Raw genomic sequence first — 288,358 nt, forward strand, 5'->3', positions numbered from 1 at the left:
GGGCCCTTGGTATCTGCTGAAATTTGATCCCAAGACCACCACCCCTCCAAGGATCTGAAAGCCATGGATGCTCGAGTCTCATTAAATACAGTGTCAGAGTAAAATGGTGCCCCTTATATAAAATGGCAAAGATCAAGCTTTGCATTTTGAAACTGAGATATTTTTAAAATATTCTTAAGCCGTGGATGCTAGAATCTGTGGATAAAGAATCTATGGCTATGGAGGGTTCACTGTAGTAACATGGAGGTCTGCTTATATTTCAGACAAAGGGAAGAAGCAATTTCAAGTGAAATGCTCTTGCAAACGGCAACATGGTCCCTGGGGATTCTGCTCCAGGCTGTGACCACTAGGCTTTCGCAACTGGGCAGCAGCTTTCTGCTTCCTTGCGAGAAAGTGGGGCAACTTTGCCCTCTACATTTTCTCTCTCTTTCTCTGGGAAAGGGACCAGGAGACCAGAGTGCGTCTACACTGCAGAATTAATGCAGTTTGCCACTGCTTTGAGTGCCATAATAATAATAATAATAATAATAATAATAATATGTTTTATTTATAGACCGCTATTCCGCAATGATCATAGCGGTGTACAGTAAAAATCGTAATGCGATACAAAATACAAGGTGACAAAGGAGGGAGAAGTCTCGTCCTTCAGGCAGTCCCTGATGTTGCTGGGTCTGCCTGATGACTCCCTCTGAGGCTGAGATGACAGTTGAGGAGGGAGGGGCCTCTTCCTTCAGGCAGTCCCTGATGTTGCTGGGTCTGCCTGATGGCTCCCTCTGAGGCCGAGATGACAGTTCGGGAGGGAGGGGCCTCTTCCTTCAGGCAGTCCCTGATGTTGCTGGGTCTGCCTGATGGCTCCCTCTGAGGCCAAGATGACAGTTGGGGAGGGAGGGGCCTCTTCCTTCAGGCAGTCCCTGATGTTGCTGGGTCTGCCTGATGGCTCCCTCTGAGGCCGAGATGATAGTTGAGGAGGGAGGGGCCTCTTCCTTCAGGCAGTCCAAGATGTTGCTGGGTCTGCCTGATGGCTCCCTCTGAGGCCGAGATGACAGTTGGGGAGGGAGGGGCCTCTTCCTTCAGGCAGTCCCTGATGTTGCTGGGTCTGCCTGATGGCTCCCTCTGAGGCCAAGATGACAGTTGGGGAGGGAGGGGCCTCTTCCTTCAGGCAGTCCCTGATGTTGCTGGGTCTGCCTGATGGCTCCCTCTGAGGCCAAGATGACAGTTGAGGAGGGAGGGGCCTCTTCCTTCAGGCAGTCCCTGATGTTGCTGGGTCTGCCTGATGGCTCCCTCTGAGGCCGAGATGACAGTTGAGGAGGGAGGGGCCTCTTTCTTCAGGCAGTCCCTGATGTTGCTGGGTCTGCCTGATGGCTCCCTCTGAGGCCGAGATGACAGTTGGGGAGGGAGGGGCTTCTTCCTTCAGGCAGTCCCTGATGTTGCTGGGTCTGCCTGATCGCTCCCTCTGAGGCCGAGATGACAGTTGAGGAGGGAGGGGCCTCTTCCTTCAGGCAGTCCCTGATGTTGCTGGGTCTGCCTGATGGCTCCCTCTGAGGCCGAGATGACAGTTGGGGAGGGAGGGGCCTCTTCCTTCAGGCAGTCCCTGATGTTGCTGGGTCTGCCTGATGGCTCAAGACTATGGAGTTCTGGGATTTGTAGCTTTGTGAGATGTTTAGCCTTTTCTGCCAGAGAGCTACGAGGCCACAACAAACTACAAATACCCTGGATTCCATAGGATGGAGCCATGACAGTTAAAGTGACACCAAATTGCATTAATTCTGCAGTGTAGCAGCCGCCCAAAAATGAGGGTCCAGGCATGCCTCTGTTGAAGCAATAAGACTGAAAATACATAAAAGCAAAAAGTAATATAATGCTTTTCTATTTCAGTTAAAAGGTACCAAACAATGTTAATAACAAAGTATTCCTAACAAGTTCAGAAAAAAAGATACAAAATGAACCTGAGCAACAATGGCAAGCAAAAGAATCCAAAAAAGGGGGAGCATGGTGTATTGGTTTGAACGTTGGACTAGGACACATGGAGACCAGGATTTGAATCCTGGCTCAGCCATCGAATCCACTGGGTGACCTTGGGCAAGTCACACTCTCTCAGCCTCAGAGGATGGCCATGGGAAACCTCCCTCTGGAGGAACTAGAAACCCCTATGATAGACTCACTTTAGGGTCGCTGTAAGTGGCAAATGGCATGAAAGCACACAAAACAAAAACAACAACAAAAGACAAAATATAATGCAAAAGAAAATAGACAAGGGAGAGTGTGAGTCATAAAAGAAAGCTAGTCTTATAAAGGCTCAGCAGGTGAGGTAGATAATGCATACAGCTGGAGGCCTTCTCTATCTTGGCCACTCAACATTAAACCCTATAATAATGACCAAAGATTGAACTATTGCCCATATTCCAGCACCCTCATGGTTTGTGAATCCTTGGCAGCACCAGAGTGATGGGCATCCTTTGTTAGCCTTGCAAGATCCTTTCTGCAGAGCAACTGCTGCCTGTGTTGATCTCTGTGTGCCCCTCTGGATGTTCACGGGCAAAGGCAACTGAACCGTGAGTGATCCTCCGACATGTTGCCGCAATTATGCTTTGAATGCATTTGGGGACCTTGTTCTAGTGCCTTCCTTTGCAGAGATTTTACAGCAATAATTGTGCGGGAAATGTGTGACTTGAAATGCTGTGTTTTTGGTAAAATGTTCTTTGGCAATAGTGAGAGGAGGGCACTGATGTCTTTGGTCTCTTGTTCCACATGCCTCTTGGGATCACATGCATACAAGAAAGCAAACTTTCAAGAGAAATAACCAGCAATTCTCCTTTGCATTTGATCACTTATTCACTTTGCAGTTGATCACTGTGTGACCTCCGTTACTGCATTGCGTTTGTGTTGTTGTGTGTCGGGAGGAAGGGGTCTCTGCTTTCCTGGTTTTGGAACAGTTGACCCTCAAAACAAAGCCTTCTCTCCTTGATCAGCCAGATAGGGTCTTTGAGCTTACTGGGAGGGAATGGGGAGCACTGGGGTCTGGAGGCTGCTTTTCACAGTTCAAGAGGAGACAGTGTCTCAGATACAAGAGGTTCATGTTTCAAGGGACCCAAGAACAGGTGAGCCATCTATTCTCTCATTCCACACCAGGAATAAAAAAGGGAATGTGTGTATTTCTGTTTGGGGGGCGTCTCTCCTTTTCTGACATTCTAGCAGTTCCTATGAAGAATCCACACGACTGTTTTCAGAAATTGCAGATGGATGATCAGGTGAGCCCTAATTTCTGTTTTTCAATAGCAACAAATATCAACAACAGTGTGTTAGGGAGAGATCCCTAACAAGACCAAGCTCAATAATGTATCTTAAAAGCAGTAAGGATGCTAGGAAGGAGGTTTCTGCAATGTCTCACAACTGTTTTCATTTTGCAAAAAATGAATATCCCGAAAGAGTTAAGGTTTTATGGAGCAAATGTTCTCATTTTGTCAGGTTTTCTTTTCCTGAGAGAATGCACAAAAACCACGGAGATTTTTTTTCCAATGTGTAAATGTGGTGTGTGTGTATTTCTGTGAAGCCAGTATATCCACCAGTTTGGGTTCAGTTCAATGGCTGGTCTCTACCAGAATGAATCAATGGGATTTGGATCAGTGGTTTGGTTTATTAAGTGTCTGTTGATTTCTGCTGTGGTTAATACTATCTATTACAAGTAGGATTAGCAAGGGGCTTAAGATTTTATTTATATTTATACAACTGAGATCCAGATACGTGGGGATGATTGGTGTAAACTGTAGGGGTGATGAAGAATTTTGTTGATTGATGTTCAATCTTATTTTTAATTTTTATTTTATTTCTTATTGCAATTACTATACATTCTACTGTTTGAAGGTCTCAATATTAATATTATTGTTTTTATCTGTTCATTTTATATATTTTATTTATATTTTTATAATGTGTTTATAAGTGTTTATAAGTTGCTGTATTTTTATTAACATTAATATTTTTATTTTTATCCATTCATTTTATATCTTTTATTTAGATTTTTATAATGTGTTTATAAGTGTTTATAAGCTGTTGTATTTTTAGGGTATTGTATACATATGTATTTATATTGTATTGCACATATGTTGTATTTTACATAAATATTACATATTTTACTTTATTTCTATGTCCCTTGTAATACCTATAGAATTTCTATAGATTCTCATAAAATGTTCTGTTCTGTTTTGAGGTATTTTGAGGCAGCCCAAGGGCTAATCAATTAACAAATATTGTATTCTTATTTATATTTCTGCTGCTGCTAGAAAGAGGGGAAAGCCCTTTATCGAGTAGAGCTTGGTGGCTTACCCTTAAGTTCTGGAGGAAGGTTATAATATTTGAGGAGGGCTTAGATCTCCTTAAACATCTGGCACAAGAGAATTATATTAGTTCCTGGTCTGAGTGTGTTGCAAAGAAAGCTGTATTTCCTGGTCTTTCCTCATCTCTTCTTTCACATATGGGCTCAAATGTTGCTCCTAGGTCTGTCATACTAAAGCTAATGGAGATAGCTTTCTATGCATTGCATTTATAACAACTGGCTGTCTACATAGAATCATAGAGTTGGAAGAGACCGCAAGGGCCATCCAGTCCAACCCCCTGCCATGCAGGAAATCTAAATCAAAGCATCCCCGACAGATGGCCATCCAGCTTCTGTTTAAAAACCGCTAAGGAAGGAGACTCCACTACACTCCAAGGGAGTTTGTTTCACTGTCAAATAGCCCTTACTGTTAGGAAGTTCCTCCTAAAGTTGAGGTGGAATCTCTTTTCTTGTAGCTTGCATCTTTGGTGTGCTTTGTTTCATTGTAAAAGAGGCTCTTTCACCAGTACTCTTGCAAGACCACACTTGCTTTCTTATGTCTCTTGTTCCCCCAGTATTTTATTTCATTTCATTTCATTTACATACCGCCTTTCTCCCCAGAAGGACCCATGCAGCTCACAGATAAAACCTTTAAAAATGTTATAAAAATTTACAATTAAAATGTCTATATATAAAATTACAAAAAATATACACAATATAAAATATAAAATCACTTAAAATATACACAGGTTAAAAACAGACTAAAAACCCACCTGCTCCTTAAAACTACCCTACTATGCCTTATGTACAGAAAGCCTGCCAGCATAAAACTGTTTTTCCTTGGCGGTGAAAGGTCAGCAGCAAGGGGGCCAGCCTAGCCTCCCATGGAAGGGCATTATTCCAGAGGATGGGAGCAGCCACCGAGAAGGCTCTCTCTTGTGTCCTCCCCAGGCAAGCCTCTGATATTGATGGGACTGAGAGGAAGCCTTCTCCTGCAGATCATAGGGCTCTTGTGGGTTCATATGTGGAGATACAGTCTCTCAAATAGTCTGGACGCAAGCCATGAAGGGCTTTATAGGTCATGACCAGCACTTTGACTTGTGCCTGGAAACGAACAGGTAGCCAGTGGAGCTGTTTGAACAAGGGAGTTAAATATGCTCCCAATAACTGGCCCTGGACAGCTTTCTGGATGAGGCATTTTCAACCCGCTGAAGTTTCCGGACAGTTTCTAAAGCCAGCCCCATGTAGAGTGCATTGCAGTAATCCAGACATGATGCAATCAAGGCATGTATCATTGTAGCCAGATCTGACATCTCAAGGAACGGGTGCAGCTGGCACACAAGTTTAATGATGATGATGATGATGATGATGATGATAATAAATTTATTTATATACCATCTTTCCAAAAAGATCAAAATGGTTTACAAAATTACATAAAAACACATAAAATACATAATTTAAATAAGCAAATAAATAAAATACCTAAACAGTACATAACATATACAAACTAAAATTCCATCCCTCATCGATTAACTAAAATACAATCATTTCAGCTGTGCAAATGCACTCCTGGCTGCTGCTGAGACCTGGGCATCCAGGGTCAGAGTGGAGTCCAGGCAAATCTGACATCTCAAGGAATGGGTGCAGCTGATACATAAGTTTAAGATGTATAATTGCACTCCAGGCCACTGGTGAGACCTGAGCATCCAAGCTCAGAGTGGAGTCCAGGCAGATCTGGATCTCAAGGAATGGGCGCAGCCGGCGCATAAGTTTAAGATGTGCAATTGCAATCCTGACCATTGCTGAGACATGAGCATCCAGGCTTAGAGTGGAGTCCAGGCAGGTTTAACCTGTGAAAATGCACTCCTGGCCACTGCTGAGGTCTGGGCATCCAGGCTCAGAGTGGAGTCCAGGCAGATCTGACATCTCAAGGAATGAGCGCAGTGTTAGCTCGATTGTGTGAACCACGTTGCACCAAGCTGAAGCTGTGCACCTGGATAGCCACCAAAGAAGCGACATGAAGCTCTGGGCAGACTGGAGAACGCTTTCTCCCAGAAGTGGCAATAAAGACAACACACTGATATCGCTCATGGAGACTCTTTACTTCAGGTTGCACTGCATACAATCTCGTTCTTTCCGACAAAGCTACTTGCACTACACACAACACCATCAACCCACACTGTACAATGAGACTCCTCCCCTTATATACATGTGCCAAACTCAGGCACTTTGTCCAGCCTCTTCCTGCTGTGTTACACAGTACAAGTCCCCCGTGCAGTGTGACTTTGCACTTATCAGCCTCTATTGTTGTCACCTCCTGTGACTCAGCTCTTCCCAAATGCTGACTCATCATGGCTCCTGAATGACCAAAGGTAACTTCTTCACCTTTGTCCCATATCTGGACATTTTCCTTAGGATCCATTCCTAACAATCCCCTCCAAAATGTTCAGATGTGTGCACATGTTTTTGTCAAGCTTGCTTATGTCATGAAGTGTGATCTCACTGACTATATAGGCTCATCTCAGTTGGACTGACATCCCCTCATGCCTTTTCACCGGCAGTGCCTTCGTGAAATGTCTGCCACATTGTCTTCCGACCCAATGTACCGCAGACTCAGAACCCCATTCTGAACCATCTGCACATTCTGGTACCTGATGCCTAGATAGTACATAGTACGACGCTTCAGGCTCTCCGCTTCAGCCATCACAATACAAGATTGCGAATCCTCGTGGACTACCATTGGTGTGGTGCACCTTGCCCAAGTCTTCTAACAGCTGTCATATCCACTGAACCTTGCCTGTCATCTCCAACAAAGCTGTGAACTCTGCTTCAGTGGTACTGAGTGCTACACAGTTCTGCTTTCTGCTTCTCCAGACAATGGAACTGTCAGCATACCTGATCAGCAATCCTGACACTGACCTCCTATGTGTCACCTCCGAAGCAAACGAACTGTCCACAAAGCAGTCTAACTGTGCCATGTTCACATCAATCACAAGCTTCCTGTTTTTGCTACGCTTCAGGTACCTGAATACTCTTTTCAAGGCAGTCCAATCCTCTACACTTGTTCACCTTCCTGCTCAACACATCAACTGACAATGAGATGTCTGGTGTGGTATTGTTCGCATTGAACAACAAACTACCAATGACTGACCTGTACAGTTTCGTGTTCTCAAAACACCTCGATGACTCTCCATTGGGCTCTTCACCTCCTTTGTATTCTCCAGTCCACACTTCTCCATCAGCTTTTCTATCTTCTTCCTCTGGCATAGCAGGAACCTGCCTTACTGCATCCTCTCTACCTCTATGCCTAGGTAGTTTCTCAGATCACCCAGATCTTTCAGAATGAACTTCTTCGACAGCTCTTCCTGCACTTTCCTTACTATCTGCTCTGAACTGGCTGTCACGCACAGACCATCTACGTATATCACCAACGTGATATCCTACTTGGTGTACATGCACACATTCGCAATGCTGCGTTTGTACCCAAGCCTCACCAGTTCTTCATGGATGCACCTGTTCCAACATCTGGTACTCTGCTTTAAGCCGTATAGTGCCTTCCTGAGCCTATAAACTTTCCTGCCTAGGGTGTCATCATACCCCAGTGCCTGCTCCATGAAGAGTGTCTCCTCCAGCCAAGCATTCAGGTAAGACTTTTCCACTTGGGATCACCCTTCTTCCTGAAGATTGCAGATATGAGCACGTTAACATACTGCCTGGGATTAATCCACCCCAAAGTGAGGGTTCTGTGATTCCTTGGCAGCGCCAGAGTGATGGGCATCCTTTGTTGGCCTTGCAGGATCCTTTCTGTGGAGCAACTGCTGCCTCTTTGGGACAGATACTCCCTGTATCGATCTCTGTGTGCCCCTCTGGATGTTCATGGGCAAAAGCAACTGGACAGTGAGTGACCCTTTGACACGCTGCCCCAATTGTGCTTTGACTGCATTTGGGGACCTTATTCTAGTGCCTTCTTTCCAGAGATTTCATAGCAACAATTGTGCGGGAAATGTGTGAAATGTTGTGCTTTAGGGAAAATGCTCTTTAGCAATGGTGGGAGGGGGGGCACTGATGCCTTTAATTTCTTGTTCCATATGCCTCTTGAGATAACATATGTACAAGAAAGTAAATTTTAAAGGAAAATAACCAGCATTTGATCACTTAGTGCCCTTCTTTAGTGCATTACTTTTGCATTGTAATTGTTGTTGTGGTGGTGGTGAGTTTCTTCCTTTCCTGTTTTTTCCATAGTTGTAACTAAGAACACGCAACCCTCAAAAGAAAGCCATCTCTCAACAGTCAGCAAATGAAAGTCATTCCGGTAAGACCAGTTGCATCGAGAACCTCTTTCCACCCACTTTTTGCGGGTTACGGGTAGAGACTGGGGAGCACTGAGATCTTGAGTTTGCTTTTCACAGATCAAGAGGAGGAAGCAGTGTCTCAGATGCAAGAAGTTCACATGTAACGGACCAAGGAGCAGTTGAAGTGTCTATTCTCTCTTTCCACATCATGAATGAAAAGAGAATGCATCTCTGGGTATGTTTGCATGGGGGGGGGGGGGTCTCTCCTTTTTGGGGGTTCTAGTAGTCCCTATGAATAATCCACACAACCGTTTGTCCGAAATCATCTCAAACCTGTGCCCATTGTGGTTGGATAATCAGGTAAGTTATCTTTTCTGTATTTCAAGAGCAAGTCTCAACAAATACCAACAACAGTGTGTTAGGAAGAGATCACTTACAAAACCAATCTCAAGGATGCATCTTAAAGGCAGTAGTGATGCTAATAAGGAGGTTTCTGGAATGTCTTAATGACTGTGAAATCATTAATGACTGTTTTTAGGTTGCAAAAAGTGAATACCTGAAACAGTTGAAGCTTTATGGCACAAATGTTCTTGTTCTAACTCTGTCAGGTTTTCTTGAGTGTTCTCTCAGGTTTTGCTTTTCCCCTTGTTGCATTGCCAAAAAAAAAAGCAAAAGGCACTGGTGGTTGGCACTCTTGCTTTCCAGGATGGGGTTCAAGTCCCCACGGTGCCCCTGCTTTCCTCCCCAATGCAGCTCTAGGAGGGTTTATATCTCATCTCCTCTTTCTACCTTATCCTATTTTACATACAGTGGTCCCTCCACATTCCCTGGGGTTAGGGACACAGGATGCCTGAGAAAGTGGGAAAACTGCTGTGATGAACTGACTTACAAACCAGCCAATCAGAAGCCAGAGATCCATTAACCAATCAGGTGCTGGCTGAGGAGTTTAAAGATTCCACTTGGCAGCTGGGTTGAGTCAGTTAGGGTTTGGAATCCTGAGGGATGAAGCTGGAGTTCAGTGGGGAAGATAGTTAGGATTAGAGACTGAGGGAACAGTACTTTGATAATAGACCAAGGAAGGGTCTGTTAAGTCCAGAGAGGGACAATATTAGTTCTGTAGAATCTAGAGAGGAGAGACTCAGTGTAGCCAGACTCAGAAAGAGGGGTTTGGGTTACATAATTTCTTGAGTGATAGTATAGCCTGTGCGGCTGAGTTATTATTAGAAAGTTAAAACCAGACTTGTATATATGTAACAAAAGAAGACATAGTAACAACTTTATGTCAAAATTACCTTTGCCTATTCTGTGTTAAAATAAACTTTTATTCTTATTTAACTATCCACTTGGTCTGTGATTTAACATCCATCCACCCTACTGACCTTTAAAAACCCACAGGGGTGTTGGGTTACAAAGAAGGAAAGAATTGTGAGGTGGTGGGGAAACGTTACATAAATGCAAATAAAAACACACACTTTTTTTTTACCTGAAAGAACACCTCTGTAGAAAGGTGTTCTTATGGGGGGTTGTAGTTCATCTCCTCTGTCTATCTTTGCCTATTTCATATATTTCCATTCTAATGAATAGACAGGCTTTGTACACCAGGAATCTAATGATGGCATAGTGTGTATGTGTGCGTTGTGTGTGTTTATGATAATTTCAGGGAACAAGACTAGCCTAGCTGTGGAAGAAAGTGATCAGAAAGCAGCAGAAGGAGACTTTGTGCTACAATCTGGAAACAGATCTGAAGGAACTGAAAGAGGATGATTGTACACCCACTTCTATTGTCACAACTAATGTCACAAGCAGGACACTCACAAATAAACCAAAATGTGCCAGCTTTCTATTGAAGTTTCCTTTTTATAAGTTAGGGTGGAGCATTTTGACGGAGAAGCTTCAAGATGTAATATTACATAGTGCAATATAAATTGCTTGAAATCACCAGTCTGGAGGACCCAGGGATGGATTAACCAAGAAGCAAAATAAGGCTGTGCTTACAGCATAGAGCTTTGAGTAGAGGTGGGAAAGAAATAAAAATTATTTTTATTTATTATCAAGGGAAGAGGGCAGCACAGAAATTTTCCATTGCTAAATTTGTAGTGCAATGGCTCTTGTTCATCATCATCTTCATCCTGGGGAGACCAGTGAGGTGCCAAAGGGTTCTGTCCTGAGCTCAGTTTGCTATTCAACATCTTTAACAACAACTTGGATGAAAGAACAGGGGACATGCTTATCAAATTTGCAGATGACACCAAATTAGGGAGAGTTGCTAATACAACAGAGGAAAGGATCAAAATTCAAAATGACCTTAATAGATTATGAAGCTGGGATGAAACTAACAAAATGAACTACAACAGGGAGAGATGTAAGGTACTGCACTTAGGCAGAAAAAAAATGAAATGCACAGCCATAGGATGGGGGACACCTGGCTTAAGGAGGCTATGTGTGAAAGGGATCTAGGAGTCCTAGTAGACCACAAGTTAAACATGACCCAACAGTGTAATGCGGCAGCTAAAAAGGCCAATGCTATTTTAGTCTGCATCAATAGAAGTATAGTATCTAGATCAAGGGAAGTAACAGTGCCACTCTATTTTGCCTTGGTTAGGCCTTACCTGGAATAATCCTGTGTCCAGTTCTGGGCACCACAATTCAAAAAGGATGTTGACAAATTGGAGCATGTCCAAAGGAGGGCCACTAAATGGTAAAGGGTCTGGAAACCATGCCTTATGAGGAAAGACTTATGGAGCTGGGGATGTTTAGCCTTGAGAAGAGAAGGTTAAGAGGTGATATGATAGCCCTGTTTAACTGTTTGAAGGAATGTAATATTGAGGATGGAGCAAGCTTGTTTTCTGCTGCTCCAGAGAATAGGACCCAGAGCAAAGGATGCAAACTACAGGGAAAGAGATTCAGCTTAAACCTTAGGAAGGACTTTCTGTTAATAAGAGCTGTTGAACAATGGAAGATGTTGCTGCCTTGGAGTGTGGTGGCTTTTCCTTCTTTGGAGGTTTTTTAAAAGAGGCTGGATGTCCCTGGGGGGTCTCTTCCAAGGGCTGGTATGCATTGCCCCCCAACGCCCATGATCTGCCCAGCCTCTTCTTTTCCTCTGTGGACATCACAGGCCTTTAATCTAAACCCAAGACCGATCATTCTGGACACATATCCAGTAGATCTGGCATGACCCTGTCCCAAAGGGGCCTTAACCTGGTCTAAAAATATTAGGAAATGACATGTATGTGTCCACAAGATAGAGCTGTAGCGGAACCTATTACAGTTCCAGTGGCAGTTGACAGTTGACACTTGCATTATGGAATGTTGATGCTGTCAGTCCTTCTGAGAGAGTGTGTCAGTTATGACAGTTGGTGTTAGAGTAACTGCCTCTCTGTTTTGTTATGGTTGGCAAAGTAATTTATTTATTGAAGTAACTTATTTATTATAGCCCTCGTGTAAAGTGAAGGCTTGAAGTGCTCTTGTCGTTATTTCTCAAGCCGGGAGCTTAAGACCTCAGAGGGAGCGATCAGGCAGACCCAGCAACATCAGGGACTGCCTGAAGGAAGAGGCCCCTCCCTCTCAACTGTCATCTTGGCCTCAGAGGAAGCGATCAGGCAGACCCAGCAACATCAGGGACTGCCTGAAGGAAGAGGCTCCTCCCTCTTTCAACTGTCATCTTGGCCTCAGAGGGAGCGATCAGGCAGACCCAGCAACATCAGGGACTGCCTGAAGGAAGAGGCCCCTCCCTCCTTAACTGTCATCTTGGCCTCAGAGGGAGTGATCAGGCAGACCCAGCAACCCAGGACTGCGCAGGGGCTGGTAGGAAGGCCTTGGCGGGCCGGATCCGGCCCGCGGGCCGCAGGTTGCCGACCCCTCCCCTAAGGTGAGACTAGTAGCAACCCACCGGAGAGCATTTTCATCAGCTGCACCAATATACTGGAATAAACTTCCAGAAGAGCTTCGTACGACCCCCACAATGGACGCCTTCAAAAAGGCTTTAAAGACCCACCTCTTCCGATTAGCATTCCCTTTGGACTCCTTATAGAGACTGTCTCCCCTGACATCAATGGTTAATTACAATTGATAGATTCCATGTTTGTTTTATTGATGTTCAGTTTTTACTGGTTTTTATTGATAGATATATTGAGATGTTGTTTTTATGATGTGAAAGTTTTAAATGATTCTGTGAACCACTTTGATCGTCTCGGAAGAGCGGTATATAAATAAAGCATATTATTATTATTATTATTATTATTTATCATACCACTTCTGTTCTCGCAGCAATTGCATTAATGCAGGGAACTGCACTCCTTAGCACATGTCCCTCCATTAGCATAAGTGAACTGTTGCTGTTCCTTGAGATCTCTTCTTCCCTCATCCTTAACCTCATCCCCTGCCCTATGCCCTACCCAGTGTGCCTTATGTTTGTGTGTTTATGCATTTTTTTTTAACAAAGAACAATTCCAGAGTTATCAGAATGCAGTTTAACCAAAAAGAAGAAAAGAAAAGAAAAAGAAAAAGAAAGTAATAACAAAAACAGGCTTTTCTGGAATAGCGAAAAAGAAGGTGGGATGCAGGAGAGGAGAAGACACTGACATCACATGACCATGCAATCTCAAAACTGACACAGGAGCTACTTGGGGCCGAAACAGACAGCCATAAAGGGGTAGCTCTATGCCACCCCTCTTAGTGCTGGATTGGAGCCATGGCAACCGCATGGTGCAGCCCCAATCCAGCTTTTTTCTGGCCCAAAAAGAAGTGGCAAAATGCTGCTCCTTTTGGGGGTTGAAAAAAAGGCACCCTTGCCACCATGGCAGTGGCTTTTAGGCATTTCTGTGCCACAGCAATGACATGATGCCACCCACTGTGTGGTCAGTGGGGTAGTGTGATGCTGGCTAGGCATACACCATGCCCTCATGCCACCCCAAGGCTGGCGTTTTTTGCCAGTCTGTTTTGGTCCTTTGAGGACTAATGCTATACCAGTGTTATTGGGAGTTTATTGACAGATTCCCCCCCCCCCCCCATCAATAGCAAGGTGCAGGCTAACCATGCTTCAAAGACAAAGCAGGGACAAGAGGGAGATGGTATGGTATGATAGGTATAGCCAAAGGTGCTATTATTGAATTTTTATGGTGGTGTAAAAGCTATGTGTGATAAAGTCCCAAATGTAGAGCACCAGGTTGTGATGGGCCCAGCTTTTCCTAATAACGAAAAGAGTACAATAAAGCCACAATGTGAATAACATTACAGATTAGTTTGTTTTATGAAGACAGCTGACACAGTGCCATATTCCAGGGGTGTGGCCATGAAAGTCTGTTGCAGTAGAAACAACAAAGAGTCTTGTGGCACCTTGACAAATGACAGATTTATTACAGCAAAAGGAACAAAACTAAACAGCATGCAATAAAATCCACAAGAAAAAGGGGAGACAAATAAATGATGTGCATGAGACTACAGAAATTTATGAACAAGAAGTCAATACCATTTCTGTTCAAATGAAAGTATTTGAACAGAAATTGAAAGTTTTAAAATATATTTTGTGCAGATGATTTAAAAAGAGAGAGCATTCAAGGACGCATGGATGTATTTGGAATTGTCTGAAAACTCTGAAACACTATACTGTAAGAGTGCGAGATAGTCAGTTTCTTCATCAAAAACTAAAAGGACCAACATCCCCCCCCCCCCATAAATGGCAGATTCATATCAAGACTGGGAAAATAAAATACTGCAGAGGTTATGGGAAAGAGCCGATAATGTGACAATGTTTTTTGTGCTAACTGCTTGATCAAAGCTCCCTTCGGTGTTCCTAATGACCTTAACTCTACATCTGGGGAATCACTGCCTCTTCTGGTGTGAAGGACTATAATCTCTTATTGATTTATTAAGGATTGTGAGCACTTCAGAGAAAGGTTTGAATTTTTAATTTCCTTTTGTGCTCATTCGTGGAAAACAGAGTTTAGCAGAGTTTAGACCCTACACATTTCAGACAAATCATGAACTTTCTTCAGCTATTAAATTTTTGTGTGTGTGTGCTTGTCTTAGCTCTATTTTTCCTATCTTTCCTTTCTGAGGCTCTGGTTACTTGTCTAGACCAAAACAAGATACCGGCCTTCCTGCTGGGTATCCTTTGGAATGAAGACATGGGATTCCATATGGCCGCAAACCATTGGGAGATGGGGTGGACTATCTGTCCCTGAGCAGGGCATCTGGTAGTCCATACATCTAAGGCCCCATTATCAAGTCCCCAATTGGGTCTGACAGACACCCATGCTAACTGGTTGTGGGTCCCATGCTAACACCATTCAAAGCTGTGGCAAAACTAAATGTAGTATAAAGATTCAATATGCTACAGAGAAAGCTACAGAACCATGAATAGGAATAGAGAAGGATGGAGGATGGGGATGACATTTTGTGCTGATTTTTTAAAAGAAGCACAGGAGACTGGCCAGCACCACTTTGGAGTCTAGATTCAAGCCTCTGCTTTAGCTTCTCCAGTCCCACTCACAAGCTAATAGGACAGATCTGACTGGCAGATTTTCTCACTTTTTAACAGAGCCAGGAAATTGCATAGCCTTTGCCTCATTCTGCCTCACAGAGACCTCCAAATGGTGCGCTTGGTAAGTCAAAGAATGTTCTTCTTCTAGAGCAAAGACACCGAGAGAGGAAAGGAGGGAGATACACATTACATATTTAATGTACAGTGAGCCCTTGGTTCCAGGATCTTCCATTGATACCAAAATCATTGGATGCTGAAGTCCCATTAAATGCAATGGTATAGAAATGGTGCCCCTTATATTAAATGGCAAATTCAAGGTTTGCTTTTTGGAATTTATATAGGCAGCCCTCCTTATATATGGATTTTTTTATCCACAGATTCAAGCATCCATGGCTTGGAAATACTTTAAAAATATACAAATTCCAAAAAGCAAAACAGTGGGCCCTTGTTAGCTGCTGGGGTTTTGTTCCAGGACCCCCCAGTGGATACCAAAATATGTGGATGCTCAAGTCCCATTTAATACCATGGCACAGAAAAATGGTTTCCCTTATACAAAATAGAAAAATCAGGGATTTTTTTGAAACCATGGATGGTTGAACCCAGGGATAAGAAAACTGTGGATACAGTGGGCTGACTGGAGCATATACTGTAGTTTAACTCCTCAGTCTTGTTTTAACGAGAAGGTTGTTGAGTGTATCAGGAGAAACTCAAAAGATCTTAGTAATTTCAGCAAGTTCTAAGTGTAAATATAATAGGGACAATCCAAACCAGCCAAAGCATTTCTAAACTCCAGTGATTTTCACAGAGGCAGTAAAGATTTCAAGGAGGAGATCTGCTGTCCTAAGCACACTTACAAGGAAGTAAATGTTGGTGCACGTGTGATCCAAAGTCCACAAGCAGAAGTTTTGTGCCAGGAACAAATGCCACAGAAAGCTCTGCGGTACAGTTCATGCAAATTGGAGAAATCCTTCTCCCACACAGAAGCTGCAGAACATGACAACTGCTGAGAGGCTTTTAATCTTCATTGCAATATATACAGGTACTTACACCGACTGAATAATGTTCCACCAGCATCCACCATAAACCACACACATGGAGCATTGGGACTCCTCCCTTATATACACAATCTCTAAGATCTTAGGTCAACCTGTAACTGGTGTGTTACACAGTTTCCTGTCTCACATGTGCCATGACTGTGCAGTATTGAACCTTTATGACCTCATGTCCTGGCTTTGTGTCATCTTCCTGTGACTCAGCATCCTTCAATATGCATACTCATACCCATGGTCTATATTGCAGCATCTAGGACATTTTCCTTCTGGATGCAATCCATCCTGACCAAAAAAACACATCAACACACAAAGAACACACCTAACTCTCTGAATGAAACCAAGAGGCTCCGATATATTTAACTTAGGCTGTATTATAGCTTAACATTTTCCCTATATAGGAGCAGTCATGCATAGTAACTAGCACCCCTGTAGCATAATAATAAAAAAACAAATCAGTTACTTAAATAACTGTATCTCTTTTTAGGCACTCCTGAGAACCTTTCTGAGCTGGAAATACTGTAAAGTGTTAATGAACCATGATTATTCACCATACAATAACGGAGGCTGCAAATCCTATACTCATTTACCTGAAAGTAAGCCCCATTGATATCTGTTGGACTGATATTTGAAATTGCAGCTTACACAAGCTCTATTTCCTTTGACACACTTCCATCTTTGTATTTCATTCAGTGCTGCAGGAGGCAAATGCACACAAATAAGACAATGCAAAAAAAAAATTACCCTTGATATGATGCCTATCTTCACTAATTTATATTATATATTCGTATCCTGTAGAGGTGGGGAAACATATAGCTTACAGGCCCCACAATCCATTTCTACAGTGCCCAAGCCCTGTCACCATTGCTGGAAAAAAATGTCCTTTTTCTTGAAAAGGCAAGGGGGTGGGGGTGAGCTCTAGGAAGCATGATTCTCCTGCTAAATGAAGGACTTCATGGGTTAAATCTGTGTTTCTCAATCTTTGGTCCTCTAATGCTTTGGGGCTTCTGTCCTCAGAATTCCCAGCCAGGTTGACCAGTGGTCAAGCATACTGGGAGCTGAAATCCAAACTATCTGGAAGACCAAAGACTGAGAACTGCTTTTCTAACTGAAAGTGATTGTTTTATGTTTTAAGTTTGTAAAAACCAAAGACCGACTTCCCGATATTTCTGGTTTCTAAGATAAAATAGAGAAGGGAAAGTTCATTTTAGTGTGGTTGTAGCTTGTAGCAGGTTTGTCAGGTGGAAAGAACATCAGACATGCTGATGTTTAGCACGTAAAGCTATACATCACTCTGCAATGATGTTATGTAGTTACTGACACAGAAAAACAAAATCAAATCTATATAAAGCCATACAATAATAAAACCAGCAACATTTTTTTCTGTAAAGATCTGAAGATTAAGTAAAATCAGATGTGAGCAAAATCTTTAAAATCCATGTAAAAATCCACACACAACAAGGGGTTAAGAGGTTTTTCCAGAAGAGAAACATCTGAACCAATCACACCATCACCACAAAGGGCCCATCTCTTCTATTTGCCAGTTTGATAGAGCTTAATTGATGGACATCAGAGGGTGATTTTAATAACTTGGCAGACTGCACAGTGTTTTACTAATGCATAAATGTATTCCTGCACATTAGTGAAAGACCACACAAAGAAATCATGATACAACCATGCATATCATCAATTTATGACTACGTTTTTGTACCATTTTCTTGATGTAGACATGTACATTGGTGATATTAGGGGAAGGAAAAGTACAAAAGAACAGGAAGCTATACTGCACTTTGTACAAAAATATGAAAATCGAAGACAACACAGTACATCTCCAAACAAACTTTTAAACAGTTTGAAGGAGGGGTTAGATACATTAATAGAGGTTAGGGCTACTCACTAGGACAGTTGTGTATCACTTCTTGTAGCAGTGGCAGTATAGTTCTCAATAGTAGTCACTAAGGGTGCATCTACCCAGGCCAAATAAAACAGTCTCAGGCCCCATTCCCATTGGGCAAAAAAGCGGCTTATATTGCTGCGATTCTGACTCTGATTTTTTTTCCGAGTCGTATTTGAATCTGGTCCCTCATTCCCATTATGAAAGGGTGCAAATGGGCTCGGGGTTTTTTTTACCCATGTTCTCGTTCCCATTGACATTTTCTCGGTTGTAATTTGAAGCGGACTTTTTTGCTCCCCGTTCCCATTGCCCTTACGGAACCTCTTTTTTTTAAAAAAAAACAACCAGCAGCTGTCAATCAAGCACCTAGGCATTTGATATCACAGCCAATCAATCGCTTAGGCACTTTCCCCCCCTGGGAATGGGAGAAGGAGCCTCCATCCCTCAAAGTCCCTTTGCCTCCTAGGCTCTCCTGTGTCTTCCCAGAGTCCCTCTGGGAAAGGGTAAAGGAGCCTCCATCCCCCCCAAGTCCCTTTGCCCCCCCCCCATTGCTCCCTGGGCTGTCTGGGTGATGATCGAGCAGGCATGTAAAAAAGGGGGGGAAATAGTTAAAAATGGTGTTCAATGTCTCCTCACACATCGATCTATGCATGTGGAGCAGGGAGGAGGTTGCAGGGGGGTGTAATGAGTTTACTGTGTTTGGAGGTCAATGTAGCAATTTGCTATGTTTGGACACCCGACAGAGCGCCTAAGCAATCGAAAGCTTATTTTAAAAAAAAAATAAATTTGTCTACACATGCGATCGCCTTACCCTGCTTCCCACTCCACTGGGGGAAAGGCTACGCGAATGGGGGGAAATGGCACCAGTAATGCAGGAAAGAGAACAAGCGAGTGACACCCCACAGGCCAGCCCCTTGAGCACTGCTCCTCCCATCCTCAAGTTCCCGAATCAGACTCAGGAGGTGCAGGAAAAACCTACAAAAAAGTACAGTCAAATAAACCCAGATTATCCACCACTGATTCAGGTTTTCCCAGGAAAAATTGATTACGTGGGGATCAGATCTGAATTCCAATGAGAACGAAATTGGCGCAATGAGGATTGAATGCGCGCTCAAATGGGAACGATGCCCCCATAATCCGTGTCTTGATCTGCTTTATAAGCCAGTGGGAATGGGGCCTCAGTTTTCACAGTGAAATACCTAAGGGAGTTAATCCGGGGGTGGGGGGATTTTCCTGGCTTTGAGTGGAAAATCCAGATATTTGTGTGTGGGGTGTGTGTGTGTGTGTGCTCCATAGTGATGTCAGTGTGTGACCAGGGAGAGGACTTCAGAAATATTACATTTGCACACATGGGTAAGGGGTTTGAAAAACAAACAAACCCTGGAGCTGGGATTTATTAGACTGGGGTGTGTTCCAAAGAGAAAACTGTGTGCAGAGTGATGACCCCAAGGTAAAATGGATTTTCCTGTTGGTGTAGATGCATCCTTGGCAACACAAATCTGAGGGCACTGCTTCACTCATGTCTGGCTAGTGGGCTTCCAGAAAGCACTTGTTAGCAGATAGGGTGTGGGTCTGATCCAGCATGGCTTTCCTTGTGTTTTTTAACATTCAAATTCAGGGAAAGATATTGGTAGAGGTTCAACAGAAGATAGCTATGCAAAGAAAGTTACTATTTAGTGAATATTTGAGTCATACATTTTGGAGATAAGATTTGTATATTAGTTGATATTGTTGATGCATGCTTCTTCTTTTTTTTTTCCTTTTAGGTTAGAGGCATTTGATCTGAAATAACTCCCAGTAACTCATTTCCCCTTCCAAAGAGAGAGAGAAAGAGAGAGAAGAAAAGAAAAGAAAAAGAAAGGAAAAAGAAAGGAAAAAGAAAAAGGGCAGTTTTCAAAAGCTAGCATTTTTTGCTGCTGCATCCCTTTGGCAATTTTCATGTGGAGGGTATTTACAGACAAATGACTCTTTATGTTGAAAATTATGTGACAAGCAGACTGTGAACAGCCTTTACCACCTCTGAAATGAATGTTCAAATTGACTATGATGACAGCAGTTTCATACATTCTGGCTATCAGGTGACCACTGCAATCATCATATAAAATGTTCTCTCCCTAAGTCAAAAAATCATTTGAGTTCAAATAATGGTTGCTATAAATAAAGTCTAAATAAAGCTTCCACCTTTCAGACTTGCTTCAGTATTGCTGCTTGTTAACATAAGCAAAACAGCATATGTTCTGTAAACGATGTGGAAATAAAGGAACAATAAACGAAAATGTCATAGTCCATTTGTTGAAAAATAAAACTTCCCATTTCTACTCAGTTTCATTTTGAGCAGAGAGAAAATACACACAGGTTTAAAATACACTGCAGAAATAATCCAGTTTGAGACTACTTTTAACTTCCCTTGCTCAGTAATAAGGAATCCTGGGAACTGCAGTTTATTGTGGCATCAGAGCTCTCTGACACAGAAGGCTAAATGTCTCACAAAACTGCAGTTCCCAAAATTCTCTAGCATTGAGCCAAGGCATTTAAAGTGGTCTCAGACTGGACTATATCTGCGCTGTGTTTTGGAACACAGTTTCCCCATTCACCCCCAAATATGACATAATAGTCTGAGAGCTCAGTGCTGAAATTCAAGAGGGCAGCGGCGGCGGTGGTGGAATAGTCAGCATATGTAGGAGCCCAGCCTCCAAATGTCAATTACATCTGTATGGTCAGAACATTTGAAACATCCACAGTTTATCACTGCACATTTTTCTCATTCTCTTTTAACTCCCCATTATTAAATATATTTTATGACTCTGGAAACAGTTCAGAATCAAATCTTGGGTGAGCCTAAAAATATGTCTGCAAGATGAAGATGGATGATGACCTCAGGTGCCGCTCTATTAGTTTGTTTGCATGCTGGATGTTTTTGTGATTATAGTTACTCTAAGATTTAACAGTAGGAGGCTAATGGAAATGTTGTTTGTTGCTGTGGCAGACTAAATCAGTGGGGGAAGCAAAAGAAATGTGTTTACACTTGAAGATGTCACATAAAGCAGCTGGAGGCCCCCAGCGCCCCACTCCCAATCTTGCTTGTTCCTTAAAGAATTCATCTGTGTTGTTACACACTCCTTCACACTTAGAAATCTATTAATTTACAATTAGTTATATTGATTTTCTGGCAGATTTGTGATTTCTATAATAATTTATAGACTACTGAAGAAATTAACTATGTTCGTTAGAAAGATAACCATTGCCGAGAAATAGAACTCTCCCCGCGTTATTGAACACATCATTGACTGTCTCTCTGCTTCAGATTCTCCATTAATTATGGCAGAACTGATGGGTAGATTTTCTCTCCCTATGAAAGGTTCTGCCACAGCCCCCACCCCCCACCCCCCACCCCACATGATTCTCTCCAGTGCCAACTCTGTGACAGGGATACATATACTTCAGTACGCAATATGCTAGATTTGGAAACAGAGGTTGACAAGAACCCCTCCCCATTGCTTTTTCTTTTTGTCATCAATGTGCCAGTAATTCCCAAACTTTGATCCACTGGATGTTTAGGACTTCAGCTCCCAGAATTCCTGCCTGTTGGCCAAGCTGACTGGAGCTCTTAGGAGTTGACATCCAAAACACTTGGAGGGCCAAAGTTTGGGAACCACTGTACTTTTACAGAATTTAAAAAATTGAGCATTATATTTTCTGGTATTATTTTGAATTATATACTCTGGAGCTCTTCTGTATGTCGTCTGGAAATCTGAGATATAAATTATACTGCTCCATATCTCACTTAAGGTGTAACCATATTATGTATTAAAGCAGTCTGACACCACTTTAATTGCCATTGACTCTATCTGTTGGTGAGACTGACTACCTCATGAAACTACAAATCCCAGGATTTGGTAGGATAAAGTCATGGCATTTAAAGTGGTATCAAATTGCTTTAAATCTGCAGTGTGGCTACACCCTTAGATGGGGTATCTTTGCTTAAGCAGGTTGTGTTTGGGAATAGGAAAATGCACTGTATGTTCTCCTGGTTTGCTGCTGTTGTCATGTGCCTTCAAGATGTTTACAGATTATTGGGGGGGATCATAGGGTTTTCTTGGGAAGGTTTGCTTAGATGAGTTTGCCATTGCCTTCATCTGAGGCTGAGAGTGTGTGTCTTGTCCAAGGTCACCCAGTGGATTTCCATAGCCAAGCAGGGATTTGACCCCTGGTCTCCAGAGTCATGGGCCAATGCTCAGACCACTACACCACATGGGCTCTCATGTTTTACTGTTAGAATCTTGGCCAGTCTTCCCTTGGACCTCAGATATGGATTAATAGCAACTTTACATTTGTATAATTTTCAAAGAAAGGGCCATGTTGATCTCTTGAAACATTAAATGGAAAGGTGTGTGGGAGGGGGAAAATGTTGCAACACCTTTAAGACTAAATGGGTTTTATTTTAGCATGAATTTTCATGGAAATAAAGCCATTTTTTCAGATGCAGTACAGAGTGCTATCCAGGCCTCAGGATATAAAGCATATTTATACAGTTGTTAGAGTGGGATAGAATGGTAACAGGATCCTGAAAGATACAAATCATGACGCTTGCCTTAACTTTTCAAAGAACTGCATAAGGTGATATAGCCAGGTTTTTCAGATCTTCACAGTGGTCATAGTGTTGGTATGTGAAAGCAGTAAATCTGCTTACTAAAAGTCATTTACCTTGGGTTCAAAACCTTCCCTGAGAAGATTCTTTTTGATACCTGTGCAGTAGCAAGGACTCTTATATTATGACATGTAGTGTGATAGGAAGCTGTTGTCTCTATTCATACTTCTGCTAATGAATTAGGATTTATTAATATAGTTCAATTCAACTGTTTCTCTTTCTAACTTCCTTTGTAACTTCCCTGTTCAAGGAATGTGACCTTTAAACCCTGCACTGTATGTCCAGGGAGGTCAAAATGTTTAGCGACTGGTTTTTGGATATTGCCATTCCGAATGTCTAATTTGTGTACATTTATCCTCTTGTGTCCTGTTTGTCCAATGTAGAGTGTAGAGTAGCAATGCTGCCATAGGAAGGCATATATCATTGCAGTATTGCTCCCATAGTAGATGTGGGGATAGAGTTGGCATCTGGGTTTTGGGGTGATTTTATCTTGATGTGTGTATTAATTTGGAAAGCAACTGCCACAGAGACGGAGAGGAGAGTGAGCTCTGGAACATCTAAGAGGGGGGGAAACACATGAGAAAAGCCATGCTGGATCAGCTCAGTGCCCTACCTGGTCAGGCATTCTCTTCACAAAGTGACCAAGCAGTTATCTATGGGAAATCAAGATGCAGAATATGAGAGCCACAGTACCTTACTGCTGAGAAGCTGAAACATGGGAGCTGTGCTCCAGTCATGCTGAACACAGCACCCTAAGCCACACTCATGGCAGTTTCAGTTGAGTTTGTGATAGCATGGCCTCCTGCTGCTGTTGCTTCTTCTTCTTCTTCTTCTTCTTCTTCTTAACAACCTGGGTACATTCCAAACGTTGACCAGACCTGAAATAGCTTTCTATTTATAGGTGCATGCATATAACAGTGCTAGATAAGGTCAGGAGTGCAGCATTCTTCCAACTTCCAAGTTGAAGACTTATCTATTTGCCCAGACTTCCTGTCTCCCACACTAGTAATTTACCTCTAGTTCAGTGATTTTACTATGTATGTATTAACGTTTTATTCTGCCATCACTGTAATAATGTTTTATCAGTTTTTGCTACTGTACTGAAAACTACTCTGGTAATTTTGAAAAGTTGTACAGACATGTCTAAATATAGACAAAATGTGAGTCTGTGAAATTCTGATGATTATGGTTATTATTAGCCAGTTTATTTAGAGCTGTTGTAATTTACATTTTAAATAGTCCTTATGTCAATACCCACCAAGCTGTGGTTTTATATTCTACAGATGAGGAACTAATAGCTGGGAGATAATGACAACCATGGCAGGCCTGGACATTGTGGCTAAACTGAGACTCTTCGCTTCATAATTTCCAGACATTCCATCTAAAAGAGCAGATTACTCAAGAAAGATATACTTTTATCTGCACTGCTGGTTTGGCACAACTATCATGTGGCTCTAGCTTGCATACACTGAACCGTTTTCTTTACATGTACAGATGGTCTCTACATTACTGAATTTTCAATATTCTTTGGCTACCAGTGACAGCAGTGGCATGAAGGTGAACTTGATGGACGGATTAGGAGATAAGTTTTGGTTCAACTCATCTCCTTGGTGCTTTCATCAGCTTACAGAAAGATTCTAATGAGTTCCATAGAGGTGCTGCTAGCACACACAGCATGCCTTTTCGTTTCTGTTGCTAGGTTTTTCATATCGTAACCAATTTTATCATTTATGTCATTACATGAGAGAGCATAATCCAGTGATTGCAGATATTTCTGGCAGAGTACTTTCATATGTCTTGTAGAAACACTGTATAATATTCCAGTTAAGGAGAGTTTTGCTTAAGTAGTTCTTGTTTGTTAACATGTGTTGCACCTCTTTCATTATCAACTGAACACAAACTATGCCTTTACATTCATTCTGAGGAATAGCTGGATTAAAAATTAAAGATCTTAAGCCTGCCACTGAAAACAGTTTGCAAGGCTGATCAGTGACTACTATGTTAACAAAGTTTTATGTTATTATTACGGAGAGATCTGATACAGAAATTTAACTTCTAGGCGTTTCCCTTCTAACAGTACAGTCCTGCTTGGGTTGCTTGCTGGCATATACTGTATATGTTACACTTTCTCTAAAAACTGACAACAGTGTGTTTAGCCATTCCATGAAATGGTGTGTGTTGCATTAGGTTTGAAAGAAGGGAATACTAGTTTTGACAGGCAGTGCTGACCTTGCAAAATGGAGGGCAGTAAACCAAACAGAACAAAGAGAGGTCATGTGGAGGGTCTATGGATCAGAGACCAGATAGCTGAACAAAGGAAGATGCTCCATATTCATTACTGCACACTAGGAAAGCTGATGATGACACATTTAGCAAGGCAGCAGACAATAGTGCTTGCTCTTGTTGCAAGAAGTCAGGTTTAGTGTGGAATGTTTTTATTCTGCTAGATGTTTTGTTAGCATTGTTCATGGCAAGTCAACTAATGACTTTATGCACATTTTTCCAATTATTAAAACAGTTAAAAGATGTTACCTTAAACACCCATTCATATGGCCATTCATAAAAAGCCCAGTAATTTAGCACTGACAGCCAAAGTATCCTTATATGCACTGCTCAGTACTACAAATATTTACCAAAAAGGGCCACTATTGTGTTCAACCTTGAAAAAAAATGTGAAGTGGAAAGTATTTGACTGTCTCCTTTCTCAGCTGCAAAGCACTCTGCTTACTTCTTCATCATTTATAGCCTCAGCCTTGGTGATCAATAACAAATGAGCTCCACATTCATAGCAAGGGTTTATACTGTTCAGAAGTCACAGCAGCTGAAATTACTGCTGTGCTGTAGCCATTTGCAATTTTATCAACATAGTATGTGGAGCACATCAGCAATCACAGAAATAACAATGCTTAGCATTTATATAGCTTTGCCCCCCCCCCCACCCCCTGGGAATCTATTAATAACTCCCTCGGTTTTGTTTTTTAACAAAACCTTGAAGAAGTTTTATTATAATATTATAGGTCCGAAACATACTGCAGAAATAATCCAGTTCAAGACTGCTTTAGTTCCCCTGGCTCAGTGCTCTGTGCTAGTGAATCCTGGGAAATGTAGTTTGTTGCTGCCCCAGAGCTCTCTAACAGAGAAGATTCACAAAACGACAGTTCCCAGATTTCCCTAGCATTGAGCCAGGGCAGTGCTAAACTGGATTATTTCTGCAGTGTATTTTGGACCTTAGTCCACAATGGAGTTTATTTGTTGTTGCTTATTTACTAAGGGTGGTTATTCAATAAGCTGTTTACCTTTTTAAATAAATTAAGCACTTGCATGTTTTTAAAGGATATCATATTCATTATCTTGTGATCCATATAACAATCCAGAGCATCTTTCTTCCTTTTTTTGTTGTAAACTCATATTGCAGATGGGAATGATCGGGGCGGGGGGAGAGAGAGAAAGGTAAAAAAAAGGTGGTTTACAGAAATCTAGCAACCAATGGATTTATGGCAGATGTAAAGTTTGAACAAGGAATTTTTGTTCCAGAAGCAGCCAGCTGTTCTACCACTATAGCTCTGATACCAGATGGTCTACACATTTTTTTGTGACCAAATATTACCAGTTCATTACTTGTATCTCTTGATGCTCAAACTGCACTAAACATTAAATTATTCCAATTAAATAAAAGATTTGTAGAAACATGACTTTGAAAGGAAAAAAATCCTTGACAGAGAAGCCAGACAAAGGACAGTATGAAAAGGTCATACATCCAAAGACTGTGATCTTATGTATACAATGCATACTCAGTATCTACTGGGGTTTGGTTCCAGGAGCCCCGGCATACCAAAACCCATGGATACTCAGGTTACATTATATACAATGGTGCAGTTAAATGGTATCCCTTATATAAAATGAAGAACAATTTAAGAGTCTTATTTTTGGATTTTTTTTAAAAAAAATTGGGGGCCATGGTTGGTTGAATCCACATGACGCACGCCCCGGCTCTAGCCCCAGGCTGACGTGACACCGCGCACTGCACCACACAGCAAGCAGCATCATGGCACTCCCCTGGCACTGTGTCTAGATCAGTGATTCCCCCCAGGTTGGGAACCACTGGTCTAGATGATGCAGCACCAAAAGAGTGCCGTAAAGCTGCAGCGCCGGTACCTACAGTGCCCTTTCCAGGGTGCAAAAAGGAGAGGCTTTTTGCAGCTTCTTTTTGTGCCGTGGAAAGGCCAGATCAGGGCCGCAGCATGCGGATGCTACAGCCCCAATCTGGCAAAGATGGAGGCGGCTGCAGGCCGCCCCTTCAGGGATGGTCTGCACAGCCCCTTAGTATGAGGGCTAAATGTCAAGCTATGTACCTAGGGTTGCCATACCTGAGGACCTCCAAACCAGGAAAATGTAGGACAAGGTTTAAAAATGTAGGATCTTTTTTTTATTATTATTTCCTGGCCAGGAAATTAAAAAAAAAAAGGTCATACATTTTTAAACCTTGTCCTCCTTCCCGGCTTGGGAAGAAGCCTCGGCCTTGGGAAGGGGCGCGGGGGTTTCCCGTCATCGCAGCCATCGCCGGGGTGGCAAGCGGCCTCCTCCTCCTCCTAGGCCCCGGCGAGACCTTGGAGGAATCCGCAATCGCGGAGCTGCCTCCAAGGCCTCGCCGGGGCCTGGGAGGGAGCATCTCCGTGGCTGGAGCTCCGACCGCGGAGAGCGCTCCCAGGCCCTGGCAAGGCCTTGGAGGACTCAGCGATCGCTGCCTCCAAGGCTTTGCTGGGGCCTGGGAGGGAGTGTCTCCGCGGCCGGAGCTTCGGCCGCGGAGAGCGCTCCTAGGCCTCAGTGAGACCTTGGAGGCCCCCACGGCGCGTGCGGGTGCGGAGGTGGCTGTGGGTGGTGCTGTCCCGGTTTTGGCGCCAAACCGGACTGGGACCAGGTCGGCACCGCCCAAAGAGGGATTGTCCCGCCTACAGGTGGGATATGGCATCCCTATGTGTACCAGACAGTAAACAGGCAGATTATAGACATGGCATAAAACCAAATGGTTTCCAAGTAATCCTGCTCATACTTTCTTCTTTCTAAAGAATATTAAAGAGAAACATTCTCAAGGATCTGTCACTGCTTGTGTATCATTCTTCTTGTTTACTGGATAAAAGCCCACAACTATCATATGGATATATCATCGGATATATACCACAGACATAATATCTGTGGAATGAGTGGTTTCATCTTTATTTAAACATTTAAAATAGTTCCCATATTTTTTTAAAATCTTAGCAAATTATTTTCAAATTTCTTTAGAATCTTCCTTTGCATGCATTTGGCATGAACACTGCGTGTCGAAAGGAATGAGCTGATTTTGAAAGGGAGAAAAATACCACAAAATCACAGCCTTTCTATGAAACCCAAAATTTGCACCTGCTACCACATACATGCAAGTTAGATTTCAAGTTAAAAACAATCATGCTGCACAAAAGTATGAAGTATGCTATTAAATTCTCAAGCCTTAGATAGCTATGGCTAAGGCCTCTATACTGCTGTTTTGAAGTAAATAGGGAGTTCATTTTTGTGGAAAGTGAATATGCAGTAAACCTTCATATCAAAACATATAATTAGATTTCGTATGTTTGTAATACATTTTTGGACATAATTATATAATTGCTTCTGAAAACACTGAAGGAACAAAAAAAGCTCCCTGAAGAGAGTTAATTCATAGGATTGTCTAGCACAATATGATCTACACCAATACTAGAAAGGAAAACTGCAGGAGGGTTAGGGGGCAATTTTAATCCACAGCATGTTGTACTTCCAAACATCAGTCCCAGAAGTGACCAGAAATCTCCTTTGTTTTTCACTTTTAGGTAGTTTGGTCTTTTTTGGCCAGAATTCTGGAGCTGGGGAGGACTGGCCATGAAGGCATGTTAAGAGAGAAAATGTTACTGTAGACTATGCGATGGTGCACTTTAGAAGTGAATTTTCACCCCCACCCTCCATTGAGTCTGGGGCTGCACTTTCCTCCTCCATCATCCTTCTGAGGATTCAGCCAGAATCCTGCCCAGATCTATCTGAAGATGACTGAACTAGAGGCCTGCTATATGCAAAGCATGTACTCTATCACTGACCTACAGCTCCTTCCCTCACAAATCAATAAATGAAGTATAGTCAACCCATGGTATCCACAGATCTTTTATCCATGGATTCAAGCATCCACAGCTTTAAAAAAATAAAAATATATATAAATCCCAAAAGCAAGCCTTGTTTTTACCATTTCAAGGGACACCATTGCACTATGCCTTTGTATTTAATGGGACTTGAGCATTCATAGATTCTGGTATTCATGAGGGGGGCCTGGAACCAAACCCCAGCAATTACCAAGGACCCACTGCAAAAAGGTACACATGTTCTTTACAATCCCAACTTATTTTACAAGGTGATAATGTATAATCTATACTGATCAGACTTTCTTGTACTATACATATACTCCAGCAAACATTTTCCACAGTGCCTATGTGGCAAATTGCCTATATTTTGTCACAATGCCTTAACAACAATAAATCATCTTTTGGCCTGTGAGGGAGAGAATAGGCTGGCCCAGCTCCATCAGGGCTAGCCTGAAGAAAGAGGCTCCTCCCTCCATAACTGTCATCCTTTGGCCTGTGAGGGAGAGAATAGGCTGGCCCAGCTCCACAAAGGTTAGCCTGAAGAAAGAGACTCCTCCCTACATAACTGTCATCCTTTGGCCTGTGAGGGAGAGGCTGGCCCAGCTCCACAAGGGTTAGCCTGAAGAAAGAGACTCCTCCCTACATAACTGTCATCCTTTGGCCTGTGAGGGAGAGAATAGGCTGGCCCAGCTCCACAAGGGTTAGCCTGAAGAAAGAGACTCCTCCCTACATAACTGTCATCCTTCTGCCTATGAGGGAGTTGACCAGGCAGGCCCAGCTCCATCAGGGCTAGCCTGAAGAAGAAGAGCCCTCCCTCCAGTCCATCTGCCTTGATCCAGGCCTCAGAGGGAGAGAAGAATGCTGGACCTGATCTGCTCTCCCCTCACCATTCCTTTCTCCTTTTGTGTCGTGTGTTTTAGATTGTAAGCCTGAGGGCAGGGAACCGTCTATTATCCCCTCTGTTGTAAGCCGCTCGGATTCCCAGTGATTGGGCGGCATATAAGTAAATCCTATTATTATTATTATTATTATTATTATTATTAACAAATCAAATGATTTACCTATGTCATGTCTTCCACCTGGAAAAACCCAGGGATTTTCTGTAAAATTTTCTTCAGCTTTGCTACTTGAGATCCTCTAATGCCTGGACTGGAAGCCCATACACAAAAAGCCATAGGGGTGTATACCAGCCAGAAGTTCATACCCTGATGGGGTAATTCAGAGTATAACCTGCTTCATCTTGGATCAATGAGGTAACCCAATTTAAGTCAAGTTTTGCTCTGGAAAACTTTGTGCCACTCACTATCACTGAAAATCAATGCAGAAAAAGGCAGTTGATTTTGTGGTACATTATTTTTAAAAGTTTGGGTTTTTCTTTTTAAAAAAAGGAACTGCTAATACCTTTTTAATATTCTTGGTATGATTTAATGAAATCTGTAAGGATAGTTTCCTTCCCTAAGGAGAGGAAGAACAGCCTTTACAGAGTTCTTCTTGTTGCTGTTTCTGAGGGTGGACAATGGTTAAGAAGTTGAAAAAAACTGAAACATTTCAAAAGGATGAGTACAACATTTTTTTTGGTGGGACAAGTATGTTCAAATATGATCTGCTTCCCATTACCCTTCTCGAGGGGTTTGGGAGAGGGACATTTACATGAAAACAACATTTTAGCAAGGAAGGAAAAACTTGGCACCCAAATCACAGAAAGTGCAATAGGATGGAGATAGATGTTGGATTTCAAGCCGAAGAAATGGGGCATCAACATTTTTCCAAGAAAGCACTCAATGACCACCAGACTCCTCCAAGACACATTCAGCATTCATCCTCTTGGTAGAGAAAAGGGCAGAGAACAACGGATCAGACCTGTGATATATTACTGAGCTGATGTTGGAGAGAAAATGTTGTAAAACCATTCACTTACAACAAGAGCTATCAGTCATAAAACTGCACCCTCTTCTCTCCCTCTCCCCTGTTCCTGACTCATAGATTGTCTTTATCTGGAAGCTCAAGGAGAAATATATCAACTCTTGCAGTCACATTGTCTTGTTCCTTTGAGTCAATAGAACAGCTTCAGAAGTGTTCCAATACAGTTCTGAAGTGAAGTTTTCTAAGCTTTTGTTGGAAAAAAACTAAAACAAACAGCGTATACACAAACACACAGGATGTACATTTTAAATGTAAGTGAATTTCTCTAAGCTTTTGCTTGGATCATGTGAAAGCCCTTGATTTTTGGTGAGCAGACAAATATCCAATCAAAAATAGTAAATACTTTGCATTCTGCATTGCTACTCAGTGAAGGATTTCTCATTAATGCAATTAATTAAAAAATGTAAAGCTGTTGAGTCAAAATTTTGAGATAGTAGATATGGTACACTTGGCATAGATGAAAAAGACTACAATTCACAAACTAGACATACAATGTCAAATTTACCAATATAGTCAATGAAATCCATATCTGAGTTTTTATTCAGCCAGCCAGCTATATTCCATGAAAGGAGTGACAGACCTGAACTATCCCCTTCTAGTCACTGAACCAGATTTTATGAAATTGCAGAGAAGAGTGCTTCCTCAGTTTGAATGCAACTGTTCATACTAGAGCTGGCGGGGCCTTTAACTGATGAAGAAGTAGATGATCAGTTTCCATCTGGGATTGAATTATCCTCCGGAATTTGGATGTTGTATCCTCCAGTTGGGCAGTTACCATTATTTGAGTGGCAACTGAAAGATCCTGAAACCCCTGCAAAGCCTGCTCTTCTTTAAACAGATTTTAACTGTTTTTATATGATGTTTTAACCTAATGTACTTCTGATTGTATTTTATATTGTAAACCCTGTGCTGTATAGAGGCTTTGAATTTGTAAACCGCTTTGATCCCAAGAAAAGCGGTATAGAAATAAAGATTTATTATTATTATTATTATTATTATTATTATTATTATATTCTACAACCTTAAACTCAGGATCAGCATCAGTGACTTGCAAAGCGTCCATTGTTGGTGTTTCATCTTGCCGGGGTGTCAGTAATACGCGGATACACTCAAATGTGACCAGGGGCAGATATTTGCAGACCCCATTTTTGAATCGTGTATGTCACTGTATTCAAGCTCCAGATGTTCTCCATCATATTGTATTGCTTTGTCCATTGTATATAATTCTGAGGGAAAATTGTTAAGAAGGTTATTGGAAATGAATATCTGTTTGGATGAGTTATCAATGGAATACTTATTGGAGGATCGGAATCCACATATTACCAGGTTAATGGCCAATTTTCTGGTGGAGGCCACAAGATTATGACTTAAATTTTAATAATGATCCTGAAGTTTTATTGTAAATGTAGTTTTTCTATGCCTAGTAAAGGTTGACTGACTGACTGACTGACTGAATTCACAAACTACTTACTCCTGGATAACTTGGCCATGGAAATCTAATGGATGACCCTGGGTGAGTCACACACTCTCTGCCCCAGAAAACCCCATAATCAGTTCATTTAGGGTTGCCACAAGCAAGGAAACCTGTTGAGGTTTCTAGGATTGCTGAAAAACATATAGTTTGTGAACTGATGGCATTAATGGCTAACATTATTTCGCGGCTTAAATGTCATCTGTATATTATATATTTCTTCATAACATTATTTCTCAGATAATACAGAATTATATAAAAAGTCATGTTTTGTGCTGAAGTATCCTATATACGAAATACATAGAATTTCTTCTTTGCCCTGTCTTCTGAGAATTTTATTGTTGTCTTGCTGAATAGATATTGCTTACTTTCTCTTCCTAGAGCAATGGGAAGTTCAGACCAATTTGTCTAAAACCAGGCTAATTCTTTTGGCAGGGAGCACACTGCAGCCTTAAGGCTATTTTAAGAAAAATCTGCTTTTTTCCAAATGTATAACCAAAAAAGGCATAGGAAGAAGACATGAAGTAATTGTTAATACCATAAGCAAATCTAACATCTAAATGAGTTCTCAAACATGGAGAAAAATATGAAACAATTCTCTAGTCACATATCTTCCTATCAATATGTTTTCCATTCATAATTTGTTCCTGTAAATTAGAGGTGAGGAACCTGTGACCTCGGGATGTTGCTCAAATACAGCTTACATTGTCCATGAACAGAAAGATTTTATTGTCCTTTTTGAGGAGCAACCGTCAATTCAAGTGGTCAACCATCCGCAAGACCTCTTATTGCCTAATAAAATTCTGAGCTCCCACTTTCTGTTCATGGACAATGTAAGCTGTATTTGAGCAACATCACAAGACCACAGGTTCCCCACCTCTTGTATAAATATCCATCGTTTCTCCATTTCAGTCCTGGTAGCTCCAGAAGCCCACATAACAGATCAGGAAGACTTCTTTTGTTGATATATAATATATAGGCATGCAAATAACAAATGGAAATAAAATAAAATAGATCTTTTTATCACCAATATTGGTAATGCAAAAAGGCAAAAAAGAGGTTAAAATAGGGAGGATGATAAATAAGATTTTGAAAACAGACATAATACTTAGACCTGAACTGTTTCTTTTAAACATGCTTGAGTATAGAAAGAAATCAGAATGAGAGAAAAGCACTCTGATTTGTTATATTATTACAGCAGCAAGATTATTATATGCAAAATACTAGAAGCAGGATGAAAATTCTGACTGTTGTAAAGTGGGTAGAAAAACTAATGGATCTTGCTATGTCAGATAAATAGACTACTTTGATAAAAGAAATTTGAATCAAGTGAATATGACAGCATGGAAACCCTTTATAGATTATATTTTTAAAAGACTGGAAGATCTGGAATTATTGGATTTGATGTTTCTATATGAATTCTTTTTTATGGAACAAAAAAGTCTGCTAATATAAGTAGAAGTTAATTAGAGAGGAGTAAGTATATGTAAGCCATAAATCTGTGCTATTAAGAGTAATTGACTGGGAGCCAGAAGAACTATGGTCAGAAGCCAGGGAGACAATAAAGGAAGAAGGCAGGAAGACAGTTATGGTGGCCAAAAGGAAAGAGAACACACAATTGATAACAGATTAAATAAGTTCGAGCAATAAAGGAAAGGAGAGAAGCAAAAGGAAAGGGAAATAGAACAAAATCAGAACCATTAATACAACTGTTCAGTGTGTAAGAATAAAGAGGACTACTATAAGAATCAACGCAAAGAAATATAAGACAATAACAAAAAAGGAAGAAGAAGAGATCTCTTTTACAAGAAAAGGGAAATCAAATAGAAGTTCAAACCAAAGGCAGGGTTGCTATATTATAAGGAACATACTACAAGACCAAGAAGAAATAAGACGACGCTGGCTACAGTGTACAGACAAGCTACATAAAAGAGATGAAAAATGAATGACAAAGGAATGATTCTATGAATCACACACACACACACACTGTTGGTCAACATTTACTATTTGTATACTTGTAATTTTGTTTTATGCTTAATAAACCTTTTCTTAAAAAAGGGGGCAAATTGTCATTTTTGAAAAGCCTCTGGATACAACTCTTCCAACTCTTTGCTTCTATGAATCTCAAATTCTAAACAGAAAGGTGGAAGCTGATGATACTCCATTTGGACTGCTACAATTCACACATACACTATTAACTAAAATATGAAAACAAATATGGAAAACAAAACAGTGACAGATTGGAAATGATCAATATACATCCCCATCCACAAAAAAAGGAAACACAAAAGATTGCAGCAACTACACTCGTCCCTCCACATTTGCGGATTTGATTAGTCACGGATTTTATTAATATGTTCTCTCTATGAATATTTATGTCCTCCAGTGCAACTCTATGGTCAATTTTAACCAAATGTTGCACTGAAGGACCCAGAGATTCCCAGAGAGAACACTCCACTAGGCATTTGTAGCTCCTCTAATGCAATTCTATGATCAATGTCCTGCAGATGTTGACCCAATAACCCCATTTCCGTCCAATTCCTTCCTTTTCCATCCAATGGTAAAACCTTTTCCTCCCCTAAATTCTACCCTTGACTCATCCACAGGTCATATCAAAACCTATGGCTTTGGCCCTAAAACCTTCCCTTGACTTATACATGAGGTCAATTTTGTCAGGATTTGAAGGGTTAAAACACAGCACACAGGGAAATGCTTGATGTGTGTGTGTGTGTGTGTGTTTGGCCATGAGCATTCAGCAGAGTGGCAAGGCTGATCAGCACAGCTGAAGCTCATTGGGCCAAGGACACTTCAGTGTCCAAGTGCACGTAGCCATGGATGATGAAATATGTGTCTGGATTGCAGAGGAGACACATGGCATGGCTACACACCTGAACTCACTGGGTTTGGGAGACCACATGGTCTGGAGTCTATATAAACCCAGGGGTTGCAAGGGTATGTTGTGGAGTTTGAGAGATCTAGTTTTGTATTATAGCACTGTGAATAAAGAACACTTTGGGGACTTTTGTTTCTCTGGTGGTTCATCAGAAGAAGCTACAGCATCGGTTTGCTGTGTGTCCCTGGAGGTTCCTGCATTGCTGCAGTTCCTGGAAGACATCCAGTTGCTGTCATCCCAGTTGGACTCTGGGAGCCACGCTTCGGCTTCTGGAAAATTGCCAGCTCTGCTCCAAGGGTCTGATTTAACCCCAGGACTCGTTTGAGTTGCTGACAAGGGTTGTTGGACCCCAGCAGTTGCGCTGAGAAATTTATATATGAGTATATATGGTATACATTCCATAGAACAAACCTCAATTTTACAATTTTAGAGAAGAGGCACTATTTTACTGTGCCACTGTATTTAAGGGAACTTGAGTATCCATGGATTTTGGTATTCATGGGATGGGGGGTCCCAGAATGAAACCTCAACAGATACCAAGGACCCTGTATATACAGAATCCATAATTGTTTTACATCATAATATATATTACAATGCCACTTGTAATTGTGAGTAAAGTTTTGGTCTAGAATTGTGTTTTATTGCATTACTTTTAAAGCGCCTTATCCCCAACGAGATAAAGGTCATTTAATTTTAAAACTGGATGTTACAGCACTTGCCAGTGGTCAAGCGAATGCAATCCGTATGCAGCCTGGATCCCAGCCGCACCTATCCAGAGGCTTTTCAAAAATGAAATTTTGCTGTTTTTTAAAAAGTTTATCAATAATACAAAATTACAAGTATACATATAGTAAGTGTTGACCAACAAGATATAATAATAATAACAACAACAACAATAATAATAACAACAATTTATTTGTATTTCCCGCCTCTCCGTGCGGATTGAGGTGGGATTACAGCAAAGAATAAAAACTATAATACAATATACAATACAATATATATATCACACTCCCGCTTCTTTCTGTTATAACAAAAATCACTGTCAATACATGATCTTGCTTTCCTTCCTTTAACCAACAGTTACTCCAATTAAAACTTTCTTCTCTTTTATAATCTTTTAGTTTGTAACGCTAATTTTCTCATGAGATCTTTTTCTCAACCTCTTGGTCTTAAAAATATAAATTTGCTCCTTTGTACAAATATAACATAGGCGCTGTAGAGATGGGCCCTGCGGGGCGCCGTCGTTACATGCAAAGGGCGGCACTTCTGGATGCGACTCGCCCCTGTACATACTGTGCCGCCATTTTGACATGACAGAGGCCTAGCGCCCGCACGTCCCAGTGCCTTTGTGATGCTGTAAGTGCACCATTGGTGCACTTGCAGCATCACAACCGTGCTGCAGAAAGAACCCGCTTTTTGCTGGTTCGTTTTGCTGCACTAGGGAGCCGCACGGTTTGTCCGCTGCGGCTCCCTTGCGCAGCAAACCAGGGTGGCGGGAGACCACCCTTTTTGGGCAGTCTGTATCCCGCCTCTGTCAGGTAAATATTTATTTTCTATTTTTCTTTCTTTTACCATTTTTGAAAAGTCACTGTATAAACGCGGCTGGGATCTGGGCTGCATATGGGTTGCATTCACCTGGCCACTGGTTTTAAAACTAAATGCATCTTTATCTCATTGGGGATAAGGCTCTTTCAAAGCAATGCGACAATATCCTCTGTATGGAGTTTTACTCATATCGTTGCATGGTTTTTGACCTTTCTGTAACAATATTTGTTGGTGGTTATGGCACTGACCAGATGAAGTTGGGGGATGGGGCCCATATTCCCCATTCTGAAGATCTCCCAAGGTAATTTGTGCTGAAGGCTCTTAAATACAGATCCAGTTTGGGGTTGTTAAATCTGCTTTTACATCTGGGGTAAGGGGCCACATGGTGATTTCTGCCCATGTGGAATCCCCATACTGCCATGCCACCATGCTCCCTAGCATGCAGGCCATGTGTGTGTGTGTGGGGGGGGGGGATATCACAACACAACATCTGAATCCATGACCAAATGTTGGGCTAACTCTTCAAGTGTAACCAATAATGTTGTGGCCACTTTCCACTCCAACAACACTGCTGTGAGTTTCGTCTTTGTCCCTTTGGTTCCATTCTGCCCCTGCTGCTAGAATTGTAGGGAGTGCAATAATCACAGCCTTTGTTCTCTTTTCACTCATTCTTTCAGCAGAGAATTGCCACATCCTCACGGATGTGGCTTCCAAGTTTCCGGGTATGGGTAGAACAAATTTGTCTGAGGAATGCACTATGTATAGAGATGATGGGTGGGAGACAAATATTGAGCTGAACAGAGAAGTGATATCCAAGCAAGTGCCAGAAAAGCCAAACAGAAAAAGATTTAAACCTCAGCTCAGACTCACTTTGAAAGCTGCTGCTTGATAGCTCAGATAATCAGTGAGAGGGCTTTGCACAAGCCCTGAGACAGACATGCATCAACAGAAGAGAGAGGATTTAGGGTGGCAGGAGCAATTATTTGTAGTTTCTAAAGAACTGAAAGGGCAAAGTATGATCAACATAACCTAGGAAAGAAATAAGGTTGAACACTCAAATCCTTCCACCACCCACTCACCCCAGGTATTTAATTTAGCCAGATTCTCAAAAGAGCACTTTTTACAAATCTGGCAGGATAGAGGTTTCCTTACAAATATATAGTTACATTTTTAATCTGACCTTCCACTGACTTTCAGAAACTTTTTTTTTCTTTATTTTTTCCCCTTTGGACATTAAACCGAACTATACTGGCTTTCTGTTATGCATTCAATCCTTTTTTCTGTACATGATGTTTGCAATTATACTTCCAGTCTGCTGTCTTTTAAAATCTGTCTCTAAACTTAGCCTATCTTTGTGCTTCTTTAAGATCCGTTAAAATGAGTAAGAACTACATTTTGTTAAATCCTTTGAAGATTAATGTCATTTTAAATTTACAGAGAATGATGTACTAAGGACAGAAAAACCTTATCATATCACTTCCATGTTTCATTTCCTGAGCAGTCTATTAAAAACATATGACTGCTTCACAACTGATTATAATTTTTCTGACGTTGATCCAGCAATAACTAGCATTTGGGACTGGGGCAAGTCTCTACCACTCCACCAAACCCAGTTCATGGGATTGTGTGTATATATATATATATGTGTGTGTGTGTGTGTGTATATATATATATATATATATATATATATATATATATATATATATATAGTCTTGCCTCTCCATCATCTTCAGAATGTCTCTGGCAAGAAGTTAGAGCCTTATGTGAACTACCATCACTTTGATCCTTTAATTTGGAACACCTCTCTTGCCTGGATTAAATTTCAGTTTGTTCATCCTCATGCACTGAAAGCATGCACTGATTTAGTATAGAAACAGAATCATCAACATACTGGTGACAACAAACCCCCAAAATTCCAGCTATTCCAGAATTTTCATATAAACAGCATGAGGGACAAACAGAGTGCAAAGGCCAGGATGTCAAAAAGGAATCCTCCAGCAACATGTAAATTAGTGCCTCCAAGTCCCAACATGGAGAGGTAAACCAGAAAGATTTCATGGTTGATGCTACTGAAAGCTACTGAGGGGTCCAGCAGAACCAACAGAAACATACACACCTTGTCCAGTTCTCTCTGTAGGTCACTCACAAAGCCAATTAAAACTATCTCCATCCCATAACCAGGCCTGAATCCAGATTGAAATCTAGATAATTTGTCTCATGCTCTATAACCTTGTCTAAGGAAGGGGTACAATACAACCCCCATATCTGTAGGACTAGTAGCTGTGATTCCTCTTACTCATGTGACTAGGTATCTCCAGGCATCTGGAGCACCTCCAGGGCAACTCTATGGTCAGCTTCCACCAGAAATATAGGGTTTGCTATTATCTTCTATTTTTGCTACATGTAATAAGTCTGGGAATGCAGCCACCGTTGATGTGGGAGTCATGCATTATTGGACACTGGCTGGTAATTCTCCAGTATGATGTGTTCCAGGGAGGATTTTTGTTTTTTCAGCAATGGTCCAACTACCAACTCTTTTAGACAGAGAGGAAACCAGTCTTACTGTGGTGAGGCATTCATTACTGTCCTTATCCATTCAGTCCACCCCTTCTGGCTGCTTTTATGAACGATGGCATGGGTCCAGTATACATTGTGGGCTCTCATCTCTTCAGGGACTACCACCAGTACCTCAACTTTGTCATTCTGAACCACCACTATTCACTCTTTCCTTCTCTCCATAATCAAGGTAATGACTTCTTATGTGGATAGGCAAGAGAACAAGCAGGTTTGCAAGCACTGGGAGAAGTGGCATAGGATGCTAAAGGAAAAATGTCAAGTCTAGATGCTGCTCAAATTGTACAGGCTGTACCTGTGCCGTTTTTTATAACCAGGACCCTTTCCCCTGGCATATACACACTTATATGCACCAGTGTTGCCTTTGTTACAGGTGTAAAGCAGATCAAGATGTTTCACTACAGCTGAAGGCCATTTGCTAAAGTACTCATCCACCAAGTAGCTGCTTCTACTGCCTTACTCACAGTAGTCCTGATCACACTGATTTGGATAGGAAGCAGCGCTTAGTATTCTTCCATTGAAATCAAAGAGTATCTGACTATCTATCCATCTACCTTTGTAGTGTGTGGTTTTAGATATTAATATTTATTTTATTCAGTAAAGTGACATTTTAGTAAGATTTTTGTTACCTGAAAGAAGATATTATTAATCAACTCTTAGTTGAATAATGTCTGGTGGTTGTAGGATAATGGCAGATTTGGCGTTTGTATTTTAAAAGGAATTTAGATTCTCAATATGGAGAAATTTCAGTCTTCCTATCTTCCTTCTTATCACATTATCTCATTCTACATCTACCCAGCCACAAAAAAGCATGAGGGGAAAAATCTTCCCTGTTCATAAGAATAAGATATTGTGATGAGGATAGCAATAAACGGTGTATGCTTTTGCAAGAATACTGCTTGGAGATCTCTTATAGCCCATTACAGGTGTTGCACATTGCTGGCAATGAAAGCTCTCCTGTCTGTTCTTTAACTATAAGTATTTAAAGTGCAGCTGGTCTATCTGCTTCTTAATTTCATTCTTTTTTTATGACACACAAGTGAGAGAACTCTCTATTTCAAGTCATTCACATTAGTTCAGGATTGTTGAGTATCCGATACTCTTGCAAAACAATTGTTCTTTTTAATTTTAACAAAAATACAGATGATTTTTTACTTTTGACCCAAGCTGGAAAACACTGCATAGAGAGAACATGACACAGCATGGCACACAGACAGGCCTAAATATCCAGAAGGCACCAGATCCTATCTGATCTTGGAAGCTAGACAGGGTCAGCCTTGGTTGACAAGGCTCAAGAATCTACATACATTTCACACAGTATGTATTTCTACCAATAAAGACATTATTGTAAAGATGAAGTAGCCTTGCAATCCCTTACAAAACTTTGAACAGCCAACTGTAACCTTTCACAATCCCCAAAAATGGAATGAAAACAATCAAGTATCATCTCCTCCCCAAGTTCCAAGCATATACCCAAAGGAGGTACATAGACAGAACATGATTACATCCTCCCCCCCCCCCCCTTATCTCAGCACATGATATTCAGAGGCACAGTATATTGCATTGTAGATGTACTGTATAGATATTATGACTAATAGCCACTAAACATTCTTACCCTCCATGAATTTACCTGACCCCCGTTCAAAGCTAAGTTGGCAGCCATCAACGCATTATGAAACCCATAGTTTAATTATTCACTACAGAAAGAAGCACTTCCTTTCGTCTGTCCTAAATTATCCATCATTGCATAATTGTCACTTGCTATTTGATGTTCTTTTGTTGTCTGTTTTATTGAATCATTTCCTGTATTGCTATGTATTTTATATGTATTATCCTACTAGAAAGGCTCCTTCCCCACCACCACTCCCTTTGTGTCGTGTCTTTTTAGATTGTAAGCCTGAGGGTAGGGAACACAATTATAAAAGATTGTATGTACAGCGCTGTGTAAATTTACAGCGCTTTATAAATAAAGGTTAATAAGAATAATAATAATAATAATAATAAATAATAATAATTCATATGAACTAATGTGAATGTAGATTCTGATGATCTGAGAGAAGTATTTTTCAGTTGTCAAAGAGAATAGTACTCCTATACTTTATTGAGTTTATTACTTTCATGACCCAGGATGGCATTTGGGTTCAAAGGGTTCAACCATATCAGTTCAATAAACAAACCTGCCTCTGTATCCCTTCAGGTCATCTGTCGACCTATGGTGACCCCATGAATTTCATAGGGTTTAGACAAGGACTATTCAGAGGTGAGTTTGCTTCCCCTGAATTACAGCCTGCAGCATCTTGGTAGTCTCCCATCCAAGTAATAACCAAGGCTGACCCTGTCTAGCTTCCAAGATCAGATAGGATCTGGTGCCTTCTGGATATTTAGGCCTGTCTGTGTGCCATGCTGTGTCATGTTCTCTCTATGCAGTGTTTTCCAGCTTGGGTCAAAAGTAAAAAAATAAATTTCAACAGGGATAAATGTAAGTTACTACATTTAGGAAGGAAAAAATAAAATGCACAAATATAGGATGGGTGACATCTAGGTTGGAAGCAGTACATGAGTAGGATCTAGGAGTCTGGTAGACTGAAAACTAAACATAAATTAACAGTCAATGCAATTCTGGGCTGGATCAACAACAGCATAGTGTCTAGAGCCAGGGAAATTGGTCCCTTCCAATTCTATGATTCTATTATTCTAGGACTCAAACAGTGTCTTGGATACATACTCAGGAGCTGACAAACCCTTAGTGTCAGCAAAGGAGATACCTAGTCCAAACTTTGTCCTGAGTCTAAGGGGGAATAGACCAGCCCAAAAGGAGAGGCTTAGAGCTACCCATTTTAGGCTGGATCAGGACAGGACAAACAGATGCCCGGATGCAATACAGCCAGATTCTGCCCAAAAAAGAGAAGATTAGATCCGCTCCTTTTTGGGGTAAAAAAAACCCACTCCTCCCCCATAGGCCCAGGTTTTCCTCTGCAAAAGCCAGCTCTGGGGCAAGTAGCATCTAAGCACCATGCCCCCAAGCAAGAGAGAAGCCGGCTGGCATGTAATCACTGGTCTTCTATCCCGGTTGGAGGCATGAACGCCACGTCTCCAAGCCAGCCCCAAGCAGGCTCAAATGGGCTGTCTGTTCAGCCCCTAAGACCTCCATCACCAAGACCACACTGGCAGCGCCAGGTAACTCCAGCTTTGGGACATCCCATCTTCCTCAAGGAGCTCATGATCGTAGTAGCTGGTGTGTCAATGCCAGCAGGAAACCCAACAGAAGCTCCTGGGGAGTAGAAGAAATGTCATGTTTCAGGCCAAGGACCTGTTCTGTTAAGGCTTCCCACTCTGTGGGAGTGGGTAGAGCAATCTTGGGCAAAGATATATAACTAATTTCACCTGAGTTCCAGATCTTGTACAGGTGGAGCTCTCCTTACTACCCTAGGTGCTTTCACCACCAGCTTAAGGGTGATATTTCCTCACTAGGCAAATGCCAGGCATTTGAGCTCAAAGGGTTAAGTCACATCAGGTCAATAAACAAACTCTCCTCTATAGGTTGTGCTGCTACGCTGTTTTCTATCCATGCAGTGTTTTCAATCATTATGGTGATAAGAGTCCTTTGTTGATGAGAGAAATCAGTGTGTCTTGTAATATCTACTCATTCTTCACTGTTTTCTTATAAAACTAGTACTAATTCAATGCTTAGGGCTGTTACAAACTATTAAGAATGTCTCTTTTGTTTTGACATAACTTCTGATCCAAATGCATGCCTTTTTGTCAAGGCTAAGATAGAACAAATTTGGCTATATAAAAATATTTTTTGCATTTTTGAGAAAGATGCAATAGATTATTCTCATGTAAACAGAAAAGGCTTTTGCTACAGTTTTATACTGGCAACATTACATAATGGTTCATGTGACTGAATGCAGATTTCTCACAGTATACTATTCTGTTGGCTCCTGTTAGCAAACCTGGTTCAGATTGTTTCTGGGTTAGCAAGAGTGCAACATGGCCAGGAATAAGCTGTCTTCTGATTGTCTGAGAAATAAGCTGGTGAAGTGATGTTACAGGAATCAACCAATTAGTATAGCCTGAAATCTGCATCCTACCTTCAAGCTCACACAGAAGTGACAAAGAGCCAACCAGAAACTATTTCCTATTTATAGGCTGATGTAGCTGGTTGTCTTTAGACTCTGAACCCTTTTTGAGAAAAGCCATTTGAATGAACCTGTCTACGTCCAGTCCATGACATTTTTGCATTTTTAAAGCATAATTCTTTTTTTATTTCTACAATAACCTGCATTTAAAAATATATGCTTCTAATGTATGCATTTAAATATACACTTGAATAACTTCAAATTCAAATATTAACTATTTCCTCTCATAGGTATTTCAGTGTGCAGTCTTTTTAACAAAATGATCATTAAAATGATTTTACACTTTTCAAAATTTAATGGAATTTTGATACGATAATTTCTTTAATTGTTTTCATCCTTTCCATTCTTAGATTTTTATAGCTTTTTCTTGTTTCAGTATTTTTAAGCTGCTTTGAGTCCTGTGCTGTAACAAAGACATATTAAATAAATAAATGAAATAATTAAAATCCATTTTTCTACATTTAGAGCGCCAAAGGCTGCATCTCATTATTCAGATAATTAAATAATAATAATAATAATAATAATAATTTTTATTTATATCCCGCCTTTCCAATTGCATGATCAAGGCGGCTTACAAGACAAGAAACAATAAAATACAAGTAAAACATCACAATATAAAAAGTTTAAAAACATCATTACTAGGGGTAGGAATGGGAATCTATACAAATCACAATTCACTAGGGGCAAGAAAAAGACAATTTATTGCACTAATCCGGGGTCGAAAAACAGAGGGCAAGGAGCAGAGAAAAAACACTATTACCTAAAGTGAAAAAGCCAACTGGAATAGATGCGTTTTTAATTGTTTCTTAAAAGAAACTAAAGATGCAGAGGAACGGAGCTCTACAGGGAGCTTATTCCACAATGAGGGGGCGGCGATAGTGAAAGCCCTCTGTGAGGTCCTCACCAAATGGGATTTAGGGACCTCTAACAAATTGGTCCCAGATGTTCTGAGTGTGCGGGGCGGATTGTGTGGGGAGAGGCGGTCCTCCAAGTACCCTGGGCCCAAGCCATTTAGGGCTTTATAGGTCAAAACCAACACCTTGTATTGAGCTCGGAAGCGAATGGGTAGCCAGTGGAGATCTTTTAAAATAGGTGTTATGTGGTCTGTCCTGGAACTACCAGCGACCAGTCTGGCTGCCATATTCTGCACCAATTGAAGCTTCCGGGTTTGGTACAAGGGTTGCCCTATGTAGAGCGCATTGCAGAAATCCAATCGAGAGGTTACCAAAGCATGTACAACAGTTTCAAGGTCCCGACGGCCCAGGTAGGGGCGCAGCTGGCGTATCAGCCGAAGCTGATAACAAGCACTCCTGATCGTCGCGTCCACCTGAGATGTCAGATGAAGCGACGAATCAAGGAGTACTCCCAAGCTGCGCACCGAGTCCCTCAAGGGGAGCGTGACCCCATTCAGGACAGGCTGACAAATCTCACCACCCGGAACCGAGGGACCTATCACCAGTACTTCCGTTTTCCCTGGATTCACACTGAGTTTGTTCTCCCTCATCCAGCCCATTACCGACGCCAAGCAGGCATCTAGAGGAGAGATGCCATCCTTAGTTACTGCATCAGTCGGAGACACAGAGAAAATTATTTGGGTGTCATCAGCATACTGATAACACCGCGCCCCGTGTCTCCGGATGATCTCTCCCAGCGGTTTCATGTAGATGTTAAAAAGCATAGGGGATAAAATCGCTCCCTGAGGGACACCGGATGTAAGTGCCCTCTTATCGGAGCGACAATCCCCCAGCTCCACCATCTGGAATCTACCCGAGAGGTAGGACCGGAACCACTGCAAAGCAGTGCCCCCGATACCCAACTCCCCCAGGCGTTCCAGAAGGATACCATGGTCGATGGTATCGAAAGCCGCCGAGATGTCCAAGAGCACTAACAGGGACACGCTTCCCCTGTCCATGCTCAGACGGAGGTCATCAACTAAGGCGACCATGGCAGTCTCAACTCCATAGCCCGCCCGGAAGCCAGTTTTGAAATGGGTCCAGAAAATCGGTGTCATCCAAGATCGATTGAAGCTGGAAGGCGACTGCTCTCTCGATCACCTTGCTCTCTCGATCATATATTTGATAGGTTAATTCTAACCCACACATTTGTCCAAGAGATGTAGATCACTCAGTCATCCTCATTCAGGATATTCTTGACAGTCCCTTCATGGCTGTGGGAGCATGTACTTAGATTTAGAAGTTTTGCAGTATGTTTTAAACCTATATGTAGGACTTTTTAAAGCAACTATAAGTGATTACTAATTTTCAGTCAGCTCTTGTGAAGTTCCTGTTGACACACCCTCGGATTCAGCAATATATTAGGCAGAATGTCAGGAGAGTAGACTGGACTGCAAGAAGAAGGATTCTGGTAAGGCAGTAGAAGGTTACTCGACAAAGTTCTGTAGCAACATAACCTCAATGAAATCCCACATGAGCCAAAATTTAAGAGCAACCTTAATTAGCATCAACTATCAGTTTGTTGTTTCTTACCGTTATGTTGGCTCTGCCTTATGGTGCTCCTATGAATGAGAGACCTCCATGAGGCCTGGTCATCAACAGCCCTGCTTAGGTCTTGCAAGCACAGGAAGAGTTCAAGCTGGATGTGTTGCTAAAACTCATTCTTTTGTCTTTTTAGCAGCTTGTGGTATCTGTAGAACTCTCCTCCTGTATCACATTTCAAATCATTTGATATTTCTGGCATCTTTCTTCACTGATCAGCATTCACAACTATACTTTTGGAAATTGGAAATACTATTTCAACTTTTAGAAAATGTGGAAAATTATCATAAGCTTTGTATTGTTAAACTCAAAGCCATTGCAACTACTGTCATTTCAACAATACAAGGTGTATTGTTAAGGCTGTGCTATGAAGCATAGTACAGTAACTGCCCTCTACACAGAAATCTGAATTATTCATGACAGGCTATTTACTATTATGGTGGTAGTGAAATTAAGGGCACATGACCCATACTTCAAAAAGAAGGTGGGGGTGTTCCCTTTTTATTTAGAATTGCTTGTTGAAGTAAATGTTCAGAATCATTACAACTTTAAGATAAGCAGAACTTAAACTGTCAAAAAAAGGGTATGCTAATAATATTGAGAACAATGTATTATAAATGAAAAAGGAGAGTGGCTTTTAAAATAAATTGTTTGCAAATAGAATGCCCTTTACAATTTGCCACAGGGTATTGAATTAATAAGAATTAAACATCTGAAGATGCAATAAAACCTCCCCCTAATTGCTGTGTGCATAAAGGGTCTCTAAATAGTAGTTTAGGTCTTCACTTGTCTTCAGGAATCTAACATTATTAAGCCTTTTTATACAATCAAGGAGAACAACTCAAAACATAAAATATCACTTATCCAGATTTTTCCCATTTGTATCCTCCTGTATACTAAAAATTGCTTGCTTATACACACAAATCAGTTTACATTTCATAGTAAGATGTATACTTTGCTTTTATTGAGCGAACAGGAGAAACTGAAAGCATGGTTAAGAATGAGGATGGTTTCACTTAAGCTTACTTGTTCCACAGGAGTAGCTGTGTTAGGGCTAGTTTAGACCTTTGCAAATTGCTCTGTGTGGAATGGCTTGATTATCTCTGCAGAGTGCAACCACATGAAGGAAGTAACCTCTGACTGGATTCTCAGAAACAGCCTTTGGCAGTGATTCACTTATGTGCAGTGGTTGAAAAATATTCCACCAGGCATATGGGAAAAAACAGCTAGAGAGACACACTGTAAAGAGATATATTGGGTCATACATTATTTTTGTTCACATGGCAATAAACTCATGGACAGTCAGGTACATCAAGCAATTTGGAAAGGTCTCAGTTATCTTTCAGTACAAAGGAGAAGCAGAAAAATTTGATTACAGTTCACAAAGACATGACAATCCAGAAACTAGCTTTCTTCCTCTAATGTACTGTAGCATTGCTTAGGACTTTATTTCAGCATATATGTGGAATGGTAAAAGGAAAGTGCACATGTTTATCTAGTTTGAGAGATACAGTGGCAATAGCAGACTTAAAATAAGAAGCGCAAGTAGGAATGTAAAATACAGCTTCATTGCTGAAAGGTGTGTACAAATAGAATTAACAAACAAGAACTTTCAAAATGTTTCATATTAGCTGGGGGGATTCTTCAAGTTGTATTTTCCCCTCTAACAACAACAACAACAACAACAACAACAACAACAACAACACACACACACCACACAACCTTTCCTGTTTCATTCCAATGAGAAAGTAGTCTGTTTATTAAGGGAATATGTTTCACAAACAGTAGGTCCTTAGTATCACCATAATAAGGCATTAAGTTAAAATCATATTAATATTACTTGACAGTTACAGTGGGCCCTTGGTATCTGCTGGGGTTTGCTTCCAGGTTTCTCCCTGGACACCAAAATCCATGGATAATCAAATCCCATTAAATACAATAACATAGTCAAATGGTGCAAAAGTTTGCTTTTTGGAATGTATATATTTTTAAAGTATTTATAAGTTGTACAGTGGGCCCTTGCTTTACTCAGGGGATCCATCCCGCCGCCCCCCCCCAGCGTAAAGCAAAATGTGCATATGCTTGAGCCCCATTAGATCCAATGGGGCTCACACTCGCCCCGTGGCTGCATGCAGAATTCGTGAGCCCCATTGGATCTAATGGGGCTCGTGCTTGCCATGCGGCCATGCACACACCCGTGCATTCTCTCATTTTTCAGGTGGCTTCAGTGTAAGCTGAAAGCCGCTTATAATGAGTCCACATATGGCGTGGTTTCACTGTAAATAGTTGAATCCATGGATAAAGCATCCATGGATACGGAGGACTGACTTTACCTATTACTACAGTTTGTTACTCTTTAAAGTATTGTTGCCCTTTCTCCACATATTTTTTTCCATTTTCATCACACATCTATTCCCTCTTTAATCTGTGCTTTGGTTCTATTTTTCCAAAACAAACAAACAAACAATGGATACAGTTGTACATGTTTTCTTGAATCATTTTAGAACTCTTATCCAAATGTCAGAGTTTTACTGGAAAAAAGAGAAGGGGTGGGAACCTGCAGCTGTCCAGATGTTGTGGGACTTAGATGGTGACCTCCGCCCCCATGACCAATGGACATCTAGAGTGCCACAACTCCCCTGCCCCAGACCAGCATACATGTGCAAAGGAACATATTTCCTTTCACCTGTACTTTATAATGTGACACATTATGATGTAAGAAATTTGAAGTCTGCGTAGTGGAAACTACACTGTAGTGTATAAAGATATCTCATGCTAACTCTATCCCATTAGAGATGCTAACCACATCCTCTGAGCCTGTTTTCTGTCATGAGCTTCAAGAGCAAATGATCTAATGACCCCATTTTGCAGCTTCAAATAGATATTAAATAGCATGGGGAGTATTCTCAAGCACCCTACAATTTCATAGCAAGGGTGGTTGTGTGTTTCACGTAGTTTCCAACTTATTGTGACCTTAAGGTGAACCTGTAACAGGGTTTTCTTGGCAAGATTTGTTCAGAGGGGGTTTACCTTTGCCGCCTTCTGAGGCTGAGAGAGTGTGACTTGCCCAAGGTGATTTTCCATGGTTGAGCAGATATTTGAATCCTGTCTTCAGAATCATAGTACAACGGTCAAAGCACTACACTACTTTGGCTGTCCAATAGCAATGGTACTGAACAGAACTCACCCAATGCCATTCTCTGAAAAAAGGTATCACTGTAACACACTACCTCATACTCTTATACCTCAGTGCTGGTCCAGTAGAATACCATGATCAGTAATATCAAAAGGCATTGAAAGATCTAGGCGGATCAACCCAAAGAGTGCTCAACAATGGCTCCTTTTCATCCTGGAGAGAAGTGACCAGTGGGGTCCCACAGGGGTCTGTCCTGGGTCCAGTGCTATTCAACATCTTTATCAATGACTTGGATGACAGAATTGGGGGCATACTTATCAAATTTGCAGATGACACCAAACTAGGAGGAGTAGCTAATACCCCAGAGGACAGGACCAAAATTCAAAATGACCTTAATAGATTAGAAAGCTGGGCCAAAACTAAGAAAATGAATTTCAATAGGGAGAAATGTAAGGTACTGCACTTAGGGCTGAAAAATGAAATGCACAGATATAGGATGGGTGACACTTGGCTGAACGAGACTACAAGTGAAAGGGATCTAGGAGTTCAAGTAGACCACAAACTGAACATGAGTCAACAATGCGATGCGGTAGCTAACAAGGCCAATGTGATTTTAGGCTGCATCAACAGAAGTATAGAGTCTCGATCAAGGGAAGTAATAGTGCCACTCTATTCTGCTCTGGTCAGGCCCCACCTAAAATATTGTGTCCAGTTCTGGGCACCACAATTTAAAAAGGATGTTGAGAAACTGGAGAGTGTCCAAAGGAGAGCAACTAAAATGGTGAAGGGTTTGGAAAGCATTCCCTATGAGGAATGACTTAGGGAGCTGGGGATGTTTAGTCTGGAGAAAAGAAGGTTAGGGGTGATATGATAGCCCTGTTTAAATACTTGAAAGGATGTCACATTGAGGAGGAAGCTAACTTGTTTTCTGCTACTCACATACCTCTGGGTCAAGGGAGGCCCTTTTCAACAAAGGATGTACTGCAGCCTCTTTCAAAGCACCAGGTACTTCTTCCTGGCAAAGTGACAGTTTACTATCTCCTGAACCCACCTGAGTAATCCTACTCCACTAGATCTTAACAGCTAAGCTAGGTAAGGATCAAATTTACACATGGCAGGATGGACTGATTCAAGCATATTGTCCACACAGTCAAGCCACAATAATCCCCAAAATTCTAACTGAGCAATGCACTGGACATATTTTTATTTTTATTTCTTTAAAAATCCTTGTTATTGTTTTTAATCTCTTTAGCAAGCAATTTCAATTTCAGATGGATTACACAGATCCATTTCAGTCTGTTTCCGGGCCTGACTACTGGACAGAGGCACATTTAGTTGCTTTGATGGATGACCTACACCAGGAACAGGACAAAAGAAGCGTAATCCTGTTGGTTCTGCTGGACCTCTTTATGGCTTTCAATACCACTGACCATGTTATCCTTCTGGGCTGCCTGGCTAGGATGTCATTTGAAAGCACTGTTTTAAAGTAAGTCTATTCCTTCCTGCAGGGGCGAATCCAGACAGTAGTGCTATATCACTCCTGTTAGACTCCTTGAACTGTGAGATCCTTCTGGGTTCTGTTTTGTTTCCCATCCAATTTAACATATAAATCACATTGCTGGGAGAGGTTTTCTGGAATTTAGGAGTCTGTTGTCACCAGCATGCAGAATGCACTCATCTCTACTATTCCTTTCCACCTCAGTCCAAGGAAGCTGTTTTGTTTTAAACCCTTACCTATCATCAGTAATGGACTGAAACTTAATCCAAGACAAGATAGAGGTCATCTGAAATGCAAATCAGGGAACAGGATTCAGCCAGGGATGGATGGGGTTGCATTTTCCCTGAAAATGCAGCCTTGCTGCTTTGGTGTACTCCTGGATTCAACACTGATACAGATTAAGTGCTTTGACATAGCCGCAGAGCTTTCCATTGGGTGTCACTGTGATGTGCTCTATGTGGAGCAGCACTCAAAAGTGTTTGGAAACTTTTCTGGTCCAAAGACAAGCAGCAATAGAGGTGGAAGTGGGAGCATGCAGCTCTCTTGTTGAAACATCTCTACTGGCTGATTGGTTTTTTTTTTCTGGTGTGACAAAAGCTATAAAATCCTATATAGCTCAGGTCCAGGTTATCTGAAAGACCATCACTCCCTATATGAGTCTGCTCATTTTGATATCTTCTGGGGAAGTATTTCTTTCTGTTCCACCACCCACACAGACTGGTGAAAAGATGGGATACTAAATAATGGCGGTATCCAGACTGGCGCTTTGTGCTGGCCTGGATACGTGCTAGGGTTTACAGATGCTCTTCAACCTTCGCACGTAACCGTGGCGTTGTAATGGCGGCACCCTGTCCAAACAGAGAGGCGTGGGCGTGACGCATGCTTGCCACTGCAGGGAGCTTGTGGCGCCCTTTCAGTGGTACCAGAAGGAGCTCCAAAACGCCACTTGTATTGCTGGCCCAGCCTTTACATGGCTGCGCCAGCGATACAAAAGAGAAAAGGGCCGAGTGGCCCCTTTCTCTGTCTCCCTGCCGCTGTCGGGGTGTCCTTGGGGCATGAAACCCCAAGGACACCCTTTCCAGGCTGCAGGGAAGTGGCTTTTTGCTGCTTCCCTGAGGCCTGGAAAAGTGGCGGATCAGGGCCTCTGGGGTTGCTGCTGTGGCCACTGAGGCCCCGATCTGTCGGGAAAAGAGGCGGGTGCAGGCCGCCCCAAAAATGACAATAGCAACAGCAGCAGCAGCAGCAGCAGCAGCCGCCTTTTAACCTCACCATTCCACACAGCTTCCTATAACTACAAAAACAAAACAAAACAAAAAACCTTCCTTACCAGCTTCCCATTCTTCCCTAAACAATATTGATTTGCTTTAATATAATGTTTAGTGGACAAAAGCTGTGAAAACTGCTTCTTATGAAAGATGCTAGGGTTAAGAGGCTGACTTGAAGATCAAACCTTTCCCTCACTCCCCCCTGTCATTGGTGTACTGATAACATGACAGTTGTTGTGGGGAGGCTATGGAGGCTCTTGGGAGCTATAGCTCTTGCACAGGCTATTGTTGGCAATTTCTGAAGCTCAGAAAATAATCCAAGCTGTTTCTGAGATAAAGTAGCTTGGCCTATTTCTAAGCCAGTCCAGAATGGACCGGTGAGCAGCTCACTCATTGTTAAATTCTGAGCTGTGCAAGTTGACAGTCATATCAGGATGAATTTTTTTGGCTCAGCTCCTTCCTCCTTGCAATTTAAGGAGGAGGAGAAAAATCATTCCCCAAAGACTGAAGAGGAGAATGGATGAATTTATGTGAATTGAGGGGAGGCTTACTTTAGTTAACTGAGTTGCTCAGCAAAGCTGCTGAGTTGTTCTCATTTTTGTGCATTAAAAAAAAAACTTCTTTGTAACACTGAGGCTAAGTAAGTAATTCCTTGTCTGTACTTTTTGCAGGAAGAGAATACACCAAGGCATGATACTGCAAAATGATGCATCACTGTTCATGCAAGCATTATTGGGTAAAAAGAATGGTTCTCTCCATGGACAGCTATGAAGTTTTCAGACGTAAGGGGCAGGCAAAGCTCCACTATGCTTAGCCCAGACACAGAAAAAGGTCCCTCCTTCCATTCCAACTACCATCGCTTTGGCCTCAGAGAGACAAACTGGCAACATCTGCTGGACTTGTTCCCCTTCCCCACTGTCTTTCCCTTCTCCTTTTATGTCATGTCTTTTTAGATTGTAAACCTGAGGGCAGGGAATAAATTAACAATGTGTAAACTGCTCTGAGCATATTTTTAAAGAGCGGGGCATAAATACAATAAATAAATATTCTGTCCCCTGGCACATGGATTAAACTTTAATGCTGCTATAAAACTGCAAACAGACCCCCCTTTTTAGCACTTTCTGAGATGTACAAAATTAAGGTAAGTACAATGTACACAAATGTCATGGAAATTCACTGGTCTATACCACAAAGAATCAAAATTTCCCTCACCCTTTTGGGGCACTTCTACACTGGCCCTTAACCCAGAGTATTAAATTCCAGAGTTGCCCTGGGTTGACACAATGTGGCCAATTGTATCCAGACAGGCTACCAAGTGAGGCTGTATCATCCTGGCAGCATTTCCCACCTGCTGCCATCAAAGCCTCACTGGCCAAGCAGCTCCTTACAAGATCTTGGCCATCACTTTTGCTGAGTAAGGTTAGAACAGGGCACCTGGCCACTGTGATCAACAGGGAGGGTGGTCGCTTTGCCCCCTCTTGGTTGATCCCATGGGCGCCCTGTTCTGACCTCAGCAGAAGCAACAGCAATGGCCAGGCTCTTGTAATAATAATAATAATAATTATTATTATTATTATTATTATTATTATTATTATTATTTGTATACCGCCCTCTGGCAAACCAATCGGGGCGGTTAACAACAGTAAAATATAAAATATGACAATTAAACCCCCCCCCCCTTAAGACAGTATTAAATAGTATAACATATTAAAAACACAATATCAAGCATAAAAACAGCAATTAAAACTAAAAACCCTGATATCCCTCTGTTAATCCTCAACCATCACTAAGATGGGGCCACGGGAGGAAGGAGGGAATCAGGGAACCTGTGAAGGGATGGTTAATCTGGAAAGGCCTGCCGGAAGAGATCCGTCTTGACCGCTTTTTTAAAGCTGTCTAATGATGTTATCTGACAGATCTCATCTGGCAGGTCGTTCCAGAGTTTGGGGGCGACAGCAGAGAATGCCCTCTGGGAGGTCGCTGCAAGCCTAAATTTTAGAGGCTGCAGTAAGTTCCTCCCAGAGGACCGGAGAGCGCGGGGAGGATTGTACGGGAGGAGGCGGTCCATAAGATAGCTTGGACCCAAGCCATTTAGGGCTTTAAAGGTGATAACCAACACCTTGTACTGGGCCCGGAAGCTGATAGGCAGCCAGTGGAGGGACCTCAAAACCAGAGTAATGTGGTCCCTCCTAGATGTACCTGACACAAGCCTGGCTGCCATGTTTTGAACCAGCTGTAATTTCCGAGTCAAGCACAGGGGTAGCCCCATGTAGAGTGCATTACAGAAGTCAAGGCATGAGGTTACCAGCGCATGCACAACAGTCTGGAGATCCCTTACTTCCAGAAAAGGGCGCAGCTGGCGTATCAGCCGAAGCTGATAACAGGCACTCCTGACCATCGCATTTACCTGATTTGTCATCAGGAGCGACAAGTCAAGGAGCACCCCCAGACTGCGAACACAGTCGCTGGAGGAGAGTGTGACCCCATCCAGGACTGGAGGTTGCAACCCAATTCTTGGTTTCGGGGCTGCTACCATGAGCACCTCCGTCTTGTCTGGATTCAGTTTCAATCTGTTTTTCCTCATCCAGCCCATTACCGCCTGAAGACATTCATTGAGAGAAGAGATGCCATTGGAATTCGAGGCCGACGAACGAGATACGGAGAAATAGATTTGGGTGTCATCAGCGTACTGATAACACCCAGCACCATAACTCCGTATTATCTCACCCAGCGGCTTCATATAGATGTTAAATAACATCGGGGACAAAATAGCCCCCTGAGGAACCCCACAAGTGAGGTACTTCTTACTGGAGCTACAGTCCCCGAGTAGCACCCTCTGAGACCTGCCCGAGAGGAAGGACCGGAACCACTGCAAAGCAGTGCCCCCGATACCTAACCCCTTCAGGCGGTCCAAGAAGTTGCCGTGATCTATAGTATCAAAAGCCGCTGAGAGGTCTAAGAGCACCAACAGGGTCACACTCCCCCTGTCAATGCTCAGACGCAGATCGTCGGTCAAGGCAACCATGGCAATCTCAACCCCAAAGCCTGTCCTAAAGCCAGTTTGAAATGGGTCTAGATAATCGGCTTCATCCAAGACAGCTTGGAGCTGAAGGGCAACCGCCCTCTCGATCACCTTGCTCAAAAATGGCCTATAATTCTTCATATCCAGGGGGTCCAGGGAAGGTTTTTTCAGGAGCGGCCTAACCGCCGCTTCCTTTAAACAAGATGGAACATGTCCTTCCCTGAAGGATGCACCGATGATATCCGTGAGGAATCTCATCAATGCATCCCCCCCCGGACGGCCAGCCATGATGGGCAAGGGTCAAGAGGGCAAGTTGTCTTCCTCATCTTACCAAGCAGCTTGTCCACGTCATCAGTACTCACAGATTGGAGCTGATCCAGTATGACTACATTGACGGAGTCACTGGACGCCTCGCCTGTCGACTCTGTTTCAATGGTGGCATCTAAGTCGGCTCTTATCTGAGAGATTTTGTCTGCAAAGAAGTTCTTAAACGCGTCACAGCAGGCCGTCGTCGGGTTAAGTAAGGGATTTGGTGCAGGGGTCACCTGCGTCATTTCCCTCACCACCTTAAGCAGCTCTGCTGGACGGGACTCTGCAGACGCAATACGTGCAGAGGAGAAGGCTCTCTTCGCTGCACGTATTGCCTCCCGATAGGAACGAAGAAAGTTCCTATGGCGAGTTCTGTCGGATAAGAGTCGAGTCTTCCGCCACCTGCGCTCTAGCCGTCGTCCAAACTGCTTCATCCTCCTCAGCTCTGGTGTGAACCAGGGCCTCCGATTTGGGGCGGGATGGCAAGGGCGCTTGGGAGCGATCGTGTCGATAGCCCTGGTAAGATCGGTGTTCCAGGTATTGACCAGAGCATCGACCGGATCACCGGCATTCCCAACCATTAAACCCTCTAAGGCTGTCTGGAATCCAATGGGCTCCATCAGCCTTCAAGGGCGGACCATTCTAATGGGTCCGCCACCCCCGGTGGGGCAGATATTGGCTCTAAGTTTCGTCTTGACCAGGAAATGATCCGTCCATGACAATGCAGAGGTACTTACCACCTCCGCCCACGGATATTCCTGTTCCGTACTGAAGACCGCATCGAGTGTATGACCCGCGCAATGTGTAGGCCCGTTGACCAATTGGGATAGGCCCATGTTTGTCATGGTCTCCATGAACTCCCGAGCCGCACCTGTTAAACTGGTCTCGAGCGGAATGTTAAAGTCCCCCAAAACTAAGAGTCTGGGGGTGTCCAACAGCAGCTCAGAGACCAGCTGTGTCAGCTCGGTCAGGGAGTCTGCCAGACAATGGGGTGGCCGGTAGACTAGCAAAATCCCCAAACTATCCCTGGTCTTCAGGCTAAGGTACATACACTCGAAATGGACTGTGTTCCGGACAGGTATCCTGGCCAAGGTCAGATGGTTCTTATAGACTAGAGCCACTCCGCCCCCCCGCCCACTTCCCCTCACCTGCTCACTGACAGAGTACCCAGCTGGGAGGGCCTGCGCCCATATGGCAGTGCTATCCTCTCCCAGCCAGGTCTCTGTGAAGCAAGCCAGGTCGGCATCTTCATCCAGGAGGAGGTCCTGGATGATATGGGTCTTGTTTTTTACCGACCTGGCATTGCAAAGGAGCAGAGTGAGGTTCTGTGGAATGGTTGGTCTGCTCTCCAAGCCATCCTGAGAAACAGAGGGAACTGAAGACGGGATAGCTTTCAGACAGCAATCCCGTCTTCTTTTGTAACATCTGTTCCCTCTATCCCAACCATACCTCCCATTCCCTAGCACAACTCCAATGGCCGCCCCTGCCACATTCCCGGCCTCAGGTGAGATGGTGAGAGGTCAAACCCCACTGAATTGGGAGGGTGGTGGTGTTCCCTGGGCCCTCAAGGGAACCCACTGCGTCCACAACTTTCCCTCCGCCACAACCGCCGAGCTCTGCTTGAGGAGTCCCAAAGGTGTGGGGAAGCTAGCTGCTGCTGATGCTGCTGCTGCTGCTGGCTCTGGCTTCTGGCTTCTGGCTTCTGGCTTCAGGGCTGGAGTGGTGTAGGCAGTTGCTGGCGGGTGGGGGATGGGGGCAAGGCAGTGACAACACTGGCTCCAAAGAGGATCCATCCCCTTCCTTGTCCTGCTCAGCACAGGGTAAGGGAGATGGTACCACATTTTCTGTCTGGACAAGTGGATTGAGCCAAATTGGACCCACTTCAGAGGTCTAGAAATTCTGGAGTAAACAGTGAATTCTCATGTGCTCGATTAATGGCTTAGAACATCAGTTTCACTGCAGATGTGGCTGTACATCACATAAACAGCTCACATTGGGACTGGGGTGGGTCCAGTGTATATCCTTAAGCCCTTGGACTCCACAAAATTGGAGAGGAGCTTTTCAGCCCAGTCAACTGTACAATGAGTGTGTGCATCCAAACATCAGGCAGAGAGGAGAGCTGGTTGGGGATACATGAGACTTACTCAGATTTTAAATTCTCTTTGTGCCCTATTGTGATGCTTCTGCCTTTGCCCATATTTACTGGTGGGAGCAGGAAATGAGCTCCACGACATCTTTTGGGGGGGGGGGAAGCCTTTTATTGCCCATCCAATTGGATTCTGCTGCAGGGATCTGATCCCTTCAAGAACAGCAGCATTAGATGTGATGTAATCTTGAACTAGGATTTAATTAATAATTGTGGAATATAAGGAAAGGGTTTTGTTTTTGTTTTGTTTTAAAAACAAAACAAAAAAAACAACCCTTTACTGCAATCCTCAAATTTTCTGCTGGCTGCTTCACTAAAGTGGAGCTTCAGTTATCTGAGATGTCCATTCTCTAATGCTAAAGTTTGAGAAACCAATTTTCTGATGCTAGAGTAATGTTCTCATTTACTATGTAAGCTAATTTATTTTATGACAAGATCATTTTAGGTACTATATTAATATATGCCAGTATTTCAGCCTTTATGAAAGGCTTTGCTTGCATTTTCCAAGTGGAAGTTTCTTGTCTCCATGAAGTAGTTTCTCATAGCCCAGCTCAGCCATAAAACCTACTGAGTGAACTTGGGCAAGTTACATGCTCTCATCCTCAGGGGAAGGCCATGGCAAATCTCCTCTGAACAAACCTTGTCAAGAAACGCCATGATAGGTTTGCCTTAGGGTCGCCATAAGTCAGAATTGTGTTAAAGGGACACAACAACAACAACAACAACAACAACAACAACAACAGCTGCTTGATTTCCTGCTTCCATGAAGTATGTCTCTCATCACTCCTCTATCAGAAGATTAATATTTATTTGGATTAATGTTTACACAGTTATGAAGGCAGCGGTGAGGCCGGGCTGCAGGGAAGGCTTTGGCTTCTTTGCAGCTGCTGCCGCTGCCTCCACAGAAGGGCCAGGTAGTCACCCGGCCCTTCTACAGAGGCAGCGGCGAAGAAGTGGAGCCGCCACCCCGCCTTGGCATCACCGCTGCCTCCGCGGGAAGGCTGGGCGGCGCTGGAGGCCAAAGGGCCTCTAGGCAGCCACCCGGCCCTTTTGCAGAGAGGGCAGCCACGAGGAGGCCGAAGCCTGGTCTCCAGGCCAGCCTCCTCGCAGATGCAGCCTCCGCAGAAGGGCCGGGTGGCTGCCTAGAGGCCCTTTGGCCCTTTGGCCTTCCCGCGGAGGCCGAGGGCCATGCCTCCTCGCCGCTACCGCTGCCGCCGGTAACGGCGACTCGGAGGCCAAGGTGGCGGCGGCGGTGGCGGCGGCGATGAAAAAGGTGGGGAAAGGGAGGGAGGGAGGGAAGGAGGGAGGGAGGGAGGCAGGGAGGGAGGGAGGGACGGAAAGGGGAGGGTAAGCTAGGGACTTTTGTCCCCAATGGCGGCGCGCGCCGCCATTGGGGACAACTTCCGGGTTTGCCTTCCGCGGATGCTCAAATCCACGGAAGGCAAATCCACGTATAAGAAGGGCCGACTGTATTTCCATTTCTTTATTAATGTCAGTTTAGTACCTTGACATCAGGGCCTCAGATGAAATAAGAGAAAGAAGGACCATCAGGACAAGAAGGCTGCCTTGAAAAATAAAATTTGGAAAAGTTTTCTTTATGAAAGTATTAACTCCTATCCACATTTCAGGAATGTGTGTTTTTCTGTGTGCATACCACAGATATTAGGATAGTTAGTCAGTTTTGTACAAGTGTCATAATTTCTTGCTTATCTGCCATACAGTTGCACCTATAAGTAATCTTTTGTTTGCTGAATCTGTATGACTATGTAAAATATATAGGACTTGCCATCATTATGATGAAACAGCTTGATTCTATATAGATCTCACACTATTGAACATAAGAGAGCTGAAGGGTGTTGTTACTAATTATGTGTTCCTATGAACTCAAATGTCTTTAATTTTTAATTATTTTGTAAAGAAAAAAGACTAGTTAATGCATAATACTATATTTTCCTTAATGGACAGCCTTGTGACATCATCTTGTGACTGCCTCCTTGTAATAGTTAACCAAAGGACTGTCTTCAGCCTGAAGTTTTGGCTCTGAAGTTTTAAGAGCAGTGGTGTTACCTAGCATAAGGTGGCACCTAGTGTGGTCCACACACCCCGCACCCCTCCAGTGACACCACTGAAATCAATTAATAAGATTTCTAGTTTCTAAGTATCAATTATCATATATTTTTAAAAGAGAACACATATCATTACATGTTTCTACATGTTTTACGTGTGTCTAAATGCCTAATGTGACGTGTGTTTCAGATGAGTAGAAAATTCATGTTATCATATCTTGAAGAGTCCATTCACTGTCTGAAGTATCTCTTCTGTTTGATTGTTTTCCCTCTTATTTTGAATCATCTTGACCATCCTGGCATCCTAAAAGCGGTATATATATGTATATGCAAACATATAAAAGTAGTATTCTTAACAATTGTCTTCTCTTTCATAGTCAAGTCATAATTTTAGTTCATGATTTCAAAAGTCATACTTACTGCCTGATTCTATATATGTTGTTGTTGTTGTTGTTGTGTGCCTTCAAATCGTTTCTGACTTATGGCAACTGTAGACTAACCTATCATGGGATTTTGTTGGCAAGATTTGTTCAGAGAGTTTGCCTTTGTCTTCTTTTATGGTTAAGAGAGTGTGACTTGCCTAGGGTCATCCAGTGGGTTTCCATGGCTGTGTGGAGATTTGAATCCTGTTCTCCATAGTCTAATTCCAACACTCAAACCACAACACCACATTGAGGCTCGGGTAATTCAAATTAAATTCAGTAGAATTTACCTCCAGGTAAGGTAGTAGGGCCTCAGTAATAACTATACATATTGGCTTTTGTGATGCTGCAGTAGCCTCATATTCAACTTGATTTCATAATGTGTCTAAGGTCAAAGCAATCACAGCCTCTTCTCTTGTCTTTCAAACATCCGATGTAGAGGTCATCACACAACTCTTGCTCCCTACCCTAAATTTCTTATTTGCTATCAGTGATTGGCAGGTGAGCTTAGGGAGAATTTCCTCTTATTATTTCCATTGGCACAATTCTATAGTGCCAGAATAATGACAGATATAAGTAAGGAGCAATGGCAGCTACACACAGTATTGTGTCTTGGCCTTTCTTTTTCCTCATTCATTGCTGGAAATATCTCATTGCTTTTAGCGAACATGTTCCAGCAATAGATTCTATTTTCATTCTCATCCTCATTTTTCATTCAGTGGAGTCACTATGTGGGTAGCCCTGACAAGAATACATTTATGAGAGACAAAGAAACAGGAAAGCCTGAATATATTTTAGTTAAAGGTCCTCTGGGGCAGTAGCAAGAGCAGCAAACAACAAAATAGTCTCTTAAGTCACCCCCCCCCCCCCCAGAACTTCTGCAAGGACATTCTCCAGAAGGAAAAGAAAGCTAGAGCATCACATTTTTAAGCCATGGAATGCCTTAAATAAATAAGCATTCGGGTAAAATGATTGGAAACCAAAGAATCCCCCAACCTCTCCACAATATTATCTTCTTTTTCATTCAGGACAAATATATATTATACTGTTTTGGCTGTTTATAGGTTTGGATTAGTTTTCCTAATTTGGATTCCAGTGTGATTGCCATTTGAACATGGGCTGTAAGAAAAAAATATCCGCAAACTGCAAATGCAAAGCTGTTTTTATTCTCCCCGCCCTCTAAGATCTATGCTCTATTTCCTTGAAAATATAAGAATATCTGATAACCTCAATCATCATAAAGTCCATTAAACCAGCAGCAGCAACTAATTCAAAATATGACAAGACATAAACACCACCATATGGAAACATTGTTGTCTGTGCACAAAATGCTGCTGCCTGCACCAAAAACAGAACAAAACAAAAACAAAGTGAAGGCTGCACTGAACAATTCCCAAACTGTGAAGATTCTTGTCAGTTCAGGATTATTCTTCTGAAAGTTTTCAACATTAATGAAACATGTTTTTGTCCAAAGACCTCTCAGATATGACAGTCTGAAGGTGGTGGTGGGGGGGGAATTTACCACTCATGTTTTCTATCCTGGCTGTCACAAAATTGCAAAAATTGGGGTTAAGAATCTGCTGCTCTGGTTATTATTATTTTTGTATGCCTCCTTTCTCCCTACATGGAAGCCAAGTGGCTTATTAAAAGAGGCTAAAACAAGATAAGTTAAAAACCTGATATTAAAAGTTAAAACATAATTGAACAAGCTATCGTATTAAAGCACCATTACATTTTTAAAAGAGCAAAATAATTTAAAACCATAATCATTTAAAAACTACTACCTGGTACCGTTCTGTTCCTCCTTCATTCCACCTTTGGCAGCTCTGAGCAAGTATACTTTTATCATATGGGGAAATTAGAAAAAATAAAAATAAAATACAGGTACAAAAGTGCTGAAGCTACTTCTGATTACAATAAGGTTCAGGATGACCTTAGTCTATTGATCAACCCAGAGTTTAGAGTCTGGATATGTTACTTGCTTGAATTACAGTGCAATTCCCATAAACCAACAGCCACTGAACCAGTATGGACCATGATTCTTCATTTTATCTAGGGCTTAGAAAAGTTAACCCAGAATGTAGAAATGTCGTCTGTGGAGGATATTTGTAAGAGCTATCCATCTGGCAATAAAACTGTCTTTTTCTGAATCCAACCACAGAGCTGAATATTCATGCCTTTCTTTGGACCGCTTGACATATTTCATCAAGAACTCAGTATTTCTATCACTACTGTAGAATGTGACAATTCAGTTGCTCCAAAGGACGAATCAACAGACATAAAGGACAGGAATAACACAGTGCTTGTACTGCCTTCTTAATGCTATGTCACCATATATGATCTATAGAGCGCTTAACTTCCTAGACCTGACACTCCTACCAGGTACCAGGTTTGTACAACATGAATGATATTGCTTATGCTACCCTATTTCTATGGAAAACCATTCTTGTAGATTCTACCTAAAATCCATATGTTACTCAGAACTGAATTAAAAGAGGGGACCTTGTTTTCCTGATCTGTTACCCTACCATACACCTGCCTGCTTTACTGACCCTTTCCATCCACTATGCTATTTGGTTTATATGGTGCAACTACACTCAGCCCTCCACATTTGTGACTTTGACTTTTGTGGATTTTATTATTTGCGGATTTAATTAATATGTTCTGTCTAGGTATCTCTAGATCCTCCAGTGCCTCTGCCTGAAGTTGGCCATATAGCTGCACTGGAGGATCTAGAAATTCCTAAACAAAACATTTCTCTAAGCATTTATAGGTCCTCCAACATGATTCTATGGTCAACTTCTGACAGATGCTGACCACAGAGTTGTGATGGAAAACCCAGAAATTCCTAGACAGAATTTTTTAAATTTGCAATTTCTAAACTTTCATGGAGATCCTGCATCCCTAATACCAATGAATGTGAAGGGCCCACTGCATGTTGTATTTACCTAGAGTCGCAGTTTTTAAAAATGTAAGGAGAGCAAATGCTCTGTCTACTCTGTTCCAGAGCTATGAGCCTTTAAACAGCTGTTCCAGCCAGGAAAATATGCTGCTCTGATTTTATTTTTTGTTCCTTTATTTTAAAAGCATTGATTTCTTTCACAAGCACCTTCTCCAAACTGAGACCAATTTTCTTTTAATTATCAGAAGAAACAGGATATTTAAACACTGAACTTTGCTTTGAAGGCATGCAAACTGTTAAACTGGGACTCACTGCTGAGGGGACACAGAATTTTTCTGAATTTTGTATGCTTGATAAGAAAACTGTCAAAATGGACAAGAATTTACATCTTGCTCTGCCCACTATGTTGTGGCACCACCCATAACATCAGTACCACCCACTGATGAGATGTATCTGCCAAAATCCCAGGGCTGGGGAGTAGTGATGATTTTGGGGTTACTCCTTGTCCTACTCCAGAGTAAGATATTTTTTCTTAATCTTACCCTTACTCCTAACCATGTAAAAACCTCTTACTCCTTTACTCCTTACTCCTACTCCCCAGCCCTCGGGAAAAGCCCCGGTTGCTTTGCAAGGCTGGGGTGTGTGTGTGTGTGTGTGTGTGTGTGTGTGTGTAAGAGTCTCTCTTTGTCTCCCAGTCCTTTCCCCAGTGCAATATAATAACATTGTTTTTTGGTGTTTCCATGTACAATAGAATAACAGGAATAAGGAGTAAGTAATATATTTTGTTACTACTTATTCCTGTTCTTACTCCTGTAAAAACCTCCTTTAACTCCTTACTCCTACTCCCCTTCAAAATCCTTCCCAAACTGGAATTCATTAGGGATGTGATAATCTCTCAGTGTCTATTATGTTGTGTTCCTTTGAATGTCAGGTTGCAAGGAGTTGTTTTCTTGCTTAACTGAAATTGACACAATTTTTAAAATATGTAATTTTTAATTTGCACAAATAAAATAAAAGGCACTTTCAGCCTAGCTACTGAAACTGAAGAACTAGCTCAAGTGTATGTGTATTTAAACTTGAGATTTATCATTTGTTGTCTTAAAGATGCAGGGCACTCTAGATGCAGACACTGTAATTTAATGCATTGATAACCAAAAGTGTGAGATGCCCCACAGTTCAGTGCATAACACAGACTTGGCCTCTCAAAGCCAACATATGGATTAAATGATTCTGCACATGCTGCTCATGCTGACAGCACCACTCCTGAAGCCCTCAGAGCATCTGCCTTCACTATCCTTACTGCTGGGCTTGCTCTGCTACTACTTGCAGGTGTCTGTACAGGACGATTACTGAGTTTTCACATTCGCAGATGGGGAAAATCAATTTCAGTGCCCCAAATGGAAGAAGCACTGATGTGGAATGCCACTAAACACTACTTGTTCTGTGGGTTGAAGCCATAAGGGAGATTAAAAACATGCACATTTGGAATAGAATCTTGTCAATGAATCATTGCTTTGAGGAATTGCTCAAGGGCAAATAGAAACATGCTGGTGGGGAAAGAAGTGTAATTTTTCTTTCTTTCTTTTAAAAAAAACTTAATAAATTTATTAAAGGGGGGGGGGGAACTAGCCACATAATATACACACATAGAATAACACTGAAAATTAGATCTATAACTATTATTTTCCAGATGTTTTTTGCAAGCTGTCTTTTTTTTCCTCTCCAGGAAAAAAATGCATTATACTGTGGTCAGTAAAATTTCCTTTGAGATACCCCTATGGCATATAAAGATATTTCCCCACACAATATTAATAGGGAGGTAAGGATGCCAAATGTAATGATGTTTCACTGCTATTAAAATAGCTCATCTGTTGTTTTGGATGACTGCATTTAAATATCCTTTTTAAAAAAATCTGAAGGGGGAATTGGTCGTTTTTTATATTTGGGAATTTGAACCAAATATTCCTTTTTGGTGTATCTCTCCTCTTCTAGGTCTCTGTGCACAGAAGATGAAAGCTCCTTCAATATGCAGCTAGTGGTCTATGTACCATGAATAGTAATTTAATGCTAATAACAAAGACGAAACTCTAGCACATTTTGGTGTGTGTGAAGGCACAGCATAACATGTAACTGAATAGAGATCAGAATACACAGATTATTTGCTTTTATGTTTTACAGTTATACCTTATACCTTGCAATTAACAACATGATTATTTTATAATCATTAATCTTGGGAGTCACAGAGCTGGTGTGTGTGTGTGTGTGTGCATGTGTGTGTGTGTATTGGAGTCATAAATCTATTATAAAGAGCCAACACTGCAAACTGAGAAGCAAAACTGTAAAAAAATGTTTTTGGCCCAAAGCATATTTAGAACTATAAAAAGAGTACATGGCTCAAGCCACTCCATTTTTTAAACTTATAATATATGATTAGTGGAGGAAAAGGAGAAGGGTTTCTACCCACTGCAACATCTTTGTCTTACTTATTCAAACCAAACCCAAAGCCATGATTTCCTAGCAAAGACATGACAGCATTAGTTGTAAAGGCACCTTAGAAGCACAACTATTTCTTAAATTGTAGTACAGTTTAGGGGCAGCACGTACAGTAATGGTAGAAGCTGCCTTTCCCAGTGGAAGCAGCTTGAAGATAACCTGCTACTTACTTCAGCTTTCACCACAGCCTAAAAACCTTCTCCAGAGGTCTGGAAAATAAGGAAGAGCAGGTTTTTGGTGAATAGGATGGGTGCAGGGGCCAACATAGTGTAGTGGGTTGAGTACTGACTGGACTATGACTCTGGAAACCAGGCTTTGAATCCCTGCTCGGCTATGGAAACCCACATGGTTACCTTGGGCAAAACACATGCTCACAGCCTCAGTGGATGGCAATTTCACCCCACCCACCCTTGAAGAAAAATGGCAAGAAAAACCTGTGATAGGTTCACCTTAGAGTTGCCATAAGTCAGAAAAGACTTGAAAGCACACAAGAACATTATTATCATCAACAACAATAACAGCAACTATAGGGGAGTGGGGAACTGAGGAATATCCCACTGTTATCCTGGTAATTGCATTCCTTTTAAAGAGAAATTATTTTCAAGCATATATATATCCTATGAATCCCAGAATTTTCCTTTCAAATCTTTAACTTCAAAATATGAACACTCGTGGACAACCTACTGACTTTATTGCGCCAGAATTTCTTCTGAGTGCATAGAGGCTGTACTCCAAGTCTAGCTCCAACTAAGATCTAAAAGTATCTCCAATACTTCCTCCTAGTCACCACAGTAGCTTCTATAAGCTGACAAACTCCCCCCCCACACACACACACACACAAACTACAGAAGCAACACTGGGGCACCCAATGTTTGTGGGAGTGATCCATAAAAAAATAATTGCTTTCTTACCAGCTGCCATTTCAATAGTTTCCTTGACTTCTTCGGCTTTAAAAATCCAATATTAAGTGAGCCTGGAAAAATGCTCCATACAAATATATAAATCACAGCCATAATATCATAATACAAATGATATGTTTCATTGTCAGGACACACTTCCAACAAATTGTTCTTCTGTCCATAACAATCCATAATAAATGAAATCAAATCAAAAATACAAGTATGCATGTTGGTAGGATAGATGTTTGGCTACAGGCAGATGAAGAATACTTACAGATTTTCTTATCTTTGATGAGAAACCTTTGTGGACAATATAAGACAACTTGCTGAGAAAATGATTAATTGTCGTGAGATTTTTTTGCATTTGGTTTTTCAAATAAAAATTGATTTCATTTTCAATAAAATCCAATATTTTTGCAAACAACAGTGGGTTTTTGCATAAAAGATGTTGTTTTCTGTACAAAAAAGCAGCAAGTTTTCCAAATTCAAATTTGGAAAACTTCATAAAATGGAGCAAAACGTCACAAAATTCAGCAAAATCACTCTGTAATCTTGCTTAGCATTGTGAAAACTGTTGAAATGTTTCATTTTTCTAGGCAAGCAGGTAATGAGTAAAAAAATTACATCTCTAGATGGATTGTACAATTGGTAAAACTAGCACTATGTAAATGTTCACAGCAAGTTAGGGAATATTTGTAAGTAAATACCTAAAGGTTTAATGTACGATTGGGCCATATATTAATCACAGATGAAAATGTTAACTTCTCATGTTTTCTTTATTCATTGTAACACAAAGATAAAACAATTAAAAATGGCCATAATTATCTATGAAATTCTTAATTAGAGATGGATGATTTAATATCCAGACTATTATAAGCATAGATGTATTCTATGGTCCTCTAAAATTAGTAGGATATAATGACATTATCATACTACAGTACTCTTTTGAGGATGTCATTGCCATATCATAAGCTACTGTCAACAGAGAAATTAATACTAAAAATATGCTATCAAGGTCAAATGAACCACAAGAAGGCCATACTGATAAAATAGCTTGTGGGAAGGATGACACATAAGACCATTTTTCAATATAATTATACATAAATAATTAACAGAAATCTTTATGAAAACTGGATAAGCTATGTACCTTATCATAGCTATGTACCTTATGATAGCTATGATGGTATGTCTGCAATAGTAATTTTGCTGTGTCACAAGGAAACAGTATAACTTTGTAAATAATATTTTCTAAAAAGTATTTTATATAGGCGGGTTACAGACCGCTGGATTGTGGCGGTCTGCTGCCGCTGCCGGTTACTGCATCCGGGAACCGCAGCAGCCAAACGACGCGGTTCCCGGACGCAGCAAAGAAAGAGCGTGAAAATCGCGCTCCTTCCTGGGTCCTGGATGTGACGCTGCGAGGTGCTAGTCGCGCACTCGTGGCGTCATATCTGGGGCGTGACATGCGGATGCAGAGCATCCGCTACGTAAAGATGGCGGCCCCCATGTAGACGGGTGGCACCATCTCTTACGCGCTCCGCGCGTACTAGGGTTGGGGGCCGTGAGGAAGAGACGGCTCTTCCTAACCCTAGTACGTGCAGAGCACATACTATGCGTGCGTTTGTAACGTGCCATAGTTAGTTAATTTATATCCCAGCATGAGACCCAAGGAGGCTGACAATAAATGAAAACAATGTACAACTAAAATCTTAACTTACAAAAGTTAAATATAATAGAAGAAAAAAATATATTAATTGCTTAAAACATTCAAAACACATTGAAAACGTATTTTAAAAAAACAAAAAGTACACCTCTACCAATGTGTTAAAGGCGAAAGGTCTACATATAAAGGTCTCTGGCTACTGGTGGAAGGCAAGCAGAGAAAGGGGGCAACTAAACCTTGTGTAGAAGGGAGTTCCACAGGACAAAATCAAGTTTGCACAGGTTTGTCCTAAACGTGTTGGATACAACTGACCTCTGATATTGCTGTGCGGGTGTTATAGAAAGTAACCTATTACTTTATTAAAATAGACCAAAAACTATTGGTTTTTACCCTCTGAACAAAATTTCTATTTCAGATTCTGGGCTAAAAATCTGTAGATGTGACAGAAACCTAATAGGTTAAACCAGCATTTGTTGAGATTGCTCTGACCCCTTAACACAATGTGTATGTCGATGGAGATGGAGAAACTGACACATCTGATTAGAGGGAATCTATAATTGGTTTCTTGAAAGAATGGATATTGTTTATAGAATACGTAAAATAGAGAGGGGAGATGCAGTGGTAATAGGTTTCAGCAGTTGATATTAAAATAGATGAAGGTAGGAATTGAGTATTACTGTAGTTGTAAACTAAGATGACAGTCTATGGATTAGATAAATTAAGGTAGATTATATCTAATTGCTTAGCCTTATATGATACGAGAGTATGTGGAAGGTTCAGTTAACAACTGTGTCAGAAGAAAATTGGAAGTCTTTTATTGTGTTTACTATTAGTACATTTATTGTGTGTATTTTAGTATATATTTATAAATGTGTGTAGGTATAAGTAATAATTGGGTGTTTCTTTGTTTTGTTTTTTGTCCTTTTCATGTTGTTTTGTAAATATCTTTGGTTTTAACAACAAAGTTTCGATAAATTAAAAAATAAACATTGTGTATACTGTTCTCTAATTGTCCTGCTCATCCCTGTGGTTGAATAAACCAAATGGCAGATGTCCATTCCAATAGTAGTAGGTTAATTAATCACTCTTTTGTCTTTTAGTTGGAACTTTAAATGAGTCCTCCAATGACCTAAACTCTATCCTCAAAATATATCCAGCATCTTGAGTTGACTCTAGTTGTAATAATAAAAATCACAATATTTCATTAAATTAAGAAGTGATGCTCCTGAAACCCCACATAGTTATTTACACCTTGCCACAGATTCTAAGGTATACAACATGGAATTGCTGACCAGAGTCCTGATTTCTTTCAGTGTTTTTAAAATGTGTCAGTAGAGTTATATTTCCATAGCAAGTGTGATGTACAATCCCAGTCCTAGGAGACCTGGGAAAAACATAAGCAGCCCTTGGTTTATTTAAGGCAAGGTTTTCAAAATGAGACAGATGCAAAGGGACTTCAGAAATAAGAAATGTGTAGCTGTTTTTTCATTCTTAATATTCTGAATCTTAACTAGCTTTAAAAGCAACTCCATAACTGAAATTATGGAAGTAATTTAAAACTCGCAGGTGCTATGAAAGCATTTCTCCCTCCCTAAATGAAAATTAGAGCATAATACCATATTCAAACATGTTTTCTGCTAGCAATTTGATTTTGAAATAAGGCCTGTCATAAATGCAGTGTACATTTAATGCATATTTCAGAATGCTTCATTAAGTACATTTTTTTGTTTTTTCTTTGCTATCTGACAGGAGTACTCCTGTCCATCAATCATCCCATTCTTAGCTGGTGAATGATCCATGGGAACTAACCTGAGGTCAGAAGACTTTTCAGTTATCTAATTACTTCAGAGAAGCTGTTACGTGAAGAGAGACTTTGACAAAAATTCTACTAAAAGGAAATGAGAAGGGCAAAATAGTTTTGATGCAAGAGATATTTAGCCCAAGAGACAGCTAAAGCTATTTATAATCACATAAAGCATAAATTTATAATTACAAAGGGCTGTAAATTCTATTGGTTTTAACAGTAAACTGTTAGTCCCTTGCTACAGTACAGTATATGTAATATACTGTAATATATGTGAAGGGTACATATATTAAAATGTTTTCACTGCTATGTTTACAATAAGAATTTACTCCTTAGGACAATCATAAGTCAGAAACGACTTGAAGGCACACAACAACAACAAATGGAACTACAAAAATTGCATCACACAGCCTATTTTAAAATCACACATTTTAAAATAGTGAACAATTAACCACCCTGATGGTCCAAGCAAGCAAGTTGAATTGGTTGCATCAAACTGAAAATTGGATCAAAATGGATGCTTTATAGAGATCACATAACGACTAGAAAGTCCTTCCTAGTTATCTGAGGCCACAAACACAGGGGCCAAAAGGAGCAGCTTCCAGCTACTTCAGGGGTGTGGTGTGCACATGACGCACACTACCCCCACTGGAGCAGCCAGAAGCCACTTTGAAGCCGCAGGCAAAAGGAGCAGCAAAATTTGCTCCTAGCAGACAACTTGTTTGGGACCATGGTAGCAGCCTGCTTTAAGAGTGGGCCATGCAGTCGGTGCGGTCCCTGGGCCAATTGTGGCCCGATCATGGCTGGAGCGGCCTCTGGCCACTCCTTCATAGCCATCTGTTTTACCCCAGAATTACTCTTCCTAGTTATTAGGCAAGCCAACAGAATTTTGATACAAGACTAGTAGCTGGCCATTAGTCCACTTTTGTTACTATATTTGTATATGTTACCCAACGACATGAACTTGTACACATAAAATTGTCCCTATGTGTATATGCAAGTTGCCTGTTGAGTTATGGTGGTACCATTCATTTCATAGGGTTGACTTAGGCAAGGAACATTCAGAGTTGGTTTTTCCAGTTCCTTCTTTTGTCCCTATAGGTCCATGAAATACTATACCACCATACCAACCTAAAAACACCCAATATTGTTTCAGATTTCAAAAGCTAATTAGTGTCAGAAAAGGACATTACTTTATGGGAGACCTCCAGGGATTACCAGGGAGCTCCAGATACTGCTAGGAAAGAATTCTTTCTGAAAGCTCAGAGTTGAGAATACCAATAGTCTAAGTCTAATTATGTAATGATCTATTTGCAGATCTACCAGCAGAAGCATTTTTCTTACAATAGGCTTATGCCTACTCTGAATCTCTGTCAGAGTGCGAGACCAGAATCCTGGACAATCAACCAGTCGGCTTGATTGATAAATCAACAGCACTTTATTGATAGTTCCAGAATCAGCAATTCTACATCACTCAGCTTCATAGCTGAGACTGACCCCTCCCAGCCAAACCAATGCATAAATTCCCCCTCAGCCAAACTACTCCATCCCTAGCAAAAGCCCATGCAACAGGACCCCTCCTTCTCTTCCCATCCTCCATTCCTTTTCCCTGAGCTGCTCTTCTCACAGAAACGAAACTGCATTCCCAGCCTCTGCAAGCCAGACCCTCAAGGACACAAGATAGCCCACACCTGGTCCAGCCTAGCACTACATATCACTATCTCTAAAGCCTATCTAAAGCGCAACCCATCCCCCCAGCATCCACAGTTACAATACATCTGATAGAATACATCAGGATTCTAACAATCTCCTACAATTGGCACCTCTTTGAATTAGTTAGTTATAGTTTTCCCTTTTGATTTTTCTCTGCATTCAGCCTAACTGTATAGTACAGTGATAGAATACATGTAATACAAATGGTAATACATACAAATCTATTTATTATTGCTATAGCAATAATTGATACAAACAAAATGTACTGTATCACCATTAATTGGTACATGTAGAAAACTAAAAATTATGCTTGGTGGTGTTTGCTTAAGACTACACCCATGACATGTTTCTGCAGCTGAAATATTCTGTGTGTCAGAACAAAAAGCTAAATAGAATAGTTTAATGTACTTCTCTATCAAACTACCAATTGTTGTGTTAAATCTTTCAAATATTTATCCTAGATTTGTTCAGATGCAGGAATTTAAAGTATTTCAAGAACTATTTCATTGCATTTATTTATTATTTTAAAACCTTTTAATGGTGGTTTTAAAGACTAACTGGTGTCTTGGTGGGGGGGGGATTAGGCTCCTAAATTGATTCCTAGGGCAATCCTTGATTGCTCTTGCCATGAGAATTTAAAACCTGGAGAAGACTCCATTCAGAAGCCTGTGGTATTCCTATCCCACTCCCCATACAAAAGAAAATAAGAGGGAGAACAAGTCCAGACCAGCACTCCACACAGAAAGCAACTAAACAGCTTTATACTAATAATTTGTCATGGAAGAAATACTTAGTGAATTTTCTTCTTTTGCCTCCTCAAAACAAATATAAGGCTCTGGAAGGAGAAGCAGAAATCCAATTAACATCTGACTGCAAGCCTTCTGTAATGGACCAACAGTCTCAATGATGCATCAAGCTAAGTGAAAAACAGCCAAAATGCACCCAACACAAGAGATTACAAATAACACTCTGGGGAAGCTGGATAACCTATTCAGATCTTTGGTCACCAGAGGATGGGGATTCTTCAATTCTAGTAATAAAAAGTCAAAACTTCTTATTCTTTGTTCTACCATGGTAGTGTGCCAGAGGATGAATCTGTTGACCTATATGACATGTTGGTACCAGAAGTGTCCATTTTAATTATCATAATGGAACCAATTTAATTCCACCATGGAACAGAAATTCATAATGTACAACAGGGAGAAGGGATACATCTATGTGGGTGAGTGTTCATCTGTGCAGTCCCCTGCCAGGAAAATGTGGCACCTTGTTTCTGATCTCATGACTCACATTAGTGGTGGGTGATTCAAGGCAACACAGCAGGACACATGTGTAGACAGCCGCCCAGTGTTGCTGTAGAATACAGAGGTAACGGTGAGGGATCAGGCCCAGGTCCAGGTCCAGAATGCTCCAGGAACAGTCAGGAGTATTATGGCTGGTGTAGACCAGCCCTCATTCAAAGAATAGCTACAAAGTGTAGACTATTACTAGAAAAAAGATCTACTGAATAATGTAGCAGCGGGAATCATGCAGCCTTCCAGATAATGTTGGACTGCAACTCCCAACAGCTCTAGCCAGTATTAGTATTGGTGAGGAATATTGAGAGCTGCAATTCAGTAACATCTGGAGGACCATATAATGTGCCTAACTAAGACAAAGTTGTAAGTAACAAATAGAAAAGCATACACAACTATTCATTGTATTAGTACATTTTGCTGTAAATTGCCATGCCAAATTCTGACCTGGGGGGAAAAAGCCAATTCTTTTAAATATTCAGCCACAAAAACTCACTGGCAACAGCACTCACTATTCTCATTTTCTTGTGCCCATTAAAAGGATGGAAAGTTTAAACTTCCATTTTGCTTTGTGAAGAAAATATAGTTCCTTGCTTTGTTTGACTGTACAAAACTAAGGTACAAACATTTCCACATAAAACTAGGGATAACAAGCGGGTCATGGTAGTGATGGCAAGTGGTACCTAAACCCAGGAAAGTGGTTACTAGAAGAAATCTACAATACTTTGTGTCCCTGCTGATCCTGCCACACTATAAATCCCTGCACATTTGCAATAAGGGTACAACCTTTGTGCATTTTAAATTGAGGTACAGCTCTTTTACTTTACCCTTGATTCTTGATCAACTGGTTAATCTTGCCCTTACCAGAAACTTCTTGTCATAAGACCTTTTTGCCCTTCAAAATACTCTTTTGGTTTTTCATAGTATCCTAGTCATATAGCTGCCAAATCTAGAATTTAACAGAGGCAACATACTACTAGAATTTGAAAAAAATACTTTTTTGGGACAACAGGTCTCAAAATCTTTTGCGATCTGTAGTCCCACACAGCAGTTTTTCTAAATCCTGCATATAGTTGAATATGATTCAAGCTCTCTTCATTTCTCTTGCAGCAATAGTATGCATGTTACACTGTCACAAGATAGACCAAAAGAGTTAAATAAGAGCCTAATTTTTCCACACTTCTACAAAATATGTCATCTCATTCACTTTTATATACTTAAAAATATCAAATAGTAGTAGTATATTACTACAAGCCAAAGAAAACATGTCAGCAATTTGATGTGCTCTTGTTGGAAAAGTATATCAAATGTCTAGTAAGCTGGCAAAGTGTTAGACTGAACTTCATATTTTAGGGAGAAAAATGCTACCCACAGTGGACATTTGTCTATTAAAGGGCCACAGACAAAACAAATCAATTGCTTTGAGAACAGCTAGGAGCAACTTATATTGCTTAGTAATCGTTTTTACAGGTGGCTTCTGGACTCATACAAGGTCAGTTTATTCCAGCAATATAATATCTTATTTCACTTTAAATTTAAACTCTGCCTTGTACTGTGCACTTATATTTTATATGATCAGTGATTTGGAAAATATGATAAAAGAAAAACCTTATTAAACCATGTTGGAATCTAGATTTTTTTTTTCCAATTCAGTGACCACTGGAGAATAACAAAGATATATAACCAGAAAAACAGAGCAACATTTTGAAGACAGCTTCTAATTTATCATACTCAAAAATAAAATAGGAGAACTGTAAGTGTTTTCCCAATGGAAAGAATTACCCTGCAAAATGTCATTCACACAGGAGAGGTTAGCTAGTGTAATTATCATCAGGAGAGAAATCCAGCCCATTAGGGGGTCATTCAATGGAGTTCAAGTCTATTCACCTCAGACACTTTAGAGCTGACTTAGTACTGAAGATTTCAATTGTTCTACAAATTCACTGCCTTAACTTTATATGCCATAGAGTAGTATTTCATAGTTATAATCAGCCATTTCTATTTTGGCTGGATTTTAGGTGGCTTCAACCACTGGGCTTTTTTTTTTTTGTTTTGTTTTGTTTTTTTTTTGTTTTTTTGTAAGCTAAGCTTTAAATATATGTAGATGAGGAGACAAAACTCCTGAAACATGCTGTCCTGGTGGGTAAAAATGCATGAGATAAATGGGACACTGGTATAAAGACCTGGTCCTTGACCTAGGATCCATTTCCAAACTAAACCACTAACCTCTGCTATACAAGCACTAGCAATGAAGCTATTCATTATTTTGGACAGCATGTGTCAGGAGTCAGGAACCTATGGCCCTCCAGATATTGCTGGCCTCAAATTCTGTCAGCCAGAGCCAGCAAGTGAGTCTACACTGGCTAATATATTCTGGACAGCTCCCAGGATATTCTGGCCCCAAAGCTGCCACAATTTCCTCCTGTTATATGTGCACTCTGGAGTGACATCAAATGGCTGTGCACACAGTGTCCCACTATGCTGCCGCCACTGACACAAATCATTTCCTCTGGGGCCAAAAATGGGACACCTATCATTGATCACATGGCTGGGCACCTCATTGTGACCTCAGAAGAGCAACTCACACCAGCAGTGCCAGTGGTGGGTGGCACAACAGGACACTATATAAACAGCCACCCAGTGTCACTTTCGGTGTTCTGGATTTTCTGAGAAAATCCAGAGCAAATTATTATTCTTTTAAATTCCCATGAAAGGAGGAGTGGCTCAGATTTGCTGCAGGGCTGCTTATGTATAGACAGTCCACAGTTGAATAGGGCCTTGGGGCATGCATCATCTGGGCAGGGCAATGTGAGGGCATGGGTCCATGTAGACATCCAGCATGGCCAATAATTGAACAGCTTCCCCAGGTCACATATAGCATAAAGTTTTGTGTGGCCAGCAGGATTTTTCTCTTTGAGTACCGGCAGCACATTTCGGATTTTATAAACCCACATTTGATTTTGAGACTATTTTTCCAAAGTAACAAATAGTGCTTTTTACCTATGTAGAATTCAGTCACAATGTTTATGAACTAGTTGATCATAAAACTATTTGATTTTATAAACCTGTGAACTATTTGATTTGAGACTGTTTTTCCATAGTAACAAATAGTAGTATTTACCTATGTAGAATCCAGTCACAAAGTTTACCTGGAAAACGTGGTTGGAATTAAGTGTCCTTCCTGTTCTTGATGACTCGCATCAGTGGCCATGAAGCCCATTTCTTTCATTCTGATTTATATTTGATCCATGTCACCTTCTCTCCCTTTATAATGCATGTTCTAGAGATGTGAATTCTCAACTATCTTATCTTCACATGTAAGGATGAATAATTACAGTTAAAATATCTACTGTACATAATTACAGTAGATTCCCCCCACTGTGGGAGAAAATTAATGTTCCTCTGCAGTATTCTACCAACATTCAAATGACCCAGAAAGTTGCAGAGGAATTATTCGGGGGGGGGGGGGGGGGACATGGATTTTGCAGGAAACCATGTTTTCTGTGGCAAAAAAATAAAAACATTTTCTGTGCAGAAAATGCAAAGAGGTTGTCCAATCCCCCCCCCAAAAAAAAAAACCCATGCATTTTTCACTTTAAAAAAATCATCCACAACATTTAAGGACATTGGCTACCAGAAAAAAAACCTGGACAAAATTATCCCTGTTTTATTAATCTTCCTGGTAGAAAACTTGTTTTTTGACCTGAGAATGAATAATTATCACTGTTTTCCCCCATCCCCATTTTACTTGTTTTGCTGTGTTAATTGCTATGCATTTGCTTTGTTAATTTTTTGCTGCTGTTGATCTGCTATATATTTTTGTTTTTGTTATTTACTGCTATTGTTAATTGTTATCCTATTTTATTGCTATTGTTTAATATACTGCTATGTTGCATCTGTTTTTTATTTCATGTTTATTGTTATCGCTTTGTATTATCCCCTCTGTTGTAAGCCGCCCAGATTCCCAGTGATTGGGCGGCATATAAATAATAATAATAATAATAATTATTATTATTATTATTATTATCCCTAGCATTTTATGTTATTTCACTCAAATTACAGCAACCTCTCCAACAGTATACCCACAAGCTGTCTTGCATATAACCATATTTGTTTGATGTATTAAAGCAGTGATTCTCAACCTTTGGTTCTCCAACTGTTTTGGAAGTCTGGTCCCAGAATCCACAGCTATCATGACCAATGGTCAGGAGCACAAAATATCTGAAAGGTCAAAAATTCAGAATCACTGCCTTAGAGCATACTTTTCCATGTTTAGTCCTTTCATCAGTTGAATCAACTCTAGAGGTCTTCAAATAGAGGCTAGACTCCTATCTGATGGGGATGCTTTAGCCAGAGATCCTGCAAGGAGCAGGGGGTTGGAGTCAATGGCCCACGAGGCTCCTTCCAACTCTTTTGGACTACAACTCACATCATGTTTATGTTGGCTGGGGACCCAGGTTGAGGAACAATGTAGAGAGAATGGAATAGATTTTTGGATGCTGGCTTTCATAGTTCTAGACTGAGAAATAAGTCTGTTGCTACTCTCCTGGGACAGCCCCCCCCCCCATGCCAACTGCTCTTCCAATGGCAATATTGCCCTTGAGAAATTCTCTCATTAGCCACCCACAGTGAGATATACAGTAAATATTTTGTTTTCTTCCGGTACCTACTACCCCCTACTTATTTATCTACCCTTTAACTTCCTCTTTCCATTTTATATGTACTTCTTGCAGTACCAGTCTTTTGTTTGGGTCTTAATACATATATGAATGGAATATATATATTAAGCATAATATAGTCATTTGGATATAAAACTAGTATTATCCTGCATGAAACTAGCTATTACGAACAATGATGGCTGGCTTAATGGGCAACCAAGATCAAAAGGACAGCAACAGAGGGTAAATTGGGGGGGGGGGGGGAGATACTTTAATCACAGTACACTTGCAAAGAGATGGGGAACAACAGTTTATGGGCTGCGTGGCCAAACATGCATAGTTATTACTAGTGATGCATGAGCATTCCCATTAACTTGCTTGGTTTCCCCAAACCTTTTGGAGAATTTTCAAGAGACTTCTTGCTCTCAACACTGCCCCTCATACCAAGAAATATCAGAATTCCATGATTGCTGGGGGGTAAGAAGAGAAAGGTTTGGTGCATCTGAGGGAAGTCCCTGTCAGTCTCTTTCTGATCAAACTCCCCCTTGAGATGGAAGGTTGGTATCTACAGAACAGAAAGTTGCTAATTTTGTAAGTGTTATAGGCTTCATTATTTATGCTGGCAAACATCTCAGAATGTGCTGGAGTATTGCTTTCTTCTAAAAGAACTGAAGTTTTCACTCCTTTCCAGCTCAATTCAGTGAATGCAAAAAATAAATAAATAAACGGTACTCATAAACAATATCCTTATGCCTAGGATTTCACTACCATTGTCAGCCAGTCAGCTCCCACATATTTGCAAAGCTTTCTTTATGGTTTCACTAAAAAGCAGATTTTATGAGCTGTGACACAAATTCAGCAATGCTGTGGGCGCTACTTTAATGAACTGTGTTCGCACATGTGTGCATATGTGTGGTGAACCTTTTTGTTCACCTGTACAAGCAGAACTCATAACTTCAGCAGCATAATGTTTAGTTCAAAACCGGCCACTGTTAGTGATTGCTGGGGGAAAAGAACCATTGTTTTTGGTTGCTTTTGTTGCATTGCACCACTTTGTCGATATTTTATATTAAGATAAAAATTACCCACACCACACATAACCTACTCCTTTTTTTCTTGTCTCCATTTTCTAATGCAATCACTGTTATACAATGCAGAGCTGGGCATCAACTAGGATAGTTTAAAAGGAAATAAAAATGGGGAGGGGTGTGAGGGCCATCACTGGTGTGTGAGTCTATGTATCAATTGTCAAAAGACATGAGTGAGAGGGTGCAGGTGTGTTAATCTTCTGCTAGTAGGTTTCCCACAGAGAGCTGGTTGGCCACTGTAGGAACAAAAAGTTGGAATAGATAGACCTTTGGTCTGATCCAGCATGTTCTTATGAGAAAGGTTATTACAGTGCTTGGATAAGTATATGATGAATATGAAGCTGAATCATATCCCTTGAAGAAAACGGCAAGATAAAGAAAAAGAGCAGAGAAGGTGTAAGAGAGGAAGTGAAGTTAATCAATTAAAATCCACCATTGCAATTTTAAAAACAATTAAAATCACCACAATTAAAACAATATAAAATTATTTTAAAACCTTCAAAAGTTTTAAAATAAATAAAACACATACCCCAATTAAAAAAGAAATCCAAATCCTCCCTGGCACAGTTATATATTAAAAGCTTGCTTAAACAAAAAGTGTTTTGCTTGCAGGTAAAAAGAAAAGCAGGGACGGGGCCCGGCTAGCCTCCTGGGAGCAGCCACTGAGAAGACTCTCTCTCATGTCCGCAGCCTGTGGTGGTGATGGGACCAAGAAAAACACCTATCCTCATGTACTGCCTTTCTGCTACTTAAACTCCCTCTCGCCCAGCACCACATGCTATCCATTCCTTATCCCTTACCTTCTTAACAGCTCAGGTCTACGTTATTCTCCCTTACAAACCAGTCTGTACTCTGAGATCTCTTGAGGAGGCCCTTCTCTCTGTCCCAGCTCCCTCATAGGTAGATCTAGTGGGACCATAGGAGAGGAGTATGTGAGTGGCTGCTGCCAGGCTTTGAAACTTTTCAGTGGTGTTAGACTGGCACTCTCCCTACTCTCTTTTTGCAGAATCAAAGTCTTTCCTATTCAAGCAGGCACTTGATCAGTGATTATATAAGCCCCATCTTACACCATGCACTCCATATCGTTAATTGTTGAGCTGGTGTGAGTGTGTTTTAATGATACATGCTTTAACCTGGGTTTATATTTATTTGTTATTTTTCTTGTGTTTTAATTTTTGTATTTTGAGGCTTTTTAACTATGTTTTTTTTTAATTCTTGTAAGACACTCTGAGTCCCACTCTGGGGGAAAAGTGGGGTAGACACAAACAAACAAAGCATGGACAGTGGGTAGGGAGGATCCCCTGAAATAACTATGGAGTGCATCCTATCAAACATTATTTTGGGTGATAATGGAGAAGACAAGAGCAATGGAGAAGATGGAGATGAAGGGGGAAAACTCATTTTATTTTTATCACCTTGTTGCCACAGGGAAACTGTTTTGCTAAGTTTCAACGTAAGGAGCCAGGACAGTAAATACATGTCTTATGGAATGTTTGTATAATCAACTTCAGCTTTAATAGGGTCTTACTATAAACAAAATTAAGAACTATTTGCAATCACAGTTTTAAAAATACTTTTTGGATTTTTGATGCTGTATCCTTTTTAAAGTAGACAGTGCCCTTTCCCTGACCAGGTTACGCTGCTGTGTGCACTCTTTTATCAATAACATCAGTCCAATAAAAGGATTCTGGGTGGCAGGTTGTAAAACCCCCCAGTACGTTTTCTTTGTGAAAACAGCTATGAAGAATGGCTTGTTGCTGATATAAGCCACTGTACCATAAGGAATTCCAATGCAGTCTATGTAGAACTGACAATATATATAGGTTAAAATAGGCCACCTATCAACTGCTACTGAACAAAATCAATAGCTCAATCCTCCACTTCTTTGGTAGTTTAGATTCTTTTTATTTTGTTGATAGCCCACATTCCACAGTTTTACACTGACTGAATCTCTTCTCATTTTTTATCCTCATAGTCAACCAATTTTTCTTGCTTGTTTTTTCCCCCTTCTCTCCTCCCCTCCCTCCAAAATCCTAAATACAGGTTTAGTCTCCTTTATCGAAAATATTTGGACCAGATGTGTTTTGGATTCTGGAATACCAGTATATGCATACCCAGACATAATGAAATATCTTGAAGATGGGACCCTCATCTAAACACAGAGTTGATTTATGTTTCATTTGCACCTTATGCACAAATCTTAAAGGTATGTTTGTACAATATTTTAAATAGTTTTGTGAATAAAACAAAGTTTGTGTACAGGGAACCATCAGAAAACAAAAATGTCAGTGTCTCAGCCACCAATGGAAAACTGTTACAGGTTCTGGAATATTTTGGATTTTGGAATTCTGGATAAAAGGAGACTCAACCTGTACTTTTGAGTACACCATTTGGAGCATTGTGTTGTAAAATTCTGATGAAGCTTTCTATTTAATGGCTAATGCATTTTTAAAAAAGTATTTTATTTATAACATATAACACACATAAAGTAAAACACATATAATAGCATTATATATATATACTAATTGTTTTCTAGTCCATGATTGTAACCTTACAAAATAACAATATTATTCATTCTTAATTTAAAAAATCATTTTTAAAAGAAACAACAATGTTTTTCTCAAAGTGAATGGAAGGATTTAATTTACCTTTACATTCAAGTAAACCGTCAGTGGCATTTTAATTTCAGTAGCATATTACCATTTCTTGAATGGTTCAAACTTTCTAGCTCCTATGTGGTAAATATTTTAAGATTGTGGTACGTGGGAAAGCATTCATACACAGCAGCTTGCAACATGAATCAGAGGACATATTTTGTTCCATTGCATTAAAAAAGACTTCAAACACCACGTAGATTTGCCACAGCAGGGAAAAAATCACCATGTAATATACACCTGTTGGAAGCATCTTGAATTGATCTTATGTTATGGTCACAGTCTGTGTGCTACCTATAAGACTTTGATATAACATGCTGTACAGATTTTTAAAATTTTATTTCAAATGTTTATATGCTCCCTAATTAGCAAATGCCCTCAAAGGGTTGTATGTGTATATAAACAATAGTAATAAATCAATCAAAACTGAATCAAAATGTTAAAATATGGGAATGTTGAAAGCCACAAAGAGAAATGGCAAAAGGAAAGATAAAAATCAAGGATAATGTCCTGAATCTTTGCCACAAACTGAAAAATATATATTAAATACAGTAATAAAAAGGGGAAAGAATCTAACGTCCTATCACTATAATCCTGAAAACAAATCAGTAGTGTTCTGCAAAAAGGAAAGCTGCACTCTTTTCTTTAGGCTTGGCCTCTCTAGGTAAATGATTAAAAGCACTGGATTCTTCTTAAAAGACTTTAAGGATAATCAAATGTAAAAAGTTTGAAATGCTTTATGGAAGGGGATGGGCCACTTTTTGCCACATCCTCCAACAGTTTTACATAGGCTGGAACCCTACAGAACTGATAACATTCATTTTTCTGAGGCAGGTAATATGCTATTCCTGTGAGTTTGACAACAGGGAGAGAGGGACCTTTTGGCCAGTGTTGTGGGAGATAGGAGCTAAGCAGATGCCTGACCCTTATGCATGCATGGTAAGTAGTGAGGGAAGATAAGGTGGAATTTGGTGAACACATATGGCATCCGTTAGGTGAGAGGGAGGACTCCAACACTGCCTCTTTGGGTTGTGCTACTAGAGGGGTGGAGAAGGAGGCTTTCCTTGGGGCTGGCCTGAGGGGGCTGTGCTCTCAGTTTAAGTCATGTGATGTAGGGGAGTTGCATGGGTTGGCCTACCAGTTGTGGGCTGGCCAAGGAGCAACCCAGCCTTTGGGTACTCCTTGGGGCTCATTGTGTTTCACCCAGAGGAAGCTGGGGATGAGGTCTTGGTGGGAGCTCTGGCCTCAGCTGCTCCCATGCTAAGTCACTCCCCCCCCCCCCCCCCCCCCCCGCTTGCATCTTCCAGGGTTTAAAAGTTAAATAGTTAAAATGAAATGACCCCTTTCAATGCATCTCTGTTGTGTAGTCTCATTATTTCTACAGCTGATCAGCAAATTAAATAAATATATAACATTAATCTTTGGAGAGGATAACTAAGAGGAAAATTGCTTGGTAATTATTAATTATTATTAATTATTATTTCATTCACTTAATTTCATTACCAAGCAGTTTTCTTTTATTATTATTATTAGCAGTACTAAGATATTATTATTATTATTATTATTATTATTATTATTATTTGTTACCCATCTCTTCCCATGGACCGAGGTGGGGGCAACAACAATCAACAAACATCAGTTAAAACACTTGTTAAAACACACATCAATTTAAAAGGGCAAATAAAATGTATACATATAAAAACTATCCACATCTAAAATTCAACATTTAAAATTCAAATTTAAAATCATCAGGATAAGCCTGCCAGAAGAGACTGGTCTTTAATGCTATTTTAAATTCAGCTTATAAAATCTCTTCCGGCAGGTCATTCCACATTCCAGGGCCAGCTGAAGAAGAGGTCCTCTGGCTGACAGTTGCCAACCTAGGCCTCACTGACTGGAATAATTGTTCACCAGAGGACCTGCGCATATGGGACAGATTATATGGAAAATGGAAAATATTTGTAAGTGAGTTGATTTATTTCTTGTATTATCACTCGGGGTGGGTGTTCACTGGCCAGAATATTCTGGGTTGCTTCTGGTGTATTCTGGACCTGACCTGTCCTAAAGACATCATTATCTGGATATTCTGGAGCAATGCTAAGCAGCTGTCTACATGTGCATCCTGCTGTGCCAGCTGGCACCACTGCTGCTGCCTCTTAGGTTGAAAATTAGATGCCCAGTGTTGGTCACATGATTAGGTGCCTCATTGTGATCTCAAAAGGAGTGACTCATGTGAGTGGCAGCAGCACTAGGTGGCACAGCAAGACATGCAGGCAAATGGCCACCTGTCATCGGTCAAAAGTGTTCCATATTTTCCTGGAAAATCTGAACTGAAAGGTGGGTTTTTAAAATTCAATTTAAGGCAGGAATGGCCCAGATTTGGTGCTGAATTGTCCTTCCCCTATAAAGACAGTTTGAGGGTTTGATCCTGTACCATTTGGACAAGTTGTGACAAGGGTGGGGGAAAACCAGTTTAAACAGCCTGTGCAGACATGCCCTGAATTTGTCTTCAGTACAAAATATGCTGTATATTTGCAACAACAAATATACTGGTAAAGTGGAAGGTTTGTTGTGGAGCTCAGACTTCCTCTTGTGTTCTCTTTGATTCCTTGGGCATTTACAGTGGCCACTAGATGTGGGTATCTGTGACCTGCAGGGCCCTTTTACAAAATACAGTTCCAGTTTGGCCACATCCACACTGCAGAAATAATCCAGGTTGACACCACTTTAATTGCCATGGCTCAGGGCTATGGAAATTTGGGAATTGTAGTTTGTTGTGGCACAAGAGCTCTCTGACAGAGAAGACTAAGTTCCTTGCAAAATTACAATTCCCAGAATTCCATAGCATTGAGCCATGGCAGTCAAAGAGATCTCAACCGGAATTATTTTTGCTGTGGGAATGCAGACTTTAACTGACATACTTATGGAATCTTGTAGTTTACAGTTTGGTCAGAAGCACTAGAGCTCTCTGGCAGAGAATTCTAAACACTTCTCCCTAAACTGAAAATCCCAGGATTCTAGAGATGTTGCTATAGTAGTTAAAAGAGGAATCATCACACTATAATTGTTTGGTGTGAAAAGAGCAGTAGTTCAAAACAAGTATTATTTTTTTTCAAGCTCTGGCCATTTAATTCTATTTAGTCATTTTCTCTGTTGGACACCACTGTGTCTTTTTAGGAAGAAATTGGACTGTTTGGCAAAATGTTTGCAATGTAATACTGATAACACTTCCTAGTGAAATATGATGTTGCTGGTGGCTCCTTTCTTGCCAATGTGCATTGCATTGGAAATACCTTTGACAGATGTACTTTTAAGTTGTATTCCTGTGGTCTGGAATTTAATTGATAGCCCATGTGGTTGGATCCTTGCTGTGCACATAAAGACTTGCTAATTCAAGTTTGGAAAGACTTAATTCCTTATTCAATTGTCAGAGGATCTCAATACTTCATCTTTATATGAATTTGTATCATACACATGCCAATTTCCATCAGATTTCTTTTCATGTATCATCTTATATAAATGTATACACTTTGCCCTGTGTATGCCATTCACTACTCTGTCCCCCTTTACTATATTTACAATCGGAAAATCAATTTTAAAACCCTTCTGTCTCCAACAGTGGCTAGCTAAATAGCTCTCGTTTTGGCATGTGGCTAATAATCTTCTCCCCTTTTTGGTCCTTTCTATCTTCTCTTTGTTGTTGTTGTTAACCACCCTCGAGTCAATCTCGACTCATGACGACCCTGTGGATGAGACATCTCCAAGACCCCCTATCCTCCATTACTCTTCCTAGTTTCTGCAGATTCATACCCATGACCTCCTTAATTGAGTCCATCCATCTAACATCTTCCTAATTTCTTCCACTTTTCCCAACATTATTGTCTTTTCTAATGAGTCGTATCTTCTCATGATGTGAGCAATGTATGACAGCCTCAGTTTAGTCATCTTTGCCTCCAAGAAAATTTCAGGCTTGATCTGCTCTAGGACCCACCTATCTGTTCTTTTTGCTGTCCATGGTATCCTCAGCACTCTTCTCCAGCACCACCCTTGCTTTGTAACTACATTAATTGTGTTTGCTCTTTAAGTCTGCCCTTTGCTTCCTCTCATGGCTTTGTTTTTCAGTACTTATTTATGCTCATCTTATTGACCTCATGAAGAAGGCACATGAAGTAGACCTTTGAATGAGTGTCATCTGGTTCCAAACATTCTAACCAACAGTTTTCCTAATTGCATTAAGTGTTACTAGACTTTTTTAACCTTATGGCTTTTGCAACAGATGAGAGAAAAGCAACATACTGTATATTATAAAAGCAATACATGTTTTGCAAACATCTTCATTGAATACATTCTGTTCTTATAACTGTTTCCCTCAGTCTCGAGGGTCTGTACTCTATTTTTAGCCATTCTAAATTTTCCAATCTAATGCATTTGAAGAGTCCACAGCAGATGTCCAGAACCTTGAAGATAATTAATTAAGTCCCACTGTTTCCTTGCTACACAAAAAACAATTTGTCATTGCATGTAAAATTGTATAATTGAGTATTATAAATGTTTTCAGGCCAAGTCATGCTATGAATTATTTAGTTCATCTGTACTAATTAAAAACCTATTGGAGGATTAATGTCTCGTAACCTGACAAACTACTTTACTAAGTAACAAATTATCCACTTAATGACCTCAGACAAAATTTACAGAAACCAAGAAGTAATTTATATGAGCATACAAAACTGGTTTCAATGGGAAATTGTTCTAAATATTTATATCTGCATACAATTTAAGTCTTTATTTCAAACATAAATAATCCAGGAACAGACATTTATCAGCCCTTTGTATACAAGTTTGCACACTGATCTAGCTGCTTTTGTGTTTTAAGTTGTAGGCACTGAGTTGTAGGGAGGATAAAAAAAATACATAACATAAATTTAGCTCTTCCAGTAGCTCTTAATAGTTCTTTCCACTCAAAGGATGCACAGGTTTCACTAAGACACATGCTTCATACCTTCTAACACTTCCAAGATGAAAATGGAACACATGCGGCCAAGCAACATCAGAGTGTTGTCAAGATAGCAAAATGTATTAATGACGAAGAACAAGCTAGGACAGCCTATGTCAGTTTGCTTTTCACTGATCGTACTGAGGAAGCCAAGATTTTGCCCCCTCTTCTTTTTTCTTTTTTTTTTTCTTTTTTGTACTTGCTGAGTTAGCTAAATGCAAACTACTTTTGCAGTTATGAAGTCTGTTTGCAGCAACTGAAGTAAGCTGATGATACAGGTGGAAAGCAGGTGGTGGAAGAGAGAGAAACTGGGACATTTGAAATGCAGCTGAAAAAGTGGGACAAGAGAGGATTAATTGTGACTGCCCAAGGAAAATCTGGACAAGTGGATGGTATGCATCTGGCACTGCTATTCTCTTTAGTTGGTTCCAATGGTGGATAAACATTACTATTTGCCACTGGTTATATTTAAGAAAACCATACCTGGAAATTCCACTACTGCATGTATACGAAGATGGATGCTTTGCTCCCCCTTATCATCTATATCATCAAAAAATCTGCTCAGAACAACAGGGGAGATGGCACTGAAAGATTCAGAGTGCAGAGAGAAGGACTCTAAAAGTCTCGTCCCATCCCTTCCCTTCCCTTTCTGTGAATGGTAACCAACCTTTGCTGTGTTCTTTCTCTGGAATTAGCTGGAATCCAAGCTTCAGAATTCATTATTATGTAATTTGTATGATGCATTTACAACTTTATAACATTCTATTTGTTTTGAGGAGTACTAACATGTGATTCACCACTTACAACAAAGAAAGAACGAACAAATGAATGAATTAGATGATTAGTATCATGAATGTATCAATGTCTCAGGTTATAATTTCCATGGAATTCATCAAATAAAAGCAAATAATATTTTACAGAAAGTAATTCCTTATATTTGACATGTTTAATATAGTTCTCTGACTCAACAAGGTGACACTAGTAGATATTACCAGCATTGAGCTTACATACCTCTATTTCTGATGCCACTGGAAATCCCTCTTCTCTCAATCTGGTTGAGAAGAAAATCTGTTCTTTTTCACACATGGTCTTCCCTACATTGGAGACTGGTTTATGTATTTAAAGGGACAACTCCTTTCTGTCTATACATATTCTTCCTCATTTGAAAACTATAATGCTACAGTGAAGGCAAGTATCAATAGCACATTAAAATCTTTATACATAGATTGAGCCTGACTGAGATATCAAACTTTTGACAGTAATAAATGGCCCTAGAAACTCAATCACTACACCCACATAAGCAATCATAGGATAATTTATAATTAACTAAATTACTAATGGACTCAATTTTGTTTTTAAAAGTTATTTTAGTAAGTTTTCAAATTCAAGGTCAGAGCCCTCAAGTGAACTAAAGTTTACCAAGACTTTTATTCTGATCAATATGACTGCTACATGTTCAAATAAGAAGCAGAAGGAAGTCCTCAAGGACTCTACTTACAAAGTGTTCCCACAGTCTTAAAGATACCTTTTGATGCATCTGCAGGGCTAAATATTCTGATATTCTGACTTTGAAAAGATGCTGGTATGCCCCCTGCATCTTGCCCTCTGGTTTTAACATCCACTAATATTGGGCAGTAACTTTTTTCAGTGTTCCTTTCTCATGTTGCTCTTCATCCACAACAGAATTAGGTTTGACATTTTACAAAATGTAGCCGCCACAAAAAGACAAACCATTGAATATAACAATTCAAAGAGTCCAACAAATACAGAAGCACAGAAAGAGGGAGATACAAAGTCCTGAGCTACCAATTGCAGAGAAATAAAACAGAAGTTAGGAGGTAACAAGGTAAGACAAAATCAGTCAGAGGGATTTTTCCATCAATGCTAATAAACCTAATGACCAATGTAACTGGATAACTACCCATCAAATTGTGTTGAGCTTTTACAATTACTAGCCAGGCATTCCATAGGGTTCGTGTGGTATGCTGATTTGAGCAATGAGCTATGGAGACCCACTGGGTCACCTTGGGCAAGCCACACTCTCTCAGCCTCAAAGGGAGGGAAAGGCAATCCCCCTGAACAAACATTACAAAGAAAACCCCATGATAGGTTTGTCCTAGGGTCACCATACGTCTGAAAGGACTTGAAGACACACAAGAGCAATCTATAGGGAAATAAATTATTTAATAACTCTACCAAGAGAATGAAATCTTTCATGACCAAAAACTTTACCTGAAAAACTAAAAACACTTTCAAACATTAATCATGTGAAATTTAATACCGGGAGGGTAGTCATGTATAGAATAAACTCACACATGTACTTGAAAATCATTGTATGGGGTTTGAGTCAAAACACCCTTCCCTCAGCAATGTTTAAATTAGAGGGGGGTCAGAGCACTTGCTTCAGCTATTGATTTTAGAAATGAAAGCAGCTATAATGGAGAAGGGAAGAGGCCAAGCATTGTAACTTGCAAATTTCATAAAAGGCCTCCTTCTCTATCCCTTTGTCACAAAATTAGAGCAGGGCAACTTGCTGCTTGCTTTATCTCCTAAGACTCAGTCAATGGACTTGGTTTCTCTATCTTTTTACCATCTCGGTTGCTCTCCTCTGGATACAATCCAGCTTTTCAATGTCCTTCTTGAACTGTATGCTCTACTTCAGTTATATATCCAGACAACAACTGTATTTAGAAAGCAGGCTGCTTCCAGACAGAAGTCTCCTAGTCATTGCTCTTCCACTGAAAGGTCTAAGCAGAAATGTAACTGAACTCCATGCTTCAGAAGGTTGGGGTGTTTTGTTTTTGTTTGGTATGTGCATATCATTATATGTTCTAAACACATGGTGACCATTTTGATGCATGTGGGCTACATTTGTCATCTTCCCTTTTGCTCCATCCCTCATGGGCACTTCATCCCATTTTTTAGACTCTAGTGAGACATTTAAATCAGTATTTCTCAGGCTATCTGATGGGGAGGAGTGAATCCTTCCCCTGCACCAGAAGAACCTACCTGTGCTGATATCCCTCTCTTTCTCCCAAAGTGAAATTGTATTCAGCAAAGAAACAAGTACAGAAACATTGTAAGACACACATGAGGGTTACACATATAGAGTGATATGTGAAATCCTGATTAAATGTAAGTGAACAAGCCATGGTTATTCCATATTAAATGTGTTTTTTTCTAGAAGCAACTGTGGATAAATATCTTAACTCATTGCTTTTAAGGTAAGAGAATGCCATTAAGACAACATAATAGATCTCAATAGCACAAAATGAAATATAGTGCTCCCACCAAGCAAACAAAATTGAAAATATCAGAATATTTGTTGTATTCATCATTATATCAGGTGTGCCTTCCGAGCTGGTGCTTTCAAGGTGGTATGAATTTCAACTCCCATCAGCCCCAGTCTACATTCTAGTGACCAGAATGCTGGATCTTGTAGTCTAAAAATGTGGAAGATGTATTGTTGGGGAAGGCTGTTATAAATGATGCTGAGAGGGTGCATTTTGGTGGAACATTACTGACATTATGTTGCTAGAAAAGAAAGATGAGTTTAACATTATAGTCATTCAGTGTGTAACCCAACTTCCACCTTGGATACTTGCAAAATCTTATAGCCCCAGAGGCAATGCACGAACTTTCTGTATGGCCAGACTCAAAACCTTCTCAGAGAATATTCAATGCCATATCTGATATTAAAAGGTTTATGTCTCACCTTACTCTTAGATTTTAACACCAAAAGGAAAATCCTAACTTATGTCTCCTAAAACATAGTTTGGAGAGGAAGAGTGAGAGAGATTTGGGGGGGGGGATCAGAGTATGTTCCATTTTAATTAACTTGGTAAGATAATGCTGTCATTTAGCTGCTCATTCATTTCCATTATTAATAAAATAACAGCAATTAATTTTCTCAAGGTGAAGTTGACACTTTGGAATAGATGGAGAAGGTTTCACAAATCCTAGCTGGTTCACGTTCAGACTGAGTTATGGACATCACTGATATATCATTGTATGTATACCATTTAAGCTATTTAATTGTTTTATAATATGAATATATTTATAGTACAATTTGAGCATCCCTTATTTGAAAACCTATAATCCAAAATGCTCCAAAATTCAAAACTTTTTTCATGGGTGGTTGAGATAGTGACATCTTTGCTTTGTTTGTTCAGTGTAAACAAACTTTGCTTCATGCACAAAAACTATCAAAAATATTGTATAGCTTTATCTTCAAGCTATGTGTATAAGGTGTATATGAAACACTCAAGTCCTCTGTGATGAGTCTACTGCAGCCAAGAAAGACCAGGTTAGCTGCAATTACCCAGAGGACCTTCTCAGCTGCCACTTCTAAGCTATGGAATGACCTGCCAGAGGAGATCCGTCATATTACCACTCTTGACGCCTTTAAGAAGGCCATCAAGATGGATCTCTCCCGGCAGGCCTTCCCTGACTGATCCTCCTGCTCATTGATGTAGACCGTCCTGTGATTGCCCCAAATGTCCCCCCATGCCTGCCTATTTTTAAATTTTAATGCTGTTTATTTTAATCTTATTTATTCCAAAGGTTTAATTAATTTAAATTATAATTTGATGACTGTATTTTAGTTAAGGGATAAGGGAGAGAATTTTAGTCTGTATGTGTTATGTATTTTTATGTAATTTTGTAAACCACCTTGATCTTTTGGAAAGGAGGTATATAAATAAAATAAATAAATTATTATTATTATTATTATTATTATTATTATTATTAATGAATTTCATGACTAAACTTGGGTCTCATCTCCAAGATATCTCGTTATGTATATGCTAGTATTCCAAAATCTGGGGAGGGGGGGGGGGGGGAGACCTGGTCCAAGCATTTCGGATAAGGGAGATTTATCCTGTATATTAATTTATCTGATCCAGATAGACTTGAATTTAAAATTCAATATTTATGTAATTAACAGGATTCACACATGTTATACAAAGAGTAAAAAAGGCATTTAAACAAAAGCTGCCTTGAATCCTGTGCTCAGAGAAAGGTGGACTATAAATTAAATAAACAAATAAATGAAACATATATTTTACCTGTCTGAAACAATATCTTGGGCTTCAGCAATGGAAAGGCATTACTGGAGCAGCTGGCCTGTTAGTGTCTGAGTTCTTGCTTCCAGACCTGTCCGCACTATGTCTGACTATTCAGCACAGGGTACACTATGCAGTTCCTCATGGTGATACCATATGTATCTTCTATTGTCATTCATTTTAAATGCAGTGCATATACTTTGTTGTAAGTTGCTTAGAGACTGCTTAGTTCAGTATGAAGCGGTATAAAAATGTAAATGCTATTTCTATTGCAAGCTCCTATGGAATCTTGGGATTTGTAAATAATAAATAAATAATAATAATAAATAAATAAACATTTTATTTGTATACCGCCCTTCCATAAGATCAGGGCGGTTTACAGCAGTTAAAAATACACAAAATTCAAGTTAAAACCATATCAAAAATTACATAAATCACACCACAGACTAAAACAAAAAACAAAAACAAAAACAAAAGCCCCTGGGTTAGCCAAACCATTGCCTGTGTGGCCTGTGCGGCGGGGGGGCCTATAGGGACTTAATCGGGGAATGCTATTTGAAACAGGTAGGTCTTCAAATCCCGTTTGAATTGGGCCAGGGAGGTAACTGAGCGGAGCTCTATGGGCAGCGTATTCCAAAGGGCCGGGGGGGCGATGGAAAAGGACCTCCTAGAGGTGGAGGATAGTCTCGCCCCGGGAACCCTAAGGAGTTGCTGCCCAGATGTTCTGAGGGTGCGAGGCGGAATGTACGGGGAGAGGCGGTCCTTCAGGTATCCTGGGCCCAAGCCATTTAGGACTTTATAGGTCATCACCAGCACCTTATATTGTGCTCGGAAGCGAATGGGCAGCCAATGGAGGTTTTTTAAAACCGGTGTTATATGGCTGGCCCTGGACGTGCCAGTGACCAGCCTAGCTGCCATGTTCTGCACCATTTGAAGCTTCCAGGTTTGGTATAAGGGCTGTCCCATGTAGAGTCCATTGCAGAAATCCAGTCTCGAGGTTACCAGGGCATGTACCACAGTTTCAAGGTCCCTCTGGGCCAGGTATGGGCGCAGCTGGTGAATAAGCCGAAGCTGATAGCAGGTGCTCTTGACCGTCGCATTCACCTGAGCAGTCAGGTGAAGCGACGAGTCAAGAAGCACCCCCAGACTGCGCACGGAGTCCTTCACAGAGAGCGTGACCCCGTTCAGGACAGGTGGAACCACCGTCATTCCTGGACCAGGGGAACCTATCACGAGTACCTCCGTTTTCTCTGGATTGAGCTTGAGTCGGTTTTCCCTCATCCAGCCCATTACTGACTCCAGACAGGCCACGAGAGGAGAGACGCCATCCTCAGTCACTGCATCAGTCGGAGACATAGAGAAAATGATCTGGGTGTCATCAGCGTACTGATAACCCCGCGCCCCATGTCTCCGGATGATCTCTCCCAGCGGTTTCATGTAGATATTAAATAGCATGGGAGACAGAATGGCTCCTTGAGGGACCCCAGTTTTAAGGGCCCTCTCATCGGAGCACACGTCTCCCAGCTGCACCATCTGGGACCTCCCGGAGAGGTAGGACCGGAACCACTGGAGCTGGAGTTTTACAAGATCTTTAACTTTCTCTGCCAAAGAGTGCTGGTGCCTCACAAACCTACAAATTCCAGGATTCTGTAGAATGAAAGCATGGCAGTTAAAGTGGTGTCAAACTGCATTATTTCTAAAGTGTAGATGCACCCTTAGTCCCAGAGCGTGGCACACACAGACCTTGGGTACTATATGCAGCCCTTTGAGTACACGTTTGAACATGGGAGGTACTTTGTGTTAAAGCAGACAAATAGCCACTCACAATTCAAATAGACAGATAGATGTCAATTTGCTCTATACATGTACAAAGATACAGAAACAAAGCACTCTCAACTTTAGAACTAAAGTAGTGGTACAAAAAGAAACCAGTCAAGGGCAGCTCTGTTGCTACCTACATAACAGGAAAGAATTGTGGGTATACAAGACTTCCTTCTATGGCTAATCTCTGAAACGAAGCCCACATATGTATGTGTGTCCATGCACAAGAGCATGTACTCTCTCAGTCACTCTTACTTTCTGTCAGTATTATTAACCCAAACAAAAACAAATAATAACGTATGTGTCACTTATGACAAGTCCCACTATTATGGTATGATTTTCTTTCCTATGATTCAAGGGGGAAATGCAATTACATTAAATCTTAAAGAGAACCACTGTACTGCACTGAGAAGTTCAGGCATAGATAGACACAACTGCACAGACTATGATGCCCTTGCCTGTAAACCTTCTGATTGAATCCTACCTTTCCTTAAATAATGCTAAGTCATGTATGGTATCATAGAAATGTCAGCTGATAATCAAATCAAATCGCTCTAGGAGCTTAAATGGCACGTGCCTCAGGCTGCAGCTGACAATAGACTTCTTCCAGAGAAGCAACTCATCTAGACACAAGAGTCAGGATTATTGGAGCTAGCTGTCATACAGCTCTCTGAACTTTCTATATTTCTGTTAGCTGAGCGTATTGGCCCAAGCTGACCTTCTGTACTCTGCTAGAGGCAATCACATCAAAGTCCTTTTCTGATGATTGAAAGTGATTGGCACACAGCTAATGAGGCTCTACACCAAAGCTTCAGGATTCATCACAGCCTTGTCCAAAGGAACTGCAGATTCCCATATACCCTGCCCACAATTCATTAAATCTTCCCTCTTCAAATTTCCATCCCCAGCCTTATTAGTAATTCCAGTATTTCAAGGCAAACTGATGGCTTGCTTCAATAAATCCATTGTCTTTTAATTGCTTAACCTTAACACAAAAAGGCCACCTTATTACTTTAGGTACCCTAACTTTTTAATATATATCTATACACCTATACACCTAAGAAATCACCTCAATTGAAAAACTTGGCACATACAGCTGGACAAGATTCACTGGCAACAGAACAAGAATCAGCTTCCTCCAATGATTTCATAAAATAGTTAAAAATGTAGTTCCTAGAGAGACAGTGTAATGTGGTAGTTGGAAATGTGATCTGGGATATTTGATATCAAAATGTCTCCTCAGCAATGAACTCTACAGCTGGCTTTAGGCAAGTCGATATCCTTTCTGCCTCAGCCCCTCATCGGCAATATGGAAGTAGCACAATACTGTTCTGCCTCAAGAGGGCTGTTATGAGAATTACTGAGATAATGTCAGTGAAGGGCATTGAAAACTTGAAATGCACTTTATTATTATTATTATTCCACTTGAAGTTATTCCCCTGACTCTCTGTGTAGAAAGATTTCTTATTACTAATCCAGCTACAGCAAAGACTATTGCCACAGTCAGTTGACATACGTGCTACATAGTAGTACACACCGTGCACAACTCAGAATTCTTTGCTCAGGCTGCTTGCAATACAGAATTCCCTGACAGTATTGCCAGCATGATTTTCTGAAATCCCAGATGTAATTACCAAATAACATCCAGTGGGCCAACAGTTGCTAGGACTTAAATGAACCATTAATGTGCACAAGGTTCTCAAGGATATTGTACTATTGATCAAGATTAGCATTTTCTTGTTTAAGAGCAATTAATGACTATTTGGGTTAATGAATATTTATAAAGCTAGATCCCAATCTCTCTTTAAGCTGCAGTTTCCCCACATTTCATTGCAGAACAACACATCATTTCTCTCTGCTGCCTAAGCTATGCACATAGGACAAAAAATAAAAATAAAAGTTTCAGGAAAACAGACCATGCTAAATCTCCTGCTTATTCGTCTTTGCAAGGCTGAGTAGAATCATCATGTAAAGATGGGAGGAGCCATGTCTCTTGCTATTTAACAGCTTTCGCTATGAGGAATGAACGTACAAAACTGCTTTGCACTGAAGCAGACTATTCATTTATCCACCCTAGTACACTCAATCTGGACTGGAAGCAATGGTTATCCAAGGTTTCAGGCAAGATTGTTTCCTAATCCAGGGAGCCCTTTGATGGGGAGTGAAGGCCTGAGGAGAAGGAGGCTGGGACGTGTGCCCGGCCTCCTCCTCCTGGCTTTCCTTTGATGGGGAGCGAAGGCCCGAGGAGAAGGGGGCTGGGATGCGTGCTTGGCCTCCTCCTCCTGGCTTTCCCTTCGCTCCCCGCCAAAAGGCTCCACGGAGAAGGAGGCTGGGACCATCCTTTTGCCGGCCTCTGACGGCCCCAGGAGGGACCCTCAGGGGCCAGCAAACGCCAGGGAAGGAGCCAGAGACTCCCTCCCTCTGAAAAGGGGGTGGAAGCCATGCCCCTGGAGGGCGGAAGCCCCACCCCGGCACCCAGCCCCCATCCTGGGGGTGGATGCCCTACCCCCGGCACGCAAACTGAAAAAGGTTCGCCATCACTGTACTAGACCACAAGTTGAACATGAGTCAACAGTGTGATGTGGCCGCTAAAAAGGCCAATACGATTCTAGGCTGCATCAATAAAAGGATAGTGTCTAGATCAAGAGAAGTAATAGTCCCACTCCCAGAAGTCCCCCAGCACTGGGTCACACACGATGCAAGAATGCCACTGAGTTTGGGCACTCGGTCTCTAAAAGATTTGCCATCATTGCTCTAGGTGGCTGTAAAGTTTGCATCTCCACTATCACATAGGGAGAGGAAACACATCAGCCAATTATTGTTAAAAAGCACATGACAGCCAGTAATTGGTTACGCTTTCTTAAAAATTGGACTTTGAACCTTCTTGGATTTTTGCAAAAAATAGAAAAAGAAAAATGGGAATCTTTACCTCAGCTTTTCACCATATGGCTCTCTCTCTCATAATCCCAGACCATCCACCTGCTGATAGGGTTTGATGGGAGTTGCAGTGGCATTACTGGGTGGATGTGAAGGGTGACACCCTGTTGGGGGCCCAACCCCCATTGCAGCGGAAGGCTGAGTACGCCCCTCATGGCTTCATCACTGGCCTGGTTCTCTCCCTACAGAGGGAGCTGGGCCGGTGACAAAGCCACGAGGGACAAGGAGCAGGGGGTTGTGCAGGTGGCAGCTGCTGCCACCTCTTGACTACCCCCCTACACACATCAGGCGTCAACAAACCTGGGGGAGTTGTAGTCCAACATTTGTTCGGGATCTGGTTGGAAAAAGCTGATTTAACTGTAATTAGTCCAAGTCAGGAATGCTACATGTTAACATGGCCCAAATGATTGCTTCCTGTTTGCTGGAATTGCTTTGTTCTTTCTCTAATTTGCCTCTCAACATACTAAGCACCAAGGATCCTTGCAAAGTAAACACTTTACCAAGCATCACTTATCACATTAAATTTTGCAAAGGTAAACAAATAGTCTCTAGGTATAGTTATCCATTTATATGGCAAAGAACTGCATGTTTTGACAGTTCCATGCAGAGGGATTCATGAGTATTTATTGAAATAGATCAATAAATGCTGAAAATATTGGTTATACATCAACTGTTAATTTTCTTGCAGTATATCCCAAACTGCCCTGTCTCATTTTAGTGCTATTTGTTGATGGCCTCATTTATGTTAACTATCTCAATTAGTCTAACACATTAATACAGTCAAATAGAACCTCCAAGAAAATTAGGAAAATGTTGTTATACTCTCAATTAAACACACCTTAATTAAAGGGCAGAAGTGGGAAGCCAGATGCCGTGGCTATTTATGTGTTAAAATAACTAATATAATGACAGCTACTTAATAATGTGAGATGCATGTAACAGAAAAAAGAACTTTTTTCCTTTCCTGCAGGTATACTTTCATTAAAATTGCCTCTGCAGATTTGTGATACCTAGCTTCTTCATTTAAAGTTACATTAAAACTAAAAAAAATAATTATTATCTAGATAATAGGTTTTCTTTACAATGATTTGTAGAGAATATCTGCTAAAATATTTTGTGACACCTAATATTAATGCTAACATTAAAACCAAAAGCAATTGCAGTGACAATAATAATGATGTTAGACATAGTTTTATAACTTTTGCAAATAAGCAAACAGTTGGCCTTTTCTGAAGATGTCAGCCACAGATGCTGGCGAAACGTCAGGAAGAAACTCTTCTAGAACATGGCCACATAGCCCGAAAAACCCACAAAAATCTATAGTTGGCCAATAGTTAAGTAATGTGACCTGCTATATTCAGCAGTTTGGATTAAAATAGATCACATTCACTGCATGTGATGTTTCACTTTTGATCTCACTTAAAGGAGTTTGAATTCCTGGCTATATGAAATGCCATGAGTCACAAATAATGACATTAATAATCATTTCCAGTTCAGTAAGAACATTGGGAAGTACTAGTATGGGAGTGCTGCTACTGAAATTTGCAACTTACTCTAGTGACTCAAACCTAGGTTGCAATCCGAAGTTAGTATCGAGCATTCGGGTACAGATTCAAAAAGATTTAGGTACAAAATCTTTTCCCCACAAATTGGGAATCTTTTCCAAGTTTTGGTAAATAGATTAACAGGGTTATTGAAGGTGCTAAACTATATTTTCCTCAAATAGGATCAGCACATCAGTTAGCTTCTTTAAAGTTATCCAAAACTATCCAAGCTATCCAAAGCTATCCATGTAGTTTCACCATTCCACTGACACTGGAGCCACTTATGGGCACTGGATCAGGTCACCCTTTCTAATCCCAGGAGCTTCTACTGGAACTATCCTTCTCTGTGCAAAAAACAATTGTAGGTCCTCAGTCCAGATCAGAATTACAGCAGTAGTATATGGGTTAATGTCCTTAATACCCCCATCATATTCTATTCTGCTTTAATCAAACCTTACCTGAAATACTGTGTACAGTTCTAGGCACCACAGTTTAAGAGGGTTATTGACAACATGGAACATGGCCAGAAGAGAGCAATTGAAATGGTAAAAGGTCTGGAAATCATGCCCTGGGAAGAGCAGTTTGGAGATCTTGGTATGTTTAGCCTGGAGATGAGAAGGTTATGAAGTGACATGATAGCCATATTTAAGTATTTGAAAAGATGACACATTGAAGATGGAGCAAAATTGATTTCTGCTGTTCCAGGGAGCAATGGATGCAAACTACAGGAAAAGAAATAATTAGAAAGAACATCCTGTCAGTAAGAGTTGTTCGACAGTGGAATATACTGGAAAGTGGTGGAATCTCCTTCTTTGGAAAACAGAAGTGGGATGGTCATCTGTTAGGAATGCTTTGATTGTGTATCCTTGCATGACAAGGGGTTGGAATGGATGGTCATTGTGGTCCATTCCAACTCTGTGATCTTATGATCCCCCACTGCCAGAGTCTTCATCTGGAATGAGCATTCCACAACAGTTATCTGTGAAAGAAAAATGCCACACTAAAGGGCAAACCACAGGATTAGCAGCAAGAGTTAATTGGAACTACTAGCAGGCAAAGAACTATGTATATATTGTAGGAAAAACATTTTCCGCCAATGCAGTAAATCACCTGGCTTTCTATTTAAAACTAGGCAAATTTGTAAATGACCAATGACCAATTTTGAAACACCATTAACAAAAGGGTGCACTTATATTTCAGTTTTCCATCACCAGGAAGAAATTATAAGCAGAAGACTCTTCTGTTATATTCTGTTTTGTTTCTTTTTCCTTTTTGAATAATACACAGAGAAACGTGCACAACTCAAAATGTGTCTCTGAAAAACAGCCAGTGCTCTCCTTTAAATTAAGTCCAGAAGGAGCTCATTATCATGGTGACTTATGTTTTGCAGATAACATTTCAACTCATATCAGCTTTAATTCCACAGTTACATCAGATTCACTGGATTGCTATGGGTACTCTTCAGTTTGTGCAGCCTGTGAAGTCCAATGACCTTCATGGAGGCTTGAGGCATACTTCCTGCTTTCTGGATCCTTGAATTTTGTGGATAATAAGAGCAGCCAGATTTAAATCATTAACCTGACACTTTGAAGGCTGGCCTTATCATTAGGCTTGCTGAAGTGGCCACCTCAGACAGTAGCTTTTGAATGTCATGGAAGGGCAGCAAATTCAGTTATTATAAATCTTGCTAGAGATGGAGAAAACTACTTGTGGGATTTTTGGTTTTGCGTTTCATACAGCTATGTATGTAGACAGGACATATGACTGTTATTTTCTACTCTATATTCATCAAAATGTTTTGGACTATTCCCACTGAGAGCAAACATAGTGATTGAGAGTTGGAGTACAACTCTGGAGACTTGAATACTCTGAATTCCCACTTGACCATGAAAACTCACTGGATGGCCTTGGGCAAATCACTCTCTCTCAGCCTTGTTATGTGTTTTCAAGTAATTTCCAACTTATAGTGACCCTAATGTGAACCTATCACAGAATTTTCTTGGCAAAATTTGTTTAGGAGAAGTTCAGTGGAGGTTGAGAATGAGAAAGTGTGACATGCCCAAGGTCACCCAGTAAGTTTTTGTGGTGGAGGAGGCATTCAAATTCTGGTCTCCAGGCTCATAGCCCAGCATTCAAACCACTACATCACACTGGCTCTCTCTCAGTTTCAAAAAGAATCATCGAATCATAGTTATAGAGTTGGAAGAGACCACAAGGGTCATCCAGTCCAACCCCCTGCCATGCAGGAACTCTCAATTAAAACATTGAGACCAACAGATGGTCATCCAGCCTCTGTTTAAAGACCTCCAAGGCAGGAGACTCCACCACTCTCCAAGGGAGTGTGTTCCACTGTTGAACAGCACTTACTGTCAGGAGGTTTCTTCTAATGTTCAGGTGGAATCTCTTTTCCTATATCTTGCATCTACAGGAGTCAAAGGTACCCCCCCCCCCCCGAGCAAATTGTGCCAAGAAAACTGTGTGATAGGTTCACATTAGAGTCACTATAAGTCAGAAATGTCTTGAAAGCACACAGCAACAACAATCCCTATTAGTATCCTCTTGTAGGAAGGCAGAATTTCTGCCCCCTAAAGAAATCAGTGGCTTAACATCCTTTGAGAAAAACCAAGCTTAAAATCCTGCATATCTGAATTTGGGTCATCCAGTGTCACACTAGCTATCTGTGGGTGAGGTTCTGGAATGCACTGCGATGTTTCAACTCCAGGAAGTTTTGGATAATACTGAATATTCAAGTGGACCCTCCAAAGTTCATCCAATCCAATGAGAAAATCCACAGTGAAAGCATCCATGACACATAGCCATTCAAGCTCTGCTTAAATGCCTCCAACAAAAGAGGTGCCACAATCTTCCATGGTCTTTGTAGTCTGCTCTAACCACAAAATTCTCTGACCATGAGGAGGTTTTTCTCTTGAGGATCTCTGTTCTTGCAATGTAAATACATTAGTTTGAGTCATACCCCCACCCCTGGAGCAACAAATGGTAAGTTTGCTCCACCTTCCATGTAACAGCTCTTTAAATATTTGAAAATGGCTACAGAAGCAGCTTGGTATCTTCTCTTCTCCAGGTCAAATATCCTAAGCTCTCTCAATAGTTCTTCAGAGTGATTTCTTGCCATCTTCACTGTCCTCCTCTGGGCACATTCAGTATAACATGATGGCCAAGATACACTACGGCATTGTTGGTACTTCTGCTGATGCTACCTCATCACTAAGCAACATACCCTTTAAGCGAGACAGCACTCTACTGAAGTATTTCCAAGGTGCTGCAGGTTGGGGTACTGGAAAATGATGACTGCAGCACTTTCCTGGTCTCAGGTATATTGAGACAGGCAACTTGAGAGACCCATCAGGTCCTGTCCCAACCACTTTTCTCAACATGCTCTGTGATTAGAACGCTATTTTTCTAGTGGCTTGATCTACCGTGACTAAAAAACCGTTTGGCTGGGATACTAGCTAACTTAATAGGTAATTTTGGGTAAGGTCGTGCTCATTTGTAACCAACTATATATATGAACCTCAAAAGTTATAAGATCATAATTCTGGCTCATGCTCTCCTAAATATTTAATAGGACAAAGATGTCGTCCGGTAAATTCTTTGATACCTCTCAGAAGCTTTGATACTATCAGATATGTGATCCTTCTGGATTAGCTTCAGCTTGTAAGCATAGAGTATTTTGGAAAGCAGAACAATGTTTCTAGTACTTTCTGAGAAATGGATCCAGTGGTAGTATTGAAGGCCTTCTCTTCTATACCATGGCTATTGGTCTTTGTGGTACCTAAATTTCTGTTTCTCATGCATTTTAGCCTCTATGTGAAACTCCTGGAAGAATACATTCAAGGTGAGGTGTTACCAGCATGCAGCTGAGTGGTGACACCATTAATAGTCTTCAGTACTGAAATATGTTTATAACGTTGTTTTGTGGGGGTGGGACATTCAGGAGACATTGGTCCATTTTATCTTTATGGTTTTTTTTAAAAAAAAAACAACTCTAGAGCACATGTTACAAATGTTCTAGTAATGAGTAACACACTGCTTTTCAAAATAACAATACACTACTTTTCAAAATCACAACTGGTAATGCCTAGGGAAATATTTTTTTTAAATAAATTCAAGATCTGACATATATGATATATCTTCCCTTCACATGTTCTTCCTTCATATGTCCTATATCCTTGCCCTAAGAAAGGCTGGCAATCACTTTGACTATATGTGCACACCCTTCTAATGGCATACCTTCAATACATATCACATTTCTGAAAACATCCCCTGTGAAAAAGCTTTGTTGTTGTTGTTGTTTTAAAAAAACAGAGAAAAACAAAAAAGGAATGGGCTGCTGCTCTTGTGATTCTGCCCAGCCTCAGAATGTTTGGAACCCTCTTGCAGCATCATAAATAATGCTGAAAACTGTGAATTGAAAAATCTGATATATAATTTGTCTCTGAGATGCACAGCGAACTGACTCAGCTGCTGCCACCATAAAATGATGAAATGTTCCTAAAGCGAATGACCCTGTTGTTGGCATCATGTTTCATACCATCTTCTAGAAAATCTCATTTAATATAAGTCCTTTGAGGGTGCTTTATTTTAAATCTCAGAAATCTTGCTGCTGGTGGTGGGGAATACATACATATTGGATTTGCTAAAGAACCTGCTATAGAAACCTAAGACCATCCTCTAATGAGGAAGTCAACTCCAATTTCTGTTCAGACACTGTGTGTTGGCTAAATTCCCAGCTTGTTAACCACCCTATTCATTCAAATCCATTACTCTCAAAGGATGAAACCAGTACTGACACTAATCACTTTGAATCCAGAGTATTTTTTTAAAAAAGGATGTTACTGTTGAATGAATCTTTAATGAATGTATTCAAATTTATTTATTTATTTAAGCTTTTTTTTTTTTTTTTAGCAAACAGCATTTTCCATGGGAATATTCTGATGACTAGGCAATGAAAATATTATCAAGTATGAAGAAAATGTCAATTCAGTGCTGGATAAAAAAACAACAACATTTCAACACACATGTTGTTCTTCTCCCTCAAAGTTTCTGCCTTCAAATGAAGGCGGGATACAGACCGCCGCTTTGCGGCGGTCTCCCGCCGGTGCCATTTGCTCCGCGAGGGAGCCGCAGCAGCCAAACCGCGCGGCTCCCGCGCGGAGCAAAAAAGAAGCTCCATTTCGGAGCTTCTTCTTGCGGCGCCTTTATGACGTCGCGAGGCGCCTGGCGCGGACTCGCGACGTCATAGGCGCCGCGACACGTCTGGACGCTATGCGTCCAGTACGTAAAGATGGCGGCGCCCATGTGGAAGGGGCGCCGCCATCTTGTACGTATTCTATACGTACTAGGGTTAGGGGGGTGCGGAAGCACCGCCCCTTCCTAACCCTAGTACGTATAGAAGACGTACTATATGGCGGTATGTATCCCGCCATAGTTTCCTTAAGCTTTCTGATATCTATTGGCAGGAGTGTAGCTATGGGGCCAAAGAATGATGGCATTGCCCCAAATGAGAATTTCCTTCCCCCATAAAATTCTAATTCAGTCCTCAAATTTCTAATGATGCAGAGAGTGAGACACTGGAAATTATTCACACCTAGAACTTTGCCATATTGGTATTCCCTTAGTATCTTTGCCTGTCCTTTTTATTTGGATGCCTAAACTGCATTTCTAAATACTCAGCTGAAGTTTTAAATTACTTCAGTGCTAGAAATTGAGGGACTGAATGAAATTTTTACTGAGACACAGAAATCATGTTAAGGAAATGCCCGCATTTCATCCCCCATGGTAGGTACAGCCTTGTTTATTGATCATGTTCACCTCTCATGACTGTTGAGATTTACTTGGTTTGTGTGTGTGTATTTCTTTTTTTACTAAGTTGCTTGCTTTGCCCATAACTGATCTGCTCTCATGTTTTATCTCTGAAGAAGGCTCATTTTCACACACAATATGGGATTTGTTCAGGAACAGTTAGTGATGGTAGCAGGGAATGCCAGTCTGGCAAATGAACTCAAATGCAGGTTTCTAAATTAAAATACTACATTTGTCTGGATGGAAATAATGACAGATGTAGATCTGTGCTCTATTTAACTAGGAGAAATACTGAAGGATGATGCTCATGCTGTCATAATTCAGGCATTTCTTCTGTTTATTGAACATGCAAAGGCTAAATTTGCTTCAGTATTGATCTTCATATACATGCTAGCATGCATGCAGAAGCATACAGACAGAGTTTTGACTATATCTTAGGAGAAATCACATTAAAGAAATGCCTGTTCAATAGTAATAGATTCAAAAGCATGAAGACAGAATATGCATGCAACTATATATGTTCTTTATAACTATAACTAAAGGGTATAATGAAATTAGGTCAATCATGCTCTAGCGTTTCTGAAATCAATAGGTCTTAAAATACAGTGCACCCTTGCTTTATGTGGGGATCTGTTCTGGACACCCCCGCATAAAGCGAATAGCATGTATGCTCGAGCCCCATTGTCACTAATGGGACTCATGCACGTGGCAAGCTGCGCTGTGTGCGCCACGATGACACGCACCATTTTATTTCTGTCACACGGCTTTTAGTGTAAGCTGAAAGCTGCATAAAAGGTGCCCGCGTATGATGTGGGCGCACTGTATAACAAAATCCAAAAGTCAGAAAATGGTGATACCTTTAATCAACCAACTAAAAAGTACAAAATAAATTGTGCAAGTTTTCAAAGCTTTACTAGCATCTTCATAAGCCAAAGATGTGAATCTTACAGAAGAAAAGTGATGATGTCAGAGTCACAAGAGGCATATATTTTGTCTCAGATGTTACTTGTCAGCTGAAAGGGTCTAAAGGGACCACTTCCCTTCTTGCCCAAGTGAGGACCAGGGAGAATGGGCAGTAAAGGACAGGCAATAAAATTTCAAATGCATTAGCAGCAGCAAAGTAATTTCACTGACATCCAGGCTAACTGTCCTGGCTGCCTCTTTCTTGTTACAAGGACGTAGCCAGGATTTTGAGAAGGGGGGGGGGGGGGTCAAGACTAAGTGCCACCATTTTGAGAGGCTAAGAGCCCCCCCCCCCCCAAGACACAAAAAGAGGGTCGAGCGTTTACCCGCAACACCTTGATGGCACCACTTTAACTTCCGTTATGGCTTCGTGCAATGGAATCTTGGGAACTGTAGTTGAGTCATCTGTCAGGTGCCACAACAAACTACAAATGCCAGCATTTCACAACATGGAGCCAAAGGCAGTTAAAGTGGTATCAAACTGGATTATTTTTTCAGTGCAGATGCAAACTGAGTCCTTCCTCTGAAGGTGTTTACATCAGATAAATTCAGCTCGATAAAGCAAAGTGCAGCTGCTCGAGCAATGAGCGGCAGCCACTCTGTTCATGCTCAGAGACACTCTGCTCATGCTTTGAGACACTGTATTCCAACATCTGAGCTGAGCTACGAACCCAGGCTGCATCCACACATTTCATTCCCACTTCCAAGAGGGATTTTTAATTTTGAGATACACACACACACCTTTTAATTCCAAGACCTATCTATCTATCTATCTATCTATCTATCATAATTTTTAATTCCAAGCCATTATAAGTTCCTTTCTTTTTATAATAAACAAATCCCTTTAAGAGAATCCTATTTTGGGAGAAAGGCAGAGTATAAAATCAATCAATAAAAAATTATAATGCAATAGTCCATCAGTGCATGGCTTACATTATAAGACTTTATACCTTTATACATTTAAAAACTATTAAAATCACAGTAGGCTCAGAGTGCTACAGAATCATGGAATCATAGAGTTAGAAGAGACCCCTAGAAGGGCCATCCAGTCCAACCCCATTCTGCCATGCAGGAACTCCCAGTCAAAGCATCCTCAACAAATTATGTAATGGAGGTGCCCATCTGCATTGTAGAAAGATATACTATAGATTAATGCTATGGAAAATCACCACCTTGAGTCTGTATATTGGGAGTAAGGCGGGATATAAGAAAATAACAACAACAACAATATCTGGGTATTGTAGTTTTGTGAGACATTTAGCCTTCTTTGTCAGAGAGCTCTGGTGGCACAACATACTACAAATCGCAGGATTTTCCATAGCATTAAAGCAGTGTCGAACTGGATTATTTCTGCAGTGTGCAGCCTTATTAAACTGCAGTTCCCATCAGTCTGCGGTGCTGCTGGATGATGGGGCCTGCAGTCTAGCATTGCCTGGAGCAGGACCATAGGACTCCACAGCCACGATTCATCATCTTAGATTGATTCCATATATTAATTAATTAATCATAAAAACATAGAGTTAGAAGAGACCCCACGAAGGGCCCTGATCCAGTCCAACCCCATTCTGCCATGCAGGAACTCTCCATCAAAGCATCCCCATTGACATGCTGAAAAAGGGCCAGCTAACTGTATTTTATTCTATTTGTCTTTTAAAAAAGAGAAAAAACAAGGCTGGAAGGAAGCCTCTTGCCTTTTTGCATCACAGACCCACCTCTTTTTTGTTGTTGCAAAAATCCAGAAATGACTGTTTTTGAAAACATGAGTCTATTCTCAGGAGAAATGTCCAGAGTAGAGTCTGAGTCTCCTTTCTCTGGACTTCCAAAAGCCCCAAACTGACCCTGAGAGCATCTGGTCTGACCCCCAACTCAAGGAAACTTGGAAATCCTGAAGGTTTAGATCAATTACTGAATTATTGAATTATACAAGGCATAGTGGTTTCAGGGTTTTGCTGAAGCTCAGTATGCAGAAGCACAACATTATTTTAAAAATATTGTGTGTTAAATTACCTTCAGTCTATGTCTATGAGATGCATATGAGACATACATGGATCCCATCTCCCAGTATAATATCCCATTAGACATACTGTATAAAAATATACCAAAATCTGAAAAACTCCAAAATCCAAAATACATCTAATCCTCAGCATTTTGGGTAAGGGATATTATTATTACTATATTGTACATGGATATAACAGCTAAAAGTTAGAAGTCACCTTTTCCTTCTTTTCTTCAGTTCTCCCTGAGGGAGGAAGGGGGGGGGGGGAGGAGGAGGAGGAGGAGTGGAAGCCGGACTCTGAAGGAAACGAAAGCGAAAGGAGTCACAGGGACTCCCTCCCTCCCTCCCTCCCTCCCTCCTTCTCTCTCTCTCTCTGAGCTTCCAACACTGGCGTTCAAGCTCCTTCCTCCTCCCTCCCCCCTCCATTAAAGCCACGGAGCAGAGGGAAAAGAGGAACTTTTGTTTTGTCTTTCCTCTGTTCCCTCGCCGTGGTTTTAATGGAGGGGAGGGGGGAGGAAGGAGCTTGAACGCCCCCAGGGCCTGATAGGGGGGGTTCCGACCCCCCAACCCCCCCCCCTGGCTACGTCCTTGCTTGTTACCCACATCTAATCTGATGCATTGGTTACACTGGTACAGGGGTAGGCAACCTTTTTGAGTCGGGGGCCAGGTTGCTGTCCCTCAGACAACTGGGGGGCCGAAGCCGGGGGGTGAAGCTTCCACCCTCCAGGGGTGGAGCCGCATGCCAGGGGTGGAGCTTCCACCCTCCGGGGGCGGAGCCACATGCCAGGGTGGAGCTTCTGCCCTCCAGGGGCGGAGCCACACACCGGGGGTGGAGCTTCCACCGAAGCATCATCATCATCATCATCATCATCATCATCATCACCACTATCATTGTTACAGCAGACCTTTGTTACAGCACTTTGGAAAGTCACACTGTCTCAGCTTCATAAATAATAAAAATAATGAAATGAAATAAAAAGCAATAATAAAAATAATGAAATAAAAAAACAAAAATAAGTGTTATATATTTTTAAAAATTAATGAAAAAAACCCAAGGCAGACCTGAAATGACTCACCTTTCCACCTCCTCCCCCTCTTTCTCATCCTCCTCCTCCTCCTCTTTGTCATTGAGAGGGGATTTTGCACAAAGAACACCCAGGGCAAGTAATAAAAATAATAATGCTAATGAAGTTACAAGCAAGGAAATTACTAAAATGCAATTGAAAATAAACTGCAGCAAGTGTGCACACTGGGTCAATCCAGAAAAGCCACAAGTTGGTGAGAGGGCATTTTGCAGAAAGAACACCCAGAGCAAGTAGTAGTAGTAATAATAATAATACTAATAATAAAGTTACAAGCAAGGAAATTACTAAGATGCACTTGAAAATAAACTGCAGCAAGCGTGCACACTGTGGCGGGTTACACACCGCCATTTAGTATGTAATGAATACGTACTAGGGTTAGGAAGGGGCGGTGCTTCCGCACCCCCCTAACCCTAGTATGTATTCTGTACGTACAACATGGTGGCGGCCGTTCCACACGGCCGCCGCCATATGAGTCCACCCCTGGCGCCTCGCGACGTCATAGACGCGCCACTTAAAGAAGCTCCATTTTGGAGCTTCTTTTTTGGTCCGTGCGGGAGCCGCGCGGTGTGGCTGCTGCGGCTCCCGCACGGAGCAAATGGCGGCGGCAGTCTGTAACCCGCCTGTGTCAACCCAGAAAAGCCACAAGTTGGTGAGAGGGCATTTTGCAGAAAGAACACCCAGGGCAAGTAGTAGTAGTACTACTTGAAAATAAACTGCAGCAAGCATGCACACTGTGTCAACTTTTTTCTTCTTCAACTGTTTTTACTTCAGCTCACCCCTCCCCCAATGAACCCTACTAACCTCTCGCTGTGGCTGTGGCTGTGGCTGCAGCTGCCGCTCTGGCTCCCTTTCTCCCTGGCTCTGCACTCCTTCTGCCTCTCCTCCTTTCCCTGCTCTTAGGGAGGAGGAGGAGGAGGAGGGCGGAGGGCGAGGTGGAGCCTGCTGCAGGTCCACTGCAGCCCCTAGAGTCCTGTTGGAGTGCTCCAGGGGCTGCACCGGGCCTCCTACATGGGCGCCACCATTTTGTTTTTCAAAATGGCGGCCGAAGTCTCGCGTGACCTTTGCCATCCTGAAAAACAAAATGGCGCCCTGAGCAGCAGAAAAACGGGGGCGATCAGGGGCAGGACTGCGCAGGGGCTGGTAGGAAGGCCTTGGCGGGCCGGATCCGGCCTGCGGGCCGTAGGTTGCCAACCCCTGCACTGGTATATGAACTGTGATTAGTTAGCTTGAATCCAGCACCTACTAGTTTACAGAAAAATCACAGGAATGTAAACAACACCAACAACTTCAAAGTTGTGCTGGTTGACAGGAGGGAAGATTTATTGGTAAAAAGTATTAAGCACTTCATCGGATTTTTCCCCCATCAAGGGAGAAGTCTGGATTTCAAGAAAGTTGACACCATAGTCAAACAAAGCAAAATTGAAAGGTTACAAAAACCACCCCACTGCTATGCTGGCAATCCTTTCCCCTTATGCATGATTTAAGGCAATAGGAATGAGAGTGATAGTAGAAAGGACATGAATAGTATTGAAATGTTATCTCAACAAACAATTAAAACTGGACAAGAGGCACTTGTGCAACTGAGGCTAGGTAATTAGGTCTTGGTAGGATCAGTTCTCAGTTAAAAGAATGGATGAAGAACAGGATGGAAGAAGTACAGGATTTTGCCCAGAAACATTACAGCACCCAGACAGTGGCAAGCTATTACTTCAGGTAGCAATTACAGTTGTCCCTCCATATTCGCTAGGGTTAGGGGAACAAGACCCCCGTGAATATGGAAAAAACGCAAATAACAAAAACACTGTTTTTACCTGAGAGGACACCTCTCTAGGAATCTCTAGGTCCTCCAGTGCAACTCTGTGGTCAATGTCCAACATACACTGACCACAGAATGGCACTGGAGTAGCTACAAATGGTCTTCGAGTGCAACTTTTAGTTAAAGTTGACCACAGAGTTGCACTGGAGGACCTAGACAGTCCTAGAGAGAACATATTAATGAAATCTGTGAATAATCAAATCCGCAAATATCAAAGCCGCAAATATGGAGGGATGACTGTACTTATTTGTAATTTATTAGGTCTAAGCTCTGGAACAAAGTCATATGTAGGTTCAAACAACTATAGAGAGGACCCCATGTGGTCCATGCCTTAGGCTATGAAGGAGTTCTTAACTAGTCTTCTTAACAGTTCTAATCTCTTCTTAAAAACCTCCAATGAAGAATGCACCATCACCTGCCAAGGTAGTTTATGTGTGTGCAGATCTCTTGGGGGTCCTCTTCCTGCTTCTGCCTGAGCTTCATCGGAGACCACCTAAACAAACTAAGGGCCGGTACAGACGGACCCTGAAGGATGCCCTCGTCATGTGCGAGGGGCGCCCCACCCACACTCCCCTTGCCCCTCGCACGTGACGAGGGCGTCCTCACTGCGCAGTGCTGAATAGACACTGTGCGTAGTGATGACGTCATTGTTGTGCGGCCTCCAGATGGAGCCACACAGCAGCGATGTGCTCATGCTGCCACCAGCTGTTTGCAGCGATGCAAAAAAAGAGCTGCTTTTTAGCGGTCCTTTTTTGCGTACCTGCACCACGCAATTTGGTTGCTGCGGCGCGGCTACGTAGCAAAGAGAGGCAGCTCCTGGCCACCTCTTCCTAGTGCTCTGTATCGGACCTACATTGCCAACACCTACTGATCTGACCGCCCAACCCTTTTTTTGTCCTTAGCAACTCAATAGGAAGTTACTTTCGGGGACTTTCCATCTCTGAATCTACAGAGACCTTTCTCTCCCCGCCCCCCGGCACCCCCCGTGTTTTCTTGGTTTAACTTCAGTTACCTCATACTAAGCAAGTTTCCTTTTCTGTTGCTGTTGCTGTTTTTGAAAGGCTCATTTATTCCCCAAGGAAGAGCGGCGAGGAAATTTTGTTGACACGTCTCCATGATCAAGAGTTCCAGGGAACCTATAATCATTATTCTATGTTCCTAATAGCCATGGGAAAGAGGGGAGAGTGTTGATCCCTTACACTCACAGGAACCTGACAAAGATCTATGGACTGTATGCAAGGGCCAAAAGGACCATGTCACCCCAGCCCTCATATCATCCTATATGGACTATGCAGACCCATAACCCCATAGCAGGATCAGCCAGTCCAAATGCTGATTCAGCAGTCCTGACCCAGTCTTGGCCCAAAGGAGTCTTAGTGCAGGGCAAAAACACTAGCATTCTTGAAAATTCCAGAGTGACAGCCAGCACACCACGCAGCCCTGCACATCCTTTACCTGAAGCTGCCATCACATCTTCCCTGAGCTCAGGCCCTAAATCTTCAAAGAAGGGCTAAGTGGCAGGACTACTTTACCACTGCACTGAAAAGGGGAGGCAAGTCTGGGTAGATTCCAGCTGCATCCCGGATCCCTTTTCACCACAGCTCCATATTCATAACCCCTTCATCAGCCCACCTGAATAGCCAGTAGCTGCACTGAGCAAAGGTGGTCTCTTCAACTATTAATCAGAGTGCAAAGAGGAGGATGTTTCCAGGCCCCTCCCCTTCTCATAACCACACTTACTAATAAGAAAGGGCTGGAAATTTTGTCCTGATTGCCGGTGAACAGACCTCATTCACCTAATACAGCTGCTGCCTATTAAGGTGGATTGGTGGTATTTGCCTAAGAGACAATACTTGATTCTGCTACACTGCAGAATTAATGAAGTTTGACAACACTTTAACTGTCATTGCTCCATCCTACAAAATCCTGGGATTTGTAGTTTCTTGTGGATTTGTAGTTTCTCAGCTACCGAGATTGGTTGTTTTGAATTTGCAGTACAATAGTACACCTAATATCGAGAAATAAGCACTGGGGAAGCTAAGATTGTTGTCCAAGAAGAAAGGGTGGTAGCCTGAAAAAGTTTGGGGACCACTGATGTAGAATATTGGTGAATATTTCTAAATGGCCATTTATTTGTTTAACTGGGAAACACTAGGGACTCTGAATTTCAGGTTTCCCCTGCAGCCACACAGAACTTCCCTGAGAAAATATTTAGTATGTAAGTAAATTATTTCATCTGCACTAATGAAGATTTAGGAGTCAGATGCCATACTCACCCAGAATATTTAGAAGACTTTACTCAGCATATTCTTTCACTGAAAACCTCTCTTAAAAGTAACAAGCTATTATGCAATCTTAGCCTTGTCAAAAATGTATGTGCTCATTTTACTATAACAGCCAGCCTGTTGTTAAGTAATACAGCAGAGAACATAACCAGTTTATAAAATGTTAAAGTGTACAAGCAAGAAAATGTCTGTTATTTATCTTCCATACAGTATTCAGACATTCATGAAATTGAAAGTTAATGTACCAGAGACTTTCATTATCTGACCCATTCCATTCTAACCATTAGAATCCCATAGCATTGGAGACAGAAGACCAATATGTCACCAACACAAGACATAAAGGTCACCAAAAGTAAGCGTCAATAAAGCATTACCTCTGTATTAAACTCTGTAATGCTCAGCAGGAAAAAAAAACACTTGCTGAAAACAGGAATACTGTATTAGGTAATGCTTCTAACTTGAGTGTAATATGTGTTTACCTATGCAACAGGATAATGATTACGTGTCTATAAAAATAACCGATTCTTTTCCCCAGTTGCTCTATTAAAGATATTTTGTTTTCTGAAAGAAAATATATATTTCTTTGCATTGTTATGGTTACTTCAGAAAATATAAATACACTGTTTTGGCTCAACTAAAGGCAGCATTTCCTCCAAGACAACTGGAAGTTTGAATATTTGATATCATATTACAATGTACAAAATTATGATCCATTTCCACTGTGTCTAGTAGTACAGTCTTGTATACACACACCCATAAAGTAGTACATCATCAGTGCTTTTAATATGAAAGTGATGATTTTAAAATAATTACATACCATAATCATGATGTTGAAGGGCACCAGAAATAATGCTTTTGTTCTAGCCCTTGACTATTTTTTTTTCCTGTAGATTCATTAAAGAATAATTAAGAAGAAAATTTCTTCCAGCTGTTTGGGAGAACAATTTGCATTATTTTACACAATGATGGTTGAATTCCTCCTCCCCCCCTTCACCATGTTTATTTTTGTCTTAAAAGACAGAAATAGGTTTGATTTGTGGATAAAAGTAGGAGGTGCATGGGTGAGCAAAATTGGGGGAATAGCTGGTTGATCTGGATGTGGACAAGTATTGGATCACCTTTGTAGTACAAGAATCACATTTGGCAGTTGGTGGCTGACTAAGGGCTACGAGCACATGCACACACACATATACTTTTGGAGGCTTCAATCTTACCTGCATTTCAGTGGCTTTGGGTATGATGGCTAGAAGGGAGCCAACTGAAAATCTCCTCCTACCCTCAGTCTGAAAAACACTGGGGGAGAGATGTTTAACCTTGCCCTACTCACTCAATGGGTCAGCTGCAGGTAAAGAGCAAGGAAACAGAATGCATTGAGATATCTCTATCCACATGACTCAGTTTGGGAAAATTCCTAAAAAGCCAGACTGGAAAGGTAATCAACTTTTCTGGGAAATGTGGGATGTGAAAAAACAGAGCCACCCTTGCATGCTCCATTTCCATGCAGAATTTGGTTCCTGATGGAGTTCAGTTCTGCTAGCAAATAGGATATGTAGTCATGAATCTTCCCATGTTCTCCAAGTGATAGTGGAGAAGAGACATGGGAGCTGCGCTTGGCATGTAACCTTTACGATATAATTACCCAGCTCTGATTTCATAGGTAGTTGTGAGGTGAGAAGGCAACCTTTTTAGAGATACTATTAACAGTAAGGCTATCTCTAGTAATCTGAATGCGTTTTATTATGATAATGTCAAGGGCATACCAGCTGGAAATATTTAAAGCATATCAGAAAGTATGTGAAGTGAATATTGGGAATGCTTACTGTTTTTCATTTGCTATCATTTAAACAATGAACCATGGTACAGTTTTAATTTAGTTGACTTTGTTCTTACACCCTGTATTAACAAACAGAAAAGATTTTGCCCTTTCATATTAGGCGTCTCCACAGGTGTAAAGAAATCCATACACTTACATGGGACACTTTTTACACGGGAATTTAAGCTACTCAACAGCTGTAGTCCTTTTCTATTAACATTCCATCATTATGTGTCTTATTTCTGGGAAAGCCACCAGACATGAAAGACACCCCTTCCCACCAGTGGCCATTGGTAAAGGTTGGCTGCTGGTGCTTCCCCGTAACCTTTCCAGGCCTGGCAGAGCTGCTGGCCAGGCCTCTATAGACCAGCATTATATGCCAACATGGGGGCGTGGTATACACACACTGACCACTCCATGCTGCCCCCACACCAGCCTCATGCTACATGCCCAACCACATGACAGGGGTGTCATAGAGCTCCATTGGCACAACGTTTAAACACGCTGCACCAAAGGAGCACCAAAAAGCCACCACCAAGGCTAGGGTGCCTTTTCCATGGCACAAAAAAGAGCTGCTTTTTGCACTGTGGAAAGGCCAGATTGGGGCTGAGGCCTGTAGTTGCCGCTACCCCAATCTGGCAAGGAAAGGGGCAGCTGCAGGCGGCTCAAAGGGGCAGTCTGTTGAACCCTCTTACTTTCCTGCCTGGCCAGCAGAGCCACCAGGGCCAGAAAGCACCCCTTCCCACCAGCGCACCAAGTGAACGCCCCTCTGAGCTGTCACCTACTGCAGTCTCTACCCCTTGCATCCCTACTGACACCCCTGCTCCCATCATCTGGGGATTAGGAGTTGTAATCCAAGAACAGGATTCTGTTGGTGCATTATTCCAGTGTGAGAAGTAGTGGCAAGATGAAAAAGGCCACAGATGCAGCAGGGAACCGCTGGTGGGAGAGCATGAGAGAGGACTTTTTGGAATTCCTCATGTACAGGAGGGAGAAATGGAGGATATGTCGTGGAAAACGAGGGCATTTGGGATTTCAGCCCTCACTCAAATCAGACAGGTTTATGGACCAGCCACATTCTCTTTCTCTCTAGTGTGTGAGTGTGTGTTTGTGTGTCGTTTTATGGGAGTTTGCAAAGGGAAACCTCAGCTTTCCTTCCAAGAGTAATTTCCTCCCCATTTCCCTTCCCTCTCTGGAACATGTGTGCGTGACTGCACTTGTGGAAATGACAGTTTAGAGCATGCACAAAAAAGTTTTTTCCAAACTAACAACGGGATTTGTCCTAATCTGTCTGAAACCCAAATTCACTTTCGATCCATTTTCTTTCCTAAGTAATGTGCTTTTAACTCTTCGTTGTGTTCTGTGTGTGATAAGCATTAGCGAATTTGCTTGCTTTTCCAGGATGCCAACACTTTAACCATTTTCGGGATGGAAGCACATAGGTCACCGTGTGAAAAAGTCCCACGGCAGCAGGGGCTTGGGGGGAAGGGAGTCCTCTCTTTCTCTAGACCCTGCTGCCCTGTAAAAGCCTTGGGAGAAGCCTCCCTCAAGCCCTGCCAAGACGGCAGAGGCTCGGGGGAAGGGGGTCCTCTCTTCCTCTAGACCCTTCTGTCCTGGACAGCCTTGGGAGAATCCTTCCCCAAGCCCTTCCAAGGTGGCAGGGGCTCAGAGGAAGGGAGTCATCTCTTCCTCTGGATCTTGCTGCCCTGGAATGCCTTGGGAGAAGCCTCCCTCAAGCCCTTCCAAGGTGGCAGGGGATCAGGGGAAGGTAGTCCTCTCTTCCTCAAGACCCTGCTGTCCTGGAAAGCCTTGGGAGAAAGAAAAGGAAAGAAAAGGGTTGCCTCTCTTTCGTCTTGCTGACACCCTGTAGCTGGCCCAGCTGGCTAGTTACAGAGCAGCAGGGACATGGAGAGAAGGGACAGTGCGTGTGCACGTGGTGGCCTTGTCCTCACGAATGATCAAAACCATGAGTTCCAAAGCTGTGAATATGGTGGGAGCTAGTTTGTTAGTTCCTTCCTGTGAAATATAGGTTCCAACAACTAGGACCCATTTATTTGTCTCTTCTGTAGTCCATAAAGTTCACAGAGCTCTCCTTCAGCATTACATTTCAAACAAGCTGATATTCTTCCTGTAAGCTTCCTTCCTTCTTTACAATTGAGGATCTTATCTATTTCCTTCATAGTTCTCCCCATCCCTGGTCTTAGTCTTCTGATTTCTTGATCACATTCTTTGTTTTGATGGATGACTTGAAACAATGTATGGAAAATCTTTAACTATTTGGTATCTTCAATACCCTTTAACACACTTTAAAGTTATGTAAACCTTTGCTGGTCACTTTTTTTGTTTTCTTAATATTCATCTATCACATTGATTGATACATGTTAATACTTCATCCCTTGGACTCCTAAAGCCATATGTCCATGATGATGAACCTGTGCCACAGGTGGCACACGATGCCATTTTGCTGGGCATGGACCAGGGAGGAGGAGGAATGGGTACACATGTGCCTGTTCCTCCTCTTCCCTTCCGTTTCATGGCCCCCAGCTGTCTCTCTGAGACAGCAAGCCAGGAAATGGTGCTGGGGAGGAGTCACAGGCATGAGATTCTGGCTCCTTCTCCTGGCCTTCTCCCAGCCTTCAGCTGCCTCTCTGAATCAGTTGGAAGCTGTGAAAAGGCCGGGGTGAAGGAGGAGTGACCGGCACACAGCAGTTGCTCCTCCCCAGAGACTTTTCCTGGCCTCCCGCTGTCTCTGGCAGGACAGCTGGGAGTAGGGAAAGGTCTGGGGAAAGGAGGATCAGGTGCATGCCCACTCCTCCTCCTCCCCACAAGCCCTGCCTAACCCCCAGCTGCCTCCTCAGAGACAGGAAAGGTCTGGGAGGAGGAGGATCAGGCATGTGCCCATTCCTCCTCCACTGCACAGGCCCTGCCTGACCCCCAGCTGCCTCTGGGGAGAGAGCTGGGGGGCAGGAAAGGTCTTAGGAGAGGAGGATTGGGTGCATGCCCACTCCTCCTCCTTCCCACAGACCCTGTCTGATCCCCAGCTGTCTTTCAGGGGAGGAAGAAGAGGAGGAGCAGTAGCAGCAATGGGTGCATGCCTATCAACCCCTCTCCTGGACCTTTCCTGGCTTCTAGCTGTCTGTCAAAGACTGCTGGACCCCGGGGAAAGGGCAGGGGGAGAAGTCCCACCCTGGAAGCCCTGCCTCCGGAAGATGGAAGTCCCACCCCCAGAGGACGGAAGTCCAGCCTCTAGAGCAAAGAAGCCCCGCCCCAGCATGCGGACCCAAAAAGGTTCACAATCACTGCCTTATTTTTCCTCCTTTGTTAGAAGGGCTATTATTACAGTGGAGTCGCGCCTTATGTGGGGATCTGTTCTGGACCCACCCATGTAAGGTGAATTCCGCCTATACTCGAGCCCCATTAAAATGAATGGGGCTCGTGTTCACAGCGGCGTGGCATGTATGTGCTGCAGGCACGTGCCTCATTGAATTAATAGCAGCATGGCTTTCGCATAAACCGGAACCACATATGGGGCACCCGCGTATGGAGCGGGCTTGCTGTACTTTTATTGCTATTACAGTGTGCCAATGCCATACGCGGGCGCGGCATACGCGGCCTTGAGCATACGCACTCAAGCCGCAGCATGCGCGTGGGGCGGAAGGGGCGGCGCGTCCCATTCAATTGAATGGGCGCGCGCACCCATTGTGCCCCACGCGTGCCCGCGCCGCCGCGCACAAGCCCCATTGTTTCCAATGGGGCTCGAGCATAGGTGGAATTCGCCTTACGTGGAGGGATCCGGAACGGATCCCCCGCGTAAGGCGAGGACGGACTGTATTACTTTTAAAAAAATAAAATCCCTAAATTAGTTAAGTACATAATGGCTATACAAGAGGAATAATTGACTTATTGAAGTCAATATTTTAATACCCTTCCATTGTAATCCAAATGAACAAAAGTTGCACCAATTACCTCTGAAGGTCAAACTGGTAGGAGGGGAAGCAGACACAATGTAAAAGCCAGTAAAGAGTGATCTAATCCTGGCAGTATTTAAAGGTTTAGTACAACCCCAAAGAACAGGCTGTTTTACACAGAGGATACAAGTACACCACCAAAGGGTTAAAGCCATTTTAAAAATTCAATTACAATTAAGAGCAATACAGTATTGCAGTCTGGGCAAGAAACTGAAAAAAATGCAACACTAACTCACTATTTATGTAACTTGTTTCATTTTATTGCTGTTTCCAGTGACTGCTGTTCCAGAGTTAAGTAGATCTTCCTGCCAGCTTTTATTTTAGTAAACCTGGCACAGCAAAAAAGTAATAAACCTGGATCATTCATAAATTGTTTTAATTTACTTTGCTCCTCAGATAAAAGGAATGATATTTCCTGCCTCTGGAACTTATTTTTAAGAGGCTGTAGAAGTGGCCAGAATATTCATCTTATATTATATAAACAGTAATGGTTAATTTATTTATTTAAAATACAAAAAAAAAAAAAAAAAGGATGAAAGGAGGAGAGGTGCCTTGACTCCAGGCTTCTTGACACTAAACCACAACTGCTGTAGAAGTAATGCCCTTTCGTGCAGATTGGGTACAGGATGCTAGCCAAATTGTGGGAAATATATTTGGCCTAATGTCAAAACCATTCCAGCACCTTGACATAACGTCAAAATTAGACTGATGATTCTGGCACTGGAAAGGTATCTTCTGTTCTTCTAACAGAGAAGTGGTGAGGCTTTGGAATGGATACATAAAAGGTATGTCTGAGGTTAGCTTGGGGCTCAGACAAGAGAACTTGTCACAGGCAAGCAGGGATCAAAATGGAGGTAGCCAGGAACAAGTGCTAGAAACAAGCTGCTGGGACTATACCTGCAAAAACTCTCTTCCACTACCTCTGTAAGTTAATTAAAGAACAAAGGTTATTCAAAAATCCCAGGGGCACATTCAAGACCTTTGAGCATTCACAAAATAGCTCAGGAGATGCCAACATGTATATGTTTATCAGGTCTTAGCTTGAGCTAAGAGCTACTGCCCTTGGGCTTATGGCATTTGTCATGAGCCAATCATCTCCCGATATGGTAGTTTTTACAACAGCAGAAGTATCAGATTATAAAGACCTTGGGAACTCAAGGGCAAGATGTTGTTCCAACACATCCCAATATGGTCAGACAGAATCTCTGTGATTGTTCAGGACTGAGAGAGGAGCTGCAAACAGCGCCAACATTTTTCAGCAGATACACTTGAGATAATTCATGAAAAATGAGAAAGCATTCTGGCAAGCCTAGTTAAGATCTTGAGGGGATTGTCTACCAGTTTAGGTGCACAGAACTAGTTGTACGGTTCCTTGCAAGCCAGTGAGACCATGGTGCATATCCATGATATAAATAATATGAAGTATCTATGCCAGTTCCTTACAACCTGCATTAAAAAGGCAGGTAACCAACCAGGCATTTAAATCACATGTCATAATTCACCAGGTACATGTCCACCTTAAACTGCATTGAAATTACTAGTGTGAGTGTCAGAACATGCAGCTGCATTCACTGGAATGGGCCATATGTTGAAGATCACATTTCGATTGTGCCCACAGTGAGGGAAAAATAATTTAAAGAAGTATCTCCAGAGTGGTAATGAAGTATGGATTTTTCCAGCTCCTAATACAATCTAGTTAGATACTGGCTAAAACACAATACGGTTTAGCGACCTTTGTGAAAGAGGGACCAAAGGATTCAGCCAGTTGCAAATGTGTATATATAAAGTGACAGAAGAAAAATTAAGCAGTACCCAGCAAAAGTACCAAAGAACAGAGTGCAAATTATACAAGAACTAAAAATACACACAAAAAGTTGTGGCATCTAACAATGTACCAATATGTGAAGGTTGCAAAGTTTCAGCATTTGGCATCATGGGGAAAAAAAATTTCAGTTACACTAAGAGCATTTGAATGAGGAGCTTTTCCATGGCAATGCCTGTGCTAACTTGCTCTGTGGATGAATAACCTCTGGGGATATCAGTCCAGCTTCAATGCAGTGTCAGTAAAAATTCGCCTTTCTGTGTAAATGAAGAAATGTCTGTAGCTGAGCTCCCAGATGACTGGACTGTAAAGGCCAGAAAGCACTTTGATGCTGGCTAAGAATAGAACCAATGAAAATGTAAAATGCAATTGGCAAAGTGAACCTAAAATCTGTGCCGAAAACACATTTCTATTCTACCAACACTAAGACTGCAAAGTTTAACATGGACAGTGATGTTATTTTTCACTTATGCCTGACATCTTTCCTTATCTGATCACATTTCCCTCAACCTCAATAGTGTAATTTCTTCACCTGTCTAGATTTTAGATCCATGTCAGGAAAAGAAAGAAAGAAAAAGAAATATGATTTATGCAGGAGGAACAAAAACAATTTAATCTCTAAACAGATTTTACAAAGCAGTGGCAATAGGCATTGGCACCGAATTTAAATTTTAAATCTGAATGTCACATCCTCATAATTGTCACAGCATTTGCTGCAAGTTCAACACATTTTGTGCATTAAGTGCCAAAACCCCACTGAATGTTCACATGTTCATAATATTATAATATTCATAGGAAACATAAGAAAATTCTATTCTTGGCAAGTTTCTGGAACGTCTTGTTAAAAACATTGAAGCCATGCTAACATCAAGATTAAAGGTTTATTTATCTCACAGTAGGTCATGAAAGGACACTTTGACAGTAGGGCATGAGGGGACATTTTGATGGAAAGCATTTGACAATCACAACTGTACAATTTTATATAGATGAGCTTATAGACTGATACATCTGTACTTCGGATTTGCACCAGTACAGCTATAAATGGTATTATTACAGGTTATAATAATGATGATGGTAATAATAATATTTATTTCTTACCTGCTTCTCCCTAAGGATTGAGGCAGGGAACAACAGATTAAAATGCAACACATGATACCGAAACAGAACAATTTTCAATATGGGCCTAAATTCAATTATTAGTCCAAACACACAAATATACTGAGTTACCAAGTTACTACTGATTTAATGGGCCCTCCTTAGCTGGGACTAACAATTGGATTTAGGCCACTGTACTTAATAAATATTGACAATATTTTTCAACTTTCAACAAACCTGTAATAGATAAAATGCTTGTGAATTTTTTCCATTAAGGTTGCACAGCCTTTGTGGTGACTGTGTGCTGCTTTCAAATAATATAAAATTAGAAAAATTAACAGAATAGTTTGAAAACAGTCTAAGATACCCCAGTAAATGTAGACAAGTATTGGAATTAATCATTAAAGTTGCATTCCTGTAACTGATTACATGGGAGTAAGTCCCAAGGAACTCAGATTGCTGAATACACATGTAGAACTAAGATTTAAATTGGGAACAGAGGTATGAAATTAAAGCCTTTTGAAGGCAACTAAATGTCAGAAATGATTTTACCAACAATCTTTGTCTCTTAATATTCATCAATATATCTTGATAAATATAAATATTGTCAGTAATGTGAATACAAAGACAACTTTATCTTGGTGAATTCCTTCAGTACAATGTCTGAGATCATCTACTGTACATAGCTAGATGATAAAAGTCTCACATCCTTTTTTGAAGAACAAGAAAAGAGGAGGGGACTCAGTGATTGTAGCTGTAGGATTCTTCATTGGTTGAATAATACCACTGAGGTTAAAAAAAGGAGGTCAGGAATATGAGCTGGAGTTCAATCTACTGCATCAAACCTGTATCTTTCACACACCATATATGATTTATCCAGAAGATGTTCTAAGATAGTGAAAAGTGTTAAAATAGGCAATGAATACAGGTAGTTTTCCCCATTTTAAAATGCATATATATTGAAAAGAGATCAAAACATGTCCCTAAATGTTTTAAGACTGAATTTTAACATTATAACAAAATTTAGCCACTTTTTCTTCCTAACCAGCTGTGTGTCTCCTTTTCCCAGGTGTAGTCTGGGATCTGTAGTTAGGATCACAGAGAAGTACAAGCAGGTTTTTATACTAGGGACATGTCTTGCCTTAGAAAATACAGTCTGGCTGCAATGTTGGACTGTAAAGGCCAATCCTATCATGAAGGCTCTTAATGAAGCCTTCTATAAGTGTGGCTTAAATACAAACAGATATTACAGTCTAAAATCCTCTTCTGGATATCACTTGTGGAAGCTTTTTCCGTAGGAGATGTAGGAGGTCCAGCTATGTGGCTAATATATAATGCTTTACTGAGTAAAGAAAATCGACATTTTAGGTTAAAAGAGAGAAAGCAAATTGGAGAAAGAAAGTTTTGCTATAAATTGGTTTCCCTATCTACAAATAGCAGAAAGATTTAAGTTATATAGAAATAACTGGATTTTCAGCCAATAAAGAATGAATTTGTGAAAGTTACTTAGCGAAAGAAGAGATACATATGATTGCAAGAATTTATAAACTGTTGTTGAAATATAATACAGAAAATGAGCAAATCAAGGAAAGCATGATGAGCTGGTCTAGGAATGTGGGGCATAACATAGATTTCTGGGATATGTGGACTAAGGACATCTAAACTTTGATATGTTATAAGTGAAAATAAAACGGTCATAAAATGATGTACAAATGGTACTTGTCACCAGACAGAATAGCAAAAATGTACAAAGATGTCAGTAATGAATGTTGGAAATGTGATGAAGAGGTGGGGGCTTTCTTTCACATGTGGCGGAATTGTCCTAAAGCAAATAAATTTTGGCTATCAAGAATGTAAAAAAAATTGAAAATAAAATAACTTTATACCTGAAGCATTCTTGCTAGACTTTTTTGGATTTGATAGACAGAAAGAGATGGGTAGCAGCAACAAGATATGCTAGATATTGAAAGATACTGAAAACTCCATCTGAGGATGAATGTATATGTAAATTAGTAGAAATTGCAGAGCTGGACAAATTAACTGAACTAATGAAAACCAAACCCATGGAACAGTTCTTGCAAGAGTGGGACTCACATCTTATTTGCAGCTAAAGGGTGGTAGTGATGGCTTTGAAGATTGATTGAATTTATTTAAGTTAAGAAAGAGATGAAGTTACGAGGAAAGGGGGGTTATTTTCTGTTTAAAGTATAAGGAGTTAAAATTAAGATTGAATTGAATATAGGAAGTTTATATATATAAAGAATAGGGGAAAGGATTGTGGGATATGCTGCTTGTCTTGGCAAATGGGAAGTTAGATTTTTTTTTCAAGGAGTGATGTATATGTCTATATAGTTGTGGTGGGTTGTAATGTTTTGTTTTGATACTATATAGTTTATATGTCTACAATGTATGTGTTTATAGATCATTAAATTAAAAAAAATGAAGAGGGGAAATGAGCCAATTTTGATGAGAGAACATGGCAACAGTTTGATTTCAAGTCCATGATTTCAAACCGTATAATGTAAAATCCTTATGATTCACATAATGCAGTTTTTGACACTGGGAGGACCTATCTGCCATGTTAGTTTTCTGCAAATCTGCCTAAATGCATTCAGAATGCATTTGCTTCCTCTAAATCTACTGGTGTGTCCAACTTTCTCCTTCCCTTCCTTCAGCTAGTGAAAAATGATCTGATTAAAGCTCTTTTTATAAGCAGCAGAGTTTTCCTTTGTACTTTTTCAAAGCTGAAAATGATTGGCAAGACATTAATAATAAACCATAATGCAGCTAGTCTTCATACTGCTAGAAACAACAGTGGCTGGTAGAGAGCCAGCCATCAGTGGCTAGGAAGTAATAATGTGCCCACATACCTGGCAGCAGAAATGGAACACTCACTGATAGATGGGAATAAATATAAAGGCTGATAGTACTGTAATAAAACAATGATGATAGCCTACAATTATTTATTACAGGTCACGAATACTGCTGCTTGTGCAGGCAAAGCTATAAATGGAAGTTGACATCAATGGATGATTTGGAGGGGGAAAGCACAGCCTATTTCAATTGGGGAGTTGCCATTTCATTTGTTTTTGAGTAAAAGCTATTATCTAGGTTGAACTGAACATGATCTTCAGTGGCTCAAATGATAAAGTGAAAGTTAATGTTTAACCCGCTTTGCCTTTTCCAGCAGCTTTTATGAAGTAATGAATGCCTAAATACATCACTGGGCGCCAAGTATACCCATACATAAGTAATTCTTCCTAGAACTTAAGTTACTATAAATATTGTTATTTATTCCAGAAAACATGAAAAATATCTCCCATAAGATATTTATGATTTAAAATAGAGGTATTTCAAAGCAGGTATTTTGAAGTGTAAAGTACTTGACTATTCTGGTTTAATTCATTCTCACCACAATCTCTGATTATAACAGATGACCACATCTCAGGATGAAAAGAGGTGATCCTGTACTGACAGAAGACACCCGTCAGCAAGACACTGAGGGAACTGCTGTAGTTATCTGCAACACTTGTGGGATGTTTGTCCTCTTGCCGGCAGATGTGGGGAACTTCACCTGCACCAAGTGCAAGTTGGTAGCCCTCTTAGAAGAGAAATTACAACAGCTGGAGGCTCAGGTATCTACACTTCAGCATCTTAGGGAACAAGAGGATTTCCTGGATGGAATGGAACAAATGGTCTTGGATGGGGAACCACACAGAGGAAGTTGCTGGGGAGGAAGAGGTCACTTCACATACACAGGAGGCAGACAAATGGAGGAATGTCACACAGAGAAGTAGGGAAACAAGGGATTGTTCTGGGAGCTTGCAGCTAGAGAATCGATTCAAAGCTCTTTCCCTTATCAAGGAAGATGAGGAAGAGCAGCATGGACAGATTTCACAGATAGAGCAGGGGAGCCTGGGAATGCCACCACAGGAAACAGTTGCTGCTAAGCCTCGAAGGAGACGTGTGGTCGTAATGGGGGACTCCTTGCTGAGGGGTACAGAAGCAGTGATTTGTGGGCCTGACAAGATGTCTCGAGAGGTGTGTTGTCTCTCTGAGGCAAAAATCTGTGATGTGACAGAGAGGCTGACAAGACTGGTCAAGCCTACTGAGCAATACCCCTTCCTTTTGGCCTAGTGGGAACCAATGACACTGCAAGACACAGCCTTCAGAATATCATAAGGGATTAAGAGGCTCTGGGTAGGAAGCTGAAAGAAATGGATGCACAGATTGCCATATCATCTCTTCTCCCAGTCGAAGGGCATAGTCCAGGAAGGGAGAGGAAAATAGCAGAGGTGAATAACTAGCTTCGCAGATGGTGCCACCAAGAACGATTTGGATTCCTTGATCATGGTCTGCAGTTCCATGAAGGGGGACTTCTGGCAAGGGACGGGTTGCATCTCATGCCAGTTGGCAAAAATGTTTTTGCCAACAGTCTCAAAAATTTGATCAGGAGGGCTTTAAACTGAGTTATGTGGGGGAAGGAGACAGTATTCTGGAAGGCAAAAGGGCTGGAGAAAATAGTCAAACTGTCACAGAGAGAACAAACGGTCATAAAATCCTTACACTGGCTGCCTATACGTTTCCGGTCCCAACACAAAGTGTTGGTTATACCTTTAAAGCCCTAAATGGCTTGGGCCCGGGTTACTTGAGGGAACGCCTCTCCCTACATAATCCTCCCCGCACGCTTAGAACTACAGAAAAATGTTTACTCGACCACCCTAAGGTGAGATTGGTAACAACACAGCAACGGGCATTTTCAGCTGTAGCGCCCTCTTTATGGAATGCCCTCCCTGAAGATATCCGCCACAGTGGAACGGTGGAAGCCTTCAAGAAGGCTTTAAAGACTTATCTCTTTCAACAAGCCTACCCTCCCAATTCCATCTAAGATTCTACCTCCTCTATTGTTTTTGCAGTTTGGTTTTAATAGATTGCTATGTTTTTAACAGTTTTTTATCTGATGTTTTTACTGTCGTTTGAATTTAATTCTATTTTAATATGTATTTTATGATGTAGACTCTTTTTACTGTTTTTACTGTTTGATTAACGACATGTACACCGCTTTGATCATTGGAAAAGCGGTTTATAAATAAACATTTATTATTATTATTAAAATGAAATCCAACACGGACAAATGTAAGGTACTGAACTTGGGTGGAAAAATGAAATGCACAGATATAGGATGGGGGACACCTGGCTGAATGAAACTACGTGTGAAAGGGATCTAGGAGTTCAAGTAGACCACAAGTTGAACATGAATCAACAGTGCGATGCGGCAGCTAAAAAAGCCAATACAATTTTAAGTTGCATCAATAAAAGTATAATGTCCAGGGAAGTCATGGTGCCACTCTATTCTGCTTTGGTCAGGCCTCATCTGGAATACTGTGTTAAGTTCTGGGCACCACAATTCAAAAAGGACATTGAGAAACTGGAGCATGTCCAAAGGAGGGCGACTAAAATGGTGAAGGGCCTGGAAACCATGCCCCATGAGGAACGACTTAGGGAACTAGGGATGTTTAGCCTGGAGAAGAGAAGGTTAAGAGGTGATATGATAGCCCTGTTTAAGTATTTGAAGGGATGTCATATTGAGGAGGAAGCAAGCTTGTTTTCTGCTGCTCCAGAGTACAGGCCCCGGAACAATGAATGCAAGCTACAGGAAAAGAGATTCCACCTCAACATTAGGAAGAACTTCCCGACAGTAAGGGCTGTTCGACAGTGGAATACACTCCCTCAGAGTGTAGTGGAGTCTCCTTCCCTGGAGGTCTTTAAACAGAGGCTTGATAGCCATCTGTCAGTGATACTTTGATTGAGAGTTCCTGCATGGCAGGGGATTGGACTGGATGGCCCTTGAGTCTATGAAATATGGAGGTGTGCTTCTTCGTTTTTTGGCAACGTCTCACCAGATTTTCCCTAGGGTGTCCTCCAAGTCTTTATTTTTTATTTATTTATTTAATTTTTATTAGAGAATTTAAAATTTACAAATACTTACAATTGCTGAATTAAATAGATATGTAAAACCTTGAATATACAAAATTAGGTGACTTTAGAGTCGTTGTTCACAGTAGTTCCCAATAAATTCGTCTTTTACTTTATACCACTTGTGTCTTACTTCAACAAAGTTTGTAATTTTCCCAGAGTTCATTTGTAAATTATTTTAAAGTATTTACATGCCTCATATGTTTCATCAAGTCATTTTCTACTTAGGACTTTTTGTCTGTATAATTACTTAATAATTTACATATATCCACAAAGTAATATGTATCATAAAATATTCATTCTTTCTCTATAACAAATTTAAAAGTAATCTACTACCACATAAGGTTACTTTAACTAAGGATAAGCTTTCTCGTGTGTTTTTGTCTAATCTTTGCTACTTCATTTTTCCTTTTACATCGAGTGATACATTTAGTCTCTAAAATAATTTCTAGATAATTGTTATGAGAATGAAACAAACAACAAATATTAATACCAATTTGTAAAGTACAATAAATATTGTCTTTACTTTTAAACTACAGTCTTTAGAGGAAATTATGGAAGCTGGGAAGAGGTGTCATAAGGATTGAGAACTTCATTTAAAAAAAAAATCTGCACCTTATGTTCTTTTGATGGATGCTTACTGATGGCAGAGTGACATTCGGAGTTAGCTACATACCAGTATGAGATTGAACAGAGAGGAGGAATAAGAAAAAAGAAAAAGAATCATAGCAAATTTCAAATGACTACTCCCATACAAGGTTAAATGATAGAATTTACTATAAATATGATTTTCTTCTTTACCTTTTTAAAGTTTTAATTCCTCACACTTTCTTGTTGTTAGCTGGTCTCGAGTCGACCTTGACTCATGGCGATCCTTGGATGAGATATCTCCAAGACTCTTCCACTAGACTGAGCATAGATAGCCAACATGAGATGTCTCTAACCACATCCTCTGGAATCCAGGAAATATTATCACATGATTCAAGACACTGCTTAGCTGCCTTTCAGCACCTCATCCTAATTTTTTTTATTTAGTAATGCAAGTGTGCAGACAGTGATGCCCTCTATGACACATTTACTGGAATAACGTATGTATCCAACTATGGAACCTCAGTCATATTGCATCTCTGTTTGAAGGAAATAACAATGGATATGAAATCTCAATGCCAATTCACTATATCACTGGCTAACTTGACCACTCACAAGGCATTTTGGGCCAGCACGAAAACATTAGCCTCTGTCTAATAATCAATCCTTCCACTCCATCCCTCATCTGTTTTTTCACTTTCTAGGGTTTATAAAACCGTAGAATCCCATCTAAGTGGAAACCAGATGACAAAATACAATATAAAATTTAAAGTCATTTTTAAAAAAATGTAACCTTTGCATTGTGTCAGTAAAAGAAGGAAGAATAAGGAAGAATAAGAGCAAAATGTTCATTCTTAGTCGTAAATGGTCTATTATTAGACCAAGGTGATCACATCTGAACCTGCAGACCCTATGTAGTAAAAACTATTCCTATTTCCATCTCTACCTGTTACTGATAAATAATCAAAAGCAAACCTTCAGTACTCTATCCAGAGACTTCATGGCTCATTCTTTTCAAATTACCAGGCCCAGTCAAAAAACCATACTATAGACACACTGCTTAAGGCAAGCCTCTCCCCATTTATTTTTATAAAAAAAATAAAAAATAAAAAAGGAACCTTGGGGTAACCATTTAGATTGCTATGGCAACACTCTTGTTCAAAGGCTAAAGAGCCACACCAGTATTTGTCAATATGTCTTTAGAAGCAGTAAGGCAGAGTAAAATGGTAGTGAATACCCACATATAGTTAATGTTTCAGAAACCATTTGTATTTGATTTTTATTATACCACTGATTTGGGAATAAACACAGTGAGGGTGTTTTGTCAGAGGACTGCCAGTTGCAATAAGCATTGGGACACTCCAGCTTTATCATAGAGAGAAGAGAGATTAACACTCTTGCAGTCTGTCTTTCCTGGCTTCACAATGGAACTGACAGATAAAATCCATCTATCAGTCTTAGGCAGGGTACAAACTGCCAAAAAGAGGCGTGTCCCCGGAGCCTCTCTTTGCTCCGCAGGAGCGCTGCAGCAACCAAATTGCATGGCACCCCTGCGGAGCAAAAAAGGACCACCGGGAAACGGCTCCTTTTTTGCGGCACACTTCCGCGCCCTAAAGCGCCAGCGATGCCGTGGTGACGTCGTAACTGCACCACCCTATTTGGAGGCAGCGCAGCTGCAACATCACCAGCACACACCGCATCTGGTGGGCACGCTGCAATTGCGGTGCCCTCGTCACGTGCGAGAGCTGCCAGGCGTGTGGGCGCTCCGCCCACCAGGCAGCCCTCGCATGCGACGGAGGGCACCTCAAAGGTCTGTTCCGGGCCTCATTTATCCTTGTCTTCAGCTGTTTGCTGCTAACACCTCCAGCTCAGCTCAGTCCTATAGCCAGATATATAGGGCCATGCAAACCACACATCAGTGGTGTTACCAGGGAGTGGAGGGGAGTCCACACTGCACCAGATGACAACCTAAGAGGGGGTGACACCACTTCTCCCCAAACATTTGCCTTTGGGAAGAACTGGGCTGTGGTGTTCACCCTTGTCCCTTAAAAATGCTGAGGAGATGGTGTGAGTGGACAAGGCTCAGTGGGAAGAGAAAGGAGAGGCTCCAGGTTTTAAAATAATAATAATTTTTTTTAAAATAATTCTTTTAATTTTTTTAAAAAAACATCACATCTTATCAAATTTTCTCCACATGAAACAATGTACAAGTAAATACATTTAGGCTGTGTATTGTATCATTACACTGTGTAGTGATATTATAATTTAAAGGTATAATTTGAATTTTGATAATTGTTTATGTCACAAGTATTGCCATTACATTCAGTGATATACATGAATTACAATTTATGAGTAACATGGTACAAAAAACATTACTAAGGATTCTGTGTGGTATGGTATGGGAGGAGGTCAATGGGTCATGAGTTACTGCACCAGGTGACACCAACCCTAATAATAATAATAATAATAATAATAATAGGATTTATTTATATGTTGCCCAATTACTGGGAATCCAGGCGGTTTACAACAGAGGGGATAATAGACGGTTCCCTGCCCTCAGGCTTACAATCTAAAAAGACACGACACAAAAGGAGAAGGGAATGGTGAGGGGGGGAGGGTGATGCCACTGCCATACAACTGGCTTTTTTCTTATCAAATTAGAGGTGTGTATATGCATCATGCTGATCCTTACATGGCGTGTAGCAGGCAAAGACAGAGTTTGTAAAACTTACTTCTTTTGGATTGCCATAGCCCTGCTGGGTGGGTGATTTGGGGAGTTTTAAGTTGGTAATCACTCATAGCTTCCTAGGTTTAGCTGCTCAAAACCAGCTGCTTATAATGGGAAGAGACTTGATTTTATTTATTGTTCTGGCCTTCTAATTTATCTTCTTTGGAGTGTAACATGAACTCTCAATCTACAGCTTTTACTTTAAATTGAGGATGGGGGGGCGAGGGGGAATCCATCCCAGAAATTAGATTCCAGTTTGAGAAGGTCTTCCACACCTTCTGCAGGGCATTTTCGGTTATTTTTTTTACCCCAGGGAAGCCCAATAGGCCACAAAAATATGCTTATGGGGCTGTATGTGGGCTGAGGACTACCCTTTGTCCACCACTGGCCTTAGATCAGCAACAATGGGCAGGGTGTGGATGCAAATAGCTTGGCCTGGGCCGAAGTAAAATAGGTAGATGGAATTATTTATGTGGACCTTCCCCATGAAATTATATGCATGTCTTCACAAAGGTAACCTCCTGTGCAACAGCTTTCCTGGCTGTAAATCAGAGGTCACATCATGCAACAACTTTCCTGGTTGCAAACCACTATTCAGCTTCACACAATAGCTTTCTGAGCTGCAAACTAGAGTTCAGTTTCCCAGCGTTCAGTTCCTGAGCTCTAAATTGTTGCTTCTTGCCAAAGAAGCTGTGGGCCAGATTAAGTACGAGTGGAATAGCACAAGTAAATTCTGTGCATGAGATGTTTCTATGGAAGTCAGTTTTTGGCAATCTCATCACTGAGCCATACGAACTGCCATTGGGCCTGTGAATCATCTCCGCTGATTAATCATTTTGGAACTCCACTATTTCTTATTTCACATCTTTCCCAACATCCTCTAATTCACACAGAAAAGGCTATTTCAGCCAGCCAGGAAACTTCATACTTTGCAAATCAGCAAATTTGTCTTTTAAATTAATGTGAAGATTCTTGAGATGTTTCAACAATGATAATTAAAGCTTCCATAGACACAGAGCAATTTCTAAGCCATATGAAATGTTGCAGTGACCAAGGATGGCATCTCTCCTCTAAATGTCAGTCTTGAGTAGGTAATGGACTGGATGAGGGAAAACAAACTCAAGCTGAATCCAGAGAAAACGGAGGTGCTTGTGATAGTACTCCTGGTCCACAGACGGAGATTTACCAACTAGTCCTGGACGGGGTCACACTTCCCCTAAAGGTCAATGTTCGCAGTTTGGGAGTACTCCTGGACTTGTCTCTACAGCTGTCATCTCAGGTGGAGGCGATGGCCAGGAGTGCTTGGTACCAACTTCTGTTTATACGCCAACAGCGCTCCTACCTGGCCCAGAAGGACCTTGAAGCAGTAGTGCACGCACTGGTAATTTCTCGTCTTGATTTCTGTAATGCACTCTACATGGCGCTACCTTTGTACCAAGTTTGGAAGCTTCAATTAATCCAAAACGCAGCAGCCAGATTGTTCACAGGAACATCAAGATTTGACCATATTACTCCAATATTAAGATCTCTTCATTGACTGTCAATCAGCTTCCGGTCGCATTACAAAGTGTTGATTATTACCTTTAAAGCCCTACATGGCTTGGGCCCGAGTTACTTATGGGAATGCCTCTCCCTACACATTCCGACTTGCACTCTTAGAGCATCAGGGAAGAAACTATATTGGAACATATGAAAACTAGACTAACTACAACTTCCCATAAATGGTTTACAGCCATGGCCCCTAAATTATGGAACAACTTACTAGAAGAGATCCATTTCATTACCACCTCAGAAGCCTTTAAAAAGGCACTTAAGGCAGGTCTCTTCCGGCAAGCTTATCCACTTGACCTCTTATAGTTGATTTTATGGAACATTCCCACTCTGACTTGATACCATAGAAAATTGATGAACCAGAAGGAAGTCAAAAAAAGGAAGGAGAACCCACCCACTCCATATTTGGATTCTTTGTTACTATAAAGACCCCATACTGTTTAGACTTTTCTTGCAACCTTCTAGTTCTATCTTACTCTGGCTGTTACGAATTTCTTCCCATACTGCTTCTGTGGTAATTGATCAGCTGTCACAATGATTGCAGGAGCAGAAATGAATTTTACATTTTACAGAAACTAAGGCCTGTTACAGACAGCCAAAATAAAGCTGCTTCGAGTCACAGTGGAGGTATGGTGTTTCAATGATGCATGAGTCCTAAGAGTCCAGAAGTCACACCAAAGCCATGCTCCAGCCCTAAGGACTGGAGCGTGGCTTTGGTGTGGCTTCTGGACTCTTAGGATGCATGCATCATTGAAACACCATACCTCCACTGTGACTTGAAGCAGCTTTATTTTGGCTGTCTGTAACAGGCCTAAAGGCTTATGCATAACATATTAATGTACAATGCAGTCTTCTTCTGTGTATATTATGCACAACAAGGTCACTCAAAGGACTATCTTAGAGCATGGTGGATTCTTCTTTATTGGAAAGTACAGAGGTTGATTGACCAGCTCTCAAATATACTTTACTTTTGAGTTATGCCCTGGCAGAAGTTGAACTAAATGGCCCTTGGAATCCCTTCCAACTCTATGATTCTATTACTTAAATCTGAGCTATCAATGGGGCAAAGCAGACAGGCCAAATGGAGCAATCTGCGGCTGCTTCAGCCACGATCACTCCAGGACTGTAGTGACTGGACGCCACAGTCCCAAAGCCAGCCAGTGCCGCAGTCCCAAATGGGCATCCGGAAGGAGCAGCATTCTGCACTCCTTTTAAGGCTTTGAGGTCTGTTAGCTGGTCCCAGAGTGGCTTTTGGCCATTTTGGGGGTGTGCATCATTTGAGTGCCATGCCCCCAAAGTTTCCAGAAGGTGCTTTATTTGGCTTGTCTGCTTCAGGCCAATATCACAAAATCTTTGTGCACTGAGAGAAACTATCCTTTGAGCATATGCAGAGTACAAAAAATATAGAAAAATTACTGTGTGAATGCTGTGTAGTCCAAGGTGACACTGTATAATATATATTGCTGTAGTTGTAGGGTTGCCATTTCACGGTGGTGGGCGGGACTTTCCCGCCCCCTGGGGGGCGTGCCCGGTCCCGCCCCGCCCCCGGGTGGCTGCCCAACTCTGAGCTCCCAGGGCTGCTGCCTGCCTTCTATAGAGTGCTGCCTATGAAGCATGCCTGGAGCAGCAGCAGGAGGACTGAAACCAGCAGGGGCGGGGTCTGCTGCACTGCCCTGCCTCTATTGGCCAGCCCTCTGCTTCCTTATTTGGGCAACATCCAAGCAGGGAGGAATTTGCATTCAGGCAAGCTGCTTCCCCCTTTCTCTTTCCCCTCCTTCTCTTCTTCTTGTTACTCCGTTGTTTTTTCTTCTCCTCCTCTTCCCCTCCTCCTCTTCCTCCTCTCCTTTTTCTTCCTTTCTTCCCCCTCATCTTCTTTTTCTCTTTCTTCCTCTCTCTAAGCCCCCCTCCTCTTCTTCTCAGGGGTTCAGGGCTTCTCAAGGCTTTGCCCCCATTAGAACAGAAAAAAGACTTTGGATCTGTCCCATAAATCCCTCCTAAGTTGAGACATACCTGGGAAAAAGAGGGGGCGAGGGGTTTGGGGGGTTGGAGGGGGCAAGGAAAAGGAGGAAGGGGGGATTGCTAAGAAGGCTTGGAAGTGGGAAATGTAGTTTGCAATGGCACAAGGGACTGCCTGTGGTCTTTAAATGCTATGCCTGCTTGGGAGTGGGAAATGTTCTTGTAGAATTGGTGGGGGGGGGGGTGTTTGGCCAGAAAGAGAAGTACATTTCAGCCTTCTGTCTAGGAATAATGCCAAAATGTCCTCCATTTTGAGCATGCCTAAGAAACATGCATTTATATTAACATTTTTTAAAAAATTATCAATTTTTTCATGTGTCCTCCATTTTTATAAAACGTATCCTACATTTGAAAATGTGGCCCTACATTTGTCCTACATTTGTCCCAGTTTGGAGGTCCTGCCTTATGGCAACCCTATGTAGTTGGCCATTTTGCCTTCAGATTTTTCTCTGTCACACTAGGTAAAACAGCTACTCCAACTCCCCAGTTTTACTCACTTACCTCAGGAAATAAGCTTTTAGCTCAGTGAAACAAAGAGATAGTAACCAGAAATTCAGGTGTTACTTAGATCAAGATGTTTTACTCAGCACTCACATGTGTGATCCAGATTTTAGGCTACTTAAAACATCATCATCATCATCACCACCACCAACATCTAGGCCTTACAGGTGGCAGTGCTATAGCAGTGAGTATGGCAATCTAATTAAACAAAAAGAAAAAGATACTTTTTTTTACTCACTTTTGACATTCCCATGCTAATCATGCTCAGAATGAAGAATGTAGTAAGTCAGCATAGGTTTTAAAGAGAGAAGATCCAGGCTAATGGCATCATTATCACTTTAATTTTCTAAATGTAAAGTATGTAGACTCCTTGGGTAAAACATATAGCATACTTCTTTAGTAGTTGCCTTCTCAGTGAAGACCCATAAAATAGTAAGTGCATATATTATATTGTCCCCATTCCTGTCAACTATCTGCTTAAAAGAGTGAGTTCGTTTTTCTCAAATTGCCATGCCTATCTTGTTATTCTCTTCTGTTTTTCCTTCCTTCTAGCTTTCTATAATGTTTTAAGAATTATAATCGCTTTCATGTTTCATCCCACAATTTCTAAAAGTGCATAAAGCCATCCCATTCAAAAAGTGTATAAGTTTTTCCCTCTGCATTGGTTAGCAAGGAATCATATATCATAATACAGTGGTGTATACTATATTACTGCTACTCTGACCATGATTTAACATTTATTGAGTGCCAACGGTATATAATGCTCAGGGATGGTAGACATTAGAGAAGATATATATTACGCACATATCCTAAGATGACAGGCAGATTAGTCAGTCATTGACAAGGATATCTTCTGAGAATAATTTTTATGTATTGACTGATGTAGATTTATAGTCCTTTTTATTCCTTAGGCTCAGGGCAAGTGCTTGTAATTTTACCTTCAATGACAGACCTCAGTCTCTTAGGAGTTCACAATTTAACGGCAAGAATGATCCCCGCATAAGTAGTAAAATCATGCTTAGTTAATAGTATCTTGTCATTCTGACCCAAGTATTTTCTTAAAAAAGAAAAGCATATAGATATATTGATTTTGACCCATCATAATGTGTAGAGAGCTCTAAAGGCTGTCTGAGAAGTACTCTTTTTTCAAAAGCTCTTTGGTGAGGGAAAGGAGTATAGAGAATGCTCCCCCTGAAAAGCCGATTGGCAGAATTATCAATTAAATTAAATTAAAAGTGTTATTTAGAGCAGACCCATTGAGTGAATGGGACCTTGGTAAGTCAAACATTGGTGTAAGTTCCAATGATTAAGTGGGTCTATTCTAGTTATAATTAACAAGTGGCTTTAGGCTATGAAAAGTTGCCTTTTACTGAGTTATCCTAGTATGGTAAATTCTGAGTGGCTGCAGAGGTTAGCAAGGGTTTCAAACAGGATTTTTTGCAAACTCTATTTGAAGATTCCTGGTGTTTCCTGGTTGTTTCCCATCTAAGGGCTAACCAAGCTTGTCTTCTTATCTGCCAGAGGAGACCGGATGTTTTCAAGGTGCATTTTCATCTTGGGTGTGCTTTGCACAAAAACTTCTTCTACCCTTGTTTTCCACCCTTAAGAATTTTCTCCCAGGGTGAATACAATTGAATGTTTTTGGCTGATACAACTATGCTAGTGTAAGTAGTGACATCAAAAGTGAAAAGAGTGTGGGCACAGCAGCCATAACTAGGCACTAGGAAAATGGGCTTCTTGAAGCTGGCAGATCTTTTGTCAGCCTTTGCTCAACATCACCTAACAACTCTGGAAAAGGTGCAGACACTATCACAATACACGCACAGGAGTATGGCCAATAGTTTCTAGGGGGATACGGGTGAAAATACTGCATTGACAGTGTAGAATGAACGTGCACAGATGCTTCAAGGTTTTTTCTTATTTGTACTGGTGTCTGCAGAATTATTTCATACAAAACAATAATTTATCTTCCTTTTGCATGTTCATGGGCCAGTCTGCTCTGCATGGAATAACACACCAACAGACAGTAAGTGCAAGAGACAGACCACCATCTTTATTGATTACAGCTATAGATAGGGTTGGCATTTGCATGGGTTCAGATCCATGCACTGACTAACTCAACCACTGAACAATGAGCCCATCCCTGAGCAATGAGCTAGAACCCTTGGGATGCCTGGAGAGGATCCATATGGGCAGGTGCCCCAGCATGATTCCCCTGCCACTAAGAGGTGCATGAAAAGCATCTGCCCCTGAAAGACACTGTCGAACAGAAGAGAAAATGGTGGTGCAAAAATTACAGATCTGAAATTACACTATCAAGCAAGTGTTTTCAAGTGGCTGGTTGACTGGATAAAATTGGACAATGAAAAAACTCTATAGTTTCACTCTTCATTTTAGATGGCATGTTTATCTTTGGTAGGGAAAAGCCAAGGCTCATAAGGACTTAAAAAATCACCAAATTAAAGAAATATCCACAATCCACAATCATATATGTAAAGTGTTAAATATTAATTAAATATGACAAACAAGATCTCAAAAATTGCTGAACACAAATACTAGAAACTGCTTTTATACATGATCAGGGCTGCCAGAATTTTACTGGCCCCAAATATCAAAGTTACCAACCTTCGAAGACTGTTTTTTAAAGTTAATGGATATGGCTGAGTTAGACAAGTTAACTGTGTATGTAAATCATAATCAAATGAAAGTACTGAGAAGGATTGGTCTTTGGTGTTGAGATACTGTGATGAAGTTTTGAAAACCTAATGGTTTAGAAAACATATATAATATTGTTCTTTCTTAAAGCTTTACTGGTACTAGGTAGTATAATACACTGTAATAACAGGATGGAATCTATGATTATCCAGAACTTGAGGAAAAAAGAATATCAAATCCCAGAAATTGAGGGTGACTAGTAGGAAGTAATGTTTTAGTATTATGTTTGTGAACTATAGTTGGTTGGGTTTTTTTAAAGGGATGTTTAGTTTTAAGTTTGTTGTTGCTGTTTTGCTGTATGATTGATTATAATGATATTATTCGCTTTGTCACTATTTGGAAAACTTGTTTTTATAAAAATAAAATTAAAAAAGAAAAAAAGACATCTGTCCCAAAGCTGGGCAAGATCCAATCCACCCCACAAACCCCAAGTCCCTAAGGGGACCTCAAAGATAACTACAGTGCGTCTGAACCAATTGCAGGTTTGCCATCCATGGTTTGAGCTTCAGTGGATAGCAAGCCCTGGCTTTCTCAATAGGCATGCATGCATATGGTGGCATAAGTGGTGGCATAAGGTCTCACATTTTCTGCTATCTGAGGAGAGGTGGTGGTCTTGAATGATCTCCTGTGGATAACAAGGGTGTACTGTAATGTATCAAAGACGGGATGCAGACCAGCAAAAAGGGGCGCCTCTCTTTGCTGCACAGGAGTGCTGCCGTTTACAAATGGTGCTGCGCAGCTGCTCAGCAAAAAAGGAGCTGCCAAAAGTGGCTCCTTTTTGTGGCACCGCAAAACGCCAGAGACAGCTTCATTCCATCGCAGCTGTGAAGCACCGTTTGTAGGCAGCGCAGCTGTGACGTAATCATTGTGTGTGCCGTTTGTATCGCGCTGCGCAACTGCGGTGTGCTGACGACGTGCTAGGGTTGTGGGTTGTGTGCACGCGCCGTCCCGAGGCAACCCTAGCACATCGTGGACGCGCTGCAAAGGGCCGATGTATACAGGGCCAAAGACACTCATAAGAGATATCCAGGATCCATGTCAACCACCACAAAAGTGGGCTGGGGAGGGGCCATCCTACCCCTGGAGCCCATCTTCTACTAACCTACCACAGCCAGCAAACAAATGAGCCTGATGCTTTCACAACCAACCTGGCCACAACACCCACCAATGAGGGGTGGGGGCTCTCCAAAGCGCAAAAGACCAAGTTCTGAATGTGTGACGGATAAGGAAGTTTAAATCTACCCACCCAACCAGAATGAAACCTACATCTGGCCCACTCCAGCTGGGGCTGTCAGTCAGTGAATTTAAATCTGGTTTAAACTCGTTAGCAGATAGTTCCTGCTTCTCCCCTGGGAAGATGGAACTGGCAATTCTCCACAACTGCAAGGATTTCTGGAGCTCTACTCTTCCCTGAATAGCATGTTTGCCACAAAGTAAGTCAGGCAGAGCACTTTTGGGAGTCATTCCCATTTACATTTAAACTGGTTTGCGATTCGCCTTCACTACGCTTTTGTCAAATCAATTCCAAAGGGTTTGTCGTTCCCACTATGAAAGTGGATCTTTTCATTATCCCCTTCTAATTGCTTCTTTTTTTTGGCATGATTGTCATCCCCACTAGTTTGCACCACTTCAAAAGGCATGTCAATCATCTGTGCGTCATCAGTGATGTGAGCAGCAACTACTTGCCTCACTATGAGCTGCCGTTGGATCGCCCAGGTAACTGCAAATAGTTGCAAAACGAATGAATGGAATCTCCATTTTATTTTTAAAAAATCATGCACCCATAGATCACACCACAGGCACAAAGGCAGCGCTGGTGGTGGATGTATCAGAAACTGAGGAGGAATGATAAACACCCCTCTGTCATTAGTCCCTCCCCTCCAGAATGATGCACTTGTTGAACACACTTCAGAATAGATTCTTTTCAAAAGAACCGCCAAAGAACTAGTGTCAGGAAGGAGCGGGTTTTTTGCGTTTGCCTCGCTTCATCGAAATTCAGTTTAAATCACTGTGGGAACGTGGCCTGGGAGAGTATTTATATTTCCCTATCTAGATGGAAAGCTTTCTTTGCTCTAGCCGTTTTAGCTTGACCTGTTAACTGCCAAAAGCAATCTGTTTGGGGGTAAGTTTGTCTTTTTTCTTTTAAAGAAAAAAATGCAATGTAAATCTGCATATATCAGTTTTAATATGGAAATGGATTGTTTTGAGAAGAATAAAAGACTGTAAATATTTTGAGAAGTAGGCCCCCTGTGCCTCTTAAGGATTCAAAACGGCTCCATGTGCCGGGTAATTATGTAATATATAGTAAACCAGCTGGTCTGAATTGTTCTCAGGGGGGCTGGATGATATCAAAATGTTCTGTTCTCCCAGTGAGAGCAATAATCAAGGAGGCAATACCATAAAGTTAGACCAAATGACATTGAGTGGTTGACTTTTAATGCACGTTAAGGCAGATGTTGAGTTATACACTTCAATTCTGGAAATGTATTCTTTTTAAAAAGAAAGCAAGCATTATTCCAATGACAAAGTGACGGTATTCTGTAGTGTTTCTCACAGAAATCAATTCCATGTTTTCTTAACACATATGTCAATGTTTATTTTTCTGCTAGTGCAAAAAGAGACGAGAAGAGAACTGTGTATGTATGTGTGAATCTATCATCCTGACCAGCTGTTAGTTTTTATGGAGAGTCACAGGTAGGAAGGAGCTGAATAGTCAAAATCCCAGTCAGTGTGCTAACTAGTCTTATTTCTACAGATGCTGCTTATTCATATGGCTCTCTTGTCTCCACAATTGGGACCAGTAAAAGAGAGTGCATTCCCAGGGGACCAGACTGTCTTGGCTCTGTCGCAGACACTCATGTAGGATTTAAATGCCTGTCAAGTTGTGTGCTGTTGACAGGGTGGGAAGGGAAGGTGACTAGTGAAGAAGTCTCAGCCTGGATTCTCTTCCAGGTGAGCATCACAGAGGCAACCTGCAGCTTGAATGGGTGGAGGCTGGATGTACTGCCACAGATGCTGTAACTGCCTGTGTTGTCCTATTCCATGTTTTCTACCATATGATCTCCATCTCCTTTTCCCTTCCATGCACCAGGCTGCAAAGGATATCACATTACCCTTGCTATGACAGATAACTCTGTGTTGGCTTTTGTAACAGGGGCTTACAAAAAAAAAAAAAAGCATCAGCATTAAAATCATCTTTGACGTTCAACATTTACAAAACACAGTTCAAACTATGGCACAGCAAGTAAGCAGCACAAAGCAAAGCACCCAAATAGCTGGTAGAATAAATCAATTTTTAAAAAACCCAGAAGCATTCTAGTAAGTCAACACAGAGAATCCATTTCACAATTAGTTTGTTAAATTGTAAATAGGCAATCAACAAAGATTCTCTGTATAGCTTGCAGACTAGAGAAACAGAATGAAACATTAAAAATATACAAGATACCAAGATTATAAAAAAATTAACATTAAAAATACAGAATAGAACTTCCCTTCTAATAGTGATGGTGTAAAATGCTCAAAGATAAAAATGATAAGGCGGGTTTAATGTTGAACATTAAGAAAACAAAAATAATGACAACAGAGGATTTATATATAATCAATATATATGACAAGGAAACTGAAATAGTTAAAGACATCCCATACCTTGGATCAATAATTGATCAGAACTCAGCTTGCAGTTAAGAAATCAGGTCTGGGAAGGGCATTGATGAAAGAACAAGACAAAATTCTATTCTATATTTGCAAAAAGATAAAACTGAATTCTAAAGTTAACATTGTCCAAGCCACTGTATTTCCCATCACTATATACAGATGTGAGAGCTGGACAGTGAAGAAAACTGACAGAAAAAAATCAACTCATTTGAGATGTGGTGCTGGAAAAAGAGTGCTGAGGATAGTGTGGATGGCCAAAAAACAAATAAATGGCTCCCAGAATAGATCAAACCTGAGCTCTCCCCTGGAAGCCAAGATAACTAAGTTGAGGGTGTTGTACTTTGGCCACATTATGAAAAGGCAAAACTCACTAGGAAAGACAATAATGCTAGGGAAGTGAGGGGTAGCAGAAAGAGAAGAAGACTGCATATCAGATGGATAGACTCAATCAAGGAGGCTACAGCCCTGAACCTTCATGTCAGGAGTTGTATAAATAACTTGCTTGCCATAAAATGTTGGGAATGAGGTGAAATTGGTTATAACGTAGAAATTGTATTATTGAGGTGGTGGTCCCAGGCACAGGTGCTGAGATAATGCTGGAAGGGAGGCAAACACGCCAAGCCTGTTCAGGGTCATCCCTGTGAAAGAATTGGGTTGTAACAACAAGGAAGGAGGCAATATGAGAAAGAGAGGAGAAGTGTGTTTATTAAAATAATGATAGGTAGAGGAGTGTGCAGAACTGAAACCTCAAAACCCCAGTGACTTGGTATAAACTACCACAGAACTAAATTCCTTAAACTAAGGAACCTGAACCAAGGACCTTTCTCAATACCTTAATATTGGTTTATGGATTAAAGAGTAGTAGAAGAGTGATTCCTGAATAACCCTGACAAATTGCTATAATAATTGTTACCTTTTTCTTATTAAACAAAGGGGTCAATCAGATGGGGCTAAAGGAGCTCTAGTGGCACAGTGGTTAAATGCCTGTACTGCAGCAAGTCACTCACAAATCACAAGGTTGCGAGTTCAATACCAGCCAGGGCTCAGACTTCTCAGGCTTGCATCCTTCCAAGGTTGGTAAAATGAGTACCCAGCTTGATGGGGGCAATTAGCTTACAGTTGTAAACTCCTTAGAGACTGCTTATAGTAGTATGAAGCAGTATATAAATGAAGCTGCTATTTGCTAGCAGCCAGAGGCCACTCCCGCCCAGACTGACACTGGACTGTGGTGACTGCACAGGCCAGGTTTTGATCCAGGCTGCTGCTCTGGTGTCGAATGAGATGTCGGCAAAGAGCATAATTTATCTGCTACCTTTCTGGCTGGCTTTTCCCAGCCGAGTGTGGTCTCCGTGCGGCTTCTGGCCTCTCTGGGGACATGTATCATCTGCACTCCCTGCCCCCAGAGTGGCCAGAAGCCACTCGTTCTTGCCTGTCTGTTTTGGGCCACAGACTGTGTTTTTATCATCACACAAACCCCAGTCATAGCTTTAGATTCAAAATGTACAATTCCACTGATCACATTTGTTCTAGTGAATCAAATTTTTGGAAAGATTTATTTCCAGTGTCTCCCTCTCCCTTTCTTCTTTGGCTAACAGCATCAACATGTGCTTTCCATTGATTGCCCACTATCCAAAGGCCTGACCACACAGGAAATTCATCACAGAAGGCTAAATGAGGGAGATACTCAATTTATGCTGTAAATTGTTCAGCCACAACATGATGTGTGGAGAATCCACCAATGGAGCAGCTCTAAACAGCCCCCATATTAGACCAATAGCCAAACTTCAGTTGACACAAACACATTCTCCACAATTTTTGATGCACGATAGTGATATACAGGAATAAACCTGCATAAATAGTGACAAATGGCAAACCTTCGCCAAAAGACTGTGCTCTCAGCTGTGTCAATTCATGTCTTTACATTTGGCATACTCTTCCCATTTATTCTATTCATAGTGCACTTAAAAATACAAGGAAAATGCTTTCTTAGACATTATTTTGTTTAAAGTATTATTATTATTATTATTATTATTATTATTCCACTCTTTCCCCAGAACTGGGACTCAGAGCAGCTGTTGACAAAAAATCTCACATGTAGTTTTACTAGCTACATAAGAATAATATAATAGAACTGGAAGAGATCCCAAGGGACATGTTAGAAAATGTCATCACCATATGACAGTATGGTTTTGTTTTCCTCAAGTTATTTGCCAAATGCCGTCAGGCTACATTATGACACTGGCATCTGACCAGGCTGTACTAGGTTATTTAAAGCAGCATAGCCCTAATTCAGGCCTCTGCCATTGCTGTTCCCTACTTTCCCATCTCTGTGTAACATAAGAATTTCCTGTCTCTTTTGGGGTCTGAGCAGAATTTTTCCCATGCCATCTATGGGGTTAAACAGACAGGCAAAAAGAGGTGCTTTCAGGTTGACTTGAAGGTGTGACGTTTAGATGACACATACCTTGAAGCCAAGAGGAAAGTGCCTTCTAGGCGCCATATGCAAAGAAAAGCTGTTTCAAAAAGAAGCAGCTCTTTTCTGCTTCTTCCTGGCTTGAAGCCATATCATGTGGTCATGACATGAGCACTCCAGCTGCCTTGGGAGCCGGCTGTGCGGTTGGTGGGGTTTCAATGTGGCTTCAGAAAAGGCAGCTTCAAGCCACTTTTTCCTGCCCATCTGTTTCGCCCCAATGAGTGTTGACCAGGATTTTTTGTCTATTCAGTGCTATATAATGTTTATGCCTTTTGGCTACAGTTTATTTTTGGCTAGTTGGTTGAATGTTGTTTATATGCTACCACTGGTGAATGTAGACAATAAGTTTCAAGTGCTTCACTTTGAAGGTTTCTGGCGGCACCACAAGGTGAAAGAATTCATTCATTTTCCTATCATTGCTAACTAGTGCACAAAAGAATTTCAGAGGTAAATCAACCTGTGCTTTTTTAATTATAGCAATAATACAGATAAAAAACTAGATGCTATAATGTAAGAAAATGGATGTTCACTAATTTTTAATTGTTGGAATATCTGTCAATGAAAATTTTAAAACCAGCTCAGAAGAAATCTGAGGAATTGCAGCTTGGCAGTAAGAAGCTTGTCACCCAAAATGTCCTTGAGCTATCAAGTTATAAGATTCATGCCAACATATTCTTAGGAGGCTGGCCTAGAGATCTAGAACTAAAATCCATCTGAAAAAGGATAAATAACATCTCTTTTTAAATGTGATTTGTTTTAATATTTTAATAACTTAATTCTATTTTAATGTACCATTTTTGTATGCTTTTAATTGTACTGTTTTCTAATATTGTAAGCCAACCTGAGTCCCAGTTTTGGAGAAAGGGCAGGATATAAATAAACAAACAAACAAATAAATAAATAATCTCTTAGAATTTTATCTCTTAAGAAATGCCTTGGCTGATGGATGGAAGAGGAATTTTACATAAAAGAGTCAACAAATATGGTCAATAAATACTGCACTGACAATGCATGGAACATTGCATTATTTAAAAGACTCTCCTTTTCAAGTTAATTGATTAAGAGGAAAGTATGGAGGTGATATAGGGAATTCTAATTCTAATTTAGAAACATTTGCTGTAAATTCCACAGTAATCCATTTCGTTATACTATTCTTATTGGCATATTGTGTTATCAAACTTTAATTAGAAAGTGCAAAACCACATAATAATTTGCAGTCAAAATAGGTACATTTTCAATTGTTTTGTGTATCTAAAACTGTTTTCTGCAAAGTGCTCAATAAACTTCGCCTTCATTGATTCAAAAGATAAGATTTTATCACTTGAGATCGTTGGCATGATAGAATTTAAGTGAGCACAATAACCTTGCCATAATAAGCACACATCAGTTCTTCTAGGAAGACCCTGTACTACTTTGAGCATTTTGTGAAATATTAATTTAATGAATTTTATGTTTTTAACTTTACAAATTAAGTGTTTTTAAATAGCTTTTATATTTATACCATTAAAAAAGGTATGGTGCAGTTTTAATCTGTATTGTTTTTAAATATGTTGCTAACCACATTGAGTCTCATTATTGAGAGAAAATCTGGATACAATATAAATAAATAAATAAATAAGATGTCAGTGCAAGTTCTTCTTGCACAACAGTTGCTATTAGGATTAGGTTGTCTGCACTGATAAGTGATATGAAACTGATGAATGCTAGGAATGTGCCACATTAAATTATTAATTCCCCAAAGAAAGAATAAATAATTTACCATATACAGTCTTCCCTCCAAGTCCGTGGACTTGAAATTGGCAGACTTGACAATCTGTGGAGGGGTGACCTACCATTGAGGTGAATGGGATATGCGCCTGCAGTGCGCGTCCTATGCTCACGCACAGGAGCACGCCCCATTCATTTCAATGAGGCTTGATTATCTGTGAGTCTCCTAACTCATGGGGCAGGAGGTCCGGAATGGATCCCCTGAGAGTTAGGAGGGGTGACTGTATATTCAACTATAAGTTGACTTCATGTATAAGTTGAAGGCAGGTTTTGGGGCCAAAATTATGGGTTTTAGTATGAGTCATGTATAAGTCGAAGGTAAAACTTAGGGGCTTGTAAGGAAGGATCTAAAGAATGAAGCAAAGGAAAACAGTACCAAAGAACATACAAAATTCCAGCAGGGATAACTCATATTGAAGGATGGATGGATTAGGGAGTAGAGAGGGGTTAGTGCTTCCAGGATTTTTTTTCTTTTTAAAAAAGAATTAAAGTACAGTATTTACACTGACTCGTGGATACGTCGACTCAGGTTTTTTGGGTCAATTTTCTGACTAAAATTTCTAGACTTATACATGAGTATATTCAGTAATTACATTTCTGCCTGCTAAGAAGTTTTTGAAGCAGTCTCGAAGGGGAGAGGGTAGCCTGGTTCATAGGACATTGGGACCAAGGGTAGCAAGAATCAGAGGCTACATCATTTCAGGTGCTATTGCCGGCCTGCTGCATGACATTGGGACAGGGAGAAACCAAGTGAGGAACAGAAGATTATCATCTTCCAGATACTCTCTTATCCCTCCATTGATCCACCCCCATGTGGCATAGGGAGAAGGCCATAGACTCACCATATGTGTTCTGTTAGCTGGTTCACAGTGATGCACACATTGTCATGCATCAGCTACTGGATCACAACCCACAATGACAATCCTCTTTGCAGGGTGCTCCCCTGTTCTCCTAGCTGAGGGACAGGGTAGAGACAGGAAACAGGTGAGTCTTGAGTTAGAGATAAGAGTATTCATTGGGTCTGTTCAAGAACTGGGGGAAATAAGAAAGGGTATTGAGAAGGATTCTCCTTCTTGGATTTTTCAGACACTCAAAAACCCATTTCTTCCCTGTTTTTCCTCACAAACATTTGAATATTCTTTTCCTCTCCAGTGTGTGCATGCATGGATTGCCCCAAACTTTCAAATCCTATCCACAACTGAAAATTCAAAGGCAGGTAATGACAAATTCTGACATCATTGCTAGTTTCATCACAATGTCTGCGAGGATTCTGGGAGCTGTAGTCCAAATAAGTAAATTTCCCAAGCTCTAATAAATGTATTACATTATTTTCACAGATGACCACCAATATACCATAAATTACACATATACACATTCTCATTTTAGTCACTTCTCTCATAATATTGTCTCAAATAATGACAGAGTAACAATAGCTAAAGGAAAACACCAACATATCACTGCCTCCATCTCTGTGTGAAGGAATGAGCTCTCTGCTTCACTGGCCAGAGAAATACTTTTCTTTTTGAAAACACGGCCTACACCTAACAATAGCAAAGAGTAGCTTTTGTATGTATCTGTCTCACAACAGCAGTTCATCTTAATGCAATCTGGTTACAAAAGCAACTGCAGAAAATTGTTCACAGTTTGCTGGCACCATGGGAGACCATCATTACTGACAAGATTGAGGCCACCATCAGCAGCAATTCAGGATTGTGTCTAACTGTGAGATACAAGAGTTGTACAAACTGCTTCTTTTTTATATATAGTTTATATATATATATATATATATATATATATATATATGTTAGTTGTGCTCCCCTCCCCCCCCTTTTTTGGTATTGCTTTATGTTTTTATTCATGACTGTTTTCTCATATCTCTTTAAATTCTTGCACCTGCCCATCTGTCATTGGCCGATATCAAGTATAACTGAAATAAAGGCTTCAGTAGTATTGAATTCAGTGTCTGTTAGTATAATATAAAATTTGCACCGTAATTCTTTGAAATCTATACTTTTTAAATATATATACAGTGGGCCCTTCCCTTACGCGGGGGATCCCTTCTGGATCCCCCTGCATAAGGGGAATTCCGTGCATGTTCGTGCCCCATTGAAAACAATGGGGCGCATGCTCATAGTGCGCGCACCATATTTTTATTGTCCATGGTTTCAGCGTAAGCTTGAAGCCGTGTATAGTGCATCCACATATAGCATGGGCACACTGTATGGGGCCAAGGAATATTGTTTGGTTTGTCAGTAAGGAATATGGAGATCCTTTTGTGTGCACTGCACTTCATCAGGGCAAACTGTTCTGCATGATGTTGGTTCATTTTCTTTTTCAGTACAAGTGTTTGCCAGACATAAATAAAGCAATCCCATCTACCTATACTATACTTTTGTTTTAAAAGGACAGTTTATAGCTGAAACTCAGATCTCAAACAGCAGTTATCTTTTATTTTACAGGAAAATAAATCTCCATGGTTACAATTGCCTATTTTTCATTACTACACTATAAAACCTCACTTGGGGGAAAAACACTTTACCTTAACGATGTCAGTCAGTTTGAGACAGAGGACAGACTTGTGTTTCACCTTGTCTCCAGTCCTTATGGCACCTGTGTTACTGAGACAACATTTCTGTTAGCCCAGTAAAAACTTGTAAGATTGGCTTCCTCACACACACATACCCTGGTCTCATCTCATATATGCAAGCCTATTTAACTTTAAAGTTACACCATGGCTCCTATGGTGTCTTTTCTATCATGCCCTAACAACATGCACACAAAGACACACACACACACACCTTTTCTCTTATTTTGTTTACTACAATACAAAGTATTCCTCTATAAACTTTAGTAGCTTGTAACTTCTGGGTTGGTCTTGATGTTTTGCCCTTATTTATATTTTTAAAAATCTCATATATCAACATTTCTGTAGACAATTTATAAATGGCCCATCTGCCCTTTAAAGCCTTACTTTTCTGGTTCTTTTCATTGCAAAATCATTAATTGCCTCCCCAAAGTCAATTTCTCTTGGAATGTAACTCTCAACAGACACAACATAGTTAAGTAGCCTGGACATTCTTGTTGAAGAGTGGAGAACCTGCTGTTTTGATAAGTGCCATCTTTCTCCTGCTACAATTATTGGAAGAGTTCAAAATATCCATAGGTCTATGAACACACACACACACACGAAATAAAAGAAAAGGCTGCAGGGTTTGCTTGTTTGGGCAAATCTCACTCAAATAAGAGGATCATTCATATTCTCCTCCCCTCCAGGGGGAAAAAAAGGCTCAGTAAGATATGTAGGAGACTTGTAAACCAAGTCCCAGCTGCCACAGAAGTCCAGCAAGCCTATAGATTCAGTGAGTCAATTCCCTTGTGTGGAGGCTTTCTCCTCCACACATGGGAAGCACAGGTCTATCTAGGTCTCATCTTACAAATACTAGCTTAACAGCACAAGCAGCGCCCATGCTCTGTTACTGAGAAAGATTAAGGTCTTGTCCTGCTCCAACACCACTTCTGATTGGCTCCTGTGAGCCACACAGGATCTGAATGATAACAAATATGCGATTCTAGAGATAGCCTCAACAATGAACTATAATGTGCTAAATACTCACTTCTCACAGAAATGGGGAATGAGGTTACAACCTAGCCCACCTCCCTGATATTGAGGCCCTAATATTCTTGAATCCTAGGTATTAAAACCTTGAGTTTTATAGATACTGAAATAGGCAACAAAGGGTACATGGTATTTATGTGTCATTTCTACTCTGACACACAATGCATAACTATTTGTCTGAGCACTTCAAGCCTACGAAGGGTCTTGCACATTTGCATTGCTTTGGGCTTGAATTTGGGGGGAGATGGAAATAAACACTGTATTGCTATTTCACACATAGTCACCTACCTCTAGAAAATGGACACTACATCCTCCTGTGTGTGATGCAGAATTCACAGCAAGATAAAGCATGTACAAAGGGCCTGACTGCTACTTAGCCAAAGCTTCAGAATGAGCCACAGCTGGAGTAGTGAGAGAGATCCAGTAGGCAGCTTTACTATACACTAGTGAAGAAAGGTTGGGTAGCAAGGAAGATAGAAGGGGATGAGGCCTTGAAAACCAAAAGAAGTGGAGATGATGGGAAAAGTTGATAAGGAAAATGACATAGGGAAAGGACCTGAAAGCAGATGTATTATGGCAAGGTGAGAAAATAGGATGAGAGGGTTTCTTCTGGCTCATCAGGTAGCAAGGTTAGAAAGGGTACTCTAGTTTAATATTGTTTATAATTTAGATTTTACCATATGTACTGTATAATCTGTTTTTACAATTTATTATTTTAATTGCACGACTTGTTTAATTTTGTATAGTTTTCTATTTTATGACTTTTAGATTGTACAGCATTGGCAGATTATATGTTGTTTTGATGATGTCTGTAAAGTGCCATGCAAATTTAAGGCGTTATATAAATAAACATCATCATCATAATCATTATTATTATTAATAAAGGTTCTGTGAGTACTTTCACACCATGACAGTTTGTATAAGTAACATATACACCCCTAAGCTGCTGGGGAAACCACAGCAACTCCTTACTATAAAACTGACCCTTCCCATCTGGTTCCTTTGAAATCCTTGAGATTACAGCTCCTCTTATCTTGGCCATACTGACTGCCTGATTAGCTGTAAACTGGAGGGACGCAGGTTGGAAAAATCCTCTTTAAAGAACCACTGTTCCTTCCTTCATGTGAATGGAACAAATGTGCAAACTAAACTCTTGACACAATCTGCAAACAAATAAGAGTGCCAAACTTTATTTTAGTTGAATAACTAGCACAGCTAAGTATTTCTTCTAAAATAAAAACCTGTTTGGGAGAGGGACTATGGTTGTGCCTCTGATCTAGATCATTACAAAAAAGGGATTTATTTAGGTGTTTTGGCAATGTACTTCATATATGAGGGGCTGGGCTGGAATCTCAAGAGAGGATCTACATATACTTGAGTTTAAAAACAACAACAACAACAACAACAACACAGTGGGCCCTTGCTTTACGCAGGGGATCTGTTCCGGACCCTCCTGCATAAAGGAAAAAACACGTATGTTTGAGCCCCATTATATCCAATGGGTCTTGTGCTTTCTGCACAGCCATGCGCGCACCCTGCAGCCATGCATGCCATTCACGAGCCCCATTGGATATAATGGGGCTCGTGCTCACCGCAAGGCTGTGTGCACGCGCCAGGCATTCACCTGTTTTCTGGGTGGCTTCAACGTATGCTGAAAGCTGCCTATAAGGAGCCCACGTATGGCACGGGCTCACTGTATATAGTTATATCCTTAAAATTATATGTAGTTTGGGCTCATGCAACAGTATGTTTTTATGTCTAGGTATGGACACAGATGAGTTCATACGTGTACCAGTGGAGGCCTCTTTCTTTTAGTGGAGGTCTTGGGTCTGAGTGAAGGTGGCATGTGATTTCACAGACTTTTTTCTTATGTGTCCTAGCAATTACATGATGTTGGGCAACATAGATTCCACCTCAACATTATGAAGAACTTCCTGACAGTTGGAACTGTTCAACAGTGGAATATATTCCTTGGAGTATGGTGGAGTCTCCTGTTAGGAATAGGCCCTAGGGGAAATGTCCAGATGTGGGACAAAGGTAAAGAGGCTACCTTTGGTCATTCAGGTGCCATGATGAGTCAGCATTTGGGCAAAGCTGAGTTACAGGAGGTGACATCATCAGAGGCTGAAAAGTGCAAAGTCACACTGCACGGGGGACTTGTACCTATGTAACACAGCAGGAAGAGGCTGGACAAAGTGCCTGAGCTTGGCACATGTATATAAGGAGTGGAATCTCATTGTACAGTGTGGGTTGATGGTGTTTGTGTGTTATGCGAGTAGCTTTGTCAGAGAGAGCAAAACTGTATACATTGGATCCAGAAATAAAGTGCTTCCTTGAAATCAGCGTGTTGTCTTCTTTGGCATTTCTGGGAGAGGGAGAAGGAGTTATCCAGAGCTTGCACAGAGCTTCGTGTTGCTTCTTTGGTGGCCATCCAGGTGCACAGCTTCAACGTGATGCAATGCAATTTGAACAATTGTGCTAATATCTCCTTCTTTGGAGGTTTTAAAACAGAGGTTGGATGGCCATCTGTCAGAAGTGCTTTGATTTTGTATTCTTGCATGATAGGGGGTTGGACTGGATGGCCCTTGGGGTCTCTTCCAACTCTATGATAGGTTCTTGGTCATTAAATGTGACACTAAGCAAGAAAGCATGCATATGCACATATATGGAAAATGCATGAGTGTATTGTAGTGCTGCACGCTTTGTCGTGTGCCTTCAAGTCATTTCCAACTTAGGCCGCCCCTAAGGCAAACTTGTAATGCAGTTTTCTTGGAAGATTTGTTCAGAGGCAGGGGCTAAGAAAGTGTGACTTCCCCAAGGTCACCCAGTGGGTTTTCAACAGCCAAGAAAACTGGTTTGGGGCAGAAGAGGTCAGGGACATCTAGCATGGCTACCCAGCAGGAGTAATTACCCATGCCTGTATAGGTGATGCTGGTCAAGTTGAGCTGGTCTCCCTTTGTAATCAGCTTTCCCTCCAAAGGCTGGGAACCCATTTCACTACAGGTAAGAAGCACACTGTTCCCTCTGGACATGTGTATGAGCTTTGTGTGATTTCCTTTCCACTAGTGTTTGCACTGCTCAGGGTGATCTGTCCTTCTCCATGCTTGGAGGCCAAAGGAAGAAACTCATCACAGAACAAAGGAATATCTGTCAGAATACATATGGCAAAGGAATCCTATTTGCAAAATATAATCTCTTCTGATCTGTGTATAAAGTGTATTCAAGTAAACATGGAATTTATGGCAGCAGCCTGCTAAGCTGTCATGTCAGCTGTGTAATTAATGAGATTTCCACTGATGTTACAAAATGTTACGGGCATTTACTACCACATTCCATAAAGCATGTGAAAATATAGTATAGATTTTAGTCTGAAGCCAATAGTTCACAAAACCTTGAAAATAAGCTAAAGGTGAGTCAAAAGAAGTAAACCCATTCTGGAACAGCAGCTGGAAAGGCAAAAATGAAAGCATAAATTTGTGAGCATTTGGAGAAGGAAAAGAGAAACAACATTGCACATCAGACATCTATTTGGCATAATCAAACAATAACCATGAAGCAAATGCCACAAGCTCAGTCTATTGCTGCCACTCTATATTTTATGGACAACAATGGACATTTGGTGAAGAAGAACACTAGTTCAGGTGCTCTTCCTACTTCGTTTTCTCTTGGTAGAAGAACCAAAAGAGAAAGGACTGGGACAGGGCCGGCTTTACCACTGCACAGAGGGAAGCAGCTGCCACAAGTGGGATTTTATGAGAGAACAGCATAATGGTGATCATTTAATTTATTGTTCTCTTATTGTGAAGATAGATGGTTTTTTGTTTTTGTTTTGTTTTGTATTTTTCTTTAGGTACCAAAATAACATAACTAGCTGGGATACAATTCATTGTGATTTGGGGAGGGACATTTGGTGGTCTGCATTGGGCAATCCAGTCTAGAGTCGTAGCTAGATTTAGATATCATTTAACCTTTAAACTTTTATGAATAAGGAGAAAAGGTTTGGGGACTTTGTAGATTTGAACAGAAGACTGGTGAAGGAGGAAAAGTTTAACTCTTCTAATCCAAATCACACTTTCCAAACTGCTTTTCTTCTTCAGGTTCACTTGTGTGTTTTCCTCACAAAGATTTCCGGCAACCCCAGCTGCTGGGGAAGGGGGCTCATTTGAGGTCAGAAGAATGTTCTGTAGGGAAATAGCTGAATACTCATTTACACTTAGCTTTGTTGTTGGTAACTAAATCAAGATGATGTATGGCAACTCTATGAATGCGACAAAAAAGGGAATGAAAGAAATGTGAAAGCCTGATAGTGAAGAAAGCTGATGTAGAGAATCAACACATTTGAAATGTAGTTCTGCAAGTAGCTACAGATACCATGGACTGTGAAAATGATCAATAAATGGATCCTAGTGCAAATTAAGTCTGAACTTTCCCTAGAAACCAAAATGACCGAATGGAGGCAATCATACTTTGGCCATATCATAAGACTCATTAGAAAATATGATAATGCTTGGTAAAGTGTGAAGCAGTAGGAAAAGAGGAAGACTGCATTACATGTGGATAGACTCAGTCAAGCAAGCCACAGCCCTAAGTCTGCAGGACGTGACAGTGTGTCCTGGCAGTCTCTCATCAACAGGGATGTCATAAGTTGAAGCTGACTTGACAGCAATTAAGGAATAAATGAGTGACCTCCAAGGTGCCCTGTAATTAACAGTCCTGCTATGCTCTTGCAAATCCGGGTCCATGGATTTCTTGATTGAGCCTGTCTATCTGTTCAAAACTGCAATCTAACAAATGAATTATATATGTTCTTACATGTTTCTTCTTTCCTTGTGACTTTCTAGCAAAGGCGGTGGCAGACAAATAAACAGGGCATGTATAGTTATCTTAAATAACTTTTCATAAGTTTTCAAATACTATCTGATGGGAGAAGGAAAATCAGTACAAAACAAGTCTACACGGACCAATGTAAAGGGCTATTGATAATTTTAGCCATCTCTTGGTTATTTTTTTTTTACCATCAGATAACATAACAACTGCTTGGACTATTTCTATACCACTTTTAACAAGATAAAAATGGCAAAGTTACTACAATTTTTCAAAGACATGACAGCAATCTTTGAAACACCATCTTTCCAAATCCTCTCTTTGTCCACAGAGGCATGGACAGACAGAAGGCTACAGAGCAGTTGTCTTTGGTGAACTGCATGTGGTGTCTGTAAATCCAGGCAGAAAAATGCATTTGTTTTACTTGGGTAGTAAAGAAAGAAACACTGCCCTTTGAGTTCAGTTCAGTTCACCGAAAAAACTGTCATATTTACAAACTGATCTGGCAGCTTGTAGCAAAACTGCACACAAGTTGTGATCACTTCCTTGATATTATACAGACAATTTAACATGCAAATTTCTTTTCTTGTGAAACGCGTTCTGTTCTTTCTCACCCACAAACCAAAGTACAACTATCCAGTTATATATCTTGGCACTGAGAACTAAATATACATCATACACTGTATTAGATGAATGCCTTCCAGAGAAGATTAATGGAATATTGCACTACAACAAGTCTTTGTGGTGAAAATCCCAGGACAGTGCAAATAACAACATCTTCCCATCTCTGATCAAGAAAACAGAGAAAATGCCAGCCACAGATGCCGGTGAAACATCAGGAATAAACTCTTCTAGAACATGGCCACCAAGCTCCAAAAAACCACAAAAAACTAGAGAAAAATAAGTTTCTTTATGAGTCTCATTCAGGTATATGCTTTTCCATATAATGTTTTCTCCAGTGAAACTACATGTTCCTAAGTAGGATGAACCTACTCATTTTGTTTCAAGAGTAAATTTCCTGGGGCAACAAATGAATGAGTAGTGGAAAAGCTACTTCTTCTACTAAGAGGAAGTATTAACTAAAGGAAAAGATATTGCTTTCATGGTGCTATAAATTTCTACCAACATATATGCCAGGGCGACAAGCAGTTCATTCATTGCTGAGGTGTTCCATAGGTCACTAGTTTGTTCTTGTCAACTGCCTGTAGGAATCTGAGTCTTATCTTTTCTGTCAGAAAATGGAGTTTGTGTGCTTAGTAAGCTGAATAAATATGACTAGCCACCACTGTTTATAGCACATACCTGAGGGGCTTGGTCAGAAACCATTCAGTTTCTCTATAGTTGCTCAGTAGCTGGAGATTTATAAGCATATATCCAGTACAATAAAATAATTTTATAACATGGCTACATAATTATAATTGTGCTACTTTAGCTATTATTTATTTGTTTCACCACTCTGTAGCAAAATAGTTTTCCAAAGTAGCTTTTAATAAATACATACATATATGAAAAAAGAGACAATATACATAGGAGCAGGACTCATTGATATGTAATATATTCCATCACAGATATGCGCCATATGATTGTGTCAGCAATAGATTGGTGGGTCCCCCCCCCCCAAATCGAGCATATGTTAGAAATTTGGAAACATTAGGAAAACTGTACATATTGCTCAGAAGGAGGCGACACTTCAGACAACACAACAGCCACCTTGTATATTGTTCATGTGTGAATCAGTCATCAGAGTTCAAACTACCTAAAGAAAGCAATGTTTTTCACTATTTCTTTTCCTCAAAGAAATATTTATAATTCACACTGTCAGAAGCAGTAGTCTATAAGTAATGACTTTCTGGCTTATCGTATTTCTGATTTATTTATTTGTTTGTCTGTTTGAAGGTGTAGATGCACAACTATGATTGCACAGCTAATGCTCTAATGCTATTAAAGCCATAACACATGCATACATTTCTCAGTAAAGACCAGGATAGTTCATAAGGCCAGGGCACATGTTAACTTTCAAATAGCCACTTCAATTATTTTTCCCCAACACAATATATAAGTTCAGTGAGAGATGGGAAGTCTTCCCTATATACAGTTTGCCCTCCAAATCCATGATTCCTGCATCCATGAATTCCAACATCCATGGCTTGAAAATATATATTTTAAAAAATCCCAAAAGTAAACCTTGATTTTGCCATTTTATATATTATATAAGGGACACTGTGAAAACACACCCAACTAAAGGTGGTGGCAAATTTGGGTGTGCAACACTGGTACCCCAGTGAAATCAAACTCTTCTACCCAAAAATGCTCTGATGCTGAATGTAAACTTCAAAAAAGGGGGAAGTTTAATTTAAAGAACAAAAATAAAGAGTTTTCTCCTCCCCAGCTCTAAATAACTTGAAATAAAAGATACTTTACAGACTTTCAGCAATCTTCAGGGTGTCATCTGTCTGGGTCTGATCTTGGTTTGATCTCCTCTCTCAATGGAGCTGGTGCAGGGTCTTTCAGCTCCTGAATTCTTTGTCTTGAAGTAGGTAACTAATTTCTGGTAACTGATTCAGCTAACGTGTAAGAAACACCCTTTCCAGCTGTCTGGGCCTGTTTGCCACACAAAGACTGCTCCAAACTAAAAAGCCTCTAGCTAAAGCAGAGCATGCTGGGAAAGGGCAAACGAAACCTGGAAAAAGCAGGGGATCCTACAGCTCCTTCCACAACTAATACAATGAACTTTCCTACACTAAAATATTCTATGGCCTGAACCAACATGAAAGAAAATGCAGGGGGAGATTCAAATAGTCCTGGCAGGACATCACAGACACCATTTTACTACACCATTGTACAGTAGACTCTTGTTATATGCTGAGGTTTGGCTCCAAGATCCCCCATGGATAACAAAATCCATGGATGCTCAAGTCCCATTAAATATAATGGCATAGGAAAATGGTGTCCCTTACAAAAAATGGAAAATCAAGGTTTGATATTTGAAATTTATACTTTTTTTAAACATTTTCAAACCGTGGATGCTTGAATCCATGTATAAAAAAATCTGTGTATAAGGGCCGACTTATATATAATGACTCTTAAATATCTGTGTGTTTTGGTATATATAAAATATTTAAATTTTAAAATATACCTGATTTCAAATACAAATATACTTAAAAGTAACATGTCCTAATCATTCAGCTTCATATATAATCCAGGGCAGACTTTTTTAAAAAAGGTTAGAGACATGATACATTCAGAGTTTTGCATACAATTCTATATGTGTCTGCTCAGAAGATACATTTCCTCTGGATTTCAATGAGAAAAACTCAAAGGTATATGCATAGATATCTGCAGCCAGATCTGTGGGCTGGTTCACGCACAGCAGCTCTTATCTCATATTCTTGGGGATCTTGGCTCAGATTGTAGATAAACCAGACTTGCATGGATGTTTGTGTGAACACATGCCTTCACCCATAGTGATGAAATCTATATGAACACTGAGTCTGATGATGTCCCAAAATGATGGTCAGAATGATGATGGCTCAAAACCATGTTGATGCTATGTACTTGTCACCCACTAAGAGATTGCATGAATGAACAGTACCACCCCACAAACACATCCTTAATGTGAGTCAGCGACTAATGCCATTCACTCATCATATGGGACACACTTTCGTGTATTAAGAGGTCACAGTGGGCCCGCAATATCTGCTGTCATTTGGTTCGAGGACCCCCTATAGATACTAAATACAATGGATGTTCAAGTCCCATTACATGCAGTAGTGTAGTAAAATGGCACCACATATATAAAATGCAAAATCAAGATTTCCTTTCCTGGAATTTTTTATGTTAACATTTTTGAACCATAGTTGGCTGAATCCATGGATGCAGAATCCACTGATATGGAGGACAACCTGTATATGAGCTTTCAAGCATTCCAAAATTCCATATGATCTTCAGAAAACTAGATTCTTATTAATGCCCTGGTGTAGGAACAACACATATTTTTAAAAGTTGAGGTTGCTGAAACATGATTTAAATATATTGATTCCTAATGACTTCAGTAGGATTACATCGGATGGCTGTGAGCAGATTTTGCTTTATTTATTCATTAAAAACAGAACAATAAAACAATAAAATGTGTGATAAACACTTTACTTGCAGGTTCAGACTCTCATCAGGAAATGAGCAATTGCTGAATTGGGAACACATGGTAAAAAGTTTCCTGCTACATCAGACCTGATACTGGATTAGCTCCAGTCCACCTTTGTGTCTCCCTAGTGAGTTATGTGACATGGATTTTTTAAAATATACAAAAAACAAAGCCTTTGCTGCCTGCCATTAATCTTTTCACAAAAGCAAATCAGCAGTCTCTTTAATCACTAGGATTGATACTATGATTACTAGTAAAGCATCAGATGCCATCTGCCAATTTCACAACTATCAGATCCATGACAACATGAAAGCGCAAGATAAACGGCACCATAAAGCATGCCATGGTTGGAATTAAAAATTAGAGCCATCAGAGCAGAGATGGATTACTGCTTTATTGTCCTATAATCCATACTGTATTTAAATCTGGACATGCCATTCCCACTATGGCATCTTTCATTTCATACTGCACTTTTAAGCAGACACACAGGAACACATTTCTGCTTGCTGGATGAATATGACATAAGAATGCAGCTACATAGACAATTAAAAGATTAGAAACAATATTATTTCCTCTTCTCTTTCCTCCTCTTTCTTATTTTCAGCCATAGTGTAAGATATAATTAGTAAGCCAAGGAAAGGTATTTGCTGTAAAAACTGGGTGGGAATAATACAGCCTTCTAGACCTTGTTGGACTGCAGCTCCCAGCAGACTTAGCCTGGCTAGCCAATGGTGTAAAAGGTAAACGTTACCATTTTACAACAAGGACGGGGGAAATGTGGCCCAGGTCACCTCTTCCTGCTCGGCATGGCTTTACGGATAGCCCCACCCCCCACAACGGGTGACACTCCAGTGTGGGACACCACTGCTTTACATTTATCCTCGTTGTTGTTGCACTGTAACTCTCAGCATTCCTCATCAATGATTATGAAAGGTCGGAACTGCAAAGCATGTTTCATAACTCTAATGCATTTCAGAAAATAATCAACTGCATATTTAAACTAAACCTGAAGAAAATCCTGCCTCATTAATCCACTTAAAGTTAAAAAGTCTTAATTAAATCCTCAGGAAGCTTTTTTTTAACTGACTTACTGCATAGAGAGAGAGACAGACAGATGTTGTTGTTGTTGTTGTTGTTGTTGTTGTTGTTGTGTGCCTTCAAGTTGTTTCTGACTTATGGTGACCCTAAGGCAGATCAATAATAGGGTTTCCTTGGCAAGATTGTTCAGACGAGGTTTGTCATTGCTTCCCCTAAGGCTGAGAACATGTGGCTTGTCCAAAGTCACCCAGTGGGTTTCATAGGCAAGCCGGGAATCGAACCTTGGTCTCCAGAGTCATAGTCCAATGCTCTATGCCACACTGGCTCTCTAGACAGACAGATAGACAGACAAAAAGATAGCAGTACAAGTAAAAAGGATTTAGAGGCAATGTGGAATCGAAGGCTTTCACGGTCAGCATCCATAGTGTTTTGTTGGGTTTTTTGAGCTCTGAGACGTTGTTCTAGAAGAGTTTTTCCTGATGTTTCGCAAGCAGCTGTGGCTGGCATCATCAGAGAATGCTGGCATGGAAGAGAGTGGGGTATGTATACTGTCAAAGATATATACTATCAAGGAACACAAGAGACATTGCAGACTGGGTCAGCCAGAAAAATCAGCAGTAGCAGAACACAGTACAGTGGACCCTTGCTATATGCTGGGGTTTGGTTCCAAGATCCCCTGTGGATAACAAAATCCGTGAATGTTGAAGTCTCATTAAATATAATGACATAGCAAAATGGTGTCCCTTATAAAAAATGGAAAATCAAGGTTTGATATTTGAAATTTATATATTTCAACGCCACCGTTCGCCCTCTTTCCACCTGGGGCAGCGGCTCGGAGGACTTTCTCTTGCCGCCGGAGCGGCGTTTCCAAGGGGCGGGGCCGGTGAGAGCGGCCTCATAAAGCCGGCTCCCGGCCTCCCTAAGGAGGACGCCACCGCTCGCCCTCCTTCCACCTGGGGCAGCGGCTCGGAGGACTTTCTCTTGCCGCCGGAGCGGCGTTTCCAAGGGGCGGGGCCGGTGAGAGCGGCCCCATAAAGCCGGCTCCCAGCCTCCCTAAGGAGGACGCCACCGCTCGCCCTCCTTCCACCTGGGGCAGCGGCTCGGAGGACTTTCTCTTGCCGCCGGAGCGGCGTTTCCAAGGGGCGGGGCCGGTGAGAGCGGCCCCATAAAGCCGGCTCCCGGCCTCCCTAAGGAGGACGCCACCGCTCGCCCTCTTTCCACCTGGGGCAGCGGCTCGGAGGACTTTCTCTTGCCGCCGGAGCGGCGTTTCCAAGGGGCGGGGCCGGTGAGAGCGGCCTCATAAAGCCGGCTCCCGGCCTCCCTAAGGAGGACGCCACCGCTCGCCCTCCTTCCACCTGGGGCAGCGGCTCGGAGGACTTTCTCTTGCCGCCGGAGCGGCGTTTCCAAGGGGCGGGGCCGGTGAGAGCGGCCCCATAAAGCTGGCTCCCGGCCTCCCTAAGGAGGACGCCACCGCTCGTCCTCCTTCCACCTGGGGCAGCGGCTCGGAGGACTTTCTCTTGCCGCCGGAGCGGCGTTTCCAAGGGGCGGAGCCGGTGAGAGCGGCCCCATAAAGCCGGCTCCCGGCCTCCCTAAGGAGGACGCCACCGCTCGTCCTCCTTCCACCTGGGGCAGCGGCTCGGAGGCCTTTCTCTTGCCGCCGGAGCGGCGTTTCCAAGGGGCGGGGCCGGTGAGAGCGGCCCCATAAAGCCGGCTCCCAGCCTCCCTAAGGAGGACGCCACCGCTCGTCCTCCTCCATCCTGGGCAGCGGCTCGGAGGACTTTCTCTCGCCGCCGGAGCGGCGTTTCCGAGGGGCGGGGCCGGCGGAGGCCGCCCATGGATGGACTGTTTTTGCGCAATTTTATAGCGGCGCAAGGGGTGAGAGGGTTGTGCCCAAGTCAGCCCAGAACGGAGGATGACTGCTGGGTCACACCTCTGTTCTTTTTGTGGCTTGCAAGGAGGAGGGGAAGGGCATGATTGCGGGGAATGCCTTGGCTGGGGTGGAAGAGGGTAACATCGGTGTGAGCGGGGCTCCTATTGAGGTGGTGTGGGGCAGGGGGATGTATGGCGGTAGGAAGGCGGACTTGCGTTACAGAGGAAGGCGAGATCGATGCTTAATATCTATCTCTTCTTCCGGTCCCCTTCCTAATCAAAAGGACCTGAGGGTCATTCCAACCGTGCCACAAACCCTGTCGCTGCTCCTGTGCAATGCCAGGTCGATCAACAACAAGTCCCACATCCTCCATGATCTATTGGAGGACAGTAATTGCGACCTGGCTTGCATTACTGAAACCTGGCTTGGGCCTGAGGGAGACGCTGTGTGGGCACAGGCCCTCCCTGCCGGGTTTTCGGTCAAGGACCAGCCCAGGTTAGGTGGGCGGGGGGGGGGGTGTTGCCTTGGTTCACAAGAACACCTTGTCTCTTACCAGGAACCACATCCGTCAAACTTCTTTCATCGAGTGTATTTACCTGACCCTAAAGGCTAGGGACAGTCTGGGGATTCTGTTGGTGTATCGGCCACCCCGTGCGCTAACGGACTCCCTTAACGAGCTGACACAGCTGGTTGCGGAGCTGATGTTGGAAACGCCCAGGCTGTTAGTCCTGGGCGACTTCAACATCCCCTTCGCGGCCAACTATATTCCATCCGGTGCGGCTCGGGAATTCATGGATACCATGGCGGCCATGGGCCTGTCCCAGCTGATTACGGGTCCAACGCATTTTGCGGGTAATACACTGGATTTGGCTTTTTGTACGGATGCGGAAAATCCGTGGGCGGAAATAACTAATATTTCCCCCCTGTCATGGACGGATCATTTCCTCGTGGAGGCGAAAATCAAGGCTTCTACCCAGATCCCCCCCAGGGGTGGTGGACCTATTAGGATGGTCCACCCTCGAAGGCTGATGGAACCCAAAAGGTTCCAAGAAGCCTTAGAGGGGAACATGGTTGGAAATGACGGCGATTCTGTTGATGCCCTGACTGGTATTTGGAATACCGGTCTCTCTAGGGCTATACACAGTATCGCTCCCAAGCGCCCTCTCAGACCTGCTTCCAAATGTAAGCCTTGGTACACGGAAGATCTCCGGGCGAGGAAGCGGGTTCTGCGACGGCTAGAGCACCGCTGGCGGAAACACCTACGCTTAGCCGACAAGGCTCTCCTAGACCGCCTTTTGGAGGACTATGGAGAGGCGATACGAGCAGCTAAGAATTCGTTCTATGGTGCTCGTATCGCGTCCGCGGAGTCGCGTCCAGCAGAGTTGTTCAGGGTGGTCAGGGAGCTAACTCAGCTCCCTCCCGCCCCGAACCAGATCCTTGAACCTTCTAAGGCCTGCTGCGACCAATTTAACAACTTCTTCGCGGATAAAACCTCTCAGATAAGCGAAGATCTTAACGCCGGCATTAGTGCAGAACCGAGGGTAGAGGCATCCAGAGCCTCCGTGGACTCTATTAAACTGGATCAGTTTGAGTTGGTAAGTACCGATGATGTGGACAAGATCCTTGGAAGTGTTCGGAAGACAACCTGCTCTCTCGATCCCTGTCCCTCATGGCTAGCGGCTCAGGGGGGACCGGCTGTAACCTTGTTGTTACACCGGATTATAAATACATCACTGAGGGATGGACAATTTCCAACCAGCTTGAAATTGGCCACCATAAAACCGCTGTTAAAAAAGCCCTCCCTCGACCCCCTGGTACATAGTAATTATCGGCCAGTCTCGCTGCTGCCATTTCTGGGGAAGGTGATCGAGAGGGCGGTTGCAATCCAGCTTCGATCGATCTTGGATGAAACGGATTATCTGGACCCATTTCAAACTGACTTTCGGGCGGGTTACGGGGTTGAGACGGCCATGGTCGCCTTGGTCGATGATCTCCGTCTGGGCATCGACAGGGGAAGCGTGTCCCTGTTGGTGCTCTTGGACATCTCAGCGGCTTTCGATACCATAGACCATGGTATCCTTCTGGAGCGCCTGGCAGAGGTGGGAATCGGGGGCACTGCGCTCCAGTGGTTCCGGTCCTACCTCTCTGGGAGGTTCCAGATGGTGCAGCTGGGAGACGTGTGCTCCGATAAGAGGGCCCTCACAACTGGGGTCCCTCAAGGAGCCATTCTGTCTCCCATGCTATTTAACATTTACATGAAACCGCTGGGAGAGATCATCCGGAGACATGGGGCGCGGGGTTATCAGTACGCTGATGACACCCAAATAGTTTTCTCTATGTCTCCGACTGATGCAGTGACCGAGGATGGCGTCTCTCCTCTCGTGGCCTGTCTAGAGTCAGTAATGGGCTGGATGAGGGAAAACCGACTCAAGCTGAATCCAGAGAAAACGGAGGTACTCGTGATAGGTTCCCCTGGCCCAGGAATGGCGGTAGTTCCACCTGTCCTGAACGGGATCACGCTTCCCGTGAAGGACTCCGTGCGCAGTCTGGGGGTGCTTCTTGACTCGTCGCTTCACCTTACATCTCAGGTGAATGCGACGGTCAAGAGCACCTGTTATCAGCTCCGGCTTATTCGCCAGCTGCGCCCATACCTGGCCCAGGGAGACCTTGAAACGGTGGTACACGCTCTGGTAACCTCTCGATTGGACTTCTGCAATGCGCTCTACATGGGGCAACCCTTGTACCACACCCGGAAGCTACAGATGGTACAGAATATGGCAGCCAGACTGGTCACTGGTACCTCCAGGGCCAGTCATATTACACCAGCACTTAAAGAGCTGCACTGGCTGCCCATTCGCTTCCGGGCACAATACAAGGTGTTGGTAATAACCTATAAAGCCCTATATGGCTTGGGCCCAGGATACCTGGAGAACCGCCTCTCTCCATATATTCCGCCCCGCACCCTCAGAACATCTGGGCAGCAACTACTGAGGGTTCCAGGGGCTAGACTAGCCTCCACAACGAGGAGGTCATACTCCATCGCCGCCCCGGCCCTCTGGAATACGCTGCCCATAGAGCTCCGCTCGGCCACCTCCCTGGCCCAGTTTAGGAGGGAGCTAAAAACCTTCCTATTCAAATTAGCATTCCCTGAATCAAGTTCCAGCTAGCCCTCCCCCCTCCGACAGCAAGGGTTGCTGGCTGATGGGGTTTAATACTGTTTGTAGTAGTGTTGCTTAGTGTATTGTATTTTAATATGTATTGTATTATATTGTATTATTAACTTGTTGTTCACCGCCCTGATCATTGGAAGGGCGGTATACAAATAAAATTTTTATTTATTATTATTATATATATTTTGAACATTTTCAAACCATGGATGCTTGAATCTTTGTATTAAAAATTCATGTATAAGAAGGGCCGACTGTATAAACCATCCTGGTTTATAATTTTTACTTTATACAGTGTGTCCCTGTCATACATCGGTGCCTTTTATGCGGCTTCCAGCTTACGCAGGAAGCCCCGCACCGCCACATGCACAAGCCCCATTATCCTCAATGGGACTCAAGCATAGGCGGAACATGCCTTACATGGATGGGTCCAGAACAGACCCCCGCATAACGCAAGGGACCACAGTATAATTACAGGTCATAAAATGCTGTTTGAAAACACCAAAACATCCATGCCAAAACTGTCAGGTCAGAATGCACAGGGAAGCAATTGAAATCCATAAACACTTGGACAACTTCAACAGGAAAGAAAGAGCCCTTAAAGTAAACAAAGCTTGGCCACCAGTCCTGAAAAACACTAAAATCAAGACCCAGCAAATGGAAATGATAACCACCAAGGGTGAGGGGGGTTTCCCAGCAGACAATGGATCATTAATTAAATAGACACCCTGAGACCTTGCCATTCAACAACAGAACAATATACAGAATATCATGAAAATCACTTTCCCTCAACCAACAGTATACATACCCCATTCGCTTCCATGCCAGCATTCTCTGATGATGCCAGCCACAGCTGCTGGCAAAACATCACAAACTCTTCCATTTTGACCTATGGGTGCTATTTTAATCAGTAAGCTCCTGGCTGAGAAATTTCTGAAGTTTAATTGTAAACAGCTACCACCCATAGGCCAAAGCATATTGGGCTTTTCTACTAATGTTTTGAGCATCTTGAGACATGTCTCTTGTTTCCCTTACGGACAAAGCTTGTTTACTACTTTTACATTGTTATAGTTAGTAGTAGTATATTTATATATACCCCTGGGATTTTTAAAGTTAAAAGCACATTTAAAAAAATAGCATCATTCAAAAGCAAATTTAAGCCTTTAAATTGATTTTATGCACTCAGAAATACATCCTACTGAATACAATCATACAGGGCTTACTTGCAAGTAAGACTGCACAGGATATCAATCTGTTATTTTTATTATTCCTCGTATACAGCAGTAAATCTTAAAATTAACAAAGAGCACTCTCCTACAGACATAAGGATACCTTATCGGAACTGAGTTTTTATGTCTTATCTCCAGCTAATTTTAAAACAGAGCTCTTGCACAATACCCATAAGAAACATTTCTTCCATTACACACACACATGTCTAAAGCAACCTGTTAGAAAGAAAAACTATGGATTTTATATAAAACTCTATAAACACACATACAGACACTGTACACATGCTGACAGACTGAACAAGTCAATTTCTACAGGAAAATGTGACAGTTATGGTTTTCCCTCAGGCAAGTACCCCAAAGGAGACATGGTTCTGAAGTTGTTTCAGTCTGCAAGAGTACACAACTGTAAAATGAATGCTCAAGCCATACCACCAAGCATCTCAAAAGTGGAAGATAACAGTCCATTCTCCACATCACAAGCAATCAGTAAAATAATTGGAAGACAGACCTTACATGATTGAATTGCTTTCTGCACAGTATACTGAAGCAGAAAAACGTAAAGATGTCTGTGCCCTTAATATAACACAATTCAACACTCTCTGATGGGCAGAAATAGAACATATTGCCTAGTAGTTGGGCTACAGTTAAAAATGACCCATTAGCCAAGGGGCAAGCATGAAACATGGCATTTCAATTATTTACTTGATCTGCTTTCAACTCACAATGTCTTGGAATTCTTAGAATTCTCTATAAATTATTGATGATTTATCAATATAATAATAATTCAGAGTTATGTTCAAATACATTTATCAAAACAGATACTACCATCTGGTCCAAATATTATAAAAACACTATTTCAAAACTCCCATGCTTCTATTTCATTCACAAGTCAAGGGACGTTATCTAGCAGTTTTGATAAACATCATACTGAACAAACCCAAATGTAGCGTCAAACTAAAACCTTTAAAAATAGTTGAACTTTGACCAGAGCCTGGAAAGTTACTTTTTGGATTACGACTCCCAGGATACCCCAGTCAGCAGAGTTATTGCCCATGCTGGTTGGGAAAGCCTGTAATTCACAAAAGTGGCTCTTCTAGTTTCTATGTCAGAGAAACTTTTTGATATGAATGGCATTTGCATCTTGAATTAGATCTGCTGTTTGCTGGTGGAAGGTCCCTGCCAGTAGAAGATGCCTTGATTCACTTTTCAAGGATTCATCTCTCCTCTTCTAGATGATAGCCTGCCCCTTACAACAGGGCATTTGTTGTCAGAGGTTGCTATGTGGGAAATGGGGCACAAAAACTACCTACACTTAAATCTGTCTCCAGTCCTTTTAATATGTTATTGTCCACTTAAGCTGATGATGTTTTGTTTTTAAGTGAAAGTGATGCAGCAATAGGGAAAGACAGAACTCACCACTTGAAAGTCAGTGCAACTTTTAATGAGGCAAAGGCCTTCAACAGAAACACACACAACACTTTTTTTCTCATATTCTGCCTTATTGGATGTTTATTCCTGAGTTCCTACATGCAAAACTATTTTGTGAGAATGAATGTCGCATGTCTGCTTCCCAACTTAACTGTACACTCAGAACTGTGGAAATCACTTGATATTGGCTAAGGTTTCTGAAGGAACCAGACATTAATAATTCTAATCATCTGAAGGCTTTGTATCCAGAAAAAACAAGAATAAAATCTGGCTCAAAAATTGTAGAAAACAAAAATAACTCTACATGAAAACAGCTAGATATTGCTATGCTGGATACTTCATAAGGATAGAATAATGACCTAAGTAAAAAATGTAGCCAGCTGTGTTTTACTAAGCACTGTTGTAAATAAAAATGAGAATGGCAGTAAAGAGAGAAAATCTATAGTAAGCTCCCCTGCCTGTCTTAACTCTAAGAAAGTAGTGTCCAGGGGGCCCCTGTTTAGAGGGCCATTAAGCTGTTATTGTGTTTCAGTGAGCCTCAGTATAATCTAAGGCTTTACTTTCTCTCCCCCTCCCCTCCCCACTTCTTTTCCTCTGGCCTCTTCCACCCAGCAACGGAAACAATATTTTAGATATATTTTTCTACACATCACTCATAAACTCTGGAAACCTGTATGACTAGCACCTTGCCCTCAACTCAATGATTAGGGAATATCACTCAGAAAAAGGCCCTATGGTGCTTCTGTCAGTAGCAATTCTAAATCAGAAAAACTACTCTCTCTCCCCCCCCTTCAAATACTTTGTGCATTCTGCCACACTGCCATGTTTTATAATTCAAAGTACAGCATCCAGAGTCTCATTCCAATAACAAATAAGTCATACTGCTCCCCCCACTGTAAAGGCAACTCTTACTTGGGGAACGTATAACTCTCCAGAAGTTGTTGGAGTGCAATTCCCAACAACCTCTGCCAGTAAAGTGAACGGGGATAAATGCTGGTATCTGCAGTTCACCAACATCTGGAGAACCACATTTTGCCCATCTACTTTATAACATATTCAGTGTATGTATTGCAAACATGGGTGTTTCTATGCAACTTCATCCTATACTTAATCAGTTTACAACTCAGAATTTAAAATAATAACATTCACTGTACAGTGAGTCCTCCACATTCACTGGGGTTAGGAGCTCCGTGAAAGTGGAAAAACCGCAAATGAAAAAGCCACACTTTTTAAACCTGAAAGAACACCTCTCTAGGAATCTCTAGCACAATTCCATGATGAACATCCACAGAAAACTAACCACAGAATTGTGTTGGAGGACCTAAAATACCTAGAGAAGTGTTCTCTCTAAGTACCTCTAAGTCCTCCAGTGCAACCTCTGGTAAAAGTTAGCCACAGAGTCATGCAGGAAGACCCAAAGATTCCTAGAGATAACATATTAATCAAATCCACTAATAAAGCAAATCTGCAAAAGTCAACACTGCAAATTGGAGAGCCATATGTATATAAAAACAATTCTTTAAAAATTGGATAAAATGTGCAAAATGGCAGCAACTGACCACAACTCCCAGACAAATAAGAATGGCCTGCATTTACTTCTGACTTTTCATCTTTCTCCAGGGACATTTCCTGAGGCCACCACTGAGTAAGCTGTAGGTGTTGCTGAGATCAGTCGAGTGAGAGATGTGGAACAGGACACCAAGGCTGTAATCTTCACAGTTGCCAGCATGAACAAATTGTCCACACAATCTTTCTGCTGAGATAGACTCTTCAAATACTAGTCACTTAACAAGAAGTATGGTAAAATGCTAACAGCTCATAAAAAAGGAAGGGGGGGTGAGTGGAACTGCTTGACACCTATTTTGTTTCAGATTTCCCCCAAACAGGGAATTGTGTCCTTCCATGCACCCGCAGATATTCTGGCAAGGGATCTAGACTACAAATCAAGAATGCCAGGGAGTCAGGAATCAGGTCTAAAACATACTGCAGAAATAATCCAACTTGAGACTACTTTAACTGACCTGGCTAAATGCTAGGGAACTCTGGGAACTGTAGTTTTGGGAGACATTTAGCCTTCTCTGCTAGAGAACTCTAGTGCCACAATAAACTACAGTTCCCAGGATTCCCTAGCAATGAGCAAGGGCAATTAAAGTGGCCTCAAACTGGATTATTTCTGCAGTGTGTTTTGGATTTAAGGGGCAAAACAGACCACAACCGCACATCGTGCCCCGATGCAGCATTTTTCCAGGCCAAAAAGAAGCAGCAAAATGCCGGCTAAAGGGTGCCTTTGTTATTATTATTATTATTTATATAGCACTGTATATTTGCACAGCGCTGTACATAAAAACAATAAATATAAAAGAGTAAACCTGCCTATGGCGTACAATCTAAGAAATAATAGGATAATACATATAAAATACATAGCAATACAGGAAATGGTTCAATAAAACAGGCAACAAAAGAACATCAAATAGCAAATGACAATCATGCAATGCCTGGGAATGCTTCTCTGAACAGGATGGTCTTCAGCTCTGTTTGACACTCTGTTTGACACTGTTTGACACTACATGGTGGCACTTTTCCACTCTTCTTTTGGTGTGTGGTGTGTGAACGCCATGCCAAAGGAGCACTGTAATGCTGCCACCCATCATGCTGTCAGGCTGGCACTTACTCCAGGTCTGTACAGCCCCATAGTTAACCTATATAAAGTCTGATCTGCAGGGCCAGATTAACTGTCAGAGTACCCCAGAGAACTGAAGAAACTTTCTGATACATTCTCTAAATCACTTGCCATCACTTTTTAGAATTCTTGGAGAATGGATATGAGCAAACTCTGTCCCGCTCTTCAAAACACAGCAAAAAGGAAGATCCATGGAACTACAGGCCAGTCATCCTGACCTCAATACAAGGGGAAATATCATAGTCTGTACAGGTTTTTGTCTGAAGGAATCTTCATGACAATGCAGGGATAGTAGGGGTGAGCATAGACTTGTAAGAACAAATCCAGCCAAACTAATCACGTTTTAAAAAATTGGGTCACTAGTTAAGTAGATGGTAGGAATGATGTGGTTGCCATTTTATCTGGATTTCAGCAAAGCATTTGATAAAGTCTGCGATCATATTTTGATTAGCAAACTGACTAAATTTGGGAATATATGAAAATAGATTCAGATGAATCCATAAGTGGTTGGAAAACCATGTTCAAAGAGTTATCATCAATGGCTGTGTTTTAAAAACTGGAATGAGGTCTTGGAATGCAACAGGATTTTGTCCTGGGATCATTATTCTTCAACATTTTATCAGTGACTTACATTATAAAGTTTGTGGATGATAACTAAACCGGGAAGGGTAGGTAACACACTGGAGAACAGAACACTATTCAAAAGGATCTTGATAAACTAGAAAATTGGGCAGAAATTAATAAAAATTAATAAAATGAAATTCAGTAGAGACATTTAGGCCACAAAACCCAAATGCACAGGGGAATGTGGATGGGAAAATCTGTTTATCTGTTGATAGTTTTTTCTGTATCACCTCCCAGTCCACAAGGGTTCCTGAAATGATGAATACATAAAAACCAATTAAAATAACACAAAGATAAGAACATTTTAAAAACACACCAAAATACTTTTTAAAACACCTAAAATCAGTCTAAAAACAATCCTAGAATCCATATTTGAATCAGTTAAAAAATGCAATTTCAAACATTGAATGCCACGTGGAATAGCACTGCTTTGGCTGGCTGCCACATGTTACATATGAAAAGGAACTTGCCATTATTGTTGATAATAAATTGGATACGAAACAACAATGTACAGATGCAACAAAGAAGCAACTGCTATTTTAGCCTACATTAATAGAACCAAAATTCTAAGCCAGCATTTGAGCATTGGACTATGATTCTGGAGACCAGGATTTGAATTCCTGCTCACCCTTGGAAACCCACTGGGTGATCTTGAATAAGTCTCAGTCTCTCTCAGTCTCTTTCAGTCTTTCAGCAAACACACAAATACTCTGAAAAAATCTTGCCAAGAAAATCCCCTGACAGGTTCATCTTAGGATCATCCTAAGTCAGAAATGACTTGAAGTCAGACAATTTCAAGTCAAGGGAAATACAGTAAAAGTCCCACTATATTCTGTGCTGGTCAAGCCTCATCTGGAGTTATGTGTTCAGTTCTGTATGCCTCTTATCATAAACAGCATATCTAAAACACCTTCTTCTACCCCCATCTGTTAAATGTTGAAGGACTATTTAAATAGTCCCGTGAAAAGAAAGCAGATAGTGAGATCAATTGAGCCTCCTTTAGGAGGGAGTTCCACAGCCTAGGAGAAGCTACAAAGAAGACTCTCTCCCATGCCTTCCTTTACAAACAAGCCTATGAAGATGTTGTGGTCAAGCCCTCCAGGGAAGAACTTAAGACATGGGCAGACAGAATATTACCTGTAACTGATGAAAAAAGTGCTGATATTAACTAAGATATCATTTATACACAACAAACCTTGTAACAGAATCAGGGTCTTCTCTTTGTAAGACCGAATTGTAGCTCCTTTAGTCAGGTGACAATATTCATATTGTCACAGAACACACACACATGCACCACATCTGTATCAGGGACTGGTTCCTTAAATATTATCATTACTCACATGTGAAGAACACTCACTGAATCCATGGTGACATAGTAAGTCAACATTTATATAAGTTTCACTGATTCAATATGTCTACTCTAGCTGTGACTGAAAATATACTTGAAACTTATGCATTAACTTTTGGTTCTATCCCTCCCATCCAAATCCAAGAGATCTTCTCTAAACTGAGAAAGATCCTCCCAGAATTAAGGCATTGTTGCAGGATAAAAATCAAACATTACCACAAGGAATGAATGCATTAAAAAATCTAGTAGACACTTAAACGAAAAGGAATTATATTTACAAATAGGGAGATGAGTGGCAATAAAAACAGAAATATAGTTGAAACAAATTGCCATTTTATGATGAAGAATACTGTATATCATCTATTTCCTTTCTTTATGAAAATCCATTTTACCATCATGGATATCAATAAATAAAACTAGATGGCACTTTCATACTTTACCATAATATGGTGCATCCTGCCTCTGCCATATAGTTATGAAGAATCTCAACTTGCTTTACAGCCGAGTGCCAGTGTGATTTATGACTGCTCGATATCTTTTAAATTAAGATTTCTATGATTTTCCTTCTTTTCTATTAAGGCAACCACAACAATACTTTCTCTTTTCAAAACAAATGCATTCCATCCTAGAGCATCCTTCAGCCACTCAACTGGGACGTGACAGTGATTAATTTCTGTTGATGAATTCCTTATTTCCAGTAACTCATTTAAGATAGTCATTGCTTTTTTAATAACTAAAGGATATAAATTCTGCAGGGTGTTCTTCCTTAGGTAATTGATATAACATCTTCATATTAATGACTATAAATTATGACTCTTATATAAACCTGTCACATATCAAGATTCGTGCAGAACACAGTGTCATAGCAAAGTGGTGTGTACATTAGTGCTTGACATTTATATTATCAGAAAAATGCAACAACATGAAATCATACCAAAAAATTTTTGAGGATCATGGTCCAGACATGGTCTGCAATGTTTAACTGTTGTCATGCTTAACTGCTGAATTTGGCATATGTATGTTAATGCAGGATGATGGGTTATGTTATCACATTAATGATGCTGGGAAAAGAAATGATTGCATATCAGTAGTGGCCTGGGGTAGTGAGCAGATGTGTGGGGAGCATTCTTGTAGGAAAGCTGGAGATTGGTAGGGGGATAAAAAGACCTGGGAAGTCTGTATGCTTTAATTTGTTGACAAATGGGATGAAGGCTTTTGTAAAGGGTGAATTTGAACTTTAAGTGTACTGTGTAACTGGAGGAAAAAAAATGAGTTCTGACAACAACTATGTACTGTGATCTACTCTGCTTATTGGATAAAGCTTTTCTGCATCTATTGAAGGCTTATGTTCCTGAAGTTAGCCTGTACATTAAAAAAATACAGATACAAAAAAAATGGTTTCATTTTATTTAGGTAATTCCCTCAGAGACAATTCTAAGGAGCAGTATAAGAGCATTTTCACTGAAAATTTCTCCTAGTTTAAGGCATCTTGAAATAGTTCTAAAGGGAGGGAAGGTACACTTTGTGTTTTGAAGTTACTCCTTAAAAGAGGCATTCCCTCTTTTTTCACCCATAGAATAAAAACCTACTTTTAAAACAGCGCTTATGAAAAATAAATAAATAAATAAATAAAAATAAATTGCATCATTGAAACAGGAGTGTTTTAAACCAATTCATCTAAATAACTGGTTTAGCACTGCTACTCTTGAAGTTTAAATAACTTTGCTTTCACAGTGTGTTTGCCATGTGAATATAAAACCAACATTAGTTATCTTCAGCTTGAAACAAACAGGCAAAAAGTGCAGCCCAAACCTGCAAAAGGAGTAGAAAAAAACTGCTCCTTGCTGAAGGTCTATTCCACAGCATGGCAATGGCCAGCCTTGGGACTGCAGCATCTGGTCGCTGTGCTCCTGAACTGATTCCCCAATCAGTACAGGACCACAGTGACCAGGGCTGGAGTAGCCTCCAGCCTCTCCAAGCCACCAGTCTGTCTGACTCCTTCATTCACTTTACAAATGCCCAGTTGTTTCTGCCACATTAACCATATTCAGACATGTTAAGATGAGCCTCCGTATGTGATTTCAAGTTTACCTCTACTAAGTGTTAACTGTTCATAATTGCCACAGGCAGAGGCATCACTAGGAGGTGTGGGGTTGTGGACTGCACCAAATGACACGGGGGGGGGGGTGCACTGGTAAAAAGGGATGCTGAAGTTCCAGTCTGATGGCTTTGCTGGTGAGGTGGGAAAGGGAACCTTGTCCCTCTCCCACCCAGCCAGTGGTGCCACCAGACCTGAAAAAGCTGCAGGACAGCAGGAGCAGGTATCAAATTACCAAGTCTAGTGGCTTTGCTGGCCAGGCAGGAAAAGAAGTTTCTTCTCTCTCTTGCCCAGCCAGCAGCATGGCAGCTCAGCTAGGTTGCACAAAGGCAGATGGGTGGCAAGAGAAGTCTCTCTGCCTGCTTGTCTGCACATTACCCAGTTGAGCTGCCAGGGTGCTGTCTGGCGGCAGCGGTGGCAGCACGGTGGCTCAGCCAGGTAGTGTGGACGCAGGCAAGTGACAAAAGGAGTCTCCCTGCTCGCCTGGCTCCATGCTGCCCAGTAAAGCCACCAGACTATTCTTTTGTGGTGGTGACAGAATGGTGGCTTCGTCAGGCAGTGCAGAGAATGGTGGGTAGTGAGAGAAGTCTCCCTACCTACCTGCATGCACACTGGTCCAACCACCAGGTTACTGCCACTGCTGAAGAGCTGGAGGAGAAAGGGAAAGTGTCCTCCAAAGGATCTTCTCTTTCACAGGGGGACCCTCACCTCTCCATGCTTCCCAACTTCCATCCCCCACCGCAGCTGGGCCGTGCTTGGCCGCCCACCTCAGGAAGCAGTATCCAGGCTTCGGTAGGTATTTGAGGCAAAGTTTGCCAAACACCATCTGTAACTACCTGAAGGGAAATAGTTGAACACATTCCATTTATTAGTATAGGAAGAAATATATATAATGGAGTCTTCCATTTGCCACCCCGTTAAGACCTTTTTCCAGATTTGACTACTCCCATGGTGAGGTTTACCACAGGCACCACTGTCTGCCAGAATCAGTTTTGCCTCATCCCCAAAGGTATGTTTAGTGATAAGAATGTAGCTCTGAGCTTTCTGTAATCCTAAATAATACCAAATATTTGTGAATTATAATATTAGTATAATATGCAACAGTTTCAGGATAATTTGAATACTCTTGTCTCCTCATAAGAGACCATCTTAGGCTACCATTGATCCCACATTATAAGTTACACTTTCCCTGTTCTGCCAGTGTTTCCTGGAAAATAGGTTTAGAGAAATATAAGTTAAAGTGAGAGAGAAAATAGAAATACACAGACAAATGATTTTGTGTAGCTAGTTTCCAAATCATTAAGGTTCAAATCAGAACCACAGGAATATCGGTTATTTCATCACACTCTGCTTCAAAATATAGTTTATACAATTGAAAAAAATAAAATCCTTGATCTCCCTTATAGGAAGGCTAAAACAGGGATGGAGATAAGTCTGGGAAGCTTAACAGAGGCTACTGGTATAGTCTACTAGGCTGATTTTTTAAAAAACAATTAAATTATATTAATTTACAAAGGGCACAACTTCTCAAGGGAAGACCTTCAATTTAAAGTGACAGAGAAAAATTATTTCTACCACTTAATGATATAACCAAAAACAGCTTTTCCTCTGTGTTAATATTACTCTTCCTGTATGTTTCATCACACTTAAACAAGTGAATATTTGCAGAACTGGATAATTAATTTTAGGGCACTTCAACATGAACGGAATATAAAAATCTGTCTGGTACAGTGCAGGCAATTAGGGATGCAAAAACCAAGCAGATGGCCACCCCAACCCACCCCCCCCAAAAAACAACTTACTTCCTTTTTGCATTTTATTTCTCCTGCTAATTTTACTCATGCTTTAATAATAATAACAATAAAAACTTTATTTATATACCGCTCTTCCAACATGATCAAAGCGGTTTACAACATATCAAATGGCATTACACATCACAAATACAATTCGTATAAAACATTTTAAAAACATCATAAGAAACAATCTTAACTATCTTAATCACAGGTCAAACATCTTGAGGTAACTTCTGTTAAGGGATGATTTGTCTAAAAAGAGTCAGGAGGGTATGCAAGATGGAAGAGATAGGTTTTCAGCGATTTCCTAAAAACATTTAAAGTAGGACTAAGTCGGATCTCTTCCGGAAGTTTATTCCAACACGTTGGAGCTACCGCTGTAAATGTTCTTTGGTGAGTTGTTTCCAATCTCACCTTGAGGTACTCAAGTATCTACTTCCCTGATGTTCTGAGAGTGCGGGGCAGACTGTGTAGGGAGAAGCGTTCCCTCAAGTAACTCGGGCCCAAGCCATATAGGGCTTTATAGGTAATAACCAACACTTTGTATTGAGCCCGGAAGCTAATCGGCAGCCAGTGAAGAGATTTTAATACAGTTGTTATGTGGTCCGACCGTGAAATTCCAGCGACCAATCTGGCTGCAGCATTTTGAACTAGTTGAAGTTTCCGAACCTGGTACAAAGGTAGCCCCATGTAGAGCGCATTGCAGAAATCTAAGCGAGAGGTTACCAGTGCGTGTACTACTGTTTCAAGGTCCTTTCGGTCCAGACAGGGGTGCAGTTGGCATATCAGCTGAAGCTGATACCAGGCACTCCTGGCCATTGCATCTACTTTAGACTTTAGATCAGATTCTGCCTACCTTACATAAACACTGAATAGGTTAGCCAAGATGTTATTTATTTCACAAATACAAATAATATTTCTTACTACTCTGTACAAAATCTTCTCACAATGTACTGTAAACCAAATTACTGTCTGTTGCATCCCACACATGATGCTTACATGAAAAGAAAGAAATCTTAATGAGATGGTTTTATAAATGGGAGCGCCTGCATTTATCAGAGACTTCTTCCAAGATAACAAAGGGTTAAAATATAGGAAAAGAAATTGTTACAGTTTAAGGAGGTAGCATCACAGAGGTGACGAGACAGCATCTATCCAATGAGATAGGCAGCTGGGAAGAAGCAAGAATCTTTGAGATGGTTCTGAGGAGATGTTTCAAAAAGTCTGAATCACCATAAGATTATCTCTGGCTGTCCCTAAGCAGACCATGAAGGGCTTCTGGTCAAATCAAGACAGTGGAGTCCTGGCTCCCATCAGCATTAAGGACTACAAACCCCATCTGATCTGTGGGTAAGATTATGAGAGTGTACCATCAAGTTGTGTTAGGATATTTCTTGATTTGGCTGAAATGGTTTTACTCTGTAACTTATGCTTTCTCTCTGTCCCTGGAGAATGAGGTGGTTCTTCATACAGGACAGTGGTCCCCAAACTGTGCCCTTTAGCCACTGATATAGGACATATCCTTTTGCTATAGAATTTCCTTACTTAGCAGAAAGCATTGTCCTTTAAAAAGTACTCTGCCTCTCTTCCACTTCTTTTTCCCATGCCTTCGCTTAGCCCAGTTTTCCCCTACAGTCAGCAAGGGAAGGGCCAGTGGAATTCCCAGCAACCTCCCAGTGAGTTGCTAAAGTGGGAAGAATCAATCCTTGGATGGTAGCAGTGAGTTCTTTAGATCAAAGGTGGTGCCAAGAAGTCCCATCCAGCTCAGGCAGGAGAAGGGAAGGGAACCCAGTGAACCCTCACAGATGGTCATGGTAGAAACTGAATTTGCAGTCTCTCATCCTTCACTCTTTTCTGAATATTGTCAATATTGAATGGCTGTCCAACACAGAATGCTGAAGGGCATTTATGCAAGTGGTGGCATATGTACTGTACTTTAGGAACTGAGCAGATGAATTCCTGTGCCTTCTAATACTGCAGCTTGCCTTTAAAAAAAAAAAAAAGGGGGGGGGAGATAAAGTTGACATCTGAGTCTGGTGTTCCTAGTGCTTTTGTCTCTATTATGTTTGTTGCTGGTGAATAGCTGTTTTAGGTTTGTAAACAATTAGAAAATAATTTTAAATGCAACACTGAAGCAAAATTATCTTCATTTTAGGACTAGGCCACAGAAAGCCCTGTGGATCAAGCTAGAAATTAATTCTGAATCAAGATCAGAGGAAGTCAGAAAGCAGGGCCAAAGATTAAGAGCAGAAACCTGCCAGAGATCAGTTAGACCTTGTTGTTCAAACAATGTGACAAGAAATCATTCCTGTCCTAGAGGATCAGTGGCCATAAAGTCCATAAAATTGTTTTGAGGTAGAAGATTTTAAAGTTTCATATTTAGTATACATATAGATGTAGTTTGTAGAAATAAAGGTACATGACATGCATTGAAAGGAATTTGAGAGGCCCAGGAATGCAGGCAAAAGAGTCAAACTTAAGGCCTGAGAGATCAAAAGTGACATAAGGCTATAACCGGAGATCTGGAGTTTGGGAAGTTTGTTGTTGTTGGAATCAACATAGGGCTATAAACAGAGGGCCATAAATCCTGGAGAAGAGCCCTCTCTGCAAGGACTAGAAGGGGGGCAAAGACAGATGAGGCTAAAGATAAGGCTAATGGGCTAGTGGGACGTGACCAAAATGTTCCTTTAATGTATTCATGTATCTGCACTCTGATTGTACAAAAATCCTATATGTTAACTTTTGCCATGACCAATGGGATATGCCAACTGGAGTCCTTTGTTTCAATGCTATATAACGAAGCCAATTTTCCTTGTTCTGGGCCCTGGGAACTTTTGTTGGAATGCTAATTCCTCCCAGGGTGACAGCTGTCTTAAATAAATCTGTGTTTGGCAAATTCATCTTTGGTCCCCTCCTATCTGATTCTGTCAGACCGAGGCTTGTTGTGAGGAAGGTGTGAGAACCTGCAGCGTGTTAGCAGTTTCTTCTACAACAGTTTAGACAGCACATGATGAAGTAGTCAGCAGTTCCTAACAAATGGTTCTTATGGATTTCTGTCAACACATCCATTAAGTGATGATAGGAGCCCTGGTGACGCAGTGGTTAAATGCCTGCACTGCAGCCACTCACTCAAAACCACAAGGTTGCGAGTTCAAGACCAGCAAAAGGGCTCAAGCTTGACTCAGGCTTGCATCCTTCCGAGGTCGCTAAAATGAGTACCCAGACTGTTGGGGGCAAATTAGCTTACAGTTGTAAACCGCTTAGACACTGCTTAGGCGGTATGAAGCGGTATATAAATGAAGCTTGTTTGTTTTCAAAATCCATAAAGGGATTCTTGAATTCAAGGTATGATAACATCCAAAATCCACAAACAATGATACCTTTATTGGACCAACCAAAACACACAAAGATTACAAAGCTGCTGATATCTGAATTCAAAGATTACACTTTCTTTATTGAAATAATGGTCCAGTTCACAGAATGTTTAATCTGAGCTAGACGATGATTTCTTTCTGGGTTGATGAGACAGTTGAAAAAAGACAAATGATTACAATAAATTTCATATGTGATAATTTTCTTACACCTCTAGAAGGAAAGTTTATTAATGATACAGTGTCTAAAAACAGAAATAACCCACTGGTGCCTTGGTCTGAAAAGGAAGCTCATTAGTTTATAGCATGGCTTTAAGACAGCTTCAGGTGAGACACTTTAACATCAGCCAGCCCTTAGGCCTTTCTGTCTCCTCCATCTGGTCTTGAACCTAAGGGGTTTCTTCAATGACAGGGAGCAGAGCACTCTGTCACAAATAATCTCTTATATCCCTATTATATGTGCTGTTATAAATGGCTTAGTGCCTGCCTTTTCAATGGTAGGATTGAGAGGGCAGTCTCTTGTGTAATATAATGAGCAGCTGATTTCTCCACCCTTGCAAATTTCCCCCACAGTTCCAAATCTAGACCACAAAAACATTTGGAGGATATGTAAACACAGCATAAAGGAATTATGATAACACAAAAGTAAACATTAAGGGTGATTTGGGGATTAATTAAAAAAAATAGATGTGTTATTCCCAATATGTTTGTGTTTGATCGTGTGTATTTATATGCACATGCTTATATTTATGGCCTGGAACATACAAACATTGTGTACTGTGTTATCATACACATTCATGTTTGGTCAAACCTGTTATTCAACAACATCTTTTCCCAGGGATATTTTCTTGGAGGTATTTACATCTCATTTCTGTGCTTCCCAATGTCAATTTCCAACTTTGAAAGTGAAGATAACAAAGCAATCTGATAATGCAAATATTAATATAAAAATTATAGGCACATCCTATCTTTTCAATTAAAAATGTATAGTCAATGGCTTGGTGTCATGTCTATAAAAAACTGCAGGACATAAATTTCTCTTTTCTATACCTAGAGGCTATGGGTCTGACACAGTTCTACACTTGCTTCATCAACAGTTCTATCCCCAAACATCTGTTAAACATTGCATGCTACAGCTTCCTTTGTCTTATCTAGTTAGTTTTAAAGCATTTAGATTCTCCTGTTTTTACCTTCACTGAGCAGCTTTTTCTTTATTAATTTAGAAGTCTGTCCCCAAAACAGTAAAATCAAGCTATTAAACAATATTAAGCAGTATGACACAAGTGCGGATTTGGGGGGAGGGTGCAGAAATAACTTATTTTGCTCTGGAGGAATGCCTTATTCATGGTAGTTGATTAAAATGGAAGAAGGAAGCAACATAACAGCTGGGCTATACTACTAAAATAAACAATGTACTTTCCCTCTAGCTAAAGATTTGTTGTTCAGGATGTAATATCCAAATATTCATGATATAAAGTACATACTATTTTTTCATATATTTTTCTAGGTAACCTACAATTAGAAGAGAAAATGTCATAACCTTTTTTAAAAAGTGTTGGAACAGTGCCCTCTTACAGATTCTGTATGTGTCTGTATGCAATAAAACAAAACAAAATGCATCATACAGGTATACATAGTATCAGATATAGAACACACACAGACACAAAGAGAGAGAGACCCACACACAGAGTACTAGAAGAACTATTCTGTTTCTATTTCCATTCTTTTTTATCTGAGGTAAAAAAAATAATGGTGGGGGATCATGTTCTGCAAGGATCACATTAAAAACCATCAACCCAATCCTTCAAACTGTGAATTTCATTTTCATAGATCTCTGACAACCTTAGTCAGTAAGCAAACACGACAAGCCCAACTTGACAGTTTGAGTTTTCTCAGCAGTATGCAAATCAACATACAAATGCAGAGGTTACCCTATTAATCAGTATAGCAGCCTCAATGCAGTTTCTCAGGCCCTTTATGATCTGGTATGTGGAATGACCACTGGCTTCAGGCATTCACATCACCACTTTTGAGAATTATCACAACTTTAAGTGTAAATGTCAGCAATGGCTGAGCTGCTCAGTCTTAAACCTGATTGGGGTGGAGAGATGGGATATAGGTGCCTAGTGAATTATATTAGTTGATCTTAATCCTTGCTTTGAAGCTAAGCTGTTTTACACTGTGCCTTCTTTAAAGATTATAGCCTAATAAAAGAAATCCACCCAATACAGAGGACATACTCTACTGTATCTGTAGAATTGTGCAATATTTAATGTAAAAACACATGGTACATGGATGCAAGGCATAAGGCAGTGATGGTGAACCTTTTAGAGACCGAGTGCCCAAACTCATTGGCATTCCCACACCAGGTGCTGAGGGCGGGACTTCTGCCTTCCAGGGTGGGACTTCCGCCTTCTGGGGGGCAGGACTTCCAGGGGGGGAAACCCAAGGCACACTCTCTCAGTCTCAGTCTAGCAATAGTAAAAAAAACTCTGATGAAACTTGCCAAGAAAACTCCATGATCATTACATCTTAGGGTCGTCGTAAGTCAGAAATGACTTGATGGCACCACACACACACAAGTCATGCTCTCTCAGCCTTAGAGGATTGCAATGGAAATCCCACTCTGACAAAGCTTGCCCCATGAGGATTTCATTTTAGGGTCACCTAGAACTGGTGCTTGGAAAGGAGCTCTGGGCCCATAAGTTGGAAACGACTTGAAGGTACACAAGAACAACAACAAGCATAATAAAACACAGAAGGCACAGCACAAGATCAAAATAAAGAGAGCCAGTGGTTTGAGCGTGTGACTCTGGAGACCAGGGCTCAAGTCCCACCTCAGCCATGAGACTCACTGGGAGACTTTAGGCAAGTCACACTGTCTCTGCCGCAAAGGAAATCAATGGCAAACTTCCTCTGAAGAAACTCACTTGGCAATGAAACCCACTGGGAGACTTTGGGCAAGTCACAGTCTCACAGCCTGAGGGGAAGGCTACAGCAAACTTTCTCTGAAGAAACCCACTGGGTGATCATGGACAAGTCACACTTTCTCCGCCTCAGAGGAAGGCAATGGGAAACCACTTGTGAAAAAACTTTGGGAAAGGCATGAAAACACAAAAAACAGGGGCAGGCTACACTCTCTCAGCTTCAGAGGAGGACCATGGCAAAAATAAAAAAACCTTCTGAAGAAACTTGCCAAGAAAACCCTGTGATAGGGTTGTCACAAATAACTTTAAGGCACACAACACACACACACACACAGAGAGAGAGACAAACACCCCAAAAGCACAATCTCTCAGCCTCATGGTGGGGGTGGAGCTTCCTGCTGGAAGGGGGGCTTCCAACACTCCTTGTTGAGGCTGGGTTTTCTGGGGGCGAACCTATTGCAGGAAGGAGCCACATGCCAGCTGTGACTCCCCGCCCATCCACTGCCTGCCTACCCAGAAGGCTTTGCGTGCCACAAATGGCATGTGTGCCATGCATTTGCCAACAGAGGCAAAGGGAAAGAAATACGTTGGAGATTGCTGCATAAGCCCTCCTCATGCCACAGCAGACGGTATACCTTATTTAATAATTTTATCTATGGAAAGCTGTTTGTCTCCAGTAGGATGGGGCAAGTGAAGAGAACTAAATTGTTTCACAATACTATGGACTCTTTGTATTGGTGGGCTGGTGATCTGTAGACTTGACCAGCCATGGATTGCCACATCTCATATTATTCAATGGCGGTGCATGCATGTCGACATGCTGATGCATCTGTGCACACAGTGATGTCTCTGAATAATATGCAGCACAACTTACCACATTTTTTGTCATCAGCAAAGAGGCGTCAGACCAAACCCCCGTAGATGGGAAGGGTCCACTGCAATATAAGTGGGAGGGGTGGGTTATTTTAAACTAGGAGGGGAACTCATTTGTGTGCTGTTTATGGAAGCTGTGAACATCCATGCTAAACCATTATGACCACATAACAAAATTAATGTATTTGTAGGCTATAGCTAACATTGTGCAAGCTGACTTCTGCTCACACAATGGATCTTTCTTGTCCTCTCCTTCTCTCTGAAGCTCCTCATGATTCAAAATCTGTTCCTTAGATCTCCCCCAATCTCCAGAGAAATTTAGGGAACATTTAGGACTGCAGAGCAGTGGGGAATCTGTTGCTGGATGCCATTCAGTCAATGGATGGACACAAGTGAATGTTATATGCCATCAAGAAAACAGTGAAAACTAATGATTTTAAAGGGCCAATGACCGGTAAGTCCACATTGGTTTGATAGTAAATAACCATTTGATTATAGAACTGTCCTGGTGGTCTGACTGACACCCTATCCTCTAACTGAAAGTAAGCACCACTTTCTAAAACATTGCTCCATCTTCAACAGAATTGCCCTTGGGCTAAAGTGGATAACATCATATTACTTTAGGGTTATCACAAGACTAAAGAAGAGAACAGTGAAAAAGGATGAGGAGAAATAAAAACAGAGAAAGAGATATTGGAGAGAGAGTTGGAGAAAGGGAGCCAGTAAGCAAACGAGGGAGAAAAGAATGAAGACAAGCATTGTATTAAGTTATAAATTTTAAGCAGTGGCTAAAGGAGAGTCCCATGTCAAAAAGGCTGAACTCTACTTCCCTACATGATCCTGACAACAAGTGCCTCTTCCCTTTAGAAGACAGTGAGAATAGTGGCTGTGTTGCTCTCCAAATATATATAAGTAGATCAAAAAAGAAAGGAAAAAAGAACAATGTTCACACTTTCTTGGCAATTTCCCAATTCAATGTTGTTTAGTAAGAGAAAGTTAGACCTTAAGAAAATACTGTAAACTTGGACCCACCTATCATTAACATTCTTGGAGGCACCTTCTAAGCAGCCTTCCCCAACCTTGAATCAAGCTTTCTATGGGGGGTGATGGGAGTTCTAATCCAATAAATTTGGAGGGCACTTGGCTCAAGAGGGCTACACAAGGTAATGTATATACATTATGGCTTCTCATCTAAGTGGCCAGTGCTTTTCTTTCATCTTTGAATATTTGGGTATGGATCAAAACATAAAATGGATGTTACAAGTAATTACTTTCCCTTGGCTACTGTAAAACTGTTTTTGATCTAGTATCTTTATTTTCTGTGTAATTATTGTATTTGGCAGTGAAAGGAGCTGTTGCCTCTGCCCATTCACTACCTAAATAAGATATGCACACATTGGGAAGGGATGGCAAATCTGTTCACAGGACATATCAATACATTTCCTTACAGAGAGAATCCAATAGCATGAGGGTTGAAATTATTAAATTCACAGCCTCAATAAACAGCACACAAATTACCTCTTTTGAAGAGAGCTGCATAATAATACGTGAAGCGTAAAAAGAGGAAATGGGGTTTAATTAAGTGTTGCCCAGCTAAATCATATTGAGACAAAATTACACAAAGTGGGGAAAATATAGCAACACTTAGTTCTGCATAAGATGGGGACATCCATGTTGAAAAGCCACCTGAAAATATGCTGAAGCTCCTGTGCATCACACATCAGCGGCTTTCTGATGAGTAAAAAATGAGCCTTTTATCTCCCAGTTTGCCTTCTTTTAACAGGCCTTTCTTTTTTCTCATCAGGCAGCCTCTAACAGAAAGGGAATGTGTGCATGTAGGCAGTTTCAAAAAGGAAAAAAGGGACAAAACCTATAATGGCAAAGAAGAACAATGAACAGGCCTGAGCCTAATTTATACTCAGTATGCGAAAACTACAAAGCAGGTACAAAAGAAGTTTTTTATTAAGATATGAACAGAAGCCAGAGAACAAAGATGACAAGAAAACCAGATGGATCAATAGGGAGGGGTCAGGTTGAGAGCAAGGGTGAGCAAAAGGAAATGGCATTACTGAAACTGCTGAAGAGATGGGTTTTATTAACAAGAATAGCTATGGTATTAATACTGGAAGAATGGTTTTTCAACATTAGTACTTCAGGCGGCCTGGCAACAGAACTGGCCACTGATTTACCTACATCATTTCATCGAGGGCTGATTGTGAAAGCATTTGTAATAGTAATTTTCACAAACAGATGAGGAGTATTCTGATCCAGTATTTTCTCGTGTATTATATTATCTGGGGGGGCTTAAAATGAGATTTTAATGGGTTAAGCAGTACATCAATCAATAATCTTTGACTCGAGCCATTAAACTTTTCATTAATGTTTCTTTGCCCTACATAATTAAGTTTTCAAGAATAGACAATAGATTAACACCATGTACTAATTTTTTTCAGCTCTTTTGTTTTATTAATGTTACTCATCCTGGAAACATCGTGGACAATAAGAGAGCATGTAATTCTCTAGCGCTTTCATTAACATTAGATTCTAATGTTAATGAATGCCTTGAGCTCAACATCCTCCTCAGGATGATGGAAACAGGATCAATCGCTGAGAAGCAAGGACATTCGACTAGGGCATATCTATTTTACTGCCATATGCTGAAACAAAAGAGTATTTCTTTCTAGTGCTCATATAGTCACACCAAGCAAATAAGCAAACCCTCAACCTGCAGGTGCCAAGGGACTGTGGGAGACTTGCCCACAAGAAGATATCCCCTTATGGGAACTAGATTGGTTGGAGATGAAAACAACAGAAATAGAGAAAAAATAGAATATATCTATATATTTTTAAGGATTTTACTATGAAAGAAATGAAAGAAATAGAAACCCCCCCCCCCCCTTTTTAAAGAGTATATTAGAGATTTGGAAAAAAAAATATAAAGAAAAATTAATGCCTGCTATCCCATTATTAACACCAGTTATAATGTTAAAAAAAATTCCAATAAATTTCAAGGAAGAACTAGGGAAAGAGCTAAGGAATCAAGAAACATATAAGAATGGAAGAAGGATAAAGGAGAAATTGCAAAGATCAAAATTAACCTGGTTTAATTGTATTCAACTGGAACAATGGACAAAAAATTGGAATAGAAAAATTATAGAGTTTAGAGAATACACGAAATTTGAACAATTGATTAAGCAAAGAGATAGTATGGAGGTAAATGAAACTTTGAAATGTGTCACAAGTGAGATATATATATATATATATATATATATATATATATATATAATGAGAAAGAAGAATATCTTAGGACAATATGGGAGGAGGATTTAGCACAAACAATAAATGTTCATGAATGGGGAAAAATTTGGAATCAATGTCATTTAAAAAATTTATCCATACGTATAAAGTAGAATTATAAAATAATTTGGAGATGGTATTTAACACCAGTAAGGTTAAACCATATAAATAAAAATTATTCAAGACTATGTTGGAGAGGGTGGAAAGAATTTAGTACTTATATTCACATGTGGTGGGGCTGTAGATCCGTAATGAAATTTTGGCAAATACAGTGGACCCTTGTTATACGCTGGTTCCAAGATCCCCTGTGGATAACAAAATCCGTGATGCTCAAGTCCCATTAAATATAATGACATAGCAAAATGGTGTCCCTTATAAAAAATGGAGAATCATAGAATCACAGAGTTGGAAGAGAATGCAAAGGTGATCCAGTTCAAAGGAACTCTCAGTCAAAGCATCCCCGTCAGATGGCCAGCCATCCTCTGTTTAAAGACCTCCAAGGAGGGAGATTCCACTACACTCCGAGGGAGTGTGTTCCACTATCAAATAGCCCTTACTGTCAGGATGTTCCTCCTGATGTTGAGGTGGAATCTCTTTTCCTGTAGCTTGCATCCATTGCTCTGGGTCCCAGTCTCTGCAGCAGCAGAAAACAAGCTTACTCCCTCCTCAATATGACATCCCTACAGGTATTTAAATAGAGCTATCATATCACCTCTCAACCTTCCCTTCTCCAAGCTAAACATCCCCAGCTCTCTAAATCATTCCTTATAGGGCAAGGTTTCCAGGCCCTTCACCACTTTAGTCGCCCTCCTTTGGACACACTCCAGTTTCTCAATGTCCTTTTTGAATTGTGGCGCCCAGAACTGGACACAGTATTCCAGATGAGGCCTGACCAGAGCAGAATAAAGTGTCACTATTATTTCCCTTGATCTAGACACTATACTTCTATTGATGCAGCCTAAAATCACATTGGCCTTGTTAGCTGCCGCATCGCACTGTTGACTCATGTTCAATTTTTGGTCTACTTGAACTCCTAGATCCCTTTCACATGTAGGCTTGTTCAGCCAGGTGTCACCCATCCTATATCTGTGCATTTCATTTTTCCGCCCTAAGCGCAATACCTTAAATTTCTCTATGTTGAAATTCATTTTGTTAGCTTTGGCCCAGTTTTCTAGTCTGTTCAGGTCATTTTGAATCTTGATCCTGTCCTCAGGGGTATTAGCTACTCCTCCTAGTTTGGTGTCATCTGCAAATTTGATAAGTATGCCTCCAATTCTGTCATCCAAGTCATTGATAAAGATGTTGATTATTATTATTATTATTATTATTATTATTAAGCTTTGTTTATATAGCGCTGTAAATTTACACAGTGCTGTACATACAATTTTTTTTAAATAAGATGGTTCCCTGCCTTCAGGCTTACAATCAAATAGCAATTAATGATCAGTTAACTTGTGGAATTAAAATAAAAAAGGAATAATGAAGAGAAATTACTTTAAAGCAATATGGAAAATATTTGTACAAAAGGCTTAAGTAAAAGAAGGAGGTGTTTTACCCCCACAGAAAGAGTTACAATTTTGGAGGGTAGAGTAATAAGAAGATACTAGGCTCTGGTGATGGGGAGCACTTGGGGAAGGGGGGAAATGAAAAAAGAGAAAAGAAGGGGGGAATGAATTAGTAATATTGGCGGGATACAGACCGCCAATTTGGGGTGGGCTGCAGCCACCCCTTTGCGCCATGTACTGGGGCCAGGGCAGCCACAGCAGCAGCCCAAATGCCCCAATACGGCACTTTTCAGGACCAGGGAGGAGCGGCAAAATGCCCTTCCTCCCTGGTCCCTAAAAGGGGTGTCCTTGGGGCTTCATGCCCCAGAACACCCCGGGAGCCACAGCCAGGGGAGAAAGGGGCCACTTGGCCCCTTTCCCCCTGGTGTCATTCCTGCGGCAATCTAGTTGCTGTGGAAACGAGGCGCCCTCTGGGAAGGAGCTCCGTTTCAGAGCTCTTTCCTGCACTGCGGTTAGGCCGCCATAAGCGGCCTGATGTGGTGCCAGGACGTAATGGCACGCAACACTGCCATTACATCAAAATGGCGGCGCCCATGTAGACAGGGCGCCGCCATTTTGACATACTGAGTACGTCGTAGGGTTAGGGAGCATCTGAAAAGGACGCTCCCGAGCAACCCTAGCACGTACTCAGTACGTGCTTCAAGGCTTGTCTGTACAGGGCCCTTCTTAATAGTATTATACCTTTGTGCAACTATGAAAAGTGTATGATGGCAAGAAGAGGCAAGAAGAATGAAGATATTAATAACAACTTTATGTGTTTTTCAAAAAAAATTACTGGACTAATTAAAATTAAATGGTTTGATATGAATAGATTTAGATAAGGTAGTAAAGAATGGATAACTAATGTGATATATCATATATATGCAGAATATCATGTAAAAGTTTTCTTATATTATTGTATGTAGGTAATAACACTAATAAAGATGTGTTTTTTAAAAGAAGATATCCCCTTGCATTGCATGTTTGCCACCATGATTTTCTGGGCGTGTGGAGGAAGCTGTGCCTTGGGGATCAGGAGGAAGTCAGGAGATGAAAGAAAAACAAGAGCACAAGATCTGATGGAATCCCTTAGTTCTGGTACCTGTAGTGGGGATTAACATCTTTCTTAGGCTGACCAAAAAGGTACAAAAAAGTGTGTAAGCTTTCTAGATCTTGAGATATCATCATTATGAAAGATGCAAGGGAGGTGAAGGCGGTGGGGGGGGGACTTCATCTTAAAGCCTTGCAGTCTGTTTGGCAATGTAATGAAGATGCTACAAGGATATTTCATGAAGATGGGAAGCAGGGATCCTGGAAACTGGCTGGCAAGCAAGTTAGAGTGTGGGGAGAACTACACTACAGAAATGGTGCTTTGTAGCAATATGAAAAGCTGTCCCTTTCAATGTATTGAATTTCTCAAAAATACAGCATTCCATCTGATTTTGTTCCCTTCCTGTGTGGAATTTTTTATGTACAGTATGTATGTATGACTAATGTATGACTTTTTTTTTTTTTTGGGTCTGTGCGCTGTTTGTGTGCTGTACTTTTCAGACATACACTTTTAGTTTGCATATTAATCAGATATATGCACGGGTTTGTGTGTATCTTACTTCACCAAAATGCACTGCAAGCCTTGCAAATGTCTAGATTTAGAAGATATGGTGTTCTTCATCCCATTGGTAATCAGGAGATGTGTGAAATAGAAATGTGAACCCATTTATTTTGTATCCACACTGCTGTGTTGATTTTGCTATGAGCCCCCAAGGCTGGGTTATGTACAGACAGTAGGAATTACAACAGTCTGTGCAGCTTCCATATTGGCAAAAGTGATTTGGATTTTCCCTTTTATGATCAGAGTAGTGGACTTTGAAACACAGGGCATGCAGGATGCATAAAGACAGACTGCTTGGCCACCAGATCTTCTGGAAGCACCAGAAGCATCTAACAGCACAAGGAACAGGAGTCCAAAACACACTGCAGAAATAATTCAGTTTGAGACCTCTTTAAGTGCAACTGGCTCAATGCTAACGGAATTCTGGGAATTGTAGTTTTGTGAGACATTTAGCTTTCTCTGTCAGAGAGCTCTGGTACCACAACAAAGTACAATTCCTAGGATTCCCTAGCACTGAGCCAGGGCAGTTAAAGTAGTCTCAAACTGGATTATTGTTGGGGCGTAGAGAGACAAGCTGTGTCCCCTATGACCACACACAGAGTTGATGTACGGAGGCAGGATGCCCAGAAGAAGGCTTGTGAAGAGCAAAGGTTCTGCAAAGCCTCTGAGCTGCACAGCAAATTTCCTCCCACACACAAGCTGCCACTTTGAGCTTCCAGCCTGAGGAAATAAATCTCCAGACAGCAAGACTTCACTCAACAGGAGGGGTTTTTAAACTTTGTTGCAAACCATTTACAAAGATCACACAGAGTATCAGAAAGCCATCTTGAATACTCACAGCTATATAAAACAACAAAGTGCTTCGCCAACTACCGACCACATCAACCCAACAACGGAGAGACTCACCTTCTCCTTTATATAGGTGGTCTTCTTGGAAGCCATGTGACAGTCATGCCACCAATGAAACCTTGCTGGTTTCATACCCAGTACCTGTTGCATCAGAATACTACCCAAGATGCACTGCTGACTGACTTCACCTTCTGTGCATGTTGCATCAGACTTCCCATGATGCACAGCTCACCAAATGCTGACTCATGCACCTGCCACTTGAACTGCAGTAACCTCTGCTCCAGTTCCTCCTAATGGCTACATCCATGTCATTTTCAGAACAGTGTGGCACATGGTCCTGACAGTTATTTCTATGGTGTGTTTGGACCAGACTTGTGCCTGTGCAGTGTCCATAGTGAGGAGAGGTTGAAGTTTGTTGAGGCTTGGAAAGGCCCTTTCTTGGTGAAAGAGAACAGCAGTGGCAAAGTATGGGATTGCCACAGTGGAAGACTGGTCAAAAGGAGGAGTTGATCTCTGTAATGGGATTATTTTTGGCATGTTCTAAGTAGAAGTAGTATAGAATTTTGTGTGCATTACCTTCATTTTCTGATGTCTGCTTTCCCCTGAGATGGGTCATTACTTCCTTTTTCCTGTATTTTTTATCTCTTTTCTTTATTTCCCCTTTACTCCTCCCATTTGTTACCTTTCTGATGCCCATTTCCTCCTTCTGCTCCATCCCTTTAACTCTTCTCACATGTTTTTGCCCTTCTCATTGTGTTTTTCCCCCCTTCCCCACTTTTCTCTATCCATCCCTCTTAGTTGTGCTTTTCTCACCTCACGGTGTTCCTTGCTCATCCCCAGCAGTTATAAAGAGTTTTTGGAAATGAGGAGATATGTGTACATGTGCGTATGTGATGGCAATTGACGGGATATGTAGAATTAGGTCCCACTAACTTCAATTGCATTTAATCCCCTATAGAAGTTCCACCATTTGCTTCCCCTTTTGGGGGGGAGGAGGTCACATTCCCTACTCAGTCACCTTGTTGTCAGCCATATCACACAAGCAGCTCTTTGTAGTGGCATCTCAAATTTCCTAAATTTTCCATGTCCCTCAAAAGTAACACAATAACGCAGGGGTAGGCAACCTGCGACCCGCGGGCCGGATGCAGCCCGGTGAGGCCTTGGGACCGGCCCCAGCCCGCTCCTGCCGCCAATTGCCACTGGGGCCTTTGGGGGTCAATTGTCTGTAGAAACCTCAGAAACATGCATTTATATTAACATTTTTTTAAAAATCAGCAAATTTTTTCACATGTCCTCCATTTTTTTTAAAAGTGTCTTCCATTTGAAAATTTTGTCCTACATTTGTCCTGGTTTATTTATATATTTATTTTTTTTAAACAAAATTATTTAATTATTTATTTTTTGGCTTCGGCCCCCCAGTTGTCTGAGGGACAGCAACCCGGCCCCCGGCTCAAAAAGGTTGCCTACCCCTGCATTAATGCAATAGTAACATTCTGGCCTGAGTCCTACTGATAGTCTCAACTACAGCATACCCATTCAGTAAATTTTGATTATTGCGTCAACACATATGCAAATTCCAACACATATGCAAAGTCCGCGTAAAGCGCACCCGCGTATGACGTGGGCGCGCTGTAATACTGACGACTGACATGTGTTGGGATTGGTTCAGATTGGCCAAAAACCTTGGAATCTGCAAAGACTTACTGCTGTAGTTATCAAGGGTGTGTTTGGTGGAGTACAGTGCACCCTTACTTTACATGGGGATCCATTCCGGACTCCCCTGCATAAAACAAATACCGCCTAAGCTTGAGCCCCATTTAAATGAATGGGGCTTGTGCACGTGGCAGTGCAGTGGCACACATGGACCATTATTTGGAGATTGAAGCTACCATTCAGGACGCAGTGGTAAATATACAGCAATGCAACTGCAATAACATCAAAAATCCACCAAGCAGTGATACCTTTATTGGACCAACCAAAATGCACAATATACATGTTGTAAGCTTTCAAAACTCCACTGGCTTCTTCATACACAAGGTGTTAAAAACAATTCTCAAAAGGCTTTTGGAGTTGCACTCCCCAACCCTTATGCCACTTAGCATCAAAACTTCAAACCAGTTCTGAAAATGCCATGGGCCTTTTATTAATGGGAGGAAGGAATGGAAACAATCCACCAGAGAGAATCTAAGACTGCATCCGCATGCTGAAATAGTCCACCTTGACACCACTTTAACTGCCATGGCTCGATGCTATGAATGGCAGATGAAAGGCCCTCCCTCCATCTTAACTGCTGTCACCTGGTCCTTGAGGGGAGTGAAGGAGAGGCAGACACAGCTCTACTATGCCTATGCCAAGATGAAAATTAAAAGCTCTCCTTACATCTTAACTGCTACCACCTAGGGCTTGGAGGAAAAGAAGGAAAGACAGGCACAGTTCTACCATGCATAGACCCACAGGAAGATTAAAGGCCCTCCCTTCATTCCAACTGCCACTGTCCTGGGTCAGAGGGAAAAAAGAACCAGTAGTATCTGCTGGACTAGATCCCCCTCCCATTGCCATACCCTTCTCTTTTTGTGTCATGTATTTTTAGATTGTAAACCTATGGGCAGGGAACTGTCAAATTAACAATCTGTAAAACACTCTGAGAACCTTTGTGACTAAAGAATAGAGTATAAATACTCTAAATCAATCAATCTGGGATTTGTAATTTTGTCAGACCTTTAGCCTTCTTTGGTGCCACAACAAACTACAATTTTCAGAATTCAATAGCACTGAGCCATGGCAGTTACAGTGGTGTCAAACTGGATTATTTCTGCACTGTGGATGGAGCCTAGTCCTTGGAAATTCCTCTAGTAGCCTTGAATTCCTGAATAATCACTCCTTTTGTCTTGATTCTGATTATTCATATAAATAAAGGGATTACATAATTACTTCATGTTATAATGGCAGTCTTTCCAGGCTAAGTAAAACAAGGCAGAATGTGCTGTAGTGTACAGTCTATGGTAATTATACAGATAAACAATCATCTGTTAATTAACAAAGCAATAATTGAATATTGATCACAGTTTGTCAACTCAAAAATAATTGAATTTCTTTCTTTTAAAAAAAACTCACCCAGGAACCATTAATGAGTTTAAGGTAAATGATGGGCTTCCCTTCATTAATGTTTAGCCACTTCCTAAAAGGTATGAGTACTTTTTTTCATATAAATAGGCAATTTTGGACAATATTCAGTTCTTGTGAGAAATGTGAGATTATTTTGGGCATAAAACCATATCAGTATCATTGCATACATTTTACAAGATCATCACCATCATTTAAATAAATTGAGAGAAGAATTGTCGTGGAGACTCAAGAATAATGGAAATTGTTTAGTTAGATCACTTTTTGTTTTTCCAACAATAGCAGCTATGTGGGAATTCTGGAACTAATATATCACAGTGCTGTCCATCTTCCATTATTAACCCTCTGCATCTGGCAGTGAGAGGTACCGTGAAGATTGCCTTTTAGATCCCATATCTACCCCCTACCAATAAACCCATATTCTATTGTAATTATCCAATTATTTTTCAAAGCTCCAGTAGCAATCACAACACTGTGCTGCAGTGACTTCCAAAGGCTAATTATATGTCGAGTGGACCAATAATTCATCTTGCCTGTCTTAAAACTGATGAATGGTTGTTTCAGTGCAAGTTTTCTATATCTGATCATTCTATGAATAATTTTTCATTGGCATTTTAATAATACATATAAAGGTTTTGTATTTTATTTTTCTGCTTTTCTTGCCATGTTCAGATGTTTAAATACTAAATATTTTAAGTAAAGGTAGTTCCAGATGAGACTTATAATTTCCTTGACTCACTTGCTGAATGTTGCAGGGTTCCAGATATAATCTTTCTCCATTTATAAACTGTTTTCCAAGTTGTTTTTCTACATCTACTTGCTTTCTTACCATAGAAAACTTCCTGTAAAGTAAAAGATGAAACAGCTTCACAGTGTCTTCTAAGTACTGGTTTGAGGAGTCCTTTGCCTGGGAACATCTAAATCTCCACTGAGTTCAGCTGGAATTACTTCAGATTCAGTATGTTCAGCTGCAGCCTTAGGCTACCATTTTGTTGATGTTTCCAACTGTTTTTTCTCAGTCTTTTCTTTTTATCTACATGAAAATTCTTCTTAAAATAGGATAGCCAAAGGCTTCTGATACCCTTTCTTCTAAACTAGAAGGAAGTATAGATGATCATTTGCTGAACTTTTCTTCTTGTCAGCATCTTGCTGGACAGAGATGATGTTTTGGTCTAGAAATGATAAAAATTTGTTCTACAGCAGCTCAGAGTAAAATGTAACATCTCACACAATATTAGTTTACTCATATTATGATAAGGGAATTAAGAATATAGTAATTGTTTACAGTTCTCAATTCCACCAGGAGAATCTTGTGACTAAATGGATTATTCACTGATATTTCACCACCAGGATTCAAGCTCTTCATAAAATGTCTGTAAATCATTCTGATCACTCAAGAGGAAAGGTGGAGTTAGGCTGGTGATTTCACTTATTTAGTGTTATAGTTTTAAATAAAAAATCTCCAAAAACTCTCACCTTGACAAAAGTGTAAACAGAAAAATCATATTTGGCAGCAGAGTGTAATTGCATTCATTGGCCTATATGCACACCTCCTACTCTCCAAGGACAACCTTTTGTCAGAACTGTATTTATAACACCAAAGGGCATTTCACACATAAACTAGTAACAAATTTGATTTGCTACAGACTTTGATTTGCTACTACTCAACTAGAAGCTTCAACTAATCACTGCTCAGTAATTATAGATATTTGGCATAAATACTAGTAAATTCTCACTTTAAAGGTTTAGTTTAGGATGGTCTTTCCTCCGTTCAATTAAGAAAATACTTGATTAAAAAGAGTCATGTCCCCTCCTTTTAGATTTATTTTAAAATACCAATTTTTCTAAGTCAAATTCGGGAAGTTCTATCCTTTTACAAAATAGTTCCCCACCAGCTCCTAGTGGCCTGTTCAAAGAGCACCCTTACCTTTTCATGAATACCTCAGCCCTACCTCACTGCCCTCATTTTTTTTCACTCAGTACTTTTAAAACTGAATACTTAATTGGCAATGCCAGTGCACAGAAGTTTTCCCCACTAAGGGGTTGTCCACACTGGGGGGGGGGGGGGGGGGAGTAGCTTCAAACTCACTTGAAGCCTAACGGTTCAGCTGATATACAATCCCAAAACGGATGGAAACTGACACAACACCACAGTCTGAGACCAAAAAAAAAAAAAAAAATCTAGAGCAAAAAGAAGCTCTGATACTCCACTTTAATGCAGAAAATATGCATTGTTGCACTGGCATATAATCAGCATGGCACAAGTGTGGGAAAGTGGGCAAGCCCAGGTATCATATGGAATCCGTCTGGAGCATGCACCCTGGGACCAGTCAGACATAGCCACCAGTGTCATTGCATGCCAGTTTTTTTTCATTTGAGCATGCAGACATACGAGCGACCAGCTGCACCATTGAGCTGTTAGACACCTCATGATGCAAAAGTACAATAAGTTGCTAATAATACAATGGATGCCATTAAAACATACACAAACCACACAGACCAATGCGGGGGGGGGGGGATGGAGTGAAGGGAGGAAAGTGGGCATGTATGGGGGGACTCCATGATTGTGCTTTGCCAATATGTCATTGGGCACACTGATGCACTTGTATGTGGTGAATCAACTACTTTCTTGTGGTGAATTTTCTCCCACTCCATCCCCACAATGTGTAGTGTGCAAAATACACTACCCAGTGATAAAATGTTACTACATTTTTTCTTCTCTGATCACTTTGGGATAATGACGCTGAATCATATATTCTATGTTCATATATGTATTAATACAAGGAAAACCTTCCAGAAGGAATAAGCTAGAGATGAATAATACACACATCATCTCTGTGGAATGACTACACTAGAAATGACCATGCATCTTCATATGAGTTTGTTGTTATTAACTGCCCCTAATTCGATCTTGACCCATGGTGACTCTATGGATGAGACATCTCCAAGACCCTCTGACCTCCACTGCTCTGCTTAATTAATGCAAACCCATACCTGTGACCTCCTTAATAGAGTCTATCCATCTAACATGTGGCCTTCCTCTCCTAATTCCCTTCACCTTTCCTAGCATTAATGTTTTTTGCAATGAGTCCACCCTTCTCATGATCTGCCTGAAGTATGACAGCTTAAGTTTTGTCATCTTGGCTTCCAGGGAGATTTCTGGCTTGATCTGCTCTAGAACCATTTGTTTGTCAGTTTGGCTGTCCATGGGATTTTCAGTACACTTCTCCATCTCAAATGAATTGATTTTTTTTCTATCTTCCTCAACAGTCTTCTCCAGCACCACATCTCAAACTAATTTATTTTCTTTTTATCCATTTTCTTAACTGTCCAACTCTCACATCCATACATGATAATAAGGAATATAGTGGCTTGTGTGAGTCTAACTTTTGTACTCAGTTGTCTATCTTTCCATTTTAGAATCTTTTCTAGTTCTTTCATAGCTGCTCTTCCCATTCTTAATCTTCTTCTGATTTCCTGGCTGCAGTCCCTGTTCCTATCCATGTTTGATCCCAACTGTGATAATTATTTTACTATATCTATTTCCTCATTGTTTAAGTTAAATTTGTGTAGCTTCTCTGTGATCATTATTTTTGTTTTCTTCATGTTCAATAGTAGGCCTGCCTTTGCACTTTCTTCCTTGATCTTCCTTAGTAGGTGTTCCAGGTCTGTGAGGTTTTCTGGGAATGGTTGGACCTATCGAAAAAGAATCCGTGGATACAGAGGGCCAACTGTATTTTCCTTTACTCTCTTTTTCTCTCTTTAAATCTGAAAATATAACAAAGCCTTTGTTGCATTTCTGAAGATTGCAGATTTGTGTTACATGACTCCAGATCAGGTAGATGCCTATCCATCCAAGTGGGAAAATCAGACATTCCTTAATTATAAAGCATGGCCATTCTGAAATATTATCGGTATAGCAAACCCAGTACAGATGAACTGAAACAATTTGCCCAGTCAAGACTAATATGTGCTTTGTGACACAGAGAAGAGTTTTGGCTTCCCTTAGCAACTGCTTCCACAGCTCTGAAAACCATAACTGCTGCCATCAAAATTTAGCATAATACAGTCATGTTAATTAACTCACTCAGTGTGGAGTTTCGGTTACTCCAGGAATTATTCAGTTTTGTTGTTCTATACATTTCTTTGTAAGTTTGCTTATTCTTTGCAGACTACTGCACTTTCTTCTTAAGAGTTTCTACCACATGAGGTTGCTTCAAAGGGAAGGTACTAATTAAAACCTGCATTCGCTCCAATACAGCTTTAAAGTGCACTTCAATCAAAATAACTGATGTTCAAGATGCAAGGAAGGGGAAGAAATTACTTCTTGGGGATGGAGTAATCTAGTAATGTTACTACTTATTTTTAAAGTTATCTTTAAGGACACTTTTAGGTATATGGAGATTTAAAAAAAAAAAAAAAGCTGTATGCCATTCTGTTACCAGTTCTAAAGATTTATTCCAGAAAAGAATGGGTGACATAATGAATTCCTCATTATTGTTTGCATAATCAATGAAAATGAATTTTGGGGGGGGGGGGGATGGTTGCAACAGTTAACACAACAAATTACTTTCTAAAGTATAATTTATTCTTGGCATTGAGCAGTTTTTTGTTATTGGAAAAACACTGGGAGAACAGCAGGCTATACTTTAAAAAAAAGAATACTGACGACTGACATGTGTTGGGATTGGTTCAGATTGGCCAAAAACCTTGGAATCTGCAAAGACTTACTGCTGTAGTTATCAAGGGTGTGTTTGGTGGAGTACAGTGCACCCTTACTTTACATGGGGATCCATTCCGGACTCCCCTGCGTAAAACAAATGCCGCCTATGCTTGAGCCCCATTTAAATGAATGGGGCTTGTGCACGTGGCAGTGCAGTGGCACACATGGGCCATGCGCATGCACCCCATTAGGCCCTATGGAATGCGCCACCCCTTCTCCCTGCTCGGCTTTCAGTGAATGACGCAGGCGCACTGTATATCCATAGGATATTTTTCCTGGCCCAATAGCTTGCTTGTGAACTTCTGGAATTGGAAGCAACTCTTAAGATGCACTACAGTGTGTATGTGTATGTTTTGTCCCTGAGCTGTGAAATTCAGTGAAGAGAGAAGGAGAAACTTCATAGAAATCAACCTCTGTTAATAGAAAACATTTGACTCATCAAACACCTGGTATCCAGAGTCAGCAACCTATAGATCTCCTAGCAACTTGTGGGAATCCTTGTTGATTGCAACTGTTCAGTCTCTTTGACTAATCAAACCAAACCAAAGGGTTCTGACAAAGAAGTAATTAAGAAAATAAGAAAATAACAGCACCCTGGAGCAAAAAAATGTAGTATCTAAAAGGGTATAAAGACCCCAATGGAAGGTATAAAAATGCTAAGGGTAAATATATATTGATAATAAAATTTTCAAACCTCAAAACCAGATAAACTAACCCTGGAGAAAAGCCAGTCAAACAACAGTAAGGGTAGAGAACCCCCCCCCCCCTTTTTTTTTTTTTTTGTTGGCAAATATGGAAAAGAAGCAGTTATATTAATAAAAACACAAGGCCAGACGCTTTTCGACTGACGTCTTCTGCAGTGGCCTGCCATTGTTTAAAATATAAAATGTATAATAACTCCTTAGCACACAATGTGACTTCGCTGAATTCAAAAGCTGCAATTTTTATACCTTCCAGTGGGGTATTTATACCATTTTAGATACTACATTTTTTGCTCCAGGGTGCTGTTATTTTCTTATTTTCTTAATTACTTCTTTGTCAGAACCCTTTGGTTTGGTTTGTTTAGCTATTATCTTGGGTTTTTTCAGTTATAGGGACTTCGGTTGGTTTGGTTGGTTCAGTCTCTTTGACTAACAGTGCTCTCAATGTTCTTCCTGAGCTCTTGACTGGCTACAACTAACAGCTCCTTCTCTTACCTCTTTTTAGCTTTGGCTATCTGGAGTCCTGGCTTTGTGTAATGAGTTCTGAACTACCTGAGATCTTGCCCCTGCACCCCTCTCTTAGGTCCGTTACAAACGGGCGTAAAGTACGTCCTGGGGACGTACTAGGCTTAGGGAAAGTGCGTGCCTTACGCACACACCTAACCCTAATACATCCCCAGGATGTACAAAATGGCGGCACCTGTTCCACACAGGGGCCGCCATTACGACGTCACAAATGTGCCGCCTCCAAACGGGACGGCGTGGATATGACGTCTTTGTGCCACGCGAGGGCGCATAGAATGCCCTTTCCACGGTGCACGAAGGAGCTCCAAAACAGACTTCCTTCTGCGATTTGCGTTGCTGGTGCAGCCTTTAGACGGCTGCGCTAGCGACGCAAGGGAGAAAGGGGCCGAGTAGCTCCTTTCTCCTCCTCCCCGCTGCCACCGGGTGTCCTTGGGGCTTGAAGCCCCAAGGACACCCCTTTCCAGGCCGCAGGGAAGCGGCTATTTGCCGCTTCCCCGCAGCCTGGAAAGTGGCAGATCGGGGCCCCAGAGGCTGCCGCTGTGGAAGCCGAGGCCCCGATCCGGCGGGGAAAGGAGCGCCTACAGGCCACCCCAAAGCGGCGGTCTGTAACACGCCTTAGTCTTTCTGGATTACCTGTATATAGTCTAAACTTCATTGACTAACCTGTAACTGTTTTCCTTAAAATAATCTGTCTCTGGACACTTGTTGTCCATAGGCATAAGAGAATAACAAAAAATAAAAATAAAAAATTAGACTATAAGGTAGGACTCATGAATACTAGGAGAGGAGTTCATTTATCAATCAATCACTTTTATTTCCTGCCTTTTTTCCAAAACTAAGACTCGATGAGTTGGTGGAGTTTGTGGAGTTTGTTGTTCCACAACTCTGAAAACCATAACTTCTGCCATCAAAATTTAGCATAATACAGTCATGCTAATTAACTCACTCAGTGTGGAGTTTCGGTTACTCCAGAAATTATTCGGTTTTGTTGTACTATACATTTCTTTGTATGTTTGCTCATTCTTTGCAGAATACTGCAGACAAATGGTGGGGATGGAAGGAAACCATGTCCAAAACACAGCCTAAAGACACTGCAAGTGCTATGGAGGTTTTCCGCTGACCTTGGTTCCTTCATTACATTCTCATTTTAATTTTTCCTCTTTTTTACAGTTCTAATGTTAAAGTAATATCACACTTTAGCAATATGACCATTACATTTTTTTAAAGAATGTGAGGGACACAAAACATGCATATTGAGGAAAGAGCTAGGATTCATGGAGAGGATGGTAAGGAATGGACAGATACCATACCTACACTACACCATAACCACACTTCAAATTTGAGAAAAGAGTGATTGAAACAAAACATGAAGATCAGAGATTGCACTAAGCTCCACTGCAACCAGCAACAAACCAGGACCACACTCCAAGTATATATAGGGCAAGAATGGATGTGGAGTGGAAACAGCCATTACAAGCTGTGCAATCTTGAAACAAAACATTACAAACTGTGCAATCTTGAAACAATCATAACAATTGGGAGGAGCAATCAGGAGGAGCCCTCAGTGGTACAGAAACTATGCAAACCCTGCAAAGTCTGTGCACTACTAGCAACCATCTACTTTTCCTTATATCTCATTTATAACTGGTTTGAAAGACAAGAAAAAATGAGTTATGATCCATTTTAACCTGTTTCAAAATATTTTTCTTCTAATTTCTATGAGTCCCTGCAAACTGTACTATAGACCTTTTCTAGTCCATATAATTTAATGAGTCACAATTTTAAAATTAATGTCTTCCTTTTACTAAGAAGTCTTTATTCAAAGAGGAACTCTCTGGTCTCCGAGCCTTCCATGAATATGGAAATGAATTTATAGTATAAAATTAGATGCACTCTATTTCCATTGGAGACCTTTAAGAGGAACATTACCATCTTTCCCTATATTGTAGATGTATTTGTATCTCTAAGCATCTGCTGAAAAGATGCATTAGTTTAGATCCCGAAAGCATTTATTTTTTATTTCTTAGAGAAACATACAGAACTGCCATTCACCCAGGCAGGCTTTCTGTTCAGATTCTTCACAGTTATTTCATTCCAAGCAACCTTCCTCCTACAAATTGCTATGCTCCATTTAATGAGATTAGAGAATATTAGCAAACCTGTTGTGCTAAACCATTGTGTGGGAATCTGTGGGAGAAAAAACCTGAAGCCAACTGAAACATCCTGAATACATAGAAGATTTTCAAATATGGTTCACTGCAAAAGGCTTGATTAGGTGGATATGATTGCAATCACTAATTCTTTTCAATAGGGTCATAGAATTGGTTCAGATGCTCAGGAAATTTCAATTACAAAGCAAAACAGGCTACATCTGCTACCAGCTTTTCCCCACCCACCCCCTTAAAACCTAATATTGCTTTCAGCAATATTACATTCCACTGGAGTTCAAATAATTGCTTTCTATCTTACTGCCATAATTTTACATTCATCTCTCTTCAGGATTTAACAGCATTTTTTCATTATGTTTTTAACACAACATGCTCTCAAAATGTTCCTGTAGCTAGAAAATTTAAATTAGCTTGTACAGATCTTTAAACCCACTATCATTCCAACAGATTTTATATTTATAGCATGGTTTCTTCAGTACTTCTTGTTGTTAAAAGAACCAATAGGTGTATTGCAAATGTTCTAGACAAGTGCTCTTCTACTGGTATAACACTGTACCATCTCAAAGAAATTGTCTCAATATACTGAAGTAAACTGGAATTAACATCCTCCTTGAAATACTTGTATGATTTACCCTGACCTCAGTAGAAACAGCATTCAAATAAACCTTTGAAAAACCTTTGTAATCAAGGTGCATATTCAAGGATTTAATAATTTGCAGAGAAAATGTATATTTTAGAAAATAAATGTTTTTAATTTTAAAAAAACCAATGATTATGTAAAGCAAGTTTAGCCATGTCAGATGGCATGTCATTACATGCTAAAATGATGTCTAATAAATGTTCAAGAGAGGCTGTGGGTTATTCTATTTATTAATTAAATGTGTATATATATATATGTGTGTGTGTGTGTGTGTGTGTGTGTGTGTGTACACACAGTAATCGTAGCCACTGAATACTGAAGTAGTTTGCAAGAAATTATGTAAGACAGAAGGAAACATTTCTTTCTGATTAATTCTGAGTAGTAAAAAATGTGACGTGTTAGTAAAAATCTAATGACTGAATATGAAAACACTGTGTAAACAATTGTAATGCAGCTTATGGCCCCTATAATGTAAATAATAATGGTGTCTACATAAAGATTACATTACTTAGAAACAAGCTTTTTATTTTTCCTAAACATCCATTGATATAACTATTTCGAAACCCCTTTAGGGTCTCCATTCTCTTTTTACATTTAACTCCATATTTTCATAAATTTTTCTTACCCCCAACCCTAGCTTGAATCCACTGAGGGCCCAAGCAGATGGGCTAGGAAAGCAAAGGACCAGCCCATGCTTTCCTGGGCAGGTGTTCACAAACCTGTCCCTGCACTGACCTGAGACCAGGACAGACACACACCTCTTATTTTGCTGGTTGTTGCCCTGATATTCCCCTCACCGACTGCTGCATCTGACATGGAAATAGGTGCCTGGCTGTACCTATGTGTCCAGGTACCGTGTTTCCATATCAGACACAGTGACAGGGGACTTCTTCAGTTGGGGTGACAGTTGACAAGGTAAGAAGCAAGGGGGGGGCATGTGCACAGCCCAGCTTTGCCACGAAGTTTCCTAGAAACTATGGCAAACCAGGGATAAATTACGCCAGGGTAAAGGCTATTTACCCTGGGATCAGTCTGTATCCTTTGGATCTGTTTCTGGCCAGGCAGGATCGTGCTTGATCCTGCCCTGTGGGTTTTGGTCTGTGTCATCTGATCTAGACAGCGAGAGAAGAGCCTGGGCGTTTTGGCCCATGTGGACAATCCCTGCTTCTGAAATGGAATTTTCCCACATTTTCTCTTACTACACCTTTCTATGCCTTCCTAATCTGTGAAGAAAGTGGTCAGTAGACTCTCTTAAAGAGCACAATAAGGGGCATGATTACAGACAAATAAGAGAACGTTTTAAACAAGATCTCAAGAAACAGGGATTTGAAGAAGAAAATGAATTGGATAAAATAATAATTGGTAATAAAGACAAAATGATTGGAGGTATTTATAAAATCCTACTCAGTTTGGACCAGGAACCAGAAACAGTCAAAAATGTTATGATCCAATGGATGCAAAATATAGGACATTCAATATAATTCAGTAAATGGAAAAATACAGTCGGCCCTCGCCTTACGTGGGGAATCTGTTCCAGACCCCGCTGCATAAGGCGAATGCCGCCTATGCTCGAGCCCCAATGGAAACAATGGGGCTTGTGCGTGGTGGCGCGGCGACGCGCAGGGCGCCACGGGTGTGTGCACCCATTCATTTGAATGGGATGTGCCGCCCCTTGCGCACCGCACACACCCCGTGGCTATGCTCAAGACCACGTAAAGCACACCCGCATAAAAGCGCGCCCATGTATAACGCGGGCGTACTGTATTTTGAATAAAGTATCAAAATATACAAAAACACAAAAAGAGAAAACTTTTATAAAATGTACTTTCGATGGTATATCACCCCGATAAGTTAGCCAAAATTTATAAAAATAACTCAAATCAATGTTGGAAATGTAATAATGAACCGGGAACTTTTTAACACTATTGGTGGTCACGTAAAAAAGCTAAACTATATTGTAGGAATATACATAATCTAATTGGAAGAATCTTGAAGAGAAAAATTCAGTTTAAGCCTGAATTTTACTTATTAAGTATATGTGGACCAGAAATAGGGGGGGGGGGGGGGGGGAGCGGTATATGAATAAACATTATTATTATTATTATTATTATTATTATTATTATTAAAATATGAAAAAAAATGTTTTTACATGACTACAACAGCGCGTACAGTGGTACCCCGGGATACGAATTGATCGCGTTACGAAATTTCCGGGGTACGAAAAAGTTAGATTGGAAAAAACTGTTCCGGGTAACGAAAGATTTTTCGGGTTACGAAATTCATTTCGGCGCGAAATTTAAATGCGAAGCGCGGCTAGCGGCTTTCCAGCGCTAACGGAAAGCCTTTTCGGGTTGCGAAATGTATCGGGTTACGAACGGCGCCGCGGAACGATTTCGTAATCCGAGGTAGCACTGTATAACATTTGCACTAAATTGGAAACTAAAACCACTCCCTGAAGAAAGAGATTGGTTGATTAAACTGTATGAAGCATTAGAAACGGCAGGCCTGTAGCTAGTGTAGGGCAAGCGGGGCAAGGTCCTGGGGCCCCCAGTCAAAGGGGGCCCCGCGCCGCCCTCCCTCGCCTCGCCAATCTCTCTCTGTCTTCCCTGCATGGCCCACCCAGCCTCTCTCTCCCAACAACAGGGAAGTCAGGAAGACTCGAGTCGTGGCCATGTGGGGCCTGAGGGGGAGGTGTCAGACTGGCAAAAGGGAGCTCTGGAGGAGAGGGAGGGAGGGACAAGAGGCTGCATCAGGCTGCATCCACACTGGAGAAATAACCGGGTTTGGCAGCGCTTTTACTCTTTTTCTGGCTCAAAGCTATGGAACTCTGGGAGTTGCAGCCTGTTGTGGGGCCAAGATATCAAGGCTTGACTCTCTTCTGGCTCAAATCTATGGAATTCTGGGAGTTGGAGTATGTTGTCGGGCCCAGATATCAAGGCTTGACTGTTTTTCTGCCTCAAGGCTATGGAATTCTGGGAGTTGACATATGTTGTGGGGCCCAGAGCTCAAAGCTTAACTCTTTTCTGGCCTCCTTTTATTGGACACATCCTACATTTTAGACTTCTGCCCAGAAGGAATTTCAAAACATCCTCTATTTTTTGTAAGATGAGCAAATGTCCTCTTTTACTAGGACATGTCCTATGTTTCAACCTTCTGGCACAGGAGGAATGTCAAAATGTCTTCCATTTTTGGTAAGATGACCACACGTCCTCCTTTATCCAGGACACGGCCTACATTTCAGCCCTGCCCAGGAGCAATGTCAAAACATCCCCCATTTTACCAGGGTGACCAGACGTCATTCTTTATCCAGGGCACATCCTACATTTATGCCCAGGAGGAATTTCAAAATGTCCTGGTTTGTTCAGAGTGTTTGCCTTTGCCAGTCTTTCCTTGATGCTGAGAGTGTGTGACTTACATGCCTAGTGGGTTTTCTTGGTTTGTTCAGAGAGTTTGCCTGTGGTGACTTGGGTGTGTGCAAGTGTATGTATGTGTGCCTTCAAGAGATTTTCTTTGGAGGTTGGCTCAGAGAGGGTTTGACTTTGCCATCCTCTGAGGCTGAGAGTGTGTGACTTGCCCAAAGGTTTTCTTGGAAGATTTGTTCAGAGGGGATTTGCCTTCACTTTCCCTTAAGGCTGAGAGAGTGTGACAAGCCCAGTGGGTTTTTTATGCCAAAGAAGGGATCAAACCTTGGTTCTCCCCTCCACCACTGCCTCCTGCCACACTTCCTCAGATGCATTTAGTCTCAGAGGTGCTCCAAAATATCTATGTCTTTGAATTCTGATATTATTATTAGTAGTAGTAGTAGTAGTATTAACTGAAAGAAAGAAGTTGGCAGTATGAGCTTTCCTAAAGTCTGCTTCCTCAGATGCATTTAGTCTTAGAGGTGCAACAAGATCTCCATAATATAAGCATTTATATTACTGTTTTTTTAAAAAAATTAAGAATGTTTTTGGCTTTTAGTTGGTTATGTCCTCCATTTTTCTTAAATGTCATATATTTCGAGGTAAATCTTGTCCTACATTTTGGGGTAAATTTTATACTACATTTTTTCTACATTTTGTCCCAGTTTGGTGGTAGAAAATTATGACAACCGAGCCACAACATGCAGCTCCTTTATCCACAGCAACAGAGGCAGCATAAGCACTCTTGGAGTGGTGCTGTGATGTCCCTCGTGTGCTGCACCATTTGGACATGGAGCATGAGCCACGTCATCGACACGCGCCCCATGTAAATAGCGGTGTGCCAAGATGGCGCCCGTGGCTTGCGGTAGGACTCAAGACATAAAAAAAATATAGGAGGCCCAAATGTACCTTCTGCCTCAGGGCCCCTAAAGGCTTAGCTATGGGCCTGAGAAATGGATATGTTATGCCAGAAATTGTCATCATAATCCTTGGAAGATGTTCAAGAAGAATGGAAACCGGTGTTAACCTACTTAGATGAGAGGAAAATAACAAAGGAAGAAACAAGTTAGGAAGAGATACGACATGACTGTTAAGATCACTAACACAGCTCTGATGACGTCGCAAAAAGGAGCCACTCTGGGCAGCTTCTTTTTTGCTGTGCAGCAGTGCCTCACTGTTTGGTTGCTGTGGCAATGCTGTTCAGCAAAAAGGGGTGGCATTTTCCCACCTGTCTGTACTGCCCCGAAGAAACTGAAAATAATTGATAAAATAGATGGTATATTTTGGAAGGACATGCCATATTTGGTCTAGAAAAGTTGGTGTTGAGAATAAAGTCATGCTAACAACACAGGGTGTTAGCAAGTATTGCAGAGAATCTGTCCACTTCCTTCATAAAACAAGAACAGAAGTGAGAAATCTAAATGACATAAAGTTAGGTCTAAGATAAACAGAAATAGAAATCACTTAACTGTGAAAGCTGTTCCCATCTGGTCTGGTTGTGCCTAAGGAGAATATGAAATTGTACGACTTGAAGGCTTAAAATAAAAATTTAGAAACACAAGATTCTTCATCTATAAATTTTTCTCACTCAGTTTGACTTGAAGGCAAACACCACTGCCATGATTATCAAGCTAGAAAACCCTATGACCAGCCTTTAGATTGTACTCTAAAATGGCAGCTCATAAAGTAGCAATAAGTATAATCTATCATAAATTTATTTTGTCCAGCCCTATTAAAATAAATGGGAAGTGTGAAGAGTAAGATTAGTTGCATAGGATTTGTAAGCCTTGATGTTTTGAACATCAAGCCTACTTTTTGCATGATAGCAGAACACCCAGCATATATCCAACATATGTCATTGTACCAAACTGCGGTTAGAAAAAGATAGACTTTTTTCCTGGACCAATTCCAATGAGTACCTATCTTCTGCAGATGCCCAATGCTTGTCCAGAGCAAAGCCTAGATAAAGGTTATATTATGACACACACACACACACACACGCGCATATCTTATCACTGAAATACCTTCCTTTTGACGTCGCAAAAAGGAGACGCTCTACCATACATCAAAGGAGTCATAGACAAAATAGGCAAAGTGGTGAAGAAGCACAACCTCCAAATGGTTTTCAAACTGACCAAGAAAATCCAGCAAATGCTGCACTCAGCGAAGGACAAAAGAGACCCTCTCACAGCTGCAGAGTTTATCACATACCATGCAGCTGCAGACAAGTCTACATAGGGACCACCAAACGCAGTGTCCAGACACGAATCAAGGAACATAAGAGACACTGCAGACTGGGTCAGTCAGAAAAATCAGCAGTAGCAGAACACATTATAAACCATCCTGGGCACAAAATGCTATTTGAAAACACTGAAATTCTGGACCATGCCAACAACTATCAGGTACGAATGCACAGAGAAGCCATTGAAATCCACAAACACTTGGACAACTTCAACCCTTAAAGTAAATAAAGTTTGGCTACCAGTCCTGAAGAACACCAAATCAGCAAATGCAAGTGAGAAACCACTCAGGGTCAGGGGCTTTCCCAGCAGACAATGATCACCAATCAGCAGACACTAATCCTCTTTTGCATATCCTCCCACCCTGAGGCCTGGCCATCAACAACAGAACAATACACAGATTAACATGGGAATCATTCCTCCTTACCCAGGATCACACCATATATATATCTTCCTGGTCAGCATTCTCTGAAGATGCCAGCCACAGATGCCGGCAAAACATCAGGAATAAACTCTTATAGAACATGGCCACATAGCCCGAAAAACCCACAAAAAAGCTATTTCCATTCATGTTTTATTATTGTTTATTTATTTATTTATTTATTTAGGTATTTACATCCCGCCCTTCAGCCCTAATGGCTCTCAGGGCGGCTTACAATATTATTTTTAATCAGACAGTTCCCTGCCCTCAGGCTTACAATCTAAAAGACACGAAACAAAAGGAGAAGGGAATGATGGAGGAAAAGGGGATGAGGTCCAGTGGTTCTTCTCTCCCTCTAAGGCCTGGACCAAGGCAGATGGATTGGAGGGAGGGCTCTTCCTTCTTCCAGGCTAGTCCTGATGGAGGTGGACCTGCCTGGCGAACTCCCTCTCAGGCCGGCAGATGGCAGTTGTGGAGGGCGGAGTCTCCTTCCTTCAGGCTTAGTCCTGATGGAGCTGGACTTGCCTGGCGAACTCCCTCTCAGGCTGGCAGATGGCAGTTATGGAGGGCGGAGTCTCCTTCCTTCAGGCTTAGTCCTGATGGAGCTGGACTTGCCTGGCCAACTCCCTCTCAGGCCGGCAGATGGCAGTTATGGAGGGCGGAGTCTCCTTCCTTCAGGCTTAGTCCTGATGGAGCTGGACTTGCCTGGCCAACTCCCTCTCAGGCCGGCAGATGGCAGTTATGGAGGGCGGAGTCTCCTTCCTTCAGGCTTAGTCCTGATGGAGCTGGACTTGCCTGGCCAACTCCCTCTCAGGCCGGCAGATGGCGGTTGTGGAGGGCGGAGTCTCCTTCCTTCAGGCTTAGTCCTGATGGAGCTGGACTTGCCTGGCCAACTCCCTCTCAGGCCGGCAGATGGCGGTTATGGAGGGCGGAGTCTCCTTCCTTCAGGCTTAGTCCTGATGGAGCTGGACTTGCCTGGCCAACTCCCTCTCAGGCCGGCAGATGGCGGTTGTGGAGGGCGGAGTCTCCTTCCTTCAGGCTTAGTCCTGATGGAGCTGGACTTGCCTGGCGAACTCCCTCTCAGGCTGGCAGATGGCAGTTATGGAGGGCGGAGTCTCCTTCCTTCAGGCTTAGTCCTGATGGAGCTGGACTTGCCTGGCCAACTCCCTCTCAGGCCGGCAGATGGCAGTTATGGAGGGCGGAGTCTCCTTCCTTCAGGCTTAGTCCTGATGGAGCTGGACTTGCCTGGCCAACTCCCTCTCAGGCCGGCAGATGGCAGTTATGGAGGGCGGAGTCTCCTTCCTTCAGGCTTAGTCCTGATGGAGCTGGACTTGCCTGGCCAACTCCCTCTCAGGCCGGCAGATGGCGGTTGTGGAGGGCGGAGTCTCCTTCCTTCAGGCTTAGTCCTGATGGAGCTGGACTTGCCTGGCCAACTCCCTCTCAGGCCGGCAGATGGCGGTTATGGAGGGCGGAGTCTCCTTCCTTCAGGCTTAGTCCTGATGGAGCTGGACTTGCCTGGCCAACTCCCTCTCAGGCCGGCAGATGGCGGTTGTGGAGGGCGGAGTCTCCTTCCTTCAGGCTTAGTCCTGATGGAGCTGGACTTGCCTGGCGAACTCCCTCTCAGGCTGGCAGATGGCAGTTATGGAGGGCGGAGTCTCCTTCCTTCAGGCTTAGTCCTGATGGAGCTGGACTTGCCTGGCCAACTCCCTCTCAGGCCGGCAGATGGCAGTTGTGGAGGGCATATTGTTGTTATTGTTGTTAGCTGCCCTTGAGTTAATCCTGACTCATGGCAATCCTGTGGATGAGACATCTCCAAGAACCCCTATCTCCCACTGCTCTGCTCAGGTCCTGCAAATTCATGCCTTTAACCTCCCTGATTGAGTCCATCCATCTGGCATGCAGACTTCATCTCTTCTTATTTCCCTTTACTTTTCCTAGCATTATTATCTTTTCTAGTGATCTGTGTCTTCTCATTATGTGGCCAAAGTACGACAGTCTCAATTTAATTATCTTGTGTTCCATGGAGGTTTCCAGCTTGATCTGTTCTATTTATTTCTCTTTTTGGTTGTCCATGGTATCCTAAGCACTGTTCTCTAATTAATTCATTTTCTTTCTTTCTGCTTTCTTTACTGTTCAGCTCTTACATCCATCCATGGTAATGGGGAATATAATGGCTTGGATGAGTCTAACTGTAGTGCTCAGATACATGTCTTTACTCTTTAGGATCTTTTTCTAGTTCTTTCATAGCTTTCTGTGGTACAGTGTGCCTGTGCCATGCACAGACACATGTTCTGCAGCTTCCAGTTTATGCGGAGGCTGCGCGGGGAGAAGAGCAATGGAATGTGCGCCCGTGGCACGCGCATGCTGCACTGCCACATACACGCACCCCATTATCTCCTATGGGGCTCAAGCATAGGAGGATTTTTCCTTATGTGGGGGGATCCGGAATGGATCCCCGTAAGGAGAGAGCTCACTGTATGTCCTTTTTCTTGTGGTAGAGCATCCCAGCCCTCAGTTTGAACTTTCTTTTGATTTCCTGGATTTTTGGAAGAGGTCTCTTGTTCTTCCTTTTTGTTGTTGTCTTCTATTTCTCTGTATTGCTCATTATAGTAGTTCTCTTTGTCTTTGCACACTACATGTTGCACAGTTGTGTTCATGGTTCTGATTTAGTTCATCATGTTTTGTTGTTGTTAACTGTCCTCAAGTCAATCTCAACCCAAGGCGACCCTGTGGATGAGACATCTCCAAGACTCCCTGTCCTCCTCCCTGTTCTGCCTAGTTCCTGCAAACTCATACCCACAATCTCCTTATAGAGTTTTAACGCTGTAGTACATTGGCCACAATATAAATCAGAGAGACAAGCACCTGAGTTTACCGTTATAAAAAGAAACTACTATTTTATATCTAATTATGGTTCCCCCCCCCCCCCCCCCCCATATAGCTTGGTACTTGGTATTACAGGTATTACAAGACAAAAAGCTTTAGGAGAGAAAACGAAGGGGGAAGCTGAAGATGAAGTGAGCTTCACCTTGACTTGTTGGGACTGGTGACTGTAAATGAGGACCACTAAATACAGTATACACACTGACTTTTTGATGATGCTCTTAAGCAATATGTGGTGATTCATAGACAGTGTACCTGATCAAAATAGTATTTAAACAGTGATAATGACATTATTTTGGAATAAAATTTCTTTGTGAGCTTATCATCATTCAGCTTTATTTGTCTTTAAAACAGGTAGGAACTGTCTGGCCCTCTAAGATGCTGTTGTCTGTCAATTTCCACCAGGCTTATATCAGGAAATACAGATGAAGATACCTGGTAGTTTCAGTTCTGCAATAGCTGGTGGACCACACATTTCCACCCCTGCTTTAAAAGGTAAAGATTGGCATTTTAAAAGCAAGTTTTAAGAAAGATAAAAAGTGACTTGATCTTACAGTTTCCATTATTTTATATATCTATTGCTTAATCCCCCTTCTCTCACTATTGCAACTGACTTTACATTCACAAGATAGTAGTAAAGGCTATAAGTATCTTAAAGAAACAATAAAATTAATGCAATATGCTTTTGCAGGATGGCAATATACATTCTAAAAGAAATATATAACTCTCAAAACATGAAACTGAAATTTCAAATGTGCACTTTTTGTTCATAATATTTTACATGGTATTTTAGAACAGAGGAAATATTGCAACATTACCTACAGCATATTAAAATACATGCTATTTCAGTTTTTCATCCCTCAGTTTACTGATAACTTCACTAAGTCTGAAAGTCATATTTATACTGATCCACATGAAAACAATTGGCAGCATATAATTAAACTTTAGTTAATACTGGAGCAGATGCATTGTGCAGCATCACACCCAGGCAATTTCACAATATCACCCACAGGAATATATTTTCTGTTGTGCAAGATTTCAGCTTCTCTCTCTCTTACTTGCTCACTCTGGCATTTTGACTGATTAACATGAAATTAATCTTGACATCTTTGCTACTTGTAATGTAAAGGATATAAAACAATTACTTGAATTCAGTCAATATTTTAAATACTGGTTTGATTTCCTCCTCCCATTTCAAATATGAAGCTTTAAAAAAAGGTCTGAAAGACTGATGATGATTGGAAGGGAATCAGATAACCAGTGCAGAAGGCCAAAGATTCCATGTCCATTATAGACCTGTCAGTGCCGAAAGCTAAACACACTTGGTGGGGATCCCAGAAGTACTGAGCAGAATCTGCTTAACTGATGTGCCAAGTTCAACAAGGCAGGTGAAGCAATTCAATAAGGTTATCTTGATACTTCAGGCAGTAGGCCCCAAGGGAAGAGCACAGCACTTCCTTGGCAAAAGAAACCCAAGAGCACATCCTTGGCAAAAGAAACCCAAGAGCACATCCTTGGCAAAAGAAACCCAAGCTTTTTTAAAATTCAAGTGACTCCACTAAAAGAGACAGAAAGAACTCCTTAGCTAGATTTTCTTTCTTTTTTGGCCAATCTTTGCCACTTCATCCTCACAAGACTATTATTATTATTATTATTATTATTAACCTTTATTTATGAACTAGGATTAGGGTTCCCAGGTGTCAGGTCTTGGGCCCTCTTTGCTGGTTCACAGGGTGAGGGTGAAGAGTCTCAGGGGAGGGCAATACCTTGAAAGTGCATTTGTGTGACTCTCATTTCTTATACTAGTTTTTTTTTAATGAATGGCATATTCTGTGCAACCATGGTATTAAAGCCTAAGGTATCATGGTTCATGACATCACACCAGTGACTGCCCCTTATAACACCATTCTTGTAAGTTCACTTGGGCCTGCTCCCACAACACTGTCCCTAGGTCTCAGGATTTTTGTCCAGAAATCTCAGTGCCTCAAATAGTCCTGATCTGGCATTCTTTATTGAGATAGCTTCATAACATCAAACATTTTATAGATAGAATCATAGAATCATAGAATTGTAGAGTTGGAAGAGACCACAAGGGCCATCCAGTCCAACCCCCTGACATGCAGGGAATCACAATCAAAGCATCCCTGACAGATGGCCATCCAGCCTCTGCTTGAAGACCTCCAAGGAAGGAGACTCCACTACACTTCGGGGGAGTTTGTTCCACTGTCGAACAGCCCTTACTGTCAGGAAGTTCCTCCTAATGTTGAGGTGGAATCTCTTTTCCTGCAGTTTGCATCCACTGCTCCGGGTCCTAGTCTCTGGAGCAGCAGAAAACAAGCTTGCTCCCTCCTCAATATGACATCCCTTCAAATATTTAAACAGAGCTATCAGAAACTGGGACACATATGTGGCCAAATAACATCAAGGTGTGGAGAAGATAACAAAAGTTGTTAACGAGGAAGAATACACAAGCTAGGAAAGGCTACAGTAGTTAGCTTTTGCCTGAGCCTCCTGAGAAGGGCAGATTCTGTCTTCTTCTCTACTTTCCATGAGTCAATTCAGTGAAAACTACTTTTGCACCTTGAAAGAAATGAAGTAAGGTGAGAAGGGGAAAATGGAAGGAGAAGAAAGAAACGGGGAAAATTGATAAACAACCAAACAAGTCAAACAACAGAGTATTATTAAGGGCTGTCCCAGCTAAATTGGACTATTATAGTATATACAGGTTGAGTATCCATTATCCAGAATTCCAAAATATGAAGTATTCCAAAATCCAAAATCACCCACATGGGTGAATGAAATAATGACATCTTTGCTTTCTGATAGTTCAGTGTCCACCACCTTTGTTTCATGCACAAAATTGTTTACAAATTGTATATAAAATTACTTTCAGGCTATATGTGTAAGGTATATATGAAACATAAATGATTTTTCATGTTTAGACTTGGGTCCCATCTTCAAGATAGCTCATGTATATGCACATATTCCAAAATCGGGGGAGGGGGAAGGGAAATCCAAAACACTTCTGGCCCTAAGCATTTTGGATAAAGTAGACTCAACCTGTATGCCTCCCCCTGCCATCTTATTTTCCCAGTTTTCTTGGACTGTGAAAAAAAGAAAGCACACTTTTTCAGTGTCTGTCACTCTCATCGGCAGTACTATTTTTCTTCAAATACAAGTATTACTATAATAGCAGGGTGTTTCTTACCCCCCCCCCCTTTGATTTACATGAGGTATGTTGTTGTCTATGTTTGGATTTAAATGCAATAAACATGCAACCTCTTCAGGGATTACTACTGAACCTGAACTAAGCTTGAAACAGCCTTTCCAAACATTAATATTTATATGCAAAGTTTAATCTACTGAAGGAACATGAATAAAAAATGGCAAAGCACCAAGTGTCACTTGGAATATGCACCTGAATCCTAAATAATAGCACTATAAAACCTGTTTCAAATGATCATGTAAGAGATTTATGGGGACTATCATGAAAACAAATGTTGAGTTTAGATACTAAACTTCCCATTTAAGACATCTAAAACAAAAACAGGGTCTTCATCTTTATCTGGTTCTTCAGGTGCAGCCTCCTTTGTAGCCATGTAGATAGATAGTTTTGCATCTCTGCAAAGCCTCATTTTAGAACACTTCATTTTGGGTGCCCCATCCTCACTGAACCAACTGAAAGAGGTGTAGCTCCTGCTTTCTTGTCCAGTTGCTAGTGATGCACACTCACAATCCCTTATATACGGAACCATCAACGGAGATATCCCAAAGATATGCTGCCAAGCAGGAGTATGTTACATAAGTGTACAGTTATGCATGTATGGCTGCACAAATGACCACACAAAGATCATGGTTTTAGGTAACCTTTCCACACCCTTCATTGTGTTCCATGTCCAACACAAGAATGATTGTAAGGCTGTGGAAGAAGCAACAGCTTCAGTGAGGTGTTCATGAACCATTTGTCCTCCCACCCCAAATGAAGGTAAGCAAAACAAATGTTTTCTAAATGGGCATAACTTTACTGATAACAGAAAACATGTAGCAAGGAGGTAAGAAAGATAAACAACAAAACACAGGTAATCTGAAGTTCCGGTAAATTGGGAAAGATTCCAAAAGTATCAAAAGAGAATATGAGAGCCATCAAGGTGTAGTTTGAGTGTTTGTCTATGACTCTGGAGACCCGGGTTCAAATTCAGGCTGAGCCATGAAACCCACTGGGTGATCTTGGGCAAGTCACGTTCCAACCCCCCCCAAACCCCGCCACAAAAAACCTCTGTGATAGGTTCACCTTTGGATCGCCATAAGTTAGAAATGACTTGAAAGCACATAATAACAATAACAACAATAATAAAAAGAACCCCTTACATATTTTGGTGCAGCAAATTCCCCCCAAAGGTAAGTAGATTAGCTGACTTAGCAGTCAGCTGTCAAGACCAAGGATATTTGTCTTCTCAAGACTCCCTCCCATCTGCTGGTTGGGAGAGATGCTCCAGACAAGCATGCATTTGTATCACAGATGCCTCCAAATATTTACTAAAGTCCCAAGTCATAACCTTCCCATAGTGTCCCATGATGTGCCCCCATATGATCACCACATCTGGATAAATTCCATGTCAGAAAAGACAATGCAATAGTTCAAAATATGCTAGCTAGCAAAATTAAATAGCCAATCAGCCAAATCAGGAAGACAACCATGTGCAGCATGAAGAAGCAAAAAAGAAAAAAGAAAAGAAAATTGGGGGGTGAGGAGAAAGGAAAGGAAAGAACAAATAAGCAAGCAAAAATAATATGCTCTGGCCTATTTAATCAGCCAAAAAGGACAAGAGTCTAAGACATATGTGGTGGCTTTCACCTCTCCAAGGATCCTGCCCACATCATCAGGCTGCACAAACTGAAAAGTATCCATCAGCACTGGATAGTCAGGTAGCAAGTTGGTACTGTATCAACTGTAGCATCCAAGTTGGAGTGGATCTGAGTGACTTTATGGTGCAAACTGGAGTGCAAAATGCCAAGTGGTCTGCCTTTTTACTTGAGAGTGAGTGTGTAAGAGGCACCTGAACACTCAGAACAGCTCTGTTGGGCAGATGCATCTCTGCACAGATGCAATGCTGGCAGCAAAAAATGATTTGTGAACTCATGGCCAGCATCCATAGTTTTATAGTTTTTTTGTGGGTTTTTCAGGCTATGTGGCCATGTTTTATAAGAGTTTATTCCCGATGTTTCACCACAGATGCTGGTGAAACATCAAGAATAAACTTTTATAGAACATGGCCACATAGCCCGAAAAACCCACAAAAAATTATAAAAAATGATTTCTTTGTTGCCAGCAGTGCCATGGAGTAGGCCTTCAAATAGGCTCTAGCCCATATTTGGTCAGATTTGCTTTGAGTCTTCTGCCAATGTCACTCTAGTCTCCATCTCGCTTGCTTCCCAACTCCTTGTTGAACCAGGGGGTAGTTTAGCTCAACTCAAGAGGGATTTATCCACTGCCCTGGCCATTTCCCCATTCCAAAGGTCAGCCAGAGCTTCAACAGAATCACCTACCGAGGTGACAGGAAACTCCCCAAGAGCCATCTGGAATCCATCAGGCTCCTGGGGAGGATCACTTTAATCAATCTCCCACCCCTGCAGAGGATCTGAGTCCCAGTCTAAACCTGACCAGATAATGATGTGTTCATGACAACGGAACTGTGGAAAGTTCCTCCACACCAAGATCATTATCACCCTACCCAGCTAAGAAAACAAGGTCCAGAGCGTGCCTAGCAGCATGAGTAGGGCCAGATACCACTTGGGACAGACTGGTTCTCATGGAGGCCACGAAGTCCTAAGCCACTCCTGAAACGGCAGTCTCAGTGTGGATATTGTGAAGTCTCCCAGCACTACAGTGGTACCCCGGGTTACGAAATTAATTCGTTCCGCCGCCGCTTTCGTAACCCGGAAACTTTCGCTAGCCGAAATGCCCATAGGCGCTAATAGCGAAAGCCGCGATTCCGTGTGAAATCGCGCCGAAAAGCACCAAATTTTTCTTCGTAACCCAAAATAACCTTCGTAACCCGGAAAAATGTTTTTAAATGGATTTTTTTCGTAACCCGGAAATTTCGTAAGGCGGCGCATTCGTATCCCGGGGTACCACTGTACTAGATGAGAAGACTCCAACACCAGCACCAAGACAGCCCCAGCTAGCTCAGGAAGGGAGACTGTTGAGCAGCAGGGTGGACAGTCACAAACAGAATCCCTATTCTGTTCCAGCTACCTAAACATACTCAAACCCAATAAACTGTGTGAGGGGGTATCTGGTCAAGTACATCTTAGGGCCTGTACAGACCAGTCTGAAAGGATGACCTGTGGGCGGAGTCAGGGCACAGTGTCCTAACAACGTTTGTTCTAACTCTGCCCAGGGTGCCATGATGGCACACACCATCGTGACACAACTCTGGCACTGCGTCCAAATGATACAGTGCTTCAGGGGAGCCATAGAGTCATGCCGTTTTGTGCCTTCAAAAGGCCAGAATGGGGCCATGGTGTAAGGTTGCCACGGCCCCGATCCGGCCAGGAAGCCCTGTAGTTCACATTTTGATTTGAGTTTACTAAAAATATTTTATAGTTTTTCATACATTTCTACAGAACTGTATTTAAACTTAGCGTGATCAGAGCTCTTTTTTTTAAAAGAGTAAGCAAGATGAGCATCTACCTTTGTATACAGTTATCCTATTTCTTAACGCCATCCTTTGAGTCCTGAGAATGATCAAGACTTTGGTGGGTAAAGCAGGCACATTCAAGGTAATTTCTGTAGCAATGCAGGGAGAAAGAAAGGTGTTTTCCCCCAACAAGCTGGAAATGATCCCATACAAACAAGATAAAAATGCTGCTTGCTCCTATCCTGATTTATCACCCTCATTAATTACATAACTTTTATTCATGCCTTAGGGCTGTTCTGTACTCACAACTTGTTGGTTCATTCTTCCAGTGACTCTACCTATTAGACAGAGATGTAGCTTAATTTAATCACTTATTCCAATTTACTACCAGGAAGCCACATCTTTCACAATCTTATCCAATAGTATCTCTTTTGAATATAAAGCATGCCATTTTATCTCAATTTTAAATAATCTTTTACCTTTTGCCAACATGCTATAATAAAATGGGCCATCTTTTTCTCTTTCTTTCCAGATCTGTCCTCTATTACTTTACACCAGTGGTGCTCAATTTTTTATCTTCATGGATAAAAAGATAAAAATTCTGAAGATGAATAGTTCACTCTGTCCCAGAATAAATGGAGTTATCCATAAGATCAGTTCAAAGAAGATATTTATGGTTCATTGTCTCTTGCAGCACTGACGCACAAGGTCTGCACTGAAAAGAAATTTCACAAATGTCTACCACTGCTGGGATGAGCAACTTGATACCATTATGGTTTACTCTCTCCCAGTTATTTACAGAAAGGCTAGATAAATGGGAGATGCTTATCATGTAAAAAGGAGAATTGAAGAAGACCTATACATTTGGCAAAGCCTACACAAATATTTTTAAGAAGGATGTTGTAGATATTGTTGTTTAAACATGGAGGTTGTCCCAAAGCACATAACTCTGGGGTTGTCTGTATAGGCTAAAAGAAACTGCCCACCCACCTTCTGAAACACATGTGGCCAAAATGGGAGAAAAACGGATACAAGCTGCACTCCAGGGATTAACAGCAGAGCAAAAAACATTCTGGTTGGAAGCTAGAAAGTACAAACTACTGCAGACTGCCCATCATTGTGGAAGCAGTAAGGAGCAGGTGTCATTGGTGAGCCACCAGTGCCATCGCTGACCATATTTTTTTCATTGCCCAAGAATCATTTGGACAAGCACACAAGTGGGCAACTGCACCATCAACTCACTGCACATCAATTTATCAACATTACAATGAATTTAATAACAGTAACTGGGTGCACTGGCATGCTATACAGGAAGTCGATTGATTATGCAGTCAACTGGCCAGTCACACAGGTTGTCTGATGGGCTTGGATTGGGTGGGATGGGGGATGATTGGCAGCTGCTCTTGGAGCATCTGTGCAATTGTGCACATGCATTTGTGATGGAACAGAAAAAATAATGGTGCACCATAGCTTGTAGCCACAAAATGCTCCATTTTAGTGGGTCCTTCCTTGCAGTGGAAGGGAGATGGTGTGGACTGTGCATCAGTTCTCATCCCATTGTGGGATTATGCAATCAACTGGCCAGTCACACAGGTCGTCCGATGGGCCACATTGGCAGGTTCTCCCCATGAATCATAAAACCCCTAGGGTAAACTAGCTTTTCACTGCGGTCTGCACCCAGCCTCTGTTAGTAGCACATGACTAACTGGGTAACTGAGGGCCCTGGATAACTGAGAGTTGTAGTCCAAAACAGCAACATTTCCAAGTTCTATAGAAAGGTAAACCAAAGAATAACCCATCACTCAAAGTGTGGCACCTAAACATTCACTGTCTCCCTATCCCATCAAAATCCTCCCAGAATGTGATCAAACACCTATAGTGTTTCTTCCTCTGACTGGCTATCAGGAAACTGCACTAGATAAATATTACTTTATAAAACAGATAGGAATACAGAATACACAATAGGTATGGGTGTTGACTTCACAACAGCATCTGCAGCTCTCACTACTGACAATTCACAATGGCATGTTTGGATAGACAACATAATTCTTCCAGGACTACAGCTCCTATCAGACTCAGCAAGCATGGCAAATAATCAGGAATTATGGGTGTTGTCATCCAAAACATTGGCAGGGCAACAATTTCCCTGCCTCTGGTGCCAAGATGTCATCTTGATTGAATAAGCGTGCAGGAGAGATCAGCATAATATTCTAGCAGTTAATTTAGGTGGCTGTTCTATTCCATTTATAGATAAAGGATTGAGAAATATAACTGGTTACAATACATCTGGTAAACTGGTCTGTGTCATATGGATAGCCTCACACTTGTATAGTAAGCTATAAGTGTTAGTTCCTTTGTGAAAGGTAAAGGGAGCACGGCACACTCCATCAATTTGGAATTTAAGAAGGTATTCTATGAAGCACACCAGCTTCATTAGTCTCAAGAGGATCAGGAGCCCTTGATAACAAGTTTCATTTTCTGTAATAATGCAAATTGGTAATGTTAAAATAGCTATTCAAGCTTGCAGCCTTTTCTTAGGTAATAGTTAATGGTCTACTGATTTCAAGTACTATCACTGACTACTACATGTCTTTCAACAACCTGGCACCCTCCAGATGTGTTGGACTATAACTGTTATCACCCACAGACAACATTCAGCATGGCTGGGGGTACTGAGCATAGTCATTATTTGTCTATTTAGACCTTTTAAAATCTGTTTTAAATTAATGTTATCAATACAATTGTATAATTGCTATATAGTTTTGTATTCTCCATTGTTTAACTATATTTTGCTTGAACTCAAATTGTAAACCACCTTGCTTCACATATTGGCATAAAGATGAGATATAACTTAATTAAATACAAATATATAAATAATAGTTTTGAGGAGGCTGTGCTGTGCAAAAATCTGTCACTGGGCACTTCACAGTTTTTAATACAGTTAATAACACTTTATGAAAATTAAACAATGGCTAGGAATGAGTGAGGTAGTAAATTCCATTTGATTAAGAAAATATATAAGAATTAGTTGGTACATACAGTATTTTTATAGTGTACCACTGATCTCATTGTGTTTAACATTGGGGTGTTCTGTCTAAAAGAATAAATAATTTCCAGATGTTATGAAAGTTGTAGTCTTGATGGGGAGCTGCACATTATAAAGCCCCCCAGCTACCAGGCCTTTTCAGCCAAGCTCAGTGACACATAAGTAGGGAGAATAGTTTTTAGAGTTTTTAGTTTTAAAGACATGAGATAGGCAGCTTAAGGTGTGACTTTGGATGGAATATGTAAGTGGCTGCAGGATGAGCATATAAGTGTGGAGAATGTAGGGGTTTTCAGGATGCTTGCCTGAGTGGAGAACAGTTAAAAGGCTGCAGAATACATCTCTGTTGGGAGCTATTCAGTGTTTAGTAGGCAATAGGTGAGTGGGAGCAAGGAGATGAGATAGATTGGAAGAATTGAGAGTCTCAGAAAGCAGAAGAAAGCACAGACAAACCAACAAATAGAATGATTGAGAAGATGAGAAGGGATATTTAGCATTTGCACAGCCACTTATTTTTAGCAGAGGGGTCCCTCAAAATCTCTGTGATTAGCACATTCCAATTTTTTGCAGTTAAGTAAGGCTTCCAGTGAGCTGCTAGGCATGTTGGGATGCCAACTCTCCACTCCTTTCTAACTTGGCTCAGTAGGAGACATCTGTATTTCAGTCCCTGGGTCTTTATTGGCCTTCTTGCTCCCTCACAGCATAGGCCCCCATTGTCTGCCAAAGGACTAGTGGACTCATCTACTAATGAGGACAGGGAGCGTTTAGCAGACAGTGTGACACCTTGGGTGCGTCCCACCCTTCCCACTAATCCCCCCCCCCATTTTTCCTATAAAATAGCTTGTATATACTTGCAAGTGACTGGTAGCCATCAATAAACAAACTGCATGGTTCTGAAGTACTCCCCTGTTTGTGACAAATATATTCAATAAAAATGAATACTACCCTTAACATGAAAAGGAATAATGTTCTGATATAGTTTACCTGACACTCAAAAGGGTTAAGAGCCCCTTTAACATCCAGTGACAGGTGATTCCTCAAAAACAGGCAGAACTTGTCACAAGTGAGGAAAGGATACTGATTTGCAGATCAGACAACAATGTGCTATACTAATAAAGTCAGTCCTTGCTGCTTCTTAATAATGAGCTGTCAGAGAAGAGACTTACAGAGTTTGCTTAGATGTCAAACTTCCTCATCTCTGAAGGCATCTAATAGAAATGAGCATCATTCCACTGGGATATTTTGATTCCATTACTTGTAAAATGGAATTTGATATTATATGTAGTACAGGACAGTTCTGGAACCCTTAAAAATAATTCTGTGCTAGAAAAGAATGTGAGTGAAGCTACTTTGCAGACAAACAAAATCACATCACTGCATCATGTAACTAGATTATTATTTATCAAGAACAAATTTCCAACCTATCTGATACCCTTTCTCTTCTTCTCCTTGCCCCAGGGCATAACACATTGCTGTGCAGCATATTGCCTTATGAATCTTCTTCAAGTACCCAATTATCCTGGTGCACCAGACTTGTCATTATCATGACAGCTGTGTGCAGCTTACAGTACATGTTGTCAGAGGTGAAAGATTGTTCACCAAGCATTCCCATATCCCTCCCTGAATTTCCATTACATTGTGAAGAACTGAAGGAAAGACAGAGAAAGGAAGTATAAGCTAAGAGAAACTGTCACACATATACACACCCAGGAGATAGTTTGAAAAGTCAATTAAGTTAAATTCCACTTAAAAGAAGTGACTGTAGAGATTTTCTTTTATGTGCAAGAATTTCTGAGTAAATCTATGCTTATCAAACTGATAGGAATTGAAATTGGGAATAAGTTCCTCGCATTTGGATCTTTTCCAAATTTGCCACAGATTCAGACACTTTGAATTACAGTTTTTGAAGAAAGTTAGGTGAATAGAATGGATGGATGGATGAGCCTACATAGAGCAGATTAATGGATGCAGTCCTAAAAAAATCTTGCAATAGGAAAAGTATACCATAACGTTAAAAAAAATCAAAGCAATTAGAAACATTCTGTATCAACTGCAAGATAGCATTTGAGAACAACAATAGCAAAATCCAGTTGTGTCCATCTGCTGATGGAATAGTATCTACCTGCACAGCAGATTCTCTTACCCTCTCACACTCTTCTGCTCTTGGAATGAAGCCCAGAAGGATATGATGGTCAATGGCACTGAAAGCTGTCATGGGTCCAATAGAACCAACAGGGACACATTCCCCATATCTAGTTCTCAACACAGGTCATCTACCAAGGTGACCAAATCCATCTCTGTTCCATGACTAGGCCTAAAGACGGATGGAAATGGCTCAGATAATTTGTCTCATCCAGGAACCTGTGAAGTTGAGAGGACAGCATACATTCCAGCACCTTGCCCAGAATTAGAATAGGAAATTGGCTGTTAGTTATTTAGTATAGTAGGAACAAAGGAAGATTTTTTTCTTTTTTACTAGAGACCCTACAACAGTTTCCTTGAGGTTTTTTGTGAGTTTTTCAGGCTATGTGGCCATGTTCTAGAAAATTTTCTTTCTGACATTTTGCGAGCATCTGTGGCTGGCATCTTCAGAGAATGCTTTGCCTGGAAAAAGTTGGATTATATATACTGTGTGAGCCTGGGAATGCAGGAGTGATTTGCATGTGTATTGTTCTGTGCTGATGGCCAGCCTCAGGCTGGGAGGCTAATGCAAAAGAGGATTAATGTCTGCTAATTGGTGATCATTATCTGCTGGGTAAGCCCCTGACTCTGAATGGTTTCTCATTTGCATTTGCTGAGTCCTTATTTTGCTATTCCTCAGGACTGGTAGCCAAATTTTGTTCACTTTAAGGGTTTCTTCTTTCTGGTTGAAATTATCCAGATGTTTGTGGATCTCAATGGCTTCCCTGTGCATCCTGACATGGTAGTGGTTGGCATGGTCCAGAATTTCAGTGTTTTCAAACAGTATTTTATGCCCAGGACGGTTTGTGGCATGTTCTGCTACTGCTGATTTTTTTGGCTGGCCCAGTCTGCAGTGTCTCTCGTGTTCCTTGATTCTTGTTTGCACACTGCATTTGCTAGTCCCTATGTAGACTTGTCCACAGCTGCATGGTATGTGGTAAACTCCTGCGGCTGTGAGAGGGTCTCTCTGGTCATCACATCAAAGGAGTCACAAACAGAATAGGCAAAGTGGTGAGGAAGCATAACCTGCAAATGGTTTACAAACCGACGAAGAAAATCCAGCAAATGCTTCGCTCAGCCAAGGACTTTTCTCTGCAGGGATATAATGTTATGTAAGTTGTAAATATCCATTCCACTCTCCCCCCAATTGTTCTGACTTTCTGTAGTATATCACTGGTTTTATCTCTCTCATAAGATCTCATTGTGATAGAACAACTATTAAACACACTCCGGGTCCCCCTTCTGACACTCATTAAACATATGCTAACCATAGTCTTCTGAACCAGAAGATCTAAGGCAAAAATGTTAAGTGATACAAAGTTGATTTGCACTTATTGAATTGCCTAGGGCACGTTACACACGCGCCTAAAGTGCATATTAGGGTTAGGAAGGGGCGTCACTTCCTGACGCCCCTCAACCCTAGTACGGACTGAGTCTGTACAAAATGGCAGCACCCGTCCACACGGGGGCCGCTATTTTGATGTCGCGGACACATAGCGTCCGGATGTCACGCAGCGGAAGTGATGCCACAAGGCGCGACTAGGGCCTCGCGGCGCCACTTCCAGGGCGCAAAAAGAAGCACCATTTCGGCGCTTCTTTTCGGTTGTGCCCAGGAATTGCGCGGTTTGGCCGCTGCGGTTCCCGGACGCAGCAACCGCTTTTAGGCGGTCTGTAACGCTCCTAAGAAAGTGATGGAGCCTTAGCTCAAGACTTTTGTCTACCATTTTGGCCATCCCAAGCAGATGCACTGAAAGAGTCCCTGGGACTTGAACCTGTGAGGACCCCCACTTAACTTAAGAGATTTCTGCTTCTGACTTATTCATTTTTTCAGTCAGAACAAGAGTATGGACACTCTCTGCTCTCTAAAACCAGCACATACAGCAGACTGATCCTTATAAATTACAGGGAAAAATGTAAAACACAGTAATCTCAAACCAATCTCCACTGGAAGACTGGTGATTCTGGAAACATTTTTTTTTTCATACTGAAAACCAACAAGATAGTTAGCTGGCAACATTCAATAGACGAATGTATTACAGTAAAGGAGAGCATGTTTCCCCCCAGCATGGGTGGAACTTTTTTGTAACACCAGCTATGACTGATTATGATTTGGGGCATTTTGCTCAAATTTAGTTATTTGGGAAGTCTTTTAGTTGAAAAAAATATTATGCATACAATATATCCTTATGAAAATGTTAAGATTGTTCTATTCTGCATTTTTCTTTTCAGCTTTTAATAAGCACTTGTGATTTGACATTTTGGGGCTCGGGATGTTTATAATTTCTGGTAGGTGCTTCTTGTACTTTGTGGATTTGATTTTAATGTAAATAGACTTTACTGAAAACTTTATCAGGAAAAAAGGATGAAATTTTTACATAAATTTACTCTTTATCTCAACTAGAAAGAAATTTACAAAAGAATGCCTGCCAATGGAACTGTTTGCACTGTACAATACAATGAACTTTATAATAGCATGGAACATTTGGGAAGAGTCAGACCCCTATAATGAGCAGGATATGTGAAGTACACAATCTTTGGAGAATACAGTGCTCCGTAATTTCCCACAAGGAATCCCACAGTGGGATTTCTGGAGTATTGCCCCAAAGCCACTGACAAACTGTGGTGAACTCCCACTATAAAAATATGCCCAGTATATGAGCTGAGTTGAAACTCAACATGATGTAGTAGTTTGATTGTTGGATTAAGAACTTGGAAGACCAGGGTTTGAATACTTTCTCAGTCCTGGAAACACATTGAGCAATATTGGACAAGTCACATTCTCCCTGTCATCACTCACCCTCTGGAGTCAGAAGATTTACAGCTCCTGATGATGGTGGCCTCTCCAAGGTTGAGGAGCTAGTGGCTGAGGAAGTGGGGGCCCCTATTACCCAGCAGAAGAGAGCCTAAGGACACACTGACAATCATCGAAGAGATAAGTAGAGACTACATCAACCCCAGTGGCTATTAAATAGAAGATGCTGACTCATTAAGCACCTGGTGTCTTGAGATAGTTACCTATAAAACTCCTTGGCATCTTTGTTACTTGCAACCATTCCCTCTTGTTTACCAGCATTACTCTTCAGTATTAGTGTTTACTTGACCTTGGACTGGCTACAGTTGATGACTCTGTTTTATTCCTTGCTGACGTTGTTAATCTGCACTACTGACTACTGGACCAGCTGACAATCATCCTCTTGTTTTTTTCCTTCATCTTGCTGGATGACCTATGACTGACTTAGATTGGATTAACTACCCAACAGTTCTTGCACTCCAGCTATTTGATTCCTGGGTCACTGGAGCATAGGCCTCTCTCAGCCTTAGAGGAAGGCAATGGCATACCTCTTCTGAATAAATCTTGCAAAGAAAACCTCATAAAAGGATTGCCATGAGTCTGAGTCACATTCACAGTGTATAACAACAACATGAGCATAGTTAAACTTTGTGTGTGTGTTTGTGTTTAGAAAAATCAGACTGCATTACATATTTTTCAGTTTTGTCTTAAAATATATGAAAGACTGAATTTATGTGCTATGTTTACAATTGAATTATTTTTAATAAACTTGAAGAAAATCTCTCTAATGCGCTTAAAGGCCAACAACAGATGAGGAAAATTGATAGGCACTATTTTCTAAGTTATCTCAGGTGGCAGTAAATACACAGCTTGTGTAAAGAGGCTGTTAGAGGCTTTCCAAATCATGTATTAGACTGCACAGTGCCAGAACACTATAAATTATGGTTCTACTGGGAATGTCAAACATTCAGATTGATTATATATTCTACCAGTTCAACTCTACACTTTTTGCTGACTTTCTTTTCCTTTTCTTGTGATGTATAGTGTACTAAAATATACTGTATAATATAGTGTAGCATGTAGCATAGTAATATACAGTGATTTTTATAATTATTTTTGTCTTTATAACTATGGTAAGTTTAAATTCAAGGTCCTTCTCTTGCTCACTTGCTTGCTCTCTAGGGCGGGTTACAAACCGCCAGGTTGCAGTGCTCTCCCTCCGCCGCCGCTTGCAGCGTCAAGGAGCTGCAGCCTTTAAACGGCGCGGCTCCCGGATGCTGCAGAGAAGGAGCGCGGAAATCACGCTCCTTCTCAGGCCCCGGAAGAGGCGCCGCAAGTGCCAAAGGGTGCACTCGCGGCGTCACTTCCGGGGCACCACGTGCGGATGCAGAGCGTCCGTTACATCAAAATGGCGGTGCCCGTATGAACAGGGCGCCGCCATTTTGTACGGACTGAGTCTGTGATAGGGCAAGGGGCGTTTAGAAGAGATGCCCCTTTTCCAAACTGGGACGTCCTCAGGACGTCCCTAATGGCGGTTTGTAACCCACCTAAGTATTTATGTTTAGTAATCAGGATGAAGATAACTATAAAAAACACTATTTGAGGAATATTTAATGCATGCAGGTTACTATGCCTAAATAATCAAATGTATCCCAACAATGCCACAAAAGGTACATATCCACAGGGCTATTCCTTGGGGGTAAACATATTTTGGAGACTGAGCTGTAAAATCCAACAACATATGCACTGGAAACCTTGGTTCATCCTGGATTTTCTTCCTTTGATCTTCTTTCTAAAGACCTGACTGCATGTTCAAAGCAAGATGGAACTGTGCTTGCTTACTTGCTTTGGGCTGGTTTTTTTTTAGTTTGTTTTTGTTTTGTTTTTTGGCTTGCTTTCAAATCCTTTTTTGCTGTGGTACAATGTGTCATGTAAACATGCTGTTCCAAAACAATTAGCCAGCTGCCATATTTAAAGACTCATTTCTTTGACTTTTCCAGAAAACTTTGCAATGTACAGAAAGCATCCAGTTATTCCAGAGAGTTCATATCTTAAAGACTAGTATTCAAAGGAAAGAGCATAAAAATATAAGTCAGCTCAGTGGTAACAACATAAAATAAAAACCAAGCTCATGACAATTTCAACCAGATTATTCATAATCCTTTCACCTCCCTGAATAAAGTCTCACTCTGTTGCATGCAACCTTCTTGCAAGTGCATTTACTTAGGGCTGCCCACCTGGAAGAAATTACAATTAATAGTAAAAATGTACATACAACAGTAAGAATAAGTTGTTTTATTTTATTTGTACCAAATTTAGAACCAACATTTCAAAATAATTTTAGTGTGAAAACATTAGGACTTCATTTCTAGGCTTAGAAGAGAAGAAGGAAGGGAAAAACACAATTTCTCTCTATTAGATTAATTATACCCAACAAATGGCAAAACAAATTGTGACATGAACTTTACATAGTCCAATTGCTTTTCAGTCACGGGCTGGGGCAAAGTGTCATTTGCTTATTTGTTTCACACTAACAGTTGGACACACTTTTCCATGGTAAGCTGCCTTCTTAATAAATGATGTTTGACAGCATAATTTACAAATCTTCTCTGGAAACAGAATTGAGGCAATACAGAAATAAAATTGATCTTACCCTTAGCAAGTTGGAAATAATAATACCTTGCATGCCAGCACTTTATATATATACCCATTGTGCTCATCCAACAGTAAGTAAGCACTTCATAGATTTTTTTTCTATAACATTTCAAAAGTTGTCAAAATATTGCTCTTGAACAAAGTAGATCATTAGGCTTAGTTTTTTTATGGTTCTAAATTAAATTGTATATTATAAATATGCAAAATTAAACTTGCTAATTGGCTTAATATGTTTTAGTCTACTTACATTATTTTTTCATATTTTTAATTTTAAATGATTTAAATTGTTTTTAAATATATGTAGTCCTGAGATCCTATGATACAGGGTGGGATGTAAGTATTTTATAAAAAAATAAACATCCACTGATATTCCACATTGCCTACTTAGCTATGAATGCATGACTAAGTAATGACTCCTGGTCTGACCCCGAAACCTAGCTTAACAGTCAGCAACTGCATCAAGCTGGCTGTTAAGACAGGTTTTTTGGAGGCATTTATGATTGTGGCAATAGTGCCATTATCCTGAATAGCTAGTATTAGTAAATACAGAGCAGTTACAGATCCATAACTCTAAGGGTGTATCTACGCTATAGAAGTAATGTAGCTTGACACCACTTTAACTGCCATGGCTCTATCCTACAGAATCCTGTGATTTGTAGTTTTGTGAGTCACATCAGTCTTTGGCAGAGAAGGCTAAAGACTCTGTAAAAGTACAAATCCCTGGATTCCATAGGTTGGATCTGCCACACTTAAAGTGGTGTCAAATTACATTATTTATACAATGTAGATGCACCCTAGGTTATGAATCTGTACAGGATGCCAGATAATAAATACAAACTTTCACTCCTAGATTTTTCTTTTACATTCCCGAAAGTCTTTTCTGGTCCACCCTGCCCCATGCATTATGACAGATCCAATATTGAACCAAGATGTTTGACTGCCTGAAGCTACCAAGCTATTTTCTCCAAATACTTGTGCTTTACAGCCAAATTTTGGTGTGCTAATACTTTCAAAATGTCAGTGCCTGCCTTCTTCTTTTCACCTCTGCCAGTACAACTTCAGTCACCTGAGTTTCTCTACCTATGGCATAACATGTGGGTCACATAGCTTTCCAACGGGCAAAGGCTGCAGCCATGATGTTAAACAATTCAGTTTGTTGTTTGTATAGTGGTATAATTACTTTTCCATTTTCTGCATTTTTCCCAAGTATACAGCAAAAAAAACAACAACAATGTAAATAGGTGAGGGGTTTTGCTTGGGGCTTTTAATGCAAGTTGTGCTATTTTTTGTGTATAATGGGGAAAAAACTGCAAGTAGCAACATTTCCCAAAACTCTGAAAAACTGTGTAGTTTATGTGAAGTCGAAGGCTTTCACGGCTGACATCCATAGTTTTTGTTGAGTTTTTCGGGCTATGTGGCCATGTTCTAGAAGAGTTTATTCCTGACATTTCTGAAAATGCCATAGATGCTGGCAAAATGTCAGGAACAAGCCTCCAAGCGATGGTCACATGGCTGGGCCCCTCATTCTGACCTCAGAGTGAGCAAATCTTGGTGGTAGTGGACACATTGGGCAATGCAGTGGGACACCCATGTGGACAGCTGCACAGCATGGGAGCAAAGGACTCTGGATCTTCCTGGAAGATCTGGAGTAGCAGCTAAGTTTTTAAATACATGTTTTAAGACTGTTATACCCTGGTTCTTGTATGGAATGTGCTGGACATTGTCTGGAGTCCTCGCACCAGAACCTGTGTTTGGAATGTGCATCATCTAAACAGGACTAAGCCATAAAGGGAGAAAAACAGGTTTTTTTGGCCCATGCAGACAAATCCATAGCCACACTTAACTTAGTATTTTGTACAGATACTGTACTTTGGTAACAGCTCTTGAAACAGAATGTAGTCTTAAAACATTAAATGCATAAAGGAAGACTATGAAACAAACAATTTTGAGCGAGCTTTTAAATCTTGTTGGGTTGTATTAAGTGGAAGGTATCAAATAAATATTAATAAGCAAAATATTTAACAAATAAAATCAGATGTCTCATTGAATTAAATCGACCTAAATCCCAGATAAATGGGCATAGGATTGCAGTTTGAATCTGTATAAGTTATTGATGTACCAAAAACATCAATTTACCTATGTAAAATAGGTTTATGCCTATTCTTTTAAAAATACAGCACAGGAATTTTTGAAGGAAAAAACTCGGCCCGTTGCTAAAGCAACACAATATAATAAAGAAATTTGTATGCAGAAAAGCAATGAATATAAATCCTTCCTCAGTGTCGCTGTAGTAAACAGAACATTAAGCACAGATGTACACATGTGCACACAAGCAAACATAGATTCTCCCCTAACATTCTCAAGATTGTTAAGTAAAAATAGGTGTATTGAGAGGATCCATGGTTCAAAGCCATCTTTTCAAACAAATCAACCAAATTCAACATAACAATGCATGTGTAAGCAGGGAAGTTGCATTTTAAAAGTTAAGTAAACCTACTTTAGTCAAATTAAAGGCAAATATATGAAAAAACAGTGTGCCAGAGTAAACGCCTTTGCTTTCCTCCTTTTTTTTCCACTTGCATTTGAAGTTTATTCAGCTCAGTGGCAACACTCCTATCAACCCTTTTGCATATGCTACACCTCAGGGGTCTAACCATAAATTAATATAATTTCTTTACATATGGATGGCCATATGCTTTATCAACATATCCATATGTTTTTCCTTTGGCTGTGCTGCAGCATATTTTGCAGTGTTTCTTTTTAATGACAAGAGTATATTATTATTCATCCCATAAAAAAATTACAAAGAAAATCCACCACAAACTGACATTTTTTTAAAAAAAAAATCTTGCATAGTTTTACAACTGGTCTTTCTCATATTTACAAAGCACAGCATTTGGATCATTAAGCATGATGAGCAGTAATGAATGGAGCCTCCAAAATTTGCTTCAGAAATAATCTTGAACAGGGTCAGCCCAACATATTCTGCTGCATGAGACAAAGTACAAGATGTTGCATCTTCTCTGACGTCCAATTCCATATTCAAAATCTGACAGTTACTCCTACTTCAGCACAGACAACAGGATAATGCCTTTCACAGCACTTGAGTGCAGCAGGGAAGCTTAGGAAGTCCAGAGCTGATGACATGTACACTACTATCCATTCCATTTGCTGATAGAGATGGTTGCCTCATACTGCCTAAATATAGTCCAGTCCTAAATATGAGTAAATTGATCAAATTTCTTGATGTTCACAGAGTGTCCAAAGGTTTATCTAAATTCTGGATGAGCTCTAAATTAACTTCATAGGCAGCCCATTTGTAACCATGCATGTACCCTCCTCTTCTTCCTGGATGGCATCATTTTGGCTACAAACAAGATTTAAACTTTACTATGAATATGAATTTAATCATGGAATCATAGAATTGGAAAAGACCTCAAGCGCCATCCAGTCCAACCCTCTATCCTGATACAAAAAGCTGCAGTATGTCCACAACTTCTTCCAACAATCTTTTTCAGGTTCCAACCAGCCAACCATGTCTTCCTCCATATTACGCCATTCCATCCCCACATCCCAAGTTTTCCACTGTTGTTCCCCAAATAGCATTCAACAGTCAGTGAACATACAAAACAACACAGTCTCCACTGAGATTTCGTGGTTGTTGTTCTCTTAGTATCTATCATAACTAGGTTTTGGGATTTCAGGAAAAAAAATTGTAGAATACTAAAACTGTTTAATTAGGTGTTACCACTGTGACAAAGTGTGTACATTAGTTGAGGAATATGTAACCCATAAGAAAAAATAGAATTTTCTAACCATAATAATATTTATGCAACGTGTTCACTTGCTTGTTGCTCTACAAAATACCACATATATAAATTTCACTAGAAGAATTATTCACCTACACCCTTACAATATAGTAGCAGCAGCAGTAGTAGTTATTTGCCATCAAGTCAGCCTTGACTTAAAGCAACCCTATGAATGAGATACCTCCATGAACCCTGCACAAGTCTTAGAAATACAGTGATATGGCTTCTCTCATTAATCTGCCTGTAATGTGATCTTCCTCTTTTCCTACTTCTTTCCACTTTATTAAGCATTAGCATATTTTCTAATGAGTCACATCATCTCATGATATGTCCAAAGTACAACAGCTTCATTTAGTCATCTTGGCTTCTAGTGAGAGTTCAGGCCTAATTTGCTCTAGAATCCATTCATTTATCTTTTGAGCAGTCTGTAGCATCCACAGAAATCTCCTTCAACACCACACTCCAGATTAGTTTATTTTCTTCCTGTCAGCTTTCTTCACTGTCCAGCTTTCACAAATGTGCAGACAAAGCAGAAATACCATGGCATGTGAGTCTGACTTTGGTATTTATTGATATAAATTTACACATGAAGTGTTATATGTATTACAATTTAAAATAAAATAATATTTTGATATACTCTCAAACAATATATAATATTTAATACTGAATAACTTTATTTTACACAGTACTTAATACAATAAATGCAATAAATGGATTAATCCATTAGGTGCGTTTAGAAGAAAGGACATCACCTGTCCTAGTCATGATAATATTTCTTACATGTCTTCAACAGCAATGTGTAGCAAGTCATGTGTACCAAGCCTACCTAAGCCACAGATTCCCCATTACAGTTACACTCCGTCTCTCTACATCTTCATTGGCCACAATAACCTATTAAGCTTAAAGCCTTCTGGTTACAATGAGAAGGTGTTACATGAAATGCAAAGCCACATGTCAGTTCCTGACAACCTTGAAATAAAGTGTCATTATTGTAATGAAAAGGACCAACCCTGTCTTTTCTTTTACCCTTGCTTAAGGTTATTTCTAGAAACTGACATGGCCTTTTCTAACTCTTAAAACAACAACTCATGAATACCCACAGGCAATTGAAGAGGCTTAAAACAAACAGAGTGGAGAATGCTAAGGGGAATAAATGGTTGTAGGGGAAAGCACAAACAAGTACAAAGGCTACAATACAGTAGTTCACATTTCACTTTCCTCTGATATTCAGCACACTTAGTTTTTAACATGAAAGGGAAAAAATGATGCTGTTAACATACTCCATGTTGTCCACTTTAAAAACCAGGGCACAATACTCTGGGGTTTCCTTCTCTGAAGTGCTGTTTGCAAGATGTAATGAAATTGAGGGTAGAAGTCCAAGTAAGCAGTTATTACTTCTCACTTCCTCTTGAGAAAAGGAAAGCTGTTAACTTCCAGCCTTTTTTCCTGCTCACTTAGAGCTTCTTATGAAGACAAGTGGTCAAATGTAGCACATGTAGGGATATCCAGGAGCGATACAGCCAGCCCTAAGAATTAAACTAAATTTGGTGGTTGCCTCAAGCTGCTGATTGCAAATGTTAAAGAAGGGATGAAAGTTCATATTTATTTGTTTATGGTTTATTCATATTACGTTACTATTTTAATTATGAAAACTTGCTGAATGTTCTAGTTCAAAATGTCTTTGAGAGATGGAGGCAGGGAGGGATGGAGGGGAAGGTATTCGTGTGTGCTCTAAATTTTGGGGGCTAAACCACCAAATTTAGCCTAATGCTTAGGGATGGCTCTATTGCTCCTGGATATCTCTTGCCATTTTACCCTTAAGAATCTTCCCTGGATCTGGCATTTGGGCCTCAAAATGATCCCTATACTGTGCTAGTCAATGGGTTCAAAGTGTGACCAGTCCTCCTTGTACAATTATTAAAATGAAACATCTCAATAGAGATGTAGAAATTAAAAGCAGTAAAGATTTGCTATATAACAAATAAAATAAATATCTAGCCTTGGGCTGGTTTCATACACAGTACACAGTCACACGTTATTTTAAACAAAATAACACTGTACTCCTTTGACATTCTCAGCTCCCAAAACCTTATTAACATTTTACCAATTTCTCTGTTACAAACACCCTTGGCTTATTTTTGACTGCCCATACAAACTCTTTTACAGACAAGTGTCAAGGTAATCCTTTCCTGCATCCAGACAGCATTCCATGAGTTGCGATTGTTTGGTTCTTCTCAGACTTGCCCACAACTAGTGAGGGCAGAACAGGGGGAGCAACACAACACTCATCAAGGGCAGGACTGAGTCCATCATTCTCCATTAGCCACTGGGGGATCCATAGTCCAAGCAGGAGCTCAGACCATAGGTCACCAGAGTCCACAAGTAACATCCCTAAGAACAAAATAGGCTTGTCTTTCATGCTCAGTCATTATAGGACCAACATAATTTAGTGGTCTGAACGTTGGACTATGACTCTGGAGACAACAGTTCAAATCCTTGCATGGCCATGGATGATCTTGGGCAAGTCTCACATTCCCAACCTCAGAGGAAGGCAAAGGTAAACCCTACTGAACAAATCTTGCCAAGAAAACCCTGTGATAGGGTTGCCATAAGTCAGAAATGACTTGAAGGTATACAACAATAACATATAAGGCAAGATGAGATATCAAATGTATTCAGATTGCTTGTTAAAAGTGGAAGCATGCTTCAAATTAGTAAATAGGGTGCTAGGTCTTAAAAAATGAACAGTGTTACAAAGTTAAACAGTAGCAAGTCATTCATAATTCACTAAACTGTTTTAAGTCATGGTAAGGGAACAACTTGCTTTTAATAAGCATATGACTGAAATGTAACAACTTTGGTTTACAACAATACCAAACAAAATCTGGATCTCATGGTAAATACACTGATTTTACTGTACCAAACGTGATGAATGTGTCTAGCAATGCACAGATATTTATTTATTTTTTTAAAAGCCCTTCATAAATCTTTCTAGCAAAAACAACAAAGAGTCTTGTGATACCGTAGAGGCTAACAAATTCAAAGTGCTTTTTATAGATTCAGATGCATGAAGTGTTCAGCATACAATTAATGAAGTCAACTGTAGTGCTTTGTTAGTCTTTAAAGTGTAACACTTTAAAGTGTTGTTTTTTCCTTCAAAAAGGTAAGATTTTATCCAACTGAATAAACATCCATCTTTATCAAATTGTCCCACAGGTAGCCATAATGTCACAAATCTTTCATGACAGAGCCTTATTATTTCCTGTAAAACTGTCATTTTGTAGCCGTACTAATATAACCATCTAGACCAGAAATAAATAAAAAGCCATTTGATTCATACACCTACTCATTTCTTCAGAGAGCAGTTGCTAACATTTATTTTGATCACCGTGTGTAGATTCCTGCTGCTACAATGCAATGCAAATTAATTAATTTGAAACAAAGTGCGTAGGTGTTTGCAAACCTTGTTTATTTGACATGGCAACTGTAGAGAAAAGGAGCACCAGCGCTGCAATTAACAAATTATATAAATGTTGTGATGGCGATAATTAGGTACTATGAATGCTGATTTAGTATCACAAAAAGGAAAATCCCTACTTCATGAATCTCTTTCCTACCCAGCTGAAAAAATGAATGTGTGTGCCGCTTAATTTCTGCTGCATTATTTCACTTAGAATGTGGATCCAAGGCCTAAACTATATTCTGCAACTATACTCTGCATTCAGTTATTAATGGGTTAGATTTACATGTACCTCCTGAGCAATATCCCTCTCACCTTAATTCAATGCCCACCTGTAGAGCCTAAGAAAAGAAAAAAATCTTTATTTTGAACTACGAGCCGGGTGGCATTTAAATCTCTTCCACTTGGTTAGGGTGGTCTCAGTTTGAACTGGTGCAAAGTATACCTATAGGAGAGTAAAACCACCTCTGCTACATATTTGCTGTACGTAGTTTAACCCTGAATTGATACTACAAGATCAGAGATTCTAGATTTCTGTGAAATATGGGAAAACAGGAACTGTTTTGGGTGTTTATTCAAAGATATAGCCATGTTAGTCTGTGGAATCAGTATGTAGAGAAATCTTGTAGTATCTTTGAGACTAACTGAAAGAATGAAATTAGCAGCGTTTCTATGAAAGCTCATGCTGCCAATTTCTTTCTTTCAGTTACTCTCAAAGGTGCTACAAGGTCTCTCTCCATACTGTTGTGGGTTTACTTTGCTTCTTTGAAATGTGTCGCACTTAAATAGTGTTGACTGTAGGGTTACATAAACAAATATATAATCAAATGTATTTTATGAAAAAGTGGGAATAAATTTAGACATTGCCTTTTCCCATGAATTTCTCAGGTATTTGATATAAAGCATAGTATTACAGAAAGCCAGGAAACAACAAATCCACAAACCAAACCAGCAAATATGAATGCCGGATATATTTACCTTGTTGGCTGGAATAGAAAATATGTTGGGTAAACACTGCTCTTCTAATTGACAATGAATTGAGCAGAGAGGATCGTTGCCTGACAGTGATTGCTAGAACTTTAAATCCCTGAAGGAAAGAGACTATTTCAAACTACATTCCTTTCCTTTTTAGGTAATTTTTTTTCAAGGAAAAGGTCAAGGCAGCATGGCATAAAATCGTTTGGAGTTGAAAACCGTTAGGGTTGGTCTTTGTGTCAAGAATACTAGCCTTTAAAACAGACAGACATAAAAGAAGGACAAGGAAAATTGCTGTAAAGTATAATTTTGCTGCAAAATAATGTGTTATTTTCTCCCCTTCTATCTGAAGGACACTGGTACCTATTAGCTAAATGCACTCCAGAAATGCATGGAATATCAGTTAAAGTAAATCCATCAGAAGAACTCATCACTGCTATTCAGTGTGCTGCTGAAAGTGTAAATGGGACTTAGACCCTTTCACAGAGTAAGAGGTGTGATTTTTTTTTAACCTGTTCAGGATCTTTCCACACTCCTAGTGCAGTGGTAATATATGACAAGCTGCACTCAAAGAAGAAAAGCAGAGAAAACCGCTAGACACCTATCATGGCTGAGCATACACCATAATAATTCCTCACATCTGCTATTGCAGCCAGGTAGGCAGTCTGCATAGATCAGGTAAGTGCTGTAGACTTGAAGAGATCTCACAGAGATTATCCAAATGCAGACATGCCTATATTGTCACCTGCTCTGTATTTAATTCTTGATTTAGCCCAAAGACAGATAAATTTAATCAAGATTCTTAAATACTGAATCCCTTCATGAAGAAGAAATGTACTTTGATTTGCAAGTCAATGGAAGTGATGAATGCTGGAAAAAATAGGGTGGGCTGCAACCTATGTTACTTTGAACTGTTAATGAGACTCTTTTGATAGCTCTCCTACATCAGCCTGAAGCCATGTCTTTAAATTGCCATTTAATGGGAAATTGAAGTGAACAGCATGGAGCCATGAAGTCAGGCAAATTCATCCTCCTTCTAAGTCTGCATGATGTATATCAATGGGAGACTTGACAGTCAATGGTTATCTCTAATCCTGGGTGCAAGAACAAAGAGCTAACCAATTAAATGGCTGAGAAAGCAAGCTCACAGGCCTTCAGTGTTACAACAGAAAATGAGCCAGGAAACAAAATATGGGGGAAATGGGAAATGTTTGAGAAGGGTTGATATTTGCATGAATATCAGCATTTGGCACAGAGGGAGAAGGTTCTAAAATTCAATCTGTAGAAAATTATATCTGAATCTTCTAAGAATCAATGACTATCTTTGGACAATCAAATCTCACCCTTTCTTTACTAATCACGGGATAATATTAATAATGAGAATTATTTGGGAGGAGCTTATTATGCAAACATTTCTTGGTTTGAACATCAATGCAAGAGAAAGTAGGGTGACACTTTTAAAAAATTAATTATTCATATGTTTTGCTTTATTAATTTTAGGCCTATTCATTGTATTAATTTTAGGGCCACATTTCGTGCAAATAGTGTGCAAGTTTTAAAGTTTTCCAGAGCTCTTCAGAAGGCTACATGATACAAGACAGGGGGGATGAAGAAGAAGAACAAAAAAGAATAAAAAGCTAGGCCAGAGATTGTGGCAATATGGCCTGGATTTTGAACTCATCCTCAAAATAGTCTCAGCCCTAAATCCAACTTTAGCCTCAACTAGAACAGAATCGTTGAATCAATGGAACTTATGGTACATAAACATGTTCCAATTGATTAATTGTACAGTGGACCCTTGTTATACGCTGGGGTTTGGTTCCAAGATCCCCCGTGGATAACAAAATCCGTGTATGCTCAAGTCCCATTAAATATGACATAGCAAAATGGTGTCCCTTATAAAAATGGAGAATCAAGTTTTGATATTTGAAATGTATACTTTTTTTTAACATTTTCAAACTGTGGATGCTTGAATCCACATACAAAAAAATCTGTGTATAAGAAGGGCTGACTGTATCTGGTTGGGACTATTCCTTTTATGTGAGAAAAAGGGGTGAATGTTTGTCCAATGTTTGTATTATAAAAGTACGTGTACTAAACCGAGTCACTATTTGCTTATGTGCAAGTCATTATCTGACAACATTCAGAAATATATTTATCAGATGCTACTAATGATAGTGAGACAGGGTTCTTTAGTGCTCATCGAAATAAGGATTATAAACAGCATCTAAATTACAGCAGTCATAGGTCTTGACTTCTATCACTTCTGCTGTTTTAGAGTGCTCTGAAATTGCATAAATCATTTGCCTCCTTGGTTATTTGGTTGTGATAAAGGCTATGTGAGAGGTTTCTCTGAAGTCCCCATCCCTTCTCTTGCCTGATCAGAATGGAACCCTTTGAGACAACCTTTTATGTAAAGAACTCACTGCCACCATCCAATGATTAACTCTTCCCACTTCAGCAATGAGTACCTTCCACTGGCATTCCCCTTGTTAATCTTATGGAAGATGGCCAAGCTAAGGCAGGTAAAAAAGGAGTGCAAGAGAGGCAGAGTATCTAAAGAAAAGCTTTATTCTAAGTAAGAGAATTCTATAGCAAAAGGATATCACAATATGAAGCCTATTTTGGAGATCTTTGGGGCCCGTATAGACAGGCCAAAATAAAACTGCTTCGGGTCGCTTTGGAGGTATGCTGTTTAAATGACACACACATCTTAAGAGTCCAGAAGCTGCACCAAAGCTGTGGCATGGCTTCTGGCCTCTTAGGACACATGCATCATTTAAACAGCATACCTCCAAAGTGACCCAAAGCAGCTTTATTTTGGCCTGTCTGTATGGGCTCTTTGGCCAGCAGTGTTAGACATGCTCCATAATGGTATTCATAATGGGAATTTTAAAAAATGCTATGAGTGGTTCACAGAGAAAAGGCAGTCCTGGTCAACACTGGCAAAGAAATGAAACCTACAGGAACAGCCATGTTCAATTACCTGTACATTTTTAGGACAAGGTTATTTGTTCCACTCTTAAATGCCATCATTTTATCACTATTGCCTTTTGTCAAAAGAGAAAGTAAAGCATTGATTTCAGTAGGACTTTTGACAAGTCCCAATGATATTCTTGCAGACAAGCTGGTAAAATGTGGTATAGAAGACATTACTGTCAGGTGGATTTGTAGCTGTCTTATGAGCTGAATTTAAAGAGTGATCATCAATAGTTTCTCATTGTCCTTCAAAGAAATAAAAAGTGGGGTGCCACAGTGTTACATTCTGGGTTTAGATGTGTCCAATATCTCTGCAAATGACTTGGATGATGATACAGAGAACATGCTCACAAAATTTTCAGATGACACCACAGTGGAGGATTCCTCAAAAGACAGAAACATAAGAGCGCCTTAATAAACTGATCAAAACTAAAAAAAATGAATTTCAATAGAATAGATTTAAGTTATAAACTTGAGCAGAAAAAAATCACAACCACAAACATAAGATGAGTGACACCTGGCTAGACAACAGTGCTTGTAAATAAAGAGAACAAAGGGGAAACAGAATTCACCAAATGTACACACTCAAATTTAGAAACAATAGGGCACTTGGATTTTCGTAAGTGGACATAAGCAGTTGTGTAATGTCCATATCCAATAGAGGGGTGGTATTACATTACTAAATAGCAGAACCAATAAGGTGCCTAATGCAATTGGTGCCTATGCACAATGGTGCCTATGCACCATGGGCACCAATGTACAGTAAGCACTATACATTGGTGTCCCACTAATGCATGTTTGCAGTTCAGTAAAGGGTTCCTCAGCACCTCTGCTACTTAGCTAGTTACATCATGTATCAGGTAATACAGCATTCCAGCAAATTACATGGATAGACTTAAACTTAAATGCAAGATATACCACCATATTGGGGAAGGAAGTGATCAGGTGACCAGTATGGCTTCTTGGCATCCTGTCCTAGTGCTAGCTATGGGCCCTTGCTCATATTATTTCCTCCATCTGTAACCCTGTATAGTCTGGACAGCCTTTCAAAGGAAAGGATGCAATCATCCTTTTACTTGGATGTCTTCTGGCTACTCTTCAGATAGAGGACTCTTCTCTGTAAAGTAAGGTACAAGAGAACCTTGTGCTCATGTACCTTAGCTTACAAATGAGAGTCCTCTATCTGAAGAGCTTGTCACAGAATAATGAATGGCTTCCCAACCAACATGTAGGTTCCTACATCAAGACCCTTGAGAATAATAATTTGCCATGGCTTCTAGGTCTTTAGGCATTTTTTCCCCCAAGAAATCTCAAGAAAAGCAGAAAAAGAACAAGAGCATTCCCAATTGAGTTTACTCATCTCTGATTTTAGTTGCCCTGCATTAGATATCAGACAAATATGAATGACAACATTTCATCACACATCACTTTCTGAAGGTAATGCCTAGTAATAATTGACAATCTAGGGCTCGGTACACACCGCCAACAAACGGCATACCGGTCCCTAACGCTAGTACGTCCAGGCGGTATAACAATGGTGGCATCCCGTCCATATGGGCACCACCATTTTGATGCAAGCACCAGTCATCGTCTGCATGGTGCCGTGTGTCACTTACATCATGAGTGCACAACTGGCGCACTTGTGACATCATTGCGGTGCCCAAAAAATAACCCAGAAATATTGGGTTCTTTTTCCTCCGCAATGACAGCATGTAGTTTGGGGGCTGCGCTGTCCCTGCAGAGGGAAATAGGCTGCCAGCAGGCTGCCCTTTTGGGGCAGTCTGTCCCAGGCCTAGGTTACTTCAGGAACAATTCTGAATCATGGGTAGAATTAACTGAGTGATGATTATTAAGATTCAGCAAACAGAAACAAAAATAATTCAGTTCAATTCTAGATGATTATTATTAATTAAGATACTTTTGAAGAACATATTTATCGTGACAGCATGCACAGAGACAATCTAAAACAGAAGGGAAATCTAAATCCTGGCAGTTTCATGCTGACTGAATACTATTTGCTAAATAAGCAATATGTCAATGCAATTTAAACAATTTCTAGAAAAAAATCTAAATTTAGCTATATGTTTTAAATTAAATATATCTGAACATCAAAGAATGAGAATCATACCAGTTTCAAAAATGCATAAAAAGGAGCCAAGTGGACTTTAAATATGGAATAATAAAAGATGGCAAAATGTTTTTTATTTAAATTATTTTTACCATCCTTTCTTCTCTCTTCCTACATCACATGCAGCTACATGTGTGCATACACATACCTATGTAAGTTTTGTGAAAAAGTAACCGACAAAAGAGAGGAAATTGGATACCTACGATTTCTTAACCTGAAGGAAGCTATGGCAAGTGACTTCCAGTTCCCAATGCCACTGATAGCTTCAATGGAAGTTTAATTTGAACTCTGAAGAGGGTATCCAAGATGTTGCACTTACTTTGGTTGTATAATTCAGCCCCTTGGATAGCTTCTTTGAAATTCAGATTAAAACCCAGAGCAGTGACACAAGCCTACCACCCTACTAATATGGAAGTGACGAGGCACTAGGCCCCAGGCCCGGTTCCTGTTGCCTGCAAGCAAACATTGACTTGACTATGCAATCCTTGTAATAGCCAGAAAGGCAATCTCCTCTTGTAAGTTCAGCCTGTGTCTACTTTGGCCACTTAACCCGGGGCCAGTCCAGAACATTATGCCCAGGACTGGCCTCCAATGGACCACAATGGCAACTATGTGCACTAGGCCAAATCTAGTGTGACATTGCATCACGGTGCCCATGGGCTAACTGGGCCACCATTTCAACAGCCCCACTGGTCTGTTCTTCTCAGTGTTGTAGCTGCTGCTTCCTTGCAAGCAGGAGTTCCCTGAAAGAGCCTGGACAGCATGCCGTCACTTCTGCTGAGGTCTGAATGGAGACCCCAGACATGCAATCAACAAGGAGAGGGTTGATCTACCCTCTCCTTGTTGACTGTATAGGCAGAACCCACAGAAGAAGCAGCGGTGTGCCAGGCAGGCTCTTGCAGGGAGTTCCTGCTTATGAGGAAGCAGGGGCAGTAGCCTATTTTTGGAGTCACTGCTGCTTCCTTGTGGGCAAGAGCTCTGTGTAAAGCCTTCCCAGTTCACCACCACTCCTGCTGGTGACAGAATAGGGTAACCATCAGATCAATGGGGAGGGGGTAGAGCAACACCCTCCTTGTTGATTATATGTCCAGGCAGCCATTTATGTCCTATGTAACTTGAGCTTAAATACAATATCATACAAAGCATGAATGATGGGGCAGTATTTCAGCAGAATTGAGTACATAATTAATGATGTCATTATTAACTTTATACACTGTATAAGGCTTGTGGTTGTGAATTGTAAATATGCATACATATTGATAAATAGCAGTTACTTGAGTCATTGATATAGACTTGAATATATACAGAGCATCATGTTAATATGGTTGACCAAAAAAAGTAAAGAAATGAAGAAAAGAAGAGGTCACAGATTGATCCAAATCAATATTTGTTAATCCTTGACTGAATGATATGTCATTCAGAACTTCTAAAGGTTACTTTTCTGTAGTCACATGAGGTGGGAATTCATTGCATTATCTTTGACAAAGTAAGTTTTCTAAGTGGTGCTTATATATTTTGAAAGTAGATGTGTGGTTATTGTGTCCACCACTAAAAATGCTTTCTCTTATTTAGCTTCCCCCAGCCCGGTACCCTACAGCTGTGTTACAGTACAACTCCCACTATCTCCAGCCAGATGGGAGCTGTATAGACTAAATTCTGTTTGAACTTGAAAGCTAAGCAGAGTTAGCCTGGTTTAGTACTTGAATAGGAGACCACCAAGGAATACCAGGTTATGTAGGCTGTATTTCAGAGGAAGGAACTGGCAAAACCACTTCTGAGTAGTCTTTGCCTAAGAAACCTCTATGAAATTCATATAGAAATATGCAGTTTTCAAACTTTTCTGTGCATCAGCTTGTCTTCAGTTATTTAGGCATATATCTTGACCATGTTGACATAATTATCATTTCCTAAATGACTGAGACTGCAGCATCTTTTTAAACACAAAATTCTTTACTGTGAAAACAAAAGATATTCCAAAGAAAAACAAAAGCCAAGCAAATGGGAACAATGCTGCACACTCCACATAATTTACTGTGAAAACAATTTCCATGATCCTGTTGTTAAGATGTATGTAACTAGAGCTCCCCAAAGTAAATGTGTTAAATAACACAGCCAACTAGTGTAATAAGCAGATGGGGGAAATGTTAGTCTGCTAATTGATTTGTGCATGGCACACAGGGGGTGGGGGTGGCTTCATTAGCCAAGACATTCCACCAGTGCCAGTCCCAAATGCACATTTATCATCAAATTCAGCGTCCTTGTCATTCATCAGCCCACCTGTTGGTCTAAAAACCTGGCTGAGGCAGATGCCAGATTAAAATGAAACTACTACAATAACATCTTTATTCAGAAGCCATAAATAAGTAATCACCAGTTGTCATATTTTGATTATTTTTTTCCAGTTTAAATAGTAAGCACTACATTTCACACACACTGCCATTTCGATTTACTGTGCAAATAGGGGACGCCTGTAGAAATGCTATGTTAGCTCTTTGCATGGGGTCTAATGAGGCACTTTGCCCTACCCAGTTGTCATTCTGCCTGGTCTATGAGTGTGTCTTGTCCCTTTTCTTATTGACTGCTCAGTTGTCTTACCTCATTTTGTATCCCCTACATATACAGAGGGCAGGAACTATATTCGGATAATCCCTTCCTCACAAGTGCCCAGAATTCAGATATAAATATTCAAATGGCTATTATAAGAAGTGGTTCATCTCTTGGTTGATTGTTTTTGAAGACAGTTAAGTGGACTCTCTCAGTAGCAAACAAATAAGAAGCTATTAGGTGGTATTAGTAATATGGTCAATGCTACCCTTTCTCAAAGCAATTTCCATCATCTTCCACTCAGTTCTTTTCAATAACAGCATCTTCATTATGTCTTCAGATATCAGACATGGTTAATGAACACAATGTTGTCAGGAATATAATGGGCAAAAAAGTTTTGTTGCTTCTATAGTGGGTTTTGTTTGTCAAGGCATGGTGCCAGGGATCTGCTAAATTATATCACTTTCTTCAATGAAAGTAAACTAATAGGAACATGAATCATGGGAACAGCACAAATATACAGAGAATAACAATGAGAATAAAAGACAAATTATTTTGTATCCACCTTATTCTTCCTGTATCTATGACTGGGAAAATGTAACAACTAAAGTATGATTTGCTGCTTCACATAAAAATAATAAGCAAGTATTGATCTGCTTCTGTATCAGCACAACTTTTAGGCATTCTACAATACTACATGTACTTGTAAAAGTACATTAATTACTTAGATTTTTCATAGACATCAAAGGACTCTTAACAAAGAATTCATTCTAGTCCATGTTCAATTGGATTTACTCCAAGTTCAACTCTAGTCCATGTTCAGATGGATTTGCTCCAAGTTTTTGGCCAATATCCTTCTTGTCAATGCTGGCAGCTCCCTTGAGGACCAAGGAGTTTGTTTAATTCCACTCCATGAAAGGGATGCCCAGGAACTTATCATGCCCACCACTCTGCCCATTTCCCCATTCCAGACTTCCACTAGAACTTCTACAGAATCACCTGCTGAGGCAATAAGAAACTTAAGGAAAACATCTAGATCCATAAATCTTTTCAGGCATATTATCTTAATCAGTCTCTTGCTACTGCATAGGCCCAGTGAGTCTAAGTCTAACCAGGTAGTGAGCTGTCTACAACAGAACTAAAAACACTTCCTCCACTGCAGTATCACCATCAGCTCACACAACAGAGAAAAGAAAGGTCCACAGTGGGGCCAGATATCTATCCCTAATGGGATAGACCCATGGTTGTTATGGAAGATATGAAGTCCTGAGCTGCTCCTGACAGAGCAGCAATAGTGCGCCCCAGCATAACACACTGGGGGAAAGCTCCAACCCCCCAACCCTGAGATCATCCTGGCTAGATCAGGATGAGAGATTATTGAGCAACAGGGTAGGTGGTACATTAGCAGAAGCCATATTCAATTCCAGCCACCAATCTTGGGCATTAGGACTAAACTCTCTTTTCCTCCAACGTGGAGATCTTTGAAGGGGATCCATGGTGGGGCTCTGACAGTGAGAAAGGGCTGGAGCCCATGGAGGAGGGCGAGCACTCCCGGCACCGCCGCCTCATGGGGGACTCTGGGATTGAGATGGGACATGGCCAGGACGAAGAGGAGGAGGAGGAGGAAGAGGCTGCCTGCCTGCTTTTTTTTTATATACCGCTATTCCAAAGATCATAGCGGTGAACAGCAAGTAAGCTAATTAGCAAGTAAGCTAATTTGCCCCCAACAGTCTGAGTACTCATTTTAGCGACCTCGGAAGGATGCAAGCCTGAGTCGACCTTGGGCCCTTTTGCTGGTCTTGAACTCGCAACCTTGTGGTTTGGAGTGAATGGCTGCAGTACATGCATTTAACCACTGCACCACCAGGGCTGCTTGAAAAGGGGGGGGGCGTGCTCTCCCTCCAATGCCGAGGACCGGAGCCTGTATGGGGGAGCGGCCAAAGGGGACCCAGAGGAACTGGCCCCCTCCTCCTCTTCACCTACACTGCCTGTGTGAGGGGACTAGTCCCGCTTGGCTGACCGCCCCTGCGGCTTCATGGGGCTGCCCACCCGTCCAGCCACCTCAGAGACTCAGCCGCAGCTGCCCGAGTGCCAGGCAGCCCAGCGTAGCGAGCAAGGGCTTGTACCCGCTGCAGTTCACTGTGGAAAATTTCCGCCTTAGCACCGACACTGACCTCCATTGCCAGCTCTCACACTCTCCCTCCCTCCCCAGTTTAGACAGTGTGTCATGCTCCATCCCTCCAGCTTTGTGACCAAAGGTCTGCTCCCCCTTCCTCCCCCACAGATGTTTAGGTGCTGGCTTGGGAGCCCATGATGGACTTGGGGCCCCAGTTCCCTGTTGGTCTGGGAGGGCAACTGTGTGGGGTGAGCTATCTATCTGCTGGACCACAACTACCGTAGCAGCTCTGTGTGTGTGCACGTGTATGTGTGTGCGTCTCCTGCTGTGCTCCATAGCCTTTGGTGCAAGGTGTAGCTCTTCTCATGGGACTGATTCCCCCACCTGGCCCATCTGCCCCCCGAGCATTTGCACTGGGCTTGGCTGGTTGCATGAGTGAGGGGTTCCTGTGGAGGCCAGTCTCCCCTTCCCTGGTCCCAGCAGACGGGACTGGGGATGCGGGGAGCTGGCCTTCCCCTTTCAGGCTGCTTGATGCAGCTTGGTTGATCCATGCCCTGCCCACGCCTGGTAGCCTTTGGAGTGGGGATGCTCCCTGCCTCTGCTCTTCGGGGCAGTGGGATGTGCTTACTATTAAAGAGATGTGGATTTTTATTTTTTTTAAAAAAAGACTAAACTAAATGATCTCAAGTGATTACTTTTTGTTCACAACAAAAGGAGATATCCATACTGAATTAGCAGCTCTACTAGAATAATGCCATGTCTAGAATACTCTGGGGGGGAAATGTCAACCATCAACTACAGAACAAAACTCAAGTCGCCAATGGCAGCAATGCTACAATCAAAGCTGCCACACTGCTCCTGAGAGTTGTAGACCACCCTGTACTTGTTTTTTTTTAAAAGTAATCCTCCACAAAGCAATGAAATACCTCATCACATGTAGAGAGGAGCTGCTTAGCCCTACAGTATTTTCTAGACTAACTGCAAACCTCTTTTCATTGTACTGTACAACAGTACACTCTGTTGGGTAACTTTAATTTAATTGGGTGCTCAATGTTTCAACTATCACTAGACACAAAACAGAAACTAAAGGGGGCAAGACAGAAATTGGGCCAAAGAAATCCATCTTATTTTGTTTAAACTAGCATGCAAAGATAATTGTTTGTTTCACTAGCTCATACACTTTTCCAACATAGCATAGGTTTACCTTCATAACATTGGGTTTCCCTTGTTAAGCGAAAGAGGGTTATACATTGTACTAACACAGTGCACACATAATTAAATACTACTACAGTGTTCCCATATTGAAGAGACATTTATTTTCTCTATCTTTGACTATGTTTTAAAGACATTCTTAGTATTTGTTTGGGGATTCCATTATTTCATTTTCATCTTTCTCTAGGCAGCAGGAGAAGTTTGCTCTGTTTCAAAAACAGCTGTTTAAGACACTATACTTTCCTTCCTCTTTAAGCACCACCCAGATTTATACACTGAAATGCAGCCTACTGCAAACACATTAGACAACTTCCAAGCATGATGGTATTAGACTGAAACTAAATGTCATATCCTGCTGCACGTTTCATTACCAACTGCAAGTGAAGTATAAACTGAACAAACTGAATGATAGCTTGGATTTACAGAAGCATAAGAGGCAAAATGACAAGAAAAAGTACCCCTTGCCAAATCCAAATATCTACCATTATTTTCTTACTTTCTTTCTCATTACACTTCTCTCTGGCTTACATCTACAGGGAGATTAATTTTGCGTTGTTGCTTATTGTAGTTAACGTCTTACAAAAATGATAGCTGAGAGGGGTAGAACCTTTCCTACTCACCGTTCACATACCTGACCCAACATTATGTGCCCCAGGAGATGGTATCAGTTCTGCACATATACAATCCAATTTAATTTTTATTGGGACCTATCAGATCAGAAACTAACAAGTCAAATATATAATGCAATTATGAAGAACAGCAGCAACTGAATTTATACCAATGAATCACAATGTACCCTTCTGGCATGAATTTTATTGTGATTTTATTGTGGTCTTGCAAAGAATCTTCATGCCCCAGGGGTTGCAAAAAGATCAAGACTTTCCCTAGCTCCCTTGTCCTTCAAGGAATTTCCTCAAGCTTCCCACCCCCACCCCCTAAAAGCTTTAAACGTAAATCTCCAGGATAAGGATTAAAGGAAAGAAAGATGTTGATTTTTATGTAGTTTGCTTAACAGTTCAGGCAAAGTTTTTCTCTCAAGAAGGAGATGTTTTTTTTCCCCACATGAAAAATAATTCATGTGAGAATTCAGTAGCTAGTCAAAAATTCAGAGTGATTCACAGTAGGACAGAATACGTTTTATTTATATTGCCCCGCTTCTCCCGACGGATCGAGGCAGAATTACAGTCAGAATTATACAAACAACAATAATATTAGTAGTATTGTGTTTCTGTGGCTGAGTAGGGCTTGGCTCTCTAGTTTCCAGGGTTGTAGCCCAGTGCTCCTCTCACCCACTTGGACTCCTCCTACTCCTACTCCTACTCCTCCTTTCTTCTCTTCTTCTCTTCTTCCTCCTCTCCTTTTCCCCCTCTCCTTCTTTCTCCTCCTCCTCTCCTGTCCTCCTACTTTTTCCTCCCCTCCCAGGAGGGAAGAATACTAGAGCATGGAGGGCTTTCTGGGGCCTGCCTTGGCTCAGAGGGGCTTCCGACTGCCAGGGAAATAAAGAGGGCACCATCAGGCTCTGGCTAGAGGAGGTGCAGAGCCCTCCTGTCCGTTTCTCCATCAATCCTGGGGAAGGTGCTGCCTCAGAGGAGGAGGCTTCCAGTGACTAAAGGGGCCCTGATCTCCGTCCCCCTTTTGCCCCAAGGTGGCTCCGTCCAACAGGACCCCTGGGGAGGCTGGCCAACAGCCATCCCTCTCAGAGCAACTCTTCCTCTTGTTGTTGATGATGAAACTTTCCCTGTGTTGTATGCTACAAGTCATTTCATCAGGTGGTTTTATTGCCAAGCTTTGTTCAGAAGGGGTTTGCTATTGCCTTCTTCTGAGGCTGAGGCAGTGTGGCTTGGGTGTGTGCAAGTGTATGTGTGTGTGTTTTCAAGTCGCTTCTGACTTAGGGCAGCCCTAAAGGGAATCTATCACAGGGTTATCTTGGTTAGCTTCCTCTGAGGCTGAGAAAGTGTAACTTGCCCAGGTGTTTGTTTTTTTTTGGGGGGGGGGGGGAGATTTGTTCAGAGAAGGTTTGCCTTCACCTTCCCTTAAGGCTGAGAGAGTACGACTAGCCCAGTGGGTTTTTTTAATGTTCAAAAAAGGGATCAAACCCTGGTTCACCTCCACCACTGCCTCAGATGCAGAGGTGCTCCAAAATCTCTATATCTTTGGATTCTATTATTATTATTATTATTATTATTAACTGAAAGAAAAAAGTTGGCAGCATGAACTTTCCTAGTCTGCTTCATCAGATGCATTTAGTCTCAGAGATGCAACAAGATCTCTTTCATATAAGGATTTATATTATTTTTTTTAATTATTAATGTTTTTGAATTTTAGTTGGTTATGTCCTCCATTTTTCTTGAATGTCCTACATTTTGGGGTAAATTTTTATCCTACATTTGTCCTACATGTTGTCCCGGTTTGGTGGTAGAGAATTATGGCAACCCTATATGGGAGTATCACAGCCAAACCCACAAAGTTTTAGAGCAGGGAAAGGTAAGTATGGCATTGCTGTTTGGGGATGATAGCAGTTCTGCCTGCAAATGTTTTCCTGCTAACATCCACTGTTACTGGAATAATGTTCTTGCTGTTTGAAATACAGAAGGCTGGTTCACAGAAGTGTGGGGGAAAGGGCAGTTCTTGACAGTCCCTTACACTTCTGTTGAATATCAATTCAGCTGAGATCTATTCAGAATTACTGCTTTGAACTTTTGACCAGATAAACAGATTCTAAGCATGAAACTGCATGCCCTTTGATTATATGGTTTGCTTCTGAGTACAGCTTCACAAATAGAATACTAGAGTACCAGTCAAGACTGGGACTCTGGCTGGGGAGGAGGAGAAAGACCTTATTCCAAGCTGTGGCCTTGACCCAGAGTAGGCACCCTGCACCAGCCATTTTTTAAAAAAAGGAAATATCTGGCATTCAGGATCAAACCATATGACTACTACCATATGAAATCTGGCCCTAATTTGCAGCTAAATCAGCTGCAGTCAAATGCATGTCAACAAATTGAAACACACTATGTGGAAGAAGTTTTTAAAAAATCAAAGAGAGACTACTCTTTCCATTTATTGTTCTTGAAATACTCATTTGGTGTTTCCTATCTGTTGTTGGATGTTGTTAACAGAAGTAGTGCTGGCATTAATTACATGTATAACCGCAAATATCCAGCATAAATACGATGAGAACTTTTGTAAAACAGGAAAAATCTATGAAGCACATAGGAGAAATGCAATTCATTTGCCCCCTGCAAAACAGGAAAGAATATCCATCTTCACAAAAATATGGAGGTGTCAGAAACTATCCCAACTGTGAAAGGTCAAATGTGATTAGGTTTTTCCCTCACAAATATTAGAAAGAATTTACACGATGACCTGTCAATACTATTTCTGCTGATTCTCAATTTACACTTAATTTGGCAGAGGGGAAAACTACCATCATGTAATTGCATTTGATGAATTCTTTTATACAGTAGTGTGATAGCTTCTGTATGCTATTCATATACATTACTGTTACAAAAGTGTGTGTGTCTATATATATTCATTAGTTACTCAGCAGGAGATTTGTATAGTTCAGTGCAGCAAGAAATATTAGAATTGGTGAGGCCATATGTAAAGTCGAAGGCATTCATAGTTTTATGTGGATTTTCTGGGCTGTAAAGAATTTATTCTTGACGTTTCACCTGAAATCCACAAACACCTGGACAACTTGAACAGGAAAGAAGAAACACTGAAAGTAAACAAAGTTTGGCAACCAGTCTTGTCCTGAAGAACACCAAAATCAGTACTCAGTTCATGCAAATGCACACAACCCCAGGGTCATGGGATTTCTCCACAGATAATGGATTGCTAATTAATTAGACATGCATCCACCTCACATATCCTCCCATCCTGAGGTCTTGCCATTCAACAATAGACCAACATAGGGGTTTATCACACTGCGGCTGATTTCAACATTAAAACGCATTTAAAACATCCCGCAAATGAAGCAGGAATGGCAAGCAATTGCACGAATAATTATCACACACAACTGCTCAAATAGAGTGGTATCGGAAATGCATTGTCACTGAAATCCCAAAAATAAAAAGATGTGCATTAATGCTTCTTTGTGACCACTTTAATGGTGGGTTTTGAGCAACATCCTGTGAAATTGTTATGCGTACAGTCAGCCTGTCTTATACTTTTTAATACATGGATTCAAGCACCCATGGTTTGAAAATGTTCAAAAAAAGTATAAATTTCAAATATCTAACCTTGATTTTCCATTTTTTATAAGGGACACAATTTTACTATGTCATTATATTTAATGGGACTTGAGCATCCATGAATTCTGTTATCCATGGGGGATCTTGAAACCAAACCGCAGCGTATAACAAGGGTCCACTTTATTATGTGATTTTCCCAGAATATTCATGGGATAAACTCCTGATCTCCTTTGTGTGATAAATTCCATACAGATTAACATATAAATCACTTCCTCCCAACCAGGAGTCACACAAGTATGTGTGTATATATATATATATATATATATATATATATATATATATCCCACAACTTCCATGCCACCCACCTGTGAAGATGCCTGCCACAAATGCAGGTGAAACATCAGGAATAAATTCTTCTATAATGCAACCACATAGCCTAGAAAACCCACAGAAAACTATGGTGAGGCTATACTTTTTATTTTAAGATAGAAAAGCAGCAGAAACCCTAGGCTTCATTTTAAAATGCCATGGAAGAGTTGGGCAATACATCCAACGAATGTAACTAATCGAACAGTTACATGAACTGCAGGGACTTGCTGAGAAATACTGAAACATAGGCGGGATACAGACCACCCAAAGCGGGCGGTTTCCTGCTGCCCTAGTTTGCTCCACAGGGAAGCCACAGCCTCCAGACTGCAGGGTTTCCCCACGGAGCAAAAAGAACCCTTAAAAGACAGGTTCTTTATGCGGTGCGCTTGTGATGCTGCAATGCACCAATGGTGCACTTGCAGCATCACAAGCGCACTGGGACATGGACGCCAGGCATCTGTCACATCAAAATGGCGGTGCCCATGTAGACAGGGTGCCACCAATTTGACGTCCTGGTGACGTACTAGGGTTAGGGAGCATCTAAAAACTACACTCCTGGACAACCCTAGTACGTCATCAGGATGTACTAAAAGGCCCATGTAAACAGGGCCATACCTACCATTTCTCCAATGGAACACACCAAGCCATATGCAAATGTTCATTAAAATGTTGTGCAACTTTGATGCAGGGACCTAGAAATCTGCCAAGGAATTCTGCTCAACATTAGAGGCCCACAGAGGAGATATGATAGGTAATCAGAGGAGGGCCTTTTCAGCTATGGCATCGCAGAATTAGAATGGCTTCCTAAGATAAATGTGCCCCACCACACCACTGCCTGTTTCAATGCCAGTGATAAACCACAATAACACTTAACCTGTTTTTCCCCAGAACTGTGTTTTGTGTGTATGTCGTACATTCCAACTGTCCTGATTTGCCAGACAGCCCTGATTAACAGTGGGGTCACTAGGGGTGTGAGAAGTACGGACCACACTTGATGACACCTCAGAGGAGGGGTGACACCCACTTGGACCCTCCTCCAGCCTCTCATGCATTCTCCAGTGCCTTGGTCTTCTTGGGTGAGGAAGCCAAGGCACTGGAGAAGGAGAGGCCAGCTTGCTTGCTTGCTTGCTTGCTTGCTTGCTTATTTATTTATTTATTTATTTATTTATTTTGTAAGCCACTTCTCCCAGAAGGGACCCGGGGGGCTCAGTTCTGCTTAGTTTCAGCTGGGTAATAAAAGCATTATTGACTTCAGAAGTTTTTTGTGGTTTTCAATTTGAGTCTGAAGTTTCATTCTATTCTATTTGCTCTGCTGGGTTTTAGTCTGTTTTATTATTTAATTTGTTTTCAATATTTGTTTTCCTAAGCTGCCTTGGAGTCACTGTTTAGGCTAAATACGGTTAATAAATAGTTTTATAAATAAATACAGTATTGTTCAATTAAAAGAATCAGAGAAAACTATTATCTATTTTTGATGCATAAATCAGAGATGACACTCGCCAGTTATTTTCCCAAACTTTCAATTGTCTCTGAGCAGCATACATGGTCCATGTTATCTGCATTCTAATGAGACACCAATTTATATATTAACACTCATTTGAAATTACATCAGTTTCCTGTATCTTCAAGTTACTATCATACTTGTGGAAATATTGTATTGTGTGCGTTTCTTAATAAGAGAGGCAACATATCTCATTCATTTCCATTACATAATTTATAAGTTTGATCTAAGCTTTAGAATGTCTTGGTAGAATAGCACAAAATACTTCATGCTGGAATCTCATACATACATATTTTATAGCAAGCCACATTGAATTCAGTGGGGTTAGCTACTAATGGAAACATGTACAAAAGGTATTACATCATAAAAGTTTTGCTGATATTTCTCTGTTCTTCTCGAAAAATACTCTCTTCCAAGTGGATGGGTGATGGCAATTGGTAGGGGTCATTTAGAGGCAAACTAAGGCCCTCGGTGGAAGGTTTCTGAAGACTTTGGGACAAAAATGTAACATTTGATGAAAAGAAGCAACCCCTTCTAACAGGATGCTAGTTCTTTCTGGCCATTATGATTCTTGAGATGCACTTCCCATTTTCTTTTCTTTTTTTCTTCTTGTATTTTTATATTACTGATGTGAGGACTGGTAAAGACATGGGAGAAAACTTGTTTGATGGCTACTCCTCAGCTATGGAACTCCTTTTCAAGAGAAACATGATTTCTCCTCTTTGCTTTTTGTTGGTGGGCAAAGATGGTTTTCTTTTTTAAAACAACAACAACAACAACAGTTCTTCAGCTTTTAATTCATTAAGGCAGAAATCATTTTAAATGGGGTGTACTTTTACTATGGCTTTGAATGTGTTTTAACAATTTTAAATTAATTTAAAACCAGCTACATACATTATTTTAGCTATACATTGTTTTAAAATATTGTAAAACAATACCATGTTTTGGGTCCCAGATTGGGAGAAAGTGGAATATTAAGTAATAAAATAATAAAATAAAAATAATAATAATAAAAACTTTATTTCTAGCCCGTCTTTCCAAGGATCAAGTAAGTATGTAATCATTTAGAATGATAGCGATTAGTATGAAAGACCATTACAGAGCCTACTGAAATAGCTTCGGTGGGTGCAAACAGGATAGGCACAATCCTTCCTCCCTCCTTCAGACATTCATTAGTTATAAAAACATTTCAAGCCTGCTTCAGACGGCTTGGAAACTTTATTGAATAGTTTTTTTTCAGTGCTAGAAAAGGCAGAAAGAAGAGAGGACATTGTATACTACGTAAAAAGGTTTACTTTTAGCTAACTTAATTTGATGTCCTCATTTTTCCCCCTGTGAGGACTAGTGGCACAGCTCCTTATACTATGAATTGCATGTTAGAAGCCATGCAGTCACCCCCCACCCCATTTAGCAATTCCTCTGCAAAAAGCATAGAAGCTTTTAATTCTGTTCTATCATTATTACATTTTCCCCTCTCCATGCTGATATGACATGTATAGTATGACATGAAATAGTTGCTATTTCCACAAATTCCATATTCTAAAATGGTAGCAACTGTATGTCACAGGTTGTTTTTTTATGGTTTTCTTCATTCACTTGTTCTGCTGATGAATGATTGATAGCTGGAGGAGAGACTTTAAAGCCCACTGAGCTCTTGACAGTCTGGAAGAGAACAGAGGTGATTAAAAAGACTGCTGTTGCTAGAAAGATGAAACAACTAAGTAAACAATGCTTATGTTGATGGCAAGTTGTTTCTGGAAGATGTTTATGGTGTATGGAGAAAGGACTATGTTGCATGACTGCACTGCAGGGCATACATGCCCATACAACCAAAATATACTATGGCAATCAATGAAGAAACACAGGCTGTTCCTATATCACTGCTGCCTCACTAATAACCAATTGATGGTGACTGCTTGTTGACTCTGGGCAAGCAAACATTGCAATTACACACACACAAAATACAAATCAGTTCTGAAAAAGCAAATACTATTGGAATGAAATGTTTTATTTAACACATTCTTATCCCACTCTTCACCCCAAAAGTTTCTTAGAGTAGTTCACAAATATAGAAATGAGCAAACTCCTGCTCTCATGGGCTTACTGTCTATAAGACACAAAAGAAAAAGATCAGAAGAAATGGATGAGCAACATCATGTGGAGGCTCCATAATGAAGTGAACAGAGGATAGCACATCCAGAAAACATTGCTAGTGTGGAAATATAAAATGACTTCCAGTGTCTAGTTATTTACTACTTTTGGTGGCCTTTCCACACATATGTCTGCAGATACATTACAGCCTTCCCCCACAGCCCGTCTTTTAGGTTAGGTGGTAGGGAAGGATGAGAGGGCCTTCTGAGCAGTGGTGTCCACATTTAAAGACCTCCTCAGGAAAGCTCAGCTGGTACCTGCTCAAATGTCTTCTTTTTATTTACCCAGCCTGTAACCCCACTTCGATCCATCGGGAGAGGCGGGAAAACACAAATAAATTTATTATTATTATTATTATTATTATTATTATTAACAACTGACCAAATTGTTTTTAAACTACTAGTAGTGAAAAGGAAGAAGAGGAGCAACATGCAAAATCAAAAAAAATGTTAAAAACCTTTTTGAAAGCTTCTCTTACAAGATTGCTGAGATTAGGCTACAATCTCACATATTCTTATGTAGCAATAAGGTTAACTGAAACTAATGAGACTTACTCCTGAGTTGGCACATGTAGGATTGCACTGTTAAAAGTAAAAGAAACACTTTCTGCTCAAGACACAGTGTAATTCTCTAGATCTTTAGTGAGACAATGACATCATGAGTTTAGGGAGAACCTCAGTGCCTTAAAATACAATTAAGATCATGACAGTTAGATTACATGGTACTATGTAATGCACTTATTTTATAAAATATGCTGTGAAATTCTGTTGGGACATAAAGTTGCATTAAGCAGTTTTATGCTTAGCAATTTCCTTGTCAGAATCTACATATTAAATATGTGATAATATATTACAATAGTACTTGAGGCCCAATTCATCCCTGTTGCTATGGAATTAGTTTTACTAGAAGTACTGCACGGTATCCTTGATTTTTCCTCTGTTATTCAAGGCTCTATTCAGTGTTTATTTTATTATAATTTTGTGTTGATATTATACCAATTTTAAAAACCTGCCATTCTGTTTGTTTTACTACAGTGTGGGCTAAAATCTTTTATATAAATAAAATACAAATGCTGCAATCCTATAAATGTTTGGCCTTACTCGATAGGATTTTACTGTCAGATAATGTGGTTGTAAACTGGCAGGAAAAAAACATATTAGAACCAGCAGCAGTCTAAGTTTCAAATCACTTTGCACCAAAGACAGAAGCATATAAGTAGCACAATAAAGACATGAGCATAAAAGGAGATAAGATCATGGTTCTCTAATACAAAAGCTAGGAGACAAATATTTTCCATACATACAGATATAAAATAGTAGTCAAGCATGGAGGCAGGACTTTAGGTTAACAATCTTAGGGCCCATACAGAAAGACCAAAATAAAGCTGCTTCGGGTCACTTTGGAGGTATGCTGTTTAAATGATGCATGCATCCTAAGGGGCCAGAAGCCACACCAAAGCCATGTTCCAGTCCTAAGGACTGCTTTGGCACAGCTTCTGGCATCTTAAGATGTATGTGTCATTTAAACAACATACCTCCAAAGTGACCCAAAGCAGCTTTATTTTGGCCTGTATGTCTGGGCCCCATCTCTCATGTCCATTCTTTTTCGTGCCCCATCCACATCTTTGTTTCTGTTGCAGAAGAGCATGATAAGAAAAAATAAGAGGGCTGTGAATGCACAGCTTTCTATCAGTATAAACCTGTAGAAAATAAATAATCCCTTCCCCTGCCCCTATTTATGCTGTTATTGTTGTGGGCATTCAAGCTATTTCCAATTTATGGCAACCCTAAGATGGCCCTATCAGGGGGTTTGCTGAGGCTGAGAGTGTGTGACTTACCCAAGGTCACCTAGAGGGATTCCATAAATGAGCGGGACTTGAAACCTGGGCTCAAAACTCACAGGCCAAATAAGGTGGTATCCTGCCACTTTGGGGACACGGCCTTTACATGATGCATGCCTCAGAGTGGCTGGAAGCCACTCCGAGGCCACGCTAAACAGGGAAAAGCCGAACCTTTAAGGAACAGACAGACAGACAGATATATATATATATTGGGGGGGGGGGGGAAGGAACAGAAATATTCAGCTCTTGCCAGTGACAGGTTTGGGACTGCAGTGGCAGCCTGTTTTGGGAGCGGGCTATGTGGTCGCTGAAGTCCTGGCCTGAGCACAGTTACAGTGGCCAGAGGCCACTCCTTCCAGGCCATGTGCTTCAGCCCAGTGTCTCCAGATCTGAAGTATAATGCTCAAACTAATGCACCACACTGGCTACTTAATACATGGTTGATATCTACCACTTAGAATTCTCTAAAGTTAGGAAGAGTTCTTTTCTTTCAAAACATCACATTGTATGGATGTTATTTTAGCAGTTGATACATCAGAACTGGACTGGAGGTCTTCCAGAACCCTGCATGGAAAAGGCCTCAGATCTCAAACGTTCCTGCTGCTAAGGAACACTTATCTCCCAAGAAGCCCTCAACTTCTGATTACCCTTTTTACTCTTAAGGAGACTATTTCTTTGGGGCCCTAATGTATGTCATTCATTTTGCCTCCACATCCCTGTTGTCTAGACCTTGGAACCTCTGACTCTACAGCAAAGTCCTTCAAGGCCTATTCCCAAAGGGTTTGCTATAGGCTGGAGAAGGTCCCTAAAAAGAACTGGAATCAAGGGGTCTCATGAGATTGTTGACTTTCTTCAGTAATCATTCCAGGTTTTTCTGTTTTCTGCTAGTAGTATGGTGTCATCTGCATATCTTAAACTGTTGATGTTCCTTCCTCCAGTTTTCACACATATTTCCTCCAAGTCTTGAAGAATACAAAAATCCCTCTACATCTAATCTTGCTTTCCTTATGATATGTTCAGTTTACAAGTTAAATAGATAGTGAGATAAAATGCAGCCTTATTGGAAACCCCCTCCCCTTCCTAACTGAAAACCATTTAGTTTCTCTGTATTCTGTCCTAATGGTGGCCTCTAAGTACAGGTTATGCATCAGAACAATCAAACATGGTGGCACATAGTGATATATCATTTTTCACGAACTACACAATCTATATACAAATATAGTTTTACTATAATCTATAAACCACAAGCTGATTTTCTTCTCAAATTCTTTGGTGCATTCCATTATTTAATGTATGTTTGTAATATAATCCCTAGTGCCTGTTACTTCCCTGAATCCAGTGTGAACATTTGCCATTTTTACTCCATATGTAGTAACAGTCTTTGTGATAGAATTTTTAGTACCACTTTGCTTGCTTGGGAGATTAGTGTAATCGTCCTACAGTTACTGTAATTCCTGTTTTCCCCTTTCTTGGGGTCTGGAATGTAAATTGACTGTTTCCAGTCAGTGGGCCTTTTCTTTTGTTTTCCATATTTGTTGACAGATTTTAGTGAGAGCTAGAGTAGAGTCTGTCTCTGTAGCTTGAGCAGTTCCATTGGTGCATTATTTCTCCCAAGTGCTTCCATTTTACTTTTTAAAATTGGAGGTTCATCTTCAAATAGTTCTTCCTGGAATGAATCTTGTCTTTTCATTTCTTTTATATAGTTCTTCAATATACTGTTTTAATCAGCTTTTTATTTGTACTTAGTCATGTAATGCCCCTCCTCGTCATATAGCATCCCCACTCTTGGTTTAAATTTTCCTCTGATTTCTCAGATCCTGTGGAAGTGGTCTTTTGTTCTTCCTTTTTTGTTGTCATCGTCTGTTTCTCTGCATTGATTATTGTACTAGTTCTCTTTGTCCCAGTACACAATTCACTGAACAATTGCACTCAGAGTTCTGACCCTATTTCTGTCCCTCTTTACGTTTGCGTCTCACTTGTTCTTAATTGCTTGGTGAGTTTCACCTTTCATTCACTGAGGGTTCTCTTTCTTTTTGGATGCAGATAGTGTCTTTCTGAATTACTCCCTGATTACATCCCTGGCTTCAGTCCAGTTCTTCAGGCTCATGGTCAATTAGGCTTATTAGTGCAAATCTATTTTTGATATTATCTTTAAATTCTACAGGGATGTTCTTCGGGTTGTATTTTGGCACAATGATTGGTTATTGTTTGTTTTTAAAGTTTACTCTAAACTTTGCTATTAGTAATTCACAGTCTGTGCCACAATCTGCTCCTGTCCTTGTTTTTGTGGAAAGAATGGAGTTTCTTCATCTTCTGTTTGCAATTATCAAGTCCATTGATTTCTCTGTTGGCCACCAGGTGATGTCCATGTAAAGAGTTGCTTCTTGGATTGCAGGAATAAAAGGAAATTGATCACACACTGAACAGGACTTTTTGTCATAGTTGTCTTATACCTTAACCCAGTAGCTCATTGAGTGCCATCTGACCTAGGAGTCTCCTCATCTGGCACTATCTCATTTTATTTTGGAAAATCTCATCATTATATGGTTTTAACGGAAGAAGGCTTCAGGTGTGGCATACCATTGCCTTCTTCTGCACAATACTAATAAGCATTGGTGCTACAGCTGTTGTCTCAGAGAGCCTCTGCTAGTGTCATCCCTCACTACTATTGCTGCCCAGCAGTTGTTTGGTACATTTAGTTTGGCTCCTCAGTAAAAGCCTATTTGACATGGGAAACCCTACCAGCAGCTCTGCTACTGACAACATAGCCTCTTGCCTCACAGGAGCATGCAGTCCCACCACTATGGAAAGACCGTGCCAAAGGTAGGCTGCTGTGCAGTAAGTCTTACTAAGTTCAATGAGTATTACTTCCAAGTAAATAAATGCATCTCTTGGAATAAATGGGACTATTATGCACAGGACTGCATTATAAAACAATTCTAAAATGCACCTCTGATTCTTTCATCCAGGTCTAACACTGTCTTAAAGCAAGGCTGGGAAAAGCACAGTTCTCCAGGTATTGTTGAACCTCCCAGCATTCCTCACTGCTGTCTGTGCTGTCTGGGAACTGCAGTCCAACAATATTTGAAAGGCTGTACTCATTTTAAGGTATTGAAATCCTCAACATCACCATTAATTGAAAGGAAATATTCTGTACTGGCTGTATTAAGTGTGTTACACTGAAACCTCATGTTCAGTACAGTGTCCACTCACAGCAACAATGAAAGAATGCTCTCTTGGGAACATGAAGCAGAGGTACCTCTGTAGGAAGCTATGGTACATCTAGCCACTTTCAATTTAATGTGGAGCTGTTATGACATGAAGCTTAAAAATCAAAAACCAGGAAAGGATCCTTAGGCTCTAAAGACTTTTCCAACTCAGAGGAAGTAAAGAAGCTGTTCCAATTTTTCAGCTTTAATCAAATCAGTTTTAATTTTGCGCCAGTGACCTAATTTTGTTTTCCAAAGATGCATTACTTCCGCAAGATCCCACAATGACCTCTGCTGAGACAATCAAGGGAACTGTAAGATTACAAATTTGAAACATAGACTTTGTGTGGTAACTCTGTGTGTGTTTAAAATAGTAAATCTTTAATCATGGAGGTGGGGGGAGAGAAATTGGCATGTGCAAAAAAATACTGAAATAAAGATTTTTCTAAATAGCTTTCAAAAACAAAAAACCTACAAAATTCTGTATAACAATACTAATTAAATTAGTTGTAGCTGTATATCCCCCATTCATTTGCACCATTCATCCTTATAAATCACAAACTGCAAGCACAATATAAGGGTCAGTTGCTATATAATCCAAATCACAAAACAGATGTGTGCAGACCACAGACAGAACTGTTGGGAAAAAAGCTTAATGTAGCTGTGTTGGGATAGAAGCAACATCATAGACAAGTGCACATAGTATCACTGATCAACACACAGTATTTCTCTGAAAATGCCAGCCACAGCTGCTGATGAAACATCAGGAAAAAAACTCTTCTAGAACACAGCCTCATAGCCCGAAAAACCCACAAAAAACAACACAGTATTTTATTGCTACAGATCAGAGCACTGTATCCAGATTCTACTTTACCTTGACTGATTTCTTGTAATTCAAGAAAATTATATTCAGCCGAGGATGGCTCTAAAATATAAATCACAGAATGATAGAATTGGAAGAAACCATGAAGACCATCAATGCAGGAATAAACACAGTACTCCCGAAAGATGGTCATTCAGCTTCTTTTTAAAAACCTCCAAAGGAGACTCCACCACACTCCAAGTCAGCATATTCCACTGTCAAGAAGGTTATTCCTAATGTTTAGGTGGATTCTCTTTTCCCATAGTTTGACTCCATTGCTCTAGGTCCTATTCTCTGGAGCAGCAGAAAACAGGCTTGCTCCTACTTTAATATGAGATCCTTTGAAATATTTGAACATGGTTATCATGTCACCTCTTAACTTTCTCTTTTCCAGGCTACACATATCCAGCTCTCTAATGTCTTCAGGTATGGCTTCCAGACCTTTCACCATTTTGGTTGATTCCTCTGGACATATTCTATCTTATGGATATCCTTTTTGAGTTGTGGTGCCCAGAAATGGACACAGTATTCCAAGTGAGGTCTGACCAAAGCAGATAAAATGTTGGAGGGCTGCAACTGCACCTTCCATTTGTCTTTTACAGTCAGCTGAGGGATGAATTGCATCAATACCACTGAATCAAGGTAGCTTAATCTTTTCTCTCTGTACTTTTTATTACTCAAAATGGTCATTACTTCCCCCTCCACTGTGATGGGGAGTAAGAGCAGCTTGCCAGGTGATTCCTCCTTAATTCCACTGGCTGTTTATATTGTCCTGCATTGATGGTACTGTACTGGAATTGCTGCTGTTTGCTTGTTGCTATTCTGGGTTGGCTGACTGGCTCACTCTGTTACTTTCTCCTATTGTGTCATACAGGAAAGTTGAAAACATGCAATGAGAAGCACTGGTAAGGTGGTTTAAAAAAATCAGTGTATGCCTCCTATGCTCTCTACTTCATTGAGTGTGCAGTGGACAACATTGTCTTGTTATCAGTATTGTGGTAAGATTTAATAGCCAATTCAGTCAACCTCTGCAGGAAGAAATGTGGCCTTTCCAGCTAGGTGAGATCTCATCTTTCACCTCATGCAGCCAAAGTCTTGCTTTCCAGACTTTTGCTGTCTGGCTGAACCAGTCCTGCCTTCCAGACTTTTGCTGTCTGGTTTCTTGACCAAGTACATATTCTATCATCAAGATGCTTGTTGCTGTCATTCTGCTGTCAGAATGTCAAGATATAAATACAGATTGACTTTCCTGTTCTTCAAGTCTTTCCTTATTTCACAAATGAATGCAATTTAGCTGATATAGGCAATTGACCAATCTTCTCCTGTTTTTTTAAAAACTGCACAATATGTATATCCTTTGTTTCCTGCCAGCTGTGTTCTCTTTAAAAATCTGCTTTCAGAGCCAAGATGAATACGCAGTCACAACATGAAGCAGATAGTTCCCATGAATGTAAATTATTGTTTTTGATGAAGGAGGAGAATGGTGAAGGACAAAATGGTGATCACAAATGCAGCACACAATTGTGACACTTACCAAAAGTGTGTTTAATCTCTTCTAGATTTGTAACATTTGTTTATACAACACACCTGGGAAATATTTATTACTGGTTAACATTTGCTTATAAACTGTTGTTTGAACTGGTACATGTTCTCATAAAAGCATTTACACATATTGTTTGGGATAGGGTATTCTCACATAAAGGCATTTATACCCATGCTTCCATTTCTCTAGCCAGTGCTGGACAGAGACCAAACATTCATGCAAACCAGAACGTGCAAAAACAAAGCTGTAATTGTCAAAATAGCTCAAGTTAGCTAGTCAAGTAAGAGCTATTCCACTGGGAAAATATACAGATACGCTACCAAAAAACTGGATAAAAAGATCAAGTGTTCTTATAACTCATTTGGTCTTATGAGAAAAACTTTTATCCCATCATTCTGAAAATGCTTAAGGTGACTAATAAAATAACTTTTATTGTGTAATCAGTATTTAACAAATGTGTGTAATGAAATATTAATTGTATAAATACTTCCATTTCTCCAGAGTTTGTGCTATTAGTGCAGTCCTGAATCAGTGCAGTCCCGCATTGAAACTTGAAAGATTTGGGGCAGGCAATGATTCCCTGAATATAAACTGTGGTTGCCACACTGGATATGGAATAAGGCTCTTTAATCTTGAAGAGATTGTGGTGCTGTAAAATTCTGTCAGGAAGTACAAAGGTACACATCCTCTTTTACATTCCAAATCCCAACTTTCAGCTGTATCTGTCCCCTACCAACCTATTTATTACCTCACTGGTGAAGGGTGGGGAAGGAGGCATGGAGATACCTGAGGAAAAAAAGGAACTGGATGCTCCTCCATGCCCACTCCCCTTCCCTCTCTCCACCAAGAAGACAATGAATTGGTATATTGGGAGAAAATGGTAAGCCAATATGAGAAACCACTAAGTGGAACCAGTCTGGAGTAGTCATGCCAATAGAATAGAAAGTATATGCTTGTTTCTGCTTGCTCTTTACTATTGTTCTTTAAGATATAGCAAGCAACCTTGGTATTGTCAGCCCTACAAAAGATGCAGAGAAAAGAATGCAGAGAGTAGGTGAGAGGAGCAAAACTACCTCCAGTCTAACTGGAAAACAAAATAGATAACAGGCACCAGAGTTTATATTATGCCTGGTACAGCTTGGATGCTTTCCAAGGTTGTTGAGCTCCTGAAACCTGCATGTCTCATTGACACCCAGGTACCTTCCCCAATTTCTGAGTTCCTAGGCAATACAGTATCATTATGGGATGGTAGTATGTGACTTGTTAAGTATGCAAGAAATGTGACCTGTTAATTAGTGGCACTATGGCTACGTACAGAGAGGATGCTGTGTGAATACCATATGGAAAAGTATATATACATGAATGTCTGTTTCTGTCCTGTATGTCAGTCTTTTGGGTCATGAGACCACTGATACCTATTCACTGCAGCAAAGAAAATCATAAATTCTCTTTCCCCCTGTGTAGACATTGGCTTAATCACACTGAGGCAACAAACTCATATTTTAATGCATATCAACAAGAGCTGTATTGAGAGGGGAAAGCTCAGGCTGAAAGTTGGACTTCGAGAAGATAAGAGGGGACAGCTGCCCTCATCCTGCTTGACAGAATTTTACAGTAACTCATCTTGCTTGCTCCAAGATTTGTTCAGGATTAAAGTTACATGGACCCTATCCCATATTCAATCTGACAGCCCTGGTACAAACCTGGGTTTCACAGTTTTTGTTATTACCACTCTTATGGAATGATAGCAAAGCACCAAATTGGAAAAACCATCTGATTTGGTACTAGCTCCTGGGTGAACCCACAGTTCTGTGGTTATGCTTCTTTATGCTTTGTTACAGTACCGTTAGAAACTGGTTTTAGGTTATAGAAAAGCCATGATTTGGCTCAATTTGATAGGAATCAGACTTGGGGTTTGGGCTCCATATCTTTCTCCCCATGATTTTAGCTCTATTTTATTAACAGAGCTAGATAAATTTGTTTTCTGGATCACAGTTCTCAGAATCTCTTCAGCCACGATAGTAGTACAAATTTTCATATAACCGTAGAGAAGTATGACCTGGAAAGTAACCATGTCCAACTCCACTTGATATATTCCTCACATTATCAGCTTCCTACATGTTAACTGATATAGGCCATACCAGAATATGCTTCAGGTAGAAACTGAACACAAACAAGATGTTTCTGTTAGACCAAAAGCAGAGGAAAGGCCCATCTTCCATCCCAACTGGCACTGCCTGGGCCTAGGAGGGAAAGAAGAAGGGACAGTATCTGCTGCCTCCACCCCCACCACTGTCATTTCCTTTTCCTTGTGTGTCATGTCCTATTGAGACTGTAATAGGGGCAGGGAAATGCCAATTTAACTTTTTTAAAACTTTATTTTTATAACAACAAATAATAATAATAAATATATAAGTATTGTTAAAGTTGTCATATAGCAATGTGTAAGCTGTTCTGAGGACCTTTGTGGATAAAGAATATTATCTAAATAAATAAAAGCACATAGTTTCAGATGATTAATACAAACCTCAGTTTTGTGCTAAAACAGTTTAACAATATATGACGTCTGAATCCAAGGAGATTGGCTGAAAGCATATTTGTTATTAGCCACTAATTTGTAGAATCAGTGCCTGATCAAAAGTGATATCACTGTACAGTTTTGGAGTCACTCACACATGGGTTGTCAGAGAAAAACCAAACATCTAGACCACACAAACATGTCTTCTTTGTATTTCTACCCTCACTTGTTGCTTAGGTGCTAAGAAGGATGTTGCAATTAATGAAACTGGCACATAGAAAAAGCAAACACATCTTTTCAATTAGTTCTGACTTGTTTGTCAAGCAGAGCCTTTTCAACCTGTCCCTCAAACACCACCACCCACCACCAAAGATGTACCCAGTTTACCAAGGGCTCCTCTGTGGAGTAATCGTTTCCACTGAGAAGGCATTGAAATGACCAATCCCAGTGTCACAAAGAAAAACATAGTATTCTTCTTTAACTTCCCCTCGAGTACCTCTGTTGGTGGAAACTGGAACAAACTGCCTCACATTTTGTACTTAAACCCACAAGGAGAGACTGGTACAGCGTACTCCTTCGTGGTAATGTAGCTGGTGCCACCATCTCTCCTTATTCCAGTCCAACATAAATTGGTTTGATGTTTGTGGATAAAGTAAGCATTATGTGTGCCTGTGACTATGTAATGCATGTTTGCTTGATGTGTGTATGTGTGCACTGATAGTGTGCCTTTGAGGTGATAATAAATATACTGATATATGGAGCCATGCAGATATATGAAACACATGTGTACAGATATTGTTGTTGGTTTTTAACCACTGACTTCTTGCTAGAACAAGCTAAATTTCTACTGTTCTAATATTAATAGATTTCTCATTTGTGCTTTCTTTCCATCTCTGTATATTTGACTCCCTTAAACAAACCAGATGCTATGTCCAATAATCTCTTCCCAGGAGGGCAGTAATTCTCAAATGCCACTGGATTTGAAATGCTAAGATGACTCTGACATAATTTGATTTATTCATCCTAAAAAGGAAACTGTCTCATTCCCTTAGCTGAGATTGGCAGCATTTGACAAAGTTCATCTTGGAGCCAACGGTCAAAGGTAGTTTCAGCACATTGAATTTCTTTCACAGTGAAGCTAATGTTCAGCTTGCTAGGGGAAATATAGATAAATATATATAACATAGAATATATTACCATAAATGTGGGAAAGAAGTGTGCACAGTATGTGGAAGGAAAGAACAGAGACGAAATTTTAAGTTCTTCTATTTTCTAGCTTTCAATGTTATATTGGGCTGCAGAGCTTGGAAATAATGCTTTTGGGAATTACAGCTCCAGAATTCCTCCATCAAATGGCCACTGGCTATGCCAGTGGGGAGCTGGGGTAGACAAAATGAGGACATTGCTCCAGTCAAATAGTAACTCTGCCTCCTAAATGAAATTTTCCTTCAGTCCCAAATTTTTAGCATCTCAGTAACTGAAAACTTAAGTTGAGCATCAAGCGATACAGCTTAGGTATCATACAAAAAGATACAAACACAATTACCAAGGGAATGTGAACACAGCAACTATAAGAATCACAGAATCACAGAGTTGGAAGAGACTGCAAGGGCCATCCAGTCCAACCTCCTGCCATGCAGGAAATCCAGATCAAAGCATCCCCGACAGATGGCCATCCAGCCTCCGTTTGAAGACCTCCAAGGAGGGAGACTCCACTACACTCCGAGGGAGTGTGTTCCACTGTCGAACAGCCCTTACTGTCAGGAAGTTCCTCCTAATGTTGAGGTGGAATCACTTTTCCTGCAGCTTGCATCCATTGCTCCGGGTCCCAGTCTCTGGAGCAGCAGAAAACAAGTTTGCTCCCTCCTCAATATGACATCCCTTCAAATATTTAAACAGGGCTATCATATCACCTCTTAACCTTCTTTTCTCTAGGCTAAACATACCCAGCTCCCTAAGGTGTTCCTCATAGGGCTTGGTTTCCAGACCCTTCACCATTGTAGTCGCCCTCCTTTGGACACGCTCGAATTTCTCAATGTCCTTTTTGAATTGTGGCGCCCAGAACTGGACACAATATTCCAGGTGGGGCCTGACCAGAGCAGAATATAGTGGCACTATTACTTCCCTTGATCTAGACACTATACTTCTATTGATGCAGCCTAAAATCGCAATGGCCTTGTTAGCTGCCGCATCGCACTGTTGACTCACAACTTGTGGTCTACTTGGACTCCTAGATCCCTTTTACATGTTGTCTCCTTAAGCCAGGCATCCCCCATCCTATATCTGTGCATTTCATTTTTTCGCCCTAAATGCAGTACCGTACATTTCTCCCTGTTGAAGTTCATTTTGTTAGCTGTGGCCCAGCTTTCTAGTCTATTCAGGTCATTTTGAATTTTGATCCTGTCCTCTGGAGTATTAGCTATTCCTCCTAATTTGGTGTCATCTGCAAATTTGATAAGTATTCCCCCAATTTTTTCCTCCAAGTCATTGATAAAGACGTTGAACAGTACTGGGCCCAGGATAGAGCCCTGTGGGAACCCACTGGTCACTTCTCTCCAGGATGAAAAGGTGCCATTGTTGAGCACCCTTTGGGTTCGTCCGGTCAACCAGTTACAAATCCACTTAACAGTTGCCTTGTCTAGCCCACATTTTACAAGCTTGTTTGCAAGAATGTCATGGGAAACTTTGTCAAAGGCCTTACTGAAATCAAGATATACTATATCCACAGCATTCCCTTCATCTACCAAGCTGGTAATTTTATCAAAGAAAGAGATTAGATTTGTCTGGCATGACTTGTTTCTCTGAAACCCATGTTGACTTTTTGTGGTTATGGCATTGCCTTCTAGATGTTCACAGATTCTCTGTTTAATGATCTGCTCTAGAATCTTTCCTGGTACTGATGTCAGACTAACTGGACGATAATTGTTGGGATCCTCTTTCTTCCCCTTTTTGAAGATGGGGACAATGTTTGCCCTCCTCCAGTCTGCTGGGACTTCTCCTGTTCTCCAGGAGTTTTCAAAGATTATTGCCAATGGCTCCAATACATTTGCCAGTTCTTTTAGTACCCTTGGATGTAGCTCATCTGGTCCTGGAGACTTAAATTCATTTAGGTTAAACAGGTATTCCTGTACTATCTCTTTACTTATTTTGTGCTGAAATTCCCCTGTTCTGTCCTCTGCTCCATTATCCTCAGGTTGAGCACCCTTTGCCTTTTCTGAGAAGACTGAGGCAAAGAAAGTGTTGAGTAATTCTGCCTTTTCTCTGTCTTCTGTTAGCATTTTGCCATCTTCTCCACGCAGTGGCCCTACCGTTTCCTTCTTCTTCCTTTTGCTGCGGACATATCCAAAAAAGCCCTTTTTGTTGTTCTAGATAACTTATTTGTATATAAACTTCTGGAACAACTGAATAAATTCTGGATTAGCTCATTCTAACTTTAAGGAATATACAGTTTATGATTGTTGTTACAGTCCATATGTACTTTCTCTCTCTCTGTTCATTTGACCAACCATTGACAAGAATCAGTTTAAATAAGAAAATCTGTGTTCCACCCTTCCCACTCATTTTCTTCCTCTTGTTATGATTTTATGTATTTTGTGATGACTTCATAGGTTTCTGCTATTTACAATTTACAAACTGATTGACAGTTTATAAAAGTCAATCATTTATACATATATAAAACAAGAGTTCTAAGCATGGCTGATACTCAGAATTAATTTTCTGCTAGCCATCTTGGTTGCCCCCAACAACAACAACAACAACAACATTGACAATTTGTGTAATCTATAAATATAAACTGGTATAGATTCAAAGCAGATATAAAGACTAATGCCTTTATTCCATATATAATCTGTTTATGGAATTTCAGTACCACAACATGCATTTGAAAGGGTTAGATCATCTATCCCTCATAGACAAGAGGTACATCAATGACTATTAGCTATCATTACTCAATTAAACCATGACTGAATATATCATGGAGATTTTGCTCAGTGACGATAACTAATAATCACTTGGCAGTGTATTTAAACACTATATATCTGATTTCCATCTGTGAGGGCTGGACAACAGAGAATGTTTAATTAGACCCTATTCATGAGGTTCCTAAGAACATCTGGCTGGACACTGCTAAAACAATGTTAGATTAGATGGGCCTTTAATCGCATACATCTCAGTGTGGCTAAGACAAATGAGGTTAGGTATTGGCCCCAGCAGCTGGTTCTCACACATGATGAATTAAATCAAGATGCCGTAGCAGCAATAGGATTTGGGGCATAATTTCCCATTAACAAGTACTGAGTCAAATGTTATTACTATGTGTGGTTGCCATCAAAACTGACTTTTCATATGCATGAGAATCAGAAGGTATAACTCAAGCTCACAACAAAAGCGCCAGTTTCTAGGAACGGGGGAGAAATTTGTTGGCTTACATTTTAATACAAACCAATGTAATTTGTATTTCTGAAACCAATCCACAAACCCAAATGCAATTGTTCTTCAGTTTCCACACTTCATTGCAGTTTGTGATGCAGTTCACACCACATATGTTAGGGGAAACTGTCTACAACAATGCGTGTGTTAGATAAAATTGCTTGCAAAAATGCACATGGAATTTTGCATGCCCGATACATACAATTTGATGCAAAGTCAAGAGTAAAAACTCTAATGACAAACTGATGCAGAAAAGGGATGAGACAAACTTTCACTTGAAAGCTACGACTACTGTATTACAGAAAATAAAACAGATGAATTTCACCATTTCTAGGTGAATGTGGAGCACACATTAGAAACTAGCTAGTCTACATGCAAGCCAATCCAGATGTTAGGACAACTACACAGAGCCCCAGTGTAGTGAAAGTATCATGGTAATGTGACTGTTAATAATTTCTAAAGTAATAATAATAATAATAATAATAATAATAATAATAAAATTTATTTGTATCCCGGGGCGGCTAACAAGGTTAAAAATACAAAACATATAAAATCCCTGCTAGCCTCCCCTCCTTAAAAAAGTATTAAATACAATGCAGTATTTAAAAAACAGAACAAAAAACAACAACAAACAAACAAACATATAAGTTAAAGGAATTCTCTATTGGTAATATTACTCTGTTGGTGAAAGAATAAGGACAGAGGTGAGCAAATTGATGCTTTCCAAATGTTTTTGACTACAGCTTCCACAGTCTCTCACCATTGTCCATGACAATGAGAGATTTGTAGCCCAAACACATGGAAGGCACTAGATTAATTTTTCTGCAACAGGAGATACAAGGCACTATTCCTTTTTCAGGTGGAAGTCATCTTTTCATTGTCTATGTACCTCTTGGATATGCCTTTTGATGACTCCTTCCTTACCTGTGATCTTTACAGGTATGAGATAGACTTTTTTGTTTACCCAAAACAAACTTTTCCCACTAACATAAAATGCCGGGTATGTTCTCTCATAAAGGAAAAAACAATTAAAACTGTCAACGCATGTTAGTACTAGGAGAGATTTCACTTTATCTTTTGGGGGAATCTGAAGGAAAAATGTCAATGCAAGTTAATTCCATATGTGAAGACAGAAGAATATAGGCTTAATACCAAAGCCTTGGGAAAATATTTTCAACAGAATTCATATTAATCTGTTTGCAACATTTCTCAAGGAGTTTCTCAAGCAGTTCTCAAGGATAGGTTCTCAAGGATCTGTTTCACCCCATAGTCTCTGGAAGCTCAAAAGGAAGGCTTAGACGTTATGATTGCTGCTACTTTGCCCATCAGATTATGGAAGATCTAACATGACAAATATTCACTGACAGGCTGATCCTCAATTTCTTGCCTGGCTGTCCTTGGACACTGGATGCGACCTCCAGTTGGTAGTACTGTATTTCTGTAACACTAACTGAACATGGAAAAATAAATAAGCTTTCTCTTATAGGGACAAGTGCTTTTTTATTTAATGTATAATTATGGACAAACAACAGATGTCATGAAATTACTAGCTGCAAAATCTCAAATACTATTGAAATAACATGTTTAATACCATCAAAATGGTAAATGTTGTTAGAGACTGTGTTTGCATCTGATGAGGAGATTATTGGGAGGTTCCCAGTGGAAAAGTCGAAATAAATTGCTAATACAGTCATCCCTCCAGATTTGTGAGGGTTAGGGGAACAGGACCCCTGCAAATATAGAAAATAAGGTAAGCCCCTCCCACCTCCCCTCCGATGCCTGGGACGGCTGTCCGAGACATGGGAGAGGCCAGAGGGAGTTTGCCTAGCTGTTCCCCCACCCTCCCCTGCCTTTAACTGGCTCTAAGAAGCTAGTTAAAGGCTCAGGAGGGCAGGGGAAAAGGGGCACAAGCATGCGCCTGCCTCTCTTCATCCCCCTGCCCTTCTGTCCCTTGCCACAGCTGTCTAGAGAGACAGGAGGGCACAGGGATGAGGAGAAAGTCCCATTCAAGAATAATCAAAACTGTGAATCTGAAGTCCGCGAATCTGGAGGGATGACTGCGCTGTTATTTTTTCCACTGATCAATGCTATTTTATTTTTTATTAACTAAGGGGGATATACTATCTATCACTAGAATGTTCTGTTGTACAGCCTTCTATTAACTGGAATGGGCAGCGCAGCAGCTGAGTTAGCTAAGTGGGCAGAATCCACACTTCCCAATTCTGCCAACTTAATAATATGAATCTACTACTTAAAGAAGCAAAATCGTGGCTTGGTACAACTAAACACAGTTTAAACAATCCAACGTTTGTTCAGTTTGGACAGTCACAGGGAAAGACCAGAAAGAGAGAGTAAATAAGTATGAGGCTTTTCATAGTTCATTCTCAAAGCATGCAGCCATGCTAAGTAGTAATTGTGTGCCTGGTTCTTTCACTGTATTGTGTGACAGTGCTCCCCCATCCCAGTTCATCAGCCACTACTGGTTTCTGAACTGAATCACAAAGAATTCGTTTACTGTCTACAAATTACTAACATAATGCTTTGGGCCATGAGTTCATGCAGGGCAAATAACAGAATGAAAATTACCATGACACAAGCAGATAGAATCATAGAATCATAGAGTTGGAAGAGACCACTAGGGCCATCCAGTCCAACCCCCTGCCATGCAGGAAATCCAAATCAAAGCATCCCTAACAGATGGCCATCCAGCCTCTGTTTAAAGACCTCCAAGGAAGGAGACTCTATCACCCTCCGAGGGAGTGCATTCCACTGTCGAACAGCCCTTACTGTCAGGAAGTTCCTCCTAATGTTCAGGTGGAATCTCTTTTCCTGTAGCTTGCATCCATTGTTCTGGGTTCTGTTCTCTGGAGCAGAAGAAAACAAGCTTGTTCCCTCCTCAATATGACATCCCTTCAAATATTTAAATAGCGCTATCATATCACCTCTTAACCTTCTTTTCTCCAGGCTAAACATCCCCAGTTCCCTAAGTCGTTCCTCATAGGGCATGGTTTCCAGACCCTTCACCATTTTTGTCGCCCTCCTTTGGACACGCTCCAGTTTCTCAATGTCCTTTCTGAATTGTGGCGCCCAGAACTGGACACAATATTCTAGGTGGGGCCTGACCAAAGCAGAATACAGTGGCACTATTGCTTCTCTTGATCTAGACACTATACTTCTATTGATGCAGCCTAAAATTGCATTGGCCTTTTTAGCTGCCACATCACACTGTTCACTCATGTTCAACTTGTGGTTTACTTGGACTCCTAGATCCCTTTCACACGTAGTTTCATTCAGCCAGGTGTCACCCATCCTATATCTGTGCATTTTATTTTTCCGCCCTAAGTGCAATACCTTACATTTCTCCATGTTGAATTTCATTTTGTTAGCTTTGGCCCAGCTTTCTAGTCTATTCAGGTCATTTTGGATCTTGATCCTGTCTTCTGGGGTATTAGCTATTCCTCCTAATTTGGTGTCATCTGCAAATTTGATAAGTATGCTCCCAATTCTGTCATCCAGGTCATTGATAAATATGTTGAATAGCACTGGGCCCAGGACAGAGCCCTGTGGGACCCCACTGGTCACTTCTCTCCAGGATGAAAAGGAGCCATTGTTGACCATCCTTTGGGTTCGGCCGGTCAACCAAGTACAGATCCATTTAACAGTTACTTTGTCTAGCCCACATTTTACAAGCTTGTATGCAAGAATGTCATGGGAAACCTTGTCAAAGGCCTTACTGAAATCAAGATATACTATATCCACAGCATTCCCTTCATCTACCAAGCTGGTAATTTTATCAAAGAAAGAGATCAGATTTGTCTGGCATGACTTGTTTCTCTGAAACCCATGTTTAGTTTTTGTGATTATGGAATTGCCCTCTAGATGTTCACAGACTCTTTGTTTAATTATCTGCTCTAGAATCTTTCCTGGGATTGATGTCAGACTAACTGGACGATAATTGTTGGGATCCTTTTTTCCCCTCTTTTTGAAGATGGGGACGACGTTTGCCCTCCTCCAGTCTGCTGGGACTTCTCCTGTTTTCCAGGAGTTTTCATAGATTATTGCCAATGGCTCCGATATTACATTTGCCAGTTCTTTTAATATCCTTGGATGGAGTTCATCTGGTCCCGGAGACTTATGATGTCTGTTTCCATAATACTGGACGTTATTCTACAGGAAAAGGTAAGATATTGATAGAAAATATAACAATAGCATTACTTTTCATCAAACTTTTGCAAGATATTTTTGCAATGATGAAAGGGAGCATTTCTGAAAAACAGCTAGACATGTTACAGTATATCCATTTTCAGGTCTGTCAGCTTGAATGGGAAGAGTAACCCATAAAAATTAAAATAGATGTTGCTTACAGAGAATGCTATTTCCAAATTAATGCTCACATCAGATTTACTGTTCAGCTCAAAAGAGGAACTACTGAATATACTCATGTATAAGTCTAGAAAGTTTAGTCAAAAAATTGACTCCAAAACCCCAAGTTAACTTATCCATGGGTCAATGTAAGTAATGTACTGTACTTTAATTCTTATCAAAAAGGAATCATTCCCTGATGAAAGGCAAGAGTGTCATCTGTTCTGGAAGCACTCACACCTCCTTTATATTTTCTCATCCATGAGGCATTTAGTATGAGCACAAGCAGTTATGCCTGCTGGAATTTTGTAAGTTTTCTGGCACTGTTTTCTTTGCTTCAACCTTTACATTTTTTGTTATACACCCCTAAGTTTTACTCTCAACTTGCCTATGAGTCATATCAAAATCCATAATTTTGCCCCCAAAACCTGCCCTCGACTTATACATGAGGTTGACTTATAGTCGAGTATATATGGTAATTCACACATTAAAAAAAGTAGCAGGGGGAGAAAAGACCAACAACTAATGTTGTTCATCAGGAGACTTTATCTCACTAGACATCTGGAAAACTCACTGATTAATTAATATATTCATTAATTAGACAGCTGTAGTGTTAGAAGGTAATTTAATTGTTTGAATTAATAACCCTTTTAATTAATCCTAAAGAAAATCATCAACCTTAGAATTGAGAAAATGCTGACTTCCTGAATGCCCATCTGTGTAATTAATATCACTATTGGGAAACATGGTAGGCAATGATAGACTGACTTACAGCACTATATGCAAAATGGGAACATTCTGTAGAAACACTTTTAAAAATTGTCATGACCTCTGTCACTTGCTACAACTGTACAAAACTCTATTCTTGCTTAATGATTTTACAGATTTTCAGCATCATAGGGGAATGATGTGTATCTGTGTCAGGAGAATTAACAATCTCTTGTCTTCCATGTAAATTTGAATCTTTGCAGTTGAACCCATTTCGGTGAGATCCCTTCCCCCCAATCATTCTTTAAAGCAATTATTTTTAATCAAAAGCTTGTCTCATGCAATTGCTTTTTTTTCTGGCTCATCGTTCATTATTGTTGTGTTGTGATACATGCTTTAGTTCTCCCTCTTTCTACACCACAACAAGCCACAAAGGAAGAAGTAACAATTTAGAAGGTTAAGTAGAAATTGCCTTACTTTGAAAGAAAAACATCTAATGTTGTGTCACTAGAGCCAAGTGATAAATCTGTGTCTACAATGGAACCATTACATATTGCAAGGTACAGTCTGCCTACATGACTGACATCTCCTCCATACTCAAAAAAGGATGGGGTCGGGATAATCCCATTTTCAGAAAAATAAATAATAGGAGCTAAGGTTCTAGCCTAGGCTTTCTCACAGGGATGGGGAAAGTGTGGTACAAGAGCTGCATGTTGCTTCCGAGGCCATTTAGGGGGTACCACCCGCAATTTGGGATTTTGTTTGAAAAATATTTTTGTTCAAAATCCCACCTACCCCCGGGGCTCTCTAAGGTACAGAGAAAACTGCCATTCTTTTGTTCCACCTGTGATGCTTTGGGTCTAGGAGAGGCCTTGCTATAACTAGGAAGTAAGATGAAAACGGTTATGATTTAGTTCCTGGTTCAGAAAAAAAACCTTCTTAGATGTTTCCCATGACATTCTTGCAAACAAGCTTGTAAAATATGGGCTAGACAAGGTAACTGTTACATGGATTTGTAATTGGTTGACTGTCCGAACCCAAAGGGTGCTCAATAATGGCTACTTTTCATCCTGGAGAGAAGTGACCACTGGGGTCCCATAAGGCTCTGTCCTGGGCCCAGTGCTTTTCAACATCTTTATCAATGACTTGGATGACAGAATTAGGGGCATACTTATCAAATTTGCAGATGACACCAAATTAGGAGGAATAGCTAATACCCCAGAGGACAGGATCAAAATTTAAAATGACCTGAATAGACTAGAAAGCTGGGCTAAAGCTAACAAAATGAAATTCAACACTGAGAAATGTACGGTACTGCATTTAGGGTGGAAAAATGAAATGCACAGATATAGGATGACGGACACCTGGCTGAACAAGACTACATGTGAAACGGATCTAGGAGTCCAAGTAGACCACAAGTTGAACATGAGTGAACAGTGTGATGTGGCAGCTAAAAAGACCAATGCAATTTTAGGCTGCATCAATAAAAGTATAGTGTCTGGATCAAGAGATGTAATAGCGCCACTGTATTCTGCTTTGGTCAGACCCCACCTGGAATATTGTGTCCAGTTCTGGGCACCACAATTCAAAAAAGGATGTTGAAAAACTGGAGCGTGTCCAAAGGAGGGTGACTAAGATGGTGAAGGGTCTGGAAACCATGTCCTATGACGAACGACTTAGGAGTCGAGGATGTTTAGCCTGGAGAAGAGAAGGTTAAGAGGTGAGATGATAGCCCTATTTAAATATTTGAAAGGATGTCATACTGTGGAGGGAGGAAGCTTGTTTTCTGCTGCTCCAGAGAACAGGACCCAGAACAATGATGCAAGCTACAGGAAAAGAGATTCTACTTCAACATTAGGAGGAATTTCCTGACAGTAAGGGCTGTTCGACAATAGAACACACTCCCTCGGAGTGTGATGGAGTCTCCTTCCTTGGACGTCTTTGAACAGAGGCTGGATGGCCATCTGTTGGGGATGCTTTGATTTGGATTTCCTGCATGGCAGGGGGTTGGACTGGACAGCCCTTCTGCTCTCTTCCAACTCTATGATTCTGTGATTCTATGATTCTATGTAAAAGAGCCATGGGGACCTCCCTAAAAATAGCAAAATTGTAACTCATGGGCAATTTAAAGTTATTTTGTTTTAATTTGTTTTAATTACAGTGCTACCTCGGGTTACGAATTTAATTCGTTCCGCGGCGCCGTTCGTAACCCGATACATTTCGCAACCCGAAAAAGCCGCTGGAAAGCCGCTAGCCGCGGTTTGAATTTCGCGCCGAAACGCGCCGAAAAGATTTTCGTAACCCGAAAAATCATTCGTAACCCGGAACAGTTTTTTTAAATCTAACTTTTTCGTACCCCGGAAATTTCGTAACGCGGTGAATTCGTATCCCGGGGTACCACTGTACTTTAAATTGCCCATACAGTTACAATTTTGCTACTTTTAGGGAGGTCCCCATGACTCTTTTACATCTAAGAAGACTGGGGGCATGGACTGCTACAATTTTTTTCAAGTCCAGTGAAGGATTGTATGTCCACTCCTCAGGTCCCAGGTAGTTGTCTTTCATAACATAGATGAACACTCAGCATGTGTAAATTTACAGCGCTTTATAAATAAAGGTTAATAATAATAATAATAATGTCTATAGAGGAGCACTAACAAACACAGATAAAGTGTTACCACTTCAGTGACAACTAGAGGCTCAACAGATCGCCCCTTTGGAGCAGCCTGCAGCTGCCCCTTTCCTAGCCGGATTGGGGCCACAGCAACTCCTTCTTTTTGTGCTGCAGAAAGGATGCCTTGGCTGCAATGGTTGTGGCTTTTTTCCACTCCTTCAGCACAGTGCATCTAAGCGCTGTGCAGAAGATCCGCCATAACACTGCCCACCATCTGGTGAGGCAGGTGCCGGGGGCGGAGTCAGGGTGACCAGTGTGTGGATGCCGGTCTGTAGAGGGTCTTAGTCCAAGTGCTATGTTGCAGAACAGTGCTACTCAAATTGTGCTTGCTGGTCCCTGAGTCATTGTCTGCTGGTCACTGGTGAGTCTCCAAGGAAAAAAAACAATTGCAGCCAAGGGACGCAAATATGCTTCCACTCTCTAGGACAGTGGAGAAAATTCCTGTTGTTCAACCCCACATCAAGAAGCTTCAGAGCACTGCTGTATAAATTCCCAGGGTTACAGTGAAAGCAATAACAGTGTCTATTCAGTGTGACAGTATGTCTGTTCAGAAGTAAGTGCCATCCGTGGTCACCCTATATAGTTACAGGTAGGTAAGTGGAGCTGAGGTAGTGAAAGTGTGGTCTACAGCCTACATATAGTTCTCCAACCCTATGCCCTTTAGGACACCTTTGCGATGCCAAAATTAAAAATAAGAAGAAATTATGGTTGAAGTATGTCTGGCTGATAGGTCTGAATGCAGGAAACAATCACAGAAGAATAGGGTTGCCATAATTCTCTTCCATAAAACTGAGGCAACATGTAGAAAAAATGTAGGCCATGACGTAGGCCATGATGTAGGACATTCAAGAAATATCGAGGACACAACCAACTAAAAGCCAAAAACATTAATGGAGGACATCCCTTCCCTCTGCTGAAGTGCTGAGGCACTTGGTGAGCGAGGAGGAGGAGGAGGAGGAAGGCTGGGGGCAAGGCAGGCTTTAAGAATGGGAGGCTGCCACACCACCAAAAAAAAACATCAGTCTCCTCCCCCAGCTGCCTTCAGCTCGGCACTCAGGGCTGGCTTCAGCTGCTGGCACCGCAAAAGCCACCATCTTAGCCGCCGCCACCTGAGGTCCTGGCTGAGGAGGAGGCGTGACTCAGGTGGTCATGTGAGGGAAGGAGCCAATCCTGCCTTGTTCCAGGCAGGCACATTTTGCCACTCTCCAGTTGGACTGGAGATTGACAAAATGTGGCCTAGAACAAAGCTGGAATCCAGGATCGGAGAGTCAAAAATGTCCAGCCAGGCCAAGACATTTTTGGAGCTTCCAATCTGTGAATGTCCCAGGAAAGCCTGGGAAATGGTAACCCTAAAAAAGAAAGATATAAACAGAGTATGCCGTTTCAGAAGAAACTACAACACTCATGCTGCAGCAAATTATAATGCTGATGGTTTTCAGATTTTGAACACTTGAGAAGAGATCTATGAATGATAGTTGAATAAGAGAAGCAGGAGGAGGAGAACCTATTTTGGGTACACATTGCATAGCAATTTTCAAGTTCAGACCAGGAGCTTGATACTCCACCTTCTTTCAACAGAAAATCATAGCCTCTTCATAACATTCAGTCCTGGACAGACTGGCACTTTGTGATGACCTGGGCCTGAACTGGGGTTGCGCGGGGGCTGAGCATTTACACAGTCAGAAACCCTACAGCATGCCCCAGGCGCCCTCTTGGCACACGCCCATCCAGACCGGGGGGGTGGCATGATGACATCCGTTGTGTGCAGCGTCCAAAAGGCATTGTGCACGAGGGGCATCATAAGGCCACGCTACGGCCTTTATGGCGCCCTTTCAAGGGCACAAATAGGAGCCACATTTCGCAGCTTCTATTTCCACCGGGTTGGGAGCATGGCGTGAGGCTAATGTGTCCCCAACCCAGAGCTTCCAGGGGCAACACAGAGTGGCCCCTGAACGGGCTGTTTGTATAACCCCATTCCTCATCTTTCTCATTTGTTCTTTTCAAATAACTAAACAAATTGATGGTTATTGTGGTGCAGATCATAGTTTAACACCTTGGCTAATTTCTTTGATGTTTTGACCAGTGGTTCCCAAATTTTGGTTCTCCAGATGTTGGAGTTCAGCTCCCAGAATTCCTGACTTTTGGCCAACCTGGCTAGGGCTTCTGGGAGTTCATTCAAATCCCCTGGAGGACAATAGTTTGGGAACTACTGGTTTAGACTAAAACCTGTAGCAGATCTACCATCCTAGTGACATCAGAACCATGAGACACCATTCTTTAACAGCTACTGATCTGTACTTTTCTGCTGTTTCAATCCTGTATAGGTTCAGCATCTTTGATAACTTCTTTAAAATTCAAACTAAATCTCTAAGCAGATTCACCATCCCACTGACAGGGAGCCGCCTGCCTCCACTGTCAACAAAGGGGAGACAGAATCTCAAAGACCACAGTGAAGAATGTGTATTCCTTTCGAGAAACTATAGAAAGATATTTTTTCACACATCCTCACCACCAAAATAAATGAAATGCAAAACATAAACTGTCATCTTATGACAAATGATCTTTGCTGACTTTGCCAATATTCTGAAATTGAACATTTCAGATTTGGTTTAGGAAAATTGATGTAAGGTTTATTCCAAGGATACTTCCACCTATGTCTCATTATTGTGCTGTTAGGCAAAGACAGACATCTACTTAGAGGCTTGAGAGTACAGTCAATAAATGCATTTCATCACTACTCTTGCAATAACAAATATCCCTGCAGAAACATGTTTGACAAGCACAAAAAGAATTAAGAGAAAATAGAATGATTCATTGCTTGCATCAGATTGACCACTGAATGAAATTCAGAAAGATAGGCCAGCTGTGTAAACTGGAAAAGAATAAATCAATGATATTGCTATTTTAAAAATAGATTCCCTTAACTCCTAACTTCAGATGCTTGACTTGTTGTTATGCTCACACTATTTTATAAATCATTTTTATTACAACTGAGCTGGAGCCTCAAACTGGGTGCTTATTGTGCAAGGTCCTGTACAGAAACAAAGAAATAAAATTTTCTTCTGCAAATAACTTATTTACAATATAACATATGAGCATATGGAATAAACTAAAGAGAAGAGCTAGAAATCAAAGGTCACATGAGCATTACAAAAAGGACAGTCTCCCTTGGGCACAGTATCCCTACTTTTAAGTTGACTGTGACAGCTATGGGGTATGTAATATTATATTTTCTCTAGAGGTTTGAGATAGAACAAACATGTGTAAAAGAACTTTCATATGATTGTTCTGCTAAAAAGACCCATAAAATAGAAAAAAGAATTCAGAGACACAGCTGTGTTAGTGCTCAAATAAATGCTCAGAAGAGGCAGCTTGAAGCCACCCCTTCCAAAAGTGGATTGGGACTGTGACAACCACACGCCATGGCCCCAATCCACCTTGAAGCTACCTGAAAAAGGAGCGGTAAAGAGCTGTTCCTTTTTTCAGGCAGCAAAAAGCTGGCTTTGCAGCCACGCTGTAGCCAGAATCCCCTGAGCAGCCCAAGGGTTAGAGAGTCATGTGGTTGGCAGCCACATGGCTGCTGGTCATTATGTCTTCTTCCCAGGAGTCTCATCAGCTCCTGGTGGGCAGTGCTGACTGGAAAAGGAGCCATTGGCTGGCTTGGCCTGCAGCTAGGCAGTCTTCCTTCAGGTTGGGCTGTGTGGCATGAATTGTTTCTCCGTGCCGGGCTTGGGAGCAGTTCCGCCCAGGCACTTACCAATCCACCCACCCTAGGAATTAAGACTTGTTGCCTTTCTGTGCTCTTTGTCACAACTTCAGGGTCAGAGCACAGGATTGGGATCTTGGAAGACTGTCAGTACCTTGGAAAGTGTACTGACGGGGGTCCCCTTATGGGACCTGGAGTAGGGTGTGTGGCAGAAAGTGAACAGTCCAGCCCGGGGCCCGAAACATTTTCGACAACCCCACTCAAGGGGAGGCAGGGGTTCTCGCCTGGGAGGACTCTTCTATGGCAACTCCCCATCACTCCACTTCCATTCTCTGGCAGAGAGCAGAGATTGGTCTCATCAGGCACCAGGCGGGCTCCCCAATGCCCAGATCCAATCCCTTGCTTGCGCCAACTAACTGCAGCTGTAGTCAATAAAAGAGTTGTGGTCTATTTCCTCCAGTCTTCATGTCTGTGTGTTTATTTGGGAAACCAACTTGCACGTGGGCTTGTAATGCGAGTTTGCTGTCTGCAAATGCTGAAATCCATAGATGGCAAGTCCATGGATAAGGAGGTCTCCCTATGCTATATATTATTAGTCTCTTTGTGAATGAATATCAGTTTAAAAAAATACATTCTCCTTGTCAAAATGTCTTTGATATTGATTGCAAGTTAATATGAGACTATCAGCTGACATCACACAGAACTTTGGATCTGTGTGATCTTTTACATTTTAGTGGAAAAGCACACAAAAGCTGCAGTCTTCATTTTGATCCAATATATGGAAGCTATAGTTGAACCAATGTATATAACAGATTAAGGCTGAATTCAAACAAGATAGAGGTGATGCTACTGGGACATTTGTGAAACCAGACCCAGGTTAACAACAAATTAAGAATATGTCAGAGTATAACCTGCATAATAGGTAATGAGGAGGCCTTTTATCCTGCATATGTCAAGATTGAAATATGATGTATTAGTGTCTTCCTTCCAGTTGCATTAAAATTGCAGAACAGAGCTTCCCTGGATTAAGATGGTGTGTTCTGATGAGAGGAGAAGAAAGATAAAATAAGATGATAGCAACAAGTTATCGACATTCAGGAAAGACCTGCCGGAAGAGATCCGTCTTGAAGCTGGCAATTTGATGGATCTCGTCTGGCAGACTGTTCCATAGTTTGGGAGCAATTGCAGAGAAGGCCCTCTGGGGGGTAGCAGTTAGTTTGGTTTTTAAAGGCTGCAATAGATTCCTCCCAGAGGACCTGAGGGTGCGGGGTGGATTATATGGAAGCAGGCAATCCCTCAAATAGGTTGGACCCAAGCCATGTAGGGCTTTAAAGGTTATAACCAACACCTTGTACTGTGCCCGGAAACTAATAGGCAGCCAGTGAAGAGATTTTAAGATGGGTGTTATTCGGTCACTCCTAGTTTTTCCGGCGACCAGCCTGGCTGCCATATTTTGCACTAGTTGAAGTTTCTGGACTAGGCACAAGGGTAGCCCCATGTAGAGCGCATTACAGAAATCATGTAGTGAAGTTACCAGTGAATGTACAACAGTTTCTAGGTCCTTTACTTCCAGGAAAGGGCGCAGCTGGCGTATCAGCCGAAGCTGATAACAGACGCTCCTGATCGTCGCATTCACCTGATTTCTCATGTGAAGCGACGGATCTAGGAGCACCCCCAGACTGCGAACACAGTCCTTTGTGGAGAGCATGACCCCATCTAGGACTGGAGGTTGCAACCCTATACCTGGTTTGGGGGCCCCTTCTGTAAGTACCTCCGTTTTGTCTGGATTCAGCCTGAGTTTGTTTTTCCTCATCCAGCCCATCCAGATTTAATATGTTTTTTATGTCAGTGCCAAATAAATAAGAACTTCTAGGGGGTGAAGTATACTCTCAAGGGGAAAATATGCTCACTAAGTTCAATTCATTAGAGCTTGAATAATTGGTCAGTATGAGGAGATGATAACTGGTCTACTGAACAAGAACTCAAGGCAATGCGAAGAGCTTTAGATGGCATATGAAACAAGTTAATTGTCATAATAAGGATGAATAAAGGAAATATTGCTACTCTTACTATTATGTTAACTGAGAACTGAGTACATAATTCTAGCAATTCTATAATGTGTATAATAAACTCAAGTGTACAGGCTATTACAAACAAGCACCCAACCCCTTGACGTTTTATGAGACTCAGACAGCCACTTTTTAAAAAAATAAACAATTCTCTAGAACATGAGAAGACATGGTTAAGGAAAGCAATCTGCTTTGTTCTAAAATTACAAACCTATTGTGAGTGTAAACCTGTCAGTACAGTGTGCCTGCATCATATGCACAATATACATGACTTTCAGCATACGCTGAAAGCCACACCGGAAGAAGCCTTGGCATCCCCTGGAAGGGCTAATGGGCCATGCATGTGTGACACGCACACCACGCCGTGGGCACAAGCCCCATTATTTTTAATGGGCTTAAGCATATGCGGAATTTCCCTTATGTGGGCGGGGGGGAGGCAGAACGGATCCCCTGCATAAAGGAAGGGCCCACTGTATGAAGTAATGTGCAACATTTTAGGGCTGCTTGGGCTTAATCTCACAGGGTCAGGAAAGGTGTCACATTTAGATGAATGTTAGTTACTGAGGCTTGGTCATTTCTGAGGCTTGCTCATTCATTATTACCCACTGTGAAAAGACTTTCAGCTCTTTAACTGGAGCTGGACATGTAAACTGTTGGAAAAATTATCAGTTTCTCTACCAGTTTGACCAGTGGAAGTTGTAGTCCAAACATGTAACTCTTCCAAGCTTTCTATTAAACATGCCTTTCTTATGTGTCAGATGAACAAGCTCTGTAGTAAGTAGTTTGAGCCTTAATGGTTTTTGCATTTAACCATTTCGTAGTCCAGTAATATAATGCTAACAAAATACATGGGTCTACAATATATTAGTGTATTTATTGGTGTAATCCTTTATTCATGTAATTATTTACTGACAAAATTTAGGATGGCTTGAGGAAAACTGACAAAAGATTAAACTTGCTATGTTTATTATCTTGCCAGAGATAGTAGTGAGTTTTTCTGCAAATCACAGAATATTTATAATCAGTGAAATTTAGCTGGGGAAAAAAAGGTGTAAAGGAAATATCACGTGAAATACCTGCATGAGAACTCTTCCATATTCTGAATCTGCCTATTTCAAGCAATTATGAGATTTCTCCTCCGAGGAAATAACTGTACTGCATTCACTGTAAATCAAGACCAAGAAGTCATTTTTATACTGGCTCTTTATGACAGAAAAATAATTAATTTTCTAGTTCAGTAAATAAAAATCACATGTTAATCTGCAGAAAGTAAAGAGTTAGATTGCTTATATTTTTATGTTATTTGAATTAGTAACAAGATTCACTGTCCAATAAATTCCAACTTGGCCTTCTACAATCCATCCAAAGAGGGATTCAGGTTCCAGTGGAGGCTTTCTGCTGAAAAAATTGGAGGCAGTGAATTTATTTATTATCTGTTTATTTGTTTGTTTGTTTGTTTGCTGATTTCTCCTTTCCCTGTATTCCCAGCATCATCTCCCACACTGATTGGGAGAACAGAGTTCACGATTCTACACAAAACTAGCACATGGTGTCTTTACACAGAAAACAGTATTTTCTATGCAGAAAATAATATTTCTGCACACAAGGATTCTTTTTCTGTAAAGAAAGAAATGCTTCCTGTACAGAAAATGCTATAGTTAGGAAAATATTCTGTACAAAATTTGCAGTTGAGTTTTTTATGCAAAAAAACACATAAAATAATGTATCTGCACAGTATGTGAATTTTGGAGATAATAAGCCCCAAACTGGATTTTTCAGCACTCCAAGATTCTCCTAATCAGTTTCCAAACACTTGAGAAACAGATTTTTTACCACTTTCCAAATATTTTTTAAATTCTTTCCATTCCTAGCATGTATGTGTGTATTTTAATGGACATTTCAAAAATGTACTTTTTATCTGCAGATTTGCTTTCTGGGGATTTGAGCTTCCACAGAGAGCAAACACCCGTTGTTTGTTATGGAGGCACATGCATGTGGCTGCAGTAGCAGCTGCGTGCACACCACACCATCATAGAAAACAACACGACTTAATGTCCTGCATTTTTTGTTATTTGTGGAGAGGTCCGGAACAGATCTCTTGCATATACAAAAGGATATCTATATGTGTACAGTTGGCCCTCTGTATCCATGGATTCTGCATTCATGGATTCAACTAACAACAGTTTGAAAGTATTCACCAATTGTTTTTTTCCCAAAAGCAAACATTGCTTTTGCCATTTTTTAAAATAAGAGACACCATTTTAATATGTCATTGTTTATGTGGGACTTGAGCATCAATGGATTTTGGTATTCACTGAGGGCCCTGGGACCAAACCCCAGCAGATAGTAAGAGCCTACTGTATTTCCCATTCCAAAACAAATCTGAATTACAAATGCATTTTGTTTTGTTATGTTGCAGATCTTGGGGTTCCTAAAATGGGTATTTTCATAAGAAAACATGGAATCCAACCAATTTCTACTTAAGATCTTGAAGAGTTGTTGTCAGTCACAGTCTAAGGGCACATTAGACATTATGGAAAGTTCTGTGGGGTCTGTAGGAAAATTTCCTTCTCAAGTTGGGCCTTACAATGGGGATTTCAGGGGCAGGCCTCTGATCACCTCATGGTCCTCAGGGCTGAGCCTTTCACAATGGATGAAGCTGGCTTAATTTCCCCACATGGTATCAAAAAATAGATGAATATCAATATTCTTGTCCTGGCTGGCATAAATCATCAGGACTTTGGAACGGGCAAACAAGAGTCTATGTTTTTTCTTCCTCCACCACCTCTCTTAGATAGTTCTGAAGATCAGTCTTCTTTCTCTAGGAACAAAAAGGTAAATGTTTTCCAAGGATGCAATGCAGATCTAAATGTTTTTGTCCTCATATCTGCTTCCATACATTTTCTGTAGAGCTCTTTTGAAATCAAAAACTAGAATACAGTTCTTAGGGTTCATTCTTATGTTTTATCTGAGATGAGGGACGTGTTCACCCTGCATTTCCAATCAATTCCATTTAAAATTCTGCAAGAGTCCCAACCTTAAATTCCCATAAAGCAAAAATCGAACAAAATATCTGCATGCATTGCTACCCTCCTGAAGCCAGCTAATCCCTCACAGAAACACAGCTTTTGGAATGTAAATGCCCTTCTTTCTCTCATGATTGTATGCAAGTAATTAAATAGCTGAACAACTGCCTAAAAAGAATGGCTGCCTGCTAAAATTACATTTTTAAAGTAACACAAGACTGGAAAGCTACCTAGTCTCTGTTGCTTGTAAGGATATTGGCATGCAACAGATATTCAACATCATTATCAATTTAGCAGCGTGTGTGTGTGTGTAAAGATTTATGGGAAGGCTACACGTCTTATAATGGTTTGGTGAAAAATATCCAAATACAAGAATTTGATAGGTATGAAGACCCCACAGAGATACAACAGCGAAGATTGTTTCCTTTAGTTTTGCTCACATCTTCTCTTAACCTTTGTATTTTTTGTCAAAATATTTCAAAGAAGAACAGGCAGAGCAGGAGGAGGAGGAAGGAGAAGGAGAAGAAATAATTTCATTTCTTATCCACCTTCCCCTCAAGGCTCATGGTGTGGTACAACATGGATTAAAACATATAAACATATTTAAACACATACATAAATGTATGACACATTAAAGACATCTATCATAAAATTAAAATATCCCAATTTAAAATTCATTGTTTTCATATTTTGTTCAGGTTTTCTGGAGTTACATGTCAAGAACTGTATATTTGGATAATGTATAATGGTTAAGTCCTTAAACGCAGTAGTAAGAAACTTTTAGTCAAAATTTGCACCACAGAATAATACAGGTAGTCATTCCTTCCTGCCCACCCTCCCCTCATGCCGCTGGTTGAAAAAGGAAATGGGCTCCATGCCCAAAATCAAAGAAGCATGCCAATGTGTCAAGCGGTGCCAGCAGTAGTTGTGAAAGCATGCTGGCTGCAATCATATGATCACTCTGGTAAAACAACCAAAGCTTGTACACCTTCTATCACAGTTGGCAGATAACCATCTGATTGACAGGCTGCCTGCCTTAATTAATTGGAAAGCTGTATGCTTCTTGCCCCTCCAGAGACAAAGAAAGGACTTTGGTACTTCTTTCGCAGAATGCCTAGTTTGCTTTATCTTTAGCGCCATCCAAAGCTCTTGTTTCTTGAGGAAGCCTCTTTGGATATTAATATAAAAACGAGACTCACCTACAGTCATTAGAAAGTTTTTAGTTCCATATCCCAATTGTCTATCACTGTCTATTTCTGATAAATATTTTTAAAGAGCAGGTTATTAGTCATAGAACATGACTGCATCACTGAAGAAATTTACCTATAACAATATTAAAAATACAGCATCCTACTGATAGCTTTCAATAGGCATATGCATATTTTCCTAAATGAAGTACCATGAAAGGTAATTGAACTTTCAGATTTCCCCTCAGACATCTTTGTATGTTTTTTCAGAAGAAGATTCATAGATTTTTCATTAAAAGTACATATTTTACTGTACTAGGATAAGTTCCTCAGAGGATATTTCTAATCAATTATTCTTTTTCTAATAGATTTTTTCATTTAGTTTAAAGAAGGATGGTCTACTTTCCCCTTCTAAACAACTTTTAAATGGTTATAAGATTAAAATTATATTTCAGGGATGTGCTATGTGAGAGCTTACTTCCTTTTAATTTTCTGTAGAACCTGTGTGAATGTTGCCTGTTGTGCTTTTAGAGCAAGACATTCCAGAAAGACTTTTGATACATTTTTAAGTGATACTGTTAGTTAAATATTCTGATTCACCTGCAAACATCATTCCTGTACATTATAGAAACAGATATCAAAGCACAGTGAAAACAAAGGGCTGGAACAAAGGAGGCTTGATACTGCTTTTTCAGAACGTGGGTGGAAATCCTGCTGCCCAAAGAGCCCACTCCCAATGAAGGACAAATATGCACTGTGTGGATCAAGTCATGCCACTGGGTAATTTTTTTTGTTGCCTCCTCACCACACAAGTTCACCATTGCACGAACACACCCACCAGCGACCTCCAAGTACTTTCCACGTCCACCCAGATGCCATCCCATTGGATAGCCACACCTTTGATCGCCACACAGTCGCACATGTGATGTTCCACCAGTAGAGGGTGATATATTGACAAAGCACAATAATGGAGCCTGCCCCATATGCCCCCTTCACTCCATGTCCCCCTGTTGGACTGTCTGGTTTGTATATTGTAATTACTTCAATTGGAATTGTTGCACTTTCATATCTTTGCTTTGCCATAGCCCCATACATCTCTGGGCGTATTTATATGCAGGGGCGAAGACTATCCCAGGTACTGTTTGCTCCTGTTTTTAGTCCCAGAGCATGGCTTCAGTCCAGTTTCCATCTGCTTTGGAGGTGTGCACCACACCTTCAACATGGTTAGAAACTGCTTTGTTTGGCCTGTCTGTTCCACTGCAAATAATACTTTTCTGTCTTTTTTTTTTTAAGTATAGCACCTCCCCTTCAGGCATTTGCAGTTTCTAGTATGAAGTGAGTTCATTTATTTAAAAAAACAGGAAAGAAAAAAAAGGTTAATGTAAAATTATTTTCCATCCAACAATGCCTTACGGCTGAGTGGCAAGTGCTACTGTGTATGGCTGTGAATGGCGTGGAAGTACCACCAATGTTTCTCAAATAGTAGTTCAATAATGGAGCCATCAATGAAGAAGAAACAGATTTTTTTAAATGTTCAACCAGATACAAAATATTCAGTTCCAAGAAAGAAAAAAGTACATTTGTGTAAGCCACATTACAAACATACAATGGCTAATGGAGAGTACCAGGGAATTCCAAAAGAAAATCAGCATGTGCTTTATAGCAAAGCCTTTGACTGCATGGATCATGAAAGACTATGGAACACCCTTAAAGACATGTGAGTACCAATACATCTGACAGTCCTAATGAGGAATCTGTATTCAGGACAAAAGGCTACTGTCAGAACAGAATGGTTCCCAATGGGAACAAGATGCAGACAAGGCTACATCTTGTCACCCTACCTGTTCAACTTACATACAGAACATATTGTAGGAAAAGCAGGCTTGGACATAGAAGAAGTAGGAGTGAAAATAGGAGGAAGTAATATTAACAATCTAAAATATGCAGATGACACCATAATACAAGCAGAAAATCTCAATAGATTTGGAACAACTACTGAGAAAGATCAAGGAACAAAGTGCAAAGGCTGGCTTACTGTTCAACATAAAAATTTAATAATAATGACGACTGAGAATTTACACAAATTCAGCCTAGACAATGAGTAAATAGAAACAGTAAAAGAATTTTCATACCTGAGATCAAACATTGATAGAAACGGGGACTGCAGCCGGGAAATCAGAAGGTTAAGAATGGGGAGGGCAGCTATGAAAGAACTAAAAGGTGAAAGACCCTAAAGAGCAAAGATAAACAACTAAGTACAAAAGTCAGAATCGTACAAGCAATTCTATTCCCCATTACCATGTAAGGATGCGAGAGCTGGACAATTAAGAAAACGGATAAAAAGCAAATACATTCATGTGAGATGTGGTGCTGGAGAAGAGTGCTGAGGATACTGTGGAAAGCCAAAAAGGACAAACAAATGGGTCTTAGAACAAA

The 288,358-nt window shown here is 40.9% G+C and overlaps 1 pseudogene; it reads right to left on the reverse strand.

Annotated features, from left to right (window-relative positions):
- Positions 1–50,347: 50,347 nt before the first annotated feature.
- LOC149311022 (uncharacterized) lies at positions 50,348–220,938 on the reverse strand (annotated as a pseudogene).
- Positions 220,939–288,358: the final 67,420 nt, after the last annotated feature.

This window comes from Sceloporus occidentalis, unplaced genomic scaffold (assembly GCF_023333645.1).
Source record: "Sceloporus occidentalis isolate IW3139 unplaced genomic scaffold, rSceOcc1.0.p SCAF_6, whole genome shotgun sequence".
NCBI lineage: Eukaryota > Metazoa > Chordata > Lepidosauria > Squamata > Phrynosomatidae > Sceloporus > Sceloporus occidentalis.